This window comes from Watersipora subatra, chromosome 6 (genome assembly GCF_963576615.1).
Source record: "Watersipora subatra chromosome 6, tzWatSuba1.1, whole genome shotgun sequence".
Lineage (NCBI taxonomy): Eukaryota > Metazoa > Bryozoa > Gymnolaemata > Cheilostomatida > Watersiporidae > Watersipora > Watersipora subatra.
In genome coordinates, this window is record NC_088713.1 from 62,177,574 (window position 1) to 62,446,868 (window position 269,295).

Genomic DNA, 269,295 nt, shown 5'->3' on the forward strand with positions numbered 1-269,295 from the left:
AATTTATCATGAGAACTATTGAATACGCGACTAAAATGAATAGTTCTAAATTATATGCTTAAAAACTATCGCTTTGTGCCGCCGAGTTGTCTCTTACACCTTGCACACAGTTAAATCTCAACCGATCAAGTTAGTCTGTTTCAATACGTTGAAGGGGTTGTATGTTAGAGCAAATATCTTCATGAGAATACACTGTATTTTGTTTAATTGGTTCCTCAACTGAAAACATCGGTAATAAACACTTCAGTATTTAAGCACATGTAGTCAGTGATGTAACTGTTTTTTAACCATAACTGTAAAGTTGAGATAAGTGGATGTAGGCAAGAAGAGTCGCAACGCGACTCCACCAAACCAGTTTCATATGCAGTCTGGAACAGCCGGGGACCTGGGGAGTGCTGTAAGCCCTTCAGTGGGGTCCGGGGCAAAGCCCCGGCAGCCACAGCCTACAGGGCTTTAAACTCATGTTATGATATAAGAAATGAGCACATCTGTAGTAGTAAATAAGTTGAACCAACCAATTAGGATCACAATCTTGTCATGTTACATGACCATTACACCACTGTATTGTACTGTATGCTGCTTTTATATCGAATGTCTACTATAATGACATTAGTGTACTTGAATCAATGAAATAGAGCTATAATATACCTTGAGATTTGGCAGTCTAAAATTGTTTAACCATAACTATAGTTACACTCGAAAAACACACAATTTTTTTAACCATAACTTAGTTAGGGAGAGTTAGGGTAGCACTACCTCAGCGCAGGTAGTTAACTAATCATAAAACCTAAATTATATAACTTATATATATATATATATTAAACTAATAGACTAATCTTTCCTATGACAAGAGCCGTGTCTGTCTGTCTGTCCATTTGGCTACTCTAAGAGTGTTAGGAAAAAATATTTCACCAGGCAGGAATCAAACCAAGTTATTCAAAATCCCATGCTTGTCTTTAAATTTGTATGTAACAAACATAGAAGTAGATTGTATTTTATTGCCGAGTGACAAGTGACTCTACCAAGTGATATACAAAAGCGTGGTCTATTAGAAAACAGTAAACATAATAAGAATGTTTTGACAAAATTCGACTTGGATGATATTAGGATTCCCACGCAGGCGCATAACCACTGCACATCTTCACATTTTGGAATACATGCGCACATAGCTATTACTCCTGCAGCTCTCCCACAATGCACTGGACTGCCAATATATTATTATTATTATTATTATATTATTAATCAATAGAAGGTTTTACATTAAAGAAAGGTGAATTGAAGTGTAGCCTCAGTGAAATAGGAGACAGAGGGTGGGTGGGTGGGTAGAGTTCATGGTAGAGGTATGGAACTAGTCTAACATAGGCTACGCAGACTTTAAATAACCCTAACTATAGCATTTGTTGTTTCAATGCTATAAAAAGCGTTGTTTGTTCCATTTATCACCAATACTTCTACTTGACCAGAAAAGTTGGTATGAATGAAGCACTGTCTAATAGCTATTGACTGCTATAAGACTCACAATCCAAAAAGGCTCCAAATCTTGTCAAGGAAAACTGAAGATATAGGTGCCTAATAGCAGAATAGCAGCGCTTTGAGAAACTTTGGGTATCGTATGTTCGAATTACAGTAGTTTGTATATATCAAGACAAATATTTGCTCAAATTTTAGTCAACAGATTTCATTGTAAATATCGGTGTAACTGCATTCACAACATTTGTGATTTCTTTACTGCCTAATGTTGTAAATCTATGCATATTTTCATGTAAACTCAATAGAACCCTAGGCTAAATTATGATCTGGAAAAATATACTAGCGATGTGATTGGCCAGCTGCAGGCTCTAAAATGTTTTGTGCACAAGAAGGAATCTAGATAATAACCTTTTGACCTTCCATATCTCAATCAGTGACAGTTTAACAGCCGATGTTTGAGCAAGCAAATTGCATCAAAGGAGTTATCTACTCCTTATAAAGCTGCAAGTGAATCTGCAAGATTGACAACTAAAATACTGACATCTCGTGCACAATTGGTAGTGAACAATTGTAAAGTTCTTCCTTCAACTGTCAATTTTGACTGTCAAGTGTTAGCATTTTTAATTATTTGTGTAAACTTGATTAAGCACACCAGAGCGATTAAAATAATTAAAATTAATATATTCAGTGAACTAAAAAGTGCAAACATTAAAATATTGTAAACACTGTTAACACTGCTGCTATAGAACTGCCTTCAGGATTTATGGTAATTAATGAATCTTAGATATAATTGGGCAATAAAGGAAGATATGGAAAGTTATATTGAACTAGCTGAATGGCCGGCGTTGCCCGGGTGATAGAATAATTACCTACTGAATTTAGGTAACTTGACTGGAAAACTAGATCTTTACTTAAACAATACCCACATTTTGAGCCAGCTTAACAATCGTTACGCGTAACGATCAACAGTGCCAGTTATTAACTACAAGCAACTGCTTCAAGCGCGAGTCTCTTAACCAATGTAATGACTATTTGCTCAATATTTGGTGTAGGTCAGTGATTACATTCGCCTCCTTGTAATCTGCAGGTACAGAGATTAAAGCTTGTGCCATGTGGATTTTTACTAGTTAAATTATAATTGCTATAACCGGACACAGAGTTTAACAAAAACAGAAAAAGACAAACATTGAGATTTATATATATAAACTAGTTTTGTTCAACCTAAGTAATACACTAGGCAGCAAACTAGTGTCGCTGCCACTCTTACAGCATCAAATTTAATTTGTCAAAGACCAGCTGCGCGAATGTCTTGTTTAGAATTTTTTTGTGGTACCGTGTGACGTTTATACAACAATACTTAAAATTGAATTTAATCTTTACTATCAACAAGATTTGCTTACTCCTTTTCTTGCATATTGACGCTAGACTTATTATTAATACTTGCAAATGTGAAAAGCAATGCGGGTGTCTGTAGGGGGAACATAAACATATTAATCCTGTCCGTTGTTAAACAAGATTTGAAGTTGTTTTTTGATTATATAAAAGCAAAAGGTGTTTGTAAAATACTAGATAATAATAATGATAATAATCATATAATAATAATAGTATTAATAATAACAATAGTAATAGGTAGTAGGTTCTCTCTTAGTAGAATTGAGGAAGATGTTGGATCCTTTGGCCTTTTATTACGGCCCAGACTCGACATGGGCTTAAGCCAGTCACCTACCATCACACGACTGTGAAGAAAAACTATAATAGTAATAATAATACTAATAGCATTAATATTAATAATAATATTAATAATAATAATGATGATAATAACAATAATCAGTAATCGATCTGAGTTTAAGTGTAGAATTTTTTATTTACCTGTTTGACAAAGAATAAAGTAAACAGAAGCATAATTTACTGCGGTGAAGTGGCTGTTGATTATACAATACTGCCATGTGACTCATGATAGTCTTGCTTCCAAAACTATGATGGCAGCGAAAACATGGAAAGCTTGTTTTTTTAGGATTGTATATAACAAACATGAGAGTAAATTGTCTCTATCTTATTGCAGGCTCCACTAATTGAAATACCTAAACATAATCTATCAGAAAACACTAAAAGTAGAGGGAACGATTCAGGCTATGACTCAGGTTCTACGCACAAGTCCAGCCAAAGTTCCACCCAAGGTGAAAAACTTCTACTCAGCTCTGCTGACAAGCTCTGTACAAGCTCTGTATAATAGTCAGTAGTTAGGAGTACAAGCTCTGTACACTAGTCAGTTGTTAGGAGTACAAGCTCTGTACAGTAGTCAGTAGTACAAGGTCTGTACACTAGTCAGTAGTTAGGAGTACAAGCTCTGTACACTAGTCAGTTGTTAGGAGTACAAGCTCTGTACACTAGTCAGTAGTTAGGAGTACAAGCTCTGTAAACTAATCAGTAGTTAGGAGTACAAACTCTGTACACTAGTCAGTAGTTAGGAGTACAAGCTCTGTACACTAGTCAGTAGTTAGGAGTACAAGCTCTGTACACTAGTCAGTAGTTAGGAGTACAAGCTCTGTAAACTAATCAGTAGTTAGGAGTACAAGCTCTGTATACTAGTCAGTAGTTAGGAGTATAAGCTCTGTAAACTAGTCAGTAGTTAGGAGTACAAGCTCTGTATACTAGTCAGTAGTTAGGAGTACAAGCTCTGTATACTAGTCAGTAGTTAGGAGTACAAGCTCTGTATACTAGTCAGTAGTTAGGAGTACAAGCTCTGTACACTAGTCAGTAGTTAGGAGTACAAGCTCTGTATACTAGTCAGTAGTTAGGAGTACAAGCTCTGTACACTAGTCAGTAGTTAAGAGTACAAGCTCTGTATACTAGTCAGTAGTTAGGAGTACAAACTCTGTACACTAGTCAGTAGTTAGTAGTACAAGCTCTGTACACTAGTCAGTAGTTAGGAGTACAATCTCTGTATACTAGTCAGTAGTTAGGAGTACAAACTCTGAATATTAATCAGTAAAAATATTAAAACTTGTAATTTTGGACTTATCAGCAAAGAGTACCAGTAAACATGGAAGCAAGCAATACGCAGCGAAGATGTTATCAACTCACTCTGAAGAAGTGACTGAGTCTGCAACATTGACACCCCTAACATTGGCAGACAGTTCAAGCCGTATCCCTGACCCTATTTACAGTCCAGGGGTCTACAAAACTAGGAGGAAAAGGTTGCGGACTTATAAAAACTACACAGAAAAAATACCAGCTACACTTTGTGCCGACGCAGGATTTGTGAACACTTGTGATGGTGAATTAATTTGCCCCTGGTGTAAGCTATGGATAGACATCGAGACTTCTCAATCGTGTGCAGATGATACTAACTCTAGTTCCATAACAAATGTCGATATACTAGCTTTTCATCGATCAAAAAGTTTGAACTGTGCATTTTTAAAAAATATTCCATTTCTGACAACTGGATCCACGCCTGTTCTATCACCAGGTTAGTCACATACTTGTGAGTTCTTTGAGCTACTATAAATGGGCTCCTCGTAATCATTGTGGCTAAATCAATTCACTGCTATTACTCATTGGATATAGAGTTGTTATCTCTTGTTGAGAATACTTTATTCCTACCTGTTATCATGAGACAATACGATATCTTTCATCATCTCATCATTATGTTGAGAGCATGAATAAGTAGAGGCCTATGCCTAGCTTTTAGATGTTTCAGTAAACACATCAAATGGCCATCACTAGGCTTGATGACAAATATTAGAGTTTAGAATTTCTAACTTGTAGTTCTAAACATTTGAGAGTCATTTAACATATTACATTATAGTTTAATATTATATAATAATATATAATATTTATATATTTATATTTATATAATATATATAATAGCCTATACTGTAATATGGTACAATATAACATTAAGTTACATATTATATAATATATATTATATTATATAATATATTATATTATATTATTATATAATATTTTTTATATATTATATATTATAAATATAATTATATATATTATTTTATACATTATATTACATAACACTATGTTATAATGTAATATACTCTCATATTATAATGAGATAATGTTAATTAACAAACAAAAACTCTAAAAGTTTCTTTGCTGAAGTAATGAAATTAAATTAAATATTTATATGATAATTATTTGCCATTGAGTCAAATCAATATACTATACCTACCAATATGTACTAAAATATACTGATATAATATACTATACCTACCAATACGCACTAAAATATACTGATATAATATACTATACCTACCAATATGTACTAAAATATACTGATATAATATACTATACCTACCAATATGCACTAAAATATACTGATATAATATACTATACCTACCAATATGCACTAAAATATACTGATATAATATACTATACCTACCAATATGCACTAAAATATACTGATATAATATACTATACCTACCATTACGCACTAAAATATACTGATATAATATACTATACCTACCAATATGCACTAAAATATACTGATATAATATACTATACCTACCAATACGCACTAAAATATACTGATATAATATACTATACCTACCAATACGCACTAAAATATACTGATATAATATACTATACCTACCAATATGTACTAAAATATACTGATATAATAAACTATACCTACCAATATGTACTAAAATATACTGATATAATATACTATACCTACCAATATGCACTAAAATATACTGATATAATATACTATACCTACCAATATGCACTAAAATATACTGATATAATATACTATACCTACCAATACGCACTAAAATATACTGATATAATATACTATACCTACCAATACGCACTAAAATATACTGATATAATATACTATACCTACCAATATGTACTAAAATATACTGATATAATATACTATACCTACCAATATGCACTAAAATATACTGATATAATATACTATACCTACCAATACGCACTAAAATATACTGATATAATATACTATACCTACCAATATGCACTAAAATATACTGATATAATATACTATACCTACCAATATGCACTAAAATATACTGATATAATATACTATACCTACCAATACGCACTAAAATATACTGATATAATATACTATACCTACCAATATGCACTAAAATATACTGATATAATATACTATACCTACCAATATGCACTAAGATATACTGATATAATATACTATACCTACCAATATGCACTAAAATATACTGATATAATATACTATACCTACCAATATGCACTAAAATATACTGATATAATATACTATACCTACCAATACGCACTAAAATATACTGATATAATATACTATACCTACCAATATGCACTAAAATATACTGATATAATATACTATACCTACCAATATGCACTAAAATATACTGATATAATATACTATACCTACCAATACGCACTAAAATATACTGATATAATATACTATACCTACCAATATGCACTAAAATATACTGATATAATATACTATACCTACCAATATGCACTAAAATATACTGATATAATATACTATACCTACCAATATGTACTAAAATATACTGATATAATATACTATACCTACCAATATGCACTAAGATATACTGATATAATATACTATACCTACCAATATGCACTAAAATATACTGATATAATATACTATACCTACCAATATGCACTAAAATATACTGATATAATATACTATACCTACCAATATGCACTAAAATATACTGATATAATATACTATACCTACCAATACGCACTAAAATATACTGATATAATATACTATACCTACCAATATGCACTAAAATATACTGATATAATATACTATACCTACCAATATGTACTAAAATATACTGATATAATATACTATACCTACCAATATGCACTAAAATATACTGATATAATATACTATACCTACCAATACGCACTAAAATATACTGATATAATATACTATACCTACCAATATGTACTAAAACACTGATATAAGATACTATACATCCATAAAGTATAAATCCATGGTACACTCTATGGTATACATGAACTACTATAAAATGCAGAAATCTTTCAGAAAAACTGGAGAAAACAACCAAATTTTCTTATACACGCAACAGATGCACGTAGTAGTCAAGTACAGCATATCAAGTAGTAATGCTGGTGTAACTTACAGACTCTAATCGCAATAAAAAAATATATATATTTAGACTCAGATATAAATATATACTATAGACTCAGATGCAATAAAATACAGAATGGTATTTTATTGCATCTGGTTGCAACATAAAATATTGTTAAAAATACGTAAAACATGAAAATGTTATAATATGTACCTCATTTACTTGCAGCTTTGGTGGTAAGCCTAAACAAAAGTTTTAAAAAACCTCATGCATTGCTTTTTCATTAAATGCACTATTATTTTATCTTTGTCTCTTGCTCATTTGGATAATTTGAGTTTGAGTTTTTAATAAATGCGTATTTAGCAACTTTTATAAATACTGATTGGCCAGCTGTTTAACATGGGAATACAGTGGAGCCCTGGCATACAGTGGTTTCCTGAAATATGGCATTTATCCGATCACAGATCGTGATCGTTAGGTGAAATCGCCATGCGGCATGGCTTTTTAGCAGCTATGCTTTCTGACGCTTCTATTTTGGAGAAACACCTAAACAAAGAAACCTGTTTTTGGCGACTGCTTAAAATATTTATGACTCCTGTATCTGTCATTAACTCTGTTCATAAGATGACTTGTGAGAATTTATTCCTGCAAAACTAGCAAAACTTTTTCTAGCCAAACTTTGAAACTAACCAAAAGTTTTCCTTATTTCTGGCAATGACGCTGTCTTTCCCCTTTTCTCGAGTTTTTTTTTCATTCCCAGCTCTATTTCCATGGTAACTATCTTTCTGCTTCTTCCTTTAAAATAACTACAAATTTTGGACCCCAGGCTAACGAATTAAAGCTTGATATAAGCACGAAAAAAGCATGCGCAGTGCGAACACGATATCGGGAAAGCTCGTATGAGGTAACCATGTTGCAACCTTCCCTTGACTATCACATACAAGTAGCTAGCCATGAACAATGGATAGTGGCTTAAATTTTGGTCAATGATGTAACCTCATAATTTTTATGTTACACCGTAAGATGAGAAAAGTATCATAAAAAACGCCAGAGAAACATCGCATTCTACACCCTAACTTGACAAACTGCCCTAACGTATACTTGGTTTCCACTGTAGTTTACAATCTACTACTTTGTTGACAAAAAGGGTTGCTATTTATACTAATCCATAATCTAATACTAACAAAAATTTCAGAGCTGTTAATTGTGATAGGCCAATTTAATATATGAATAATTTATAATCTATTCCTATGTTGACAGAAAACAGTTGCTTTTTATACTAATCCAAGTATAAAACTACTGCTAGCTCACACAATGCGTGTATAAATAGGAAGATCAACATGGATTAAGTATACAGGTAGAATCTGTTTGGATGTGGTTCAAAACAGCCTCACTGTTATAATACTGTTAAATACTGTACAATTTTTTTTACTTTTTAAAATTTATAGAAATATTTCAAAACATTCTAATTTTTAAAATTCCGGCGCTGTGTGAAAAATGATGAGCATCGATCGATCAATGCATTGTGCTATGCTGTCTCTGTTGTTTTTCAGATATTGGAAGAGATAAAAATTTAGAAGCCAGCCAATCAGCGAACGGAACTTCAGTCGTGACAGTCCAAACTGATGCTGCCACACCCAATGCTAGTACAGCTGGTTGTTCACAGCAGCTTGACCTCTACAACAAATTCAAAAATAAGTTGTAAGTTGTATTGTTTAGTGTTGTCTATCAGTGACTTGCAGCTAGTTACATATTGAATAACAAATACAGTAACAGGTCATAGCTAGTGTTGACAGGTGCCAACTGGTCATAGCTAGTGTTGACAGAGGCCAACAGGTCATAGCTATTGTTGACAGGCGCCAACAGGCCACTCATAAAACTTTCTTCCTTTTAACAGTTCAGAACTAGCCATTAAAGAAGTGGAGTCTCATAGCGAATCATCTTCCACACAGCTTTACCACCGGTGGCACTACCAAAAAAATCGACAAAAAACTTTTGAGCAATTAATAGCCAAGTCAAACTCTCCCCAGTGGAAAGTTTTTGCAGCCGACGGGTTCTACTTAAAGAGCGGTAAGTTTACACTGCTGATTGGTCTAGTTACTAACACAAAAGTCAACTCTGCTAATTGTAGTCAAGTTGATTATGAAAGACTGAGCATATTTGTGAATGATAATGGGTAATTATTTTATAAAAGCATCAACGAGCAAAATTGCATCTCACATTTAAAAAATGTTCATTTCAATCAAGCTTGATTGTATGTAATCATGGGTAACAAGAATGCTGCTTCTTGTCTATCATAAATAATTAAAAAGGCAGCAAGCTTTCCAAATTTGCTCAGTTTTGCTGGTCAAGATCAAGTTGCACTCAGCACTGTTCTTGTTTCAGTGCCATCTTGAATCATTGGTAACCAACGGTAACCAACGGTAACCAATGGTAACAGCTATACTTAGCTTATTAAGTAGAAATTGTTAAGGATGCTTTCAGATTCTAAATTATGTGAGAATATTTAAAAATCTAAACATATTTATTGTTAAACATTTAATTAATAATATTTAATTGATAAAACTCAGTTAAACCTACTCATATCTATAAGAGTGGAGTTATTCTTTACAGGCCACTCGCAATGAAATCTGACACCCAGTTACTACTCTGCAAATTAGAGAATGAAATATAGACTAATTCACTGAAGCCATTTATAGTGTTCACTGACTGTGCCTGTTACATGGCAAGCAGTCAGTTACTGTAACTTGCGAAATCTGAAACCATCCTAACAATACTACCTAATTTTGATGACTAACACGTTTTATGCTGATGACTAACACGCTGTATGTTGATGACTAACACACTTTATGTTGATGACTAACATGCTTTATAAGGCTGCTTACCCTTTACCTATGACACATACATGAATCCAAGTTTAAAGAATTAATGCCTAAATCTGAACTTGCCATTTGTAATAAAGCCATCAATTGATGGTAATAATTGCTTAAGTTCAAATGTTTGAGTAGAAAGACCTTCCATAGTACCTGGCAGCGTATCCTTTATGGCAACTAAAATGATTAACACTGGAAGAGCATTCTACTTGGGTTTCTTTTGAAATGTTGAACATGACATTGTATGAACATGATGTTCTATGAACATGACATTCTATGAACATGGTGTTCTATGAACATGACATTCTATGAACAAGGTGTTCTATGAACATGACATTCTATGAACATGGTGGTGTTCTATGAACATGACATTCTATGAACATGGTGTTCTATGAACATGACATTCTATGAACATGGTGTTCTATGAACATGACATTCTATGAACAAGGTGTTCTATGAACATGACATTCTATGAACAGGGTGTTCTATGAACATGACATTCTATGAACATGACATTCTATGAACATGACATTCTATGAACATGGTGTTCTATGAATATTACATTTTATGCACATGACATTCTATGAACATGACATTCTATGAACATGACATTCTATGAATATTACATTCTATGAATATGACGTTTTGTGAACATGACATTCTGTGAACATGACATTCTATGAACATGACGTTCTATGCACATGACATTCTATGAACATGACACTCTATGAATACGAAATTCTATGGATTTGACATTCTATGAGTATGACTTTCTATCTATAAGTTTTCAGGCAGTAAATTAAATCCATACTAGCGAGTGACCTACTTGCAGATAACCTGACTTCTGTATTAGGGCTGACTATACTGTAATGCTGATAAGTGATAATTATTATTATAGATAATGCTGGAATACTAATTATGGAGTGCATCTTCTGCCAATTGGGCTGCAAATTCACTCTTGAGGAAGCTGGTGACACTGAATTCAAATCAAAAGTCAAGACAAACCATGAACAACGTGGTTGCAGATTTATTCTAGGTGCGTACAGTAGATACTCACTTTACTCTATTGTTTATATTAAACTTAGAAAATGGCTGTCTACTGAGATAGTAGTTAACTAGTGTAGTTATATTACTCATTGTCACCTTAAATGGTGTGTTTTATTGGCAGCCGAAGTACATACATGGTATGTGTATGCCAATTTCGATCAACTTCTAAACCAAATAGATATTGTCTGAGCCATTTCTTGTTTCAATGTTCTTTGATTCTAGTTGTTCCATACATCACTGCTGAATTAACCAGGTGTAAGGAAAGGTTTGCTTGTGAATGGTTGAGCGATATAGGCAAGTCATATCCTTGCTTAAGCTGCTTTGGTTTGGCGCCGAACCAACGTCTGGCAATGTCAAATACTTCACTTAAGCTGTCACATGGCCAGCTAACAGTTAACTTATCTTTGACCGTTAAGTAGCATGTGATGGCTGTCAAATCCCTGATAAACTAAAATATCATTGGCATTAGCCAGTTCAAACATTCTTAAACAAAGTTTAAAGTAACCAAGCTCTCTTTGAGACAAGGTGGCAAATCCCTTGCCCCTAATGGAAAAGCAGAATTATGTATTTATGCTTGTGGGCATAATCCATATTTTGTTGCATGAAGAGATATTTGAAATTTAATCATCACCTTATAGATAGGCTGCTCGTAGGGCGTTTTCAGATTTTCTACCCTTTAGGGTTACAAGTGATATCATGTCAAAAGTATTTATCATAAAAACACTCATTTAGTTCTGGATGTATTTAGGAATTACCTTTTACATGCTGCTTTCAGTGACATGTGACAGACACGGTCATAACTCTCTTGAAGATCTGTGAACGAACTCATAAACTCATTTCTAGAGTACAACAAACCCATTTGCTATAAAGCAAGTGTTCAGTTGTCACAGCCTCAAAGTATTACTATTTGTGAAGACCTTAGGTCACAGCTCTTTCTGGCGCATCACCACGCAAGTGCTCACCCAGTGCTAACAGACATTCATATATACTACCTGAGGTTTTCGAATCTAAATACACTTTAACAAATGTCTGTGGATTGAGAGGCAGGTGTTGCAGGGCAGGTGCTGCAGAGCATTCGGTTGACAAATAGAGTTATTATCCAATAAGTTCATCCGTGGGAAGAGGTTTTTTGTGAACTTAAATTTTCTCACATAGGTGAAAAAAACCAGCCCCACAAAAATATACCAGACATATTTGAGGATGCAACATGGACTGAGAAAGGCATCGATGACAATAATAATGCTGCGGGTGAAAACAACGAGACACGTCTAGGAATCAACTTCAGCCAAGCTGCGCATCCGGACATGGCTGTGCCGGATAGGAGGAAGGCAACATTTCTGACCTTTCCTCATGGGTCAGCGAAGCAACCGGATGAGCTCAGTGACAGTGGATGTTTTTATTCAGGTATAGAGCCAGCTCTTTGATGTTGAAGGTAGTAAAAGTGAAAGTAACTTCTTTTACTCAATACTGATTATTCATCTTGTATCTCTCAATGGATAGAGACTCTGGACTTTTTATAGTCGTCAGCCCATGTAAAGAAAAAATAAAACTTCTTTTTAGAATGAAGACAAGGAGTAATATATTATTCTATACAAAAATGAATTATAAACAGTTAGCCCAGTCGTGCCTGAGACATCATACATTTTGAATCAGATAATCAGCAGGTTGAACCAGAGGAACCAAAGAGAATTTTGAAACCAAATATTTTTATTTACCTGGTGAAAGAGCCGGAGCATCTTCAGGTGGAGTTTGTATAAAATCAGCTAGAAAATATGAAACAGCATAGCGCGTGCGCGGACTAACAGACAGACAAAATGACAAACTTGGAATCATTAATAAAGATAGTTGTGTTGTAAAAGCTGAAGCACACTAAAAAGAATATAAAATGCATTGCATCATCATGCGTTTGACGAAGCACGCTGGAGGCAACAGAAATAAGAAAATCTTTGGTCCTTGACATTTATAAAAACAAAATTTTTATTACAATGCTGGTGATATAGATTATTTTTATTGATAATTTTATTTAGAAAATAATTTTATTTACAATGGCGTTATATTATTTTAGAGTCACTTAGTTGGTATTATATGTTTAATGACTTCTTTTGATGTTTCCAGCGTTCTGCTTCAAAACATTTTCTCTGACCATCAGCTGCTAACAAGTGAAAACTTTCCTTACAAACACATGAGTTTGTTAAGGTTAACTTCAGTGTCATATGCCGAATACATTTGATACTCCCCCCTTATGATTGAGTCTTTGGAGTCATCCATCTGACACTTTTGTACTTGTATCTTATATCATCATTTCTTATCATATCATTCTCATAGCATCTACTCATTTCATCATCGTTTATCTTATTATCACGCAGGAGGAGATTCAGTGACATGTTTCTCATGTGATACAAAGCTCTCAAACTTTGATCATGGGGAGGATGTGTGGACAAGACATGTTCGATGCTCTCCAAATTGTACTTTCATAAGATACCACAAAGGGCAGGACTTTATCAACCGAGTGCTTGAAAGGCATGGAGCATATGTTGAACCCCGCTCTGAGCCTAGAATAACTGTAAGTTGATTACAAATACAACAGATTCATTGTTACAAGAATTGCTTATCCCTGGTTCACCCGAGGACAGCATACCGTGGCCAGCCCTGTATAGAGGCCACTTTGGTCCGATTTGAACTTTGAACTCTTTACATGCCAAACTATGCCGCTTATAGTGCTACCAAAAGTTGGAAGTTCCGATTGAAAATTGGATCAAGCGAAATTTGGACAGGAAATTTCAGCTAAAAAATAAACAAGTTCTGCTGCTTATTGACAACTGTACGGCGCATGTCAACACCCGTGTCAACATGTCACCCATGTCAGAGTGTCAAAATGTCAACACTCGAGGCTTAAATTCCATTACAATCTTCTTCCACCAAACACAACACCGATTTTGTAGCCCTGTTATATGGGAGTGGTTGGGAGACTTGAAGCGTAATTTTGACATAAAATTCGAAAGAGGATCATCGATGTAATTGAAGACAGCAATAAAAACTCTTTTGCAAAAAAGATATCATAAAGAGGTTTCACCATCTGGATTCCATAAACCTGATGAAGGATGGTTATTTACGTGCAACTGAGTTGACAATCACAAATTGTTTGCGCAAAGGAGGTTTGGTAAGCGCATATCAAAAAGGCATTTCCACTAACATAATAAAAAATTGACAAATGGTTGTAAATTGAATTAGAATTATTGTATTGTATTATTGGTGCTTTGATGACTCCGAAATGCATGGTTTTGCGTTAATTTTGTGCAAATGGGCAAAAGTTTTAACATATTTTTACTGAAATGGCAACCACCGGTTATAGTGGCCAAGTTTGGCCAGTCCCGAGGGCGCCACTATGAGCGGCTACCTCTGTATTAGTCTTGTTTGGGCACTTCTTTCTATTTCTCTAGCTGGTTTATGTGTCCGACAAATTTCAGCCAGCGATAACGTAAACTATATTTTGTGCGAACCTGAAAATCATTTCTTTTCAGGGATCAATTGACCAATAACATAGATTTCATAACTACCCAATCAAATTGATTGTCTCACTCTATGATCTTATAAAACCTAAAGTTGCTTGGTCCCCATTAAGCCTTAACAGATATTTTGTTTTGGTCTAAATAAGGTTATTTATTGCAAGGTTTCACTCTGTGTTCTGTTAGAGAATATATGAACTAACCATAAGAGCTAAAGTAGGTCAGAGATATATTAAGCTAACTTACTCGCTAGTCAGCATGCATTGCATCGAAGCTGCCAGTAATGATATTAGTGAACGCTAGTTTTTAGCGGCTTGATGGTCCATTATTGCTCTGTAATATTATTACAAAGTTGCGACTGAAGCCTTTTAGAATGATAAAATAGTAACAAAATATGATAAAAACAGAATAAAATAATAACAGGATATAGTTCAAAATATTAAGTTCACATAATATTACAGTATAAATTGACAAAATATTTTGTTTGTATTTGACGCCTGAAGTCTGCAAGGCAGATTCCTGTACCAATGTTTTGCATTGCCTCTTATCTTGCCTCTGATATGCTTCTAACTTGATAATTGGGAGAAACTCTGCACATGGCCTGCAGCTGTTCAATTTACATATGTACATAGCACTTATAAGCTATTTTCTGAATAACGCTATAAGCATAAAACACTGTCTGACTAAAGTATTATTTGGATAAAGTATCATCTGGGTAAAGTATTATCTAGATAAAGTATTATCTGGATAAAGTATTATCTGGATAGAGTATTATCTGGATAAAGCATTATAAGGATAAAGTATAAAGTACAAAGTTCAAAGTATAGAGTACTTATCCGGGAAGCATTTGAATTATTAAAATGTAAGATTTGTGCTTAACATGCCTTGACTTTTGAGATTTTAACAAAAACTTGACCGGCATCATTCAAATATTTCACTATTCCAATATCTTAATAACAATATGTTGATGTAAATAGTATCTTGGTTAGTTTATCTAAATGAATAAATCTATTTAAGTTTAGCTAATATTTGTGAAATCCAACTTGCAAAGCTTGTTTACTTAGGCCTACATACTACAGTCATGAAGTAAATTTGTTTGAAATAAACTAACGGTGACCTTGATTGCAAAGTAAACAGGTGTCAAAGCTTAGGAACCTGCGCAGCAAGCAGATAGATTGTACAGTTTCGTATTTAATGGAGTGCAAGCGAACTGCACTAGCCTTATAAACATGTTTACTTGTTACATGACCTGATAGTCTAGATATAGCTCTACCCCCCCAGAGAGTTGTTTTCCAGGAAAGTTCTTGAAGCTTCCACATTAGCCTAAATTTCTGAAGTTTCCACATTAGCCTAAACTCCATTCTTCAGTGGCGAATACGAAGGCAAACTAGATCGATAGCTCGAATTGTTGAAAGTTTTGAGACTGCAACTGATCAAATTTTGCTATCCTGCTGCATTTCTGTGCAATAATCTTTGACAGATGTGCGTTTACAAATTCTTGGCTATGTTATGTCATGTGACAGCACCTGTCAAGGCGTGTCACTGTAACAAGTCTTTTGTTACTATGATTATTCTATAGAATATTACTACACGAATGCTTCGACCACGAATAGATTCACCAGCTGTAGCTAAAGCTCTTAGTATGGGGCTGGACAGAGAAGATGTAAAGACAGCTATCGGCAACAGAATAAAGGTAAATACCGTGATGAATGTAAAATAATAAATGTTCCACTCCATAGATGCATCATGGATTTCCCCTAGAGAGTGGAAAACCCCACATGGCTGTTTTCCAAATCCTTGGGCCAAAATCAATACACTTTAATATGACCCTAGACAACTAGGCTGGTGCCTGACAAAACAATTTTTCCAGGGTATTATATTAGTCTAGGCCCTAGAATCTAGTATAGGGCATGCAGAGCCTGCAGATCAACTAAAGATCATTTGATACTGCTTTATCACATTTAATTTGTGCACCTGAGCTGTTCTTTAGTGACATGGCAGAGCTTTTTGTAATGTACAAGAAGTAGTTTGGCTAGCGACTCTGGATGGTTTTTCCTGATTAGCAGCTACTGCGTTCCATATGAAAGGAAAACAGAATGGCTGTAATTATATCAGCATATTATCGCACATCACTGAAGGCTACAATAGCATATTTTAAGCCCAACTATTACTTGAAACCCGATAAAAACCAATTTCTTCAAATTTGGACCAAACTTCAGCTTTTAGTAATCGAACTGAAAAGTACTTGAGGACCCTGTGAACTTTATTTGGTATGGAAGGCTTAAGGGTGGTTCCCATATCAGCGGCAAGACCCTGGCAATAATCTCACGCAGCTTGGCAGCTTATGTTTACATAAAACTGCGCCACTAACGGCAGCATAAAAATACCGTTTCGAAAGTCATGACCTTCACCTGTACAGTGCATTTCGAAAAGGTTTCGCTTGCAGCTCCTTGTGATAGTTGAACAGCGCTGAACTCTTGCGGTAGTCAGCATGTAGGTTTTTATTTCACCGCTGATAGCCCTGAGATTCTGCCACCGGTGCTTGCAACGTATAAGGGAACCAGGCTTTAGTTACAATCGATCTTCTATATCTTACTTATTTCGCTAGTTGGACCTTTTACAGAGGCGCATTTGATGAGCAGCATCTGAATGATGACATCACCAGCAGGTGTTGAAACTGTAACAGGTGCTTGTAGTAATGTAACTGATATAAAATGTGCCTTATTTCAAATGTTAAGCCCTACAACTATGATGTAGGTGATTAACGCTTGTTCATACTTTGTACACACTATAAAACCTCTAATTGAACGCCACCTCTATTTGAATGCCACCTCCAATTGACCGCCACCTCCGATTGACGATCACCAAGTAGTAATGCCAAGTAGTAATCAAAGTCTATTTTCGATATTTTACTTTTTTAGCTAGTTGGCCCTTTTACAGAGGAGCACTTGATGAGCAACACCTGAATGATGACAACAACAGCAGGTGTTGAAGCTGTAACAGGTGCTTGTTGTAAAGTAACTGATATAAAATGTGCCTTATTCTAAATGTTAAGCCCTACAACCATGATGTAGGTGATTAATATTTGTACATACATTGTACATATATGTTGCGACTTCGTCTCTCACCTCATCGTCAGGGTACTAATTCTTTCATCATTCTGCTGATTCTTTAATTTTGCTCACTTAACAGAAAGGAGAGCAGGACTTCCGTTGGGCAGCGGAGATCTTTCGAGCAGTGAACATAGAGAAAGTCCCGACACAGGTATTAAATGAAGCATCCATAAATTTGCCGAGAGTGATTCAAGAGGCAGAAGCTGCTCAAGAGGAAGAGGCAGAGGTAGATGTGGACGAAGAAATGGAAGTTGTAGAGGAATTGGTAGAAAAGGACGAGGTGGATGGGATAACAAAATCAGAAAGGAAGGAGACAGAAGGTACTGACATGTCAAACAAGCTGATGGAACCTTCCCCACTCAACTTAACATATAATTGTTATACAAACAAGCTACAAATTTTAGAGAAGGGGAGGTTTTAATCTTGTAACTCAAAATACTTGCTATTTCATCTCCTTGCTGTTTTCTGACCAAAAATATAGTATGTAACAGTAAGCAAGCAAGCGAATAAAATTCAAACTAACTAACGGATAGTTGGTAATCAAGTGGTTGAACTTAAGATTGCTGTTGAAATTCACTAAGCAGTCGGTGCAACTTGTGACTTTTTGTCTGTTTTTATAGCAAAATCAATTACGCCTTCATAACATGACAACCCATATTTTTTAACCAAGTTTTGTATGAAACGTGACTAATGCTGTTGTCAGTAGGCGGAGTTCCAACTAAAGTGGGTGGAGTTACCATTAGCTTAGGTGAAGTTCACTTTGTACTAAACAAACAAATGTAGAGGTGGCTCCAGAGGTGAAAGTTCAAATGCTAAATGTTGCAAATTGATTGGGTCATTCACACAGAATTGGAACCTCCCCTTCAGATGCTAACTTTGATAATTTCTACCCTTTTTGGTATTCTTATATACACTTCTGTAAGAGTCTTTACGCTAGCTAAACTCTAAAAGTCAGTTGTAGTGAGATATGGAATCTGTATAGCGACTTTATGACATATTTAGATAATTGAGTTTATAGGGTTCCATGTCTTTATTGGTATCGAGACAGATTGATTTTATAGAGCTCTGTTTTCACTGCTTGTTATCTTGACTCAAGGGATATCATAAAAGGTTGCTTGTTTGAAATAAACCTTGCATTCTCTGAGAAAACAAACTTCCTAGATAAGGTATAATACGATCAACAAGCGCATGTGATTCGCAATAAATATAAGAAAATGAATACTTCATACAAAACAGTAAATACCTCTAAGAAACTCTCTTTGATACAAGTCTCTCTTTGCTCTACTCACCTATCTCTTCTCTTGTTTCACTCCATCTCTTCTCTCTCTTTGAAGTTTTTTTCTCCCCCTCTACGATCAGTTCATAATAAGTTCCCTTTTTGTTTCCTTCCTATATTTCCTTTTTCTCTTCTTTCTATCCTTTCCTCATCTCTAATTTTTCTATTTCGTTCTTTCACCAGTTTCTCCTATCTTTCGACCAATATCCTATTCCCTCACTCTACCAGCAGTATTCTCTTGGCTCTCCCACATCCACTTTACCTTGCCATTCTGTTCCTACCTTCTCTCATACTACCATCCAACACTTTGGTCTATTGAGTTGAGTAACAGTAAGAAGGCAGACTCTAACAGCTAGTTGCTTGCTTCTACACCCTCAATACTCTCCATACAGTAGACTAGTGATACAGAGGATTAGTTTTGGATGTTTTCTCTTTGCTCTGTTTCTTTCTTGTCTGCTTACCTACTTCCCTATGACTCACTGCTTCCGCCTTCTCTCACCATTTCCCTCTCTCTCTCTGTCTCTTCTTCTTTTCTTACGTCTGCGTCCTCTCGTTTTTTCTCTTATTTTCTTTTATCCTTTTCCTTTCTCACGTCCTCTTTTTCTATTCTCTTTCTATTCTCTCTCTCTCTCTCTCTCTCTCTCTCTCTCTCTCTCTTTCCCCTCTCACTATCTACTCCCTCTCTCTTTCTCTTTATCTCTCTCTCTATCTCTCTCTCTCTTTCCCCTCTCACTATCTCCTCCCTCTCTCTTTCTCTTTATCTCTCTCTTTCTCTTTATCTCTCTCTCTCTCTCTCTCTCTCTCTCTCTCTCTCTCTCTCTAACTCTCCTCTCTTTCCTTCTCATCATCTAGTCCTCCCATCCTTTCCCTTGCTTGCTTTGGTTTCTGTGATTTTTCTTATTCTTAATCTCTTGCCTCGTTTTTTGGCCTCTTGTCTCTCTACCCGTGCTTTAACATTGCTTAGGTTCCTGTCTCTACCCGGGCTTTAACATTGCTTAGGTTCCTGTCTCTCTACCCGTGCTTTAACATTGCTTAGGTTCCTGTCTCTACCCGTGCTTTAACATTGCTTAGGTTCCTGTCTCTCTACCCGTGCTTTAACATTGCTTAGGTTCCTGTCTCTCTACCCGTGCTTTAACATTGCTTAGGTTCCTGTCTCTCTACCCGTGCTTTAACATTGCTTAGGTTCCTGTCTCTCTACCCGTGCTTTAACATTGCTTAGGTTCCTGTCTCTGTACCCGTGCTTTAACATTGCTTAGGTTCCTGTTGTTTTTGTTCTCTGTCCTCTTCTCTCTCCTCTCTCTTCTTCCCATTATCTAGTCTTGCCAAAATTTTATTTGCTTGTTCTTCTGTTTTCACGCTTCTTATTCTCGCCTCCTTGTATTTTATCTTCCTCCTGTCTCTCTACTCACATTTAAAATTGCTTAGGTTCTTATTGTTTTTGATATCTGTCAACTAAAAGAAATATAAATTTGACTAATCCAATGTTTATATTTTTAGTCTTGTTCATTTTATACCATTTTGTATTTATCCTTGTTTTCTGCCATTTGTAAATTCCTTGTTCTGACACTAGAGAGGTAGTCTAGCTCTATGAAACACTAATTGTTACTTTCTCTTTTAGAATCAACCATGATGGAGGAAGAACCAACTAAGCTTGCTCAGCTAATAAAAAGCCAACTTACATGCAAGATCTGTTTAAGTGATATCGTCGGCATCATCTTCATTCCTTGCGGGCATCTTGGTACGTTTTCACTAGCATTTTGATTGTTAGAACATATTGAGACTTGTGCAAATCAAACCCAAATGGCTTATCAAGGTGCACCATTGAACTATGAGTAACCTAACATCTGGTTTTTACGTTTTGGATTGAAATTTAAATACCTAAGTTAATGGTTTTATTTGCTGTTTTTTTTGCTGTGGTAACAATATAATTAGAACAACTCTATTGTAGTCTGCTGTACGATGTGCAGTGCCGCAATGAGCCAGTGCCCAATATGTCGACACTCCATAAATGGAACAATCAAAGCCAACTTTTAAAAGTGGTACCCTAAGAATCTCATCGTATCTACCTCATTGGTAAGCACCACTTCTGTAATTATTCTGTGTAAGAGGAAGCATGGAGAACAGCTAAGTTTGTTTTAATTTGACAGTTCTTAAAAAAAGTTGACTATTTCTCAAGCATGCTCCAGTGTTTCTAACAAACCTAACATAACTGCTAGTTTATTCACAATTTTATTAAAATGAAAAAAAGCAAAAACTCAAAAAAACTTGAATAGGTTTGACCGTAGAGGTTTGACTGTAGAGGTTTGACTGTAGAGGTTTGACTGTAGAGGTTTGACTGTAGAGGTTTGACTAAAGAGGTTTGACTGTAGAAGTTTGACTGTAGAGATTTGACTGTAGAGGTTTGACTGTAGAGGTTTGACTGTAGAGGTTTGACTGTAGAGGTTTGACTGTAGAGGTTTGACTAAAGAGATTTGACTGTAGAAGTTTGACTGTAGAGATTTGACTGTAGAGGTTTGACTGAAGAGGTTTGACTGAAGAGGTTTGACTGTAGAGGTTTGACTGTTGAGGTTTGACTGTAGAGGTCTGACCTATGAGGTTTGACTGAGGAGGTTTGACTGTAGAGGTTTGACTGAAGAGGTTTGACTGTTGAGGTTTGACTGTAGAGGTTTGACTGTAGAGGTTTGACTGTTGAGGTTTGACTGAAGAGGTTTGACTGTTGAGGTTTGACTGTAGAGGTCTGACCTATGAGGTTTGACTGAAGAGGTTTGATTGTAGAGGTTTGATTGTAGAGGTTTGACTGTTGATGTTTGACTCTAGAAGTTTGACTGAAGAGGTTTGACTGTAGAGGTTTGACTGTAGAGGTTTGACTGTTGAGGTTTGACTGAAGAGGTTTGACTGTAGAGGTTTGACTGTAGAGGTCTGACCTATGAGGTTTGACTGTTGAGGTTTGACTGTAGAGGTCTGACCTATGAGGTTTGACTGAAGAGGTTTGACTGTAGAGGTTTGACTGAAGAGGTTTGACTGTTGAGGTTTGACTGAAGAGGTTTGACTGTTGAGGTTTGACTGTAGAGGTCTGACCTATGAGGTTTGACTGAAGAGGTTTGACTGTAGAGGTTTGACTGTAGAGGTTTGACTAAAGAGATTTGACTGTAGAAGTTTGACTGTAGAGATTTGACTGTAGAGGTTTGACTGAAGAGGTTTGACTGAAGAGGTTTGACTGTAGAGGTTTGACTGTTGATGTTTGACTCTAGAAGTTTGACTGAAGAGGTTTGACTGTAGAGGTTTGACTGTAGAGGTTTGACTGAAGAGGTTTGACTGTTGAGGTTTGACTGTAGAGGTCTGACCTATGAGGTTTGACTGAAGAGGTTTGACTGTAGAGGTTTGACTGTAGAGGTTTGACTGTAGATGTTTGACTCTAGAAGTTTGACTGTAGAGGTTTGACTGAAGAGGTTTGACTGTAGAGGTTTGACTGTTGAGGTTTGACTGTAGAGGTCTGACCTATGAGGTTTGACTGAAGAGGTTTGACTGTAGAGGTTTGACTGTAGAGGTTTGACTGTTGATGTTTGACTCTAGAAGTTTGACTGAAGAGGTTTGACTGTAGAGGTTTGACTGTAGAGGTTTGACTGAAGAGGTTTGACTGTAGAGGTTTGACTGTAGAGGTTTGACTGTAGAGGTTTGACTGAAGAGGTTTGACTGTTGAGGTTTGACTGAAGAGGTTTGACTGTTGAGGTTTGACTGTAGAGGTCTGACCTATGAGGTTTGACTGAAGAGGTTTGACTGTAGAGGTTTGACTGTAGAGGTCTGACCTATGAGGTTTGACTGAAGAGGTTTGACTGTTGAGGTTTGACTGTAGAGGTCTGACCTATGAGGTTTGACTGAAGAGGTTTGACTGTAGAGGTTTGACTGTAGAGGTTTGACTGTTGATGTTTGACTCTAGAAGTTTGACTGAAGAGGTTTGACTGTAGAGGTTTGACTGTTGAGGTTTGACTGAAGAGGTTTGACTGTTGAGGTTTGACTGTAGAGGTCTGACCTATGAGGTTTGACTGAAGAGGTTTGACTGTAGAGGTTTGACTGTAGAGGTCTGACCTATGAGGTTTGACTGAAGAGGTTTGACTGTTGAGGTTTGACTGTAGAGGTCTGACCTATGAGGTTTGACTGAAGAGGTTTGACTGTAGAGGTTTGACTGTAGAGGTTTGACTGTAGAGGTTTGACTGTTGATGTTTGACTCTAGAAGTTTGACTGAAGAGGTTTGACTGTAGAGGTTTGACTGTAGAGGTTTGACTGAAGAGGTTTGACTGTAGAGGTTTGACTGTAGAGGTTTGACTGTAGAGGTTTGACTGAAGAGGTTTGACTGTAGAGGTTTGACTGTTGAGGTTTGACTGTAGAGGTCTGACCTATGAGGTTTGACTGTAGAATTATAGTAAATCAAATAGTTCTGATTCATCACTGTAATCTTTTGTTACAGATGATTCTGTCTCTTCCAGTCATAACATAAGCCTCTGCCTGTACTACAAAAGTGTGCCTGCCCTGTCTGCCCTGCCCTCTCAAAGACTCTGCAAAGCACACTAACAATAGTACCAGCACAACCAGCATCTGAACAGAATCAAAAACTAATTGCTCAAAAACTCAACATTAAATTTTATAATAAATGTGTAAAACACAGTAATTCATTTTTGAATGCATTATTTATTATTATGTATGTCATATTGGATCAAATCCCATTTATCGCTCGAACTTGTGTTTTTTTATTCAGTTGTCCGAATATACATACGCACCGGTTGCTGAGTGTACACATTTCACATTTTTCATGGCATTTTGATTCTAGCAGTTAATCGGATCTACTCGTACTTTATATATTTGTACATGTATGTTTTGTATTGCACATGTATGCATTGCGTACATACATGTATGTGTATATAGGTTAGCTCATGCATAGCCTACTTATTGATTTGTTTGAAACTTTATTTTTGATATTCATATGTTAATGTTTTTCCCCTTTGTACAGTACTATTGTACAGTATAATGATTGTTATTGTCGTAAATAATACAAACTAACCATGTTCTGTGACAGTCACAATAAATACTGTGTATACAACATAGACCTATTAACTATACTAGACTGGGCAATGCGAAGCCACGGCGTCCTACATAAATAGCCACATTCATCGCGACGTAACGTCAACGCTTTGTTCAATTGCAGCTGGTCAGGCAAGCGAGTCATCATTGTTTACATTGAAAGAATGGCTGAGACAGCTTTGTTGCTACATGTAATTTGACATAACTACTAAAGTACACAAGATATTGGTTTAAAATTTTAGATGCAAAGCTTATACACTATGCTTTTCCTACCCTGCAAATTTGTAAACAAAGTTAAATATTTCATATGTAAAGTGCCAGTAAAAATGTATATATCTATTCAAAAAATATTGCAAAATTATCAATGTTGCCCTATGCTATGGGCTAACATGTCAGATAGCTAGGTGTACAAACTGATTTCAAATGCATACACGCTGGTAAATGGTACACTGATCGCAGTCTGCCATGAACTTAAATGTTGGGTCTTAGGTGTTATGCAAACAGCATCAGAAAAATCATAGAAAACAAACGACAAATGGTACACTTTTCTAGACATAATTATTTTGACAGGCTACACATGACTAAAGATGACCAGTCGGCTGAGCTTTGATCTAAGATTACTTTTGTTAGCTGCTACCTTTGTAGCCTCGTGGTGAATTCTAATTCTGACATATCTGGATGTGATAGTTTTAACTAACGCTGGCTGTGCTGTGACTTGAGCATGGAAATTCCTGATGCAAATTGCTTTGTAAAACCAATAAAAGAGTCTTAGTGACCACCAGCTTGTGTATGTCCGCAGTGATTCCTTGTAAGTCGACACACCGCCGGATAATCTGTTCTGAGCCTAGACATATCTTTGTGATGACAGGATGAAGTGTAAACAGACCACCTCTATCTTTTACACTGATTAGTGTCGCATCATCCCTGGTGCGTAAACCTGAACAGGAGGCTATAAAGCTGGTACAGTCATTGCAGTTGAGTTTTAAGCTCCGTACCACATAACCTGCTAAATAAATATTATATGTTAATATTATTATAAAAAGTATATGTGTCAACCGTAAAATAAATTTACCTACATCTCACTGATCTGCTGCAGTATTATTTCAAGCCACTCTGCTACCTGTATATCTGTTCTATAGACTAACAATAAGTGAAAGTAGCTAATACCAAAATACATGTACATACCTAAATCATGTACCACAATATGGGCAGTCATGCAGTTTAGCACATGCAGCAAGGCTGCAATGTGTGCCAGATCTCTTGTATTGTAGAAAATTTGGAGGAATTGGTTGTATTTACCTACCGATGTACTCCACTATGTCCGAGACAGATTTTGACAGATTGATTTCCAGCCGTTCGCTTGATTCCAAATAATCATGGAAGTCATCGTCACTTTCTACAAGAATTTTTCTTTGTTTAGATGAGAGAAGTAGGGAGCAGGGGCCATCTGAGCTATCACAATCAAGACAGTTAGCACTCGTGCTTGGTGTGATGTGTGTTTTCACTAGTCGAGCTTTCAGTGCAGATTTGAAGCTACGGATATCTGGATTATTGTTGAAACCTTCCTTGGCCCGATTCTTTGAGGACAGTGTTTCTATATGCTCTTGTCTAAGCTTGTACAGAAGTAAATACTTGGCCTCGCGAAATGTTTGAAAAATTTAATTCCCTATTCCAAGGTATGAGGTATGCTTATGTAGAGGGTCGGAAATGATCTCTTCAGATTGTTTGGCGGCTGTTGGCTCTTCATAGCAAAGTGAAGGTTCCAGGACTGGCTCATTGCGGTCTGGTGGAGATGATTTAGATAGTGTTGGTCGGCATAACAGTTGTCTATGCTTTGGTTGAGTCGGTTGTAAATATTTTGGCGGAGAATCAAATACCCTTAGTACAGCAGTAGGTTCTAGTATGGCAGTCATCACCATACTCATTTACTAGCCCGTGTCCACCTGCCATGGTCGTGAATAACTTCATGAAATGGGCAACACTTTGTCTACTTCGCGGTTGGCACCTCTTTGTGCAAAGCAACTTTTCAAATATTAGTGCCAGCAATGAACTTTAGGAAAACATTTTGGAATAACTATTATTTGTATGCATATCTCGAAAAAATCCGCAAGATTTCTTGCTCTTCATATCTAGGTACCTCTCACAACCACACTTGAAAACAATTTAAGTAAAATTTACCTTTGAATCATTTCCAGTGCTGGTAGTTGCTCCACTCTCCATGGCTTCCTACTTAAAAATATGGCCTGGACTAGGCAAAGTGAACAAAGCAACAAAGTGAACATAGACCTATTTTCTGATGCTGTTTGCATAACACCTAAAACCCAACATTTATATTCATGGCAGACTGCGATCAGTGTACCATTTACCAGTGGGTATGCATTTGAAATCAGTTTGTGCACCTAGCTATCTGACATGTTAGCCCATAGCATAGGGCAACATTGATAATTTTGCAATATTTTTGAATAGATCAATATACATTTTTACTGGCACTTTACATATGAAATATTCAACTTTATGTTTACAAATTTGCAGGATAGGAAAAGCATAGTGTATAAGCTTTGCATCTAAAATTTTAAACCAATATCTTGTGTACTTTAGTAGTTATGTTAAATTACATGTAGCAACAAAGCTGTCTCAGCCATTCTTTCAATGTAAACAATGATGACTCGCTTGCTTGACCAGCTGCAAGTGAACAAAGCGTTGACGTTACGTCGCGAGGAATGTGGCTATTTAAGTGGGACACAATGCTGAGCCGTGATGCAATGGATTGCCCAGTCTAGTATAGTTAATAGGTCTATGGTATACAAGCAGAACCAATGATGGTTTAATGTATATCTGTACAATGACTAAAAAGTGTACAATGATAACCTGTACAATTATAATCTGTACATCTCAGGCTAACACATGCATATTTAATAATTCTGTATCATGGACACGTATGGCACTTGGTGACAGGTGCTATGACTCATTCTTGCCTATTTAGCCTGTCTTGACAAACTGTTGTTTTAATAGAGTTGTGCCCCCACCCAGCGGGCGAGCAACACAACTTTCAGTTTGTCACAAGATGTACTGCACCTGATGCATCAGCTGCACTTATTGGGAGTTGTTCTCTTTCGTCTATGCGGCTTAGTTGCGATGTTATGTTGGTCGTTCCATTGGTAATCATAACGAATTGGCACAAAAATTTATGTAGAAAAAGATAAGATTACAACATTTAACCAGCAACCAGTCTCGGCGGTAAACTCTAGTAGAATTTGAGAACTTAGGCAACAACAGCAACTAAACATGTCGTTATTTGTGTGCTCAGCCAGCTTTATTTCTATTTTTTTATGAGTCAGTTTTATTTGTTCTTATGGATTTTATTTTCAATTTATTTTATTCGTAAGTCTACTAAAGTTTACAGCAGAGACTGGTTTTGGTTAAATGTTGTTATCTTATTTTTTTCTACATAAATTTTTGCGTGAAATTCGTTACGATTACCAATGGAGCGACCGCCATAACATCGCAGCCAAGCTGCATAGACGGAAAAGAACAACTCCCTTTCAGTGCAGCTGATGCATCAGGTGCAGTACGTCTTGTGACAAGCTGTTGTGTTGCTCGCTCACTCGACGGGGGGACAACTCCGCAAAAACAACAGTTTGTCAAGACAGGCTAATGCCTATTATAAATATGGTACTTGGTGACAGGTGCTATGACCCATTCATGCCTATTATACTTATGACACTTGGTGACGGGTGCTATGACCCATTTATGTCAACCATGGATAATAGTTCTATTGTTCCGACTCAAGTTGGCTATTCAGCTCAATAATTTGCTTATTGAGTCTATTATACATGTATAATAGTTCTAGTTTTCAGACTCAAGTTGGCTGATCAGCTCAACAATATGCTTTTTGATGGCTTGTTAAAACTTTGATTAAACTTCTAAAGCAAAGAAAAAGAGAAATGAGTACAGGAAATTATTCAATAGAGCTAATAATGGCTTCAAAAGAGTATTGACAATTTTATGATTAATTCTATTGTTAGCTCTATTTTCCCTTGTATGGAGAAAACCCAAACTTGGTGTGAGAAAGTTTAACTGTCGAAAGTAATTGTCAAGCTGCAACCTGTAATATGTACTTAAACCGTAGCTGCCACCAATGATATACAGTCTGTATAGGCTGTATATCATTGCTGCCACATACAACTTTTATAGTTTTTCCTTGGTAAATTAGACATGCTGGTTCCGATTCTGTACTCAAAATGAAAATTGCTCCACTAACTTTCAGAGTGATGAAGGCTTTTTTACAACGTTTTAATATCGGTCTCGAAAACAACACGATCGGCACAACAAGCTCCGCCCATAAATATGTGACGTACGCTAGCTTTTTAGGAACAGAAATTGGGAATGTTTATTCCGATTTGGAAGGATAGAGATGGGTGTCTTAAAAGCCATTATTATTTAAATTCTGTCTTCAAAATAATCTCAGTCTTTTCTGAAAGGTAGACAAGCTATTTAACATTGCATATTTAAAAAAGCGCGATAACAACTTGTGATGAAATCGCACTTTTTTGAACTCATTTTTTTCGGCGTTCAGCCTATTAAACATCATGTAACAAGCTACAATCAATTTTAAATACAGTTTATCTAACTTTCATAAAAAACTGAGATTATTTTACAAGCTGAATTTAGATAATGATGGGTTATCATTCTAAATCGAACTAAACATCTCTAACTTCCGTTTCATAAAAGCTAGGCTACATCACATATTTATAGGTGGAGCTTGTTCTGCCAATTGTGCTGCTTTTGAGACAGATATTGAAACGCTTTAAAAAAGCCTTCATTTCTTTGAAAGTTAGTTAACCAATCTTTATTTTGAGTACAAAATCGAAATCAGCGTGTCTGGTTTACCTAAAAAACGGTAAAAGATGTACGTGGCAGTTACGGTTTAATAGTATTCAAATAGACTATGATCTTAGGTGTGTGGTAGGAGCTCTGGGTAGGGGCATCAACATGATGCTCCCACCCACATTGACATCACACATGAGTTTGCATGTAGCTATGTTGGTGTGTTTGGGTTGTACAGAAAATGAGCTGAAATAAAGAGAGGGGAGGCTACCCAGAACAAAGAGGAAATAAAGACAACTGTAATAGTTGCTTGTGATTCTTTGTGAGTAGTCGATAGTGTCTGGTGTAAAACAGAGTCTGTAATTTAGTAAGTGTAATTATATCATGAGCCTTCAGTAATAACAATAATAATAACTATCACAGTTGATTGCTGTTGACAGCAGTACTAGATAAAAATAAAATAAAAATATAATAAAAATATAATAAATATAACATTACGTATTTCCAAAAGACAATAACAATATAAAACAATACATCCTCTCAGGATAGTGAAGTGTTACTTACGTACAAACTGGTTAGTAGATGCATATAAAATAAATGCATTTTCCACAGTATCCCAGGTTGATGGAGCATCGATAAATAAAGATTAATATTCCTATAATATATTAATAAAAAGAAATATTCCGCAATATATCCTTTTCACAATATTTTCATCACGATAAAATAACGCAGCAAATTAACCATGTCTGCAGCCACTCTAAGAATGTTGAGAAAGAATAATTGCCCCACACAGGAATAGAACTCATGTATCTTTTGCCAAAGCTTTGCAGCCAAGCGCACTACCAACATCACCACCAAACTGCACTGCAGCAACAAAAAATTATTGTGCATATAATTATTTTACAAGAGAAAATCTCTTCAGCTCACCTGACAGGCTTGGTACTAGTGTCTATTTTGTGTTCCATAGTCTTCATTTGGAAATTACAACCCTACGGAGATATCGATCCTCAAATACCACCTATTTGAGTTTTAGTGAGCCAAGGTTATACCTCTAAGGTTCATCAACCAACAACTGACAGCATGAAAAGTCAGTGAGATGAGGAGCTTGTTATAGCTGAAGTGTTGTGACTTTATCAAGTTTCAGCTCTCCTCCAACACTTTACCATATTTTCTGACCCAAGTTTAATCATATCAAGAGTGGTTAAAACTGTCCAATGACAGTTCGGCAGCGTAAGCAGATGTCTCAGTGAGGGATTTTAGAAGCTGTCTTTTTATTTTAATATAATATATTTTACTCCAATATAATGTTTACTGTTTCTTTTTACAGAGGTGCTTTTTAGAAACACCCACTCTGCCAGGTACTTTATCTTGTTTACTTAAGATAACTTATAACAGAGCTTATCATAAGAGCACATAGGACAGCCATATAAGGAGTGTACACCACATTGTACAGAGGTGCCTTTTAGGTAAACCCACCCTGTCAGGTAGTTGTTTCTATCTTGTTTACTTAAGATAATTTATGACATAACTTATCACAAGAGCACATAGATAGCCATATAAGAAGTGTACACCACATGACTTCACTAGTAATCGTACAAATAAAAGCTAAGCATACAGTGATAAACCTACTTAGAAAATGGGTGGTCGTAATAAATTACTCACTGGATAGGAATGGATATTCCAAAATGAACATGTCACTACTCTAGAGCTGTCCATCAAATTATAGAGGCGCAACTGCTTTGAACTTTAAAATATTTAAACTGTAAGCTATCAGCTCCTGACTATATACTCTGACTGTATTAATAAACTGTTGTAAGTATAAATTGTCTATCATGACACCTACTGAGTGATAAGCTTATCTAAAGGTAAGTAGAACAATAGAACTAAGTAGTAAGAGTAGAATATTGAAGTTGTGTTCTCTCAGTTGGAATGCAAACTGATGTATCACTGGCTGTTAAACTAGTCATATAATGATAAACTAGAGCTATCTATGTGCCTTTAGAGTGCAACTCAATTGATCTAAAAAAATTCACATTATTGTTAATCAGTGCAGGGCTGAGATTCTTCGCTGCAAGGGAAGTACACATCTCAGCCAACAGGTTGAGCCTAGTTATCAAACCACTCTACTATGCAATTCTGTGCAGACTGAACAGGTAGTTTAGAGTATTAATTATAAAGACACCAACAGGATATTGTAGGAAAACAGACAATGTCATGCAGACAGTAAGGCCTGCATACTACCTTTTAAGGATTCAACTCCAGTATTGACATACAAGTATATACACTGATGCAATAGTGAAGTGTATTTTCTTTATAACATAGGCATACAAGTATGCTGATGTAGTAGTGAGGTGTATCCTCTTTATAACATAAATATACAAGTATATTGATGTAGTACTAAGGTGTATCTTCTTTATAACATAGACATACAAGTACATTGATGTGGTAGTGAGATGTATCCTTTTTATAACATAGATATACAAGTATATTGATGTAGCAGTGAGATGTATCCTCTTTATAATATAGACATACAAGTATATTGATGTGGTAGTGAGATGTATCCTTTTTATAACATAGATATACAAGTATATTGATGTAGCAGTGAGATGTATCCTCTTTATAATATAGACATACAAGTATATTGATGTAGTAGTAAAATGCATCCTCTTTATAAGCATAGATATAACCAAAAACTTGCTGCTTCGCATTATTCTCGACGCACAGTTTTCATTCAGCATGATGAAGAAATACATTCTCTTAACTTTATTGGGATTTGTCTTTCAAAAAACAGACGAGGAGACAACTACATTTTTCACCAAAATACTATAGGCATGGGGCATCATGGAGCACAACGATCTAAATTACATTACTTTCTTTGATTCTGCAGAGACCCTGTTTTATTCCTTTGATTGAGTTCTGTAGATAAACTTTTGTATTTAGTTATAATGGTGAGAGGCATTCACGTAACAAGGTATTTTCTTGGTCTTAGCAGTTTATTGCGAATTATTGTCAAATTAATTGTTTATTGTCAAATTTTAAAATCTAACATAATATCGTAGTCAAAGGATTTAATTGACTTAATCAGCTGTCAATACACTTGCTAGCATATAAAAGTACTTTTCATGAGATTAGACAGAGTTCTTAAAAATTGTAAAAGAAGAATGTGACTATAAAGAATGAAAGCATACAATGTCTAATAATGAATTAGAAGTTAAATGAAAACTTTTTAATATGATAAAGTTAATGTCATTTAAAAGCAGTTCAAGTTAATACTCTGAACTGCCAGGCAGCAGGTCAGTAGTTCAATTCTCACTATGGGATGTCAGAAAGGGTGTCTAGTCATAAATTGCTACTGTGTTTCAAGATACACAGGCTATGTTGCCATAATGACTGACTCTGCAAAAATGCTGCTGGTCAAGGTGCCTATGAGGGTTCCCTCAGGATTTTGAAATTTAAATGCCTGAGAAACACTTGGAGTTTATGCTTGTCTAAAAAATGCCATTTTAGTGTAAAAAAACTAATACATTAGGCTTTCTCTAAAAATACAAGTGCTATTAATAAAACCTCCAAAATATCGCAATTAGCCCACAAGTCCTCTATAGTGTGCATGTTTGTGTGGTGTGTGTGGGTGTGTGTGGGTGTGTGAGTATTTGGCCTATGGGTAGGTGTGGGTAGGTGTGGGCAGGTGTGGGTAGGTATGGGTAGGTGTGAGTAGGTGTGGGTAGGTGTGGGTAGGTGTGGGTAGGTGTGGGTAGGTGTGGGTAGGTGTGAGTAGGTGTGGGTAGGTGTGAGTTGGTGTGGGTAGGTGTGGGTAGGTGTGGGTAGGTGTGGGTATGTGTGGGTAGGTGTGGGTATGTGTGAGTAGGTGTGGGTAGGTGTGGGTAGGTGTGGGTAGATGTGGGTAGGTGTGGGTAAGTGTGGGTATGTGTGGGTATGTGTGGGTAAGTGTGGGTATGTGTGGGTAAGTGTGGGTATGTGTGGGTATGTGTGGGTAGGTGTGGGTATGTGTGGGTAGGTGTGGGTAGGTGTGGGTAGGTGTGGGTAAGTGTGGGTAAGTGTGGGTAAGTTTGGGTAAGTATGGGTAAGTGTGGGTAGGTGTGGGTAGGTGTGGGTAGGTGTGGGTAGGTGTGGGTAGGTGTGAGTAGGTGTGGGTAAGTTTGGGTAGGTGTGGGTGTAATTTATAGATAAACAATAAAAAAGAACAAAAACAGCATAAAGCAAAAGGGACTGTCCGATACTTCGAGACTAGCAACAGGACATCCCCGCTGGCAGTTTGCAGAAGAACTGACACAATTATGGCAGCACACAGCTGAACGAGCACCGGCAGCACCACCATCACAGACCGCTGACAAGCGCTCTGCAGCATCACTTTTATAACATTTGAAGCTAAGTCATGAATGTCAATTAAGTATTTATTGAATACTTAAGCTGCTGTGAACTTTGACCTTCATTAATTTTGAAGTCTATAGGCAGACATAAGAAGAATATCTTCGTAAGAAGACGTCATAAGAAACAATATGGTTGGTCACAGTTTAGTAATATCCACTCACTTTCCAGCAGACACCAAAGCCGCAGATTAGGTTAAAAGCTATCTATGTGAAGCAGCAGATGTCATAATAGACCGAAGTTCTTAATAGATTAACATGATGGAAGAAAAAAGCATTTTCCTGCAGCCATTATTACTGACAAGCACCTGCAAGCTAGTGCCACGTTCTGCCCAGGCTAACAAGTGACACGCAAGATGAAGTTTGCTGTACTTCTGGCTCTCTGCCTTATTTCCTAGTAAGTTTTTGGTATGACTACTGTAAGCTTATTTGTGAAAACCGTCAAAATGCAGCAATTTCACTTCACAGACTTAAAGTTGAAAAAAGAATGGCTGAAGGAGTGTTTGACAAATGTTTTAAGATTTATGTTTTCCCGCCATTGGCTTTTAATCTCTGGCGCTTGTGCAAAGGCTATTTGTGGTGCTCCAACTGTGAAAAATTTTGCTGAAGGTCAAAATGAAGCTGTTCAGCTAGTCTACTATATTCATGCAAATTGTCATTAAATAATTTGTAAAGAGTTATATTTATCAAAATGCAACATAAAATATATGTGTAAGCAAAGAATATAAAATGCATGTATAAAAACTAGTGCGGGGGGGGGGGGGGGGGGGGAACAATTATTAACAATGTAATTATAATTTAGCCATTGAATCTGTCTTATTGCTAAATCAGTTGTTACGCAACCTCTCATTGGCTAGTTAGCAAGGTCTGCAGCTTTTCGTTAACTGATTCGATTACTAGCTCAAACCTTAAAGACTACGTGACAGCACTGCTGTCATGCTGGCATTGCTGTCAGACGGCTGGGTATTGAATTGCTGTTTCTCAATAGTTCGTTCAGTTGCTACAGAAACTCTATTGGAGATATCAATTGTTACAATTGTTACAATTGGCTCCCATTGGCTAATTCAATTTTAACCAATTCTCTTAGTGCTTCGTTGAATCGTCTGATTTATTGAGAGAACAAAGCTCGAAATGAGTTTGTTATGTACTAATTTAAGCTGCTCGGCCCAATGGTGCTGTGGAAACCGAGACACACCAGTGACCTCTAAGGTCAAATCTGTGGTGAGATCTCGTACCATCCCTAAAACTACTATCAAGTACCAGAAACTAAAAACAGGTGAGCTCAGCATTCTGTACTGTAAACTGTCATGGGCTACACTAGAGGAGATACATGTGTTCAGACAAGTCAAATGAAATAGGGAACAATATATAATATTATATTTAATATTATATTATAAATGATAATATAAGAATATCATAATAATAATATAGCAAATAATGATTGAAAAATATGTCAAAATAGAGATGAAATGATATGAAGGACATTAAAAGATAGAAACCATAATAACCTAGCAAATACTAACGGATACTAATGGTTGAAAAAAGTGTGTTTATGGGAATAGCCAGAATGTTAGACCGAGTGCTCAAGTTGCCTAGTGAAAAGCCTGAGCTAAAAGATTGTCCCTCAACACCACTTCTATGGCCATAGCTTGTTTCAAGTTGACCTTGAGATTAGGAGTTATCCTCACATTGACTTTCATTATGCAGCCTCGAGTCTCTACTAGTCTTCAAACATTGAATATGATATTTTTGCTTACTGCAAGCAAAACTCGATTGTTTTTTGCGATATTTCACCTTTTATTATTTTTAGTATACGTAGTTCATGTGATTATTTCCACGCGTTTGAGAATAAATGAATAGAATGAATGAATAAAATAATGAATGATATCAGAAGACAAATACTTGGTTTGCAGGTTACAAGGTTTGTCAGAACAACACGATATCTGAGAAGGATGTACCAAAGGGTCCCAAGGGTACGATTGAAGACAATGAGGCTAACAGGAAGAAGTATGGTGATTTCCTTTCCAAGATTCTGGACTCATTGAGTAATGGCAACCATGGTAAGGGCAGCCAACTCCTAGCCATATTTTCATCATGTCTGACACATATTTCTACATGGTATTTTTGTTTGTGTTCCTTTGACAGGTTGAGAACAAGTTTCAAAGCCATTTCCCAAAACTATGAGCCCTGGTAATTTACATATACATATTAAATATGAATAATAATATGTACATTTAATTTACATATACATATTAAATATAAATAATAATATGTATATTTAATTTACATATACATATTAAAAACTTGGTTCATCTCGTAAGCATTTTTCACTAAACTCATAATACACTCAAGTTAGCACAATAAGCCATCTGTCAGCTCTGTTAGCGGCAGCAGTGTTTAGACCTCCCCTCCCTCATTTTCACTTCCGGAATTATATATTGCCTTTGTTAACTGCATGCCTGCATAAACATACTCTCTTCCACTGTATTTTCTATATTGTGAAATATGGGGCTCGCTGCTAACTAATTACACCAATAAGGTGTGACCAATGCAAACAACCCCAGCTCTATCGCAAGTTCGAGTTGAACAAAGTGGCCCTTACAGCAGACATTGACGCCAGACATACAGTAAATGTCTGTGTATGTTTTATCATATAATAAAGGTAAGATGTACGGCATTAAGTGTGCTGAGGGTGATTCTATACTGATGTGTTTTACAGGTACCAATGAATACCACTCTTACTGCCCGGTGTATACAACTACTAGTCAGTAAGTAGAACACCTTCCTAGTTGTAGCTTCTAACAGAGTAAAGGTTAAATACTCGCTTGTATGCATTTATTTATATATAATAGATAATATAATATAGTATAAATTGGTATAATAATAGTAATCTTATATGTAATATTACAAAATTATATACAAAATTATAATATATAATTTTATATATAATTTTGTAATATTATATATTTTATAATACTATTTGCAATATTATATATAATATTACAAATAATCCTTAATATGTAAGATGCTTCTAGATTTCTTGTGAGCACTTTTCTGGGGTACACGATTAGAAATCATTGTAATCATTGTGCACCTACAAACTGGGAGTTGTCGTACATATACCGGTTTTCCACACGTAAATTAGAAGAAGACTAATGAACAAATCAGCTATATGATAAACGGTTAGCTACTGCAGCTAAGAGGGAGCAGCCATGGTCTAGTGGTCTAAGACACCCGACCCGCAACCAAAAGGTTTGAGTTCAATCCCCAACTAAGGCTAAAATAGGTAATTGGTAGACTTAAATGACACTTGACTATAAATTTCTTTCTGCAACTAAGCATGTTTCTAAATAAGGAACAATATATAATGATATATTTAATATGCAAATATATGTTGTTATATTTTACTGTTGTATATATAATTCACTGGACTCATAGATGTCCAGCCAAGATCACAGAGCCATTGTTTGCGCTATTACAAACATGCACAGCCTCTGCTTGCAGCAAGCTAAGCAGATATACTCCATCTTTGAAGGGTTGCTCACACAGAGTTATTGCAGTGTTCATGCATTAGATTTTCATAAAAAATCTCAGTTATGTTTCATCGAGGCGCTTACCCACTGCCAATGAGAATTCAGATATAAGTTTTCATGTACCGTGATGAGCTCCAACCATTGGAAACCAAAGTAACCCAACAAGTTAGTAATCCCAAGCAAACGCTTTATGCGTGAGTCTCATAACCAATGTAATGACTATTCGCCCAATAAATCCATTGTATTACGTGCAGCTGAACGGTGAAGATCGCCGCCTCCAGATCTGGTAGTCCTGAGATCAAATCCAGTGCCAACCGGATTTTTCATCGCTAGATTTTAATTGCTATAAACCCTATATTAATATATTAATTGCTAATTAATATATTAATATTGCTAATTAGTATATTAATTGCTAATTAATATATTAATTGCTAATTAATATATTAATTAATATATTAATATTGCTAATTAATATATTAATATTGCTAATTAATATATTAATATTGCTAATTAATAAACATTATTAATTGCTATAAATTTTAATTGTTAAACCCTGAACACAGGGTTTAACAACAAGACAAACACTGAGATTCATATATACTGTATATATATAGCAACATATGTATATAGCTAGATACATACATGTATATATGAATATAGCTATATAGGCTGCATGTATACATATTTAAATAGCAAGTATATATGTATATATGTATGCGTATGTATACCACATATATAATGCTATATGTATATATATATCATATATAAATAAGCCATATATATAGTATATATATACATTTATACATATATTCATTCATACATATACACATTACTATATATAATAGATAAGTCGTCAGGCCTATATATATAAGCCTATATATATGTATACACATATATGTATAATGATATATATGTGAACATATAGATAGCATATGTATATATATTATATATACAACTTATATGCACATAGATAGCAAATATACATACCTACAACATACATATATAAATGTATAACATACAAGCAGTCAGGCTTGATTGCTTGTCTGTTATTGCCTACTTATTGATTGCCTACTTATTGTGATTGCCTACTGCTAATGATATATATATATATATATGTAAGTGGTCAGGCCTACAGTAGGCCTGACCACTTATATAACTTATGTATCTGCTAACTGCATTCTATGCTCTGAAATGTGCTGAGTGTTATAACTAATAACTAGAGTGTTGAAATAGGTTAAAATTACTTATCATTTTAAGGCTGATGTTTCTCTCTAGAGTCATGACAGTTCTATTTTGTGCTTCTGAACTCTTCACGTGGTGATGTACACCAGTCTACTAGTTTCAAATTGTGGAAACTGAGCATTTTGCTGATTATTATTTTCTTGGCAGCGCTGTCGTCGGGTACGTGACGGAGTACTATTTGGCAGCCAAGTTTGATGATGAGGGAGCCTCTTGTCCTGCAAGGAAAAAAGTCTGCTGCCGAGGCTATGAGCAGGTTGGAGATAATTGTGTTGGTGAGTTGTGCTCTCATGTTATCGAACGTAAGCTAAACATTAGGCATGCTAGTCAACCATCTTTGATCTCCTTGTTATGGTTTTTGTGTTATGAGAAGACTTTCCACGACTTCAATAAAAAAGCATTTTTAAAGACTTGTGAATCTGTGTGGCCACAATTTGATAATCCTGCCTTTTCAACATTTCCTAATTGAAAAAAGTCAGAATTTTGAGATTTCATTGTTTTGGGCAGAGAAAATTCGGAATTGTTTATTTTTCCAATAGTTGTAAAAGCTTTTGTTTTTATATACTTGAATGAAAATCTCCATAAAGATATTAATATATTTAATAAATATTTATCAAATATTTATCAAATATGCTTTATTAAAATGTTTCAAGTTTTTCTTGTGTTACAAAGTATGTACTGTAACTATGGCAACTATGGCAATAAATCTGAGTTAATGACATTTGGTTCAGTCACTATGTTTCCATAACAAGAAGTTGGAGTTGTATGCACTTGGAGTTACCATATGATAAGTGTTTCAAGCAACTTTTACATGTTGCAGATTAACGCGGGCGCTTTGTTAAAACAGATAAGGATTTCTACGCCAGAGGTCATAGTGAGGTCATTTGACTGCTCAAATAGCAATAAAAATGATAGAAGTATGACAAATATTTAAAATGGATTAGCAGGCATGGTTCTTATTTGCAAACGGCGTTTCCAACTTCCACAAGCGTGAAACAAATGCTAAAAATTTGTGAGTAGTGAAACTCGTTTGATTTGTGTATTTTTACCATTTCTATCAAACTTGCAGATTAAAGGCATCATGAAAACATAGTGAGTCAGAGATCTTCCGAACTTAGCTGAAGTATTAGCCATAATAATAACTGTAGTCAGGGTTCTATAAAAAATTAGATCCCAGAATGCTGGGAGGCTGTATGAAAACTGGTATGAGAGCATTACTCCAAATTGATAAAAAATCATCTCTTGTGTAACCTTGCTTGGCATTAAATTTTCTAAAGTCTACTGCTTGCATGTGAAAAGTTTTCGTTTATCTCGTATCTTTGATAAGAGAGGGTGTAAAATTTAATAGTCGTTCGCTTTACAGAGGAGTGTTAGTTACTGGGTACTTAAAGGTCACACAAGGGTCACATCATGAATCAACTAAACAATTTAAACTCTAGACAGCATTAATTACTCAGGTACATATATACATATATATGTATATCTAGAATATCAAATATAAAAGTATATAAATTCATACGAAAACAGCTACTAGTGACACTACAAGACGGTAAACTTGTGGCTCAAAAGCAAGATTTCAAATAAAACCTTTTATTCAAGCTTGTATCTGTTGCAGATGAAAAGAAAGCTGGAAGCGCTGCAAGCAGCCTGGATTACCTGAAAAGCATTGGAATTGTGGGCTAGAGTTTGCTTACTGAGTGGAATTCCTTCTCTGTTCATTCATGAGAAATAATAATACTGTAATAAATATTCAACTAAATGATAGATGCTGACACATGCCAACAGGTGCTTCATGTTTAACTTAATTGTTTTACTATAAAGGTTTGCATAGTCTGAAGTGTTGGTACTGCTAGTGAGACACAAGGTATGGCAGCCCTGAACATCCCTTAGAGTAAGTTCATTGTAGTAAGACAACTATGAGATTGACATCTTCAGAATTTAGTCATTCCAATAGCACTTTTAAATGCTAGTTGTCTATACACTTATCTATATATACATAAATTTCAAAGTCCGTCGTTCGGTGTGTTCAGCTGTGGCTATTAAAAACTATAGAATGAAAGATCCACTTTGCGCTGAATTTGATCTCGGAACCTCCCGTTCATCAGGCGATAATCTAACCAATTAAGCCATGCGAAATGCAACGGATTGATTTGGCTATATGAGTCATTATGTCGTTTAAAATATAGATAGCATTCTGCGTTATGCAACATCACTAAAGCTTGCTCTCACGACTCTTATTAATAAGTTTAGCAATACGGATAAGTAGCTTACTCAAATTAGTAATTGGCAATGTGCCAAGCTAATGGCGAATGGCAGGCAACTACATCACCTGCCACTGTTTATAAGCTGGTTTTAATACCCGTGCAATGCCGGCCATTTGACTAGTTCACACATAAAACTATCAACATGATTTTTGTTCGAAAATGACAAGTTAAACAAAAACAGCTCACTGAATCCAAAGATTAACACAAAAATTTCCCAGTAATATATTGTTAGTTTTCTCAGGCATTAATTGATATTTTCCATGGTCATGGAACGAGCCACTGTTTGCTGGATTTTGGAAATAGGAACAAATTGCAATTGTGTGTGCTTTTTGATATTGGGGTGTGGGTATCGAACCACAGACCTGCTGCTTGGCCGCTCAGGCAGCTAACCACTATACCGTGCTTGCAATGAAGGGCAGGATAAGTTTACTAAATGAAATTAATAAACGTCTAACAGTGGATGCTTTACTTGTGAGTTCTCCAGTTCTGTGTCAATCAGAGTTGCATTCACCAACCATATAGAGGTTGGCTAACACTTACATGATACTAGCGGAATTCCCGGTATTGCAAGGGTATTAAAAATCATCTTATAAACAGGGATAGCAATGCCACGCTTATAAACTCAGCTTACAAACAATGCCACTTGGCGTAAGCCTGGCACATTGCCAATGGCTAATTTAAGTAAGCTAGTTTTGCCTCTTACTAATACATAGAATGACGTTACGCTGTAACGGAGAGTGATAGTGTATTTTACCCACATATCGACACATGTGGGTATATCGATATCATATCATATATCGATCTCACGTAGTGCTATGGTTTAGCATATTGTCTGGGAAACAGGAGGTTCCGAGATCAAATCTTCCGCGATACAGGTTCTTCCTTCCAAGGTTTTAATAGCTATAACTGGACATACCAAAGGACAGACACACAAACTTTGAGATTTATCTAAATAGATGCATTGAAATAAAGTAACCATTGCAGTTAAACAACCTTACAGCTACAAATGTCTTTGTATGACAAAGCAACTACTCAGCCAGTGTGAGAACTATTTATAATTAGGTCGTTCATGACCTGATTGTAAAATATATTATATGTCAACTTAGTTGGATCATAAAACATTGTATGAAGATTAAATGCTGCGCATTAAAAATTCAACATCTTTTTCTCACAAGAGATGCCATACGTGATATTCCTTGCTTACAATCTAGGAGACACAGTGTCATTGCTAGCACAGTTGAACAGAGCAGCTAATAAGCCATTGTCAGACACAGCTGATGACTGCATTTATATGTTGTCTTCTCTCTGTGCTCAAATTGTCATTTTTTAAAGAAGATTGCGCTTGTAAGATGAGCCAATAAAGAGCATGTAAACATGATTAACTTAATACCTGCAACCTTGCTATTAATAGCAAAATATAGGGCGAGTTGTCAAAGCAACAGGTAGAAAGTTAACATTTACTAAGCTGACAGAGTAGATAAATCAGCCTTCAGATCAAAGGCCAAGTAAAATGATATTGATGAAGCATTATCGTGCCGGCAGTGAGTAGTATAACATGAAAGCTTTGAGAACTACATGATAGGTTTGGGTACGCTTATAATCGTTACTATTATCAAAGCCAGGTCTGTGTGTCAGTGCGTCCGTGTGTCCATCCACCTGTTAGAAGCCACATTTAGAGGTTAAGAAAACATGCATCACACAGGAATTGAACTACGATATCTGGCTTTGCAGTCAGACACTCTACCATCTGCACTACTGGATCAACCACCGCATCACAGAATAATTATGCACATAGTTATTACATATGATGATTACCCACGGTGCAACAGCCAGAGTACTGGTAGATTATAAAAAGCGCCTAACAGAGTTTTGATAAGAATCACATGCCACTGAAAGCGTTGAACTTATTTACTGGGTTTTCATGCTTTGAATGGATTCAAAGTTTTTTCTACTCCGAATCATAGAAAATTAGAAACGGTAAAATCCGAATGGATTCGACACCGTTTCACTACGTGAAGTTTGTGCGAAGGCATTCGCAGTGAAACTACTATTTGACGTTACAGAAACGCTCACTGCGGGTAAACTCGAATCGCTAATATCCAGTCAAGCCCTCCCCAGTGGAGGTAAAGAATTCCAGCGCATTATATCACACTACCCCTCGAGTATATTCTAACTACTATTGCCAATGATAGAATGTTCATATGATGGATGATGAGGTAATTACTTTTTATTTATGTTATTATGGCTTGTGGTTGCAACATCCTGTAATATCTTTTTTGTTTTGACTACATTATCGATGTTGTTAATATCGCACTTTCCTTTTGTCTACAAATAGAGGCTTTTTCCTATTCAATTTATTATAGAATTCACCATCATAAAAGAGACTATCGTTCATGCGACTTCTGAAGTACTAACTGTATAGAAAATATTAAATTCTGTTGCTGTTTTGTAATATAGAGGGCAGCAATATAGAAACGAAAAGTGCAAAATACAAAAATACTCATCAGGAATCACGACTGAGTTAGTGCGAAGGTGAGGTCAACGGTGAGGTCAACGGTGAGGTCAACGGTGAGGTCAACGGTGAGGTCAACGGTGAGGTCAATGAGTGTAGTAAACGTAAACTGAAAAGCGACTGTAACCCAGTAGCGGTTCTACTTTAAACAATTTCTGTTTTGAGGAGTGCATCGCTAGTCTGGGAAAAATCGATGGAACTCGAATCGTTAAAAAGGCAACGTGTGTATTAATTGCGAGGAGTCAACTGCGTTTTCATTCAAAGCATGGAAACCCAGTGACAGACTTATTCACATAGTTCTGGTGCTAATACAGCAACTGAAATGACATGACATGAAACAATTATGACATGAAACAAATATGCAGCTGTAATAGCAATCAGGAGGCAGCCCTATCTTCACTTGCTCTGTGGCTTACAGAAAGCTCATAGGGTAAAGCTTACAAGCATCCAGTAACAGGCCAGCTGTCAGTTTCCGCCAACCTCATTGCGAGATATCGTGGGAACTAATGAGTGGTCATCTGTTCTGACCTGTAGGTGACACTCTGTTACAAGTGAGTGACACTCTGTCACGCGTCTCTGCTCAAGTAAGTAAGGTAAGTATCAGCTCTCAAGAGCCAACTGTTGCTTGGTATTATTATTAGTTGTTATATTGTTAACAGAGATTGTTAATAATTGTTATATTGTTAACAGACATCGTTAATAATTGTTATATTGTTAACAGACATCGTTAATAATTGTTATATTGTTAACAGACATCGTTAATAATTGTTATATTGTTAACAGACATTGTTAATAAGTGTTATGTTGTTAACAGACATTGTTGATTGTTATACCGCTAGCAGACACTGTTAATAATTGTTATATTGTTAACGAACATTGTTTAAACAGTATTTCCTCTTTTTTTGGCTACAAGAATGCTTTTTGAATCAAAGTAAAGAAAAATAGCACAAATCTACAAAAAGTGCAGAGCCATGGAGCAACCACAGCACATCTGAGGCCTACGTGTGTACCATTGTGTCTCTACTATTTTGACAAGTTTGAAATTTGTACTTATGATTGTAACAAGTCGAACTCCCTAGCTGCTTTGAAGTACGGAGGTTTGAATCCTAATGAATGAGATTCTTTTTAAATTGTTTTTTATTCTCTATGATTAATAATACATGTATATTAAAATTTAAAATCATGATTAATATTTACTATCTACGGTAGTGTACAGCTACAGACCATGAATACCTTCTCACCACCTATGATATTGTATAGCCACACAGGCGGAGGTGATCTTTTTGTTTGCTCAGCAATTGTTTTTGTAGTAGATCTGCTATTGTTTAGTCGCAAAGTCATTTAGAGGTCATTTCAGTAGATCAGTTATTGTTTAGTAGGTTTAATAATAAAAGTTTTTCTGTGTTTGTAGTAAAAGAACAGAAAGATGATAAAAATAGTTCTTATTGCAACATGCCTGGTGGCTGTGCTCGCTGTCGGCAGCTATAGAACAATCGATCCAAACGATCCAGAGGTGAGTAAGCGGGGCTATTAGAACCCATTCAAGGACAACCACAGGCATGTACAACAGGTGATTCACTGTTCACATGAGCCCTTTAAATTGTAGAAAGCTCAGCACTGACAAAAACCCCTCACAGAATTGTTGAGCGTAAATGCACTTTTAGCAATAAGAAAAAACGCAACATGGCTATATATCAGGAGCCCTCCCGCATCACATTGCCTTTTGGTGTCTTTCTTTATACACAATCATCCAAACCTTTCTACAAATTGCATGTTAGATCTTGTTGGCCATCAATACTCACAAACCAAGTAAAATAATTTGACATTTTTAAGCGTTTTCATTTTGACATCTATTAGTTAAAACATTCAATTCGTGCTCCATATTTCAGAGTTGCTTCCTCTTGATCATTCGAGAATAAACGCTGTTTATTTTATCTCTGATGCTTAGTGTTGCGGTTGTTTTCTGACAGTCTATAAGAGTTGACGCTGATAAAAATAGTTTGTTATAAATCACGACTGGTCGACCAGGAGGGGATAATTCCAGCCATGTTGAGCACTTAGCCGCAAGCAGACTAATGAGAAAAGAGGTAATAACTTCTGTGAGCTTCTGTTGAACGTGAGCAATTACTAACATTCTAGTTAAAAGTGAGTGAATTTGTGGAAAGCTAGAATTATCTGCTCTTGTTACAGATGGCAGAAAGCCTTCTCACAGTCGTCTCACATTGTTTAATAAGATATAGCCATTTTGATTTGGAATTTTCTTTCCTTGTAAAACACTACGGAATCATCTCAGGATACCAAGTCAGCCGATTTTAATGCCACAACTCGTGATTGGCCCAAAAATTTATCGATTTTAGAAAATTTTATTTTTATTTTATCGAACAACTAGATCTTTTCTAGTAATTTTCCTGATAGGCAGAAACCAGTGCAGTATATTAATAATTGTAAATGTGATGAGGAGATAACACCTATGCACAGCACTAATATCTGGGAGTTGCTTTCTCTAATTTTAAAGAACACCGGGTACTTTGCTGTAACTAATTGCAGCAAATGCTGTTTGAATGCAGGTTGATGGCTTGGTTGATTTTGCTGTGAGTTCTCTCAACTCAATGACCAACACCATGTACGCTAGTAAAGCAACGGCAGTGAAGAAGGTTGAGAGGCAGTTGGTGAATGGATTTAACTACAAGGTAAGTTAAACAATAAAATACGGGGTAAGTTAAGCAATAAAATACGGGGTAAGTTAAACAATAAACTAGAAAGCAAATTAAGCATTAAACTGCGGACAAAGTTAGGAATAAAATATGGGTTAAGTTAAACTGCAAGGCCAGTTAAATTCAACTGCAAGGTAAGAAAGAAAATAAATCACAAAGTGAGGGAATAAACTGCGGGTAAGATAGACTCATTCACATAAGTTATTTAACCATTCAGGAGCTTCAAATACGGACTCATCAGACATAAATATATTTTGAAGTTCACGCAATAAAATGTCATCTGTTTTTGTAATCAAATATTGTTGAGTTGACAACCTGTTAAATAGTTTAGTTTGGCGAGTTGGCTGGAAATGTAAGTTGGCAACATGGTGGGAGTCAGCAAATTGTTTTACAAGGTGAGTTGGTGAGTTGTCTTACAAGGTGAGTTGGCGAGTTGTCTTACAAGGTGAGTTGGCGAGTTGTCTTACAAGGTGAGTTGGCGAGTTGTCTTACAATGTGAGTTGGCGAGTTGTCTAACTAGGTGAGTTGGCGAGTTGTCTAACTAGGTGAATTGGCGAGTTGTCTTACTGGGTGAGTTGGCGAGTTATCATACATGGTGAGTTGACGAGTTATCTAATAGTGTAAGTTGGCGAGTTGTCCGACTTGTGGTGAGTTGTCTTACAAGGTGAGTTGGCGAGTTGTCTTGCAAGGTGAGTTGGTGAGTTGTCATACAAAGTGAGTTGGCGAGTTATCTAGTGGTGTAAGTTGACGAGTTGTCTAGCAGTATGAACTAGCAAGTTCTCTAGTGGTGTGAGCTGGCAAGTTTTATACCATCCTCCACTTCTACTAATAAAAAACCCATCGGAAGGTAATATAATTACCCATTTATTCTTAATTTAGATTTAATTACTTCCTGATGTTTTCACAAATTATTAATATAAAATTATTTTACTCTTAAGGGTGGTTGCAGTTTGTAATGGCGTATTTGGAATTATTTTCTCAATCATGGAACAAGTTGATGGAAGCCCAAAGAGGATGAGGTTTTAATAAATTCTTTTAAAGCCAAGTTGGGCTTAGAAATTAAGCTTTCATCATTTTAGTAAAAGAATTAGAGATTTCTATCAATTCTTCTGTTTGCTTGACAGAACCATTCAAGTCAATTAGTAATTCCCTGTTTACCCTTATGTTTGTTGAAACATAAAATATACTGTTGCCATGGTTGCAGATAACGTTTGTGTTCTCAAGCACAAAATGCATGAAGAACAGCATTACCAAAGAGCGACTGCAGAATTGTGAGGTCGACCCAAGCTTGGTTAGTGTCTTTTTATGGTACTCTGCTATCTCCCATTACTGGATAAGTCTGTTTTACAATTTTATTACATACATCATGTGACCCTGTGCAATCATATGACCCCGTGAAATCATGTGGCCCTGTGCAATCATGTGACCTACAATAATATGCTACATGTCACATTGCTTTGATGCTAACCAGTCATAATAAAGAGCCCCCTCCCAAATTTTTGTGTGGGAGACCACAAGAAGGCCTCCAGGTATAGGCCACAAAATCTCATGCTATGAAGTAGAAATCTGCACTAATATTGATTAGATTACAGCATGGCACGGTATGAACCAATTCATTTATCAACTCGTTTTACTGTTTCCTGTTGTAGGATCAGACCTGCACAGTCAGAATCTATGAAACATTCTCCGGTGATAGACAACTCTCCGAGTTCAACTGCAATTCCGACGTAAGGTGAGTCTTAGCTGTACTAACCAAAACTTGGCCTTGTACAGCTTTATAACAGACAATTTTATTGTCTAATGAGTTTCAGCATAATTGTGGATAACCTGTTAGTCTACACAGAATAATTGAAAAATCCTCAGCATCAGGATATCAGTAAAGACAATTATATGAATACTGAATAGTGTTGCGACAGAGCCCCGGGGCCAGAGCATGAGGGACCGACTCCCCGGTCACCGTGGTCACCGAACCAAACCTTCCTGCCATCGAAGAAGGCTCGGCTGCTGAGGAGTAAACTCGGAAGACCGAGTAAATAAACAGAAGTTCGAGCGATAAATAATTAGAAAAGTGGGCGGAGCCTAACGAAAATCGATTGTTTTAAAAAAAGGAAAATGCCATCGTTGCAGCAAAGCAAGCGCAGGCTCTCTGCACGATTGCCAGTTGTTGCACACGTTAGATTTCATGTATTTGTAAAAATTTGTGGTAAAATATATATTCTTTGGTGACTAAACACTCGGTGTGTTTATTTGATGCTTGACTGCCTAGCAGGGAGGAAAGGAACGGGCAGTTGTTTTTACTACAAGTCCAGCAACTTTTTACGGTTTAAAGAGGAACTTACACAAGTTTTTGATAGATTTCATCAGAAATTATCAATATTTTACTTTCATTTGCGATAGTTTTGACGGTTGAGGTGATCTGACTGCCAGGATGTCTCAAGGTTAAAGTGAACAAAATTTGCCCACCCTCAAATGCCCAAAAAAGAAATACGTCGAACATGGCGTCACTCGTTGCTATAGTTGATATCGGCTATTTCGTTGAGTTGCAGCCTTTCTTGACTCTATTCTGTCGGTCCCTTTGCCACTAATTACGTCATATTTGCAATTTTGCTTGATATGATCAATTTAGCCACACACAAGTTTGGTCTGTTTTATTCTTGAAGTTTCTTGGCAGTCAAACCTTGAACATCGCAAACAATCACAAATGATAAATAATACCTTATTTTATGATAAAATCTACACAAATTTTGTCTAAGTTCATCTTTGATTAGAAGTTATTCCATAGCCAGCATAGTATTAAATGTTCAATGAAATTCATTAATTAAATTAAAACACTGTCTAGTAGTAAATACTACATTGTAATGACTTGCAAAAGTTGTGTCCAGCTTTAAGGATGTTTTTGGATAAATTAACAGACTCACTTGTCTTGCCTTGTCACGCATCTTTGCTTTGCAACTGTAGCAAAAGAGACGTGATTGGAAGTGGCAGGTGTGCTGGCTGTGTGTCAGATGACCTTGAAAACCCAGACAGCTACATGAGTCTCCTTCAGAGTGCCTTTTCTCAAACCAACGCTAACCTCGATGCTGATGTGAGTATTCAGTGATGGCCAGTTGAGGAACTCGGTTACACCTGCGGAGAGAAGTTTAAAAATGTTGGATGTTTGTGTGAGTGCCTGATGCGTATGTGCGTGTAGAGCAACATGCACAGCTAGAGAGAATCTGAAACATAAATCTTTGTTGTTTTGAGAGCTCTGCGTGTTACTGTCTCTGCTTAATTATACTCCCTGTAGTTTATAATCTTGCAATTTGGTCTGCCAGTATTATTTGATAACTAGCAGAATGTCCGGAGTTGCATGGGTGTTAAAACAGCTTATAAGCAGTGGCGGGTAATGCAGTTGCCATTGGCTAATTTTAGTAAGTTTATTTCTGTATTTCTAAACTTACTGTTTCGGCAGTTTCTTGGTTTACTGAATTTATTTGAATAAAATTACTAAAAAGAGGCACTTGTAAATCCAGCAAAAATTATTGTCGTTACAATAGCTTTTTTGCTTTAATTGGACAGACGAGCATCCACAGACACTAAGATTTGTAGATACGTTGTTGCACGGGTATTAAAACTGCTTATAAACAGTGGCAGATAATGTAGTTTCTACTGACTAATTTAAGTAAGCTAGTATCCGTGTTGCTAAACTTACTAATAAAAGCCGTGAGAGCAAGCTTTAGTGATGTTGTCTCATTGTTGCTCACTCTGCTTTACCAATTGTGGGATTCTATGTTTACTGCAGACTTCTATGATTTGTATGATTTGTTGTACATTTGTTACAGAATATGAAAATCCTCTCCGTAAAAACCCAAGTGGTAGCTGGAATGAGGTATATCATGAAAGTACAGACAACTGAGGCAGGAGAGGTGAGAACTGTTTATCTTACGTTCTAATTTCTTGGTTATGATAAGTTTAAATGGTTGTATCCGATTTAGTCCGAAAGATTACGGATTTGTTTCCCACTGGTATACACAATGTGCAATATTAGGCAATTGTCTTTGTTAATTACCATGGAGATTATTTTTAATTTCAATTTCATTTCGGTTCTCCTATTTTCCGAAAGGTAATGTAATTATTCAGAGCCAATGCTAATCTCACCATTTCTATACCTACATGTATGTGTTACACGTGGAATATTATGTGAATATGTGTGGGTTTCCTGTGATTAGCTTATAATACAGAAGATCGCTTTCATGGAAGGCTAGGGAACTGTTAGCTGGACTCGCTATATAAATGGGGGTGAATCAGTGCTTAGGAAAGTAGCCTCAATGAGAAGAGTGGAGCGAATAAACTGAGCTAATGAGTTGTTGCCCCTTGGCTGACTAAAAGCTTTCAGCGTGTGGATGGTCTGGGCAGATAAGACCATGGTGTAGCAGTGGAGGTTGCGGAGTGGTTATTGGTTTGCGTGTTGTCAGTAAGGTTGTGCTATGTGTGTGTAACGTTGTGGTGGTGAAGGCTGATGGCATAGGAGAAGTTGGGGTACCACTTTTGCAACCTGGTGCTGCCTGAGAACCTTTTTGTTGGTTTGCTGACATAGTTTAAGATTTTCTTACTTTTTAATTAAATGCAACACAGGAGGCCAATCCAAAACAGATCAAGAGAAAGTAACTCCAACAATGTAAACCTTAATAGAGATGGTTGTTCACACTAGCTAATACAAATGAGTCTAGGGAATTAAACATTGCTTCAATACCTCTTTACCGACAAAGGTAGACAGAGTTGCCAATACTTGAAACTTAAGACTTCGATAAATGTCTATGATTTTAGAATCTGGAGTTTAGAAAACTCTATTTGAGAATATTAGAAACAAATTGTACAACTGTTATTGTTATTTATTATAGACCAACAGTTTAGACCATGTATATGTCTGATGCTGATACATGCCAGCTCGCTATGAGTAGACAACTCCATAAAATCTTTACCTAGTTATGTTTCACCAATGAAAACCCATAAAAATTGTAGCCAAGGCTGTGCGACGTTGACTTTGTGATGCAGCCATGGATGAGCCCAGATCCACTAAATGTGAAGTTTGACTGTCAGCCAGTAGTAAGTGTTATAAATATTCAGCAGTTGAGTTTCAATATACTTGCAGGCCTGTTCTTGTACTGCCTTCTATGAGGTTCTAAAGAGGGTCATTTGCCTTTGCCGTCTCCTTTAAAAACCAGTAAAAGATTATCAGAGTCACAGGCATTAGTAGTTGGGTATCTATAGAGACTGTTACCTGACTCATAGAGTAATTATCCCATCATATATACATAACATGGTATCTATAGATACAGTCACCTGACTCATAGAGTAATTATAACATCATATATATATATATATAACATGGTATCCATAGAAACTGTCACCTGACTCATAGAGTAATTATAGCATCATATATATAACGTGGTATCTATAAAGACTGTCACCTGACTCATTGAGTAATTATAACATTATATATATAACATGGTATCTATAGAGACTGTCATCTGACTCATGGAGTAATTGTAACATCATATATATAACATGGTATCTATAGAGACTATCACCTGACTCATAGAGTGATTATAACATCATATATATAACATGGCATCTATAGAGACAGTCACCTGACTCATAGAGTAATTATAACTTCATATATATAACATGGTATCTATAGAGACTGTCATCTGACTCATAGAGTAATTATAACATCATATATATAACATGGTATCTATAGAGACTGTCATCTGACTCATAGAGTAATTATAACATCATATATATAACATGGTATCTATAAAGACTGTCATCTGATTCATAGAGTAATTATAGCATCATATATACGATCATCATATATATAATGTTATCATTATATATAACATTATATATATCATAATATATAACATCATCATATATATATATAATGTTATCATTGCAATTACTTTACCACTAAACTACTAGCAGTTGCTGTTTTTATGCTGAATTCTAACATATTAATATTTCATTTGTAGAAAGTATAAGATGGGATTAGAGAAGCTGGAGCCCACCCACAAAGATATATGAAGCATTTGATGTTGAAGCTCTAATATTTTGCTTACAAATAAATATCTGACAACCTTATTTACGTCCTCCATCTTGTATTGCAACTTGATTTTTTATCGAAGAGGTTTTTGTTGACTTTGGGACAAGTTTGGTTATTGAGTTTCTTGGTTAATGAAACACAAGTCTTAGATAACAGCATGGCGACGCAAAAGATATTTTTTAAACATCACTTGCTGTGTAAATATTTGCTACTTCTGACCATCTGAGAAAATACTGTTGGAAGATACCAATATCAAAGATCAATCGATGAGTGGGTCACTTACCCACCTACAGAAAACTAAAACACTTGTAGTTAATTGTACCCTCATCTTATTTCTGTTCATTCTTCTTGTTCATATCAGCCAGTTTACTTCTTCCTAACATATACAACTAATAGGAGGCATTTTAGACAGCTCTTTGTTCATTGATAGACTTATCAACTAAACTGTATACATAATCATCTGCACTGAATAACTACAGATAATTTGTGTGCAGCAAGCATGGCTGACCTTACCTACCTATAAGGAGCAGCAAATATTGTCTGACCTCACTTAGTGTATTGATAAGTAACAGCAAATACAGTGGACTTGACCTATTGATAAGCCCTGGTACGCGGGTGTTAACCAAGATACATTTAATTGCATACTTCATAGAGTGAAGCTGTGCAGTTTGAAATGAAAAACCTTGTGTTTGCTGTTGCTGTACTGGTATGTAACCAGAATTTGATTTGTGGTGGCAGCATTTTCACAGACTCAGCAGATGTCTCTCTTGCGGAACAAGTCAAAGAACTCAGTGCTAAGTTAAAGACAATAGAAAAGGACATTCAGACTCTGAGTGAGGTCGTCGTCGAACTTGTTCAGGAAGTAAGACTTTTCTTCCTAAAGAATTTTGTTTTGAGCTTGTTTCAGTGGTGCAAGAAAATGTACTATACACTAATCAGCATGTAAAAGTGCTAGCGTTATCTTTACTTACCAAAAGACAATGCTACATTTTTCGACATCTGTTGAGTTTTGTTGTACATCAGATAGTATCTAGAAATACCTTGAGCTGAAAGTAGTGAATTCTAAACACATGTGATCAAAATGCAAGCTGTAATAGAAGTTGCAATTGTACTGTCCACTATAAACAATGATTATGATACTTGATAACTTAAAAAATCTTAGCCTGTAGTCACACAACCTTCTCACAAGCACAGGTTTATAATAGCCTACAATGGTAAGTAGAACTTACATAATTGTAAGCCATCGATTGTTTGTAGAGGCTTGAGAAGAAACCAGAAGCTAAATCCCATGTGAGAAAAAGAGAGATCATAGGTGGAGACACCACAGACTTTCCTTTTGGTATGTGTACCAACCAAGCCTTAGCTCATCACAAGGTAATAGCTGTACATCTGTAGACTTTGTTTCAGGTAACCTGTCAAAACTTGCTGGTGCTTCAAGAAAAGGTGGTAAGAAATGTGAGAACAATTTTTAACTCTCCAGCAACAGGAGTCAATGAAAGAAGGGATGGAAATTCTCTGTACCATCTGTTTTCTGTCAAGGCAACTGTAATTGTAGCTGTTCTACCTGTACTTGATTTTCAAGACCATTCTAAAGCGTGTTTCTCATATTAACTACAAGACTATGGTGGAAGTCTCATGCAGAAAATAACTTGCGACTCTAGACTCGGAAGCTTATATTCATATAAAGCTGCTGATCGCACACAAATGACTCCTTGCCATGCCATTTTGAAAGTGCTGACCTTCACCTGTACAGTGCATCTTGAGAAGGTTTTACTTGTGGCTCCTTGTGAAAGTTGAATAGTGCTAAACTCTTGCGTTTACGGCCGGCAACTACTGTCGGTACTCAGTTCCCATTTCACCACTGATAGCCCTGTGATCCTGCCACCCGCCATCTTTCGGCATATATGGGAACCAGGCTTAATATTAGGGGCTGCTCTTTCTTCATATAGGCAGGAGTGATATGACGGTAGTTGTCCTTGAACTTTATAAACTACTGTTAGTTTTGTGTAAATTACTTGCAATAAAACCACAGTACAGGAGTTGACCAGCTTGCATCTGCTCAATCACTCAAATAGTTTAAACTAAACTTGTTCAAAATGACAGACTCTCCCAATAGTAGATAATGAGTTACTAGTATGCACTAAATACAGGTGAGATTGGAAAGCAAGTCACACCTTCAGGAACTACAGCATCACCAGAAATTTCAAGTTCCGGGGGCACAGTGTACACAAGATGGGGAAGAACAACTTGTGGCGCAAAGTCTACTCTTCTTTATGCAGGTAAATGAAGGTTGGACAAGTTTGCTGCTTTGGCAGCGGCTGACTTTGAAACACAACTACTGCTTTGAAACAGTCGAAGCCTTATTACTTTCAGTAAAAGTAAAATTTGTTTCAACTGTAGTAGAAGACTTACATGCTAATTTTGTTAAATACATACTAAGTAATTCTGAAATATGTGCAAATTAAATAAATTACTGTATTGCTTTAAATTTACAAAACTATTTTACCAAAATATTAAACTGTAATAAGAACCGTTTCTTAGTAAAAAGAGTACTGAAATTAGCCAAGGTGTCATACCTCGTGTTGCTGTCAGTCCAGAAACTAATGCACTATGTTGAGTCATTTTTTACACTGGTCGCCCTCTCTATTCAATCTAGCTCTACGTTATGTCATCCACTACATCAATCTTCCTTCACACTGGAAACCTTCTACCTTGAGCCATGACTGACAAACTTCCTACATTGAGTCAAGGTCGAGTCACTCTCTACCTCAGAACTTTCTGATTAGGGGTACGAGCCGTTGTTTGCAAGGTGCAAGAGTCAGTAGCTTCTGCACATGACAGAGTATGCAAGTCAATGCAAGTCATATCTTTCCTAAACATCAAAGAACCAACCACCGTGACACAATCAATCTTGAAAACAATCCTGATCATTTTACTTCCCTCAAAGAAACTGTGTTTTTATCAGATGATAGCAACCAGTCAAAGAACCTGAAGTGTTTTTATATATTGTTGCTGTGTGATAACGTTAGACTCTTCTTAGAATGACCTTCCAGTAACCTCTATATTCTAAATACCACGAGTGTAAAAACCTATGTTCTGAGACATACTATGTAGAAATTTTAATGTTATGTAAAAATTATGTTTTGAGCCTTCTTTGTTGATTTACTTAAAACGAGGGGGTGCAAGACTGCCCTCATTAGTCGTAAGTGGTTCAGTGATGAAAACAAATAGGGAACTGCTGCTCTACGTTAAATTACTTTCAGTTCCTAGTTGCTGAGCCACCCTCTCTGTTGAATCACTCTCTACTTTACCAGACATGCTTGAAGTAGTTAAAGCCGCATACAAGCCGCATACGATTTGCTTTACAAAGTTATTCTCCTTATCTTTGTTACCTGAGGGAGAACGTCTTTAAACAACACAAAGGTGCACTAGCACATCTCAGCATATATTTGAGTAGGCTTGTTGTTTTGTTTTTAGAACTTTCACTACCGGGAGCCAATATATCGGCCATCGTGGTAATATAGAAGTACAGACCGTAAACCGATGAATCGGCTAATTAATAGAGTTTCACTTTTCTTTTCATTACTAAGCTTGCGCATTAGCTAGACCAATCAATTTTTTTTCCAACGGAAGAACCTTGTTTCCAATCACATGCAACCAATCAAAGATCTTTTTGCTGAGCGATTCCATTTCTACTTATTTTTTAAAATGGGAAAATCAGATCGCTATCGTCATGGCAAAAAGAAATTCACTGCATTTGTCTAATGCCAAGGAAGCGTGAGAGATTTTGCGAGAGTAAAAATTCACTAAAGGATTTTGTACTTTTCTGATAAAGAATTTTGTTCTGAATAAGATGCATTCTACAGTAAAACAATATCTGCATTGATTCTCGAGATATCGCCTAAGTGCTAGCGGTATGTCGATTGTTCGAGAATTCGTTTAAATTAATTTGGTCAGAATAGCGAATTTAGCGCAATAGTGAAAGAGTTTAGACTTTAACAAATAGAGTCAAATGGTGGTATGCTTACCAGGCTAGGAAGCTGTTTATCAGGGTGTAATTCCTGTGGGAGGCCATTTTTTTGCGCTTTTAGTGTGGCTTTGGACAGACAGACAGACAGACATGACTCGTATTATAGTAAATATTTGCAATTGTTTTACGACTTCATCGTTGAAACTTACTTGTAGGTTTTGCTGGAGTTTCATCTTGGGACCAGCCCGGAGGAGGGACAGACTACCAGTGTATGCCGGAAGAGCCTCAGTTTAACAAATTCTACTCAGGACCAAATCCTTTCTACAGTTCAACCATAGCTGGAGTCGAATATCACACTCATAACTTTGGTATTTTTCCCAGTTCAACACAAGACCAGAATGCACCTTGCGCCAGATGTTACACCAACAATAGACCGGCTCAGATGATGATACCGGCTAAGAGAGAGTGCTTGGACGGGTGGACCAAGGAGTATGAAGGTAGGTCATTGTAGATTAACCAGAGTTGAAGGGTAGATCATGAAGGTTTAGGAAACTAAGTCTAGATGAACTTGGACACAATATATTTTAGAAACATTCAAAGTTCTAAACAAATTTGGTTGTCAGGGCTGCCAGTTATGCATTTTATGTATGCAAATAAAACTGCAGTTCCTCGTCTACAGATATGCTTTTTCAAGGTCGGGTAGTTGCTTAGACCTGAACAGGTCTGAACAAGTCCAGACAGGTTGAACAGGTTCATTTTTACACGCCAGATTTCCAGTGCAGTCCTGTTTGTGGTTGTTTGTCCACAAATATACTTTTACAGGTTCAGTTCTTACCTGAGTTCTTTAAAGAATTATTTCTTTACATTAACAGTTTTAAGTAATGGTTATAGTATTAGTGTGTCTTCCCTGTATGTTGATGCTATAAAAACTGTCAGCTTTTACTGTAGAAAAAACATTTAAAAAACTGTAGCAGGTAATAAAATACATACATACTTTAGTGAGAAACCCTTGAGGAGAGATATAACTAATCTATAAAACTAGAGCTAAACATAAGATTCAGTGCTGAGAGCAAAGGCTACACAAACATGGTGAGTAAATAACTAGATAACGTCAAGGGATAAACTCTAGGAGGGAGCTTTAATATTTCTTATCAGAGTTAAGGTCAAGCAGCTAAGATCAGGCAGCTAAAGTCAGGCAGCTGAGGTCAGACAGCTAAAGTCAGGCAGCTATGGCGATGCAGATAAGGTTAGGCAGCTATGGTCAGGCAGCTAAGGTCAGGCAGCCAAAGCCAGGTAGCTAAGGTCAGGCAGCTAAGGAAAGGCAGCTAAGGTCAGGAAGTTAAAGTCAGGCAGCTAAGGTCAGGCAGCTATGGTGAGGCAGCTATGATCAGGCAGCTAGGGCCAGGCAGCTAAGGTCAAGCAGCTAAGGTCAGGCAGCTATGGTCAGGCAGCTATGGTCAGGCAGCTATGGTGAGGCAGCTATGATCAGGCAGCTAAGGCCAGGCAGCTAAAGCCAAGCAGCTAAGGTCAGGTAGCTATGGTCAGGCAGCTATGGTGAGGCAGCTATGATCAGGCAGCTAAGGCCAGGCAGCTTAGGTCAAGCAGCTAAGGTCAGGCAGCTATGGTCAGGCAGCTATGGTGAGGCAGCTATGATCAGGCAGCTAAGGCCAGGCAGCTAAGGTCAAGCAGCTAAGGTCAGGCAGCTAAGGTCAGGCAGCTATGGTGAGGCAGCTATGATCAGGCAGCTATGGTGAGGCAGCTATGATCAGGCAGCTAAAATCAGGCAGCTATGGTGAGGCAGCTAAAGTCAGGCAGCTAAAATCAGGCCGCTACGGTGAGGCAGCTATGATCAGGCAGCTAAGGCCAGGCAGCTTAGGTCAAGCAGCTAAGGTCAGGCAGCTATGGTGAGGCAGCTATGGTGAGGTAGCTAAAATCAAGCAGCTATGTGAGGCAGCTATGGTCAGTATGCTTTGGTCAAGCAGCTATGTGAGGCAGCTAAAGTCAGGCAGCTATGGTGAGGCAGCTATGGTGAGGCAGCTAAAATCAATCAGCTATGTGAGGCAGCTATAGTCATGCCGTCTGCTTGTTTCTTCAAAGTCAGGCTAAAAGCTTTTGCCACATGGGAATCGAACCTGGGTATTTGGCTTCTTACCCAGGCACGCTACCGACTGTGTCACTCAACCGTCTTGCTACTTCTAGGAATAACTGTACACATAATTATTACACATGATGATCGCTCACGGCTCATGAAACTGCTAGTGTACTATTATATACTGTAATGATAGAAAACGCCCACAAATCAGAACAATAATAAAATACAACAAAATTGCAAAAAAACAAGAGAAAACTTACATTCTGATGAGAGCTGTTCCGTTACTGAAATGCTGTTTGAAATGGCAGCAGGATGCAGCAATAGATATAACATGTAATATAATCACCCCATGACGTCTTCTGACGACCACCCACAGCCTCTGACGACCTCCTACGGTCTCTGACAACCTCCTATAGCCTCTGACGACCTCCTATGGCCTCTGTCAACCTCCTACGACCTCTGCTGACCTCCTACAGCCTCTGCTGACCTCCTATGGCCTCTGACAACCTCCTACAGCCTCTGCTGACCTTCTAGGGCCTCTGCTGACCTCCTACGGCCTCTGCCAACCTCCTACGGCCTCTGCTGACCTACTACAGCTTCTGACGATTTCCTATGGCTTCTGACAACCTCTTACAGCCTCTGACGACCTCATACGGCCTCTGCTGACCTCCTACGGCCTCTGCCAACCTCCTACGGCCTCTGCTGATCTACTACAGCTTCTGACAACTTCCTATGGCTTCTGACAACCTCCTACAGCCTCTGACAACCTCATACGACCTCTGATGACTTCCTACAGCCTCTGACAACCTCCTATGGCCTCTGACAACCTCAAAGGGCCTCTGACAATTTCTGACGACTTTCAATGATCTCTGATGACCTCTGAGTTGTAATTTAACTCCTATGTAAACCATCATTCAATTTACACTTTAGGCTACCTGATGTCAGAACGAGATGTCCATGGGCACCAGACTACGTATGAGTGTGTCGATGAAAATCCAGAATATGTGAAAGGTCAAGAAGCCGATATCAATGCAGGTTTCTTCTTCTTTGTGAGACCTCATTGCGCGAGAGGTGTACCATGCCCACCTTACGAAAATAAGGCACTTACCTGTGTTGTTTGCTCTAAATAGGTCAAAAGAAAACATTCTTATGTTTTAATAAAATCTTCAACTTCCTGTTTCAAATGACTGGTATTAATTTAGTCTAAGCTAACAAGATGTCTGCTAGCATCATCATGTAGAAAACTTTATCTTTCCTAATTATTTGCATTTTCAAGTAGTATTGATTTTTTATTGTTCTTTTAAAACAATAAATGATAAGAAGAATAATAACAACAGTAATTTATATAGTACAACTTTCACAAAACTAAAAGTAAGTTATTGAACACCTACCATTGTAATTGACTCCTCTATAAACATCAGGCAACCTGCAATGGATGTCACAACTGGTAAATGCTGAAAGGGTTTGACAACTCCTAAAAGTATCTCACTGCTGGCACCTCATGCAATTTTAGGCAGTTTGAGTTTTTTATAGTTGCATTTTTTGAGCGGTTAAAAAAACTAATCAATCAGAGAAAGAAATGAAGATTGGTCTGTATCACATCTGGGCAGGTTTAGACAGGTCTGCACAGGTCTGGCTTTACATGCTGCCAGATTTCCAGTGCAGCCCTGTTTATAGTTTTTCGTGTGCGCAAATATATTTTTCCAAATTCAGTTCTGACTTGAGACATCAATTGTGTCATCAAATATGACATCAAGTGTAGTAAATCTCTAAAGAATTTTTACTCTACATAAATCATGTCAAGTAATAATGGATATAGCATCAGAGGGTTTGCCTTGTTTGTTGACATTATCAAACTTTTCAGCTTACATTCAACAATTTGAGTAGGGGGGGGGGACAGGGAAGACGGGGGGGGGGGTGCAAGTTTTAAAACAACACTGAGAGCTCGAGATCAGCATTGTGTGCTCATATCTCATAACCTGTTATAAACTGTCTATACTTGTCAAGTCTCTGAGTTCATGTAGAACCCTCTTAATATTTCATTACGAATCTTATAGTTGTCCGTAAAAGAACTTATTTCAGTGCAAAAGAGATTTTGGAGTGTCATGTGGCAAATGGCACTGATATCTAGAAGTTGAAGGAACTTGCAGGTGCTAGGAGACTATATGAGCTTGTAAGTCGTACTGTTGACCTTTGTATAGATTGCTAAGATAAGATTACACAGCTTTTTAAAACCTACCGTAAAACCTGTAGTTAAACTCTATGGTGTTCTATTTTGCAACCCCTCCCTTTATAGTGGAAAGCAATCGGAGGCGGCGTTCAATTAGAGGTGGCATTCAATTAAAGGTTTTACGGTACATTATCATCAGTAGAAGTACATCTTTGTCTAGTAATATTTGACCTTGACAAGATTGGAGTGCTAAGGTTTTTGTACTCAACAATAAACACAACCTATGTAACATTAAAGCATGCTAAAAATTACTAAACCAGCCAAGCACTGCAATACACTACTGGTTGTCTGCCACTGTTATGAAAAGTAGTAGTTGTAAAGAACATCTACAACTACTACTCAGTTATGACGGTAACAAATTCACTACAATTTACTACGTTGTAACGGTAATAACGGTTGCAACGGTTGAAAACATGAACCTAAACCAAATTGTAGTACATTTTATCAAGAATTACCATTAATTTTTATTATTTGCAATTGTTTCTTGATGTTTGAGGTGATCTGACTGCCAAGATGTTTCAAGATTAAAATCGACGAAACTTGGTTGTTGTAAAAACGTTCGACAGAAAATGCGTGCGAAATGACATCACTAGTTGCTATCGTTGATATAGGCTATTGCTTTCAAGTCGCAGTGTTACGTGTTTCCATACTGTCAGTCCCTTTGCAGACGTCATAATCACACTTTCGATTGATTGAAGCATTTTAACGACAATCAAATTTTGTCGATTGTAAGCTTGAAACATCCTGGCAGTCAGATCACTTCAAAAATAAAGAACGACCGCAAACATAGAAAAATGCCGATACCTTGCAATAAAATCTACTACAACTTTGTGTATGCTCATCTTTCAAACCTAATGAAAACATTCCAAGTAGTTGCATAACCTTCAACCTTTGTGTTGTACATTTTTTTGTAAAATCAATCAGCATGTATTCGGGGTAGCGATATCTCACCTGTCACAGAGGCAGTAATTTTCCACTGAAGTGAACCCTCATGCCAGCACATTTGTGCTACCACATAGCTCTCTTCTTGGCTAACCGCCAAGATTTGATTTGAGTCAAACCTATCTCTGGTTTAATTTTCAACCAATGAGAAATTTCACCATCCGCCAATGAGAAATAAGTCCTGAAATTGTGCCAAAGCGTGAGGAGCAGCAAACATAAGAGCAGAGAGAAGGTGGAGAGAGATGTCAGGTTTCACGGAGACTCTCCGTAATGGATTCAGGCTGATGTCAAGGCGTGATGATGACGCCTATGACAGGATATCCTCTAAATACAGCGTTGCTATTTGTCTCCTCTTCGCTTTTTTTGTCACCGGCGGTAAATACAACTACTTACTTTAAGGTTCTGACTAATAACATACCTGTAGTAACGTACCTTTTATCTGAGTTGTTTTCATGATATAGCATTTCTTGCTGAAGTTTCACCCAGAAGTACAGAGCCATTTTTTACAATTCATTCTTTAACATGGTATTTTATGGATGTCATATCTTGTATTACGTGTATGTCATGTACTGCATTGCATAGTTCCAGGTGCAAGAGTCAATTGCATTGCAAGAGTCAATTGCATATCGAATAACAAATATGTTATTTCATATTTGTTGTGTAACAGAGCACTACTATATTATGCTGTCAATTTTCAATGCTATTAATATAGATTGATATGTTTTTGTCATTAATACATTATCATATTTTGTTTATATATATACTAGTTGAATGCCCGGCGTTGCACGGGTATTAAAAACCAGCTTATAAACAGTGGCAGATAGTGTAGTTGCCTACCACTTGCTATTAGCCTTGCACATTGCATAATGGCTAATTTGGGTACGCTACTATCCGTATTGCTAAACTTACTAATAAGAGCCATGAGTGCAAGCTTTAATGACGTTGCGTAATAAAGAGTGCTATGCATATTTTAACCCAAATAACGACTCGTATTGCGTAACAAATCCATTGCATCTCGCATAGCTTAATTGATTAGGTAATCGCCTGGTGATCGGGAGGTTCCGAGATCAAATCCTTTGCGATACGGACTTGCCATTACTAGATAGTAGATACTAATTGCTATAGCCAGACAAACAATATGACAGACTTTGAGATTTATATATATATATTTATATATTTATGTAGTTTAATATTTACATCTCTCTATAAGAAATTGGTGCAAGAATTAATCGTGAAGGTAAAAAAAATTTATTTGTCATCGCACACAAATCTGAGTTGAGAAATTCATTTATAAGTAGCTACGACCTTTCGACAAGATTTAAATGTTGCTGTCGTTCAAAAACATTAGACACAACTTGAAATGACCTTCCGATAACATATTGTTTTTGTTTATTCTGAGTATGTATTCAAAACAAGGTGGTGGAAGATTACCTCATCAGTCGTAACAATGAAAACAACTAGGGAATCACTGTTATAAGATATACCGTAAAACTTCTATTTGAATGCCATAGAACTCTATTTTCAACCCTTCCTCTATAATGGCGGCCAAATAGAGATGGCATTCAAACAAAAGCTGGCGTTGTATTTTTAAAATAGCTTGTCAGAACTTTTGGAAGGTAAATTGAACCCTTGTACTGGTGAATCAAATGTCGCCTATATTTTGCACTCTCCTTCGGGCAGAGCGATCTTAACCTTTTTAAATGCAAACAATTTGCTAACTTACTTCCAACTTGTCATAGATTTCTAAATAAATGTTGGAAACCGAAAAATATCTCTCCAAGTTGATAACCTGTGATGATATTATAGCCTGTACCCTGATTTGCAATTTGTTGGAGCTTTCAACTTTTTATTTCATTCTAAATTTGAAGCATATTTCTATAACTATATTTAACAATGGTACATGAAAGCTCATTGCATTCATTGATATTGTTGCTACAGTTTAAAACTTTTAAGTCAAAACTGGCTATTTATGTGCAATAGAAAAGGAGTTATGATCCCTTGTAAGCCGAGTTAAGATAAACATAAAGATGCTATAAATCTGCAAACTTATAAATTATATAATAATTATTTATCAAATGCTCTAAATATAGACATTATATTCCAAAACAAGAGGCATAAACAAACCATACTTATAATCATTGATATAAAACCCCCACATGATCGAGCTCTGTTGGGATGAACCCGAACATTGCACCAGAACAAAGAAATATGCTGAATAAATTCCCTTGTAAATTTACAAATATTATGAACAATGGTAGTTATTTTACTGATCTGTTGGCTTCATCTTGTTTTCAAATAAATATAGTTGCCCAATATTGTCACCGTTATGATCAGTCAGTTGCCATTCACAAGCATTCGAGATATTAATAGTCGCCATTGCGAAATAGCCCAAATTTGATTTTATATTGAGATTTGAGTATTAAAACTACACTGCAGTTTTGCCTGTTGTCCCATCTTATTGGCCAGGTCAAACAATGTAACAATGATGAAAGATTTTGTCATTTTATATTTGGGGTGGCAAAATATTAGCCAAAAACTAGGGAAAAAGGATGTTGTTCAGGAAAAAGGATGTTGTTCAGGCGATTTTGGGTAAATTATATTTAACTTTAAGCGTATACTACGACCCCTACCAATCTCAAAATTGGTAAAAATAGGTAATTTGAAATGTTTTTTTCTATGGATCCTTGTTTTTGGTTAGGTATTACCCCTACTTGTAGAAATTTGAAGTTTGCTGATTCATGGTTTGTAATCCGCGATCAACGCGTATCTGCAATAAAAACCTATACCAAAAGCCTAACAAGGCAACTTGACCGCCCCGCGAGAACTGTGTTAGCCCCGAAACCCAGGCTACTACAATCCCAACTGAGCTTGATTTTTAAACCCCGCCCATATGATAGCCGTCGCCTATTCTTGTGAGGGTTTATATCATTGTTATAATACACGCAGAAACAAAAATTAGCGTTTTTGGAAACAAAAGTATTTGCATCGTTTGCTCAGATAGTTGCTTTCTGATTGTTGCTTTTGATGAAACGAGTGTTTTATTTTAACTGTTCAATACCTTTCACAATGTTTTCTGACCTCAACTCTTCTTCTGCACTGCTGAGCTAGTCAATTTTTTGACAGAGCAAAACTTTTACGTATTGCATTTTGAATAAATAATGGTATACTTTTAGACACGCTAATCACAACCTTATGTTTAAATACCATCATATACCATCATGAAGTTAAACCGTTTGTCACATAAATCGAAGTATCAAAACCGCGTTAAACAAGAAACTACTATTAGCCTGATACAGTTATTAATTACTTCTGTGGTGTTGCTTTTAAAGTTTTAACGGAAAAACTGAAAATTTTTGGAGTTGGAAAACGTGCTTTGATACGAACAGAAACAATCAATTATTATTGCTGTATCAGACTAATTATATTTACCGGTGCATGTATATATATCAACCTAATGATAGCGTAGTTATTATTATAACGTAATACACATGTATCTAACAATAACAATTATGTTGATATATAAACATACCATTAGAATAGTTTTATTGCTGCTGTTGTTGACCAACAATTATGATAACACGTACTTGACCAAAAAGTTTTTTGTTTCAAGGACAGTACATGGGAGAGTTCATAGCCTGCTTTACTCCAGCAGAGTTCTCTGTTCAGTGGAACAAATACACGGAGAACCTTTGCTGGGCTAAGAACACATACTATGTGCCCATACACCAGCCGATACCAGCCCATAAGTATCGTGAATGTAAGTACATCATCTTATATAATACATGCTTGTGTAAGTACCAGTAGTACTTACTGCTACTTGTACTTACACTTACTGTACTTACTTGTACTTACTGTTTTATAATTGCACTTGCTTGTAGTAAGTACAAGTATAAAACAGAAGTCTAGTCCGTCAATATAATATAACAATATTATATTGTAACTTTTGTACTACATCTATGTATTAAATTGGAACAGTTATATTATGTATACTGTGATATACTAGCAACTATTATATCATTATTAGCGATTACTATGCCATATTATATATACTGAATTTTAACTACTACACTGTATAAAATGTATGACATTTATTTAGTATATAAACTACATAGTATAAATATGGTAGTATATACTATATTTTAACAATTATGTTATGTATTATATTGCAATTACTATGTATTATATTGTAACTATTCTATTATACTATTGTTATATATATACTATATTCTATATATGTTATATATAGAATATAGTATATACTATACTACTATTCTATGTTATAACTATTATATTTTATATGTTTTATTTATTTTATTTATTATTTTATATATAATTATTTATATAAACTTAACTATTTATTTATATTTTAATATATTTATTTATATTATTTATTTTATTATTTTATTATTTATTTTGCAAATTATATATTTTTCATACCTACTAAATGTGCATCAGCTGCAACTTGGGTTTCACCTAGCTCCCCTCTCCCTGACAGCCCTGCCAACATCTCACACTCTGCTTATTAAGCCTAATAGTAACAATTATTTGCCTCAATCAAATGTTTTTCTTTTCCTACTCATCGCCTACTGGAGGGCAGGTGTTTCTCAACAATGCTCTATAGCAGAGTAGGCAGACGCTGTCTGTCAACACGTGTCAGTGATGAGACTTCTATGAAGAGCTGTCATTCAGTAAAATGGTTGTAAAGAAACAAAACCTATTTGGAAAAATTTTATTTATTAATAGAAAAAAAGTATTTTTCTAGACTCGTGTTGGTATTGGGTTTAATTGATAACATTTTTGGCTAAAAATCAATGTCATAAATCATAACATAACATCATAACATAAACCTCGATGTTTGTTGTGGTCGGTTGCTGTTGGGTATTTGTCCAGCTATGGTAATTAAAATCTAGCAATGAAAAATCTGCATAACAGAGGATTTGATCTCAGAACCTCCCATTCACAAGATTACAAGCTAATCTATTAAGCTACACAAGGTGCAATGAATTCATTGGGCAATATGAGTCATGATTTGGGTAAAAATACGCATAGCGACTCTGCGTTATGCACAACATCACTAAAGCTTGCTCTCACAGTTTTTATTAGCAAGTTTAGCAATACGGATATTAGCTTTTTCAAGTTAGCCAATGGCAACTACATTGCCTGCTACTGGTTATAAGCTGTTTTTAATACTCATGCAACTCCAGGCATTCAGTTAGTCTTTACTATAATAAGAGCAGTGTCCGTCCCTCTATTAAAAATTATGCTAACAGGGTCCGCAAAAAATTGCCTCGCACAATCGAAATTGAATTCACACCCTCTGGTTTACAAACCAGCACACTAACCACTACACTACACAGCCATCATACCAGTGCACAGAATAATTGTAAACATACTGATTACTAAAGACGATTTCTCATGATGCGCAGGACTGCCAAGCGTACTAGTTATCATAGCAACACCAACCAACAGCAAGACAAGCAGTTCAAGTATTAACAATAATAGAAATTGTCTCCCTTACATAATGAGATAAATGAATGAAATGTGATGTTCGTTGAAACTGAGATTGCAAAGCAGCGAAAATAGTGAAATCGAAATATCGAAAATATTGAAATCGAAAATAGCGAAAATCACAGTGAAATATAAATTTCTATATGAAGCACTAAACTGCTCTAAACTAATAAATAATTCACTCAACACATTTAATTAAATACATACAAGTATAATATCAACCAGGGAAAAATTGGTAATTGGAAGTTGTCTCTACTATGCTGTGTAGATAACTCCTTTAAGTTAATTGGTTAGTTACATCTTTCTCTCCGTGCGTTTTTAGCCTATGCTTTAAAATGCTATGCTAAGCTATGCCTACCTATGTTTGACGATACTAGTCAATTTTATTCTACCTTTGTAAAACTTTAAAATACAGGACATTACAAGCTTAAACTATTTCTTTATATGATACATTTCAGAGCAAATAATCTTTTAATTTGAGAAAAACATCACATTACATTAAGTTGCTTTTTTTTGGTATTCTATGTTTGGCAAATCTAAGAACGGTTATGTTCTCTAGCAATAGCTCAGCCCACACCTGCTAGCCGTAAGACTGTAAAATTGATCAGAAACGTCTTCGACAATATGACTGTGTAGGCTAAGGTTTTGCTTTGAACCCGAGCTACATCTAAAGAATTTGCTGCCAGAGGACAGCAGCATTAAAATCTGGTTATAATTTTTTTGCTGACAGTTTTATATAATCTATAAAAGTTATTCAATTTTCATTTCAAAATTTTTCAGGTTTTTAATTTTCTCGACTTGATAATCAATAGACATTTACTAGTTTGTGAGTAATTGCTACTAAAGCCTTTTACAATCTTAGTAAAAAGTGTCAGCTGCAGTTTGACAGGTGTCGACCAGTACTCTTTTATGAACATTATGTTGTTAGAAACTGCCACATCTCTTCTGTCAACCAAGTGCCATGGAAACAGTTTTATAAGATTTTGCCATAAAATTTAAACCTTATTGTCACTTTAGCAACTACTTAATCTATAAAATTATAAATTAAATTATTATTATTAAATTTTATTAATTTATAAAATTAGAAAACTTTTTTGTGCAGTCGCATGAGTGTAGGAGTGGATTCGGCAGTAGTTTGAATAACTGCGACAGCGGTGCGGGTGAAATGGGTATAAAGTTAAGTGCAAACAGTTCCTATCCTCTGAGTATTCCTGACCAGGAAACAATATTTTCTTTTGAATAAATTTTCTTTACACAAAGGATGTTTTCAGAGCTACTTATCATATGACATGGGGCCATTAGACACACTTTCCATATATCTTATTTATAGTTAGTCTGAAAGCATGCCAGAGATATAGTGTTTCTTCCAACAATCCTAGGCTCATGGAATTCATCAATCATAGTCTCCTAACAAGCCTCCAACATTTCCCAAAAGGGCATAGAATTTCATCTACTCAAGCTACAATGGAAAAGTTTTTCTCTGTCCATGGTTTAAATATTGGAGTACTGTCAAGCTTCCTCCCTGATGACGCATTACGACAAGTGTCAACGGGTGATAACAGACAATCAGTAAACTTTGTGCTGAAGAAAATCATAGAGATATTGAGCTTTCATGGAGTACACTTTTACATGAATTTTATGTATCCCACTTTTTCTTGGTGTATGTACATGTACGCATACGCGCATGTGTATGTACATGTACGCATACGCGCATGTATGTCTTATTCGACCGATTTCATCCAAACCTCCCATACACGGGTTCCGTGCCTTCTGGGAGGTCACTAGAAATACCTACTTGGTCTCAAAGTTCCTTCTGTTTCCCGATAACCAGACCTAAAGCATCCACCTACAGACTATCTAATTGAGAATAAAAGAGGTTTCAAGAGTCACTGAACTTGCTGCTCGCCTTGCAGCAATCCAAAAGCCGGTTAGAAAGTGTTGATGTGGTAAGCTGAATGTCAAAAGTTCAAGACTCGTACAAGGCAATCTTTTTTGAAGAAATTTATTTATCATCTATATTGATTCTTCAGTGTGACGGTTTCAAGTGAAATTACAAGACTATTAAAGTTTTATAAATGTAAGTAATCAACTGCCTTCTCACTTTACAAAATAATATTTACTATAATAAGAGCCGTGTTTCGTGATGTTAGAAGTTTCCACTTGAGAGAAGTGTTACAAGAGCCGATAGCCAGAGCTCCATGCACTATCTACAGTTTACTTAATGTGGGAAAACATGCTCCTCCGGGCAATGTCTGGCTCAATTGGCTCAATTGGCAAACTATGTTTTCCACATGAATGCACAGTAATCTATCTAATCAGAGACTCAAGGATGTACCTTCGCATCTGTTAAGGACAATCACACTCATTGGATGCATTCATGGATGTTCTCATGAAAGCAGGTTATTACTTGATTATTTATACGCGTGCTACAGTCTTTCTGATGAAGTAATACTAAAAACTTCAAGCAAAGCCGGCTCACTGCTCGTAAAATATACGAATGACCCAAAAGCCTTTCATTGCAAAATATTTCAAGACATCTGTAAACATGACACAACAATTTCATGTAGCAGTTCATCACCCCATCACCAGCGGGTTAACCTTTTCCCTGTTACATAAAGTTTTAGAAGAATTTGAATCAGTATTCTGTTACATTCAGTTTTAGTAAAAACAAGGGCTAATATGTATACCTACATTTTAATATGTACTTATAAACCTCTATAATATGGTAGAGATCATATTATATGACTACATATAGTAACAATCACTTGTTAAAATATGTATGATGGTGATAAGGTTTACCTTAGATTCATATAGTACTTTTATTGACATAGTGCAGTGGTACCTTTATGGATTATGAAGAGTTCAAATCAGAAAAGTATATTCTTTGAAAACTCTTTGTAGCCTTAGAGAAAAGTTTGACTCAATCAAAAACTAATTGCAAAGACCTAGGCTATACAACTCTTAATAAAAAATTCAAGGGACGCTCAGTGTGAAACCAGTTAGAATTCTCATGTAGGATCCAGATTCTCAGCTACATAAATATAATGAAGACACACCTATTCGCCGATGGAGGAGACAAATTCAATTTTAATGTTTTCCCTAATAGACTTCCTGTGGGTATTTAAAACTTGCATGAAAAAATTCCAAAAGTTGCCCATAGAAGATTAAATTTAATCAAAATAGAGCTTCTTGCTATTTTAAACTTTCTTTGTTCATTTAAAGATGACCTTTGACCTCTGAATAGCTGACTCTCAGAGCCGAATAGTTTCACAGAGTCCCGCAACCAACAGAAGCGTCTATGGGAGCTCGCTCGACTCCAAACAAACAGGCCACGCCTACTATTTTTATATAAGTTATAATGGAGAGGACGCAACATTAATCAACAAAAACTACTCCCATTAGCAGTCACTTTAAAATTGATTGTTGTATCATGAACCATTTGAAAGAAAACAAAATTTTCTACAAAAATCTACTAATAACGTTTTTGTATAAACGTAAAGTAAATGCAAAAAAGAGTGAGATATTGAGAGCGAGGTATGAATATTCCATTAGAGATCAGTATGTCAATCGGGTTTGTTTGGAATTGGCCGTTTTTGTTTCCGGTTTTGGTCACGAAACTTTGTAAAGCTATATGACTCTGACAGTACAGAGCTGTAGGCTATAAGTTCTCAGCGTTTCGCTGCTAACGGATGCGTATATCGGAGCTTGCATGGCTCCAAACAAACAAGCCGCGCCCACTATTGTTTTATATAAGTTATAATAGAGAGGCATCAACACTAACCAACAAAAATTACTCCCATTGGCAGTCGCTCTGAAATTGATTATTGTATTATACACTATTTGAAAAAAGACAAAAATTTCCTATAAGAAACTACAAATGATTTTTTGTAATAAAGTAAAGTAAATGCAAAAGAGTGAGATGTTGAGAGCGAGGTAAGAATATTCCATTAAAGACCAGTATGTCGATCGGGTTTGTTTGGAATCGAGCATTTTTGTTTCCGGTTTTTGGTCACGAGACTCTGTGAAACTATACGACACTGGCTGACTCTATTAGAAATGTTCCATATCACGCTCCATCGCTCACAGCTTTAGTGATAATTGCACCATACCAAACGTTTAGGATATCAGTTAGTCATTTAGGTCCCGCCTCATTGGCTAGCAAAAAGCAATCGGCCAATAGGAAAGTCAACAAGATTTCTGAGACAAAAGCAATGAATTTAGAAAGAAAACATCTCAGTGTAGCTCGCAAGCTCTAAGGGAGAAGGCCAGGAAAAGAGTAAGAGGTGTTACAGACAGAGTCAACATGTCGAACTTTGTAAAGGCCATCACTGATGGCGTGAAGTTAATGTCAAGGAAAGATGATGACAGTTATGATAGAGTGTCTTCTCGATACAGTGTTGGAATATGCGTTGTATTCTCAGCTCTCGTAACTGGAGGTAAGAAGTTTTTAAAATTTGTAATTAATGTTTATGATTCGAGATTTATACAGCAAATGTGCAGTGTCAGTGAAATTTTACTTAAATTAACGTCAGAACATAATGTTGTACTTCTAAACTTTCTTATATGTTCACTTTCTTGATGACGTGAGCTTATCTAATTATAATATTACCTTTTTTTAGTTTAATTTTCATTATATCGCTTTATAATATTGTAATATATTTTTCTTGATGATGTGAACCTACCTATTCCTCTTAACCTATTCTGTCATTTTATAATAATGTGATATATTTTCTTACTTGTAGCCATGTATATTGGAGACTCGATTGACTGTTTCACTCCTGCTGAGTTCACCGTACAATGGACTAAGTACACTGACCAATATTGCTGGGTTAAAAACACGTATTACGTTCCTACGACGCAGAATATTCCGGAGCATTCTCAGCGAAAGTGTAGGCTAAATAGTTTACCATAAACGTTTTGCAGTCAGAGAATTTCACGCTCAGCTATGCTTGCTAGGAGTAATCGTAGCTGTCCATTTTTCTTGAATAACTCTATGAATAACTCTATGGCAGCTGTGGTAGTCACTACAGCGAATCACAGAGCTGCTGAGAGAACTTCCTCTGTTTATAAATAGCATTAAATGTTTACCCGGTGATCCTGTTTCCTTCAAAGAATTTACTCAATGGGGTGGATGAGCTAACAGCCATTTTGAAGCAAAAATACATTAATATTATAATAATAAAAATGTATTAATATTATAATTATAAAAATGTATTAATATTATAATTATAAAAATTTATTTATACTAACTATGTAAATGTATTGATATTATAGTTATAAAAATATATTTGTACTATGATTATGTAAGTGTATTGATATTGTGTAATAATATATGATCTGAGTTTATATCATAAAGTGATATAATACTTAAAATGTCTAATATGAAATAGTTTGTTGAGTAACTGAATACACATGTCATCATTTCTGGTTTCCTGATTGTGAAAGTTTATGAATTGCAGTCATGTGCAAAAGTATAGAACAGCCAATCATCATTTCTGAAACATATATAAACAGTTGTATTTTGTCTTAAAAAAGACAAGATTAAAAAAAATTGGTATTATTTTAATGCTCGGAATTTTCTCTGTCTGGTTTTTTTAATCTATTTTTATTTAAAATAAGGAACATGACTTTTGATTGGGGAGCTTTGAGAGTAATGAAATAATTGGAGGCAGATTGCAGTTTGATAAATTTGATTAACTGCGGCATTGAAAATGGAGGTCAATCAATCCAAAAGCTACATCGAACAAATCTGGTTGTAATCTGTTAAACCAACAAGAATCGGTTATCAGTTGTTAGCTGATGCTCCTTGGTTAATCTCGCATGTCGACAACTTCATCTTATATTGGAAAATTTAGTATTTAGTTTTGACTAAAATTACAATAAAACTTTTTTATTATGACAAACTGATAGGAATGTTTTCAGTAGAAATTATGGTATGTGGCCATAATTCCAGTTATGTGGCCCTAACTGCAGACCATGAAACTTTTGAAGATTGTCGTTTCCAATTTTTGTTTTGATTATAAGTAGCGTCGTCAATACTTTGAAAAGCTAATAGACATTGATATGTAAAGGCTGGCGCTCACTATATTGTCATATGTCGCAGCTATCCTCTCAACAATTATTTGTCAACTACACTATGTGCATGGCAAACCGATGGCATCGTAGAAGCAGCGCGGATGTCGGCAAAAATTGCAGCTGTCCAACTTTCGTGATATTTTGCCGAGCATCCATGACAGCCTATACAACGTGCATCACTTTGGCTGATGGTAGGCTGTCGATGATGGCTCAATCTATTTTTTCTTTCATGCTGCCGCACTAGTTTGTTTGTTTGTATTTTCATCAAAGAATAAAAAAAACAATAGAAAAATCAATCTATATTTAATGATGAGGGCCCACGTGCACAATAGCGTAGCTAGTCGAGGTGCAGAGCCCGGGTAGACAGTCAACAAAAACAAAAATTCATTTACTGCAAAAAAAAGCTATGTCAGAGAGTCAAGGAGCCATTGTTTCAGAGTAGTTCGAAAAACGGTGTGATTTTCAATCCGCCTTAATCCGACCGGCAGTCCATTCCATGCAGCCGCCAGCTGGTAAGCACAACGCCTGTGGCCGACAGCGGAGGTCGAAGGTGGCAAGAGAAGAGAAAATTGAGAGTTTCTGGTATCATAAGGTGGATCTGGCTTAGATTTAATATAGCTTTTAAATTCAGAATGAGCCAATGTGCAAATACGTAAAAGATATAATTCATGAATAGGTAGAATATTTGCTTTTTTGTAAAGATCAGAAGTATGATAGGTGGGGGGTTTATTAAAAATTACTCTCAATAGTCGATTTTGAATTACCAAAATTTTATTTAGGTGACTCCGTGGTGCATTTCCCCAAGCCTCAATACAATAGATAATTTTACTGTTGATCAGACTATTGAAAAGCAAAATCAAAACATTTCTAGGAAATAATCCTGATGCTATATAAATCAGACCCAAGCTTTGTCTAAGTTTTGAACGGAAGCTGTCAATATGGTCTTTCCAGCTTAGTGAGCTATCAATGATAATTCCAAGAAATTTAACGTTATCTGAGTAATTCAATTGTCTGTCATTTAAATAAACCACTTCGTTTAATTGAAATCTGTTTTTATAGTATTTCATCATTTCCGTAACAACATTGTAGAATGAGAACACTGTACCACAGGCTATTTGATGATGTAAACACGGATGGGTTAGTAATAATGTGAATATTGTTGTTACAAAAGATCACCGAGGTATTGTGTGATTAACACCCGACATATGGTGAAATAGGGAAGTCTTTAGAAATCGATGCTGGTACACACTGTATCGTCATATGTCCACATTGACCCACAATAAATCAGTGGACGTTTGTGATAACACAATTCACACAATCGTGAACCCATCCATGTTTACATCGGTGAATAGTCCATGACATAATGTTCTTGTTACACAATGCGGTTGCTGAAACGAAAATGCATGAAATAAAACTGTTCGTTTTTAAGCTTTTAAGAGCTTGTAATCACATTTTCACATATTTGTCACCTACAACACAGCAGAGTAAGACATGGTGAATCTTTTGATACGAAATAACTGTAATGTGAATTTTGTTGCAAGTCAATCTTATGGTAACCTAAATGTCCGCCTATACTGCATACTGAAACTGCCCGTAGCCATAGATGCTATGAGAACATATATAAGTGCTATTGTAATTGTTTCTGATATTCTTTTAGCCTTAGAGCTGACGTACTACCAATGGACTCCGATAATCCTGGCTTTCCAAGCCTTCCTTTTCACCATCCCTGGGCTTTTGTGGAAAGTGAGTCTTCAATATTACTTACCTCCGTGTTAACCGTAGTATCCAGTCAAGTTTAGCTAATGCTCATCATCAGCATTGAATGGATCTCCTATGAATATATAAATATTTATGTATATAAAATGTATATATAAATATTTATAAACATAAAATAAATATAAATACAAAATAAATATAAATATAAAATAAATATAAATAAACTTAAATATAGCATAAATATAAATATAAAATAAATATAGATATACAATAAATTTAAATATAAAATAAATAAAAATAAATATAAATATAAATGTTTATTAATATGAAGTAAATATAAATAAAAAATAAATATAAATATATAATCCTATAAAAATATGACTTTCGTTAAAAAGAAAATAGTAATATTTGTCGGTTAGTAGATCGTACTTGACAACATCGACCTTTTTAATAAATGCCATGAGCTCTCACTCTAAGCAGTAATATCGAAAATGATCAGTAAAAGGGAATTGCATAAATATGATCATAATAGAAATTCACTTACTCTCACCTGTTCTCACCTCTTACTGCAGGGCTGGCTGTCATTCTATTATAGCCTTAGAAACAAGCCAAATCTTTGAGCATTCTAAATTGTTTATTTATATGGTTATGTTTATTTTTATTTTTTAAACACTTTTTTTCTTTCACAAAAAATTCTTTATAAAAGCTGAAACATCCCATCATTCAAAACCATCTTTAATTGTCTAAATCATTCTGAGGCATATTGAGATACCATTAGTTTAGTTTTAGATAATTTTTCTGTCACGACAACCAATAAAAAAAACTCCAAGGCCCGATGAATGCTGTTTCATTTCATCGCAAATAATTTTCAGTTTCACTTTCAAAAAGTATAGCAGTCACCACTTTTTTCTCATCGCAATTTGCGTATACGGTGACATAAATAATCAGATTTCTATGATTCCTCGATGGATCTATGGCTATTTTATTTGTTTAATAAAACTAAGGACGATTACTTAGACATCCAATTAAAAAGCTTATTATATTGACAAGATATCATACTGTACGTCAGGGTAAACTGTGACGTAACGTAACAAGAGAGATAACATGATGAAATGCTGAATGTAATCACGTCACCTTATACCAGACACCGACACCTTGCCAATTTACATTACAGAGCAGTATTATGCAAAAAGAGCCTTTTCTTTCAATACATGTATAATAATATAATAATAATATATATAATTTACTCTACTATTTTTTGTTCTTGCCTCAATGTTTAATTTACTTTAAACAATAAACAGTAATCAGAGTGAATATAATATAAATAGAGTGAATGTCTATCTAAATGGTCACTTCAAATCAGCTCTTACCTTGGTCATAATATTTTTTACTTTGGTGTTAGACAATCAATACATGTTCTCCGGCAATGTGCCAAATCTTAAAATAAAGCAGCAATGATATTTATTCAACTTTCAAGGTTTCGCTTGACTCTGTAGTAAAAATAAAATCCCTATTTATTCAATGAATTTTTATTAGTATAAAAACAATGATAAAAATATAAATACAATATTTTTGCATACTTTTAAACACATATTCTAAATATGGGATTGTTATCAATAATAATGTGCGCATGTGTTTCTACATGTCTTCCAATATGGCTGCCAATATGGCTGCCATGGGTGCGAATATTGAGGTCATTGCTGGTTGGAATGCCAGACCAAGGGATTTGTTAATACACAAGTATAAACGATGAAGAAAACTGTTTGGAGCCAGAAATGAAGCTATGCACCTGCTAGCACCTGCTACATATCAGTAGAGAGACCCAGCCAATCATTATTTTACCCTTCAGGGTCAGCATCAAAGTGGCTCACAGAAGTCGCCTGTTCAACTACATGGAATGTTGTGTTTATTCAATTTTAATGGATGAAAACAATCGGCAGTTGACATACACTTTCAAATTATTCAGCAGCTGTCGCCAAAGTCTGTAGCATTTTTTATCAATTATTGAAAAATGTCTGCATATTCAACTTTAAAAGCAAAAACAGTTATATGCAATTGTCTCGTAACAAACTGTCATCTCTGCTATCGGTCAGAGATTGGAGTAGGACGTAGATGTGTTCAATTTCTAATTGCCTAATACTCACAGTTTTGAAAGAATTACATTAATTTTTGTATTGTTCAGGGTGCCTGAAGGTACATGATCTTTATTAAAAAGTCCCATATTTGCAGTGTCTATATGTTATCCCGTGTAAATGCTGCCTTTTCAAATATTTTGACTGATTTGATCCAAACTTCACACGCACATGCTACGCGCTTGCTGTCAGGTGGCTAAAATATTTGGTTTGAAAACTCTATTTGACCCTTGAGAACCATTTGGTACCTGCCTCTTGAACACCCATCTGATTGGAAACTCAAGAATGTACCTTTGCATGCATTAAAAATGTGGTTGCATCAAAAGAGTCGATCAAATGAAATTAAGACCAATATAAGGCGAAAACATCAGATACAATTTCATGTCATTTTTGTCTTTGTCGACTAACCCTGTCCAGAGATATTAGTGTTTGAATGAGATCATTTTTTGAAACGCTCAGATGTAAGCAAGTGATTTATTCGTGACGTGTATAGTGTGCGTATATGAAAAAGTCAGTGAGCGATAAATATACTATCTCTTCTTTAGCCAATCATCAGCACAAAATTTTTATATAGGTCATAATAAATATTATCGCTAATAAAATGTCTTGTCTGTGATATCGAAGATTCTTGTCTTTAGGGAATTTACAGAATTATGTGAACGATGTGATGTCGATCGCTCATCGACATCACATCGTTATTTAATTTACAGAATTATTTGACATCATTATTTTACTGAATTACCGCATTGACAGGTTTTATTGATGAACAACAGAATTGTAACAACGCTTCCAGTTCCAGCGAAGGTGACAATTGCCCTCAATAAATACTTTCATGGAAGTAGTGTAGCACTTTGGATTAAAGATTTACATGCTGCGGGCTATTTGATTGAAAATGACAAACAATCTCAAGCATCAGGAATTACTACTAGTAGTAACTAGTAGAACTACTGCTAGTAGTAACTAAAAGCTGACTCCCACTATATCGCCGTATCTCGGTGTTGATGCCAAAATACTTCGGTGATCGTCGATGATAACAATGTTCACAGTATCACGTGTTGTCGTTTTCTTTCGTTTTCATTTTTCTTTTTAATTTTTTTCGAAGGAACCTCATTCTTGCTGCGCGCTCGAAGCAAATATTAGCCTTGCAGTGATTATTACAAACATAAACTTAGATAACGCTATCCACGACAGCGAATCATAATGGTTGAAATGGTGTACATTACACAGACGGTTATCGATGCTCCGCTGAGCTATCGGAAAAGTTTGACAGCCGCAAGTTTTCTTGATGTATCCGCTTTTGCTCGTCAATGCCATATGTCCACAGTGCACTTAGTTGACAACGAAATGACAATTGGAGTATACCGTGAACCAGCCTAAAGCCTGGTTTCCATATATGCCGCAAAGCACAGGCGGTAGCACCGCAGGCTATTGCGGTGAAATGTGAACCTACGCGTCGGGTACCGGTAGTGGCTACTGTCAACGCAAGAGTTTAGCGCTGTTCAAATTTCGCAAAAAAAACGCAGGCGAAACCTTCTCAAAATGCCAGTACATCCCTCACCTTTTTTTGAGCGTATGAACTGCAGTGTGGGCTGAAAATGCACTGTACAGGTGAAGGTCACCATTATTAAAACAGCGTGGCAAGCGAACATTTTCATGCGGTTATTAGCGACAAAGCTTTATGTGAACAGAAGCCGCTGAGCCTAGCGTCGCAAGCGTTTTGCTGCGCAAGATTACCGCCGGGGTTTCGCAATCGATATGGGAACCAGGCTTTAGGCACATATTTGGTGATGTACCTTTAAATGCCTTGATTAGAGAACAGCATGACAATGCATTATTAAGAGCAGTAGCGCGAGATCTTTATATATAGTTTAATGTTTGTAGGCACCTATATATAGGCACCCACAAGCCCGAATCTGATAAATCTTTCATCAGATTTGTGCTTGGCTGTTCGATCGAGTAAACACTATGGATAACGAACAAAAAAAATGGCACCTAAAGATTAATTTTAAGTTTATGATTTGCGTAAGACAAAACAAATGTTTATTGTGTACCTCCTTAAATTTATTATTTTGTCTTGTTATCTCCCTTGTTACGTTACGTCACAGTTTACCCTAACATACGGTATGATATCTGGTCAATATAATAAGCTTTTTAATTGTGTGTTTAAGTAAAGCCTGGTTTCCATATGACAGCGCAAGGCGCGCAACACTGCGCACGACGTCGTGCGTAGGCCAGCTGTGATATGGAAACGTCAGCGCGCTACGATCGCGCGACGTGCGTACGCTGATCGCAAGGATCCAACAGCATGAATTCTTGCGATGGGTGAGTGCGATAATGTATCCCAAAATACACCGCTAGATCTTTTTAACCTATCCCACAATTCAAACGGAGGGATGTGGCTCCGAAGAAATCGGTCTCCCGTACGAAAGAGTAAGCCTGGTTTTTATATGACAGCGCAATTTCGCAACGGAGGGCTGTTTTTTCTGAAGAAATATGTCTCTCATACGAAAAAGTAAGGAAAATATCGACCCTGTCCAATGCAAGCATGGGCGCCTACGTGCGATATGGAAACACTGCTTCGCGGCCCAAGAAATGCATTCCACACGATCACTGGTCCGCGCACGATCATTGCGCTGTTATATGGAAACCAGGCTTAATCGTGCTTAGCCTTATTACACAAGTGGAATAGCCATAGAGATCCATCGAGGAATCATAGATGTCTGGTTGTGTATGGGTTTGTCCAGAATACTCGTAGGGAATTCCTAAATAAAATATAAGCCTATCTAACAGTTATATATCATAGCCTTTTTACCGTCCTCTGCAAATGTCTTGTTTCAAACATGACTGCTTCAGCCCAGCGCATTACGTGAAAAGTGTAGCAAGTAAAAGGTCTATATTTTAATGACGCTGAAAAGAACTGCTCAGAACCTTATCCTTAAAAACTACATCCCTGAAGATAATTACGATGAATCAAATCCTGGTCTTTTACCAACATATAAAACAGTGTTATGCACATTATTTTTATAGCATACCTTCTGAGGAACCTTCAAGCGTGGTAATTATTTTGCAAAAATAATTGTATTTTATATAATTTTTTTACAAATAATATTAATAATATTATATCAAATAATAAATATTTTGCAAAAAATTATGTATTGCTTGTGCTGACTTAGGTTATTTATGCTTTTTTATTTTAAACTATTTATTTTATTGCTAAAGTGATACCAGTTTTGGCAAAATCGAAAGCGACACTTTCATAGCTAAGACATTCATTGCTGCCATTTCCACTATGCGACAAAATTTTATTACAAATCTATCTTACATCAATCTCAGTGTTTGTAGTTGTCATCGGTATATGTTCAGTTTTAGCGACCAAATTTCAGGAATGAAAAATCGGTTTTACTAAAATTAAACTCAGAACCACTAGTTTTGCAGACAGGCATACTATCTATTACACAACGTGTCCGAATGACCATACTAATTAATAATTGTCCACATACTTATTACACTGGTTAAAATGCGTGTGTTTAACACGCTTGCAAAATATTATTGGTTGCTACTAACACGCTTGCAAATCATGATTGCGTTAGAGATCATGATTGCGTTAGAGATCATGATTGCGTTAGAGATCATGACGTGTAATGTCATGATTAACACTCATAAGCGCGAGCTGACTTCTCACACGGCTCTTATTATAGTAAATATTTAGACTAGCTTAAGTTACTAGCTTAAGTTACTCAAGTTCATTGGGCAATTATTCTATTACCTGCTCAGCTAGTGGAACATATTCTTGTATTATTTTGTGTTACTTTCCAAGTAGAATTTGAGATGTACAATGCTGTGGCACAACACTACTCTTTGCTAACACAAGTTCATAAACTAGAGCTGCTGCAATGGCAATCTCCTAACCTCAATTCCACTTTGCCACAGTTATTGAAGCAGCTATGAATATACATATCTGCCAAACTAAATATTGCTATAAGAAATATCGCTTGCAACATAGTTCCAATTTGTAGCATTGCCACCATATAGCTCAGGGCCTCATGACATAAGGTGATTGCCCAGCACAGAGAATGTGAGATGAGATGCAGGTACTTGTGACGCGGAGTCTCTGTTTACTATAGTAAGCTAGTTAAAAAAGTGGCATGTGATGGAGGTACTTATTAAGTTGAGTCTATGTTCACTGTAGTAAGCTTATTATAGAGTGTGTGTCATCTGATGCAGGTACTCCTGCTGTTGAGTCTACTATCATTATAGTAAGTTTGTTTTGTCTTTCAGGTATTTTCTTCAGGCGCTGGCTATGACATCCACCACATTGTTCATCTATGTATAAAAGATGACAACATCAACCCTGAAAAAAGAGATGGTGTGATAGCCTATGTCACCAGTCATCTTGATAGGCTATTAGGTGGGTGGGTGAAAGTTTTTATTCAACTGTTCTATTATTTGGCTGCTAGAAGCTATGCTAAACAGATATTGCTACAACAGTTCCTTTTAGAGTTTTCTAACATATATTTCCAAAAATTCTTAAAACTGTCAAGTCTTTTTAAGGTTTTTATTTGCATCAGACATTTCTTTTTTACTAAAAGCTGAATGAAACATTACCTTCAGTTGTTTTGACAAGGACTAGCCAATCAGCTGCTTTTAGCCGGTGAGTAGCTACCATAAAATTTTATTTGAATGCCATGGCGCTCTATTTTTCAATCCTTTCTCTATAGTGAGAATAGCGGTGGCGTTCAATTAGAGGTGGCATTCAATTAGAGGTGGCGTTCAATTAGAGGTGGCATTCAATTAGAGGTTTTACGGTATTTATGTATATGTATTTTAAAGGATATAGACGAGAATACAGAAGCTCAGGAGTGGCCCGATTCCGAATAGCGGCACAAGACAAGTGCTGTATGATAGGAAAGCGATACGGAAACTACCTTTTCATTCTCTACATGGTCACCAAGTTAGGCTACATCGGTGTCGCCTTGTTTCAACTCGTCGCTCTCAACTATGTCATTGGGAAAGGTCAGTCTGCTAGCTGTGCTCATGAAATCTAGTTAAGATCATAGGCCAGACCCTCGTCACCAGCCATTTCTTCCGTTTTACTATTTGCCAAAATTAAAAAGAAATGTCCTTTTGCGTTCTCTACTCACACAATTAAAGAATTATATTTTCATGACACTTTTTTAAGGATGAAAAAGTTATTATGAAGTTTATTTGACTACCTCTAAGTTGGTAGGATTATAAATAGCCTCTAACTTTTAATTAAATTTTCAATTTAATTTTTAATTCAATCCTAATTAGATTTTTAATAAATTTTGATTGAGTTTCTAAAAAACTAATTTTAGTAAAATGAAAAGTTTCGATATTTGTTGCTAACACTTCCTAAGACTCAGCCATTTTTTAACCCAATCCTCGACATCTTCTTCTATAGATTGATGAGTGTCGAAGTAAGAATTTTAGAGGCCACACAAATTCTGTGTCAGGGTCGCTAACGACAATAAATGACTCAGAATGCCTTTAGATTGTCAGCCATGTTTAGTGTGTTGCGAACTTATGCCAACCTTTTGGCACGATGGACTACATCTTAACATACCAGATTTCTGTTAGTCTGTCTGTTGGAGTCAGTATGAAACCTCAAAAAATACATTCCTACCAGAAGTAATTTTTGCAAACCACCCTCTATTGAATCATACTTTGGTTGGTAGTCATCCAAAGTCAGCACAGTTTTACAAAGTCTATGAGTAGTGGCAGCAAATTTTGTTATTAGAGACAACTTACTGGCAGGCTGGGAATTGTTGCCTGATAGGAGGTCTAAAAGAGGCTCTGTCTTTCAGCAAAGTTGAACATTGCGCATAGCACCCTACCCGCTAGCCTTACTTGCGCCTCATAGGCTAACTATATAGGCATCACTTTGACTAGCTATATTTTAGTTATTAACAGTTGTTATCGCTTTAGTTTTTACTAATATGCCTAGTAAAGGCTCACTACTAATGACATCAAAGAACCTGCAGTGTCTGTCAGTCACCTGCCAGTCAGTGATCTGTAAACCAAAATCTTCAACAGAATGTTTATTAAAAATTTCTAAGCAGTCGTTCACAAACTCAGGCAGCTACTGTTGCGTATGACTCAATGAATTGTGTGCTTTTTCTAATTTTGTGCTTCGTAGCCTGTAATGTGCTGCTGTTTGTGTTATAGTTGAAATCATATGCCCAAATTTCACGAAGATTGAAAAAAACAGTCTTTGCCAAATTTCTGGAGAATTTCATATATTACTGTAGTTGCCTCAATTAGTGATCGCTTGGCCACATCGATAGTCTGATAAGCAGCTGGTTCAAGGTTTTGGTGTGCTGGGCACATGTTCCTCGTTGTATGGTTTTATCTAAAATAATATTCTATTTTTGGCAGCCAGGCCTTTAGTTTTGTATTGATCTTTTGTTATTGATTCTCGTTTATCTATCACTAGTTATTAATCTTCAATCATCTGTCACTAATTATTGATTATCCGTTATTGGTTCTTGTTTATCTATCACTACATTGATCTTTAATTATCTGTTAATAGTTATTGATTAACAATTATTGATTCTTGTTTATCTATCACTAGTTATTGATCTTTAATTATCTATCACTAATTATTGATTATTAGTTATTGATCCTTATTTGTCAATTATTGATTATTGATCAACAATCATGGATCTGAATAACATATGGAGTCTTATGTCAGCAGTTTGGTCCAACAGTTAGTGAGTTAGCTAAAGATAGATTCAGACCACAACCATCTCATGTATGCCAATCCGGAAACCGTAGTGGGAGTTCCAACAGCACCTGTTCCTTTTTGTCACATCATCACTTACAGTAAATCCCCTTCAAAAACCCAAAATACATCCACCTGTCACTACTCAATGGAATGCTGAGTAAATGGCTGGAAATAAAGATGCTCTTGTCTACACAAAAGCTCCGGTCACAAATCTGATAAAATAACATAGGCATTATTTAGCTTTTATAGAAATTTGAGAGATTTGCACTCATCTCAAGCACTTTTCAGATCCAAGTAGAAGGATTTGACTTAACAAATGTATCTATGCAGCAAATGGTCAGCTTGTCTGATCTCTAGTGACATATTCATAGCCACTTTATACAGCTTAATACTGTATGCCTAGCATCTCATTGTTCACGTAATCAACACCCTGAGGTGCCTTCCTTAAGCCTGGTTCCCAAATATGCCACGCCACCGCAAGCACCGGCGGACAGCACCGGCGGTCAACGCAAGAGTTCAGCGCTGTTCAACTTTCGCGAAGAGCCGCTAGCAAAACCTTCCCAAAATGCACTGTACAGGTGAAGGTCATCAATTTCGAGACAGCATGGCTAGCTGCCATTTTTATGCGATCACAGGTGACACAGCTTTATGTGAACATAAGCCGCCGAACCTAATATTCTGCTGCGCGAGATTACCGCCGGGGTCTCGCATCGATATGGAAACCAGGCTTTACACGCAGATCAAATGTCTCCTTTTTGCTTTAATAAGTTGACCTAAAAAATAAAATGAATCGATATAAAATAATAACATATTTTGATAACAAACATGAATAGAAACTTTTTGCAATGTAAAAAATAAACTTTCCTTTCCCTATAAGTATGCTAACAAGTACCTGTCAGCCACATGCCAGAACATGTCAACTCTAACGGATAGATCTAATTTCAAACCTGCAATGTATTTCTCAGACTATTTATCTCTTCAAGTAACTGACTTCTAATGCTAAATGTTGATATATATTCTTTATCATTATAAAGAGCGTCTGGATGTCTTTGTCTATGATTAGAGTCTTTGGTTGCATGCGCTCGCAGTAGGCTCGTGTTCAGTCAAGCATGTAGGTACTCGCTGCCTCTCACTAACCTGTTGACCAGCATACTAATTGGTATACATAATGCATCATCAGCGGCCTGATGACATGCACAGGATGTACATGCCATTAGTAAAAATCTGTGTATGCCATTTGACCTGCAGGACTCATACAAACTTTTTGGCTTAAAATCTAATAAAATGACTCATTTAGATGTTGAAAGTTGTTTGTATTCCGCTCAGATTCATAAACAACTCAAATTACTGATAACTATACTTACTAAACCTTTCATATTGATCGGATATTCTATAGATATATTAGTAATATTCTAAAGTTATTCTAGTGATAGGCTAAAGTTGTTCTAGAATCTAGATTCATTTAGATGATATCTTAAAGATACTCAAAAAGTATACCAAATTCATTCAAGAGATATTTTAGAGGTATTCTAGAGATATTCTATAGATATATTAGTGATAGTCTAGAGTTATTCTAGATTCATTCTAAAGACATTTTTGAGGTATTTTACAGACATTAACTAAGTTGAATTTTTAGATTGAAAATGTAGTCAAATTATTCTCTCCTAGTTGAAGTTTTAAGTTTTAAGGTCTTGGCAGACTGAAAAATTTAAACAAAGTTACATTTTTAGCTAATGTTCTAAAAATAGGTCGAAACTGTAATTTGAAAACGATTGTCTGGTTGTGGTAGCCGACTAAAGCAGATCAAGTGTTGTTCTACAAAAATCAGAAATAAGATTGACGAATGTATTTTCACATTACATCAATACACAGTGTAGTTTGATTTCCATGTGCAGATCTGTAGCGTACAGAGTGCGGTGTACAGATGTGCAGTGTACAGAGGTGCAGTGTACATATGTGCAGTGTACAGAGGTGCAGTGTACAGAGGTGCAGTGTACAGAGGTGCAGTGTACAGAGGTGCAGAGTACAGAGGTGCAGTGTACAGAGGTGCAGAGTACAGAGGTGCAGTGTACATATGTGCAGTGTACATATGTGCAGTGTACAGAGGTGCAGTGTACAGAGGTGCAGTGTACAGAGGAGCAGTGTACATATGTGCAGTGTACAGAGGTGCAGTGTACAGAGGTGCAGTGTACAGAGGTGCAGAGTACATATGTGCAGTGTACAGAGGTGCAGTGTACAGAGGTGCAGAGTACAGAGGTGCAGTGTACATATGTGCAGTGTACAGAGGTGCAGTGTACAGAGGTGCAGTGTACAGAGGAGCAGTGTACAGAGGTGCAGTGTACAGAGGTGCAGAGTACAGAGGTGCAGTGTACAGAGGTGCAGAGTACAGAGGTGCAGTGTACATATGTGCAGTGTACAGAGGTGCAGTGTACAGAGGTGCAGTGTACAGAGGTGCAGAGTACAGAGGTGCAGTGTACAGAGGTGCAGTGTACAGAGGTGCAGAGTACAGAGGTGCAGTGTACATATGTGCAGTGTACAGAGGTGCAGTGTACAGAGGTGCAGTGTACAGAGGTGCAGAGTACATATGTGCAGTGTACAGAGGTGCAGTGTACAGAGGTGCAGAGTACAGAGGTGCAGTGTACATATGTGCAGTGTACAGAGGTGCAGTGTACAGAGGTGCAGTGTACATATGTGCAGTGTACAGAGGTGCAGTGTACAGAGGTGCAGAGTACAGAGGTGCAGTGTACATATGTGCAGTGTACAGAGGTGCAGTGTACAGAGGTGCAGTGTACAGAGGAGCAGTGTACAGAGGTGCAGTGTACAGAGGTGCAGAGTACAGAGGTGCAGTGTACAGAGGTGCAGAGTACAGAGGTGCAGTGTACATATGTGCAGTGTACAGAGGTGCAGTGTACAGAGGTGCAGTGTACAGAGGTGCAGGGTACAGAGGTGCAGTGTACATATGTGCAGTGTACAGAGGTGCAGTGTACAGAGGTGCAGTGCACAGAGGTGCAGTGTACAGAGGTGCAGTGTACAGATGTGCAGTGTACAGATCGGTAGAGTACAGAGGTGCAGTGTACAGATAAATTTGTTTCCAAAGCAGATCTTCAGTCATAAAAACTGGCTGACAGCTTACTACATATCATTGGCTAACTTAAACCAATCACTGCTGAGATGACTTGCATCTTTCTGTACTATGTTTTGTTCAAAACTGTAAGTCATTTTAGGTTAAAACTAATAATTTTTTATAAAATTATGAGAAGATATAAAGTAAAAACTCAGAACTATGATCGTTAAATCTTTGACTGAAAGTGGATTTTTAAATCTATAGATAGTTTTAGCGTAAATCAACGCGAGTGATATTTGACTATTCCTGTTTTAAACTCAACTTCTTAGAGGATAAAAGAGAACTCACACAAGATTTAAGTTGGTTTTATCAGATAGCAACATATTTTTTATCATTTGTGATTGTTTTTGATATTTGAGGTTTTCTGATTATCAGGATATTTTAAGATTAAAATCGATAAAACGCTCAGATCAAGCGAAAGTGTGATTATGACGTCTACATAGTTGCAAAGAGATCGACAAGATAGAGATGTGTAACACTACAACTTGAAAGCAATAGCTGGTATCAACTATCATAACGATAAACAACTAACGATGTCATTTTGCACTTATTTTTCTTCTGAGCGTTTCAATTGCGATGAAACTTTGTTGATTTTAAACTTTAAACCTCATAGGTTATGTCTGCCTGGGCCAGCTTCTACTGTCAGCAGTAATCTAACACCATGCGTGTTGCACTTGTTCTTCATAGCCTCATTCCTGACTGCCGCATAATAATTACACTCGGGTGGGGGTCTAAAATGCAAATGAAGTCCAAATTCCTAGGCTATTATTCACATAGCGTAAGCAACATTAGTGGAGCCAGAAGAAGTAATGAATTCCCTATCACAATAGGCCGACCGCAGGCAGGAAACCAGCCATGACTAGTAGGGGCCATGGCGCATGTTTATCAGACCGCCTTGACGACTTCCTGTAGCCAACTCGCATTGCATGGTGGTCAGCTGAATTATCTATGCTATCAGCATCCTCTAGAGTCAGACATCCTGCCTCCTTTCTCTCTGGGAACCTCTATTGTGGCTTTCTTTACAGTCTCTATGAATATGTTTAGCATTTATATAACACAGCGTTTGATCAATGCACCCTTCGATGTCTTGCAAATAAATTGACAATGCTTCATTTTCATTCGATAAGAGAAACATCTGTAGGCAATTTTCCAATCAAGTAGTTCAATATATTTCATTAAAGAGCTTTTTCCTGTCCTTTGTATTCTTAGCCTTACTGTTACCACATACATAGACATCTAACCGGACTAATATCAAAGATAAATACCTAATATCAACATCTAGTCATCTACTTTGGTGATAAATTACAACTTATTCAGCATTGAGCAATGTTTACAATAGTAAAAGCAGTGTCTGTCTGTTCATTCAAAGGGGGGTCAAGGTCGGAAAAAATTGCTTCGTACAGAATTCAAACTCGTGAGATCCTGCACGCAATGAGTATATTGGTGTAGATATATATTCTCTGTACATTATCGACAGACTTGATGATCCCTCACAGCACGCCAGACTCTCAGTGTACTAGTATAAATAGAGTATCTTTAATAGAGTTATAATATGTGCCAATTAAATCTAATGTAACCATAAATAGAGTTGTCTGCACCTGTAAGACCGGTAAAAATGTTACAGAGCAGTGTACCTCTGCTATCATCTGGTCTCATACAATTTCATTAGAGATGGACCATCCTTTTTTCCTTCAACAGTCCTTACCATGCGACATGTGACACAGGTCCTTGCTTCACAGAGAAAATGAGGAGAGTCCGTATATAAATATAACGTGCCGAGTTAATGAGCTGTTTATGAGGTGATGTTTTCTCTATTAAGACTAGAAATTATGTTTGTTGGAGTTACCGTATGGCAGGCAGCTAGTAAAGTTGCCGAAATGTAGTAGAGAGAAAGTAGAGATACCAAAACGCATCGCACAGCAAATACAGCTTTTATAGAGCTAACGCTCATTATAGAGTTGTGTTCTTCCGACTCTTTGCCGCTGCCAACAATTCAATAACTCTTCAGTAGCAGTTTTATTTTGCTGTGTAACTATATCTACACCTTTTACGGCAGCAACCAAAAATAGAATCATCTTATTAAATAACATGTGAGTCAGTTAATTTACATCTATCTAGTGCAATAATATAAATAGTTATGTTTAAATAAATTTTAATTAATTTATATATTAATATTTAGGTAATTTAAAAAAAATTATCTAATCATATTAATCCTGTATATAGTATTTAATTTATATATATATTATTGAATAACACAGGTTTGTACGTAGAAATATAGTATTTAATAAGACACAAGGGTGAACAGAGGGCTGTATATGGATTCAACCACCTTCGTATGGCTGACTAACGTTAGATCCCCTTAATATGTCTAATCCCTTCCATACTTTTATGTGCAAGAGTATAGAGCCACCTACAATATATTAGTATTTCTGAAATATCACCCGCTGTATTCTTGTTCTAAAAGGACAAGAATACAAAAACTTGGTACCAATTTAATGCTCAGAATCTCCTGTCTGTTTACCGTTTTAAATAGTTTTTAAGAGCAATAATCATGCTGTCATGTTGCTAAGCAATGTTAAATGTAAATATTTTTGCTAATAAATATTAAAAGAAATATTTTTGCTGTTTTGAGAATTGAATGCTTAAAATTAAAAAATGTCTGAATTTATACTGCTAGAAAGTTAAAATGTAAACAATTGAGAGAATTTCAAAAAGATTAACCCAGCTTTTACATGTGATTGTGATATTGCAATAATATATGTAATATTTTGCACTGATAATATTAAGTGCTTTACAGGCTGATGTTAGGCAAACTAGAAACAATACTTGAAACGATAAAATATTTGTGGTTGTTTATCATTATCATCCTACTAAAGTCAGATTGTTTATCAACACGCTGAGGGTGGCGGCATTAGGACGACTCGCAGGTCACTCCTGTCACTTCATGACATTTAGGATGATTTAGATCTATTCTGCTGTTTTAACTAAAGTCGTCAAATGCTGCCAAAATGTTGCCATAACAGAGTTTTGGCTACTGCCAGCTGCTGTAGCTGTTGACTTGCACGACCATTGCGTAAGAATGACACGGCTGGTTAGTCTTTCTTAAACTCTAAGTGAGGTTCATAAAGTTGCGAATTTTATAAAGTTGTTTTTACAATTTGTTGTCCTTTGGCTAAAATATGTTAGCTCTCTGTCTCATGCTCATTTAAGGGCAGAATTGGCAAATACTCAGCTCTAGTTTGTTCATTGGTTCATACCCACGGATAGATGTTCAGAAAAAAGATCGCATCGTTTATGATTTAAACTCACAACAGTGAGCTTGGTAGACCACCTGAATTGATTAGAATGGTAGCTTGGTGCTATCATTTTAAACAACCGGCTTCCACACTATGGAAGGCAGTTGATTGTGGAATAATTGGAATAATTGTTGGAATAATTAAATAATTAATTGTGAAAAATTAAACAATTAATTGTGAAATAATTAAATAATTAATTGTGAAATAATTGTGCAGATTTAATCTGTACACTAATATTTTTTTATAACAAAAGCCATATGTGTTTGTTTGTTTGCCAGTCATGGTTGCATGTTAGAAAAATGGATTACATCGTATATGATTTGAACTTACAACATTTAGCTTGGTAGACCAACATCTACCATTCACAACCAGCCGCCTTCCACGATGGAAGGCGGCTAGTTGTGGAATAATTGGGAGAATTGTTGAAATAATTTAACAATTAATTGTGGAATGATTGTACAAATTTAATCTGTGTTCTAATCTTTTCACAAATGTTATGTCTGTTAGCCTATTTGACAAATATGGCTGAATGTCAGAAAAAAAGACCACATTGTATGGGATTCGAACTCACAACGTGCAGCTTAATAGACAAACATTTAAACGCCTGCACCAATCAACTTCACTGTACGGTTGGGGCACTCAGATATCTAAAACCCGATAAGCTATTATTGTTGTTATTCTCAACTTAGAGAGTTTCACAGGCTAAAGGACAAAATACTAAAAGTAAAATAAGTGGCTCTTATCAGTAAGTGGCTATTTAGTAAAACAAGAGGCAATCAACTGAAGCCTGCTACAGCTTTTTTCCAGCCGCTTTAGAAACGTGCTGAAACGAAAAATTCGTACGAATTCTTTTGTTCTAGAAATTTACACTGTTAATAAAACATGAAACAGTTTTGAATAGTTATCTATTTTATTCTAGACCTTTTTGTTTGATGTCAAACTGAATCACTTTCTCTTTTCAATTGAGTTATTTTAAAACCTCTGCAGACTATCTTTGAATCAACCAATTGAACCAATCACAGACAATATCTAGTACTGCTAAATACACACAGACTTGTCTCTATTGACTGCTGTGTTAACACCAGCGTGAGCATTTCCGAATTTTTCCGAATTTCGTAAATTTGCCAAATATTGTTTCAGCAGTTGTTCAAAATCTGGGACTTACCTAAATTACTGCACTTAAATTATGGCATAATCTCAACCTGTAGCTTTCTCATGCCTGAGTGATTTATAGACCACGATTATAGAAGAACACGACCACCATATACAACCACCGCTGTAATTTGATGCGTTATCAATGCAATTGATGTAATTTGATTCGCTATCGGTACAACCAGAAACTGACTGTTTAAGTCTCTTCGTCTCTGACTAGAGACTGCAGATAGCCTGGTTCCACTTGCTACAAGGACATCAGCAGACATCTCAACCGCCAAATGAAATTAGTAGTTGACACCGAGAGAGTTATTTGCGATTGAAATGCCAAAATATTGAAGTATGAAAAGCAGCTGCCGTAGCAATAACAGCTGCAAGTAGACACAACTCCTCACTTACAAAAGTAAATTTTTTGCTTAACTTTATGGTACTACCGAGTAGAGAAGCTTTAGTAGAAAGCTTGTTTACCATGATAGGGTTGACGAGGGTATTTGGTAATTGATATGTATTCGTCCCAACATTAACAATAATAACAATAATAACAGTCTTTACTATAACAATAACTGTGTCCATTCATTTGTCTGTTCAAAGCCAAGGTTGGATGTTAGAAAAAGACTGCACCATATGGGATTAGAGCTCAAGATATTCGCCTTGGTAGACCAACACCCAGTTCACTTCTAACGCTTAGGCATACTTTGTCACTTTCTCTAGTTTTTCCCTTCACTCAGTCGTCCCTCTCTCTTTGCGATGTCTATAATCCTTAATATAGTGCACACTATAGGGAAGTTACTATTTATCAAATATTAGGTGTGATAGCTGTGTAGTAGCCAAAACAAGCTGAGAGATCTCAATAACAATAATAATAATAATGCAAATATTTATAATAACAACTAGATGAATGTCCGGAGTTGCATGGGTATTAAAAATAGCTTATAAACCGAGACAGGTAATGTAGTTGCTACTGGCTAATTCGAGTAAGCTAGTATTCATGTTGCTAAACTTACTAATAAGAGCCCTGAGAGCAAGCTTTAGTGACGTTGCGTGTAACACAGTGTTGTTATGCATATTTAAACCCAGATAATGAGTATCTGCTCCTTGTATCCCATGTACCTCAATAGGTTAAGTTATTACCTTGTGAACGGGAGGTTTCAAGATCAAACCCTCTGCTATGCGGATCCTTCATTGCTAGACTTTAATCTGAAGCTTTAATAATAACTGAACATAAAGTACAAAAAACAAACCCTGATATTCATACATATAGATAAGAGATTGTACCGTGTCAAGAGGCTTGTCTTCATGACACAGTCAACATCATAACAAGTGTTAATTACCCCTAAAGCCTGGTTCACACTATTATATCGCCATATGTTGGAGTTGTCCTTTCGGTGTTCATCGTCAACTATGTCCACCGTAAACCAATAGCATCGACGAAGCAGCACGGATATGTTGAAAAAGTTTGCTGCTGTCAAACTTTCCCAATATTTCGCCGAGCATTGACGACGCCTTTTCAATTTCTGTTTATGATATTTGCTGCAGATCTGGTATTTGATTCTAGCACCAGAAAACAGAGGTTTCTTCGCCAAAAAAGAGAACACTACGTCACGCAGTATTTTCTGATGCAAACGTGGATGGGTTTGTGATAGTTTAAACATTGTTATCATCGATGACTACCCAAGTATTGTGGCAACAACTCCAAGATAGGGTGAACCAGCCTTAAAAGTCTTGTGAAAGAATGACTAAAGAATGAAGAATGACTATACAGAAAATCTGCTGGTTTAGGATTCTAAGCAAATTAATCTTTACTATAATAAGGGTGTTGTCCATCCATCTGTCTGTCTGTCTGTCCATCTGTCTGAAGTCACTGTTGAAGGTTGAAACAAAATCACATCGTACGGGGTTCAAACTTACAGCGCCTAGCTACTGCAGCAATCCTGTTAGCAACGATTGCTGCAGTTGGTAAATGTTGGTCTAGCAAACTGATTGTTGTGAGTTTGAATCTTGTAGGATGTAATTTTTCCAAATTTCAATAGTGACTTCGGATAGGAGGCAGACCAATAAGGCTTTTGGAGGTCAGGGATCACAGTCACCAGTTTTCAGAACACCTAGTGTTCACCATCAGTTTTTTTAATGAGACGTTTCGCGACCACCAAATGGGTTTCACATTTGGTGGTCATGAAACACGAAAACCTTGTTCCAGAATATATGTATGTATAATTACTACACCTGAAAATATCTCATGGATCACTAGACTGCCAGAATACTATTAATAGTGCGTAATTAAATGTAAAATTTCACTAAAAAGTCATTCAAAAGAGAGGCACTATTATTTCTAGAGTCGTGCCAGTTACTCTGGTCATTATAATCTTATTGTATTATTGGTGTTAGAAAAATTAAATAAATACACGGTTCAACAAATAGAGGCATCAGTAATAGCAGTGAAGGTCTATTATTTTAGGCAGCTGACTCAGGTAACCAATCCGGTCAATGAACTAAAATATGGGAACGAATGAATACATCTGTCATAGACATAGGTTTATACATGTGAATTTATATAGGCTGCCATTTCTACGACAGTGATTGCTTTCTATTTTGTTTGCAATCTAGCCCCATTGTTGATTTTTCCATGAATGACAACATCAGGCAAGTGAGCTATCATGGTCTGACTGACAGCTCATGACATGTTGCTCAATTCTTGCCAGGATGTAACATTTCCTGCTATATGATAAGGACTGGATACGCCTGTGTCCTATTCACATACCTCGCATGAAGCTTCCATGGGAAGACTCCACAGTCGCAAAAAATTGAAAAAAACTTTGCAAAAGTTACAGCTGGTCCAATTGTTTCACAATGGGTCATCTGCTGACAGCTACTAGAACTAAGTACTAGCCTGGTTTTTACTAACTACTAAACCATAAAGATAACAACGCCTAACAACTAATAGCTGATCATCTGTTAAGCCATTGGCCTGATTACATACAAGAGAGTATTTACATCATAATATTTATGAGAGAGTGATATAGTATTGCTAATATTCTTGTGTCCTGCAATATAAATTGGTTGAAAGAAGATAAGAAAAATGATTACACATTTACAAATATTAAATTAATTTTTTTACAAACTTTTTAAAGTGGCTAAATGAACTTTAATTTATTGTTTTTATTTTTTGAATATGAATATTTCTTACTCAATAAATCTGTTTGTATAATATTATTAGTTTACAACGATCAAAAAATGTTGAATCAATTCTTTTTAAACCTGTTTGAATTAGCTATATAATTTGTAAAATACAATTTATTTTATTTGTTTTTGTATATGATAATTTCTTACTCATCTTTTTTGTTTTTTTAGTATCATAAGAACTGTTTGGATATCTCAATACAATTTAATGCGCCTTGACCTTGACCTTAATTCACATTAAATGATAACTATGATTAATAATAATTATTAGTTGTCTCGACAATCGCACTTTTTCTGTATAGCATCTTTGCTGATGGTTTAAAGTTTATTCACGCTCTGTTTTCACTGGTTTTAATTTTGACTTTGTATCTGATCATGTATTTTGCAGGATACCATCTCTATGGACTGCAGGTGCTCTCAAACTTGGCTCAAAACAAAGATTGGGAGGCGTCTCCTTTCTTTCCTAGAGTAACTCTATGCGACTTTGTGGTGAGTCCATTATTCCTTTGCTCACAATTCTATAAGATGTTCAATGGCTGTATAATAACACAAACTAATTAAAACTGGAAGCTTGTTGGCATGACACTAAGATGTAAAACTGACATGTGATGGCAAGTGACAGTTTTGTACACCGAAAACTTTGTTGAAACCTGATAGTACTTGTTCTTACATATTCAACTTTTTCTTAGCTCTGATTGGTTAATCAAATTTATATAATATCAAATAATAGCATATATCACATCTCATATATCTACTTGTGATGAGACAACTCTACCAACTTTATCCATGCAAGGCACTAATCAGCTTTGTACATTGTGCTGACAAGCTTAAACAAGTACTTTTCAAAATTCTATTGAAAAAAGTATTTAGTTAAATTAGAATGTTTGTTTGCTCACCTTGGTGTTGAATCAATAGATGAGAAAGTGAGAAATACACTTTTAAACACACATGTGATGTGATTGACCATTGACCATACATACCGTATGATTGAACACAAGCATATGTAAACATGTGCAGTACATGCCATGTGATTGAAAACACCGGTAAACCTTCATGCGATTAGGCAGACTGGTTAACAGTGCGTTAAGCTGCGCCTCTATCTGCATGCATATGCATAATTTAGGAAGCACTGAACAAATTTGGAATTAAAGTTTTCTTGACACGTTTTTAAGCCATTTACTGTTTTTGTAGCTGAGAAAGATGGGGGCGAACTTACAAACCTACACAGTACAATGTGTACTTCCCTGGAACCTCTTCAACGAGAAGATCTACCTCTTCCTCTGGTGGTGGCTTGTCTTCGTCATAGCCGTTTCTGCCTTCGGTTTTCTTGTCTGGTGCATGACTCTCTTGCCCAACAGCAATGTTAGGTCTGTACAAGCTATGCTGCACTAGCTAATAATCAATCAATAGCCAATAATCAATCAATAGCCAATATCAATCAATAGCCAGTAGTCTATCAATAGCCAATAACCAATCAATAGCCAGAAATCAAGGAAATTTTACCAAAATTTGGAATAGCAAGTAAATTTAAAAAACACTCATTTTCAACTAACAAAAGATGTTCAAAAGATTTGGCGGAATGGATGATATAACTTTTTTAACTTGCAAACAATTGTTTGGTCTAGGCCACCAATCAGAGTAAATTAAGTGCAGTTCCATTTTCTCACGCAAAACAAGCTAGCACTAATAACCGATGAAGATTACATATGAATATATCTATGGGTGTGTAATATCAATACTAAGCTCAGATGAACAGATGAACTCATTTGTAAGTGAAGTTGTCAGTCACACAAATTGGCTGGAAAATGAGAACAGATTATCAGCGTGTTTCCACAAATTAAAATTTCTCTGTGTGTGGCAGTTCCTCAAAGTCTGTGTGTGGGCAGTTCCTCGAAGTCTGTGTGTGGGCAGTTCCTCGAAGTCTGTGTGTGGTGTGGGCAGTTCCTCGAAGTCTGTGTGTGGGCAGTTCCTCGAAGTCTGTGTGTGGGCAGTTCCTCGAAGTCTGTGTGTGGTGTGGGCAGTTCCTCGAAGTTTGTGTGTGGGCAGTTCCTCGAAGTCCGTGTGTGGGCAGTTCCTCGAAGATCGACTATGATATATGATATTGGCTGCGCACTCTTTTAAGAGCATTGCTGCTCTGTGATCTTAGCTGAATCTGTAGGAGTCTATGCCTAGTTATAATAAGCAACTTAATGTCAGATAACCTTCCTGTCGCGACAAGTGGGTTTTTTAGGAATTGAATTCTAACCTGTTGTCCACAGGACAGGGTCTCTAGACAACTTAGTCAAGGGTGCTCCAATAACTTTTTAAGGACCAACTTGGATTTATAATTAATCTTTGATAGACAGCGGCGACTTTTCAATTGTTCCAAATTCATTATCGTTATTTGTACACAGTTAAACTACATTGTTTCTGATGGCATCATTTTAACCTTTAGTCATATACCATTATTACTAGCACATTACTAGTGAGGCCCTGTAGGTCAGGAAATTTTTGTTGGTTAACTGATAACTCAACTTTTCAACTCAGGTGGGTGGGAAAGTACCTCAAGGTTATGCACCGACTAGATGGCGCCTCGGATCAGGAAAGACAACTCGTCAAAGAGTTCACAAACAGATACCTTAGACAAGATGGAGTGTTTGTTCTCAGGTGAGTTCATACATTATCTATCTTGTTGGTTGCTAGAGATGACAGAGCCATGAAATATCCCTAAAACTACACAGCCTGAATTTAATACATATACATGACTTGTACATGGGTTCTGAGGACTCAACTTTGTATATATTCTAAGTGAATGATCGGCGTTGCACGGATAATAAAAACCTTTGCAAGGAAAATTTAGTTTTATTTACCATATACGACATTTACCATTCTAACTTTCAAACTTCATATCATGAGAGAAGTGTTTTGCGCAGCATAAATAAATTACGAGAAAAAATAAAACAACTGTAAGGGTTTTCAAACTTTGTCAAACGACTGTAACTTTCAAACTTCATATCGTGAGGGAAATTTTTTGTGCAGGTCAAATAAATTAAGAAACAAAATAAAACAACTATAAAAGTGTTTAAATGTAATACTGAAATGATTAGCAAGTAATACCTAAATTAAGTCTGTTTTGTACTATTAAATTAAGTCTATTTGTATTACAAATGGAGTGATGCATAGATATAAATTCAGCTAAAAGCTGAATGGTGATGCAGGTGAAGACAAATCCCAATCTTGCCATCAAGCAAACTATAACAAAAACAAATAGCAAACATAACTATGACGAAATAAAAACAGCTCTTGTAACATAATGCCCGCTACAGCTGAATGCTTAGACTAAAGGTCAGACAACTCTGTGTGTAACTGTTACAGAATGATGGCCATCCAAGTGACTGACCTGACAACGGCGGAAGTCGTCTGCTCACTTTGGGATAGATTTGTCTCCTATCGGTCTAAGAGTGTTGATGAGCTACCAGCACCCAAAGATGTTTAAAAATCTAACCAGCTGACAGAACTAATTTTAATAGAATTGATTAGATTTATATTACGATGACTATGATAATCTTTAGTAGCAACTGCTTACCGATGAGGCACCTTCCTACGCTTATATATACCTAAACAGCCATATATTCATTGTTTATAATAACTAACAACTTTCACTATTCGGGTGCTAAGAGTAAAATGCCATAAATTTAGCTAATTTTCAAATAATTGTTTTTTATTTTATTATTGCTTTTTATGTTCCCTCCATGTACAAATTTGTTTTCACTGACGGGGCCATGACATTGAAAACATAATGTTATCAGCTATGATAAGCAAGGGCAGACAATAACCGTAAAGCGTTGCATTGTGTTGATGAAGTCTTTAGGTGTAGATTGTAATGTCTGAGGGTCAAAAGCACTGCACATATTGACTGGGAATGTTATAGCTGGTGATTAGAAAGCTGCATGACTATTAGCATGTGGCACTACGCCTGCTGTCGCATTCACCACCAAAGAAATTATATGACCTTGACACATTATATAACATCTATTTATTCACATGAGATGTACGCAATGCTAAATAAAGTAAATTAAAAAAAATCGTATCCACCATTGTCCGAATTATTTTCTCTGGTACAATAAAATGCAACAGACACGTGTACTGAGCCAATCAAAGATGAGTGCAACAAAAAAGTAGATGTGACACTCAAAGTATTGTTAGTGACATCAGCTTGATCTCACCAAATGTCCAATTAAAACAATCAGGCTGATCAAAGGCTAGACAACTCCCATGATAAGCAAGCAGACCTATTATTATTTTTGGCAACAATGGCCGTGACTCAAGGAGGCAACTTAAACGCCTCCCTAAAGCTATCAGAAAAAAAGACAGTACGCCGCCAATACAGTTGAAGTACAGTCATAAATATCACCTACTATGTCACATAAATAAAAATCAAATATTCATAATATAAAACTTAACAGCACGGAGATAAAGCAACAATGTATAGGAAGGCAGCAGGAGACAGCCTCGCCACCAACCTTTGCTAGGTTGACAGCGCATTGGAAAGCCTGAAAATGACCTTTACCTATATAAAACTCTGGGGAATGCTAAGCGATGTGCAAAAATAAAATTCCATAATGGATTATTGCATCGCGGTAATACCGAGGGGAAATAACTATAAACCACTGGGCGAGACAGGCAAGAGGGCTGACTCTATAGCGACAATCCGTGTGTCATGAGTGGCACCGATAGATCACAGTCTATTTTGGGTAGCGATTTCGAGAAGATAGGGTGCCGGTCCTACCTCCCGGGGCGGCGCTAGGCATTTTGAACTGTGAGGGGTTGAACATCCTTGGTGGTCCGCTAGGTTGACTGGCAATATTATCTTCAGACTACAAAGAGCAAACCATCAGCAGCTTGATCTCACTGGTATAAATATTGAGCTGTTCCATTTTCACACATTTTTTGCAAATTGTTTGTGTGAAGAGAAAATACCAAAATGTCAAGTTGATCAACAAAAGAATAAAACAAAAAATGTTAATCAGGAAAACTTCTGTAAATTAGAATGACACTAGCAACACATCAGACATGACACTGACAGCACATCAGACATGACACTAGCAACACATCAGACATGACACTGGCAGCACATCAGACATGACACTGACAGCACATAAGATATGACACTAGCAGCACATAAGTGTATGACACTAACAGCACATCAGACATGACACTGGCAGCACATCAGACATGACACTGGCAGCATATCAGACATGACACTAGCAACGCATCAGACATGACACTGGCAGCACATCAGACAATGACACTGAAAGCACATAAGCCATGACACTAGCAGCACATCAGACATGACACTGACAGACATAAGACATGATACTGACAGCTCATCAGACATGACACTAGCAGCTCATCAGACATGACACTAGCAGCACATCAGACATGACACTAGCAGCACATCAGACATGACACTGACAGCACATCAGACATGACACTAGCAGCACATCAGACATGACACTAGCAGCACATCAGACATGACACTGACAGCACATCAGACATGACACTGCCATCACATCAGACATGACACTAGCAGCATATTAGACATGACACTGCCATCACATCAGACATGACACTGACAGAACATCATACATGACACTAGCAGCATATCAAACATGACACTGCCATCACATCAGACATGACACTGGAGGCGCATCAATAAAATTGCCTTTATAAAGCGATGTGTAAAATAAACTGGACCCTTCGTTGAAAAACATGTAAATGACTTAAAACATGTAAATGACTTAAAACAAGCAAATAAAATTGTATGCGGATCATATCTGTACAGATTGCTATCTTCAATTATCAAAATATGAAATGTTCACAATTTAGACTACATACTCATCCAGAAACGTAATTCTACAGCTGTTTGATTTATATATTTGAAATAAGGACAAAATAAGGCTAGATTTAATATATAATTTATGGCTATAAACTAAATTCACAATGAGTAACTATGTAATGTTGTAAATGAAAATGTTCTTTTTTCCAAAAAAGGCGTCTAGCTTATTTAGCATTCCACTGCAACTACAAACGAGTGTTTAAAAAAAATTTCTTATAAACTGAAAAGCAACAGGGTGCACCAAGTGTCTTCTCATGGATCAGCCCACTCAATGGGAATGTATTTGAACACGAGCTAAACACTCGAGACCCAAGCAGTGTTGAGAAAATTTAGGTTCTCCTAATCAGACGCTAACATGTTTGTCACATCTGCTTCACACCGAATTACCCATATAGCAATTAGTGAAATTCAAACTCGACTTACATTTGTGTGTTGACTGGCTGGTTGAACATCGGCACTAGCTGGTGGAGGTAACGTACTCATAGGAGGAGCATGTGTGTTGGTGGGTGGAGCATGCATGCCTGTGGGTGGAGCATGCATGCTAGTGGGTGGAGCTTGCATGCTAGTGGGTGGGGCTTGCATGTTTGTGGGTGGAACTTGCGTGTTTACGGGTGGGGCTTGTGGGCTGTTAGGTGGCCCGCCCATTATATTTTGTACCTCAAGAGATGCCATTGAAGTATTGCGGGGCATCTAAAAAGAAGAATGTTGATAATAAAAAACTGGAGTGTGAGTAGGGCATGATAAAGACCTCCACTGTAGGGCATGATAAAGACCTCCACTGTAGGGCATGATAAAGACCTCCACTGTACGACATGATAAAGACCTCCACTGTACGACATGATGAAGACCTACACTGTACGCGCGAGTAGGGCATGATAAAGACCTCCACTGTAGGGCATGATAAAGACCTCCACTGTACGACATGATAAAGACCTCCACTGTAGGGCATGATAAAGACCTCCACTGTACGACATGATGAAGACCTACACTGTACGCGCGAGTAGGGCATGATAACGACCTCCACTGTACATGCGAGTAAGGCATGATAAAGACCTCCACTGTACGTGTGAGTAGGGCATGATAAAGACCTCCACTGTACATGCGAGTAGGGCATGATAAAGACCTCCACTGTACATGTGAGTAGGGCATGATAAAGACTTACACTGTAGGCGCATGCATTTTTTTCAGGTAGAAAAACTCAGGCTCGGGACACTTTATTCTGAATGTTCAGCTATGACCTAGCAAGGATGAGTAAACCAACACTGTCCAGGGATGGTTAAACAGGAACATATACGAAGGAAAAACAACTAAATACTTATAAATACAAAAAATACATATAAATACAACTAAATACATATAAATACAACTTAATACATATAAATATACTTGAATATATAAATACAACTAAATACATATAAATACAACTGAATACATATAAATACAACTAAATACATATAAATACAACTTAATACATATAAATATACTTGAATATATAAATACAACTAAATACAAAATAACAGTGCAGACATGAATGTACATCATCTATTTTATAAAAGCTCGCTCTGCTGCCAAAACAGAAATTTCTTTTACAAGAAATAAACTGTCAGAGGAAATTCTGCAAAATCCACTGGTATTATCATGGGACAGCTTCAACTACCATCCCTTCTCAAATATGACAAACTTTCTGACGGAATGAAACCGACTTGTAGTCCCCTGTGGGAGCTGCCAAACTAGAAACCCTGCCGCCTCAGTGTAAACAGACAGTCAGCAGAACAAGGGTACGAGATCAGCATAAACTATGAAATGCATGGGCCTTGGTCTGCAATACTCGTGGAAAAAAGGACCAACAAACCAATATGGTGAATGACAATGATACTAGGACGACCGAAATTGATGTCAGCCTTGAGAAGTATCTAGTCTATGGAACATAAAAATCTATCCTGCTTCGAATGAATTTAGTGGGATCAACTTCTCCAACTCATCTACCACTTAAAACCGTTGAACAAGAGATATCTGAAATGACATCGGAGTAAACAGCACACGAGTGAAGCTGCTCGTAGAGCCAGCCAAAAGCATTCTCTTGTCACCAAACTGCTGATGAACGAATGAATTAGAGAGATGCTCACTCCAAGCACGTAGCAACGCTGCTAGTACATGTTCAAGACATGGGACGACATTTATGCTGTCATATGTTTGGAGTAAACTGTCGGACATTTGATTTGAGTTTATTAACTGGCAAAGCTGATCTGTATCATCACAATCATGTGCAAGGTCAAAAGTTAAATAAACGTTTCATTAGCAAACCTCCCCACTCCTGGCACTCCCTTTGCTAAGACGTATGCCTAGTTGACACAAAGACAAAAACGCCAACAAAACGTTAGATGAAATCTAACATTAGTTATGTCAGGGCAGCCATCCCTCCCCTAAACAGGTCAAGCCAATTCTCCCTACTTACTGATTCATTCAATGAATATCATTTACTCTTGAGACCACACGGATATTATCTTCCTGTATTAGGAATCTGTGTAAATTTTTGATTGAGACATTTTTACCATTAATAAAAATTTATTATTCTCATTACTCTGAATCTGCATACATAGACCAAAAGTGGTGAATAAATGGCTTTTCCTTTAGCAATTGACCGACGGAATTAATCTAACTTCATCTAAGAGAGAGCCAAAACAAGTTATGACTGCCCGATCATATCGACCCTCTCCTAATGAAACCTAACACTGCTTGATCAACATGAAACCTCAAATAATGACCAATAGCATACACCTACTTCATCCAATAAGGAGACGACAAAAGCTATAACTAGCCAATCATATCGATTGCCTCACACAATTGAACACCATGAAACCTAAACAGATCCATCGCTTAGGACCAAAAAATACTGTTACAAGGTTTCGTGAAGAATTCGTCTTCGTGTAAACCAGGAAACTAGGAACTGAAAGAAATACTCACGATGTAACAGTAATTTTAAAGATTTTACTTCAATTTTAAACTTATTTAATTATAACCACTCATGGCTGACCTGACTAGACTCACTAAAAGGAAACACAACTCCTGGGTAGCTCCTAAACTATAGACAAATTCAGCCATGCTTCCCGCCTACTATAATATAAATTCATATAAAAAAGATGAATATTTCTTTATCCATGTACGGTGTCGCTGAACATTTTATACAAAATTATTATAATTTTATTTTCGTATTAAAAGGGCTACTCTCTAGAATTGCAAAACAATAGCTTATGTCTGTTAGAAGTAGATGATATCACTAGTAGTAGCTAGTTGAAACAAGGAGTGACTACTCACAAGTGAGCCAATAAGACTCAATGACAGTATGATAGCGAGACTTACTTGTCACCAAAGGGAGAAGCTCCCCCTGGTGACAGATAAGCTAGCTCGCATGGATAAGCTAACCAGAGAGAGTATAAATAGGTCTCTTACCTGGGCATCGAATTCGTCATATTGCGGTTGAAAATGCTGTGAATCACCAGTCATCTCTGGTGCTGCTTCTGGAGCAGGAAGACTATCTCCATTCTCATCTGAACTTGGTGTAGGAGTAAATATACTGCTTGTGGGGGTGGAGCGGGGAGTCACATCAAACAAGTGCTGCGGTATGGGCGTCAGAGATGTGCCCGCAGTTTTGCCTGCAAAAGAAAGAACAGAAATACTACTGCAATGCTAAGACTGCAATTCTCGGGCTACCAAATATTTAGTCTGAAAAAACGCAAGCTTCTGGTTAGGGCTATCCTTTCTTTTTAGATTAGCGATGAGTCTGAGATTTTACTATCTCAAATGATGATCCCAGAATAAATGACCTTCATGTATGGGGGGTCACAGAGTCTACCTATTTCACAAATAGGGTTACAGAGTAGAGAAGTTGTTTTAGCCTGTCTTTTGAAACAAATCCTAATCATTCCAACATGCATGTACATCAACAACAGATGTAAGCTACGAGCATAAATGTCAACTCAAATAGATCAGCAACTTTATGTGACTTGTGATATATTATCACTGTTTAGTTTATCAAATTGTAGATGCCTTCTTATCGAACAAACTTTCTGTGAAAAGATTACTAAAGCATTCGCTTTCGGTTGACATGAGCCACAGCATACTGCAATATTTCCAAACTACGGAAAATTTATGGCTAATACATTTTAAATTTTTTCATCAAATTTAATTGAATATTGCAGAAACATCGCATTGATTACATTGCAAAATATATCTCTTGCAAACGACACAGCTACAGCACTATCGAAAGTACATTATAGAAGATACATCTATGTATAATGACATATAAACCCTACACATCTATTAATTTTACATGGAGCAATAGAGCAGCATATAGACATGACATCGATACATTTCATTCTGGGGTCAAAAGAATTCCTCACCCATAACGTCAACATATTTGGAGCCTTTTCCTTTCTTGCGTGAGTAGAGATTACCCCCAGCGGGTTGCGGGGCGGGTATAGAAGAGTTATGGCCTACAGCAGGAGAACTGCGACCGAGGGTCATGTCAGTGGGTGGAGGGGCCGCCTTTGGCGCCTCCGTTCCATCGCTCTGAGTGTCGACCCACTTTTCTATAAAAATACAATCGGTCATTTCAAAGGGGAGCAGGTTTGGTAGCTGGTAAGAATCTATCCATAGTTCTCCCAAATGACAAGTAGTCTGTCAGTAAAGGAACGTTGATAACCCTTTTAGAATATCTATTTACAGTCAAAAAGGGTTACGCGTGATAAACTGTAGAAAAGTGACAGCTAATTTGAATTAGCGTCTGCAGTAATCATTAGTGTAAACCCATCCATACTCAAATAGTTGGGAGTTATTCCTACATACGGCTTTCATAAATGTGACCAACATGGCAATCACCCTATCAATTAGAGGATGACCGACTAATGAACCAAATAAAAACATTTGTAGCATATGCAAAAGGCGTGTGTTATAAGTGTCTAGTTAACGTTGGCTACAAACATAAAATATTTATAAAAATATCAAACCACGCATACAGTTCTCCACTGTCAATGGACCCTCCATGACTTGGTTATCACGAAGTCTCACATACACCATCCAAGGCATAAACTAGCTCAAGTCTCCTACGAGGGATACATGATTGAAATACAAATGAGACGCGTCCACCCCCCTTACACATATAAAATCTATTGTTCATGACCAATTTTTTGCGCTCGTATGTCTTTTCCGCCTACTGATTATAATATTATTTTAATATTATAAAATGTCTGCTGCCTCTAAACTTGCTGCCAACCCATAATGCCTCTTACTTATGACAGTCACATGTGAGGCATGCAGGTAACGCTTACACATAATGCTAATGACTTGCTGACAAGCTTGCCTCGGTTAATCCACTCCAAGGATAAATTCGAGATCGTTTTATCTTGAAATTTGTTTTGAATATGTTTGTGTTTAAAAATCAAATACTTGTTACCGTAATAGCTGCTGAAGTGAACCGTCCAATAGCAACTACTGTGTTGACAGCAAAAAATAATCCTTCAACAAGAATTCAGAAAAGGGTCACAGATTGCAGCCGAAGCAGCGATCGGCTAACGACTTCAGATAGAAAGTTGGTCATCCCAAAACAAAGAACGCTCAGAAAGTTTATAACTATTGCTACTACTACCGCCGATTCCATAGATGTATTCGCAAACTAATAGAATGGGAACATAATTCACTGTAAAACGAATTCTTCTACCCCTTGTAAGTTTTCCAAGCAGACTTGTAACTTTATTCATGTGAAAAAGAACCTCTAAACAATCCATTTTATAGGTCATCATGACAGCCTAACTGTTCAACTATACAAATGTTGCTCTAGTTGTCTGATCACCTCGTGTGACATGTCATCAATGTTAAACTAAGTCTCATGACATACTTATCGCTGTTCGATAAACAATATCAGAGTAGTAGTTATCAGAAGCCTTTCATTGTGAACAAAAAGAAATAGCTGTTTCTAATACCCTAGAATGAGTTGACTTCGTCACAAAGTCTTCAGACTTTGACCCTATCACTGTAGCTACCATCAAAGGATGCAAACATACAAAAATATCTTTATTATTCTTACTAACATATTATCATTACTATTATTATTATCATTATTACTATTATTATTACTATTATTAATATTATTATATTATTATAACTATTAATATTATTATTACTATTATTATTACTACTATTATTACAATTATTATTATTATTAATATTATCATTACTATTATGAATATCATTATTATTATTATTAGTATTATTACTATTATTATTACTATTAAGTAACGAATCAACCGATAAATAGGTCTAGTAACAGAAGCTTAATTTGTAAATTGAAAAATACATTTATACCAATTTATTTTGAATCCAATTAAACACTTTTTATAATAGCGAGTACATGTCTACTCACTAAGTTTATCATCCCAGACTATAGACTGTTTGGAATCATCAGGAAGAATAATCTCATTCTTTCCCTTGGGTAGAATCTTGGAGAAGAGTGAACCGATTCCAAACCCAAAACTGGATTTAGCCGGAGAAGATCTCTGTAAAACAAACATGCGTAAGTTCTAATGTCCCTCCATACGAAGGCAGACACTCAGACATGCGTAAGTTCTAATGTCCCTCCATACGAAGGCAGACACTCAGACATGCGTAAGTTCTAATGTCCCTCCATACGAAGGCAGACACTCAGATATGCGTATATCATCAAACTTCAGCAGGCCAACATACTATTGCTAAAAAGTGCCTCAGGAAGTTAAAGAAGACCCTAATAGTAAAGAAGATTAAATCAGGCCCCCAGACTAGGTTAGGCCCTCGAGGTATGGCTAACTATCATCTACTAACTTGAGCTAAAACAAGCTCAAGTCAGTAGATGTTTGCTATGCTAAAAAACTCTGAAAGCTACAAAAATCCTACAGATTGGAGCAGGCACTCATGCAAAGGAAGACACATACACCTAAGTTAGGGGAAACACTCACACTAGGGTAGCCTCACAGGCTAGGAGATATACTCAGGCTAGGGCAGACCCTTATAATAGATAACAAAAATACAGTCATACCTCGATATATTAGTGTCCCAACATGCGAGAAATTTGAGATATGAGCAAAATATCGTCAGATCAGTTTGAAAAGTTTTAAAAAGGTTGGCTAAAAGTGAAGATGAAAGCAAGCCAAAAAGTGGGTCATAAAAAAAACATAAAAAAATGAAAATGAAAGCTAACTTATAGTTATGTTTCGTATATTATATTATTATATTATTCGTGAGATTAAAATATATCTTCAAGTGTGTGTAGAGTGAGCCAAGTTCAGTTAGGTTAAAGTTTATGTTCTGTAGCATCATAAAAGTGCAGCGAACTAAATGTGTTGCTGTCAAGTCTCTCTCCCACTGCCGTTAACAGCTACCGTCTGTCGTGAAGGAAAAAACAGGTGTATTAGAATAATTAATAATATGTCGTTCCATCGTAATATCATATTTTTGGGTGGTTTATTTAGAGATGGGAACAGATTAATTTGTATCTAGTAATTTATACAAGAAAAATTGATAAGTGATACGGGAAAATTGGCATATGAGCTTGGTCCCGGAACGCATTAAGCTAATCGAGGTATAACTGTTCAAGATACAGGAGAGAGTTTCCTCAATGGTTGTCAACTTACAGCTTTGGTAGCTGCTTCTTCAGACTTGATTGATGCTGTTGGTTCCTTGTCAGGAGCGGGGCTTGTATGCTGTCCCTGTAACAGAAAGTGTAGTAGGTGAGGGCGCAAGGTCATGAAAAATGTGCTGACAGAAAAGTCTATCATAGATGTCATCATATTTCCATAGTAATGTATAGCAGACTTATCTATCAACACAACTTGGTGATAGACGACATCCCGTTGTACTTTGTTACATACATGTTTGATTACGAAGCAACTCAGGAGTTGTCTAAACATGCCATTGATTAACTGTCATTTAATAGATAGAAATATACAACCCAAGTAGATACAGACAAACACAGCTTTCTAAGCTAACCGGAGTATGGAACTCATGGCAGCCAAAAGGGTAACCATATATAGAAAATATATACGATATATACCATATATACGATACAAAGTTCTATCCGTAATATTCAGTGCATGGATTCGATTTCATGCCATCAACTTGCTGACTTTTGGATAGAAACTTTGCGATGTGAATAAGGAATGAAGCTCTCAAAGAGCACTACACGGTGATAGACAACTCCTAAATAAAGTATAAGTACAACACGAGTCACTATACACTAGAAAAGCGAATGTCTTCCAGAGATACTGCGGCTACTAAACCATATAAAAGAAATGCAGTGGGTAGTGAGGCAAGCGAAGTGAAAAATCGGGGAATCAGCGTCAACTGCTAATAAAGAAAAAGAAAGAGCAGTAGTGGACACACTGTTTTACCATGGCAAGGCCTCGATGATGAGGAGTTGCATTCTTTTTACTCAATTCTGCTAGCTTCTGAGCCAACTTCTCCATCTCTCTTTTCTCTTTGATAAGCTTGACAAGTAACACGTGAGATGAACACCAACATGCAGTGTTGCCAGCAGAACTATCTAAAAGCTGGCACCGAGACACACACACACCCACTCCCACCTGATGACAGACAATTTAGCATAAGTTCAAGCCAATTCTAATTTATTAGCCTTAGATCAAAGATCCGTACACGCAGTAGAGCAACAGGAAAAAGTGTCTAGCGTCTAACCTACCTCGGCGAGAGACTTGTTGCTGCCGCTGGTGGAAAGCTGCCGACTAGATGCAGTTTTTGCTAGGTTCCTCGAGAGAGGGGGTTGGCTAGTAGGGGGTTGGCTAGTAGGGGGTTGGCTGGTAGGATACTGGACATCCATAGCCTGAGCACCGGGAGGAGCACCGTACGGGGCGGAAGAGGAATAAGAAAACCCAGCACCATAGTTACTAGTACTGTTAGTAGAGGGCACACTTACTGGCTGAAAATTGAAGAATTGCACAGACATAGAGAATCTCTTTATGGCACAGACATGACATATACAGTATTGCACTAAAAGGGACACATACACTGCGTATTATATCTAACCTTAATTTATCTTTTAGGACTAAGTACATAAACCTAAATTCCTTTCCCATAGAGCAATGTTAGTGATATGTGATGAGTGAAATGTGAGTGAATGAAATATTATTGTGGGTAATTTTCCATCACGGGCTGTCCGTCTGCCTGTCTCGCTTAAAACATTCCATTGCAATGACTGAATGAAAGCTAGTCGTTCGCTAAACATTTCCCGACAGCGGGATTATACTAGTTTCGGTTTAAAGAATTTATAGCAGCAGAATTGTTGAGTTATTGCCAATAAGATTTCATCTAGTCAACTCATGTCCAAAGCAGTCCAACTTTAACCCTTTGCACTAAGAATATTATTTACATTTGACTTCGACTGTATAGCTGATAAAAATATATGAAATCAAATTTATGCCTCAACATTGTACACTACATTGTACACTACATTGTACACTAATTTGTACACTAATTTGTACACTACATTGTACACTAAATTGTACACTACATTGTACACTAATTTGTACACTAAATTGTACACTACATTGTACACTAAATTGTACACTACATTGTACACTACATTGTACACTAAATTGTACAGTACATTGTACACTACATTGTACCCGCATTAACTGGACAGACATGGAGAGAAGAAGAACCGGAGAGATTGAGAAAAGTATGTATAAGTCATAACATGACTCATACATACATTTCATACATATATTATATGACAAGGACAAGTAATATAGCCTGTCTACACGCACCGACAAAATAGCGTACATATTTGCTTCATCTAAACGCAGTGACGTTACCAAAGTACTCATGATGTGGGCCAATGACAATTTTTGTATGTTGTGTAAAAGCCGTGACGTCCTTGCTGGAGTTTCTAGTACCACTCTTGTCCGGCTATCTCATCAACAATTCATGATGGTAATAACGTTTGCATTGCTATATTTTTACTCAAAGAGAAAAAGATAAAAATCAAGACAATATAGACAATTTTAGATTAAAAAAACCAGATTCCAACAGATTTAATTATCTAAAGAATAATTTGGAAAGCTTTATGAAAAAGCACAATATACACTAGTCGGCTACACATATTGTACATCTGTTACAAGTGAAATTGTTTATGCAAAGCTCCAGTGCCATTTAAAAACAAATCTTAAATGAACTTAACTGGCATTATAAAATAATAAAATGAATTTGAGATTATGCTGGAAATCAAATTTTTCGGCCAATTACAGATGCATGAGTTTTTTCTGTAAATCATTTAGACGCGACGCTTCGACAACGAATTGGCTACGCATATGACGCGTATTGTCGGTGTGTTTAGTCGCCCTTTAAAAACACCCGCAGACTACTAAAGGATAACCTTACAAACTCAAAAGCAACCGCACGTTGAAGTCCCTAACATGTACCTGTTGTGCTTGATAGCTGGAGTTCTCAGGAGCTGCAGGCTGAAAACTGGGTACGTCTCCTTCTGAAGGCCTGTCTAATGGAGCTACAAATATTAAGCTAAGAACTTAAAACTGCATATAAACACCATAAAATCACTGCAAATACAGGCTGGATTTTAGGATCCTCTGTTATGGTAAGATACGAACATCTGAGACTAGTTAGTTCTCAATAATTTATCTACTTCGAGACCCTACAGGCAAATATTTGTTTCCTCAGAGTTTACACTATGTGGTGTGGTCTGTTTAAAAAGTTATGGTAACTTGGGCACATTTGCTAGAGAGTGTCTGGTCTGTCATGGATAAGGAGTGCGAGACACTTGCTAGAGAGTGTCTGGTCTGTCATGGATAAGGAGTGCGAGACACTTGCTAGAGAGTGTCTGGTCTGTCATGGGTAAGGAGTGCGAGACACTTGCTAGAGAGTGTCTGGTCTGTCATAGATAAGGAATGCGAGACACTTGCTAGAGAGTGTCTGGTCTGTCATGGGTAAGGAGTGCGAGACACTTGCTAGAGAGTGTCTGGTCTGTCATAAATAAGGAGTGCGAGACACTTGCTAGAGAGTGTCTGGTCTGTCATAGATAAGGAATGCGAGACACTTGCTAGAGAGTGTCTGGTCTGTCATAAATAAGGAGTGCGAGAAAGGACTAAAATGAGGAAACTGCAATACTTAACCACTAAGTATTATTTTATGAATTGAAAACAAAAAATGGCAGTTGACATTAAAAAAATTGACCTAGTTTAGAAATCCAAACCCAACAATAAAATGTTGCATAGCAATTTTAAATCTAGCAAAATTTGTTCTCATTTTACGAGCATCTGTTTCAATTCACAAGTAACTCTGTGTGCGGATTCAACAGAAGATGGAGTAAAGTGATTCCTTCATTTTAACAAATTAATGATATGAAACAATGCCGTCAGTTTAGTTTATGACCTTATAAAGATAAAATTGTAAAGAAATTAAATGTGGTTTTATACGAAATCATATTTTTGAAATGACTACAAGATAAAGACTGAGGGACTTGTTATGAAGGAAACACTGTAATAACTTATAAATTATAATATTTATAATTTAGAATAATGTAACAATTTAATAAGAATTTACCAGCGTTATCTTTATTTTGGTCAATTGTGTAGCCTTGATTCTCATATTGTGTAATGACTTCTGGTTGATTATAGGATCCTAGACTATAGTCTGTGTTTTGAATTTCCATCTGACAAGATGCTATCAATGAAATTCACAATGTTTAATAAGCGAACGCTACAGAACAGAGACTTTTAAACAACACAAATCACTCGACTAACCTTGCCAAGAATTTTGCTGATCATGGGATGAGGGTGTCTGATAGTTGTAGCCGCTGACAGGTGGCTCATAATTGGCAGGCTCCTCTGGCTGCTGCTCATAATTGGTACTTGGCAGTTGTTGATAGGTGCTAGCAGTGTCGGGCACTTGCTGATATGTGTCGGGCACTTGCTGATATGTGTTATTCATGTCAGTCACTTGTTGCAAAATGTCTGTGGTGCTAGTGACTTTATGAACGATATTATGTGTCTCTGTAGCATTTGGGTAGTCACCAGCTACATTGGCCACTTGCTGGTGTTTGTCAATTGTGTTTGCACTGTCATTATAAGTTGTAGCATCCACATTTTGATTGTGGTGGTCCTGTACGGGTGGCGCAGGGTCACACGGTACTGTGCCTTGATTTCCAAATCCGGCACTTGCGTCTGGCTGATCCAGCATATCTCTTCTCTCATGTAACGGAGAGCCTACTACCTCCCCAGATGCTGAGATGGCCTAAAATAATAAGATATAGTTTTGTACCGCTGTATGGTATGCACTCTACAACATTGACTCAGCACTTAGTAAAAAAAACTGTAGAATGACCTTTTTGTGATACCAAACTCCTAACATAACGGAAATGCTTGTCTTAACGGGCCTCTCAGATTAATCCACAAGTCCTGTTAAATATATTAGTGTGTGATGTTTTCAAAAAAAGGTTATTGTACAAGTCTTCTGCTGATGTTTAAAACACCGACAACGGTGCGTTACACACGAGGTAACCTAACATACTGCGTTATGATTGGCTAATAACCCTGGCTAAATAGTACAAGTTTATTAAGAACGAGGTCAGACTTGCAATCGTGATGAGATGTGACCAACCTAATGAATACTGGCATAAAATCACCAAGACTTAAATATAATACAATATTATACGCTTTTTATAATGAAGTATAAATGAAAAGAGAACATAGCTTAAAATTATACATTTATGAAAACACGAAACGTTCCAATAGCCTGCCAGTTTACCCTGCATGTACTATTTGGGACACATACTATTTCAGAAGAATTGCAATACTAAATGAAATTGGAGACAGTCAAGATGAGCAGAATAACAGAGGCATGCATACGCAGGTAGAGATATGATAATAACCATGATTTGCCCCTCAATACATGAAGTTAATCTATTTTGTTACTTGCTTCATATGTTAAAAGTCTAGTATATTAGAGCAAAGACTTTTATAAAAATATATTGTTACAATTTTAATTCATTTCACATTTTAACACTTATCGCTAATAGCTTGAGGTAATCATACGCATTATATTATTATAGGTAATACATATGCATTATTACATTACTGCAATCATGCAGTAATGTATGATTATGTTATGATAAATACATAATAAATATATATAAATATAAAAACTAAATTTGAAATCTAAATAAATAAAAACAAGAAGAACAAGGAATGTTAGAGACAGGCAAACGGATATGTAGCCTTGGTGACATGAAAAAGGTTGGTGTATAGGTAGATGTCCCAACAGAAATATAGAGCTAATCTACCTCAGGCTACATGAACCTTACACTAACATAACTTATCTATATTATTTTGCTTTACATTGAATAAGTTCTCGAATTTTATCGAATTATGATAGTCTTCTGTTACACTTTTGCTTGTCTCCGACTTTCTTTTCTTAACATGACTCAACTACCTGATAACTTGAGTTGATTTGAGACTTCTGTTTATGCTTATAAATTCGTTATTAAATTCTTCGGAAAGCATTACCGTTGTCTTGTTTTTATTACTATTACTACCCGCATTGGTCTTCCTGGAAGCTACGATTTTGAAAGTATTGAAGGGATGTGTAAAGCAGTGTTCAATATTATTCAAAGTCTGCAGACCTGACCATGTGAAGGAGAATTACAAAGTGATTTCAAAAACCTTGACGCGTGACACTCTGGAAACCACTTCATACGCTGAGAGAAATATCTGATCAAGACCATATTGCATGTCAAAAGATTTGTATGCTGATCGTAATTCAGGATTCAACTGAAATATGGCATCATGTTATGAGAGCTATATTATAGCTAAATGTATATATTTATTTATATATATTTAAGTATATCGGCATAAATATACAGAAATATAAATATATAGCTGCATAAATAAAAATGTACATACCGGTATATATATATTGTATATAAATATTGTGTATACATATATATTGTATAGATATATATTATATATAAATATACAGTATATATATACAGTATATATAATGTATATACACTGATGCGGCTTCAATAGCCGAAACAGTACTGTCTGTAGCATGAGTATATGCTCCCTCACTTCGGTTTGGTTGAGCTCTGTGTGAGAGGCGCAGCACTATTAGCCTTTGTGCAAAGCTCATCACTTTTGTGATTTGAGCACTCTGGTGTCAGCACATTGACTTTCTTAAAGTCTGTGAGGCAACTTAGTTGTTTCATGGCAGGAAGTCAACTCTCATTGGTAATGGGACTTGTGACCCTTGCCTAAGCTCTGAGCTGCACTGATGAGGCTTCAATAGCCGAAACACTACTGTCTGTAGCATGAGTGTATAAACATATATGTATATATAATAGAGGCATATACATGTATATAATCCAGACTATACACCGTATATATATATATATATATATATATATATATACATGTACATTTACATAAACTATCAAGTGTAATTATATATATAAAATATCTATGTACTATATATTACATGTGTATATATATGTATATATATATATAAACTAAGCATCGAAACGACTGTACTCTAAATCACAAGCAGAAATCAAACCAATACCTTTGTTATTAGGTATGTAAAGCAGTTGTCAGAACATGTGAAATGCCGGAGACGCTGCTACACAAAACGTATCAATGCAACATGGCGTGTGTGGGCATACAACAGGTGTCAGAACAGCAAACACTTTCACAGAGTGACATGGGTGTGGCATAAGCTAGGGCTGACAGTAAATCCCAGCGCTGAACATTCCATCAATCCCAAAAGAGGTCAATGCAATGGTGTTACCATAGCAACTGCTGTCACTTGCAGAAGGTGCTGCCATAACATATTCTGTCACTTGCAAAAGATACTGCCATAGCATATGCCGTCACTTACAGGAGATGCTACCATGACATATGTTGTCACTTACAGCAGGCGTTAACATATAGCGTGCGCTGCCACCTATAGCAGGTGTCAACAAAACACAAATAACCAGTTCTAATGAAAGAAGAAGTGAAAGACCTCTGGGTAGCTGAGAGGGAAACTGAACAGTTGGCATCAACTTGACAATTCTGACTATGTTAGTGGTTTACATCAAACAGAATGAAAAGAACAAAAAATAAAAAGATTAAACCAACCAATTTGGCTTGTAGGCTTGTAGCGAGTGCCGTAATCCACTCTAGCTCTAAGCTCCGCCCATCTCTCACATAAGTGGCTTCAGCGTCATGGTACTTCAGCTTCTCCGCCAGCTGGAAACACGAACAATTGACCAATCAAATTTAACAGCCCATTTAAAAGGACAGGCATTTGAAACACTGGCACATGCAAGAGGAAGCAACTACAGTTTACTAGTTTGACATGAACAGGCATTATTACGATAAATCCAACCAGCAGTCGTCTAGACGAAACATGAGATTTTAACGGACTAAGATCTATTAAATGAATAATCTATGCTGTAAGAGATGTGTTCAGGTAAAGGCACGCTAAGAGCGTTAAGAAAAAGATTGCCTTGCCTGGGAATCAAACTCAGGTATCCGCGCTTAAAGCCAGGCACACTACCGCTACGCCATTAGATCACTCTTCTACATCTAAGAATAATTATGCACATAGTTATTACACATGATGGTTTCTCATGACGCACAGAACTGCCAGCGCACGGCTCTTATTATAAAAAGGTAATCTTTACTATAATAAGAGCCGTGCGTCCGCTCCTTCAAAGCCATGATTACAAGTTGGGATAAAATATTGCTCGATACGCGATTCGAACACAATTCGGCTTGGCAGCCTGACACTCTAACACCGTCAGTAAATGTTCACCTTGCACCATTTCTGAATAGTTGTGCGCATATTTATTCTCAGTACTTTGACACATCTCATGGTCTCTCATGACACACTAGACTGTCAGAATACTAGTAACAATAATAGTAATTATTAATAACAACAATAGTAAGGCAAGACAACTCACGGAATGAAGCTGAGACATAAATGCCCAGGAGAAAAGCTCCGGGCGGGGAGAGACTTTATTGGCAATTGCTTCTAGATAGGCGAGTGCTTCCGTAGGTTGACCTTGGTCTACCTGTCGTCTAGCGTGAAAGAACTACAAATACCATCAATAAAAACATACGTGACATTTATAAGAAGTTATCCCACTACAAAACTGACAACTCCAACAAAGCACCGACAACGATTGCTTGCTCTTACTTTACATATTTGGAGATGAGGTATAACATCGACCTCTCCAGCAAGACTCCTAGCATACTCGTATATCTCTGTGAGCTCTAGAGCATCTGGCTGTGTATATTCTTCTATGGATACTCTATGTAAATACCAATATATGTAAGAACATGAGCCTCGCTTATAAATATACACAACAGCGTATATATCTTGATGATATTATTATTATGATACCATATGATATTATTATTTTGATACTAGCCAAGAATATTATCTCAACTAAAGATAGCCAGAAAAAAGCTTAATGATCAGATTAAGAATTAATCTGAAAATTCCAACAGAAAACTAAACGGAAACATAAAATTAACCAACAGCAATAAAATATACTACATAGTAAGTGCAGCAAAGAAAATATTCATATAACGAACAGAACAGGAAAGAAAAGACAACTACGACTAAATCACATTCAGTCAAGCTCCCAAGACTCAAACAGTGGGGGAGGATTATGTTGAACAAGAAATACAGGAAGCAAAAACCCTCTGGCCATCTCAAGCGAAAAAAAAATCTTTTGTAAAAGATGTAAGAGAAAGAAATGAGAAGACAAAAACTGATGGAATGAAGAAGCTTGACAGCACTCACCCGCTTGGAATACCAAGCATGGAGAGTTTAGCAGATTTCTTTGTGTAGGGCTCGAGAGGCAGCCCTGCCATGAGGTAGCAGAAGTGACTGGCGTGTAGGAGACCTCTAGCGGCGAGGGCATCTCCGAGAGAGGTTATTGACCTGCAAACGACAACAGCAGTGAACTGAAGGGTAATAAAACAATTGCGTATTATAACAACTGTGCGCGACAGATAACCATTAGAGTACCTGTTACAAATCTATGATGTCAGACTTATCTGTTTACAATTTAATACCTGTATGCTCGACAATGTTTTACCAAGTAGAAACTACTATAAGCAGCAAGCTTAATTATGACTGCATTTGGAATCCGTATGTGTACCATTAAGAGGCGTTGCAGCTGTAGCAAAAGGCCAAAAAGCATCTACCACGAAACGGGGTAAGCTATAAGCATTTGTTTAGGCTTATATCCATACACTTAAATTTATCTTCTCCATACCACTTTGGACTATATGTGACTGATGTGATAAATAGCCTATGCAAAAGCTTGCAAATGCACCTGAAAGACATGTTAGTAAACACCAAATGCTTGTATTATAAAACAAGTATATGATGACCATGGCCTAAAATGTTGAAACATTTATAAAGCTATGACTTCTGTTGATAAATTGCCATACAGAAACTAACTCTTGTCAACAGACCCCACAGTACTCAGTTATCGTGTACCACATTCAAGGCATAAATGACCTTGACAAACTTGAACTACATGATTCTCCTAAAACTTTGATGGATTCACAGTTGTAATACAAACTCCTCCCATGTACACAACCGCGAACTCCCGATGTGTAGAGAATCTAAGATTTCCGGCTGCCTAAATCTCAATAGCCCTGACAAGCGTTTACAAACACTACCAGGCACTGGCAAGCATTGGCAGACACTGACAAGTACTGGCAGACACTGACAAGTACTGGCAGGCACTGACAAGCACTACTGACAAGCACTGATAAGTGCTTACAAGCACTGAGAAGTAGAGATAGACACTAGCAAGCACTTAGTCAAACTGCTAACAAGTAGAAAGTTTATGTAGTGATGTTGAAGTAAAACTGAGGGTATAATCTTTCTAAAAGCTTTTAAATTATGACTAAAAGAGTGTGAAATCTTTCAAGATACTAGAGAAGGACAAGCCATGACTAAAACTATTGAGCAGCAACTATCCTGTAGCTGTTTTCTTTGCAGGAAACACCCATGCAGTTGAAACCACACAATTACCATTACCATGCGCAAAGCCGGTTCAAATCTTAAATAAGCACATGTGTTTAACCTTCCTCAGTACTTACTTAGTGTTCAGTTCAGAGTCAGATGATGGGTTACATAACATCATTGCCAAGTGAGGGCGCCAGGTGCCCCACCCATCCTCAGGGTGCTGTAAAATAAAAGACATTACCTACATTCCCTACAATCACACTATATATTATTGACACATTAGTATGCTTTTGCTAAAAGCATACTAACATACATGCATGTATTACTGGGAGCCATGGCAGAACTAGTAAGGAACCAAACTAAAGCTGCCTCATAACGTTCACCTAAAAACTCACCCACAGCTTTACTCAACGAATCAAAATGCTATAAACTAATCTACCTCCATAGAAGGTGACTGAAGTTGTCTAGTCATCAATATAATATTAGTAGGAGCAGACAACTATCATAGTAATTTGCTACAAGTTTTACATGTAAATTGGTCTACAATTATCCAATTTTTTGACATCCAGTGGAAATTATAACAGGACATAAAATATCCTACATGCTCATAAATATCCCGTGTAAACCTTGAACAGCGTTTCTGATAACAATTGGTAAGTTCCTGCTCTAAAATTCTAAGAGTTCAGTCAAGGCGAGTAGTGGTACTCACCGTGGCAGAGGTTGGCTGTCTATTACTCATCAGCTGATAGAGAGTCTGTAATGGGTCATTGTAGGTCATAGATGAGTTGGCAAATCTTGTCAAAACGTGGGCGTGAATCCTTGAGCCCATCTTAGAAGAGAGGAAGAGGGCGTGTCCCCATTGGTCGGTTGACATGGCCCACTCTAGCGCTTCCTTTGTGTCACCTACCGAATACATCATGCCTTTTCATTTAAGATAAACTTACAGCAGAACTTTGAGTAAATCTTTTCATAAAGTGATTTGTGATTGTTTTTGATGTTTGAGGTGATTTGACTGCCAGGATGTTTCAAGATTGAAATCAACATAGCTTGAACACGATTAAAACGCTCAGAATAAAAATACATGAGAAATAACATCCCCAGTTGTTATCGTTGCAATAGTTGATACCGGCTATACCCGAACAGAGTAAAAATAACATGGAAGAAACAAAAGTGAGGAAAACAGTTTTAACTCTTTCGCTACTGTGCTAAAATCGCTATTCTGATCATACTAATTCAAATGAAGTTTCGGAGATTCAATATACCGCTAGCATTTATGCAACACCTTTAAAATCAATGTGAATATTGTTTCACTTTAAAATGCATCTTATTCAGAACTAATTTTTTTACAAGATGAGTACAAAATCTTTAATTTATCTCTCGCAAAATCTCTTTGCATTGAACTAACGCCGTGATTTTTTTTATTGCCATGAAGATAGCAAGCTGGTTTTCATGTGTTGAAAAATAAGTATAAATGGAACTGGTTAGCAAAAAGCTTTTTGATTGGTTGCATGTGATTGGCAACAAGGTTTTTTCGTTGGAGACAAACTTTGATTGGTCTAGCTGTGTAGGCTTTGTAATAAAAAGAAAAGTGAAACCCTATTGAATATTGAATGTCTGTGCTTCTATTACCGCAAAAGCCGATACATTGGCTCACGGTAGCGGAAGAGTTGAGCTAAAAAAAACTCACCAAACATGACGAGTTGTCTGAACCTGTCTATCGTCTCTTGCTGCGTCATGTTGGCATTAGCCTTAGGCACCGCTTGTACTGAGTAGAGGGTGCTGTCTACTTCAAAACCTTCCAGCAACAGCTCGGCAATGTCAGAACCAACATAGGTCTACAGAGAACAAAGACAGTATGATATATTTACATTTCATTTTTACATTTGTACTAGTATCGAGAGGTACCAGTATCGTCGTATTCAAAGTTTTGATGGATAGCTTGTGCTGGAACAGTAACCTTTTTTATACACACACTTCTATGCACGAATTGTTATTATTAATTCAACATACTCTGTTTCATATTTTGTTTTCTCAGCTCATATTAATTATATCATTATCAAATCATCTTTTATTGTAATCAAAACCAAAACAAACTTAATTTAGCAATTACATGTACTTGCTAATTATTTCGGATTTACATTTACACACTTTTGCGGTTGTTTTATTTTGTTTTTTAATTTATTTGACCTTCAAAAAACGTTTTGCTCATAATATGAAGTTTGAAAGTTAGAATGGTAACTGTAGTTATGTTAAATGAAAATAAATTTTCTGTATAAAAACTTTTATTACCCGGGCATTCATGTAGTAATCTACTAACAGTAAATTTTTATGCTGTATCAGACACACGTATCGGTGAGCTTCATTGAAGAACCAAGCCTTTATTTTTATATTAATATATAGCATGATGTTCTCTTTACAATCCAGTTAGAGCTGTCAGCTTGCATCTCAGTGTGTTTTTAGATGACTCAGTCCATCAGCAGAGTTCATCTACTCACCCCGTTCTGCTTGACGAATAAGTGCAAGAACTTCCAGAGCAACTCAGTAGAATCTCTGTCAAAAAGTGTTGAGTCCTCTCGGGCGACTTGAGCCATCTTAAGACAGTAATCAAGCACGTCTCGCTTGTGAGTTTGCCCTCTACAACAGACAAGTGCTAACAGGTGAGCTGACTGCCACATTTGCCACCTGCCCTACTTGACAAATGATCTTTTGAACAACAAAAAATGTTTTTCAGACTTCACTTCGCTCCTTTTTAAAAATAGAACAAGAGTGTTTTACTATGATCGATGCTGTTGAAATGCAAATGCGACCTTCTGAATCAAATCATTTTTTTAGGTCTAATCATCAAAACTGTTACCTTTTCTCATTCATCTACTGAATACCTTCCATAGATAGAGAAACGAATACAATGAAACTCCGATAACTCGACCTTCACGGGACCGAGAGAAAGTGTTCGAGTTAACAGATCGTTCAAGTTATGAGAACACCGTCACAAGTGCATGTATTATTGTATTTATCAGTACATATACATATACAAACTATATATAAATCAAAAGCATAGATTGCTTGTTGCAAGTTAAGGGGCCTCTCATGTTATGTTTTAACAATTTTTATCAGAAAATATAAATACTTTTCTATTGCTTGAGATTTGTTTGTTTTAGGTGATGTGACTGCCAGGACGTTTTCAGATTAAAATAGGCAAAACCTGATTGCGGTTGAAACGCTCAGAAAAAAAGACATATTTTTCTATTGAGCGGTTTAACAAAAACCAACTTTGCCGATTTTTCTTTAAGTTTATTGGAAGGTTACTTCCCTTCTCCTTGCTTACGAAGCGCTATCCTCAAGAGGCTGTTTGATGAAATTTGATTTTTTGCAAACCTTTAGAAAAGTCGTTAACGAAAATATTTTGCCGATAGTTGTAATAATAATGCCTAAGAACTTCTAAAAGTTGAGGTTTATCTCTATGGCTTGGAATAAAATGATATTCTACAGCGATAACAACCGTCTCCGGTAGCCGTTAGGAAAAAACTTCGCTTTAATGAAGTTGAGGTCGAGTTATCTAAAGCAATCTATTTATCATTGCGTGGGAACGAACCAAACAAAACCGTTGGAGTAACCATGTGTTCGAGCTATCCGAGGGCGAGTTATCCGAGTTTCACTGTACGCGTAAATTTTAACATAATAGTAATAGCAAGTCATCTACACACAACGCTGACCTAATAATTTATGGACGCAAATATTATAAACATGTAAAATCCTGGTTTTAACACGTTAAGCTGGCAAGCTGTGGATATACATGTATATCTCAGCAGACTATTACAGATAGCATAAACTATAGAAGCTATTAAATGAGGTCAAAAGTGAGTAAATATGGAGAGAGTAGATAATTCTTATTCTAATTCATGCTAGACTCGATTTATTTGACGCACGTGTGTTTGGTCTGATTTTCATGCCTTTCTAAAGCCATGACACACGACATTCGATGTCTGGCAAGCAAAACCGAACTTATAAAAGTAACTACAAGTACAACTACACGAGTCTGAGCCTGATCTGGGGGTAAAGTCCACTTTTTAAAAATCTGGAAATATTATCTATTGTAAACCGTAAAATGTTACACAATGAATGTGACAAACAGAAGAAAAGCATAGCCAGAACCCGTTAAACAGCAGAACTCGTGAGCGCAGCATAAACAGCCATGAGACACGACATGAACATGCAGAACAGTAAACATTTTTAGTCTTAATTATTTTACCTTAATTACAAGCATTTGATCAGTTTCCATGATGCGCATCATGTGGATTTGGAGTTGCATTACCATGTGAATTAAGTGTTTCTATGGACATTCACATGATGCGGATTGACTCCGGCGACTTGTTGATAAAAAGTAAGGAATTGTACGCTTATAAGCGATGCACGTATCACTACTCATAATCACTCATACTCACTTGACGAGAGGACCTGGGAACTTGAGAAGTGTGAGCTGGTGAAGGGGCCGCCTGAGGAAGCATATCGTGGCTGGCTGGCCATCAGCAGGGTTATGTGGCTGAACCTCGAGGGTGTCACCATTAGACATGATTCGAGGAATGAGATGAGGCATGGGGAACTTGGCAGGGGTCATCCGTTGTGGCTCAGATGGCTCAGCCTCCTCTTCATCTGATGAACTCTCATCTGAGGTAATGCAAGTGGTTAAAACTAATTTGGATTTTTACCGGAATATTCTATGGTTCCATCTATTTCTGCTTCAGACATGAAGGAATATTTCAACCTTTTTCCTTTAAAAAATTAAAAACTTTTTAAATATAAAGTTTTTTCAAATTGAAAACTTTTGAAATTTTAAAATTAAAATTTTACAAAATGAAATTAGTTTTTACATTTCGGAAAATTAAAATTTTTTAATGTTTAAAATCAAAATCTTTTTCAATATCTATTAAAAATTTTTTTCAACTACATTTTTACAAATTTTAAACTAAAGGTGAATGAAATTGAAAATTTTGAATAGCTAATTTAAATTTGAGCAAATTAAAGGTAAATTAAATTTGCTTGATTTAAATGTCCTGATTTAAAGCAATGCATACTTTTTTTAAAGAATCCCAACTATATCAACCTCAAGCTGTAAAATATGCAAAGCAAAGGCTATGCAAAAGAAAATACCCTTACACTACTAAACACAATCCTGTGAGCCAAATTGTTCAGTTTAAAAATAAAATTTGGAATACTTCATTTTCTTAACCGTAGCAAAACAAGAAAGAAACGTTTATTGATTTCTCTTTGGGCCATCAACCAGCATGGTGACATTTCTGTGAAACATACAAGGCATTCTGGGTAAAATAGCTTGAACTAGTTTTGATGTTCATGTACGAACTGAATACATATATCACTGAGTAAGCGAAGAGGGAGTGAAAAAAACAGCATTTTTCAGTGAAACAGAAGCCCACCACAAAAATAGAGAAAACATACATGTGGGTCTTTAAAAAAACTACAACTCAAGTGACAAGAAACCTAGTCGCGCCTTGTGATAGCAACTTGATGCTTTCAACCAAAAACTAGTGTTTTTAGTTAATTCTTAATACTTAATTCTTGGTTTTAGACATGCAGTTATTACGTTGTGTAATAGGTACATGATGCAGAAAACTCATGCATGCAGATGAGTTCGTAAGACAAAGGAGAGGCATGCAGTACAACGGGACATTACAGAAGAAACATACCGTATTAAATAATATGAAAATTAATAAAAATATTAACCAATGAATACTAACATTTTCGCAAGCAACTAACTCGAATATACACATAGATATATCATAAAACAAAGAAACAAGGAGTTTATCTTCAGCAAAATCTGATGGATGTAATGTAATGGTGCACAAGATCACATAAAATCATTCATCAAATGAAATTTTTGCCGAAACTTCCAGGACCCAAAATGTTGCCAACAATAATTCCTAACACGACTTCATAGATTTATCCCTCTACCACACCTTGAACATTTCTAAGCTATCAACTACATCCAAGGAATAGCTCGTATCAGGTTGTTAATCAATCTTGTGAAATCTGTTCACAAAATACACAAATTATTAGAATGTTGTTTCATAAAGTTGTTCATGTAATCTCACGAAACTACAAAATGATAAAGCATAAAAGTTTGCCTGTTTGTGATCTAATAACTGCTAGAGAAACAACAACGACAAAATCTTAAATTAGTAATTTGTCATGTCAAAACTGACCCAAACCTGTCCTCTGCAAATTGTCTGATTCGATCATTAGAAAAATAAGTCATCCTTTTTTGCATTGTTACAAACTCGTGCCGAACTTTCGACCAACTGGCAGCCATCTTTTTAATCTCATTCAACAAATCATCTCATTTAGGTAGATGAGCTGTTGAGTTAACCAGACTCAAACTATATAATAAACTAACCATTCACAGCGACTTCTTTAGTTGTAGAGTAAGGATGGACTTGTCCCCACCTCAAACACGTTACTTGTAATAGTAAGAAACATTTGCTATTTGAAAAGAAAACACCCGCTAGGTCACCAGCTGTACTTTCAGTCAACTATGGGTCAAGGTCACTGATGATACAAATAAGTTAAGGATATCGCCAGGAACTCAATCGTCCAAGCAAATCTGTTTTACATAGGACTGATAGATTACCTGCTGTATGACTTCTCTGATAGGCTGAGTCCAACCTGCTGCTGGTTCTACTAGGGGGACGGGGCGAGAAGCCAGACTGATTCATGAGGTATGGGTTGACCTCAGTCTGAAATATGCCTAGAGGCAAGGTGAAAAATAAGAAAAGAACGACAGATAAGGGGAAACCGTGGAAAGACAAGACGAAGAGCGCCAACAGAACGGTAACATTAGTGTTAAAATCTAACAGACAGCATGCTGACATGCGCAGTCAGTGCTTCAGCCGCACAAGAAGTTGCAGGTGCCACTGATTGACAATAATTAATTTTGATTGGCTGTACAGCTAACCAATCAAAACACTTGACGAATGAGAGTCTGTGTTAAGCTACACGATTGGAGCGAAAAGGACAATTAATAAATAAGGTAAAAAGAAGAAAGGGCCAAAAGACCCAAACTTACGATGACACTTGCTACCCATGTGTCGGTCTATTTCAGAGTCATAGTCTAATAAATAGAATATAAATAATATATATTATTATATATATAGTAACATATATTATTATATATATTATAATATATATTATTATATATAATAAATATAATCTACCACAATTTTCAGCCTACATTATTCGAACTTTATCTATCGCTGGAAGACAAGAGACAAGCTGCAGTTGGCTGACAAAACGCATGTTGGAATTGTAACAGAATGGGCTCATAAACAGCAAATCAAAACAGCTGTATGCACGCAAGCTTATCATAGCTTCAGAACACTGAGATTAACCAAAACATAGACAGTGCAGCACATTGATAGATTACTATGCTGTAGAAAAGGGTGTCTCTAGAGGAATCCATAGTAAAGATTGTCAATGGATAAGTTTTACGATTACCTCAAAACTACATTGAATAAAACATAGTAAAGTAACAACTTTGGTAGGCAAGAGAACATTCTACAAATTCTGTCTACAGCAAATTCTGGTCACAGCTAATTCTGATCACACCGAATTCTGGTCACAACCAATTCTGATCACAGCAAATTCTGGTTAAACCAATTTCGGTCACAGTAAATTTTGTCCAAGGTAAATTTTGATCACAACTAATTCTGGTCACAGCTAATTCTGATCACAACTAATTCTGGTCACAACCAATTCTGGTCACAGCAAATTGTGGTTAAACCAATTTCGGTCACAGTAAATTTTGTCCAAGGTGAATTTTGATCACAACTAATTCTGGTCACAGCCAATTCTGATCACAACTAATTCTGGTCACAACCAATTCTGGTCACAACCAATTCTGGTCACAGCAAATTCTGGTTAAACCAATTTTGGTCACAGCAAATTCTGTCCACAGGTAATTTTGATCAAAACTAATTTTGGTCACAGCTAATTCTGGTCACAACCAATTTTAGTCAGAGCAACAGGCTCAACACTTTCAGTGATGCCAGCATACATATATGACTTGTTATAAAAAGTATTCGAGGCAATCTAGAACTATGTTCAACGCTGTTATGAGAAACAATGACACATCAGCATTTGCTAGAAAGCTCTTAGGACTGTTATAAAATCCTCTGTAAACGGCGTGCTTAAAATAAATAATCCAACGAGACCACCAAATAATATTTCAACCAAAATCATCAAAAAATGTCTCAACTCATTGATAAGCAGTGAATGGAATTTTCCATAACCAACAGCCACACAGGTAAGCATCAACAAAATCCAAAAGGTCTATTTATATATAGTTTAAACACAACTTCAAGATAGATTTTCACTGAACAGAAAGGATTTGTGGAATGGAGAGTTACAGAAAGATCAACATTTGTTAACTACCGAGATGTCAATTCAAAAACTGTTGATGTGAATTCTGACAATGTTTGGCCGTCAAACCAGAAGCCACTAAAATCTGGTGAGTTAAAAGATATGATACTCCTTGCTCTTCTGATTGTGTTTTGTTTGGAAAGAGAGCAAAATCCAAATACAGAAGCCAACACTGAACACTCCTGATTTTTAACCAACTGGCCTTCTGGAACCATCTTTATATCATTGACAGTTGATAAATAAAACTATTGCGGTAATCACAAACAATTTGTATAAAAAATCAACTGGAAAACATAAAATTAAATGACTAATACCAGAATGGACTTTCGCTGTGGAATCAATCTGAACATATGCTTTATAAAATAGGTTTTGCAGAGATGCCGCTGTGGCAAATATGGATCTACATGTATATGCAACGAGGTTCAGAAACATTAATGCAAAGAATGATTTTCAAGGCAGCCAAACAAACAGTGAAATTTCTCAAACACTGGTAAACAGGAAAAAGAGTAAAACGCAACAAACAAACAAGCATGCGGTAGAATGAAAGCAACACAATAAACCAACAATAAATATGAAATATAACATACCGGCAGCAGCACTACCAGTTCTACTCGAAGGCCTGCTTGCAGATCTACTGGAAGGTCGAGAGCCATAACCATATCCCCGTCTCTCCTCGTATACATCTTTAGATCTCGGTCTACCAGATCCGCTGTAATCATCGTCCCTGTAGCTGCTGAAAAGAAAAGCACGGATATCAAAATTTCAAAAATAAGAAAATATCAAAATTTGAAAATAGACTGAAACTTGAAGTCATGAAAAATATATGCGCATCTGTCAGGAGTCTGAAAATTTAGCGAGAACAGTTGGTGAGTTATCTACTCTTTACCAGCCATGCCATCAAGGAACGCAATGCGCAGTTTATATTTACGTGTGTGATCCATAAGAGTATTTTTAAAACCGAATACCTAACTGTAGTCTGCTTTTCTTTAACTTTGCTTACACCGCTGACACAATGTCACGGTAATGCCACGTACACTGATTGCTGACACAATGCCATGGCAAGCACACCGCTGACACCATGTCATAGTACGTGAAGCACTGACACCAGACAAAGGCGGACACAAGAAAACCTCTGCACGTTCTCTGTTCTCGCCAGAGAGTTAATTATGGTCAAGAATTCGGACGGACGGACAACTCCAACTGCTAAGAAACATTTCACTTTAAAATAATAGCTAACTTAAAAACGGAACAAAATAAAATTTTAAACAAGAAACAGAAGCTAATATCTAGACAGATACCAGGGAGAATCCTCAAAGGTGACATTATATTTCTGTGTGCTGGAGGATCTGGTGAGTCCCCTTAAGAACAAGACAACATTCAGCATGCCGTGATGACCTTTCATCTTACCAAGATGACAAGTAACTCCAAACTTATTTTAGAATTCTTCTACTTAACTAGATACATACAGACACTAGCAAAAAATCATTCGAGCTTTAGCCATGTAATAGATTACAGTATATAAACATTTAGATTAGTAAACCAATTTTTTACGTTTTATGGCTGAATGTTACTGGAAAAATTCATCTCATTAAAAATCATGTTTCCCGCTCTCCAAATCATGCAACCTACGATGAGTGATTTACAAATTTATACCCAACATGATTAGCCTAAGTTCAGTCTAGGTTTGGGGGCGGTCATCGTGAAAGCCATCTAGCCGACTTAGTTATATCGATCAAATCCCTAAATAAAGGTAACTGCTCCACCCCAAAGTAAAACCTAACCATCTCTATACATTACACAATGTATACTGTCGTAACCATTTGAAAAATTGATCTCTATGAAAAATATTTTGTCTAGAATATTGCAATTATTATCTATTTTTTTATGCTAGAGGATTGTGGCACATGCGAATAAAATCTGTCAGAAGCATAAAAGCAGCCGTAGGTAAGAGCTGTATATAAATACAACACATCTAGCAATCACTTCCTGTTAAGGTCTACAGCCTAAATACGCCCCAATCAGCAGCAGAAAAACCTAACAAACTTTCCAACAAATCCGCAAAGGAATGTATCACAAAGGGTATAGCTGCAGCGAGATGCATCTTCGCTTTCAATTTATCCAGCCTGCAGGAGAATTAAATCAAATCAACTGCAAGCGCTTGTGAAGCATTCCAGCGCAAGGCAAAACAACTCCCTAAGCAGAATAAAGAGCAGACAACTTAGAACACTTAACAATAATAATTTAAAAACGAGCCGAAGGAAGGCTCGGTGAACTTACCGAGACCTCTTAATAGCTGGTGTGGACGAGTTTCCACTGCAAAGGCATACAACAGACAGACTAGTAATGGAGACATCAACACATGCTTCACTACTAATCTTTCTACTTATTAATGCACCAATTATAGTGTATCAATACACTAGTAGGAGGTACCAATATACTAGTAGGAGGTACCAAAACACTAGTAGGAGGTACCAAAATACTAGTAGGAGGTACCAACACACTAGTAGGAGGTACCAATATACTAGTAGGAGGTACCAATATACTAGTAGGAGGTACCAATATACTAGTAGGAGGTACCGATACACTAGTAGGAGGTACCAATACACTAGTAGGAGGTACCAACACACTAGTAGGAGGTAACGATGTACTAACATAAAAGCCGATATACTAGAACATCACAGCACATACCAATCCTCTGTTTTTGATGTGATCAATTTATCTACACATGCGCTTGTTCGCAGAAAAGTGACAAAAGACAATTTGTAGACAAACGACCGTCATTCTCGTTTGAATAGTTTATTATTGAATAATATTTTTGGTGTTATTTCAATATTATATCGGGATTCTGTGCAAAGAAGTGTTCAGCGTTGCTGTACAAAATTGTGAACAACCGCGTCGTTTGCGAAAATCGATTGCGAAAGCTTCGTGTTTTCAACGCTAAAAGTTGTCTACAAAGATGGTGGACCACGATAAAATGGCGTCACGAAAAAACCAAGGATTAGTACTAAATATAGTTGGGACTAGCCAAATGCTAGTACAGTGACCCCCGACAGGCCACCGGTGAGGCATGCTAGTACAGTGACCCCCGACAGGCCACCGGTGAGACAACTCCTGAACTCTTTCGCTACTAAATTAATGTCTTCATCGAAACATAATTACATATTCGGTAAAACCTAATATTTGAAAGGGGCATGTATAAATTGTCATAACTTTGGAACCACACCGTCGATGAAAAAATGTTTTGATACCAGATTAATCGGAATAAAATGTTACATTGTTTAATGCCAGACAAAATGCCACAAATGCGTTGCAGACTGAACCCAAACACTTCAGCCATATTCACTATGACCGTGAGCATGGCCGATTCGGACGATTTATCACTATTATTACAGCTTATGGCATTATTATTACTGCAAAAAGTAAAAAGAATCCCTCTCATCGGTACTATTGTGCCTGACACGACACGACAGGTCATTGCTAAGAAGAAATTGCAATAAAAATAAGATTTGTAAAGCGAAACTACAATCAATATCGGATGTAAACATATTTTCTATTGGCTCGGTGCAGAAAATTGCTTCCTTTCATTTTAGTACAGACGTGATAGGCTAATTAATTACCTACTCACTAATCAGAAACTTTTTGTACGAAACCTGCTCCAACCGCATCATGTGGCTCTTGGCCATACGCAAACGCCGAGCATTACTACGCGGCTCATGATAGTGAAATATTTAGGTTTAGCATTCAATGTTAGAGCTAGCAAATACCTGTAACTGTCATCGAGTCTATATCCACCGAATGACTGATTCCTAGGCATCCTAGACTCGTTTCCATACTGTTGGTAGCCTATAACATTATGGAAAACTTAGGAGCAGAGGCTATGATAGTTGAAGAAAATAGCTACTTGGATGACTGGTGCAGTGAACAGAAAGTGAGAGCTTCGTTAGTGCAATTTCATATCGTGTGGGGGCTAGCAGAAAGACTCTCATAATACTTTTGAGAGCTCAGTCTAACAAGCAGTTCCTACTACTGCTGCTCTGTGGTCAACATGACATGCCCAAGTATCAAGAGAAGACAAATCTACAGACAATGTCAAAGCCCCCTACTATAATAGTATGATGGTTCTTGGGAAGGAAGTGATGAGGGTGAACTTGAAAATAACAGTGAAAGATTTAAAATTGATTTTAAATTTTTAAGTGAAATTAATTTAAAATTTCCAATCTTTTATGAGAAAAGATTAGCAATTTTAGTGTGCTAGATTTAAACAATTTTAGGCAGTGAACTCAGCAACTGCCTCCCTCCACTCCTGGGTGATCTGTTCAGTAGGAACAATATATAACTTCCAGCTGAGTAGTCGGCCAACCTCCTGATTGAGCAAAGTAAACAAAGAGATTTAATATATTATTGGACAACATGATAACAGAGTAACTAAGATGGATAGCCAACCATCGAGGTCAGCCAAAGTAATTTTATACAAATTATTACTTGGAAAAAAGTAAAAACCTTTACTGTTTGTGCATGGCCTGAGCATTTTTATATACAGTCATACCTCGACATACCACACATTTAAGATACGAGCAAATTTTTGCTTTGAGACAAATTTGAGATGTGATCATACGAGACAGTTATCAATGTGGCGACCGAGTATTCGAGAGGCCGCTTTCGAGAACAGCATCACTTGATCTTTCTCATCGAATCAGTTTGAAAAAGTTTTAAAAAGGCCAGCTAAAAGTGATAGTGAGACAAAAGCACCAAACTTGAAGAAAATAATAAAAAAATTAAAACGAAGACAAAATTAGAAACAAGTTTAGTGTAAGATTAAAACTTATTTTTAAGTGTAAGCTAAGTTCGTTTAATTAACAAGGCAAATTCAGAGGTTGTGTTCGCTTCTCAAAAGAGAAGCGTACCAAACGGGTTTCTGCGAGTCTTTCTCACACGGCCGCTACCATCTGTCCAGAAATTAACAACTCCCAATAAAACCATATCTATTGGAATTTAATGAAGATTATTAGCTACTATAGAATTGTCACACATGCTAAGATGAATTAACACTCTTTCTAGGCCACGGTACATTCTTAGAGGACTATTGTACACTCTATCTGACCTTTGGTACACTCCATCTGAGCTATTGTACACTCTATTAGAACTATTGTACATTCTTTCCAACGCATGTTGCTCTGAAGTTTTTATCATACTATCGATAGCCGTTACTGTCTGCCTCGAAGGTAAGAACTCCCTACAGTACTGTACATGATAATGTTACATTTTATTGCAGATCATAAACGTTAGATAAGTTTTGTTACTTGGTGAGCAAATTTATGGTGGTAAATTATTACAACTAAAACACATTTTTCCATCATAGTATCCCATTTTAGGAGGGTGGAGAGCCGTTTCAGAGGGTGGAGAATGAATTAATGGGTATTTAGCTACTTTATATAGGAAAAAATGCTTTGACAAATTAGAGAATTGACATACGAGCTCTGTCATGGGACGTCTTAGGCTTATATGTCGAGGTATAACTGTTCATTTACAAACTGAAGCCAGCTAGTAGACTGAGACTGCAATAAGAAGGAACTAAAACATACGAGACATGCAGACTGCGCTGAGGACTTACCGGACTGAGGCTGTGGGGTGGCATAACTTTGAGCAGGATGCTGTCCGACCATCGGACCACCGGCCCGCACGGGTGCTGCTGCTGCGTTAGAACCCATGTGTCGTCCTTGGTGATAGCCTGTGTTTCCACTCAACTACACAGAAGAAATGCATATGTGAAAACTTGTAGGAAAAGGGCTTCAGGTTAACTACATCTGAGAAAGCGATAGCTTGTACCTCAGTAAACACTTTAGTTATTAGAAATCGAAAACTCTGGAGATTCTTTGTTCCAGTTTGGCGAAACCACAACTCGATAAAAATTTAGAAAAGTAATGATATCCTGCAAGTAATTAGGGCTAGACACGGGTAGATGACCCACTCCGAACTTCAGCACACCCTCACATTCTATGTCTTAGCCTGAGAGTAGAGCAAAATAGTTACACTCTGGCATTTGTCTATGAATAATCATTGAACAACTCACATGTTTAGTGATATCCTCGTCACAAATGCTAGTAGAAAAATTGTGGTGTAGCAACAGTGTGGCCTGGCAATACTCTAGGAATTGGGAGAAAGCGAGCATAGCGTAACATGAGAACAAATGAGCAAAATTACGAGCAATAATTTACCATAGAATTATCATTGTAACCGTGGTTATAACAATGAGCGCAGTTAGTGTACGGCTGCGAGCCCACAGCTGGGTAGGGCCCCTGTTGAGGAACAGGATAACCACGCCTATAGCTTTCCTCCATCTGACAGAGAACATTTAACACAAACAGCCAATCAGAAGTCATGACTCATAAGTGCTTGACAACCCATAAACTAATAAGTTTGCTGGTGAACAACAGAGGTCTAGAGCAAGGAGTACGAGAGGTCTAGAGCAAGGAGTACACAAGGTCTAGCTGATACTGATGATAACCTGTGGTACAACAATCATCAACTAGAAACACTACAGCGTACCTGCATATTGACTGTTGGAACCTTGCAAAAAGTTAGGTAGCCTAATAATAGTCATCCATGATCAGCGACAAGTAACGATGTTATGTCATGATAGCAACAGTTGATGAAACAATTATATCATAAAGAACATCATGATTTCCATGAAAGAAGACAAATCCCGATACAAGTATTATAAACAAACAGTAAGATAAGCCTTACAAATCCTTTAGCTATCTACTTGTAAAACGCTAGCCAAGCACAAAATTGGTTTCAATTCACCTGTTGCTTTAGCCAATCAGAAATCAATAAAGTTTATTTTACAAACTGTGTTTCCATAGTTTGAAAGGATGCGGAGTTGCTTCCACTCCCAATCGTAGAAACTGTTAAATCCGACAGCATTTGATGCCATTTTCCTTCACTAAATTTATGCAAAGGCATTTGCTGTGAGAGGACTTTGACATCTCTTAGAAAGGCTCACTGCCGATGAATCCAAATCGATAATACTCGGCTAACCGTGGAGGTAAAACCTTTTATAGCACACAACCGCGCGGGTCTCTGCTATGACAACACTCTACTACTCGGTACTGTTTCTGCTTGACCTTTTGCTTTTACGTTAACATGCCAGGGAGGTATCTCGTAGGAGGATAACAAATTACACAGTTTTTAGTGCAGCTAGTTGACTACGCATGAATTTAAAGGTGACCATAACAGTGAAGAAGTTTACTATAACAAGTTTTGTTTTGAGGGATACATCGCAAATCTTGAAAATGATCTATAGCGCAACTCCAGACCGTTGGAAGTCGGATGTGAATTCATCGGCAGCAGGCAACCCCAAACCCATTTAAAGCATGCAAACCGAAAAAAGTCCGATGTCACCATCAGTTGTGGCAATGGAAGAAAATGGTTAGACCAGGATGTAATGCTAGAAAGCAAAGCTTGCTTTAACCCTTTCGCTGCCATTCATGTACAAATTTAGCTATCGGCCTACTGCCAGCCATTTTACTGAAAATTGCCGATATTGCTTCATGATATGTATACAACATTTTTTTCAATTTCAAACTCTATCTAGAACATTATTCGTAACATATTTTATTTTGCCAACATTTTAACTAACACTGCTATGCAAAAATTCAATGTATCTATACTTTGTGCGATGATAAAGCTATGTGAAGCGATCGCTACGAAGCTAAGACGATCCTCCACAATGTTCCTTACCCTTACAAAACTATCACTTTTACCACTATCAACGTCACAGCTGCTACTTTAATTATTTGTATAATTACGAAAATCTAAATCTGAATTGGCTATAACATCATCAACATAGTAATTACCTGTTTTCTGACTCGTGTGGTACTTAATCAACTCACAAAAAATGTTCATTTTTAGGTTAGTAGTTCTCAAACAAGTTTAAAATTGCTTCATTCTTTTAGGCTGATTTTATAAAGATATCTTCGGACAACATTGTCAATATCTTGAAAGTCCTAAAGACCGTGGGTCATGTTGTCAATGAATAATAAAATGAAGTTACTACGCAATTGCTGGGAAAGTCGTAATTATGCGTCTGTGGTACTCGACCCTAGAAAACGCACAAATGCGTCTTTGGCAGCGTAAGGGTTAAACTTTCACACCTGACACACCTTGGCAGGTGAGCCTATCGAAAAGTGAATAGCGAGGTAACTAGGTAAATACGAAACGGAAAAAATAAGTAAAACCTACCAGGACCGATAGCTGAATATTGTTGTAAATGTACGATATGAAGTTATTTATACCTGAATAAGCACGCAAGACCTATTCAATAATAAACTATAGCAAGTACCTGCTGCTGAGTAAGGGGCTTGAATCCCTTCATCATGGCCATTCTCTGCTGCATCTGGGGATCCATCTGGTTGTACATGTTTGGCTGTTGATTACCTAAACAGATGTCACCACTATATATATACTCGGTCCACTATTGACGCAGTATGCAAACATTGGTAAAAGAGGAGGCACATGCTTACCGTATGGGAACATGCCTGGGTATTGGCCTGGCATCATCATCCCGGGGTACATCATCTGCTGTGGTGGGTATCCCATCATATTTGTATTCATCATTCCATTTCCCATCATGCCATAATTCATGCCATAATTTCCCATTGGCTGATTTCCGATGTTCTGGTTGGGTATTGGTTGGCTATTCATCGGTTGATTGGGAAGTTGCTGGTTTTCTATAGGCTGTTTGGAAGTTTGCTGACTGCCCATTGGCTGGTTATCCATTTGTTGGTTTATTACCGGTTGGTTCATCATTTGCGAAGTTGGCATTTTCTGGTTTCCAACTGGTTGACTGGTGATTTGCTGGCTTCCCAGGCGTTGGTTGGGAGTTTGCTGACTTCCCATTTGTTGGTTAATCATTTGATTTGGCATTTGCTGGTTTTCTACTGGTAGGCTGGTCATTTGCTGACTTCCGACCATTGGTTGGTTTGTCATTTGCTGTCCTATCGGCTGGTTGGTCGATTGTTGAGTAAGCAATTGTTGGTTGGCCATTGATTGGTTGGCTACTTGCTGGTAGGGCATAGGGTAACCACCCATCTGTTGGTTGCCCATTGGCTGGCTAGTCAGCGGATAAGGCAGCTGGAGATTTCCAGAACTTACTGGAGGCTGATTTGAGGTGATGAACTGATTGGCTGTAGCACCAGTATTTATGGACTGGAAAATTGTGCTCATTGGCTGAGAAGCTGGTTCCATTACTGTAATTGGCTGTGAAGTCGGCATACTGGTTGTCATTGGCTGTGAAGATGACCCAGCAGATGGCAATTGCTGTGAATATGGTACAGCAGATGAAATTGGCTGAGAAGATGGTATAACAGATGATATTGGTTGAAAAGTCGGTTTACTGGATGTCATTGGCTGTGGAGGCGGTGGAGCTGAGGGCATTGGCTGCGAAGTCGATCCACTAGCTGACATTGGCTGTGAAGGCGTAGGAGCAGAGGGCGTTGGCTGTGAAGTCGATTCACTAGCTGCCATTGGCTGTGAAGGCATTGGAGCAGAGGGCATTGGCTGTGAAGTCGATCCACTAGCTGCCATTAGCTGTGAAGGCGTTGGAGCAGAGGGCATTGGCTGTGAAGTCGATCCACTAGCTGCCATTGGCTGTGAAAGTGGTACAGAAGATGGCATTGGCTGAAAAGTTGGCCCACTACCTGTCATTGGCTGAGAAAATGGTACAGCACTTGCCATTGGCTGAGTTGCTGGTACGCTAGTTGTCATTGGCTGATAAGCTGGTAGGCTAGACGTCATTGACTGTAAAAAGGGAGCATCATGTGCAGCTGTCGTACGCGAAGTTGGTAGACTAACTGCTACTGGCTGAGAAAATGGTACAGGCCCCGCCATTGACTGAGTTGCTGGTACGCTAGTTGTCATTGGCTGATAAGCTGGTAGGCTAGACGTCATTGACTGTAAAAAGGGAGCATCATGTGCAGCTGTCGTACGCGAAGTTGGTAGACTAACTGCTACTGGCTGAGAAAATGGTACAGCACCCGCCATTGGCTGAGTTGCTGGTACACTAGTTGTCGTTGGATGTGAAGTTGAAAAACTGGACATCTGATGAGCAGCTGCTCTATTGGATGCTGAAAAACTCTGCGACATTGAAGATGAATTAACACCAGAGAGAGGTGGTTGATTCGACATCTCAACACCGGGATTGAAAACACCACTATTAGTTTCCGCTAAAACCGGGTTAATACTAGAGGTAATCGTTTGAAATGGGCGACTCACAGCGGAATCAGTAGCTAAAGGTTGGTTTGAAGCAAGCACATTTGCTATTGGCTGAGCAAATGAAGCGTAGTGAGGAGCCGCAGTGCTCATTGGCTGAGTCTCTTCTGACGCTGGCTGACTCACAGCCGCAGAATTAGCAGCCATACTGGCTACCGAGTGTCTCTGATCAGGCATACTCTGCGCCTGGTTCGCATCGCTCACCTGGTTGAATGTTTGGCTGACATTCATGGGTGGAGACTGATTAAAAGGGTCGTAGATAGACTGTCCCGCTGTGCTAGCTAGCTGTTGATTGGACACAGTATTCTCAGCCAATGAAACTTGGCCAGACATACTGAGAGAAGGCGAATATCTGGAAGTCGTCTAAAAGTGATAAAAAACTTATCTAGACCATGATAGAAGCAATCATCAAATGACAGATTCGAATCAATATTAGTATTCGTTTACTAAATGGTCATGTAGTTGAAATGACTAAAAATTACTACATGAAAATGTACTACATTTTGCAAATGGAATAATTGCCGAGAGGATAACTCCGACATACGGTCTCTGCATGAAAATGTACCACATGTTCATGCAGAGACCGTGTGACAGTCAGGCATTTACTACAATGAACAAGTAGTGAGTGAGTAAATGATACCTGCTTTATTCTCAGCTTACAGAATTATGTTCCAAAAGTCACTAAAGGCTGGTTTACACTATATCGCCGTATGTCGGAGTTATCCTCTCGGCAATTATTCATCAACTATGTGCACCGTAAACGGATGACACCATTGAAGCAACGCGGGCACATCGGGAAGGTTTGCAGCTGTTAAACTTTCACAATAGTTAACCGAGTATCTACAACAGCCTCCGCAATGTGCATTATTTCTGAGATGATGATTGGTCATCCTAGATTGCTCGATCTACATTTTCCGCCATAACTGTTGCTGCGAGACTGTTGCTGCTAGTATAAGGAGAACGTTATACCACAAACTATTCGCTGATGTAAACGCGGATGGTTTGGGGATAGTGTGAACACTTATCGCAGACGATCACAGAAGTATTGTAGGATTAACACCTACATTTGGCAATATAGTATGACCCAGCCTTATAACATTCTTCTACGCTTATATAGAATGATCATAAAAAAAATTAAAAATGAGGTTGTATTAATAGTGATTTTACTTGGCCTACCTTGCCCTCCCTAATTTACAATCAAAACGTTGAAAATTGATTTTCATTGAAGTTCTGATTATAAATAACCTCAAAAAGGTGAGATCAGATTAACAACCATGTAAAATATACTTTGAAATTTATTAGTTGAACCTATCACCTCCATCAGATGTTAAACCTTTGTACCTATCACTTTCATCAGGTGCTCCTTTGTACAATTGAAGACGTATTCTATTTTTGTCTTAATAGCTAGAACGTAACAGAGATACCGACTGTCTAGTAGCCCTGTTATTTGGAAAGTTGGAGTAAAGAGCCAGTAAGGGAGCTAGTGGTGAGAGTAAATGATCAGACACTACTAAAGTGATCAGACACTACTAAAGTGATCAGACACTACTAGAGTGATCAGACACTACTAGAGAGATCAGACACTACTGAAGTGATCAGACAATACTAGAGTGATCAGACACTACTGAAGAGATTGCTATGAGATGTTAGTCATCGCTATTTGAGCAAAGCCTGAAACTTAATTTCCAAACAGCTGGTGAAACATACCAACAAGAGCTGGACAAACATCTGCACACATGTACACAAATGTACATATGTACACACATGTACACAAATGTACACATATGTCGGATAAATGCATATCAAATATATGAGAATTAGTCTAACACATATGGAACCTTGATTTAAAATATGAGCAGACATAAACCATACATTAACCGCAACACAAGATGCAACCTCTGCAAACAGAAAACCTAATGATTTTTAGACCAGAGTTGTGCTCTCTCAATAATAGCTACTATCATGGCTCCGGCAGTCATAGAGTTACTCGCGTAGCAACAACAGGCTAAATATTAAGACAAGCTTAAAAATATCACATCTAAAAATGCCAAGACCAGCAAACTGCGATATACAAACATCCGATTACCTCTCCAAGCCTCGGACTCTGCTCTTTTGGCAGTTCAGGATGGAGATCATTAGACGATGGCAGCTGATTGGCTGATCCAGATGCTTGAGCTGACGAAGACGCTTCAGACGCTGAAGGAACAGGGTTAAAAGGTGCGTCTTGAGTGGCTTCGTAGAGCGGAGTGGGTGGCTGAGGAGCTGACGGCTGCTGGCCAAGAGTCGACTCGTATGAGGCTACGGATGTTTGAGATGAGTTGACAGCACCGAAGTGGGGGTAACTAGCAGATACCGATGCCTACAACACCCCTTTTAATAGGTAATCTCAGTTTATTAAGTTAAGGAAGTGACAACTAACAAAACATAGCTCTTTTCATATTAAATGGATTAACAGATAATCTCAGTTTATTACGTTAACTCTTTCCCTACTGCGCTAAATTCATTATTCTGACCAAATTAATTCAAACAGATTTTCGAAAAATTGATATACCGCTAGTATTTAAGCAATATCTCGAGAATCAATACAAATATGGTTTTACTGTAAAATATATATTATTCAAAACAAACTTATTTGCAAGATATGCATAAAATTGTTTAGTGAATCTCACCCTCGCGAAATGTCTGACAATTTCTTTGCGTTGAATGAATGCGGTGAGTTTGTTATTGCCATGACGATAACGATCTGGTTTTCCCGTTTTAAAAAATTATTAGAAATGAAATTGCTGAGCCAAAAGATTTTTGATTGGTTGCATGTGATTAGCAACAAGGTTGTTTCGTTGGAGACAAAATTTGATTCGACTAGCTAATGTGTAGGCTTCGTAATGAAAAGAAAAGTGAAACCCTATTGATTAGCCAATTCATCGACTTCTGGTCTGTAGTTCTGTTACCGCAAAAGCCGATACGTCGGCTTAGGGTAGCGAAAGAGTTAAGAAGAAGACAACTAACAATACATAACTCTTTTCATATAAAATGCGAATATTATAAACGGTTGAACTACAAGGAGCCCGCAACTCGGATAAAGGTTTACGGTTAAAGTTTTCTTCTCATGACAGTTTATCTCAGGTCATAAAACTTCCATTGCAATGTCCGCACATGTTTTCAAGCATAAATTCAACACTTTTTTAAAGTCTGAGTAATGAATATGAACAAGGCTGTTAACCATTATTTTGGTCCTCAGTCTATTTTAAAAAAATGAAGGAAGTTGACTCACTAATGAATAATAGCCAACACGCTACCGACCTGTAGACCTCCAGAAACTGTGTTCTGCGTGTCTTGGAGCGTGACACTGTCCAGATGCTGGGAGAGATCATTAACAGTGTTGTCATCGACTTTACCTGCCTGGGGTATAGCCTCAGCTCCGAATGACTGCAAAGAACCCCGTGACAAACTATTGGATAAGATAATGTGCTATACTTTCATACACAGTCCCACCGTAACTCGGGGTCAACTCTACATGCATGCAATGCTAAATTTGAAGGAATCTTTGCCTCACGATATGTAATAATTTCCAATAGATGATGTCAAATATTGTTAGCAACAATTGTGTTTCAAATGTGCAATTAAAAGGAAAAAGCTGGAATTAGAAACTTATATATCAAGTAATTTAATTTAATCTAGTTTTACAGCAAGTTAAGTCATGCATTTTTATTATCCACCAGACCTACACACAGAAAGAAATTTTCTGGCATGACGATTTCTGGTGCGAGACGCTTTGGTAGAGTTTACAAGTTCCGAATTTAAGCATCATTCGTTGTGACTTGTGGCTCAACCAATTTAAAGTCAAAGTGGAAGAGAAAATTTTTTACATAACGGCTAACATTTGCATATTTGACAGCTGTAGTTCACAACATTCTTCAATCAAATTTTGGCGACATAAAAATGAATTTTACAAGCAAATTACGAGCAATTATTAGCTGGACAATCTGTGCAGCGCAAATTGAAGACATGTTTATTTGCTAAGGAGAGAATAGTGTCTGATTACGGTACAAATCAGCCTTTAGAATACCTCCAAGATTTAGCACGTTACTTTTTTATTTAAATAAAATTTTAATAAAATTTTAAATTGATTAAACTCTTTTAATTAAAGAAAATTGCTGAATTTCAGTTCCTTTTTTATGTATAAAATGTTTTCTTGTCTATTTACAGTATATAAGCATAATTATTTTGCTGTAAAAACGTCGGTCGGACGCCAAACAGTCATAGACTGACCTACACAATGCCAAACCTATACTTTCATTCATGTGTGTAGGATAGAGAATTGAGAAAAATACCTTTTGCTGATTATTTGTAATTAAATTAAAACTGAACTCACTTGAAAATGCTTAAAAATACAAGTTTTAACGTATTAAGCGATGACAAGAATACATTTATTTTTTATGTCGAGATTAGACTTATAATTATAACATAGCCACCTCGGATCTGAAAAAGAAGAAAAAGACTAACTAAAATGTTTATAAAGTGAAGAGGTACCTGTAACATTTGACTAGAAAGGACTTGCACGGGTAGTGCCGACCCGTACATATTGCTGGCAGGCTGTAGCTGCACTGGAGGCAAAGTTGGCTGCTCCCAAAGGGGGGCTGCGGTAGTGCCCGCTGTAATGATACAATATCATGAGAATTAGTCTATTTTATCTGCTTCTCTCTACGGGCTAAGATCATTAATAATGGATACGACAAAGAGCTAAAACTGGACTCGGCTTCAACAGGAAGTAACATTCGCCAAGAGGTGAAACATTTTCGAATGAAATCATGTAAAGAACATCATCGTAAGGAAGCAAACAATAAAAACTCTCCATAGATGAATCTCTACATCTATTGTCTATGGTAACCATGGTTGAAGTTTGTTTACATCAGCAAACCTAGAGGTGTACTTCAAGAACCATAAAATACGACAAGGTTCTGTAGTAGGAGACATGAATTAAAATATTTTCATTCAAAAACAGCACTAGCACTAACAGGCAACTTAACAAGAACTCGTACTCCCATGCACGGTGATAGATATGTGCACAATTATTTACAAGAATAGAAAGGTGGTCGAGGGTCGGGGTAGTAGTACGCTGCGAAGACTTATATTTGGGTTTGACTCCCATGCGGTGGAATATGTTTTCTTAGCCAGCCAGCCAGACCTCTTATAGTAAAGACGAATACGTTGGCAGTCGTCGTGAGAGATTGTCATGTGTAATAGCTTATGTGCACAATCATTCTTAGATGTGGAAAGCTTGTCCACTGACGAGGTAGTAATGCGTTTGGCCGCGAAGACTAACATCTGTTTGATTATTAAGTGGTGCAATCATTTTGTAGCGAGACTCTTAGCGTGACTTTATACAGACAGACGGGCACGGCTCTTATTATAGTAAAAGTGTTTGTACTAGACAAACCTATTTTGAACTAGCTTGTAAGTGCACTATTTGCTTGGTCGACTATTAACCAAATTATTAACTAATTAAAAACGATTTATCTCGCATAACAATATATAACAATAAGATGTTAAATAACATATCCATCGTTTTTTTTACATTATCAAGTTGTTTTCACATGCGCTCGTCCACGAAAAAGCCGCCGTATTTGTAGAAAATGATCGTTTTTCTTTTATTTACTAGTACTTTTAGGTGTTGTTTTGATACTATCATAAAAAAATTGCAAACAAAAACATCGTTTTCAAATTATCATTGCAAAAGCTTCGAGTTTTTAACAATAAAATTGTCTATAAAGATGGCCGACAACGATAAAATGATGTCCCGAAAAAACGAAGGATAAGCAACCTTATTCTATAATTTAAATACTTTCGACAAAAAATACTCGGCGACTAAGCCACAAGTCCGGCAGCCAGCTGATGAAATGCCAGCGCTAGTATGGAAACAGCAAAATACAAAAGAACAGTTCGTGAAAGACTTCAACAGTGAAAGCGTTTGAAACAGAGTAAGGACAGGTCTGAATATTTAATCACTCCAATGAAAATTTATTTTTCAACCTTTTTTACAAATATTATTCTTCTTTACGGAAAGTTAAAGAATTATAGAAATAAAACAGAGAAATCCAAGCTAAAGAGCACGCAACTCCAACTCTTGTTTGAAGGTGAAGTGAGAATGTGGTGAGTAATATTATAAAAAGTCACACATGAACACGTGAGAGGATACAAAAAAGGGACCAGCTCACCAAGCCGCCGAAGATACTCTCTTCCTATGAACAAATACTAATAGTTATTGGGGTCAAGGCCAAACTGTTTTTGTTCACAACAGCCACGAAGAGCATGCTTTATAACATGCGAGCAAGAGAAGCCGTCTCACCATAATGAGGAAGAGGCATGGAATGCTCCGATTCAGAGAGGCTACCAGTCCTACTGGCGGATCCGCGTACAGGTTCAAAGGCTCCAGTTGGACTGTGCATAACGGCTGAGCTACTGCGGCTGGCACTTCCTACTGCAAGCACGTTAACACAAACACGTTAACAGATGTTAACACATCTGCATTCATCTCAACAAGCAATAATTAACATCTTACGGCCCGCAAACTACTATATGCTTTCTTTTGCTTCGTATTTTAATTATTCCTTTTTATTAATTGTTTATTGTTATTTATATACTGTCCTATTTAACTCTTGCGCTACCAAATTAATTTATTTAATATATATAATACATATTATATATTTGATAAAATGTAATATATTACAAGGGCGCATGTAAATTGTCACTTTTGAACAGTCTATGAAAGAAATCTTGGCACCAAATTAACCAGCATAAAGTTTTGCGTCTGCTGATGCCATAAAATGCCACAAATGTGTCGCAGAATGAGCTACGACACTGTTTCCGAGTCGATAGACTTTTCTATATTACTTATGGCATTACTAATAACGCTCATAATAAACATAATAAATATATATAATAACAAAATAATAAAAATAATCTAAGTAGTTCTGTCGCTCTAAAAAATCCCCAATAGATCTAGTTAATAGATCTAAAATTAGCGAAACATTCATAACCGTATCGTGTCTGACACGGCAAGTTATTGCGAAAAAGAAATTGTGATAAAAATAACGATTTTGCAAAACTACAGCCAGGAAAGGTTGTGAGCATATTTTTATTGGCTCAACACATGCAGATAATTGTTTCATTTTGTTAAAGAACCGATAGGATAGGCCAATTAATTGACTAGCCAATCACAAACACTTTGTACAAAGACTACTAAAGACGCATCATACGGCTCTTGGCCATTTGCAAACGCTTTGCCCAACCGTACTACACTTCTCATGGCAGCGACGGAATTAGTCTACTTTGCAATCTAAAAGTTTAATCTGAAAAGCTATAAATCTAATTTCAGTTCATGGAATTAAATTTATGAATTGCATGAAAAAGGTAAATTTTACAAACAGAAACAGACCAAGACATTTCAGCCTCACCATCGCCAGTGCAATCTTCGGTAGCGGGAGAAAGAATATCAGGACGTGTCCTCTCGTCTCCTCTCATTCCGTTGGAGAGAATATCGGGTCCACTGGCTCCCTCCATTTCACCCTCTGACTCTCCTGGAACTTGAGACTGCCCATTAGATGGCAGCATGTCCGGAGGCCTGTTGTCAGATGCAACAGGAACTTGGGGCAGCATGTCAGGCTGATCGGCTGACGCAAAGGGTCGAAGATCCGAGCTAGCTGCGGAATTTTCCATAGAAGGACCTGCACTAAAGAGGTCTGGGGGGCTACCCATCCCCATGGCTAAAGAAAGAAAATTGGAAACAAAAATGACAAATACATGTGAATTTATACTCTTCCTTTACCAAAAGGTAAGTGCAACTTACATGCAGTTTCTGAAACGGACCTTTAATGCAAAACTAGGTGAATGCCCAGCGTTGCCCTAGTAATAAAAAAGTCTGCACAAAAATCTATTTTTATTTAACATATGCAGCATATAACAACAGAAATTAAGAGTTCTTATGGTATGTTAATCTACCTGTTCTGCGCTACCCGGCGTTGCCCGGGTAGTAAAAAAGTCATTGAACAAAAAATTGATTTGTATTTAACGTATAACTACATTTATCATTCTAACTTTAAAACTTCATATCATGAGAAAAGCGTTTTACACAGTTGAGATAAATTAAAGGAAACAATAAAACTACATACTGAGAAGGTGTTCAAATGTGAAAAAATTAGCGAGTGATGGCTAGATAGTCTGTTTTGCTACAATCAAAAATAATTTGATACTGATACAATTAATACTAACATATAAATAAATAAAAGTGATGAATATGTTGAAGTAATAATAACAATTCGTGCATAGAAATGCCTGTATAAAAAGGTTACTCTTGCAACAGAAGCTATTCATCAAAACTTTGAATGCGGCGATACTGGTATCTCAAGAGACTGGTACAAATGTATAGCAGTGAGCTACAAGAGGATAATCGTTTTGGCAGTACAGAAAGAGAATCAGAGGTAAATTCTACTTGAGATGAAACAACTGTTCAAGTATTTAGCTTTTACAGCTTTAGCAATAGCCATTAGGAAGAGTCGGAAATTGAAGGCGACAGGATACAAGTTAAAAAAATTAATAATGGATTTTGAAACCGCTTTAAAAAACATTGGCAATTTGAAAAAGGCAAATGCAAAAAAGGTTACTGTTGCAGCAGAAGCTGCAATAACGACTTTTTATTAATCAAAAATAAACGACACATTCAGCTTGTAATAAATAAATTAGCTTGTAACCCGCAACCGCAATAGACAATTCATTCAGTTTTTATCATTCTTAGACAACTAAGAAGTTCGAGTCGCGAGTTCAGTTCAGTAGCGAGTTCAGTTCGAGCCGCGAGTTCAGTTCGAGCCGCGAGTTCAGTTCGAGCCGCGAGTTCAGTTCGAGCCGCGAGTTCAGTTCAGTCGCGAGTTAAGTTCGAGCCGCGAGTTCAGTTCGAGTCGCGAGTTCAGTTCAGTCGCGAGTTAAGTTCGAGTCGCGAGTTCAGTCGCGAGTTCAGTTCGAGCCGCGAGTTCAGTTCACATGGAACTTTTATTGCTAGATTTTAATCGCTAAATCTGGACACCGAGACAAACAAGAGACAAACAAACACTGAGATTTATAAAAATAAACAACGCCAATTTTGAAAACATTTTGAATGTAACAACATGATAATTTTGTCTGCGGTTCCAAAGTTGTCAACAATATATACCTTCAGGGGTATACAGGTCACCACCTGTTCCAGTCCAGAGCCCTGCACTGGGGTCATCATAGTGAGTAGGATAAAGGGGCTGCTGGTGCTCTCCTTGATAGGTGCCAGACCAGTAGCCTCCAGACCCTCCCTGCTGGTAACCATTAGAGGACGTGTATTCACCTCCGTAAGCTGACTGCACACCTAAAACAGCTCTACAAATTATTGTCTATAGAATCTATAGATAATCCATGTCATTATTATATGAATCTATAGATTAATGACAACCTCGGCTGAAGGAATCACAATGCCAACCTTGTTGGTGATCATAGCTATTGTTCTGCTGTGAGCCAGAATATCCGGATTGTTGTGGGTACTGTTGGAATGTCTGGTGATGAGGCCTCTCTGGTGTGAAAGTAACGCAAACACAAGTTATAGCAAAGTAATATAGCAAGTATAGCAGTTCATCATCTGATCATAACAACAAAAATTTCTAAATCTTCTCTTGGCCGGTTTATTCTACACACTACATTTCTACCTACAAAAATGTGGTTATGAATTGAATATTCAATTCATATTCAATTCATTCTATTCAAAAACCTATTCAATTTTACAATTGAACAGATCAATCTCATATCTATATGCGTTTCTAAGCTCAAGCTCATATAACTAATGAACTTAAATATGCATGAATGATGACAAACCTTGGCCTTGATGTTGCTGTTGTATGTCAGGCTGGCCTTGATAGGCACTGCAATGACACAGCAGAATAAACAAATAAAAACATGCCTTACGCGAAAGATAAGTTTAAGCATGCCACTAGATAAATTTTAACAAATTTTTTACAAGTTCAATGCAAACAGCAAGGATTATTTCAAGTGATATAAAATCATGGCATCACACAGACTCGATGACACTGAACAGCAGATAGTTAAACAGCTGCTGCATTCAATCCGACATTAAATTAAATAAAACTCTTCAACAGATTCTAAATAGAAGCTGCAGAATACCTCATCGAACTTTCTGTGCATTCTGTGTATTGTAGGTTAGACGCACCAGATCTTGACGAGCCATCGGGCAGATTGGAGTTAGACTCCATCTTAACAGACTCTAACTCTACTGAAAACATTTTTGAAAGGTAAGCCAACATTTCTCCACAAATTTTCTAGCCCGGTTAAATAGTGTGTTTGCAAGATTTTGCTACAAAGAAAATTTAAGCCTATATTTCATTACGTACATGTAGAATGTGAACTCACTTTTATAGCTGACAAATTGGCCTAGTTCAGGCTGAACTTTCACCCAATAAGGTATCAAGCAAATGTCAAATTAGTGGATTGCACTATAATGAATTTACCCAAAGTAAAATGCATTTAGTAAGTTACGATCTACGAGAGAGCATGGAATTATAGTTGCCGGTACTTTAATCGTTATTATAATATCAATCAATTTTCTTATATTAAAAGAAAAACTTACCTAAAATGCACAAAAATAGCGCAATGTGAAGAAAAACTTTCATAAACTATCGTAAATATTATTTTTTAGTACATAAAACCAAATCGCTACGTGGGCTAGGCATAGGTACTATAGCATATCGTCACGTCCTGTTTCATTGTTGCGATACATAGTCTGTTTTACAAAACTTATTAGGAGAGCGCGCCAGACCCTGTAATTTAGTAACGATTTAGACCAATGTTCGCGTTTCGAGCATTTCCCTTTCTATGTCAATGTGAAGAAAAAGAAGAAAAACTTATTTTTTTTATCAAATCGATGCGTATCTAAAACAAAAAGCATTGAAAAAGTCTTTCATTTTAATGCTTATATATGGATATACTAGCTTAAGATATTTACATGTAAATAGCGCATCAAGTTGAAAATTAATTTAACACACGTTTGCGCTGACTTGCGAATCTAAGTAATAGGGTTACGTTTTGACAGAAAATTTGTCTGGACGTAAGTTCTGGTCTGGACCGTCAACCGGTCTGGACGTAAGTTCAACCGTTGAATAAAATCTTGTTTATACCACCGTTTAAAGATATTTGTTAGTGCATGCTAGTATATAGAATATATATGAGGTATATCCAGTTGATGATACGGAATAAGATTTTTGGGCCATGTTGTATAGTATTTGTTTAATTTTTCCTGCAGTACGTATTTAGTACTGTATACGTTTTTATATTGTATTCCACCACAAATAAGTTTTAGCGTAAGTTGTAAAGGCTCATTTTGTTCTGGTCTACATTACAATTGCCCAGCAATAGAGAACCAAGCACCTTATAATAATAGTTCATAGCATAATCAAATCATTACAGAGTGAGTACATAGAAACAAAATGGGATAATAGCATGTCATCATTTCATGAAATCAGTCTAGACAGTGAGCTAAATGGGTTTACTCAGGACAAACGCATAATTGTAATTGTTACCCACAAGTGCTACATCATAATTACAAAATCACGCACAATTACTTAGACTACATACAACTATGCACATGAACAGTTATGACTGTTCTTATGAAAGTTCGCAACATATTTCTTCCTGATCTCACAGGTCTCAATTGTGGTTATCACAAAACCTCTAATTGAACGCCACCTCTATTTGATTGCCACCTCTATTTGATTGCCACCTCTATTTGATTGCCACCTCTATTTGACCACCACTATGGGAGAAGAGTTGAGAAAAGGAGTGCCACTCTTTAACTGAATGTCACTTCCATTTGACCGCCACTTTAATATTCTTTGATCTTTACGAACCCATAATAGCAAGCAATCAGTAGAAAAGTGTCCACAAAATCGTTTACACCAATAAAAATTAATTTTCTTGTTGTTCAACTTAAAGGGTTTCATTCAATTTTGTTAAAACTCTGAACGCAACATCGTAAAAATAATTGATAACTGTATTAGGCTAACAGTAGTGCATCAGTATATTATTATAGGTTATTGTTGCGTTTGCCAAATATATATTTTTTGTAAACCCATGTTTCAGTTGTCGTAAAATCCACTGCTTGCGTAGATCTCAATCAGCTGCGCTTATCTGGCCAACAGCCAGATAAATGTAGTCGTTATCTCCCTGGCATCTAACTCTATCTCATAAGCCATCGGCAGGCATCGCACTAACTTGTTTATCCTGATAGCTTGTTAGTTAACAGCTACCTCAACCTGTAATAATTGCTGAAGAAGATAAAACTGATCGGAAAAGATTCTCAAACATAATTTGTGACACTGCTGGTTACTGCGGTGTTTTCATTTATTCTTCTGAAACCCTAAAATATAACCTATTGTGGTAGACTGTGCAAGCCCAGCCGAGCCAAGCTGAGTCCAGCCAAGTGGAACGAGAGGCGGGGGGGGGGGGGGGTCTCTTACTATATAATTACAGATGAGAGAGGAGAGCTGTTCTGTGCCTGATCATTTCATGTTGCATGGCATTCATTCTAACTCTTTATGACAAAACAGACAAATATATGTGTAAAATCTTTGCACTGAGTGTTGTACTTGTAGAGCAGTAAAGGTAGAGGACAAAACCTTTACACTGGTGGCAGCAGTGTGAGGCCTGAAACCCTTGGAGACTCTCATGCATACACAATTATCAGTAGGCTTTTTTTACAACGAATATGCATTGCTGCCAACTTCTTAGCTTATTTTTGCTCAGTCAGGATTGAGATCGAGATCCAGATCGAAACCAGGATTGTTACTAATATAGCAATTCAGTCTCCTTTAGTCCATTAATAGTGTTACTTTTGTTAGCTTATTTGGCTGTCAGGCTGCCATCAATGGTATAATTATATTAACTTTATGTTCTTATTGTATAACTGCAGCTAGTCATTATTAATCTACCAATAAAATTTTTGGTCATATACTTATTGTTAGGACATTACAATGGACAATCAATGCATTACATTGTGAATGAAATTTACTATGTCTAGGGAATTTGTCTTCGCTAATTGATTATGCGACCTATTGATTTTTTTCCCACAGGCTTTTTATTTTTATTTATCTTTTCGTTTTTTATTTAATTTTGTACTTAATTTTAGCTTTGAAATCTATCATTTATCTTTACAGTTTATATTTGATTATTTTCTTTTAATCCTGCTATTAATTATTTCTATGAATTATTTCTATTATGGTGTATTAATCCTGCGTCTATTAATCTACTAATCTATTAACCTTTGCGTCGTTAACATTTCATATTTGCTTACTTTTATTACACCTGCTCCAACTTTTGCGTTATGTCCCATTAAATTAATTTTGCTATCTGCCGTAACCATAATGCCACCAAGTTGGGCGTTGAAAAATAGAGAGCCATGGCGTTCAAATAGTGGTTTTACGGTAATAGTAGATTTACATTGTACATTTGATTTCATTGAAAACATCTCAACAAATACAAAAGTTGAAAAAAATTACCTTAAAAACAAGATTTAAGAAATGTTATTTTTATTTTTGCCAAGTTGTAAATTGTTTTGGTTCACTGTGAGGGTAGAGCAAGAAGCTTTTCTCATAAACCTGTTAAGTGTTGTCTGAATGGTTCTATGCAGCATGGTTGTACTTAACTGCACTGTCAGGCATGACATATCTACTCACTCTGCTAAATGATGAACATTATAAAAACATTATGAACTGTTGTCATGGTTTCTGTAAAGCCGGTCAGACATAAGTTGCATAGGCCGTTGCATAGGTCGTTGCATAGGTCGTTGCATAGGTCGTTGCATAGGTCGTTGCATAGGTTGTAAGTCAGTGCTAACCTGGAAATGTATTATTTTGCTCAACCGCACAACAGCATTTAGTAGCAAATATTCATTTTTTGTAGTTTGTGATAAAACAATTTCCCGGATACTAAATTTCATAGCAAAAATTCTCTTTGTAGAGTCAATAATTTAACAACACCCATTTTGTTATTTATTTTTAAATATTTTCAAACTTTTAGCTATATTATTTTTCAATAATAAACTATGATAACGCCTTTATTGAGTCTACCGTCTCCGAGATCAGACGAGGGTGACTTGGTAAAAAATACTTTCTGACTTCATCTCAATATTGTTTTTGCTTATTACTCCTCTAATTGAATCTGTCACGCTGTAGTTGATGGAACGAGATTAGCCACTTGTCAGCGCTAGTTTGTGATGAGATGAGAGTTGTTCTAAGCAAGAGTTTGGTCAGGCTGGTACCCAGCCTGGCCAATGGAGGAAGGAGTATACACGCACAAGCTCCAGCTACATTCAAAGATACCATATATGCTGTGTCATCAGGTAGGTAATTCTGAAGAGTCACTTGACTTCATAATTGGACAATTCAATTTTCCTCGACTATTTTATATAGCTATATCATTAGGGCACAAAGTCATATTTTAAAATTCTATTTGTTGTTTAAAAAGGGGCTTCACATTGATGGATTAGTCAAAGTCTGAGCATTCAAGAGAATATAGTAGAAGCTCCTATAACGTCAGCCTCCTTTTACGTAAATTCCACTTAACTTAAGGATTTTTTATGAAATTTTTGCTGCATATTATGAAAAATAATTCCATATACATGTAACTTAAAGTGTCAAGTCGATGCAAGGCCTCAAATTGATTTTGCATAACAGGAATCTCGTAGTTGGTTAAAAAAATATAAATTTCTCTCTTGCTGTATGGGAGAGAAAAGATGCATAGGAAGGCCTCTATTATATATACAGTGCGCCCTCGGTATACAATTACCCTGTTATACAATTTTTTCGCCTTACGAAGTGGAACATGATGATTTCTCCCTTCCACCATAAGAATCATATTTCACCATATGAATTCAACAAAGTTTTATATATTATATACTGATATAATTTTAAATCTCTATTATATATACTGTTAGTATAGTATACGTAATCAAGGCTAGTATAGAGGCATCGTCAAGTGTATCGTGAGACATCGTCAGGTGTGCCGATAAAACATAAATAAGTAGCTTTGCAATTATTGAGAAACAGCGAAAGCCAGTCAAGTGATGCAGATGTTGGAGTATTGGTCTTCCAAGCAAAATGCCATTAGTAAGAATCTTATTGAAAACCATGTTTTATCCCAACCTCTAATGCTGGCTTCGGACAAATGGATGTACAGAAACCGTTCTTATTATTGTAAGATCTTGGAATGGATTAGACAGTTTTAATGTATTTTACTGTGCTTATAGAGTAAGATCCCCATAATGTTAACATTCTTGGAACAAGTTGTTTACACTCAGGCCTGTATTCCCGGAGCGGCTGGGCGGCTGAGCCACTCCAACTTTTTAGTGATTTTTGGTGGCTAAATACTAAGAATTGCAGTCTAAGCTCATTCACTTGGAATTTCCAACAACTAATTTACTAGCAACTAGTGTTTTATATTGTCTCCGTGGTGATCTCGCCAAATGAGTGATCTTGTGAGACTTTGTTAAGACTTGGAAACTGAACTTTATTGCTTGTAGTGGAGATGTAAAGAAGACCCCAAACTTGCATTTTCCTTATCATACCATAACCGAATCAAAACAGCGATGAGAAGCGCTATGGGGCAAGCTCGTCTAAATAATTTTCTAATATTACACATATGAAGATGTTCAAATAGATACAGAATCAGTTGTGAAAAATTTCTGCCATGGACACATTGACAGAACAAGAGCTATTGCAATAAAGAAGTAATAGCTCTTGTTCTGCCAATGTCCCTTGCAGAAATCAGTAGTGTTATGAGTTTTATAACGTTCGTTGAATAAAGAAAAAGTTTTGCTTACCATGAACCATAAACAATATATTTATGTGGATTTTGATGCTTACAATTGATTGCATTTATGCATACTTTGAGGGTGGTTGATAATGAAAAGCTCCAGAGCTTTGGCGCGCTGCACTAAACCTTGTTGGGGGCTTACACCGTCCCCCCAAACCCCCAAGTTTTCATAACTAGTCGCCTAACATTTGCAGCCTCAACTTGCAACCAGGGCCTGTTTATGTTGCAGGGTAGTCTACTGTATTCTTTTATAATACTACAGTGTACCCCTTGGTTAGGATGTCTCTATTATATGGTTTTTTTGCCTTACAATCTGGAAAACAGTGTTTTATTTGCCCCTACCATATGAGTTTTTTACCATATGATACCAACAAAAATTTCTCTTGATGTTCAAATTTCGTTGTTCTGTCTACATCAGAATAACAAAGATGCCGCTTCGCTATCCACCCAAATCCCTCCCACAACACATGCAAGAGATACGATGCTCGCTCTCCCTCTCAGTTAGCATTCGGTGTTTCATAAATGCTTGATATTGCGTGAGTGAAAGAAAAATTGGGGAAAAGTAAGCAAAAGTGAAAGTTTATTGTGTCTTTTAGCATTTAGTATAATATTTACTATGGACTTTAACGTATTATATTTGTGTAATTATATAACTGCATATATAACTTTAATCTGTTAGCCATGTGTCCTAAGTTTGATAACAACGTTACGGAAGAAGGAGGAAAATGATTACCACTGCAACAAAGCTAGTTACTAGTTCAAGTATAAATTATAGTCAACTATAGTCTGTACTGCACATTGGAATGTTACTTTTTCTTGCAGATCATAACCATTAAATACACTAAAGTTACTGTAGGTAACTATAATTACTAAGGTTAATATACTATCTTATTGCTAATGTTTAATAAGTGCAGTACATCTATAAAATTTTGATGTTTCTTTCCAGGGAGGTGTATCCAAATTCAATATTTTAATAACAGGCATGCTGACTGTATTGGTTGCTTCTTTTGGTCATTATCATTATTTGTTTTGAAAAAAATCATGATAATAACTAGATTGTCATTAACTTTTACAAAATAAAACATTAATACAACAATTAACCAATCAGATGCGAGCTAATGCTGATACAAACAGATGCCAAATCCAATGATGTCCACTTAGATCTGAGTGAAATGCTTTGCTTCATTACTCTTCTTACTTCTTACTCCAGTCGCTGAACAATTTGTGTAATAAGCGCATTTGTTTAAATACCCAACTGGTAGATTTATAAAACTAGATTCTTATTCTGCGGGTGAATTTCAATTCTAAATTTTAATTTGATACATTCTTGAGGTAATGATTTCAGCTACATGAGAAATAGATAGCTTGCTGCCAGGTGAAGAGTGCGTTTAAGAGAATTTGATAAGTATGGAATTTACCTATTCAAGCTGTAACATTTATAGTTAGGAGCTACGTAAGCTAATTAAATCTAACGTAAGAGAATTTCTATGAACCATTACATGATTTGACTGGTGACATCAGCAGCAGGTTTTGACAATACTTGCAAGTGTCTCTAGTTTTTAACTGAGTTTGGAACTAAAGTATGTACTGTCATTTGTTGTCATTTGTCCAACTTTTGTCATAGGCAGAGGTAAATGTGGTGTTTCTGTCATTCGGGTGTCGGGTGCAATGAGTGAGGATATAATGCTAAAGATGGGGCGTCTCTCCAGAGCCCCGGCACCAAGACAAGCACTGCTGAGGACTGTGGTCTGTCCGATGTCTCAGGAGAAGCTAGACTCTGGACTGCTTTTGTGGTTTCCATCACCTAACAGCTTCACAGGTTTAGTACTGGAGTTTTCCCCTCTTTAGACACAAGTTGCGCATACATACTTAATGCACCATGTTGCCACATTCTGTAAGGTTTTAACTTTTGGCAACTTTTTAAGGCAACTTTAGGTTCGCTTAACCCTTTGAACCCTAATGGCTGGTTTTCCGGCCTTGCGTAGGGTGTGTCAGAATCCCTAAGGGCCTATTTTCCAGCATTCTCATGCCTTGTTTAGAAAAGCTGTTACTGAGTAGCAGCGTAAACCAATCAAATTAATTTTTGCACAGGATGTTAGATCAGTAATTTCACTTCCAGTTGTAACAGTTTTCAAATATCTTTACCTATTTCCATCGCTTTAATAACAATTTTTATTAGAACCAAATCGTGAAAAAATCGATACGACTCATTTGTTGGCAGGTCATAAATGATTTTGATGCAAATAAAGAATGGTAAGATACTAATTATAATTTTCCTGTATATTTTGAGTCATGAAATGATGATGAACAAGTGCTAAATGGATATGATGCTACTGTAAATGTTTTTACAAGTTTAGTAAAATCGTACGAACTTTTATAGTTTTATTCCGAATAATGGTGAAGTACTGTTTTTTTTGTTTGATGACATTTGCTGTGGGTTGCCCAACGTTCTTTACTAGGTAGTGTTTTACTAAATATTATTGTATTATGAGCAAATTTAGATATATTTAATAAAGGACAGATTGCCCAGAGTTACTGACACTCATTGACAAGAACGGACAGGGTTCAAAGAGTTCTAATCTACGGCGGTTTTGTGATGGCCGCGATTAACTGTTCGTTTTTTAGATTTTAAGAGCTTGTAATCACATTCCCACATATTTGGCACCTACAACACAACAGAGTAAGACATGGTGAATCTTTTGATTCCAAATAGCTGTAATGTGAATTTTGTTGCATGTCTTGAGTCAAGAAACAATGATAAATACTTAAAGTACTGACATGTAGCAGTAAACGAATGCCTCGAGTAAAATTATATTTTAAACCAGAATATACATCGTATATACTTGAATCATATGCAAAATATGAAGAATGCTGTAATACACGGAAAGAGACATTTTTTTTGGGTACTTCATAAAATGGCAGGATTATGATAGAAATATGGTACTTCATTTTATATATATATATTTTTTATATATTTATATATAAATATATTTTATATATTAATTTTATATATATGTTTATATATATATTTATATATATAAATAAATATACATATATATAAATATATATATATTTATTTATATATATAAATATATATGTATATAAATATATATATAAAATATATAAATATATATATATATTTATGTATATGTATAAATATATAAGTTTATATATATATAAATATATATAAAATATATAAATTTATATATATATATTTATATATATGTATAAATATATAAGTTTATATATATATATTTTATTGTTTTCATATTTTTTTTCATGATTATGCTTCCTCTTTTTTTACAAAGCTGTAATGGCTCCAAAACATTTAAGAAATGTTGAAGATTGATTGAAAAGCGTAGTCCAATATTTATCCCAATATTTATCCTAATTTTACAACATACAACGAAAAATCCATAGGCGAAAGCTTTTAATGTAATTTTACTTGAGATCAACAACGTCAATATGCCTTCCAGGAATATAATTTCTATTACTACTTACTAACATGTACAGTCATACTAGACTTATAATAGGTGAGGACTGCCTCGAGATGCAAGTTCACGGTGGACTAGCTGTAGTGACAGCCATTCTACGATCACTCAACTCATTCCCCTCCACACGCCACGCTACGGCAGGAGAGTTTACCAAGAGAGCTTTCATGAATGGAAAGTTAGACTTGACAGAGGTAGGCAACTCTTCTACTTAGTTGCCAGTGTTCAGGGTCATTAAGTAGAACATCTACAGACAATAGAATACATAAAAACATTTCCAGGTGAAGAAATTTCTTTTTGTGAAAATATCGCTTCGAATTAGTTTTTTTTCCAGGCAGGAAATGACGTTTGTTTTTTGACCCGTTCATTTCATTTGCTTGACAAGCAAGGCAAGAATAACAAAACAAAAAATTAAAAAGTAAATATTTAAACTTTGCTTGGTGCATTTATTTTGAATTTACTGTGCGAGCTTATTTTTGTACATTTTGTCTCAGCTGTGAACCGATTCCGTTCTGTGAACCGTCTCCGTGAACTGTCTCAACCGTTTCCGGTTTCTCCCACTGCTTTTTAATTTATCATTTATTATACAAAGAGTAGGAAAACTTGAGTTTCTAGCGAGTCAAGTTCTGTGTTTTCTGTATGATGACACTCAGCTTTCCAGATTGTACTGTTGCTGCCAAATCCTCTACTTGAGTCTTTCAAACATTTATTCTGAGCAAAACAACACCAACACAAAAGTACAATACCTGCTTTGACCGCCGTCCTTCCACTCCCCGTGATCTTCATTTAGCCCGAAGACCGAGTTAAGTCTAGGGCTAAGTCTTGACAACCCAAGGTCAACAAACAGACTATTCGAGTTTGTATTTGTTTTTTTGTCTATTCTTTTCTCTTTTCATGTATATTTTATTTATTTATTTTATATATGTAAACAATGATATACAACCCCCACAAGGATAGGCGATGGGCATCATGTGGGCGGGTCTTAACGATTGAGCTCTGTTGGGATGAACCCGAACATGACGCCCGAACAAGCAAATATGCTGAATAAAGCCCCTTGTAAATTTACAAATATTATGAACAATAGTGGTTATTTTACTGATCTGTTGGTTTCATTTTGTTGTCAAATGAATATAGTTGCCCAATATTGTTACCGTTATGATCAGTCAGTTGCCATTCACAAGCATTCGTGATATTAATAGTCGCAATCGTAAAATAGCCCAAATTTGGTTTTATATTTAGATTTTGAGTATAAAAACTACACTCCACAGCTTTGCCTGCTGTCCCATCTTATTGGCCAGGTAAAACAATGTGACAATCATGAAAGACTTTGTCGTTTTATATTAGAGGTGGCAAATTATTAATCAAAAACTAGGAAAAAAGGCCGTTTTTCGGGTGATTTTGAGTAAATTTTATTTAACTTTAAGCATATAATACGACACCTACCAATTTCAAAATTAGTAAAAGTAGATAATTTGAAATATTTTATTTTTCATGGATCCATTTTTTTTAGTTAGGTGTTACCCCTACATTGTAGAAATTCAAAGTTTGCTATTGTGAATTGCGGGCCCTACTGACTGAATGAACTAATGACTTGATAACAGCGAGTTGTGTTTTCTAAAACCTAACAAGGCGATGCAACTTCCCCGCGAGAATTGTGTTAGGTTCAAAACCCAAGCTAGCACAATCGTAACAGAGCACGATCATTAAATCTCGCCCATATGATAACCGTCGCCTATTCTTAGGGGACTTAGGGGAAGGGGGGGGGGGCTGTATTCCATTGATGTAAATGAATAAAACTGTAAGCAGTAATATATTTCTAACATTTATTTGTTACCGGTTTAAACAATTATTTATACAAATATTACGTTCGAGTTTGTGGGGCTTAGAATGGGTTAAGGTAGTTATATGGTTAAATCTTACTTGAGAAATTTTCTACTTCAAAAACGTTTTCCAGAATGATTTAATTTTGTAAGGTATAGCTTTTACTGAATATAGGTTTTAACCGATTGGTAAAAGTTTTTGGTGTCAGCCCTAGTTCCAAGATATCAAGGTGATAGGTACCACTCCATAATTGAACAGCCCTAGTTTTAAGGTATCAAGGTGATAGGTACCACCCCATAATTGAACAGCCCTAGTTCTAAGGTATCAAGGTGATAGGAACCACCCCATAATTGAACAGCCCTAGTTCTAAGGTATCAAGGTGATAGGAACCACCCCATAATTGAACAGCCCTAGTTCTAAGATATCAAGGTGATAGGTACCACCCCATAATTGAACAGCCCTAGTTCTAAAATATCAAGGTGATAGGAACCACCCCATAATTGAACAGCCCTAGTTCTAAGGTATCAAGGTGATAGGAACCACCTCATAATTGAACAGCCCTAGTTCTAAGGTATCAAGGTGATAGGAACCACCCCATAATTGAACAGCCCTAGTTCTAAGGTATCAAAGTGATAGGAACCACCTCATAATTGAACAGCCCTAGCTCTATGGTATCAAAGTGATAGGAACCACCTCATAATTGAACAGCCCTAGTTCTAAGGTATCAAGGTGATAGGAATCACCTCATAATTGAACAGCCCTAGTTCTAAGGTATCAAGGTGATAGGAACCACCTCATAATTGAACAGCCCTAGTTCTAAGGTATCAAGGTGACAGGAACCACCCCATAATTGAACAGCCCTAGTTCTAAGGTATCAAGGTGATAGGAACCACCTCATAATTGAACAGCCCTAGTTCTAAGGTATCAAGGTGATAGGTACCACCCCATAATTGAACAGCCCTAGTTCTAAGGTATCAAGGTGATAGGAACCACCCCATAATTGAACAGCCCTAGTTCTAAGGTATCAAGGTGATAGGAACTACCCCATAATTGAACAGCCCTAGTTCTAAGGTATCAAGGTGATAGGTACCACCCCCATAATTGAACAGCCCTAGTTCTAAGGTATCAAGGTGATAGGAACTACCCCATAATTGAACAGCCCTAGTTCTAAGGTATCAAGGTGATAGGTACCACCCCATAATTGAACAGCCCTAGTTCTAAGGTATCAAGGTGATAGGTACCACCCCATAATTGAACAGCCCTTTCAGAAGAGATCGTAAAACCTCAGAAAGACAGGTTTTTCCATAAGTTTCTCCCGGGTTTAAATCTGTAGTTCTAACTTTTAGTCTCGAAGGATTTTCATAGAGTGTATGAACGGGGGTTGAAGTTAACTGCTTGGCATCGTCGGCTGCAAAGAGGAATGAATTCACAGAAAAATATTACCTTCATTAATTCATGTTAAAAACTAGTAAATACCATCACCAGCTATCATTCACTGATTATTGCACTGACTTGTAGTAGTTTCTTATAGTTTAACTTGTCTGTTTCTTACTGGTAGAACTAGTGGTTGATACATAGGTCTACTGATTCTATGAAACACTAATACCCTGGGGGTTTAGGGTATTGTGAGAGATGGTCAGGTTTGCCACGATAACACAGCGAATAAATATTCCCACTCTAACACTGTGTGTTAAAGTTGAACCCTCTAACACACAGTGTTAGAGGTAACACTAATTTTTCAAGTTTAAATCATTTTTACCTCTAATACACAGTGTCAGAGGGTAAAATGATTTAAACTTGAAAAATTCAGATTGGTAGACCAACACGCTAACATGCAGTCTTAGAGTGCCGGTCTATCAATATGAATATCCTGAGTTTGAATCTCGTAAGATGCAATGTTTTCCCAATATCTAAGTGTGGCTTGCACAGATGGACACGACTCCCATTTTAGTAAAAGAGTTTGTTGCAGATCAGAATCCCAAAACAGTAAATGTAGGCGTTGTCTGCTCCTAACCAGTCTATGCTTTTTGTACAGACAGACAACTCCTCTTCTGTTACCATATTTTAAAAAGCTTAGGTTTCTAAGCACTCTGAATGACGCTGGTCACATGTCTCCATATTCCTGTTATTCAAGCTGTTACAAACATTGATCTCGTGTTTTCTTTTACAACTAAAAATCTGATAGCCATTGTAAATCGCAGCATAGGTTATATTGTTTTTTGATTGACATATACTCAGCATAGACCACCATAGGCAACTAGGTCACACCCTCTAGTTTATGATAGTCAGAGTAAGTTTCTGCGGTGGACCCATGGATAGGTCACACTATAAACTGAGTTAGGCTAAAATTAGTGCAATCTACTGGTAGCTCGAATGAAATCTGGTACTTTTAATAAAAAACGTAATTGATAGGCCAATAAACTATACTTTATGATATGACATTTCATTACGCAATGAGAATACAGTGAAACTCAGCTAACTCGACCTTCAAGGAACCAAAAGAAAGTGTTCGAGTTATTAGAGCGTTCCAGTTATGAGAACACAGTCACAAGTGCATTTATTATTGTATTTATCAGTACATATACAAACTATAACTAAATCAAAAGCATTGATTGCTTGTTGCAAGTTAAGGGACCTCTCATGTAATGTTTTAACAATTTTTATTGGAATGTATAAATGTTTTCCTTTTATTACTTGAGATTTGTTTGTTTGTTTTAGGTGATGTGACTGCCAGGACGTTTTCAGATTAAAACAGGCAAAACATGATCGAGGTTGAAACTCTCAGAAAAAAAAAAATTTTTCTTTTGATCATTTTAACAAAAACTAGTTTTGCCGATTTTTCTTAAAGTTTATCTGAAGGTTACCTCGCTTCTTGCTTGCGGAGGGCTATCCCCAAGCGGATGTTTGGTAAATATTGATTTTTTTGCAAACCTATAGAGAAGTCGTTAACGAAAAAATTTTGCCGATAGTGGTAATAATGACGCCTAAGAACTACTAAAAGTTGTTGTTTATTTCTATGGCTTGGAATAAAGGGATATTCTAAAGCGATAACAACCGTCTCGGTAGCCGTTGGGCAAAAAAACTGTTCGAGTTAACCAAGTTATGGTCGAGTTATCTAAAGCAATTTATCATTGCGTGGGAACGAACCAAACAAATCCGTTCGAGTTAACCATGTGTTCGAGATATCTGAGGGCGAGTTATCCGAGTTTTACTGTATTTAGTGTGAGAATAGAAATAATAAAACAGATAATAGAAATGCTGCCATGAACTAGTTTAAAGGTCAAGATCTCCCATCGCACACCGTTGGTGGCATTGTGTGCAAATAAAAATAAGACTAACGCCCTGATACAAATTGGGTATTTTAGCAGCATCAGGTCAGTGGGTAGAAATATTTGGTAAACTATTATATATATTATATTAGCATGCCTTATATTAATATATTATATTTATATATTATATAAAAATTATATTATCTTTATGCATAAAAAAAGCTTTACAAGCTTAATAATGAATGACAAACTCGTACTGTTATACTTTTGAGTCTTTGGAGTGGCGCAGCTTGGTAACAGAGTCTTGCAGTTTACCATTTACCGTACTTTTTGGACTATTAACCGCTACTTTCTTGTGATGATTTTAGTCATGTGGCTTATATAAATGTGCGGTTATTCTGTGGCTTTTTCTTTCACCGCTAGGGCGCATTAACCAGAATATCTGGTTAGTGCACCTCTAGCTGTGAAAGAAAAAGCGAAACAATGCCTAACAGTACTGTTCCGTTAGACACTAGGTTAAAAAGCGTCTGTTAATATGAAACAGTGCTATTGGGCACTGTTCCGTTCTAAACCGGAAAGTTGCTGCCGTGTTAAAAAGCGCCGTCTTGAGTTCCGCAGCCCATACAATGGTGCGGCCTATATATTGTTTTATTAAAGCACATAAATTACATAATTTTTTTATTATATATTTCAATACATCAGAGTCTTGGCTTTCGAATGAGCCTATATTCAATACACAAAGAATAATAGAACTATGAAAAACGTGGTTCAGGTTCTCAAAATGTGATGTCACAATTATCATTTAGCTTTAGGTAGTCGATCCCTTTCGCTGCCATTGAGGCTGCGCTTTTCTGTGACAATCGTTGCTGTTAAACCCAGAGAGCGCTAATAATAAACTAGGATTCTAGATAATCAACAATGCCCGGGATCGTGCTAACGCCCGACCAATAAAACACATGTTCTGGCTTAATTAATTATGCTTCAATAAATGTACTGTCATTGATAAAGGTAATGAAATCACATCGATTGAATTGTGACCTGCGGTTGGGTTGCGTGTCCCTAGGACTATATGTCAATCGCACTTTCGCGAGATCACGCAATACTTGAAACTAATTAGTCTCAGTCGCGACCCTCAATATCACAATAAAATGAGAGGGCTAGTGCATAATATCATCGGGAAAACTTAGTATGGTGCTTGGAATCTGAGTTATTTATCATAGAAATAATCTGTAAATGGTTAACTAATGACACTGATTCCTTTGTCATCTTCATTGGTTCTCTGGAGTTGTCCTATCTTCGCCTGACACTAGCGTCCTTATCGTAGTTGATAAATATAAGCGGTAAGCAATAAAATAGGCGGTAAGAGCACACAACACCGCATATGAAAATTGTGGCGTCACAATTTCCTAGCCTATGCCAGTAAATATTTCTGCGGTAGAGCTCTGGGGAAATCCTATAAACACCAACCAATGTCTGTCTCACCATGGCAAACAATAGCTCATTTGAAAGCCAAGACTCTGATGTATTGAAATATACAATAAAAAAATTATGTAATTTATGTGCGTTAACGTTTTTTTTTGGAAAATATAGCAGATGCGGCTTATATCGGGGTGCGGTTTATAGTCCGAAAAGTACAATATGTCCAGTGGAGTAGTCACACCGGTAATTTGGACCGATCGTTTGTTAAAATGTGCGAACTATTCGTGAGTATATACCGTATTTCTTTTCGATTTGCTGTTGTATCTTATCATCTCACTAGCCGAATGCCCTGCGTTGCACAGGTATTAAAAATCAGCTTATAAACAGTGACAGGTAATGTACTTAGCTGCCTGCCTCTTGCCATTAGTCTGGCACCCCGCCATTGGCTAATTTGAGTGTGCTAGTAACATACTAATAATAACCGTGAGAGCAAGCATAAAATGAGGTTGTGTCGTACTGCAGAACGGTATGTGTATTTCACCCACATAGCGACTAATATCGCCCAATGAATCCATCAATCTCGCATAACTCAATGGTTTAGCATAGATTTGATAAACAACTAAATTGTAGACACTGTTTATCGTTTATTGAGAAATATAGAACCAATTCCTGGACTAGTTAGCACTAACTATACAATTTTCAACTGTTTAATATACAGCCAGTATTTGACAGGGTGCAACAGGTGTCTTTCTGGAAATCGCAGTCATGGTTTGTGGCAGGTTGAAGGACTGGCTGATGTAATACACGCTGAGACTGAGGCTCAACGTAAGCAAGCCTTCAGGCAAATGGCTGGAGAGCTCAATGCTATTTACTCAAGCTGGAGAGAGGTCATTGTCAAGGTAATCGGAGAGGGTTTTCCGATAATAGTGGTCATAATAACTGTCCTTATAGAACTTGGAATTGAGTCGTGGAATTGAAGCTATGAATATTCTGTGCTAGGTTTCTATGGAATGCGGTAGAGTACGAAAGGTCTGCTACAGATGCTAAAGAATTGTGTTTGTAATGCATTTTATGTGACAACTAACACTCTGTAACGCATGACTTTATTTTGTTAAAGCCGATAAAACTTATTTATATAATTTTTTTACATTATTATTATCATTCTATTATATTGTTGTTATCATTCTGTTCTACTATTATTCATAATGATACCCTGGCCGTCTAGATACTCTGATGTTCGGATGTTTCATAATTACTATATTCTTTAATTACTATATTATATATATTATAATTGTATATTGCTATATTACTAGTTAATTTATTTTTAGGTTAGCAAGCTAGAGACATGTTGATAACACTGATAATTGAGAACATGTGAATGACAATGAATAATTCAATTCAATATCTGAATGACAATCTTGTTTCCTATTGGTCAGTTTATTAAAGATGTGATTGCGTCAAATTTTAGTTGATTTTAACAGAAAGTATTGATTTTTTCTATCAGTTGAGATTGTTTTAGGCGATATCCTTGTCAAGATAATTGAAGATTAATAATCGACAAAAATTGATTGCGGTAAAAACTCTCAGAAAAAAAGATGTGCCCGGAGTTTCCCAAAATGATGTATATAGTAAAACGGTTTGTCTCTATCTCTCGTATTCACATCGGATATTGTGATAAAGGTATAGTCCTACACGGCCCTATTGGCGTATATTTTATTTCGTATTTGCTTATGAATGCTAAGATGGAAATTTTAAATTTAGCTACAGATACATTATTATAAATGTCTCAAATGCCTCAAAAAATGTTCATTAAAACGTAGTCATATTACTTTCCTCTAAATCCTGTGCAAACAGACTACAATTCTGCCAGTCTACAATAATCAGTCTACAATAATTAGGGATAATGCAGCCATTATTGCACCTGGTTAGCGGTTTGTGGAGTCATCTGTTTTCATTTATTAGCGTGGAGCATAACATTTTCTGAGTTCCTAATATTTGGTCTGTTGGAATTGAGTCAAGCTATGCAATACAGCTACTTACAGCAATACCTGTCAATACATCTCTGATTACATTTCACAAATTAACCTATCAGACAAGGCTTCAGCACAGGTTGTAATGAGGCTATGACATATTTAATACGCTCTGAAAATTATGTTTTGCATTATCTTCAACAGTATTATTTTATTATATAAATTTCACAAGCCTAAAAATTTTCATCTTGGCATAAAGTTTTTATTAAAAATATCCATCTGAGTCGTAGCCACTTATATAGTTTCCGCTCATATAATAGGGCAAATTACTCTACTGCAGCAAACTCAAACAAAACATCATGGTTTGTGCAGCACGCATTCGTGTCTTTCTTTCCCATTTATGGCAGTTTCCAGACAGTCGCAACTGCTCCTGCAATCATCCTGTAAGCAATAAAACAAATGTCATAAATATATGTCATTTGTAGATATGTCGTTCTAACGCTTATCTACTGAAAGCTTTCCATTTGGGAGTTAAAGAGATTGCGAGTGTAATTTTAAAAATGAATAAATATTTAACAAAAGCATAAGTACGCCAATCCAACAAGTTGAAGCTTTGTTTCTGGGAGTTAAAGATGAACATTGATCAATCGATTTTCCTCAGTTTCTACAAGTTAGAAGTGAACGTAAATTCTAATCATAAATCTAATTTACTAGCTAAAGCTGCAAAAAAAAATTTTAAGCAAATATTATAGCTAGGAGAAACGATAAAGAAGTTATGAAATGATGATTAGTGATAGCAAAACGTTATAATTTTATTAATTAGTAAATGTATTCATGAGTACTAAAATTATTACCTTTGGTTCATATACAGTGGAACTTCAGTTTTCGAATGCTTCAGTTCTCGACCAACTCGGGTTTCGGCCAAAAAATTGAGATTTGTTTGTCTCAGATCTCGAACATAAACTCGGTTATCGACCAGCTCGGTTATCGACCAACCCGGAACATGCGCATTAGAATTAAACGTTTGGAACAGCTCTGGAAACAGCTTGGAAACATTTACTTATAATTATTTTATTATTTATGGAAAGGTTTACTTGCAACAAAATTCACGTTACGGTTATTTGGTATCAAAAGGTTCACCATGTCTTACTCAGCTGTGTTGTAGGTACAAATCATGTGGAAATGTGATTACAAGCTCTTAAAAGCTCATATATGAACAGTTAGTTGTAGTCATCACAAAAACGACGTAGTTTGAAATCTCTTTATTTCGATGACGTACTCAAACATTAGGGTTATTGTTTTGACACGTGATGTTATCACGTGAAATAAAAGGCTCAATATAAAACGTCTCATTGCACTAGTAAATAACGAACACTTCGGGTTCTACTGGAAAACACGTATCAAATATAGATGCTCGCTACTTTACAGTTGTTTCAGCCTGGTCTAATCATTTAGTCATAATCTGATCATGTGACCCATATTTTTTGCCAAATGGTGCGAACAACTTTTGCAGCATTTTCCGACCATCAGAGGTGACCAACAAGCTCCTCATGTTTATCAGAGCATGATATATACTCCTCCGAGCTAATGTTAAAAAATTAAACCAGTTTTTATGGTATGTTTTGAGATATCAGTGCTCAAATGACAGCATTACAATGATGATGAAATAGACACGTAAGGACAATAGACATAATTTTATTGAATGCGTGAAGTATATTTGTGAAAATATTATGACCAATGAGATTGCATGAAAGTGTAACCAGAAGCCATCATGTTCAACTACATCACATTTGAGCCGTTTTGAAAAGGTATTCTATTCTACAGCAGTTTTGTGATGGCTGCGATTAACTGTTTGTTTTTGAGCTTTTAAGAGCTTGTAATCACATTTCCACATATTTGGCACCTACAACACAGCAGAGTAAGACATGGTGAATCTTTTGATACTGTGTGAATATTTGTGTATAATTGTGAATTTTATTGCAAGTCAACCTTTAATAAAGGGAGAAGCAAGTTACGATTTATAAATTCTTTACAAAAAGGAAAGAACCATCTGGGACGATGTCCCTCTACCGACGATATTTGCTAGGGAGACAACTCCTCTAGTCGAGTTACCCTGAATTGTTTTTGAGGAGAATCCTCTTTTAAATATGTAAAGTAAACGTGCCATCGCTGTTTCTACTTTCTTTTTCACACGATTTTTGATGTAACTGATCTGTTGCATTTTTTGCTGTTTCATTATCAATTTCTGTGATTTTTGGTATTGTATCGTAACCTTTAATGTTTTCGACGTTTTAATAGCAAAGCGTACAAAATTTTTACTTTTTGTTTTTGTTTTCATCATCATAGATAAAAATATTTTATTAAAAATAAACATGATCTAAATCTGCTCGTTTTTATTTATAGTGTGTAGTATACAGTACAGTTTCTGGTGTAAAATGTTTAAAAAATACTTTGCCCAAGCTGTTTTCTCAACTTGGAACAGATTACGATTTACATACATTTATTCGAATAATTGTTTCGGATCTCGAACTACTCAGTTTTCGAACCAACTTCTGGAACGGATTATGTTCGAGAACCGAGGTTCTACCGTATATAGGAGAATCAAAGTTACAGATATATGTACCTCCATTTTTCTATCTTCCTCTGCAGCATAATGCTGCTGATGCCTGTCAGCCTTAACCATAAGCTGTATGACCCAAACTTTAACCACCTGATGCTCAGAAAACTCTGAGTCACTTTTGCTGGAACTGGAAGCATTACTGCAATTCTGTTGTTCATCAATAAAACGTGTCGATGCAGTAATTCAGTAAATTCTGATGTCGATGCGCGATCTAGTAGTTGAGTAAAATCCCTAATGACGAGCATATTCGAGTTCACAGAAATTTATTGACCTATATATAAGTTTTGTGCTGATGATTGGCTAAAGAAGAGATCTTATATTTATCGCTCATGCACTCTTTTTACATGTCTGAACAGTATGCACAGTAACATGTATGGACAGGGTTAGTCTACAAAGACAAAAGTGGCATCAAATTGTAGCCGATGTTTTAGCCTTTTATTGATCTTAATTTCATCTGATCGACTTTTTAGACCCAACCACATCTTTAATGCGTAGTTTGAAAAAGGACGAATCCTTATAACGAAACTTGTTTGGCCTTCTAGTGTAGAGGTCTACATAAACATCGGTATTTCTATTTCTACCAGTGTACTGCTAGTGTAGAGGCTTACATAGACTTCAGTGAAGAGGAGAACATTGAAGATGGGGTTATAGAAGAGGTGAAGACATCTTTGAATCAACTCTGCCACCAGCTCGAGAGGCACCTCGTCGATGGTTTGTTTTACTGCCCATACTAATTTATCAATTCACTTTCCTTTTTTTCCATTTAATTCTATATAATAGTGTGAAGGATAAAAATTTAAGTTAAAATCCTTTTTTTCCCATTTATTTTTATACAAAAGCGTGAAGGATAAAAATTGGAACTATTCTAAGATGTCAAGGCCTTAATATTAAACCATAACTGTCACGAACAACTTTTATCGTATTTACTAGGTAAATCAGACACGCTGATTCCGATTTTGTACTCAAAATAAAGATTAGTCCACTAACCTTCAAAGTGTGAAGGGTAAAAATTAGGGCTATTCTAAGATGTCAAGGCCTTAATATTAAGTTCTCAATATAAATTTAACTTAATAATATTTATCTATGACTTGAGCTGCAGTCAGCAGTCAGCCTTCAGCTAGAAATAACCTTCATTAACATTTCACATTTGGCGTTAAATTCAAACATGAATTTTACTATTTAAATTTAAAATTTATTTTATTCAAATTTATTTAATTTAAAGTTTTGATTTTAAGACTTTAATAACCATGGATACCATCACATGACTTAGAAAAATTTAACCAACATGAAAAGTATACATGACACGAGTTGTTGTTGATCGTTACCACATCATCATCTTTGAAAACATGACAGTCAACAAAAGCAGAAATTTGGTAGAAACCCTCTTCTTTTAGTTCTCATGAGTGTCCAAAAAGCATTTTTAGATGCTTCATATATTAACATGACAATCTTTACTCCAGGTTTGCTTTTTTACTAGGTCGGCGAGGTCAAAGGTTAAGAGACGGAGTTCACATCGCTATTCTAGGAAGGCCAAATGTTGGCAAAAGTAGTCTTATTAACTACGTGAGTCGGAGGCCTGTCGCAATAGTCTCTCCTATAGAGGGTACAACGAGAGACAGTATCGAGTCTTTCCTTGACCTCAATGGCTACCCTATAGTAATGGCTGACACAGCAGGCCTCAGGTTAGTGTCTGTTCTAACTATGTTTTTATGTGCTTTTTATTTGAATCCGTTGTAGAGGGGCTTTTCCGAAATTGCACAAAGAAAAATTTTCGTTCTCTTTTACCTATATTTTAACCTAACAGTAGAATATTATAGGGTGTCAGGGTGGCCAGGTGTTAGCATCTTTAATTGTTAACCATGAGATTGGTTGTTTGAGTTGTTCGATTGCCGATCTGACAAAAAGCTCTCAGAGAACTGACAAGCAAAGTTGTTGAGTTTTTCGGATCTATACCATAACTGGGAGACCCCGTGTACCGCACTCGATTATTTGAAAACCAAGCCACGTACCTTTGTCATTCATTATAAGGTTAGATAACAGGCTGATTTATGAATTAGTATCTGTTAGTATTTGTCAGTATCTGTCAGTATCTGTCAGTATCTGTCAGTATCTGTCAGTATATGTCAATATCTGTCAGTATCTGCTAGTATCTGTTAGTATCTGTTAGTATCTGTTAGTATCTGTTAGTATCAGGTTTATAAAGACTGTTGGAAAGGCTCTTTTCTGAAGATGAAAAATAGTGAATTAAATTATAGTTAATGTGGCGGAATATATATATATAAATATATATATATATATAAATATATATATATATATATATAAATATATATATATATTTATATATATATATATATTTATATATATATATATATATTTATATATATATATATATTTATATATATATATATATATATATATATATATATATATATACTCATGCTACAGACAGTACTGTTTCGGCTATTGAAGCCTCATCAGTGCAGCTCAGAGCTTAGGCAAGGGACACAAATCCCATTACCAATGAGAGTTGACTTCCTGCCGTATACCGACTATGCCGTATTCCTGCCGACTTCCTGCCGTTGACTTCCTTCCGACTTCCTTCCTTCCCTGACTTCCTCCTATATATATATATATATATATATATATATATACTGAAATCTAATTTCAGTTTTTTCAGATGAATGGTAAGAAACATGAAACTTTATGTAGTGAACAGTTTTTAGAGTTTACAGTTCTCTATACATTTTATATATTTATAAATATATATATTCAAATAAATGAAATATATATTTGCCATTGTACTCAAGTGGTTTGATTACTTGTGGAATAGTGAACAACTCGGCAGTTTCTTTTACAGGTAATTGTTTATATTCTTTTGTTTATATTCTCTTGAAATAAGGAATGGAAAGAAAGCATTATTTAAGAACGTTAGCAAGCGTTATCTTTGTTAGCAAGCATTCAACTCTCGTCTCCATAACTTAGCATTTATTAAATTGGTCTTCAGCATAAGATCTTTATTAGGAAACGGGCAGCACATTGGAATTCAGTTTACAATGTGGACATGTTTATTTCTCCCCCTTGTTACAGCATTCTTTTCTCCATATGACATCTACAAAAATTTCTCTCAATGTTCAAATTTGGCGGTTGATGCACTGAATACGTCAGAATAATAAAAATGTCAATATCCTATTTGCCAAAATCACTCCCACAACACCTGAAAGAGATGCTTGCTCTTTCTCTTTCTCTCTCAATTCAGCATTATTTGTGTTTCATAAATGCTTGATAGTGCTTGCGTGAAATGAAAATTAGTGAAAAGTAAGCGAAACTGAAAATTTATTGTGCATTTTAGCGTTTAATATTATATTCACTATAAACTTTAATTCATTATACGTATTAACTATAAAACTACATGTATAAGTTTAATACACTAGCCATGTGTCCTAAGATTGATATGTACATTTAAGAAAGAAGTAAGAATTATAACTACTAAATACACTAAAGTTACTGTAGGTAACTATAGTTACTAAGGTTAATATACTATTTGTTACTAATTTTTTATATGTACAGTACACAAATAAAATTTTGATACATGTTTCTTTTGCCAGTAGTTTTTTGCGTTAGATAATCACGATGGGTTTCTGTACCCTCTATACGAAGTTTTTCCTTCCGATGCCAACACCAAAATGAGTTATTATCGTATGGCGAGTGTCGACTGTACTGTATTGCTGCAGGAACACTACAGACATAGTTGAGAGTCAGGGAGTTCAAAGAGCGGTAAATAGGTCAAAAGATGCTGACCTGCTGGTTGTTATGCTAAGTGTAACGGATCTGGAATCAACTGATGACCTTGAGAGGGAAATATCTGGCAAGGTCACCCTACTCATAGATGAATACATGGAGGTAGGTCTTTGTTGTTCAGCTGTGAGCTCGTTTTGCTGTCCGTGATCTACTACTTATTCGTGACCTGACTATGTTTCCTCCTTATTGCTATGTCGGCCATTTTACTTGTGGCTTTATACTTATATATTGACTCTGCGCTCTTCACTTCCTGTATTCACTGTTACGAACTGAACTATTCACCCTCTAGTTATACTCACAGTTTTATCTCTTTGTATTTGTAGTTTGACTTTTAATTTAAATAATGTCAGCTTCATAATACAATCCTTCTTCCCTCTCCTTTACTCTCCCTTTTTTCAGAGTAGTTTCTTTCCCTCCCTTTCTTGCACCTCGCATACCTTACCTGGTTAGTTTATCATCTGGTAGACGGAAGGTTCCGAGATCAAATCCAGCATGGCGCGGATCTTTCATTCCTAGATTATAATAACTATATCTGGAAAGACAGATTTTGAGATTTATGTATATAGACTACTGACTGTGATAGTAAAATGGCATTACTTTCACTGGCTACAAATTAAGAAAACTTTGCAAATACAGAGCCATCTGAGGCTAATGGTTGTTTTTACTTGGTAATTGCTTTACCGCTCTCCTGTTGTCAATATCTCTAGTTCTAATTTGCCTAATTAATATTGTATTTCGTAATACCACAGGAATCTACCTGTTGCCATCACTCTAACTATTACTTGAAGCCCACAGCCCTGGCCCACTTTTTTCTGTACTAACAAGGTCTGCTGTCATACCCTGTATTTGCAACAAGCATTTTCAAGATTCAAAGAACCTCATGTTTATTTCCTGTTTTTGATATGTGATAGTTATCACGACAAAAAACTGTCACGGTGGTGTTAGCTATACTCGCATGAAACGGATCACGATTTTTCCACCATTATCACCCTATGCCTCTTTAGGTATCACTGTATGCCTCTTTACGATCACTCTATGCCTCTGTAGGGATCACTCTATGCCTCTTTAGGGATCACCCTATGCCTCTTTAGGGATCACTGTATGCCACTTTAGGATCACTCTATGCCTTTGTAGGGATCACTCTATGCCTCTGTAGGATCACTCTATGCCTCTTTAGGGATCACTCTATGCCTCTGTAGGGGTCACTCTATGCCTCTTTAGGGATCACTCTATGCTTCTTTAGGATCACTCTATGCTTTATGATCACTTTATGCCTCTTTAGGGATCACCCTATGCCTCTTTAGGGATCACTCTATGCCTCTTCAGGAATCACTCTATGCCTCTTTAGGATCACTCTACGCCTCTTCAGGAATCACTCTATGCCTCTTTAGGGATCACTCTACGCCTCTTCAGGAATCACTCTATGCCTCATTAGGGATCACTCTATGCTTCTTAAGGGATCACTCTATGCCTCTTTAGGGATCACTTTATGCCTCTTTAGGGATCACTCTATGCCTCTTTAAGGATCACTCTATGCATATGAATGTTGAGTAATTGTGAATCGTGCGATCTGTACAGATGAGTGCAATTCTCTATTCCTTGCAGGTCAGAGATGTGTCCGACAAATCTATCATTATCGTAATAAACAAGGTAGATATGAACCCCAGAATAAATCAACAAACCTCTTTTTGTTTTGACACAACTAGGGGGCAGATAACTATTTCCTCTCTAGAAAAACAATCGGTTCCAGTAGTGTTTACCTCCATCACCCAAGAGCAAGGACTTGATGCATTCATATCCCAGCTAACCGGTCTGGTCAAGTCATTGTGCGCTGATCCTTCTACAGAGAGTCCAAGCTTTACACAAGCGCGTCATAGAGACCACCTTTCAAATTGCCTAGATAGTATAGGAGCGGCTCTGAACTCTATCGATACTGATGTCGTTGTGACTGCTGAATGCCTAAGGCTAGCTTGCGTTGAGATTGGACAGATATCTGGTAAAATCTCTACAGAGGATATTCTCGATGTTGTTTTTAAAGACTTCTGTATCGGGAAATAATGTAGGTTTCTTGAATTGTGATGAGTCCATTTACAAATGTGTTTCAATCTCATTTCTTTTTTGCTATGTCTGTTTCTATTCTAGCAGACACTTTGAAAATCAAATGCTCAGAACCTCCATCAGTCATATCCTTTAACTCTGTTCGTACCTTGGCTTTTTCTGTCTTTTTACGGTATATTATACGAAGTACATCACAGAGAAATTGTAACAGTAAATAAAAACTGTGATGCAGAACTATTTAAAATTTTAAAAGCTGCCTTTTGCAAGTGTGCTTTTTCCTTTCTGCGCAATTGTGATGTGCAATTGTAATACATCGATGTCTTGAGTACTACCGGAAGTGTTTAGCAGAGCAGAGAGGGAAAGGAACTTAATAAAAACAATCAGAAAGATACAGCTGGAGTTTTTTTGGAGACATAATGTGGAAGGAGGGTCTAGAGAACTTGAGGGTAACAGGAAGAATTGAAGGACAACTGATCAGGGGCAGACAGCAGCTGACCTACTTGTTCAGCTAATAAGAGAGAAGGGGGGAGAGAGGGGGGGAAGGAGAGAGAGATAGAGGGGGGAAGGAGAGAGAGAGGGGGGAAGGAGAGAGAGGGGGAAGGAGAGAGAGGGGGAAGGAGAGAGGTGGGAAGGAGAGAGGGTGGAAGGAGAGAGAGGGGGAAGGAGAAAGAGGGGGAAGGAGAGAGAGAGGGGAAGGAAAGAGAGAGGGGGGGAAGGAGAGAGAGAGGGGTGGGGGAAGGAGAGAGAGAGGGGGAAGGAGAGAGAGAGGGGGGAAGGAGAGAGAGAGGGGGAAGAAGAGAGAGAGGGGGAAGGAGAGAGAGAGGGGGGAAGGAGAGAGAGAGGAGGAAGGAGAGAGAGGGGAAGGAGAGAGAGAGGGGGGAAGGAGAGAGGGGGGGGGAAGGAGAGAGAGGAGGAAGGAGAGAGAGAAGGGGGAAGGAGAGAGAGAGGGGGGAAGGAGAGAGAAAGGGGGGAAGGAGAGAGAGGGGGGAAGGAGAGAGAGGGAGAGAGGAGAGGGCTCAGAGCAAGCACTGTTGTAAGAAACACAGAATAGGAAGTGGTGGAGAACCATGATCACCCAATTCTTCACATGACATGACATTTAGAAAGAGAGAGTATTTCGAGATACGAGGGTTCTGACATACGAGTAATTTGAGATACAGTAAGCGCTCCCACAACGTAAATAATCCATTGTGGGACCGTTTACTGCATCTCAAACAATGTATCTTAATAATCAGGAATGTCTACGTTATAGGGATTTTACGTTATGCGAACAGGAAAATACAGGTAAATTGCCTAATCCGTTACAAGCTTTTTCTCAAATCAGCCCATTGGCCTTACAAAAATAAAACCTGGACATAACTGTTTACTTTGTCGATACAGTAACTTTAGTACTATTGGTTTGCAGCAAAAGATTATTCCTTTTTCGCGATCATGGTTTTGTAGACCATGATCGCTGTCATTTTTCAATAAGATGACAAGAGTATGCATCTTTGATGCTCACAATGATTCACTTATTTCTTTTAAACAACAAATTCTGTTCTGCAAAGTAAAACTAATAATAAATATTTTATACATTTACAAAAAAGCAACAAATATTTTTGTTGTAATGATATTAGTACAAGTGCGAGTTATCATCTCATGTTTATGTTTTCATTAAGAGTAGACAACTCTTGCATTTAACGAGCACATATTCATGTCGGGGATGACCATGCGTTTTCGGTTAAATACAAAATTAAAGAAAAACGATCTTATATCGCTCTCGTTATAATCCAAGCCATCCTCTCCATCTGTGTAATACAACATGGTGGCAGCGGTCTAAACTTGTTCCTGGGTGTCATGCAAGGTGTTTCGCCTCCACACGGTTTAGATCTGAGGGCTGATGATCTCTCTGGAGAGTGGCGAAAATGGTCCAGGTCATTTGAAGATTATTTGCTGGCCATAGATTTGGTGGCAACAAGCAAGGCTGCAGAAAAAAGGAAGCTTGCCTTGTTCAGACATGTGGGAGGTGAAGATGTAAGGGAAGTATATTCACAGCTGGAATTTACAACTGACCCTGATGAAAATGGTCTGATTCATGAGATAGAAGAAGGAACGGAGGGGAGGAAGTTAAATGTCGTGTTAAAGAAATTTCAAGATTGTTGCAACCCAAGGTCCGGAACTATAGTGAATAGATTTCAATTCCACGGCTGCACTCAGTCAGGTGAGTCATGTGATGTATATCTTATGAGGCTGAAGAGGCTAGCTGAAGGGTGTCAGTTTGAAACACAGGGATTTACTCATCAGAGATAAACTACTCTTTGGAATGGATGATGTGAAGCTTCGTGATAAGCTAATGAGAGAGCCTGATGAGAAGCTCACTTTAGAGTACGTTGTCAAGGCAATTCGAGTGCAAGAAATGACAGTCAAGTTCAAAAATGTAACTGCCACCCCACAGCAAGAAAAGCAGGAAATCAAGGATGGAGATATTGAGGTAGTAAGGAGTGAAAGGAAAAGCTGGAAAGCCAAACCAGCAATAAAAACAGTTGGTGGAGGCTTTTGTGGCAGATGTGGAAGGAATCATAGCAAGCAAGTAAGGTGCCCCGCTATGGGTCAAAAATGCAGAAACTGTGATAAATTTAACCACTTTGCCAGACAGTGCAGAGGAAGAGCAGAAATAAATGCTCTAAAAGAAGATGAAACTGAGGTTCAGGAGGAGGTTTATTTAGGGGAAATAAACCTAGTGGAATCCATCAACACAGGAGCATGGCATTCTACAGTCAAAGTAGACACAAGCTTGAAGAAGGGGCAAACAGCCAGCTTTAAATTGGACACTGGGGCTGCACTAAGTGTTTGTGGACCAAATCACTTCAAAGGGAGATTGGAGCCTTCAACTAAAAGATTATACGGGGCAGGTAAAACACAGTTAAATTGCTTAGGGGTTATAAGATGCCGCATCCAAGCTGGTAAATTTGCCACAAAAGAAGATATATATGTAGTTGAGAATCAACAGACACCATTGCTGAGCAGAAAAGCCTGTGAAACACTACAGTTAATATCAGTGGATGTTGACAGATGTGAAGTGAGTGATGTGAATGTGGACCAGCAGTTGTTCAAGGGTCTAGGAAAAGTGAAGAGTGAACATTCCATCACACTAAAGGAGGATGCCATACCTTTTGCCATACACGTCCCTAGACCAATAGCATTCCCGCTAAAGAAACAAGCAGAGCAAGCATTAGATGAGATGGTGAAGGATGGAGTCATCACGCCAATTACTGAAGCAACACCCTGGGTTGCACCAATGGTCGTTGTACCAAAAAATGGCCAAGACAAAGTTAGAATTTGTACAGACTTCACCCAACTCAACAAATATGTGATGAGGGAAATTCATCCAATGGCCACTGTAGAGAGCAGTCTTGCTAGTCTGGGAAATGGTGTAAAGTTTTCAAAAATTGATGCTAACAGTGGATTTTTTCAGATACCACTCAGTCAAGAGTCAAAAAAGTTGACTACTTTTTAGACTCATAAGGGAAGATACATGTATGAAAGACTTCCCCAAGGCCTTTGTAGTGACCCGGAAATATTTTCAGCAGAAATGAATAGAATGCTGAATGGGATTGAAGGAGTGATAGTTCATATGGACGATGTGTGTGTATTTGGAGAAACGGAAGAGAAACATGACAAAAGTTTGGAGCTGGTCCTGGCCGCAATCAAGACGGCGGGTATGACACTGAACAAGTCAAAATGTAAGTTTGGTCAAAAATGTGTGGAGTTTCTTGGGTATATCATCTCCAAGGAGGGTATAAGGGCTAAACCGCGAATACAAGGAATACAAGACTTTCCCACACCCACTTCCGTGACAGCTGTAAGAAGTTTCCTTGGTCTTGCAAATCAATATGCACGCTTCTCAGAGAAACTGGCTGAGAAGAGTGCCCCTCTGAGGGCTTTGCTGAAGACAGGTATTGAATGGCACTGGGGTTATGCGCAGGAGAGTGCATTTCAAGAAGTCAAAGAGCTGTTCAGCAAACCAAGCATCCTTGCTCCATACAGTACAGAAAAGCCCACAGTAGTATATAGAGAGCAGATCTACACACAAAAGTGACGGATCCAGCGGGGGGGATAGAAAAAGGGGGTTGTGAATTAAATTGGCTAGGGGTGTAGATTGAATCGTGTGGAGTTGAATGAGATGTTGGGGTTTGGGGGGAAATTGTGGTGTAGAGTAGGGGGTTGAATTCGAGGGGTTACGGATCCGCTCCTGGCGTAATCGGCGGATTATCTGTGGATGAGTCATCCGATTAGCGGGGGATGAGTCATCCGATTAAACGCGGATTATCGCGGGATTAGTCGGGGGAATCGTCGCGGATTAGTCGGGCGAATCGTCGCCGATTATCGGTGGAATAGTGGGGGTGAATATCTGGGACATCGAGGGCTGGATGGTTTTCCGGAGTGGATCTCGCGGATTATCGAGGAGAGCGAGAGATTACCTACCGGATGAGTGAGGGGGGTTAATATCTGGGACACCGAGGGGTTGATTTTCCGGAGATTGTTATATATTTGAAACATTGAATATATATGAGAAAGTGTTTATGTACAAAGTTATTTTTTGAAGATTTGATGATTTTGTAATGTTGAAGCTCTTGAATGGTTAAGAATTTTAAGGAATTTATTTTCGGTTTTTTTTTGTATTTTTTTGTATGTAAGATTGAAATTTGTTGGAGAAATTAATATGTTGAATGAAAGATCAGTTTTATTACAAAATTATTCACTTTAAAAGATATATTTATATGTATTATTCATTATTTCCATCATCATTTTGTTTCAATAAAAATAAAATAGTTTATGTTTAACTTGAAATATATGAAAATATTCAAGTAGATAGGACACAATAAAGATAATATAGTATAAATGAAACATTGAATATATACATAAGAAAATGTTCATGTACAATCTTTATCAGTACTTTATAATAATTGTACATATACTTATTCTCTGTACTTTATTAACACACCTGATGATCTCTTACAGCACTTTATAATAATTGTACAAATACTTATTCTCAGTACTTTATTAACACTCCTAATGATCTCTTACAGCACTTTATAATAATTATACATATACTTATTCTCTGTACTTTATTAACACACCTGATGATCTCTTACAGCACTTTATAATAATTGTACATATACTTATTCTCAGTACTTTATTAACACACCTGATGATCTCTTACTACACTTTATAATAATTGTACACATACTTATTATCTGTACTTTGTTAACACACCTGGTGATCTCTTACAGCACTTTATAATAATTGTACACATACTTATTCTCTGTACTTTATTAACACTCTTGATGATCTCTTACTACACTTTATAATAATTGTACACATACTTATTATCTGTACTTTGTTAACACACCTGGTGATCTCTTACAGCACTTTATAATAATTGTACATATACTTATTCTCTGTACTTTATTAACACCCCTAATGATCTCTTACAGCACTTTATAATAATTGTACATATACTTATTCTCTGTACTTTATTAACACTCTTGATGATCTCTTACACCACTTTATAATAATTGTACATATACTTAATATCTGTACTTTATTAACACTCTTGATGAACTCTTACAGCACTTTATAATAATTGTACATATACTTATTATCTGTACTTTAATAACACTCCTGATGATCTTTTACTACACTTTATAATAATTGTACATATACTTATTCTCTGTACTTTATTAACACTCTTGATGATCTTTTACAGCACTTTATAATAATTGTACATATACTTATTCTCTGTACTTTATTAATACTCCTGATGATCTCTTACAGCACTTTATAATAATTGTACACATACTTATTCTCTGTACTTTATTAACACTCCTGATGATCTTTTACAGCACTTTAGAATAATTGTACACATACTTATTCTCTGTACTTTATTAACACTCTTGATGATCTCTTACTACACTTTATAATAATTGTACACATACTTATTCTCTGTATTTTATTAACACTCTTGATGGACTTTTACTACACTTTATAATAATTGTACATATACTTATTCTCAGTACTTTATTAACACACCTGATGATCTCTTACTACACTTTATAATAATTGTACACATACTTATTCTCTGTACTTTATTAACACTCTTGATGATCTTTTACAGCACTTTATAATAATTGTACATATACTTATTCTCTGTACTTTATTAATACTCCTGATGATCTCTTACAGCACTTTATAATAATTGTACACATACTTATTCTCTGTACTTTATTAACACTCCTGATGATCTTTTACAGCACTTTAGAATAATTGTACACATACTTATTCTCTGTACTTTATTAACACTCTTGATGATCTCTTACTACACTTTATAATAATTGTACACATACTTATTCTCTGTATTTTATTAACACTCTTGATGGACTTTTACTACACTTTATAATAATTGTACACATACTTATTCTCTGTACTTTTTTACCACACCTGATGATCTCTTACAGCACTTTATAATAATTGTACATATACTTATTCTCAGTACTTTATTAACACTCTTGATGATCTCTTACAGCACTTTATAATAATTGTACATATACTTATTCTCTGTACTTTATTAACACTCCTGATAATCTCTTACAGCACTTTATAATAATTGTACATATACTTAATATCTGTACTTTATTAACACTCTTGATGAACTCTTACAGCACTTTATAATAATTGTACATATACTTATTATCTGTACTTTGTTAACACACCTGATGATCTCTTACAACACTTTATAATAATTGTACATATACTTATTCTCTGTACTTTATTAACACTCTTGATGATCTCTTACAGCACTTTATAATAATTGTACATATACTTAATATCTGTACTTTATTAACACTCTTGATGAACTCTTACAGAACTTTATAATAATTGTACATATACTTATTATCTGTACTTTAATAACACTCCTGATGATCTCTTACTACACTTTATAATAATTGTAAATATACTTATTCTCTGTACTTTATTAATACTCCTGATGTTCTCTTACAGCACTTTATAATAATTGTACACATACTTATTCTCAGTACTTTATTAATACTCCTGATGATCTTTTACAGCACTTTAGAATAATTGTACACATACTTATTCTCTGTACTTTATTAACACTCTTGATGATCTCTTACTACACTTTATAATAATTGTACACATACTTATTCTCTGTATTTTATTAACACTCTTGATGGTCTTTTACTACACTTTATAATAATTGTACACATACTTATTCTCTGTACTTTTTTACCACACCTGATGATCTCTTACAGCACTTTATAATAATTGTACATATACTTATTCTCAGTACTTTATTAACACTCTTGATGATCTCTTACAGCACTTTATAATAATTGTACATATACTTATTCTCTGTACTTTATTAACACTCCTGATCTTTAATTAAATTAAACTAGTAGACTTGCTAGCATCACATTCTAACTGATATCTTCAAAATATGGAAAAGACTGTGAAGTGATATATAATACACAATCTTTCGATAAAATCATGACAAAATACTTTTGGTAAAGAGAACCCTGTTATCATTCATCAATCTTTGAGAGAATAAATGATACATACTACATTTATTCAAAACAATACATATATTCATTTTCTTTATATTCTCTTCAAAACAAATACTTACCTATACCTACCTTAGTACAATTCCTCCATCTGTCCATTGGGCCTTCTTTTTTTTTTGCTCATCCCTCTATTTACTGGGCAAGAGACTGTTATGGAATGGTTAAGCCAAACCAAACAGGAGAATTCCATAGGCAAGCCTAGGAAAACACTCAGGTCGATTGCCAAGGCGCTTGTCCACACGACAGCCTGAACACAGCGACACTCAACGAACTTAATCGCGAGTAGCCGGCTAACAGAATTCTAGCTGAAGCATACAAGCCTTATGGTATCAACGCTCGATTGCCCCAAAATCTCAATCTGTATATAAGTAGGCATCAGGAGCAGGAATAAGTGATGAAAAGGAAAATTACACTGAGCAAGCTTCTTATACAGAGTATTGAAGAATAGTGGCGTATCCAACGGAATCAATGAAGCGAAAATAGTAAACAGATTTTCCCGAAATTGAATTTCGCGAAAGTGAATTTCGCGAAATTACACATTATATATATTATATAGTCAACTTTCGCGAAATTGGATTTCGCGAAAGTGAATTTCGCGAAATTGGATTTCGCGAAATTACACATTATATATATATTATATAGTCAACTTTCGCGAAATGAATTTCGCGAAAGTGAATTTCGCGAAATTGGATTTCGCGAAATTACACATTATATATATATTATATAGTCAACCTTCGCGAAATTGAATTTCGCGAAAGTGAATTTCGCGAAATTACACATTATATATATTATATAGTCAACTTTCGCGAAATTGAATTTCGCGAAAGTGAATTTCGCGAAATTGGATTTCGCGAAATTGGATTTCGCGAAATTACACATATATATTATATGTGTAATTTCGCGAAATCCAATTTCGCGAAATCCAATTTCGCGAAATCCAATTTCGCGAAATTCGCTTTCGCGAAATTCAATTTCGCGAAAGTTGACTATATAATATATATGTGTAATTTCGCGAAATCCAATTTCGCGAAATCCAATTTCGCGAAATCCAATTTCGCGAAATTCACTTTCGCGAAATTCATTTCGCGAAAGTTGACTATATAATATATATAATGTGTAATTTCGCGAAATTCACTTTCGCGAAATTCAATTTCGCGAAAGTTGACTATATAATATATATATAATGTGTAATTTCGCGAAATCCAATTTCGCGAAAGTTGACTATATAATATATATAATGTGTAATTTCGCGAAATTCACTTTCGCGAAATACAATTTCGCGAAAATCTGTTTACTATTTTCGCTTCATTGATTCCGTTGGATACGCCACTATTCTTCAATACTCTGTATAAGAAGCTTGCTCAGTGTAATTTTCCTTTTCATCACTTAGTCCTGCTCCTGATGCCTACTTATATACAGATTGAGATTTTGGGGCAATCGAGCGTTGATACCATAAGGCTTGTATGCTTCAGCTAGAATTCTGTTAGCCGGCTACTCGCGATTAAGTTCGTTGAGTGTCGCTGTGTTCAGGCTATCGTGTGGACAAGCGCCTTGGCAATCGACCTGAGTGTTTTCCTAGGCTTGCCTATGGAATTCTCCTGTTTGGTTTGGCTTAACCATTCCATAACAGTCTCTTGCCCAGTAAATAGAGGGATGAGCAAAAAAAAAAGAAGGCCCAATGGACAGATGGAGGAATTGTACTAAGGTAGGTATAGGTAAGTATTCGTTTTGAAGAGAATATAAAGAAAATGAATATATGTATTGTTTTGAATAAATGTAGTATGTATCATTTATTCTCTCAAAGATTGATGAATGATAACAGGGTTCTCTTTACCAAAAGTATTTTGTCATGATTTTATCGAAAGATTGTGTATTATATATCACTTCACAGTCTTTTCCATATTTTGAAGATATCAGTTAGAATGTGATGCTAGCAAGTCTACTAGTTTAATTTAATTAAAGATCAGGAGTGTTAATAAAGTACAGAGAATAAGTATATGTACAATTATTATAAAGTGCTGTAAGAGATCATCAGGTGTGGTAAAAAAGTACAGAGAATAAGTATGTGTACAATTATTATAAAGTGTAGTAAAAGACCATCAAGAGTGTTAATAAAATACAGAGAATAAGTATGTGTACAATTATTATAAAGTGTAGTAAGAGATCATCAAGAGTGTTAATAAAGTACAGAGAATAAGTATGTGTACAATTATTCTAAAGTGCTGTAAAAGATCATCAGGAGTATTAATAAAGTACTGAGAATAAGTATGTGTACAATTATTATAAAGTGCTGTAAGAGATCATCAGGAGTATTAATAAAGTACAGAGAATAAGTATATGTACAATTATTATAAAGTGCTGTAAAAGATCATCAAGAGTGTTAATAAAGTACAGAGAATAAGTATATGTACAATTATTATAAAGTGCTGTCAGAGATCATCAGGAGTGTTAATAAAGTACAGAGAATAAGTATATGTACAATTATTATAAAGTGTAGTAAGAGATCATCAGGAGTGTTATTAAAGTACAGATAATAAGTATATGTACAATTATTATAAAGTGCTGTAAGAGTTCATCAAGAGTGTTAATAAAGTACAGATATTAAGTATATGTACAATTATTATAAAATGGTGTAAGAGATCATCAAGAGTGTTAATAAAGTACAGAGAATAAGTATATGTACAATTATTATAAAGTGCTGTAAGAGATCATTAGGGGTGTTAATAAAGTACAGAGAATAAGTATATGTACAATTATTATAAAGTGCTGTAAGAGATCACCAGGTGTGTTAACAAAGTACAGATAATAAGTATGTGTACAATTATTATAAAGTGTAGTAAGAGATCATCAAGAGTGTTAATAAAGTACAGAGAATAAGTATGTGTACAATTATTATAAAGTGCTGTAAGAGATCACCAGGTGTGTTAACAAAGTACAGATAATAAGTATGTGTACAATTATTATAAAGTGTAGTAAGAGATCATCAGGTGTGTTAATAAAGTACTGAGAATAAGTATATGTACAATTATTATAAAGTGCTGTAAGAGATCATCAGGTGTGTTAATAAAGTACAGAGAATAAGTATATGTATAATTATTATAAAGTGCTGTAAGAGATCATTAGGAGTGTTAATAAAGTACTGAGAATAAGTATTTGTACAATTATTATAAAGTGCTGTAAGAGATCATCAGGTGTGTTAATAAAGTACAGAGAATAAGTATATGTACAATTATTATGAAGTACTGATAAAGATTGTACATGAACATTTTCTTATGTATATATTCAATGTTTCATTTATACTATATTATCTTTATTGTGTCCTATCTACTTGAATAGTTTCATATATTTCAAGTTAAACATAAACTATTTTATTTTTATTGAAACAAAATGATGATGGAAATAATGAATAATACATATAAATATATCTTTTAAAGTGAATAATTTTGTAATAAAACTGATCTTTCATTCAACATATTAATTTCTCCAACAAATTTCAATCTTACATACAAAAAAATACAAAAAAAAAACCGAAAATAAATTCCTTAAAATTCTTAACCATTCAAAAGCTTCAACATTACAAAATCATCAAATCTTCAAAAAATAACTTTGTACATAAACACTTTCTCATATATATTCAATGTTTCAAATATATAACAATCTCCGGAAAATCAACCCCTCGATGTCCCAGATATTAACCCCCCTCACTCATCCGGTAGGTAATCTCTCGCTCTCCTCGATAATCCGCGAGATCCACTCCGGAAAACCATCCAGCCCTCGATGTCCCAGATATTCACCCCCACTATTCCACCGATAATCGGCGACGATTCGCCCGACTAATCCGCGACGATTCCCCCGACTAATCCCGCGATAATCCGCGTTTAATCGGATGACTCATCCCCCGCTAATCGGATGACTCATCCACAGATAATCCGCCGATTACGCCAGGAGCGGATCCGTAACCCCTCGAATTCAACCCCCTACTCTACACCACAATTTCCCCCCAAACCCCAACATCTCATTCAACTCCACACGATTCAATCTACACCCCTAGCCAATTTAATTCACAACCCCCTTTTTCTATCCCCCCGCTGGATCCGTCACTTTTGTGTGTAGATCTGCTCTCTATATACTACTGCCCACATTTGTGACCACAGACGCCAGCAATCAAGGGCTAGGAGCTACTCTGAGTCAACTTCAAGGTGACGGCACTCGTAAGCTAGTGGCGGCTGCTAGTAGATCCCTTAGTGAAACTGAGCAGCGTTATGCAGCAATAGAGAAGGAGGCGCTAGGAGTGTGCTGGGCAATGGAGAAATTTTCTCATTATGTCTTAGGAATGAAAGATGTAACGATTGAAACAGATCACAAAGCCCTCATTCCCTTGTTCGGTAATCAGTTTCTAGATAAGCTGCCTCCCAGAATTCAAGGCTTCAATTTGCGACTACAGAGATTCTACTATGACATCAAATACGTGAGTGGAACTGACAACAAGGCAGCGGATGCACTATCACGATATAACACTAGGGAACCAGAACAGAGTGATATAGTACGAGTAGAAGTGATTGAGAGCTACGTACGAGAGAGTGTGCATTGGAATGGAAGCTGCGACAGATTGGAGAAATTCAAAATGGAACAAAGGGAAGATGAAACTTTGAGACAGGTTATTCATTATGTTGAACAGGGTTGGCCAGTTTACCTTTCATCCATGGACACAATCCTGAGGCCGTACTTTGAAAGGCGAGGACTACTTACTATGAACAAGGGACTGCTGATGCTAGGCATGAGATTGGTGGTTCCCCTATCCCAGAGAAGTCAGGTTCTTGAAGATATACACAAGGGACATTTAGGCATTACTAAATGCCAAGCAAGGGCTAGAAACAGTTTGTGGTGGCCGTCTATGGCAAAGGCAATAGAGGTACAGATAGCTAATTGTGAAGTGTGTAAGAGAGAATTGAATATAACATACGAACCCCTGAGACCTTCCGCTACCCCTGATCGCCCTTGGCAAATGTTAGGCACTGACTTGTTTCAACTAGAGAGAAACAACTACCTGATAGTGACAGATTATTATTTAAGATACCCTGAGATAGCTTTACTAGGTAGAGATACTACATCAAAGAATGTCATATCCCACATGAAAAGTATGTTTTCCCGGCACGGTATTCCAGATTGTTTGGTGTCTGACAACGGACCGCAGTATTCATCTGAGGACTTTCAGATATTTTCAAAAGCATATGGATTCACCCATGTCACAAGTAGCCCAAAGTATGCTCGCGGCAATGGTGCAGCTGAGAGAGCGATTGCAACAGTAAAATCCTTGCTCAGAAAGGAGAAAGATCCATACATAGCTCTCCTTGCCTACAGAGCATCACCACAGTTAGGAGTATACTCTCCCGCTGAATTGCTTATGGGACGGATGCTGAAGACAACTTTGGCAGTACATCCTGATAGTCTAATGCCAAAGCTACCCGATCATGAGAAGTTTAAAGCCAAGAATGAGCTTTACAAAGAGAGAATGAAGATGAACCACGATATCAATCCTAAGGTAAAAGATCTTCCAGCAGTGTGTGGTGGAGATCGTGTTATGGTGAGAGATAGTAGCCAGGAGGGCACAGTAGTCAGAGCTAACCAAGATGGCGATTGAAAGGTTATCATAGAGGGAGATAATGGTCAGCACTTGGTACGGAACAGGTCAGCAGTAATCTCAGTTAATGACTCTAATGTAAATGCAGAAAGACGCAGAGTTAATGTCAGATCAGCTATGACGGAAACCCCGAGGATGAGTATGCGGCTCAGGCAACAGCCAGATAAATATGAGGCATAAGCTTAAGAGTATGGTAACTACCATACTGCGACATGCTGCTACATCATATCACTGAGCAACAAACTATGAACTATGGTAACTACCATACTGCGACATGCTGCTACATCATATCGCTGAGCAACAAACTATGAACTCTAGACAATCACTATTGCATATTATTACGTATCTTATCTTGACAAATAATCTTGTTTACTTGCGTTGCATTTACCCATCCAAATTTACGATAGCTTATGTGGTTGTCACAGGTTTTATGTGCCGATTTATCTTAGTAGATCATTATATAGATATGCCAGCTTTTGAGCTTGTGAAGGGATGTTGTAATGATATTAGTACAAGTGCGAGTTATCCTCTCATGTTTATGTTTTCATTAAGAGTAGACAACTCTTGCATTTAACGAGCACATATTCATGTCGGGGGATGACCATGCGTTTTCGGTTAAATACAAAATTAAAGAAAAACGATCTTATATCGCTCTCGTTATAATCCAAGCCATCCTCTCCATCTGTGTAATACAACAATTTTTACTCTAAAGAGCGGCACTACCTGTTCGTATCCAGGGGTCAAGGTTGGGATAAAAGATAACTTTCGACGATCCTCCCACTAGTGACATTCAGATTGGTAGACCAACGGTGAAACACCTGCACCAATCGATCGTATTTATAAGCATTTGCACAGCTACTCAATTCTCTGTTTTGAGAACACATCTGACGATCTATCTTGACGAATTGGAATGTCATATATAATAGATATAACACTATATGCATGTCGTGTTTTTTCTCTTGCATGCGTGGTGAGAGAGCTTACCATTTAAATCGTGTTTGAGAATTAGCCTGACTGGAAACTTAACCATAACTGTCACGTATAACTTTTATAACATTTTTTAGGTAAATCAGACACGCTGATTCTGATTTTGTACTCAAAATAAAGATTGGTCAACTAACTTTCAAAGTCATGAAGGCTTTCTTAAAGTGTTTCAATATTCGTCTCAAAACAACACAATCGGTACAACAAGCTCGGCCAATAAGTATGTGACGTAGCCTAGCTTTTTAGGAACGGAAATTGGAGATGTTTAGCCCGACTTAGAATGATAGAGATGGGTGTCTTGAAACCTATTATTATCTAAATTCAGCCTTCGAAATAATCTCCGTCTTTTTTGAAAGGTAGATAAACTATTTAAAATTGCTCGTAGCTTGTTGCATGATGTTTAATAGGATGAACGCCAAGAAAAATGAGCTCAAAAAGGCGCGATAACTACGCTAGCTTGTAATAAAACCGCGCTTTTTTGAGCTCATTTTTCTAGGCGTTCAGCCTATTAAGCATCCTGTAACAAGCTACGAGCAATTTTTCAACAGTTTATCCACCTTTCAAAAAAGATGGAGATTATTTCGAAGGCTGAATTTAAATATCAATAGGTTTAAGACACCCATCTCTATCATTCTAAATTGGGCTAAACATCCCCAATTTCCGTTCCTAAAAAGCTAGGCTATGTCACATACTTATGGGCGGAGCTTGTTTTGCCGATTGTGTTGTTTTTAAAACTGATATTGAAATGCTTTAAGAAGCCTTCATGACTTTGAAATTTAGTGTACCAATCTTTATTTTGAGTGCAAAATTGGAATCAGCGTGCCTGAGTTACCTAGAAAATACGATAAAAGTTGTACGTGACAGTTATGGTTTAACGTTATATGGAATTTTCTACACAGTACAAAACAAAAGCTTGGCTCAAACTCTTTACGCCATTTAGAATGTGCTGTACATTTGAGAAGGTATAGGTTATTGGAACGTCTACTGTACTAGGAGAACCCCGAGCAATTTTTGGCCTAAAGATACACAATTTGAGGTATGAGCATACCAGATGGACCTCAATGCAGTCGCTAGTTGGCCTAGTACGCAGCAGGCTACTTATAAGAACAGCATCGCTCAGTCTTTTTTGTCTGATCAGTTTGAAAGTTTATAAAAAGCTGACTAAAGGTGAAGATGAAAAAGAGTCAATAAGAGAAGCAAAAAAAAGAAAATGAAAATTAGATTAAAACTGAGTTTTTTTATAATGTAAGATTGAAAACTTGTATTTAAGGCTGTCTACAGCATGCTAAGTTCATTCATGCCATATTAAAAATCTAGTATCACAAAAGTGTACCGTACCCAACATGTTGTCTTCAACTCTCTCACGCATTCGTTAGCCACTGCTGCCTCCCTTGAAAGTGAGAACTCAATACATTGCTGTAAATAATATTGTGACATTTTATTGCCGACCGTGATCACTAAATAGGTAGGTACGAAGGGTGATCATAAAGTTTCTGGAATCGCTTTCCTAGTCAAATATAAGATCATGTGCAGTTGTTTTGATTGTTCCGTGTTGCTAAGCAGCACAGAATTTTCCCATAGCTAAAGTTTTACACCTGTAAGATCATACGCAGTGAAGTTATAGTAGGCAATGTCAAGGTAGACCATATGGGCAGACCGGCAACTTCAAGGACCACAACTGCCACAGACCTTGTAAGGCAGAAGGTGATGAGAGATAGGCGATTGACTATACGTGAAATATCAGCAGAAAGTGGGCTTTCTTATGGTACATGTCACCTTATTTTCACTGAAGATTTAGGCATGAGAAGGATTTCTGCAAAGATGGTACCCAAACTGCTCACTGATGACCAAAAAGAAAAAAGAGTTGGTTGTTGTATTGAACTAAAAGATGCTTTAGCACAAGATCCTGACTTTCTTTCAAAAGTTGTGACTGGGGATGAAAGTTGGGTCTATGGAAATGACCCAGAGACCAAATCACAAAATTCTCAATAAAAATCTCCTGGCTCTCCTAGGCCTAAAAAGGCTAAAATGTCTCGCTCAAATGTGAAAAGGCTGCTGATAAAGTTTTTGACATCAGAGGTGTGGTACACTCTGAATTTCTGCCACATGGTGAATCAGCATGTGTACAAAGACATTCTGATAAGACTTAAAGACAGTATCAGAAGGAAACGCCAAGATTTGTGGCTCTCAGGTGACTGGTACCGACACCATGACAATGCTCCGGCTCACACCTCATTGATGGTACGTCAGTATTTGGCAAAAAATAAGGTGACTGTGCTTAACCATCCCCCTTATTCACCTGATTTAGTACCATGTGACTTCTACCTATTCCCCAAAATCAAATTGACCATGAAAGGTGAAAGATTTGACGACATACCAACTATTCAAGAAAATTTGACGAGACAACTCCGAAGCCTCACGGAAAGTGATTTCTAGCATTGCATGGATCAGTGGAAATACAGATGGGACAAGTGCATAGCAAGCTCAGACGATTAATTTAAAGGGGACAGTTTAAATTAGGTAATTACGATTAACGGTTTTTGTGTACTGAGACAATTCCTGGAACTTTACGGTCGCCCCTCGTATTTGTTACTCTGACAATGTATGTAATTATGATGACACATTGACAGAACAAGAGCTATTGCAATAAAAAAGTAGTATTTCTTGTTCTGGCAATGTCCCTTACGGAAATCTGTACTGTTGTTATGTGTGGTTGTGGACAAATTGTGTTATGCATAACTAATTGAATCCACACACAACATCAGTGTTGAATTTGCTTGTCATATTATTCTATTTTGACTATGTTTAGTTTGTGCACTTTTACTTAGATTGTGGGTGCTAATTTAATTATTACTGGTTCAGGTATAGTGAAGGTGTTAAGCTATTGTAAGTAATGCTGATATTTACCAGTACAAGATAATTCTTTATTCTATAAGTCAAACAATTAAAATACACAACTAACAAAATTCTAAAACAATAATATTAATGACAAAACAATTAGAAGAGCTAATAAAAATTACATCCTTACTCGAATGGTCGTCTGTATTTGCTTGGCTTGATCCATGCGGCTGCAAGTTTCGATAGTCAAACGAGAGTCGTGAGAGGTCATAGGTAGAGAGTGTCGGCAGTTGAGATAGTGGCGTAGAGGAGGCTCAGCTGGAAGAGAAGGAGGCTCCATTGGTAGAGAAAAGAGAGAGGCTCCTCAGCAGGCAGATGAGAAAGCGTCCAAGGAGGCCCTCAGGAAGAGAGAGAGAGCGAGAGCTCAAGCTAGAGCCGGAGATAGAGATGGGGATGGAGGTGCTGAGTCATAGGAATTGTTCTCTTTTATACATAGATGTCTGACATGTGGGATGGTTAGCCTGTGGGTGTAGATTGAGTGTTAAGGTTCGATGCTTTCTGTCAGGCGTGTGAAGATATCTAGTTTGCGTAAGTCTTCAGCTGGTGCATGTGATGTTGACATGTAGGGTGGAGCTCGTGACTTACTCCTGGTGTCTAGGTCATGTTTGACAGGAGTGGCAGATCTGTATGTGACTCATTTGACTCATCTTTAATGTTTCTCTGGTGGCTTCTTGATGACAGTGGTTGGTAAGTTCAATTGCTTCGACTTCCCTTTGGCATGTTCTCCATTTGGTGTTGACGCAATTTCTATGATAGATTTCTTCCAAATTTGAAATTTCTAATTTGCTTTTGACATTTTTTAATTATTGAATATTTTTAATGTCTTTGGGTGTCTTGCTGCTTGTACAAATTATATGCTTATCCTGTGGTCTGGCTACATTCCCTGTTGGTATCTTGTTTTCGCAGTATTTCCATACAACACTGTCATGAGTTTTATTTCGTAATTTTATTATCATTTGTTGAATAAGGAAAGGTTTTGCCTCCAATGAACCATAAACAATATAATTATGTAGATTTTGATGCTTACAATTGATTGCATTTAAGCATACTTTGAGGGTTGTTGATGCTTATAAGGTCCAGAGCTTTGGGGCGCTGCCCCTAACCCAGTTGGAGGGCTTACACCTCCCCCAAACCATCAAAGTGTTCATAACTAGTCGCCTAACATTTGCCGCCCCAAATTGCAACTAGAAAATACAGGCTCGGTAATATCCTGCTTTTGGGTGTTTGTTTTGGGCGGTACGAATAAATTAATTTGTATTTAGTTATTTTATATAGGATAATTTGATTTGAGATACGAGTGAATTGACATACGAGCTCAGTTCTGAAATGCATTAAGCTTGTATCTCAAATTAGTACTGTCCTAGTTTATGTATGTTTATTAGAGTAGGTAATGCATAACACTCAGTAGTTCCTATTGCTTAATGCATAGTGCTTCAGCTGATACCAGAGTATAATGGTGAAAACACACTAGGCGATATTTAGAGCGATATTGCGCTGCGTGGCGCTAATCTGCGCTAGAATTCACTCAGCGTGTTCATGCAGAGCGATAATGCTAGACTTTCTCTACACAACTTTATTGCTAGCGATATGCATTTCGATTAGTTGGTTTTTTACCAGAATTCAATTTTATGGTGGATAATTATTTCTTATCGATGTTCTACAACGTACAGCAGTCACAATTTGCTAATTTGTTACGATTGAAACATATTCCGAATGAACAATGAAGTGCTCATAAATTTAATAATAACACTCCCAGTTCTGTACACCATAACAAACAAAAATTACAAAAAATCTGATATGAACACCAACATTTGGAGTCAATCGTTGCGCAGGTTGACCATCTTGAGAACGGTAAATATTTAATATAATAAATATAAAAACCACTGCAAAATAAAATATGTATAAAAATAGTAAAAATATTACGGTTAAAAACACAATAATCGTTTTTTCTTATGTCTTATTGTAGTGTAGGCAGTGTACAATCCGTGAAAGTGAGATAGGTTTAATAACAAATGCGGAAGTTGTTTACGTTGTTGCCTAGACAGCGCCATATTGACTTACCTAAATTTATCAACAACTCCGAAGAAACTAAAGATACGGAATTTTATTAGCAGTTTGTGGGCGTGCCCATTATACCGTTTGCTAATGATTCACTCAAGTGCGTTTATGCACACACCAGCAATATCTCCGCCCTCTTCATGACGCTCGCGATAAAATTGCCTAGTGTGTTTGGACCTTTACAATTTGATTACATTATGTTACTGCCTGGAGTAATATTTAGATTAACTAATGCTTAAACAAAGAAATACCTAATCCTTAGACTAAGTAATACATAATCCTTACACTAAGTAATACCTAATCCTTTGACTAAGTAATACCTAATCCTTAGACTAAGTAATACATAATCCTTACACTAAGTAATACCTAATCCTTAGACTAAGTAATACTTAATCCTCAGACTAAGTAATGCCTGATCTTTACACTAAGTAATACCTAATCCTTAGACTAAGTAATACATAATCCTTACACTAAGTAATACCTAATCCTTTGACTAAGTAATACCTAATCCTTAGACTAAGTAATACCTAATCCTTAGACTAAGTTATACCTAATCCTTTGACTAAGTAATACCTAATCCTTAGAGTAAGTAATGCCTAATCCTCAGACTAAGTAATGCCTACTCCTTACACTAAGTACTACCTAATCCTTAGACTAAGTTATACCTAATACTTAGACTGAGTAATACCTAATATTTAGACTAAGTAATACATAATACTTAGACTAAGTAATGCCTAATCCTCAGACTAAGTAATGCCTACTCCTTACACTAAGTACTACCTAATCCTTAGACTAAGTTATACCTAATACTTAGACTGAGTAATACCTAATATTTAGACTAAGTAATACCTAATCCTTAGACTAAGTAATGCCTAATCCTCAGACTAAGTAATGCCTACTCCTTACACTAAGTACTACCTAATCCTTAGACTAAGTTATACCTAATACTTAGACTGAGTAATACCTAATATTTAGACTAAGTAATACATAATACTTAGACTAAGTAATGCCTAATCCTCAGACTAAGTAATGCCTACTCCTTACACTAAGTACTACCTAATCCTTAGACTAAGTTATACCTAATACTTAGACTGAGTAATACCTAATATTTAGACTAAGTAATACATAATACTTAGACTAAGTAATGCCTAACCCTTAGACTAAGTAATACCTAATCCTTAGACTAAGTACTACCTAATCCTTAGACTAAGTTATACCTAATACTTAGACTGAGTAATACGTAATCCTTAGACTAAGTAATACCTAATCCTTAAACTAGTAACACCTAATCCTTACACTAAGTAATACCTAATCCTTAGACTATGTAATACCTAATCCTTAGACTAAGTGATACCTAGTCCTTAGAATAAGTAACACCTAATCCTCAGACTAAGTAATGCCTAATCCTTAGACTAAGTAGTACCTAATCCTCAGACTAAGTAATACCTATTCCTTAGACTAAGTTATACCTGGTCCTTAGACTAAGTAATACCTAATACTTAGACTAAGTTATACATAATACTTAGACTAAGTAATGCCTAACCCTTGGACTAAGTAATACCTAATCCTTAGACTAAGTACTACCTAATCCTTAGACTAAGTTATACCTAATACTTAGACTGAGTAATACCTAATATTTAGACTAAGTAATACATAATACTTAGACTAAGTAATGCCTAACCCTTAGACTATGTAATAGTTAATCCTTAGACTATGTAATACCTAATCCTTAGACTAAGTGATACCTAGTCCTTAGAATAAGTAATACCTAATCCTCAGACTAAGTAATGCCTAATCCTTAGACTAAGTAGTACCTAATCTTCAGACTAAGTAATACCTATTCCTTAGACTAAGTTATACCTGGTCCTTAGACTAAGTAATACCTAATACTTAGACTAAGTTATACGTAATACTTAGACTAAGTAATACCTAATCCTTAGACTAAGTAATGCCTAACCCTTAGACTAAGTAATACCTAATCCTTAGACTAGTAATACCTAATCCTTAAACTAAGTTATACCTAATCCTTAGACTAAGTAATACCTAATCCTTAGACTAAGTAATACCTAATCCATAGACTAAGTAATACCTAATCCTTAAACTAAGTTATACCTAATCCTTAAGCTAAGTAATACCTAATCCTTAGACTAAGTAATACCTAATCCTTAAACTAAGTAATACCTAATCCTTAAGCTAAGTAATACCTAATCCTTAGACTAAGTAATACTTAATCCTTAGACTAAGTAATACCTAATCCTTAGACTAAGTGATACCTAGTCCTTAGAATAAGTAATACCTAATCCTCAGACTAAGTAATGCCTAATCCTTAGACTAAGTAGTACCTAATCTTCAGACTAAGTAATACCTATTCCTTAGACTAAGTTATACCTGGTCCTTAGACTAAGTAATACCTAATACTTAGACTAAGTTATACGTAATACTTAGACTAAGTAATACCTAATCCTTAGACTAAGTACTACCTAATCCTTAGACTAAGTTATACCTAATACTTAGACTGAGTAATACCTAATATTTAGACTAAGTAATACATAATACTTAGACTAAGTAATGCCTAACCCTTAGACTATGTAATAGTTAATCCTTAGACTATGTAATACCTAATCCTTAGACTAAGTGATACCTAGTCCTTAGAATAAGTAATACCTAATCCTCAGATTAAGTAATGCCTAATCCTTAGACTAAGTAGTACCTAATCTTCAGACTAAGTAATACCTATTCCTTAGACTAAGTTATACCTGGTCCTTAGACTAAGTAATACCTAATACTTAGACTAAGTTATACGTAATACTTAGACTAAGTAATACCTAATCCTTAGACTAAGTAATGCCTAACCCTTAGACTAAGTAATACCTAATCCTTAGACTAGTAATACCTAATCCTTAAACTAAGTTATACCTAATCCTTAGACTAAGTAATACCTAATCCTTAGACTAAGTAATACCTAATCCATAGACTAAGTAATACCTAATCCTTAAACTAAGTTATACCTAATCCTTAAGCTAAGTAATACCTAATCCTTAGACTAAGTAATACCTAATCCTTAAACTAAGTAATACCTAATCCTTAAGCTAAGTAATACCTAATCCTTAGACTAAGTAATACTTAATCCTTAGACTAAGTAATACCTAATCCTTAGACTAAGTGATACCTAGTCCTTAGAATAAGTAATACCTAATCCTCAGACTAAGTAATGCCTAATCCTTAGACTAAGTAGTACCTAATCTTCAGACTAAGTAATACCTATTCCTTAGACTAAGTTATACCTGGTCCTTAGACTAAGTAATACCTAATACTTAGACTAAGTTATACGTAATACTTAGACTAAGTAATACCTAATCCTTAGACTAAGTAATGCCTAACCCTTAGACTAAGTAATACCTAATCCTTAGACTAGTAATACCTAATCCTTAAACTAAGTTATACCTAATCCTTAGACTAAGTAATACCTAATCCTTAGACTAAGTAATACCTAATCCATAGACTAAGTAATACCTAATCCTTAAACTAAGTTATACCTAATCCTTAAGCTAAGTAATACCTAATCCTTAGACTAAGTAATACCTAATCCTTAAACTAAGTAATACCTAATCCTTAAGCTAAGTAATACCTAATCCTTAGACTAAGTAATACTTAATCCTTAGACTAAGTAATACCTAATCCTTAGACTAAAAAATACCTAATCCTTAAACTAAGTAATACCTAATCCTTAGACTAAGTAATACCTAATCCCTAGACTAAGTAATACCTAATCTTTAGACTAAGTATTACCTAATCCTTAGACTAAGTAATACCTAATCCTTAAACTAAGTTATACCTAATCCTTAAACTAAGTAATACCTTATCCTTAGACTCAGTTATACATGTACCTAATCCTTAGACTAAGTAATACCTAATTTTTTCATGAAGTAAAACCTAATGCTTTTACTATGACTGAGAGTTTGCGGAGGCATGAAGCTTTCACTGTAGTTACCGGTATGACTTTTCATGTTGAACAATCCATTTTGATATGCCAACTATGTCCTATGTTTTAGTACAGTGTAAACAGATCATTAGATGCATTCTGCTGCTCAGCTATAAAGAGTATAATTATGTGTGTGATGATGTGTTGGATATGTTGAGTTATGGAGATGTAAGAATAGTGAGAGGTAAGTGTTACTCCATATGACATGCTGTCAGGGCTTCTTTAATTTTAAACCAGGAGTCATGAATCATAGTTTGATAGTTACCTAGTTCATGATTTAAGAAGTAATGTACACAAAAGGAAGCTATAATTAAAATAAAACTGAGTCCATCAGGAATGAGCTAGTCTGGCCAACAAACATTTCAATATGAATGACACTCAGTACATGTATACTGACATAAGCTATTTTGATATATATATATATATATATATATATATATATATATATATATATATATATATATATATATATATATATATATATATATAGGGTTTACCAAGATAAAATATGAAATCAAATATGTAGGCCTAATAATAATACGTTTTATTTTATATATATGCTAAATAAACATTAAAATTTATATATGGAATAAATATAGTATATCTTATAGTAATATTATATTATATAAACATAAGATATATAATATCTATATAATGTACACTTAAATGCCATTTCGTTCCAAGATCTTAACAGCTATAGCTAGACAGTCTCACACGCACACACGCGTGCACACACCACACTCAACTTTGGGAAATATACATATAAATAATATATATATATATATAATTGTTTCCTCACCCCGGATACTCCGTATGGGTGGTAAATTCTGCTCTAACTCGGGTCTCCTACCAGAGACCTGGGAGTTTGAGCACTCGCCTCAAGATCTTAGCTGTTCCCAATAGCGCACTTTTCTGCAACTCACCTGAGTTGATTGTTATTGGTATTTGGGCAAGCCACATTTTATGCGCCGGTGTTATTGCGCCCAGTGCCCCAATGACTACTGGGATTACAGTTGTTCTTACATTCCAGCATTTTTCAATCTCTTCTCCAAGAGGGAGATATTTCTCTACCTTTTCTTATTCTTTGCTGTCTATATTGTAGTCATTGGGTACTGCTATATCTATTATAGTAGCTCTCTTGTTCTCCTTGTCTACCACCACTATATCTGGTTGGTTTGCTAGGACATGCTTGTCAGTTCGGATGTAGAAGTCCCAGAGGATCTTAGCGCGGTCATTTTCATTCACCTTACCAGGAGCTTCCCACCAGTGTTGTGGTTTTTTAAGGCCATACTCATCACATAGACTTCTATACACAACACCTGCGACATGATTATGCCGCTCAGCGTATGCGTTTCCTGCTAGCTGCTTGCATCCACTGATGATGTGTTGGATGGTCTCAGGTGCATCTTTGCACAGTCTGCATCTAGAATCGTCTCTAGTGTGATAGATTTTCGTTTGGAGTTGCCTTGTTGGGAGCACTTGCTCCTGGGCTGCCATGATTAGCGACTCTGTATTGGCCGTTAGGTATCCTTTGTTCAGCCACATATATGTCTGGTGAAGATCGCCAACCTTAGATATTTGTTGGTGGTAAGCACCATGAAGAGGTTTCGTGTGCCAGTCAATTTCCTCATCATCAGGGCGTAGATCCGTTGTAAGAGCAGCCGATTGAAATTCAGCTAGCAACTTATCTGAAATGGCCATGGAGGCTGCATATGCTTTGATGTTTTGCTCCTCCTCTTTCACTGTCTGCTGTACACTTTTGAGCCCCTTACCGCCATCTTTCCTATCAAGATACAATCTAGTAGTATCAGATTTTGGGTGAAGTGCTCCCGAAGTGCTCTATATATATAAATATATATATATATATAATATACATGTAAGTACCAAAATACACATAAGCTTAGTCTTTCAAGTAAAACATGAGGTTACTAAAAAGTGCATATGTCTATTGTAAAGGAAATATTCTTGATAGTCAATTTTTATCCATTGCAATGTCTCAACAGGATGTCGGGTTTCTCTCCACTCACTGTAAAAATACTGTATTTATAAACTCTAAACGTGAGAAAGTGAGAAAGAAGAAGCCATCATTTACAACCAATAATACCTAATAATTATAATAATAGTTAAGTACCGGCATCAAATTAATAATTACTCCTTTTTCTCTTTGGAGTGCCTGTGGGGTTAGTTTTGGCATTCTGAGAATATATTAGGCTATTTACATGTATTTTGCAATGCGTAAAACATAAACTGTTATATATATTATATCATATATATCATATATGTTATACATGTGTATACAATATTTTTGATTAAATTATTATATAATAATTATTATTATGTAATAATTACATAATTATTATATTGATATATAATAATTACATAATTATTATATATCAAGATAATAGTGTTTATATAATATTTTAGAATTTTATAATAATTTAATAGTAATAATAATTATATTATAATGTTTAAATAATTATAAATTAAATTAAAATGCTCTTGAAACCGATTAATTTTGTAAGAGTGATTCTACTGTTTTAAGTTTTGTTTTGTACACTTTAGGAATTGCCGTATGCTTCTATCTACTTATTGTTTAATAGTTGGATAAAGTTTAATTTGAGTTGAATTAAATATAATGATTGATATTTGACAGGCTTACACACAAAAAACACATGAGTACGGTGGATCAGACGCCAAAAGATGAACAGAAAATTAGTATCAAAGCCAAGAATGGGAAAGTCCTCAGTTCAGCCGGTAACTACTCTTACTTGTTTATCTACTCAGTGGTACCTGAACACAGATGAATTGGGTATTTCACAAAATAAACTCTGATTAGAATGTTTGACCTACTATGTTGATTGAACAAGTAAGAGAGCATCAGAGAGTTCAATTATTTTTTATTCGCTGTATATGACTAGTCAGTTTTACTATTCAGTTTTACTAGTTTTACCCCCCCCTCCACAGTATTGTATCAATAAATATTCTATCTCGAAATACATCGATATTTGCTTATTATCAACTGAGTGCTGAAACGTTAGTGCTGCCAATAAAGATTTAGACTCTTATAAGTCCTCGGGTCAGACGAGGGCCTAAACTTCTTTACATAATAACTAGACAGAAACTCTCATTGTATCTAATCTGTATGATCCCTCAGCACTGTTGATATAATTCTGCTTTATCAAACCATAGATGACTTGAGTTTTAAATAGTTGGTGACTTGTTAACTGTGATTCTATAAAAATGACAAAATTAAAAATACTTAAACTGGAAAGGAGAATTTATGAGCTCATAGACATCTTTATTCTACACCATCTAATTAATCTCATCTTTATGAGTCAACAACCAGTTTGTTTTTGTTGAAAATTTTTTATTTTTCTCAACTAGAACAATTTGAAAACTGTTTAAGTTGGAAAACTTGAAGCTCCACTTACAGGTCACTTGCTATCATCGCACAAAGCAAACAAACTTTCAAAGAGTACCTGGTTTTTCTCTTAAAATTGAACTGAACTGAAATGCCTCTCGGTTATATATAATTTAATATAATATTTGTTAATATAATGTTTGTTTATATCATCTGATTTTCTCTTCACTCTTCAGTTTTGGACATGTTCGTGTTTTTCATTAAGGTTTTAAGGCATTTTCGACTAAAATTCATTGTTCATTGTTAAATTTTATCAACTTTTGCCTAATATGGTGTTGACAACCTGGTCAAAGTGCAAACCCTTTTAACGTGCTTGAAAAAAGTATCAAAAAGACTGACTGGACAAATGTACTAGCTATGCTATTATCCTTAGATATCAGTGTTCATTATTAAAACCCTATGTGTGCTTTTCTGTTATATCCTATTATATAACACTGCGTATCTAGGCCTGCCCCAAAGGCCTGCCGCAACACAATTAGGTGTTATGTAATTATTATGTAAGTGGGCGGAGAAAGACCCATATATAAGGATGAGGCGCAAGCCACCTCATTGGGATAATTATTGCGAGCTCGATACTGTTTGATGCTGTGTTACACATGTATTAATGATTATATATAATAAATAGACTAAATTCACTCACACGGACTGATCTTGTTTATGCCTGCCTGGGTGGCTTAGACAGGACCATTCTACCAGAACCGATCTGGCTTCAGATAAGAACTGCCTGAGAGCACTAATTGGTAATTAATTTTAATTCAGCATTCAGTTGGTAATAAGCAAATATCGATGTATTTCGAGATCGAATATTTATAGATACAATACTAATTGCAAGAATCAAACTCAAGTTAAATGTCTCTCTCCAACTGATTGCACTGAAAAAGACACAACGAGTCTTTCTTTATATAACTGCCTGATGGTGATTAGCCCATTTCACTAATAATATTAGATTGCAGAACTGAGCCCTCGCTGAACGTGATGGGATGACCAGTTTAAGGGCGGGCTCGGTTTTTAGACTGGCTGGCATCCACCCGTCCGCCCGAGCCAGTACTATGTCAGTTGGAAGCGCTTCTTTGTCTTAGCTATCTCAGAATGGGCTTTGTCATAAACATTTTAAAATGGTTGGTTTACAAAGGTGCGCGACAACTCCCACTTAGTTGACTTTAGCTTTAGTCTGAATACTTGCGATCTCCAGGAGATTTTCAAGCCATTGAAGGTGTAAAATAAACCCTAGTCTAAATGTAAGTGCCTAGCTGATTTTCTTCATTTAGTATGTTATGTATATTTCAGAAACGTCTTCACAATCAGATAAAACGGAAAGATTTTGGCTCCGAGAATACTTATGACTCTATACAGGAGTCTGACATAAGATATAGTGAGTCCATTTAGTTTTTAGTATTTTTTAGGAATTCAAAACTGATATATAATACAGTCAAATTTATAAGAGTATCTACAGTTTAACTTATAATCTTTAAAATTTATGTTATGTTACTGATTATATTGTTTACAAACATGCCTAAATAGTGAGACAAGATTTGAAAACTTAAGGGAAGTTTTTAAATAGAGTGAGAAGCATGTGCAATATATGAACCCTTTGCAGTGATTAGATAGACTTTATGCAAATATATAAGATAGCAAATAAGATTTTAAAGTAAAAAATAAAGTCTAAACTTTCCGCTGTAAGCTAAATCGAATACCCAAACTATAGCAATGTGTCCAGATTTTCTACACAAACGACAAAGACTTACAAAAGTCTTTTTATAGAAATTCTTTTTACATATTTTATAGAAATACAACATTTGCAACATTTAATATAAAAATAAAACACAATTTCCTAAATTTATTTGTAGCTAAGTTTAGTCAAGAGTTGAGAGCTGCTAAGATGTGGATTCTGGTAGTTGTTCTTTTGGCAGTTCCACTTTTCGTCTTAAGCATCTCTATTTCCTGGTACTTTGATAAAGGTAAGTCTGAGTTTCTCTATTTTGATTGCTCAAATTACAATCATAAGAAAATCATGTGATGGAAAATAGCTGAACGTATGTTTTTGCCAAACCACCATTCTAACCGTTGATTTTTTTCCGACTGTCTTGTCCTCCCCACGTTTGCCAACCTGGCACACCTCACATCTTCTGACTAGCTTTTTGACTGCCGCTGTCAGGCCGTGACAGTCCTGTACCAGTTGAACGCACAGTCTCTTTGATGTAGGCATCTCCGAATGGGCTGTCTACAAAGGTGTGCATCTGACAAAGAGTGGTTTCCTGTATAGCCAGTGGACACACAGCACATCATCTAGGTTGACTTTGTAAAACTATATAATCCTACATCACACCATTAGACTGGATTTTCTGAGATTCACTTTTTCTAGGTTTTTTATGTTCATGTTTGTATGTGCGCTATATAGAAATAGAATGAATTAAGCAGGTGATCCGCACTATGAATTGAGTTTAATCATTGACTAGTTAATAATAGATTTTTATATTCGCCTTTTTATTAGGATATGATTCTGTATGGCTTTTGCATTTTTGCAGACATGATAAAAGACAGCAAGAATAACAGAGATCAAGTGTTACAAATTTTAGAGATGCAGAAAGGTTAGTGATTACATTTAAACTTAATATTTTGTTGTGAAACATTCCCTAAGCTAGGGCCAGCTACCTAGCCAATCTAGATCTCTGGATGCTCAAATAGAAGCCATTCTAGTGATAGTAAGGGAAGCATTGGGGAAAAAATGCTACAAGGCAAGACCACCTCCAAATTATAGAAAGCCTAACCTGCTTAGAGGGCAGTCTGCCTCTAAGAATCTAGGAAGTACTTATGTAAGGATTGGCAACAGAATAAACATCAGATGCGCTTGGAGTGTGAACCAAAGTATCGACCGTTATGCCGAAAGACCTTAAAGGATGATGTAGGGCTGTTGCACCAGTTCACCAGTTTACATTGCCTCTGCAATCTGCGATGGGAAATGTTGAGTTTACGAATGAGTGAGTTTAGCCATCTTTAGGAGGCGGAAGAGGTAAAGACCTGGAAAGGAAGAGGCAAATTTCTCCAACTCTGAGGAACTCCGTTAGAATATGTGGAAAAATCTAGACAAGCCGACTGAGTAGAAACCATTTTTAATGCGCTGCGAACTTAGTTCGGTTTCTCTTTTAGGCTTGCTCGGTGTAAATTGAAAACCCTAAAAAGCTGATGCCGCTACCCTGCAGGAGCAAACTTGCTTAGTGGAGTGCTTAGTCCTAGTGGCTTACGGAAACCTATTTTTGCCTTACAGGGTGAATGTGACCAATTAGCTGGTCTGCAGCACTATGAACCGTTTGGGACTACAGCGACATCTGTTAGCCTGCTGATTTCTGCATTGACTGGTTTTAGCTGAAATGCAATTTTTCCAGGTTAAGCCAAAGGGTTGCTAATCAACGGTCGTCAGGCCATTAAGAAAAAGCACTGACGGAGTAAAGGAATTCTGCAGCCAAGGGTCAAACCGTTAGCCAGCTGGCAATACTCATGCAGCAGCTAATGAAGCAAGTCCCAATGGCCAGTGGCTATTAGCCAGTGCTTATGGACGCTGGCACACAGGAGAAGTCAGCATTTGCTACTCGCTTTTACCTGTAAAAATTGAACGCCCTGCCATTTGAACTTAGCTCTGCGCTGGCCACCTTTTAAAGGCTGCGAGAAGCGCGGTCTCTTGCATTGAAAAATTCTGTCATTCTACTTGGATGACATCATCGTCATTGCCCCTTATTTTGATACTAACCTGCACCTGTAGGAGGCAATGTTTCAACAACTGAAAAGAGCCAGACCGAAGCCGAAGTCATCCCAGTGTGAGCTACTGCAGTTGCAGCTGTCGTACTTAGGCCATGTGGTTAGTGCTGAAAACATAACTAGTGACTCAAAGAGAACATGTACCGTTTTGGAATGGCTGACCTCTAGAGATCTCAGAGAGCCCAGATGTGGCAGTCTCTTGCATGCTGTTTTTTTACATGTTTATTTAATGCACACAGTTTCCAGAAGTCTATGTGACGAGTATGGCCTTAATAAACCACAACAGTGGTGGGAAACTCCTGGTAAAGTCATTAAAAATGACCGCGCTAAGATCCTCTGGAACTTCTACGTCAGGACTGACAAGCATGTCCTGGCAAACCAACCAGATATAGTGGTGGTAGACAAGGAGAACAAGAGAGCTATTATAATAGATATAGCAGTACCCAATGACTACAATATAGACAGCAAAGAAAAAGAAAAGGTAGAGAAATATCTCCCTCTTGGAGAAGAAATTGAAAAATGCTGGGATGTAAGAACAACTGTAATCCCAGTAGACGTTGGGGCACTGGGCGCAATAACACCGGCGCATAAAATGTGGCTTGCCCAAATACCAACAGCAATCAACTCAGGTGAGTTGCAGAAAAGTGCGCTATTGGGAACAGCTAAGATCTTGAGGCGAGTGATCAAACTCCAAGGTCTCTTGTAGGAGACCCGAGTTAGAGCAGAAATTACCACCCATACGGGGTATCCGGGGTGTGAAAACAATTTATATATAGATATATATATACATACATAAATATATATTGATATGAATATATTTATATGAATATATTTATATGAATATATTGATATATATGAGTATATATATATACATATAGTATATATATGTGTATATTTCTGGCACAGTAGAAAGACACCACAACTTATTTTACAAATATATAATTGTATATATATTGAAAAATAACTAATCTAATTTAAAATTATTTTACTAACGAATACAGCTGGTGTTTAAATATAAAAGTTTGTTCCGTACAAAACCAACCAAATTTAGGACAAGTGTAAAGTAAAGGACATGTGCCGAGTCATGACTCAGTTTGGTCGTGGTGTCGGTTGCCTCATCTTCAACTATTTTTTAGCTTAGCCTTTGCCCTACCCAATTGACCACAACAACATTATACTTTGCGACAGTTTGGTTCAGTTTGAAGTTGGAGTAAGAGGTGGTTATATCAGCATAGAGAGTCATCAATGTTTTGCAGTCTGCTTCTGTGTAACTCCTTGAGAATGAGTTGATTCTGTTTCCCATTTACCTGTTGTTTAGCAACAAAAAAACCAGTTGATAACATAGAATACATTTTTGAAAATTAATTTATTCAGGAAATTATTTGACCATAATAGAATGATAACTCCAACATAAAAGCAACTAAACAAAATCTTCTATTAGAAGTCTTTAATCCAGAGGGTTTAATGATGCTGAAGTCTACAGCCTCATCATACTTTGTTAGCTGATACACAATGGTATATTATGGTGTACCAAAATAGATATCTGATTAGATACACTCAGGAATACTAAATATTAAATGAGACCTCACTGTGTTTCATGAAAATTTGCATTTTACCAAAACAGTCAAATAATGTTAACTGACTAGAATTACTCCTTATTTTTAAATTTACAGTCAATATAATTTTTGTTGATTTGTGCTGGAAGTTCTTGTTCACGGTCTATCACTTTAACAAACAGATATAAATATTACACCAAAATCACTATTAATCCTGTTGGATACTGCTTAGTGTTTACTTGACTTCATTATCTCTCAGAATATGCAAAGCAGCTGAGTGCGATGAGAAAAACTTACAGAGAAGTCAGAGACTTTTTAGCAGGTCTGTGGTTTACATCGCATTCAAAATTAGCTGTTGCAGATAGCAAAAGTTCATAATGTATGACATTTTATATATTCTGTGTAATGAATGGTTTATGAAATATAGTATATATTGCTTAATATATGATGTGGTAATACATGTATGTAGTATAGTATAATATAACATGATAAATGATCTCTTATTATTTAGTGTTTTTTAATTATATTTAAATACATAATATACACTAGAATATATTGTAATATGATAAATAAAGTAATATATTTATTATAATGTATTAATTATTTATATACTATTTTATTATACTACTACATTATTATTTATTCATATAATACATTTTAACAAATTTATATATATTACTTACTATAATATTATGTAATATGATATGATAAATAATGCAATACTTTATAATGTTACAGTTGATACAGTGTAATATCATACAATGTGATGTTACGCAGTAAAATATATTACAATATAATATAACATATTTTATTTCTGATTGCTGTAAAGCATTTTATTATATTTTATGCTTATTTCATTTTGATGCTTACTTTATTTAGTATAATACGCTAATGTATTAATAGCATACTGTCCTGAATTATAATTTATTTACATTTATGTTCTAAGTACAACTTATTAGGAGTCCTGATATAGAAAACCGTAAGATTAACATTTTCCCAACCTTATTATTATTTGATATTGTGCTCCTCTTGAGCTTTTTAAAAATACTTAATCATTTAATCTCTAATTATAGTATGTGTTTATTTTTATAGAGCGAAAAGCTGCACTGAGTTCTTTTCAAGGTAAACCCTAATACTTTACAACTGTCCTGTTGTCAAATGAGTCAACTTCAAGGTTAATATACTGATTGGCACTGTTTGATTTTTTAAAGAGTGAACACTCAGACTAGCATTAAATACGTTTAGTAGTTACTAGCAGTTCAGTAGTCAGTCACTTGATTCTAATCACATGACTTTAACATTATAGCAGAAACTATTATTCTCTTGCTGATGTGATTATATTACAAATAGTATAATAGTTATCTAAGAAAGTATATAAAATATAATTCTTTTGCTAAGACAATTGCTTTTGTTCTTTGACATTCAGAAATTAAAAGAGATAAATAACAAAACATACTCAGAGTTTTCAGCTCATTATTTTGCATAAAAGCTGAAGATGAGACACAAGTAATTTTTTGTTTACTGATGATAATAGTTTGTAGGAATATCAGAGTTGTTCAATCATGATCATAGCTTGTAGGATTGTCTTGTCTAAGAGTTGTTCACGCTCGGTAATGGTTTGTAGAAATGTCTTGTCTAAGAGTTGTTCACTCATGGTAATAATTTGTAGGAATGTCTCATCTAAGGGCGGTTCACTCATGATAATAGTTTGTAGGAATATCAGAGTTGTTCACTCATGATCATAACTTGTAGGATTGTCTTGTCTAAAAGTTGTTCATTCATAATAATAAATTGTAGGAATGTCTTGTCTAGGAGTTGCTTACTTGCGGTTACAACTTATAGCAGTGTATAGTTTTTTTATTATCTCACTTCCAAGCTGATAGTGGAAGAGATTGCCTGAGTGATTTATCTTATTCGAACTTTGACCTACCTGCTTAAGGAGCTTACTTATTTAAACTAAAATATTTTTGATCCCTTGCATCAAAACTGTCCTAAATATCTCAGTGCAAGCTAGGTTACCTGATCACTTAGTCTAACCTAATTTTTTACATTTTGTAGATTTTGTTAGCCTCCACAGAGGTAAGTACAGTTACCAACATGTATGCTATTTCAAGTTTTATGCCGGAAGCATACATTATTTACAGTGTCATCTAGAGTTTTGTTATCATAAAGTACCTGTTATAATGTAAACTATATACCATGCATCTGTGCATGTTAGTTTGATTGAATAACTCGTATTATTTCATGATGTAAGTTAAATAGTTCCAGTTACTGAGAACATAAACTTTCTCTGGTTATATGAAGATTTCTTGTTTGAAAAGTTATATTTCTAATTAAGCTGATCATTAAAAAAGTGTACATATTACAGTCAGTATGTACAGTTGGTCAAATTGTAAAATGACTCAAACTTTTACTCATCTTACTCATTGACTAAAGTTTTTTGGCAGTTTATAACTTCACTAAAGAAATTAGTCTATTCATTTGACAGCTTGCTTACAACATACATATAAAGTAAGACAAATCATTTACATCAAGGAGATTATAAACTATTAAATATATGCATTCTTATATTGTTGTATTTATCACTGTTCAGCATTCTGAAAAAGAATGATTTCTTAATACGTTCAACATATCATTTGTAATATTTGAATAAGAATGGGAAGATCATCTTTCGTTAAACATATGTAAATATCAAATTTCTAAACCAGGTGCTTGAATGCTAAGATGCTTGGATGAGTTGCAACGATTAGCTGTTTGCCCCAATTACTGGTGTGCTAACTTTAACGAGGCTACTCCGAGAATTATTTAGAGCCAAACAGCAGATCTGGTAGAGTAGAGTACTCAAAGTAAAGGAGGTAGCTGTTTACAAATCCATTTGATGTTGCTAAAGATCAATGATGCAACACAAATTAAAAAATAGTTTATTCAAAAAGTACAACAATTTCATCTGTAATATTCAGTAATTAACTGTATCAACAAATTTAAGCTAATAGTTGTTAAAACAGCCACCACACTTGGCTCCACTCAAAAAATTAAATTACACACGCATTTGCAATGTTTAAATCACCTTCTGCCGGAATGTTGGTTTTATTTGAATAATGATCAAATGATCATTGACTATGATAACTTATTAATTACTAGTTTCAGCTTTTATTTGGACATGTCAAATTTCTGTGACGTCTATTGTCACATTTCTTTTTAGCCCTAAGACATTTGCCTCGATTGGCTTGCACTGTGTGCCACTCTGTCTACAGTCAAAATAAAGTAAAAGGCTGCGATACATGGTTAAGTGGTGGTAATATACCACAATCCAGCGATACGAACCTTTAGCCATGAACTGAATATCTATGAACAAATATCTGGAACTAAATTCTTATAAGATAATTGGCTTTACAAATACATTTTTTGAGATAGCACACTTGATATTATTTTGAGAATCAATCCATAAGAATTTATAGATCTCAAGCGAGTGGCTATGTTCGCATACTTATTCATTGCTTTGGTCATCTTGTCTGTGCCACCATGCTTCATTGATGTGTGTACATTTGACAATATCAAAGATATCATCAATGTGGGCAAAACTTCAATTTTAATGGTTACATTCAAACGATAGAGCAACACTTGAGCGAAAGCGCTCAAGCATCTGGTTCAGGTATTTGAGATTAACATAATTATGTTCAACTAAAAATAATCTTCAGAGCTGGGACTACAAACAACTCGAAGTTCAGCAAAGAACTCGATGCTTAACTGAAGGAAATTTTGAAGAACTAGAGGAGGAGCATGTAAAACTAAACTCTAAAAACTAAACTTGAAAGAAGAGACCATGTCAAAGTACAAAAGCACAGACACGCCAGACTTTGATGAGGCTGTGGGACCCTCCAGCACCTATGAAGGAGAGCATTTTGACCAAGCTGCTTTCATGAACGAACTTGTTTAAAACAGACAGACTCATGTTGAGTCACACCTGTTTGGTGCTCTGATTTTTTATGATTATCTCAAAACAGCACAAATTGGGCTATTTAAGGAGCAACCAGCCGAGCGGAGACAAATCTTTTAATATTCATGAGAGACTCGGCTGGTTTGAAAAAGTCGGGAGTGCCGAGTTCATTGATCTGGCTTGGGTCTTTTGTCTGACCAAAGCTGAGTCGATTAGAGATTTGATCATGGCTAAACTTCAACTAAACTTTGAAAGCCACTCATAGTTAGAAAAGCCAACCAAGAAAGATATTATCTGGACAAGCGCTTCGTTAGTGAAGCCACATGAACAAAATTAACAAAAGACTACAAGGCTACAAGAGACTACAAAAGACTAACCTGACACCGGCAGATTGTTTAGTGTCCCTATTAGCATTCAGAGGAACAGACAGCGCACATTACTGAATATCGTCATCTTTGTAGGACCCTGTTAATGGCAACACATTTCACGTGATCAAGTGATGTCACACGAAGGGGCACATAGAGGTGGCTAGTGCAAAAGTGTTATGTAACTCGTAGATGAAGCAAAATGCAACAACTTCCAGCAGAAAAGAAGATGGCCCGCCGACTTATCAATGAAGTCATATAACCCTACTCTGACCTTGGCACACCGGCCTGTCACAGAGGGGAAGCAAAGTTGGTCAATGTGGACAGGCTCATGCTCAAGAGAGTGAGCCAACTAGAGTGGCAGATTGACTTGGTCAAACTGAAACCAGCCTAGCAACCCAGAGTGTCTTCCTCCCAACCAGCTGACAGCCAGCCAGCCAAAGAGACGTGCTGGGAAGTCTTCAGCCTAATCCGAGTTGTGCTCGAAGTGACTAGCTCATGTGTTAAGGTGTCTAACAGCCGATGAGCCTCTTTATTCCTGTCTGGCAAAACGAGCTATTCAACTGTTAGAAAACAGTCACCATTGTCAGGAGCTAGCCTTGAAGGCGGGCAGACTGATACGGGCCAAGAACTTGACAGGAAAAGTCTGCACTTTTGCAAAGGAGGTCCATCGCCTGGAATAAGGGGCTTGACAGCACCATTTCTGATCCAAGCTGATCTCTCTTTCCGATTCTGAGTGGTTGACTACCAGGGCCTCTAATGGGGAAAGAGTGTAGTGACCGGTCGTCTGAATAAGAGCTGAGTCTGAAAGAAATGCCGACCGCAGGCGGCCAATGCTACGAGCGGGTCGAGCCTTGACTCCACAGACAAAAAAGTCCTACTGATACGACCAGACGACGGGAGATCAGATGCAGAGTCATTCATGCTACCAAAGGAGGAGCCAATCTTAAAAGGAAAGCTATAAAAGATCTCCTCAGAAGTGAAACAAAGCAAAACACTTAGAAGTTTCCCAACTAGCAATTACTTATATGTTCATTGCATATTTAATTATATTACACATACTTGCTGAGAAATATTATACATTCCTTGCCTTGCACTTGAGTAGTAGTTTCCATGCGGAGCAAGTAGGGAACCCGATCAATATCTTTAAAATACTGGTGTTGTTTCTACTTTGCAGACTGTCATGATTACTTCATTGATGGTCTCATTTCTCCTGGAGTATACAAGATATTTCCAAGCACGAATATCTCTTATGAAGTTTGGTGTGATTTTGATATGAACGAAGGCTGGACGATCATACAAAGAAGAAAACATGTAAATGGTTCTCTGGACTTCAACAAAAACTGGTTGGAGTATAGGAATGGATTTGGTAATGTCAACAGCGACTACTGGATAGGTGTGTTAAATAATAGTTGGAATATACATGTATGTGAAGACTTTAGATACTATCATATATACATACTATCATATATACTTTTTATTACATAAAATCTTCAAGCAGATAAATTAATTTTTTTGTAGAGAGTTTATATACATGTAGCTAAAATTATTACAATTATCTATCATTCTGTTATGTTGTTGAAGTATGTAAGGCTAGCATATACTTTCTGATAATCATACCAGCATTCATACTACCGTTTACGCATTACTTTTAGAATATCATACTACAACCATGTAGAGAGAATAAATTATATAGCTAAACAACATAATAACTATCAGTTTAGTGTGTCTCAGTGTGAGTAGTAGCATGTAGATAGAAAACTAACACTTTTTACTTGGTTGACTGAAATATAAAATTATTATTTGATAGTTTTACTTATTATTACATTACAACCTTGTAGAGAGAATATATAGGCAAAGAATATAATAACTATCAGTTTAGTGTGTCTCATTGTGATTAGCAGTAGGCCTATGCAGAAAGAGAACTAACACTCTCTACTAGGTTGACTGAATCACAACTACTTGAAGTGACTAAATACCTTATCATGAAATTATTATGTGATACTTTTTTACAGTAAGAGCAAAAGAAATCTCATTTATACAATTTACAAACTCTTTTTTCTTTTCAACAGGAAATGAAGCGATACAAATTCTAACAAAAATTGATACTAAACTAACGGTCGCATTTCGCTTCACTGGTGGGAGACCCACAAGTGGCACCTGGTCTAACTTTTTTATCAATGATGAATCTACTCAGTATAACCTTAACGTAAGTACATATATTTGGATAAAACACTTACTCTATACTTGACGTAAATACATATACTTAGATAAAACACTTTCTATATACGCACCGTAAGTACATATATATATATAGATAAAACACTTACTATATACACAACGTAAGTACATATATATATATACATTTAGATAAAACACTTACCATATACTTAACGTAAATACATATACTTAGATAAAAAACTTACTATATAGTTACCGTAAGTACATATATTGGGATAAAACACTCACTATATACGCAACGTAAGTACATATATTTGGATAAAACATGTACTACATACTTAACATGAGTACATAACTAAATACAAAAAAGTGAGTGCATACTCACATAGATAAAGACTAACTGTTTGTCTTACGTGGGTTAGAACAGGGATAATTCATCAGTTGTCTTAGATAACAACCTACTTACATTTATTATCTTAAAAGTTGACTTGCAACAAAATTCACATTAGAGTTATTTGATATCAAAAGATTCACAGTGTCTTACTTTGTTGTGTTGTAGATGCAAAATATGTGGAAATGTGATTAAAAGCTCTTAAAAGTAGAAAACGAACAGTTAATCGCAGCCATACGAAACAACCGTAGTTTAGATTCTCTTTCCAAAACGGCTCAAATGTAATGCAGTTTTGGTAGATGGTTTCTGTTTACACTTTCATGCAACCTAATTCATTGAAATATTTTCACAAATATACTTCACGAATTCAATAAAACCATGTCTATTATTCTTACGCGTCTGTTTTATCTTCATTGTAATGCTGTCACTTTTAGCAGTGATATTTTATAACTTACCGTAAAAACTCGTTTAATTTTTTAACCTTAGCTCGAAGGAGTACATATCTTTTTCTGATAATCATGACGAGCCTGTTGGTCACCTGTGATAATCAAAAAGTGCTGCAAAAATTATTTGCGAAGTATTGGGTCACATGATCAGATTACGACTTACCGATTAGACCAAGCTGAAACCAAACTGTAACGTAGCGAGCATCTATATTTGATACGGGGTCTTTGGTAAAACCTGAAGAGTTTGTCAGAAACTAGTGCTACGATAAGTTTTATATTGAGCTTTTTATTGGTCTTTCAATTCACGTGAGAACATCACGTGACAAGACAATAACCAAGCTGTAATGACAACGTAAGAGAAAGAAAGAGATTCCAATCTACGGCGGCTTTTCGGTTTTGAGCTTTTAAGAGCTTGTAATCACATTTCCACATATTTGGCACCTACAGCACAACAGAGTAAGACATGGTGAATCTTTTGATACCAAATAAATGTAATGTGAATTTTGTTGCAAGTTGACCTTTAAGGAATGTTGGCTTATCTAAACGAAGGGAAACTTTTCCCACGACCAAATGAGCAGAGCAGAGTTTGAGAGTTTTCCCACGACCAAACGAGCGGAGCGAAGTGTGGAAGTTTTTATGATAAATGCATGTGCACACAACTTACGAAAATTATTCATCAACAATGAGACGAACCCTTGTCTAGAAATTTCATCAACAAATTCAAGCATCGTTTTGTAAAGTCGTTAAAGTATAACAACGATACAAAACACATTAAAACCTATTTAAACATGTTACCAAGTCTTTGTAAACCGTCGGCATAATCTTAAAACTTACCCATCTGATTGGATTATACACAATTAGACAGATTAATTTGGACGAAAATCGCCACAAAACGCTTGAAAAGCTTGGTTTAATAAAAGTTAAGACCAAAAATTGAAACGCCAATAAAGCCATGCGACAGATAGTAGAACTATTTAACAGTACGCATTTCACGAGAAAACCGTGCTCATTTCACCAGTCTATGGTTTTGTTTACTTGTAATTGAATTTATTCGGAGGTTTCTGTAATAAACGTAGATTGTTTGAGGCGTAGACCGATTTACAGGTACGAAATTGTGGTACACAGTTTATCAGCCTATGTTTTTTGTCCAATCACCGAAAGTTTCATTATTTAAAATGTTAGCCGAAATTCTTTACAACTTATATACAAGCTAGGGCCGAACTACAACGCCCGTTTAGGATGAGAACATTTTTTTTATTTTCCTGCAGTTTGCAGAAAACTTTCAGAAGTGTAAACGCTCATACTTGCTTTCTGTTAAAGATCGCTATCAAAACCATTTTACATTCAACGCAACCAACTTTCAAACTGTGTATATTACACAATAGCTTGCCATTTTACTTCTAACTTTGCATTTCAGAGTTATAATAAACATATTTCCTTATTGCTAATTGTTGTTAAATTGCATTATTAAACTAAAAATTCCATTAAAATGATTAAATTAATTATTAAATTACATTATTGGTAAGTTAGTTATTGTTAAATTACATTAGGTTAGGCCTACAGCTTTAATAAATATTTTTTAGAGTTGTAAAACAGGTTTGAGATAGTAGTAGATTAGGTGTGATTTATTGTTGTATTAAACCCAGCTTTTTAAATGTTTTGTGGCGATTTTCGGTAAAATCGGGTTGTAAAGCATAGCTTTGAGATAGTAGTAGATTAGGTGTGATTTTTTTACAACCTTTTGTTTTGCATAATTGACTTTTTGAATTTAATTTCAAAACAACATGACAACTACCATGGACATACAACTTCCCTGAACACCATGTCGCGGCCGACGCAGTGGCCGTCCACGTGTCTCTCAATTATTACAGCACAATAGGAGGATAAATAGGATAAATAGGAGGATAAATATGTCCTCACAGCAACCATCTACATCAAATGCTAATGTTCAACAACACGCTACTCAAATTAATAACAACAACTCATCTGATTCAGATAATTCTTTAGTAGATGTTGTAGGCGATGTAAATGACATCGACTTGACAGCCCCTTTGTTTCCAAATGGTGATCATGATTTTATGGACATCATTGACCATAAAAATATTGCACAAAACAATATTGCTCCTCCCAATAATGCCCCCCTTCATCACATTCCTAATTTCAATCTTTAGATTGTCCTGCTTTTCAAGAACTGCGTAAAAACTTTTTAGGATGACTTGACAACAACATATCACAGTTCACATGTACTGGATGTAATGAGGAACATTTTATTACATACAATGCTCAAATACAACTATGTCATATGTGTCAAAAAGTTAGACCTGACGCTGTTAATAAATTCAGTGCAGTCAACAATATAGACCCAGGTCCATCGGTTGAATTGTTATCTTCTCTTACATTTATAGAACAGTTACTCATTGCTCAGGTTAATCCTACAATGTCTATATTCCGTCTTCCATGTGGTGGCCAATTTGGGTTCAGAGGTCATGTCATCAATTTCCCTCAGAACGTAAATGACTGTGTTATAAATTTACCTCACCAACTACAACAAATTGACATCATTGTCCTTTGTCGACGCGTTAACCAAATTGCCTCGCAGCCAATCTCTTTACAGTTCGTTGTCAAAGAGTTCTTGCCGCGCTCATTTGGCTTAAAGCTAACAATGAATTTTATCGTAACATAAACATTATCCAGGAAAACATAGATGCTTTGCCACTTGATGACATTGTGGAATTACCTGACCATCATATAGTACAAGAGTTAGATGCTGACCTATCTACAGCACCTATTCCAGATAATGGCGCCACCAACCCAAATGAAGCCAACAACAATGAACCTAACTTGCAACGTCAACAAAATATTCCAAATGACCATATCATCCCAAATACATTTGCACCTGCACAAAGGCCCGCACCAAATGAAAATCAAGCTATTCAGGCTGCAATTGATAACAATGATGTAATTGATTAGCCTGCCAGACAAGGTGAACCTATCAACAAGCTCAACACTGTTGGCTACATAACAATAGCATTTCCTGTTTTGCTCTCGACAGGTGCCGCGGATTTACGTGCACCCAGTACTAAACCTGTTTCCGCGCGTGACTACTTCAAACATCTTCTTTACTACAAAGATGGTCGATTTCAAGCTGATCCTAGATTTGTTTTTCTTGCTTATAGTAGTACACTCCGCTGGCAATCTATTCAAGTAGGTCAAGTCTTTGTACAGAACAACCCAAATGAACGTGAAATGTCTGTTGCTGATATTCGCCAACTTGTCAATGAAAATCAACAAAACTTGAGCAACAAAATTCTTAGGTTCTGTTCCCAAATCAGGAGTACTGCTCAATACTGGTATAGCCGACGCAATGAACTTCTGACAATGAACAAACAACTCGGAAATGCTACTGCTTTCTTCACATTTTCAGTCGCTGACATGCAGTGGCCCGATCTTGCACGTTTCCTTGACACTGACAATAGAACCATTGCTTAAGCAATTGCGCACTCACCTCTTACTGTTGACTCATACCTAGGTATTAGATTTGACACATTCTTCAAACATTTCCTTACACCTTATTTTCTAATTGATGACTATTGGTGCAGATTTGAATGGCAACGTCAAGGCAGCTTGCATGTACATGGCCTAGCTTGGTTGCAAAATGCCCCAAACACACAAACTTGTACACAACTTGAACTAACATCGTAAATATAAATATGCAATCCGGGGTACTGCTTGCGAATACAGCCAGATGGCACTCAAAAGTGCTGATTTGGCTTTCCAAAAAAACTCCAAGCACAAACATCTGTTGATTTTGTTCTAGATGAACAAGGTCATAGAACATCTATGGCTATAAAATCTGCTACTAATGACCCTCTCTTGAACTACTATAATTGCAGATGCATGGTTACATGGACTGCAAATCATGACATATCATTGACTTTTGACATAACCAATGCAGCCAAATACATTGCCAAATATACTTCAAAAGCTGAAACCGCAAGTACTGACTACATGCAGGTTTATCATCAAATTATCACACAACAGCTTCCTCCTGAAGCCAACATACAACGCACTGCAACTGCTTTACTCCTCAACACTATTGCTAGAAATGTTTGCGCACAAGAAGCAGTTCATGTCATTTATTCGAAGGTTTCTGTAATAAATGTAGACCGTTTGAGGCGTAGACCGTATTAAAGGTCGAAATTGTGGTACACAGTTTATCAGACTATGTTTTTTTGTCCAATCACCAAAGGTTTCATTATTTAAAACGTTAGCCGAAATTCTTTACAACTTATGTACAAGCTAAGGCGGAACTACAACGCCCCTTTATAACGAGAACATTTTTTATTTTGCTGCAGTTTCAGACGCGTGAATGCTCATACTTGCTTTCTGTTAACGATCGCTATCAAAACCATTCTACATTCAACGCAACCAACTTTCAAACTGTGTATAGTACACAGTAGCTTGCCATGTTACTTCTAATTTTGCATTTCAGAGTTATAATAAACATATTTCCGTATTGTTGTTGAATTACATACATTACAGTAGATTAGGCCTACAGCTTTATAACACTTTTATAACAGCTTTTATTTTGCTGCAGTTTGCAGAAATCTTCCAGATGCGTGAACGCTCATACTTGCTTTCTGTTAAAGATCGCTATCAATACCATTCTACATTCAACACAACCAACTTTCAAACTGTGTATAGTACACATTAGCTTGCCATTTTACTTCTACTTTTGCATTTCAGAGTTATAATAAACATATTTCCTTATCTTTGTTGTTAAAATATGTACAGTAGGTTAGGCCTACAGCTTAAATTAATAGTTTCTTTTATTGTTGTAAAACAGGATTGAGTTAGTAGTAGATTAGGTGTGATTTTTTGTGTGATTAGGTGTGATTTATTATTGTATTAAACCAAGCTTTTCAAGCTATTTCTAGAACATTTCTATTTCAATTTCTATTTCTATTTCAAACAAGTCTCATTTACACTATACTCTGTCAATTTCTGCTGAGAACTACTTTTTCAACAACCAACAATACCCTTTCCTTTTTTCCATTATCACTTTGTTCATGGGCTGTATGACAGTGGAATTTCTAGTTATAGAATTTTATCTTCAATGCATGACTAAAGAGTTAGTTTTCTGTCGTAGTTAGCAAAAAGATATTGTGCCATTGGGCAATTTCTGAGTCTACATCATCTGATTAGCTAGATATGAAGTTAGATAAAATAAAAAGTTATTAAATTGATTCACTATTATTACAGGTACGAAACAGTAGGTACGAGGGAACACTCGCGAAGTGGTACATGAATAGTTTTGACAGACAAAAGTTCAGCACCTTTGACAGAGATAACGATATGGATAATGATCACTGTGCACAGAAATATGGAGGTAAGAGGAGTTGTGAAAAATTCATTCTAAATTTTAGTGATGACTCCAATAGTGGCAATTGAAATATTTTGGAGCAATAGTGATAGTAGTAGTAGGAGAGAGTGTAATTAGTAGTAGTTGCATTACTTATAATATAGGTTGAAGTACAAGTAGTAGTAGTAGTAGTGTGAAGGATCCACCCCAAACCCTTTATTGTTCCTCGTGGAACTAATTGCCTTGTTCAAGTCTAAAAGTAAATGTTTCTATAAAAATACATAAATGAATAAAAATAAATAAAATATATTCATATGCAAAACACATGATATTAACTCAAAATAGTGTGCTTACAATCAACTGCATAGTATGAAAGTTTTGTGAGCTCGTAAGGTTTGTCCGGTAAGCTCTGAGACTTTGATAAGGTCGATCTGAGTGCCTTTCAACTCGGCTGTGTGAAGCCATCCTTCTGTCAGTTAGCTTGCGGAGCAGCTGGTCACAAGTTGTACATTTCAGACAGTTGCAACTAGCAAGAGTAGTACTAATAACAAAAACTGAATCAGTACTAGCAGTATCAGTAGCTGTACATGCAGTAACAGCAGCAGAAGTAGTGATAGTAGCATCTGTAGGAGTAATATTAGCAATAGTAGTAGTTTATTTGACTATCGTAATCATACCCAGACTTCATATGTATACATGTTTATTGCTTACATTAAGCCCTGCTGTGGCTATCAAGAAATCATCATTGAAGAGTAATAATCTGAAATAAATCTGGAGTACATCTAAAGTTTTAAAATAAATATTTTAAATTTTAAAATAAAAATTTTAAAATATTTAAAATAATCTAAAAAAATCATTTTTCTATGAAGTTTTAAACAAAGAATACAAACAGTTTTAAATAAATAGCAAAACTGTTTTAAAGGATTAATGTGATGATGCTTACAAACAAGTAAATAGATTATGGGGATGTTGGTTACAGAGAAGTACACTTAAAATTTTCTATTTATCCATTATGGGCACAAAAACACTGTGAACTCTGTGACAATAAAATTGGTAACCAGTTGATAATTCAATAAATCACAAAATATTAACTAGTAAATAAATCAAACAATTCTTGTAATAGAATAATTCAGCAAAGATGACGAAACATTGAAAAAAATACAGGCCTGTGCCACTATTTAATGCTGGTAGGCCCATTCAGAACTGCTATTGGTCAGACAAGTAGCCCTGTGGCAGCTGGAACAAATGATAAACATTAATAACAAAAATTGTGCAGCTACTTGATGAAATAAACAGCCAGAAAAATCAGTTACATATTAAACTGAATGCAAATATAATAGCGCTAATCAAGTCAATGTTTGCCTTTGTTGATGTTGAATATCTGCTATAGGTGGATGGTGGTACAACCGATGCATTGTAATACCACCAAATGGTGACTACGCAGCAAGACGATCATCAATTGAATCAACAATAATGAAATTGACCAGAAACTAAAATATCAGCTGAAACAGCAGTAAGACTAGATGACAGCGAGTTCCAGTGTACAGCTACACAAACAACTCCATTTGTTAAATTCTTTGTCTGAAGACTATTAGTTTCATTTATATGTTTTTTATATATACTAAATACAAATACAAATATAATATTACACTTAAAATTTTATTTAGTTTCGTTGCAAATATTATGTTCAATTAAGTTAAATATTTCTTAGACTAAGTAATACCTAATCCTTAGACTAAGCAATACCGAATTCTTAGACTAAGTAATACCTAATCCTTAGACTAAGTAATACCTAATCCTTATACTAATAATGCCTAATATTTGGACTAAGTAATTCCTAATCCTTAGATTAGGTGACACCTAATCCTTAGACTAAGTAATACCTAATACTTAGACTAAGTAATGCCTAATCCTTAGATTAAGTATACCTAATCCATAGACTAAGTATTACCTAATCCTTAGACTAAGTAATACCTAGTTTTTTGACTAAGTAATACCTTATATTTAGACTAAATAATACTTAATCCTTAGACTAAGTACTACCTATTATTTAGACTAAATAATACCTAATCAGCAGACTAAGTAATACTTAATCTTTTTGACTAAGTAATAGCTAATCCTTATACTAAGTAATACCTAATCCTTAGACTAAGTAATACATAATCCTTAGACAAAGAAATACCTAATCCTTAGACTAAGTAATACTTAAAGCTTAGATTAAAACGAGAGAGTTTACAGGCATAGACATAAAGTTATGAGCTCTCATGTTTAACCATGCATTCTGGTATGCCAACTATGTCCTACATTGTTGTACATTGTTGTCATTGGATGTATACTGATGTGTAGCCATGTAGGGTAAATGCATGTGATGATGTGTTTTATATGTTGAGTCATGGAGATCACACAGTAGTTTGAGGTAAGTTTTACTCAATATTTCATGCTGCCAGAACCTGTCTTTAGTAAAATGGGAGTTGTGAATCCTTGTCTAACAGTTATATAGTTTAGTCATTTTACATACTAAGACATAATATCTAATGCACATAATAAAGATAAAATCGAGTCTATCAGTCCTGATTTAGTGCGGTAAATAAACACTGAAAAAAAAAACAATAATTTTTGCCCTCTCCATACAAACTACTTTTCGCCATACAAAATCAACAAAAATTTCTCTCAAAATTTAACTTTGGCACGTGGGGTTCTGATTACATTGGAATAACAAATATTCCAATATGCTATTTGCCAAAATTTCTCTAACAATGATTGAAAGAGATGCAACGCTCAATCTCAAGTTAAGCTCAGTTAAGTTAATCTGTTAAATCTCAGTTAAGCTCATTTGTTATTAGTTATTGTGGAAACAAAACTGGAAACTGACTGATAATAAAATTTTAGTGAGGCAAAACTTGAAGTTACGTAAAGTAGAAAAAATACATACTTTAACCTTTTAACCTTTAACCTTTAACCTTAAGCTTTTGATGTGTGACTAGTAACCTTAACTCATTTAAGATAACTTCAACGACTATGTTACCCAACTGTTTTGAAAGTAAGAACTCCCTATGGTACGTACTGCACATATTACATTCTGATGTTACATTATATTGCAGATCATAATCACTATACTATATACACACAATTGTGACTCTGTGTTAAATTCTTTGTCTGAAGACTATTAGTTTCAATTATATGTTTTTTATTTAATACTAAATACAAATATAATATTACACTTAAAATTTTGTTCAGTTTGGTTCCAAACATTATGTTCAATTAAGTTAAATATTTCTTAGACTAAGTAATACCTAATACTTAGACTAAGTAATACCTAATTCTTAGACTAAGTCATACCTAATCCTTAGATTAAGTAATACCTAATCCTTAGACTAAGTATAATACCTAATTCTTAGACTAAGTAATACCTAGTCCTTTGACTAAGTAATACCTAATCCTTAGACTAAGTAATACCTAATATTTAAACTGAATAATACCTAATCAGCAGACTAAGTAATACTTAATCTTTTTGACTAAGTAATAGCTAATCCTTAGACTAAGTAATACCTAATCCTTAGACTAAGTAATACCTAATTCTTAGACTAAGTAATACCTAATCCTTAGACTAAGTAATACCTAATCCTTAGACTATGTAGTACCTAATCCTTAGACTAAGTAATACCTGATCCTTAGACTAAGTAATACCTAATCCTTAGACTAAGTAATACTTATAGCTTAGATTAAAACGAGAGAGTTTACATGCATAGACATAAAGTTATGAGCTCTCATGTTTAACCATGCATTCTGGTATGCCAACTATGCCCTATATTGTTGTACATTGTTGTCATTGGATGTATACTGATGTTTAGCCATATAGGGTAAATGCATGTGATGATGTGTTTTATATGTTGAGTAATGGAGATCAAACAGAAGTTTGAGGTAAGCTTTACTCAATATTTCATGCTGCCAGAACTGGTCTTTAGTAAACTGGGAGTTGTGAATTCTTGTCTAGCAGTTAAATAGTTTAGTCATTTTACATAATAAGACATAATATCTAATGCACATAATAAAAGTAAAATCGAGTCTATCAGTACTGATTTAGTCCGGTAAATAAACACCTAAAAAGAATAACAATAATTTTTTGCCCTCTCCATACAAACTACTTTTCGCCATACAAAATCAACAAAATTTTTTCTCAAAATTTAACTTTGGCAGGTGGAGTTCTGATTACATTGGAATAACATATATTCCAATATGCTATTCGCCGAAATTCCTCTAGCAAGGATTGAAAGAGATGCAACGCTCAATCTCAAGTTAGGCTCATTTGTTATTATTTATTGTGGAAACAAAACTGGAAACTGACTGAGAATAAAATTTTAGCGAGGCAAAACTTGAAGTTAAGTAAACTAGTAAAAATACATATTTTAACCTTTTAACCTTTAACCTTTAACCTTAAGCTTTTGATGTGTGACTAGTAACCTTAACTCATTTAAGGTAACTTCAACGTCTATGTTACCCGTCTGTTTCGAAAGTAAGAACTCCCTATGGTACGTACCACACATATTACATTCTGATGTTACATTATATTGCAGATCATAATCACTATATACACTCAAGTTACCATAGGTAACCATAGTTATTAAGGTTAACACATTTTTTTGTTACTTATTTTCTAAATGTACAGTAAGCATATAAAATTTAAAGATTTTTACATGGGTTTGCATCAGATATTTACTGTGTTTTTTACCCTGCTATACGAAATTTACACCTCACAATGCCAATACTGAAATTAATTACAATCCAATGGTGAGGGTCTACTGTACTTATTGTTTATTTGTTCTCTCAATTTATTTGAACTGAACACTTTTCTCATAATATAATACTTATAAGACGTTAAAATCTTGAAATTATGCAATTTACTTGTATTTGACTGTTTTTAAAACGTAAAGTTCATATAACACAAACATTTTCGGAAGAAACTTATGTAAACTTTTTACGCGCAATGTCACTAGAGCTTGCTCTCACAGCTCTTAGTATGTTTAGCCATACGGATACTAGCATACTCAATTTAGCCAATGGCAACTACATTACATGCCACAGTTTATAGGCTCTTGTTAATACCCGTGCAACGCCAGTCATATGGCTTATGTTAAATAAAGTAGTTTTTCTGAGCAAATACCTTGTGTCACCAGGCAAAGCTAGTTTACCATAAAATTACCATAATCATGAAACCTTACCAAAGTGAAAGTTATAATAGAAAAGGAAAGTTCCCAGTACAAACCAATAATACCCAGTCATTAAATTAAAACTTGAAATTAAAAATAAATTTTTTTCATTTGATTGGCCAAAGGGGTGAATTTGGGACAATCTTGAAATGGATTGTGCAATTTACTTGTATTTGACTGTTTCTATAACATAAAGTTCATATAACACAAACATTCTCGGAAGGAACTATTAATGTAGGAGGGGCATCTAATGTATTGTTTTAGTTTGACATTTTTAGAAGTTACGCTTCTATTTAGTCATTGTTCAATAAATGCAAATAATATATTGGGCATCGAGTTGAATAAAAAAAACCAAATATATTTGACAGGCTGACGCATCAACATGAGTACAGTGAATAACATGCCAAGAGATGACTGGGAAATCAATATCTGAATTAAGAATGGCTGTGGAACAGTCTTCAGTTCACACGGTATCTACCTATACTTGTTCATTAGCTACTCAGTGATAATTGTACACAGATGAATTGGGTATTTGATAAAATAAACTCTAGTTAAAAAACTTGACTTACTGTGTTGATCGAATAAGAGTAGTACAGAGTCTCTCCCACTCCTACTGCAGGGGGAGAGATATAAAAATATAATCTTTTCCTTTCATTATTGCTCTTTGTCATGACCAAACACTTTTTAAATAGAGTTTCTAAAAATCTATATAAATATCACAACTTCTTGATATTGTTAGCTATGACGTTTGGAATTGTAAATAAAATTGTGCATTGGTTTTCTATTATTACTATATTAATAATATTGGTTATTCTAATAATATCAGTGCATTTTACTTCTAATATTGGCCAATATTGCATTTTTCCTGTTGCAGGGCGAGAGATATAAACATATAATCTTTTCGTTTCATTATTGCTGTTTGTTGTATATAATAACACCCACACCCAGTAAATTACAGCTACCATTGCAGTTATCCTATTGCACTGTAGTGCCATTTGACTGCTAATATTGCATTTCTCAACCATCAGTACCCTTTCTTTTTTCCAATATCACTTTGGTTGTGGGCTGTATGACAGTGGAATTTCTAGTTGATAAAATGAACTCTGGTTAAAAAAACTTGACTCACTGTGTTGATTGGATAAGAGTGTTTTATCTGATATCAGTCATGTACAGATTGAAGTTAGGAGAATAACAAGTTACATCGCTATATGGCTTACATAACAATCTCCCTGAGTTACGACATCCATAAATCCCATCTTTGGGATTAGTGCTATGACATGAAAACCTACCCATTCCACTGTCTGAACATTAAGAACGTTACATTGGAGGATTCAAGATTATTGCTAAAAAGCCAGTAATTGAAACCCAGACAAAAATCCTAAAAACGGAGTCACACCCCCAGTCAACGACAACACCCAGACGATAACAGCTTACACCATGCAGTACGAAGATCCGCACCTGGTACCAAGCTACACCAGACAGAGATTACAACTAATGATTAAATATTATGAAACCCCGCTGACATAAATACAACAGGACGTAGCCAGGAACCCCAAAAACTACAAAACCCAAAATTGGAGATATTAAAGATATAGTTTCACTCTTGGACACCCAGGCTAACTCCTAATCAATGTATAAGAATGTATATTCACCTTCATACTTCATTTTTTCAATACAGCTTCATCATGGCAGACAGACATGTCAGCAGATTAAGTGAAAGAGTCAACTTTTGGAGAACAAAAGGGGTGACTATTTTCTAAGTCTCTAGTCATTACCTTTATACTTTTATAAGTTTAGTCTGGAGACCAACTTATTATATATTTTCTTGTTCTTAAATAAACATAAGGTATTGTGGAACCCCTCTTTGCTTACCTTAGGAATTTCCTTTCTCAGAGCATAGTCTTAGATTCTCATATCTAGAAAGGTCTTTTATAGTGTCTTGATGACGTTAATCAACAAACATTGGTTAACAGTCATTAGTCAGGATAAGGCCTATCTGAGCGTTAGTACTAACAACTTAGCAGTACATCTGCATTCGACCTTAAATTCGACCCCATAGGACCCTAAATCTTGACTTGCCGCACAATCAATATTAGCCCCATAGATATAGTAAACCCTAGATATGCAAAACATCAAAACAAGTGAGGCCTATAAATAGCATGACACAATGTCATGGTGATGTGTAAACTGAATCAGCTGATCTATGAATTCTTATTGATTTAACAGTAAAAACTGCTCAATTTTTCTATAGTTTGTGCATGTGAGACTGCATATTTTATTAATAATATATAAAACTGACTTTGGATGAGAAAGGCAAGACTCTTAGACACATGGTAATTGATAATACCTATGATTTAGAAGCTTCTATATCATTGATAAAACAAAGAGTGACCAAATAGAAATTAAACTAATAAAAAACTAATGAATCAATGCAATGAACTATTGAATGCAGTCTGCTGTCTGAGATGCTCTTCCACGTTTTGACAGGCTTTCTGTTCTTATGGTTGGTGTTCGTCTTTTCACAGCTTTTTAGGTTGGATAAGCTGTAAATATTGTAGGTATTGCGTCAGATTTTAGCATTGGTTTTCTTCCAATACCTGGTGGAACCTTGTAGCAGTCTTTCTGAAAATGTCCACTGCATAATTCAAGGCTTGATGTTGGAGTCCAAACCTGTCTTCGCACCGCCTTTACTCAAGCATTACGGATTTAAGCTTATTTCTCATTTGGAAAGTGATGAAATGAGAGGTCTGGGCATTTTTCTGGATTGCTTGAGCACCCATAGGCACAACACCAGCTGTGGCTTGACTTTTTCTTAGCCTAAACATTAACAATACATACATGTAGTAGAATGAATATCATTGCATTACTTGGAATGAGACACAAAAAGGCATTTGATCAATCATGCCGAGCTAGATTACAGCCCTATCATCCAAGAGACAAGTATGTAATAAATGTTGTTGTAATCAGTCTAGACACTCTTTCTTTTGATAGTCCCAAGCATTCATTCACTTCACTTTCAATTCAGAATAATCATAAAAAGGTATGCGCGTTGTAATGTGACTATGATAAAACAAGTAAGTTCAGTTGAGTTGGTAGTTAGTTTGTATCCAGTAGTTTCTTACAACTTACAACCAATGGTATAGTACACGTGCAAAGGTTAGGTTTAACAAATATTCAAATTTTTGATTGTGGGTTCACCTACCTGGGGCGTTGTAGACTCTTCTGATGACATTTCCCCAAGAATTCGGTCTTATTGTAACGTTTATGAGTTACAAACTAGTAGGACAAGCATGCTTTCACGACTAAACTCATTGCTCGGCTGAAGGCTCTGTTGCTGTGATGCACATCACTGTGACGTAACGTCGTGAGAACAACAGCCAATTATAGGCCTCAATTTTGCTCCATTGTAATGATAGCTGTTCGCCAATCTAGGGTTTACTATATCTATTATTAGCTCTCAAATTGATAATGAATAATGATAAACAAATATATGCGCATGTATTTTTCATTAAAACACTTACATAGAACATACTTGAAAATAATATAACATGAGTGGATGTCCCTTTTCGACTGATCAATTTGGCAAAAGAACAATAGGTCTTTATATAGGTGTGCAGCAACATTTGGCTCCTCTCATCTATAAGAGGTTGCACAGCTGAGCAATTATCGGTCAAACTGGGTCATCTGCGCTGGCCCTCTGATTCCGGACTAGGTCAGCCCTCACCTTGGCCAAATCAAGGGCCGGCTATCCTCTTGCAATTGCTGGGCCCTTATCTCTTGCTGGTCAAGAGAAAACTTCTGGACACCCAGCAACTGACTGGGTGTCAAGAATTGAAAATCGGGACCAGCTTGCCCTCAGAAGCGGGTTGAGCTTCTCTGCTGGCTGCCAAGTCGATGGAGAGACAACTCCAAGGTGTCGTATCAGTGAAGAGACAGTCTTAGAGCATTAAAACAGCTTCTGTACCCTAGGTGAGCTGACAGGTTTTATCCTTTTCTTTTCCTGAGAGTCATGACTGTCCACCCTGACTGGCCTCACCACATGCTCCTTATGAATCCCATCAGTTGTAGTCATTGTTGGTGTACACTGTTTTAAGGAGAGTTCATTTGGTAGACTTGGTTGCTATACTTATTTAAAGATTCGAGCTGTTTCCACATGTTCTTCCCTTTCCTGTTACTCCAGCCAGTCGTGGTTTTCATGAATCTTGAATAGAAAAGATTCATTCAAACTCAATTAGCTGGTGGCTTCTTCCATATTCCTGCCCTTATAGTGCACAGCAACAGCTATGGTATTGACAGAGTTGTCTGAAAATTTCTCTATAAACTTATTGTACATTCAGGAAACAATTTCAAAGCTTTGTTTGGAAATTTCCAACTCAGACACGCACATTTTTTCTTTTTGACATTCAAACTATTTAGTGCTATCTTGGCTTTCACAAGTGCCTCCTGAATTTGAAAACGACGAACTATTTATGTTGATGACATTACAACCGATTTAGATTTTAGTGATTACACGGATTATGAAAGTAGCAGCACTAACTCTGATAATGGTGAAAAAAATAGTTTTGTTAGAGTAAGGAACATTGTAGAGGATCGTTTTAACTTAGTAGCATTCAAAGCTTCACATAGCTTCACATAGCTTCACATAGCTTCGCATAGCTTCACATAGCTTCACATAGCTTCACATAGCTTCACATAGCTTTACATAGCTTCACATAGCTTCACATAGCTTCACATAGCTTCACATAGCTTTACATAGCTTCACATAGCTTCACATAGCTTCACATAACTTCACATGGCTTCACATAACTTCACATAGCTTTAACAATGCACAAAGCATAGATACTTTGAATTTTTTGCATGACACTGTTTGTGACCTTGGTGGCAAAATAAAAATTATTGCAAAATGCTCTAGATAGAGTTTGAAGATGAAAATAATTGTATACGTATCATGAAACAAACTCGGCAATTTTCAGTAAAATGGCTGGCAGTATGCCAATGCTAAATTTGTACACGGATGGTAGTGAGAGGGTTAAAGACAAAGTTGCCCATGAAGTTAGGTCAGCCATAATGCTCCACATCTTGCTTCTTTTTGGTGGAAAGCCCCACAGTCTCTGATCAAGTCTGCACTGTCCTGCTCTTAGACTTGTATGAAGAGCTTTTGGCTGTTAACGACAAAGGCTCCTCATAATATGCTTGGAGGTTCTCTAATAGCTCTTCCTCTAGTTTCTCTAAGGGCATGACCTAACTCAATATCTTATTTAAGGATTTGTTAAGTGCACCCTGCTAAAATGCCAAAATGAAAGGTTTGAAAGTCAGTAAACAGCTCGGTAGAGTGGTATCAAAAAAGGCTCGAGACAGTAATTGCTTATAAGCACTCCAAAATGAAAATGGTAATTTGACTGCTAATTTTTGAGCTTGGTGCTTTTATTTGTTTTGATATCATTTTGCTGTAATCATATGGGATGGGCAATTGTTCAAATAAGACACACCATTTCACTGTATTGGTCTGGTTTCTTGATTGTTCCAGCCAGCAGATGATTTGGCTGAGTGCCAACTGGGAGCTGTTCTCCTGAACTATAGGGCTAGCTGACTGTTTCAGAATGTCAAGATTTTCTGAACCCTTGTTGTTTTTTATGGCCTTTTGCATATTGGCTTTTGCATAAAGTGTCGGCTTGCAAGTCTTTCTGGTATTTCGCTTCATGGTAGGTAGCTCCAGCATAATTTATGCCAGGGTTCTGACTCTGTTTTGCCTGTCCGGGGTTCATAGCTGTAGTAGGCAAGCTTTCAACCCATAACAAGCCCAGTCTCTTAATACCGTTGTCTGAGCCCACTTCTGGCAACCAAGCCTGGTGTGGCTTGCTTAGCTCCGGCTTTGCAGCAAATCCGAGGTACAAGCACTAAACTCCAAGACTTGTCTTCACTGGCTTTTCTAAAGCCTCACAGTATTTTCGAGTGACTACAATTGAAAGCTTTCATGTAACTTCCTCATCCCAGGTGATTTTGTCAAAAAACTTTTGCATCACTTTCTCATTATGTGTTGATATGTCAAATAATCTTTGCATCACACTGACATTCTTTCATGAAACATGCCTTGCTGGTGCACAGCCTGGCTATGTGTGTCTAGCCAGCTGACTAAAATAATTCTTGCTGAAGCTTGAATGATTTGGAGCCTTTATGCAACCAGTATTTGGCACTGTTGCTATAGCCTTTTTCCACCTTTCCGGTTCGATAGCTTTTTACTAGCGCAGTCTTTCCAAAAGTGTCTCTAGCTTCCACAAACCTCACAATGAAGCATTTTGCCGGTATGAACTTTTTGGCTTGGCAACATTTTTTATAGTAGCTGCTAGAAAACTCATGAGCTGTTGCACCAGAAGTACAAGTTAGCTGACAGTCTGGTTCTAAGCCTCTGTCACCCGCTCAGCTAGTTCCTCCTTTACCAACCAGACGGTAGTTTGCTGACATTTTAAAAACCGCATCTAGAGGAACTAGGGGATAGATCTGACGGTTTTGGTCAACATGGGCGTTAGTACAGTCAGCAAATGCTGTGCAGGCCAGGGTAGTACAGTGTACTGCAGAATTACTGACATATTTACTTTGTAAGGCTTAGCAGGTCACCGTAAACCACTTGGGCCAGTCGCGCCACTATATTCTACTATTAACACCTTATTGTATGATGGTCGTATTGGCAATTGTCAAAACACTCAGCTCTGATTGAACTTGCCGAGAGGACCAAACCAATTATTTGACATCTCAAAAGCAGAGAAAGTTTCTACTTGGTTGGCCTGTCTGCGTTTTCTCTGCATGTTCCTTCAGAACCTTCTAAAGATGCAGCAGGCTAGCTGCCTTAGTCCAGACAATTGCGCTAGTTATCTCTTCAAGAAAATTATAAAAAGTACCCCTTATTTCTAGCCAGTATACTGAGGCCACTTGAACTGGGGGGCTTGGTTGACATTTCCACGCTTTTTTATAGGAGAGTCCCTATAGGTCTTTGGCCCCTAAGCTTTCCTAACTCCAAAGAGAATCTCTCCAAGATACTTATTATCCTTAGCTGTCTCCTATTACTACCACTACAGTAGCCTTGACCCAGGGGTCTGCATGTTATTGTAGAGCCAAAGATCTAAGATCTAACTGCTGCCACCTGTGGAAAGGATTTCACTGTCTTTTTTTACTACTCCACAAGGAACCACCCAGTTTGACCATATAAGATGAACAATGTTTTCCAAATATATATAAAATATAGCTATGAAAGTGCATACATTCGACTGTATAGGATGAGTCTTCTCTGCGCTTTTGCTTGCTTGGCTCAATAACGCTCCTTTAATAAGGTGGCTGTTGATAGGACCACCTTTGGCTGGCAAAAGCTATTGCTTACCATTACAATATATAATTTACACCTGTGTTTACAGAGCTCTATCTTAAGTACCGAACTATGTGATCTTTACTCTTTTAATATGTTATGAATATTTTAGGATGGTCTTCAATGCCAGAAAAGGAAAAAGCTTTTTGGTTCAGGGAATAGTCAACAAGAGATTGACATACAATTTAGTGAGTCTATTTTGTATTTTGCATAATTTAGAAGTTAACACTTGCTATGTAATACATTAAAGTTTATACTGAGAGGTTGTACTAATATTATACATGTTTGTTTACATGCTATCAGTATCATTCTTAGTTAAGTTAAACTAAATTACTTAGTAACAGAGATCGGATATACTTCTTCTTATTATTGCCATGAACTTTTTTCACTAAACTGCAATATTTTTTTTTTATGGTTATATTTTCTACAAGCATGACTAGCAATAAAAACAATTCCAAAATTTTTAGAGAAGTTTTTGTTAGCTGAATTCTCAAACCTTTATTGTGAAACAGAATAAGCTGTTGGGCTGATGAATTTAGAATTTTAAACCTTTATTGTGAAACAGAATAAGCTGTTAGGCTGATGAATTTAGAATTTTTAAACCTTTATTGTGAAACAGAATAAGCTGTTGGGCTGATGAATTTAGAATTTTTAAACCTTTATTGTGAAACAGAATAAGCTGTTGGGCTGATGAATTTGGATCTTTTAAAAATCTAAATGAGATTTGTTAAGATTTGTTAGGAATCCAAATAAGATTTTCTTATAGACCAACTATAAAATGTGTTGACGTCAGGATGTAAACCAGAAGCTACTATAATATTTTTCCTTCTACATTTTCCTGAAATATAAGATACTTTTGTAATAAAAAAGCTTGCTTACACAAAACTTGTATTTAGCGAGCAAACAGTTGCTAGTTTTAGGAAATGTAAATGAAAAGTTCTAGAAACTGTAGGCTCTATCTAAAGAATATAAGCGTGACTCAGTACTACTAGACTGCCATGTAAACAGTTTAAAGTCTGAAATTTCAATGGGATTTACAAGTCAAATTATTTACAAATCAATGTTAATGTTAAGGTAAGTATTTATGAATCTATTAAAATCAGTGAATAAGATTATCAAGTCAAAACTGAATTCTTAACCATCATTTAAATTGAATTTAAATTTAATTTGAACACCCAAACTATGGCATTGTGTCTAGATTTTCTACACAAATAACAATGGCTTACAAAGATAAACATGTTATATAAACATCGGTTACAACGTTTAAACACTTAGCATAGCAATATAGCAACTTTCTTTATTTTTCTTGTAGGTAAGTTTAGTGAAGAGTTGAGAACTGCTAAGATGATGATTCTTCTAGTTGTTCTTTTGGCAGTTCCGCTTTTCATATTTAGCATCTTCCTTTCCTGGTACTTTGATAATGGTGAGTCTGAGTTATTCTTATTGGAAGCTCAAATTAAGATCACCAACAATTATGCAATGGAAAATAGTTTTTGAGCTTGTTAATTAATTAGTTTGTTGTTGCTGATGTTAAGCGATCAAATGCTCAACATTTGATAATATATATTCCTTCAATGCCAGAACTTAATATTGTCTGAGAAAGTTCTAGTATAAGATTATTTACCGACTACTTGCAAATTGTAAAAGGAGAACATGTTATTTGAGCATTATTTGACCTTAAGAAAGCTGGCAGAATTATTGTTCAATATACCTTCATCTTAAAAGTGTAACTTTGTCCTAAGTTAAAATGATGACAGCATCTTAATGATATGCTATATTTAAAATAATAAGCTATGGTCTTGGTTCTTAACAACCAGAAAGCTTGGCTGCACACAACATCTAATACGCTGATCGTACTATGTAGAAATGCAAATGTTGGTATCAGTAAACTTTTAATAAACCCAGGTCATGTTTTTCTAGAAAGTAATACTTGTTGTCATGATACACAAGAATGTATGATAGAGCGAGAAATTGGTTGGTGAAAGTTCCATATTTGTAAAGAATAAGAACGAAGCTGAGCTAAACCTTGAATAGAGTGTAATTATTGAATACTGAATATTAATTTTGTATACCTGATTTTAATTACCATCTGAATCAGAATATGTTGTGTATCCACAGATATAATAGGAGACAACAACAAAGTCAGCAATCAGGTGTTACAAATTCTAGAGATGCAGAGAGGTTGGTGAAAGCATTTCTAAGTCTTATTACTTGTTATTAATTCAGGTTGGTGTGAAACTGTTTGGTTGAGTAATTATTCAAGAGCTAAATCAAATTTTATTCAGTTCAATCATTTTTAGATTAAAAAAGCATGATGAAAGAACATGATATGTAACGACTAGTCTAGACATAAATATTATAACAGAATCATATGCTGCAAGCTGCATTTACATCTCAACTTAAGTAAGGGTAAATAATTATTTTTTGGAACACTTTCTTTACTTCTTATTTACAAGTAAAAAAATAATTAGATTCTCAAACAATCAGTGAGCAAAATAATGAGCTAACATGATGTTCTAAGTAGCTGTAAAGTTTTGGTTGATTCCGTCAGTGAGTCACTCGCAAGAGTAGCTCTTCCTAATAGTACTCCTAAGTTTGGTAGGGGCCAGTCTATTCAACTCCCCTGGTAGAGTAAACAAAAGAGTAAAGTAATTCAGAAGGTTTACATTAATCAAAGTTATTTGAATGTCAAAAACCATTGACATTTGTAGTTGTGTTTGCGCTAAAGGTGCAGGAAAAATGTTGGTCGAACATCTACTTGTGATTCGAAACATTGTCACAGTGTTGAAGGACAGGGTGTGATACAACTGGTTAGGCTGAGTGTTGCATTCTCAAAAAGCGCTACTGCTAAGCCAGCAGCTAATCAAGAGGTGCAAAATGATCCCTCTATATGTCGGTGATGATGCAAAGATTGGTCTCCCAAAATTACCAACCAGTGAGGGTCAACTTGATTATTAAATAAATTGAGTTGTCTGAGCAACCAGTGCAGCTCAGGCAATTGCAGAGTGTGCAAAGTTTCTGAGTTATTTTGATCAATACATGAACTTGCTCATGTGTTCATATATCATGATGTTCATGATTTCTAGTACATTTGTACTCATGTGATAGTCACACCATAAAACAGGAACATTGCGTTCAGTTGTGTGGCAGTCCATTCGATTGACTCTGAAAGTCATGAATATAAATTGTAATTTCTGAGTTTTTTAGATGAATGTTTCTTTTAGTATATTGTAAAGGAACCAACCAAATTTCCTTACTTGCTCCTAGAAAATTAAACTGCTCAAGTACCAGACAAATGAGTATATATATTTTACAGCAAATAAACAAAGGTACAGTCAAATACTCAACAAATATATGAATAACTGAACAGTTAGGGACTTACAGGTGTACTCAGCGATGTTCATCTGCCGAGTCAGGGCTCAGTTCAGTTGTAGGGTCGTTTGCCTCGTTGTCGGCAATCTTCTCTAGCTTAGCCTTGTCTCGCCGATTGGCCATCACATTTATGATCTATAATCAAAAACGTGATAGCCGATATAATCTCACCGATTTATGATCTATTTTCATAAACGAGATCAGTAATCCCACAGCTGCCATCAGTGTAAAGAAACCGACCGAGCTTTTCTAGTTCCTCGGAAAGAACCCAATCACTCAAGTACAAGGCAAACGGGTACATAGATTTTGCCGATCCTCAGCAGACGGAAGTGTTATTGAGGGTACTATCTTCTGCCAAGTCAAGGCTCGGTTCGGTCTAGGTGTCGGTCGTTTCATCGTCAACTATCTTTTAGCTTGGTCCTTGCCTCCGCCTATCGGCCACCACAATATTATATTATAGCGACAGTTTGGTTCAGTTCAGATTTGGAGTAAGTGGTGGTTATTTCAGAATAGAGAGTTATCAATGTTTTGCAGCCTGTTTCTGTGTAATTCCTTGAGAATGAATTGATTTTGTTTCCCCTTTACCTGTTTTCTGGCAACAAAAAACAAGTTGATAGCACAGAATACATTTTTGAGAATTAATTTATTCAGGAAATTGTTTGACCATAATAAGATGATAACTCCAACATAAAAGCAACTAAGCAAAATCTTCTATTAGAAGTCTTCAATCTAGAGAGTGAATACGAGGGAATACTACACTTAGATCTTTAATAATACTACGGGATACTGCTAAGTGTTAACTTGACTTTGTTATCTCACAGAATACGCAGAGCAGCTGAGTATGATGAGAAAAAATAACACAGAAATCAGAAATATTTTAGCAGGTTTGCGGTTTACATTCTGTATATAGATTGTTAGATCCTGGATTTAGCTGTTATAGATTGTAACATTTTTTGACATGTGATGCATGATCTGCAACATATGGAATGTTTTGAATTATATATGATATATAGTTCATGGTGTGTGACATATGTGTAATATATATTTGATATTATGATATGAGATGATAAATGACATGATGGTAAACATGATATATGATATAGTATAACATGCAATAGTATAGATTAATTCAACATAATACTACATCACACAATATATAGTACTGTCTAATACTAGTATAGTAATATAACATTGTATGTTAATACACTTTTTCTATAAAATTATTTACTGTAAATATTATAATGTGGTATATGATATAGTACAACATGCAATAGTATATTGTAATATAGCATAATATCACATCACATTATATAATATAGTACTATCTACTACTAATAAAGTAAAAACACATTTTACGATATTACACTTTTTTGCTATGATTTCAACTCTGTTTAGTTTGCATTAAAAGTGTTTCAAACTATCTTATATTCTATTTATATGCTTGCTCAAAGTGCAATTTTTCAGTTCTTCTGAAATTTCGCTCTTTTTGAGCTGTATCTGAAAGTAGGTGAGCATGTAACATGTAATCGAGACCGTAAATATAGGGTTTTTCTGGGCTGAGTGTTATCATGACCGAAAATCTAAACGATTAATCATTAATACGATTTTGTGGACACTTCTAATGATCACTTGGTATTATGGGTACATAAAGATCAAAGCTCGTCAAAGTGGCGGTATTTTTTAATCCTTCTCTCACAATGACAGCCAAACGAGGTGGCGTTCAACTAGAGGTGGCATTCAGCTAGAGGTTCTATAAGAATCCCGATGACTTGGTGAAAACTGATGAATAGCCACTATAAATTTGGTATCCTTTTAGACTGTGCTATCATGGCCAAAAGTATGTTTCATAGAATAAATGAAAATAATTTTGGATTGTGAGATTTAATTTGGATGCTGTTAATTGGAAAACATTTCTTTCTTCAGAAGAGTCAGTATGTTAAGATGTGAACGAGTGTATAGTTTACAATTGTTAGTCAGCACTACATTTCTTGAAACTCTTGACGGGTAATTCTAGTATGTGTTTATTTTTGTAGAGCAGAGAGCTGCACTGAACTCTTTTCAAGGTAAACCTTAATACTTTAAGTCTGTCTTGTTGTCAAATGAGTCAACTTCAAGGTTAATATACTGACTGACACAGTTTGATTGTTTAAAGAGTGAACATTCAGACTAGCATTAAATACATTTAGTAGTTACTAGCAGTTCAGTAGTCAGTCATTTGATTCTAATCACATGACTTTAACATTATACCAGAAACTATTATTCTCTTGCTGATTTGATTTTATTACAAAGAAATTAATAGCTAGAATAATATTATAATATTCTAACTATATTTCCTTTGCTGAGGCATATTATTTTGGTTTTTACTATAAGCAAATTAAATAACATTATCCGGGTTGTCAGCTCTTTGTTTGACACAAAGACGGAAAATGAAATGCAAGTAAGGTGTTGTTTACTCATGATAATGACTGGTAAGAATGACTTGTTTAGGAGTTGTCTACTCACAAAAATATTTTGTAGAAGTGTGTTGTTCTGCTAATATCTAATTTATTACCTGATAATAGAAAATATTGCATCAGCCTTGAATCTACTTTGCCTGACCTGCTTGTGGACCAATTAACCAGTTTGAATATTTAGAAACTATGCTTTTTGACCCATAATATTCAACTTAACCTGAATATCTATAGAACACAAGCTAAAATTTCGTTATTACCTAAACTCACCTCGTGTTCAATGTTTGCAGATTTTGTTAGCCTTCACAGAGGTAAGTACGTTTAGCAATTTTTATACCTGAGAAATATTTACTACATTGTATAGAGTTTTGTTATCGCACGACCAAACAAGAGTGAAGTGATTGATTGGGAGATTTATGTTAAATGCACATGTGCACACAACTCCCAAAAAATTATCCGTTAACGGCCGTCACCAAACCCTTGCAACGAAATCCTATCAACAAATTTAACTATTTTTCAGTAAAGTCGTTTAAGTATAATAATGGTACAAAACGCATATAAACCTATTTAAATATGTTACCAAGCCTTTGAAAGGTTACTGCAAACTCCTAAAACTAACCCATCTGATCGGATTATACATAAATAGACAAATTTATTAGGATGAAAATCGTCACAAAACGCTTGAAAAGCTTTGTTTAATAAAAGTTAAGACCGGAAATAGAAACACCGAGCGACAAAGAATAGAACGATAAAGTCTTGCGCATTTCACACAAAAACGTGCACTTTTCACCAATCGATAGCATCGTCGAATTACCGAAGGTTTCGGCAATTAACATAGGAGTACAGAAATCGTTTCATTCTTGCCGATTTCAATTTTTTCATTTTCAATTTCATTTGCCGACACATTTGAGTACTTTCGTATTCTAACTGATGTCCAATGAAGTATAAGTGAAGGAAATGACGATGATAGTTTTTAACAGTTCCTATGAGATTATTACAATAATTATTTATAAGTTTGGATGACTACAAAACAATGACTACGTAGTACAGATTTTCTAAAAAGCTGTATCAGTGCATTTTACTTTTAATATTGGCCGATATTGCATTTCTCTTTTTGCAGAAAGAGAGATATAAACATATAATCTTTTCCTTTCATTATTGCTATTTGTTGTATATAATAACACCAAAACTCAGTACATTACAGCTACCATTGCAGTTATCCTATTTGACTGCTAATATTGCATTTTTCAACTATCAGTACCCTTTCTTTTTTTCAATATCACTTTGGTCGTGGGCTGCATGACAGTGGAATTTCTAGGAATACATCTGGTAAGATGGGCTATATACCACGCATCTGTTCAAGTTAGTTATATCAAGTCTGGTGATGTAACTAGAGTAATACCCGTTATTAAGAACATGAACTTCCTTTGTTTTTGTCGAGATTTTCAATTCTGAATAATTATACAGTTTCTCCACACAGGATGATGATTAAGGAAAAGTGTATTTAAGATTAAAAACTTTCCTAGTTTAGTTTTCTACCATTTTTAGACCGTTTGGGTTGTTATAAAGAATTTACTACAACCTGTTGAGGAAATAAATTTTTTAATACTGAGGTTGTGTCCGCTTTGCAGATTGTCATGATTACTTTATCGACGGTCTTGTTTCTCCTGGTGTATACAAGATATTTCCAAGCAAGAATCTTTTTTATGATGTTTGGTGTGAATTTAATATGAGCAGAGGCTGGACTGTCATACAGAGAAACATAGTTGGTTCTCTGGACTTCAACAGAAACTGGTCTGAGTATAGGAATGGATTTGGTAATGCCAACAGCAGCTACTGGATAGGTGTGTTAGACAATAGTTCTGGTATATGTTAACTCTTTTAATATGATACCGTTGACACTTTAGATATGCTATATAAGTATAACTTTGAATAATATGTATTGCTAAAACACTTCATATGTTGCAGTTATCACTTTTAATCTATATATATAAATATGAAATAATGTGTGTCCTTTCGGCAATAGCTACTATTAGAATAGCGTAGCTGGACAATGCTGACGCAATGTCATGGCATACCGTCTTGAAAAGCTTAGCGCTTATTGACTAGCCTGGTAATGTGCCAGGCAAAGTGATAAAACACTTCTCTCTTGATATGTACATGTAGTTTGAAAGTTCAAATGGGAAATGTTGTTATATGTTAAATACAAATCAATTTTCTGTCCAAAAGATTTTTAATTACTCTGGCAACGCCGGGTAGCACAGCTAGTATACAGAACATATAAATCTGAAAATTTGTCTGTTGTCTGTTATTCGTTTGACCAGTTACAGCGGTAAAGTATTGGCAACAAAATTCGCCTTTGTACTAGATTTGAACTCACCAAATTCATTTTGCAAGTGTACTGAAAATAGGGCGTAACCACAAGGCTAAGCCACTCTTATCACATCCATTGCCCTTACCATAAACAGTATATCCATTGTGCAATAGCACAAAACAAAGTATTATTTAATAGAGTATGCCCTCGAGTTGTGATCTCTTTATTATAAGATGTTTTTGTCTTGCTCTATAGATCATGATGTTTTCTTATCCTTGCCATACTATGGTCAATTTTTACCGTCATGCGACATCAAAACAAATTCATCTATAATTTGAGATATGGCAGTTGGTGTACTGATTACGACAAAAGTTTTAATATGCTATTTGCAAAAATTATTCCTACGTCTTCTGAAAAAAGTTATACTATTCTTGTAATCTAAGTTCAGCATTATTCATTATGAGTTATTGTAAAATCAAATTAGAAAACAGATATGTGATAAAATTCTTGCCTCTGACAAAGTTGAAGTTTAGTTTACTAATATATATATGACAATTTAGCGTTGAATATGTTTTTAAGTATGTGTAAGTAAGCTAGTCTCGTGTCGTATTTGTCAAAATGATTAGCTAAGAAAGTCAGAATGAATCAAGAAGTTTTAGCAAATTATACAGTAAACAAACTATTATTCAATAATCAAGGTATATTTCCACAAAGACTTTATAATTAACAGTGTCATATAAAAAGTTAGCATGTACTTTTTGATAACCACACTATAATACACGATATATGACATATTTTTTCAGAATATCAAACTAGTGTGTTGTCTCAGTGTGATTGGCAGTGTGCAGATGGAGAACTAAAAGTCTTTGCTAGGTTGACTGAAACATAAAATTACCCCACGACCAAACAGAGCGAAGCGATTGGTTGGAAGATTTATGATAAAAGCCCATGTGCACACAACTTCTGAAAATTATTCATCAACAATGAGACGAACCCTTGTATCAAAATTTCATCAACACATTTAACCATCGTTTTGTAGAGCCGTTAAAGTATAATAATGATACAAAACACATACAAACCTATTTAAATATGTTACCAAGTCTTTGTAAACCGTCGGTATTATCTTAAAACTTACCCATCTGATCGGATTACACACAAACAAACAAAGTTATTTGGACAAAAATCGTTATTAAAACTTGCCAAGCCTCACTTTTATAAAAGTTAAGACCGGAAATTGAAACGCCGAGCGACAAAGAATAAAACAGTTAAATCGTGCACATTTCACGAAAAGATAACGTGCACTTTTCACCAGTCTATAGCATTGTCGAATTGCCGAAAGTTTCGGTGATTAACGTAGGAGTACTGAAATCGTTTCATTTTTGCCGATTTCAAATTAACTGACATTTCAGACACATTTGAGTACTTTGGTATTTTAACTGATGTCCAATGCAGTGTAAGTAAAGGAAATGACAATGATATTTTTTTCTAACGATTTTTATGAGATTACGATATTTAATTATAAGTTTGGATACTCTTCTTGATACTTCTTGATATTGTTAGCTATGAGTCTATGTCGTTTTGAAATGTAAACAAAATTGTGCATTGATTTTCTATTACTACTGTGTTACTATTACTAAATTTGGATATTCTTTTTGATACTTCTTGATATTGTTAGCTATGACATTTATAAATGTAAACAAAATTGTTCATTGGTTTTCTGTTATTACTGTATTACTATATTCTTAATTTTGGTTATTCTAATAATATCAGTGCATTTTACTTCTAATATTGCATTTCTCCTATTGCAGGGGAGAGATATAAACATATAATCTTTTCCTTTCATTATTGCTGTTTGTCATGACCAAACACTTTTTTAAATATATTTTCTAAAAATCTATATAAATTTCACTTCTTGATATTGTTAGCTATGACGTTTTAAAATATAAACAAAATTGTGCATTGGTTTCATATTATTACTATATTAATAATATTGGTTATTCTAACAATATCAGCGTATTTTACTTGTAATATTGGCCAATATTGTGATGGAAACATGCGTTACCATCTCCTTTTTCTGATTGTCGTTAGAGTTGTGTTCTCTTTTTCCTTTGTGTAGTCACGCCCCTAGAGGGGGCTGGCCCTTACCACCTCATTTACATATTTGATTGTATTTAAGGCCGAGCTTAGGCCTTAGTTAAATCGTTCAATACATGCTTTGCATTTGGACCCACACTCTTCTGTTACCTTGCGCAATAACAGAATTACACTGAGCACTTATTTACTCCAAGCCTCAGTCTACGGACTGTGCTTTGGGAGTAGAGTATAGAAACACTGTCGACCCCGGTCGACCTCAGGTCGACCTTGTCGAACGAGCATAATATCACTCAGGGAGCAATTCCCCGTGTAAGGTGGTTGTAGTAGACCGGTGGTGTAAGCCGACCTAGTCGCCTCCGCGTGTTGGTCAACGGGCAACACTTACACGGCCCCTGTGGAGAGTGAATGCAGACCGGTAGAGTAAGCCGACCCAGGTCGCCTCTACGTGTTGGTCGCAGGATCCAACACACTGGTGGCAGCAGTGGGATCTAATTGCGGTAATTAGGACCTATAAGACGAACCTGGTAACCATGCCAAACAGCCGACGGAATGCTACCAGAAATCTGGCTGAGGCAGAGTTACAGCAGGTCGACCAGATTGGGCAGCTGACAGAGGCTATCACTAGAGCCTTACAAATACCCAGAGGAGAAGCTAGCTTCAAGCCTCCGAAGTTCGATGGGAGTGAAGATGTAGAATTATTCATCTCCCAGTTCGAAGAGGTTGCGGAAGCTAACGAGTGGAGTGAGAAGGCCACGCTCCTCCACCTGCGGGAGACCCTGAAGGAGGGAGCCAGAAGCTGTAGTCGAGGGGACTCGCCTGCCTCCATCTTCTCGGCTTTACGCACGAAGTACGGACTCTCCCCGAGAGAGGCTAAGAGTAGGCTCCACCTCGATAGGGAACCAAAGACGAGCCTCCAAGAACATGCCACAGAGATGGAGCGTCTGGTGAAGATAGCGTACGCTGACCTTCCAGACTCCTACCAGTCTAGTATGGCCATGGATGCGTTTTCTCTGACCCTGGGAAATACGCCCCTCCAACGCCACCTGTTAGCAATGAAGGCCCAGAGCTTGGAGGAAGCAGTGCAGGCGGGGAATGAGTTCCTGCAAATCCAGCCCACCCTTCCTCGGCCTGGTGCCCGACCCCTAATAATGACGGTGGAGGAGGAGGAGGTTACCCCCGCTACAGTCGCCCCCGTCCATTCGGATCCCCCATCAGCCACCTTGAACGACGTCCTGATGGCTATAAAGGGATTAGCGGATGGACTGAGGGAAGGAAAGCTGTTGGGACAACGGGGAGTGGAAAGAAGGGGACCAAATTGTTGGGGTTGCGGCCAGACAGGGCACACCCAACGCCGGTGCCCCCAAGCCTCCCAAGGACAACCGCCTCAAGTCACGAGGTCGGGAAACGGTTACCATCCACAGCAGTAGGGGGAAGTACTGACTGTGGATCAAATATACCCTTGCAAGGCCAGTGGCAACGGCCACGACGGACTAGGCGACACAGGCTCCCCCCCTGCTTGCCACCGGTCCCCTTGCATAACCAATATCAACCCCTACCTGAGTGTGCAGGTCTCCCACCCTCAGAAGCCAAGGACGAAACGTACGTCTGGCCCAAGCCGTCTCGGCCTTCCAAAAAAGGCCCCCAGAGGACGAGCAAAGCCAGACGGACTCACGGAGACGAATCATGGAAGCCGCATAATAGCAGCTATTTCTTGCCAGGTCGCATCGGAGGTCAGCCCGTCCAGTTCCTCGTGGACACCGGATGCACCTCTAATTTGTTGGGACGACATGTCTTTGAGCAATTACCTAAAGATGTCAAAAGCAAATTAGAGGTTCGGGAGGACTATGGACAAATGGCAGATGGTACCCGGCTGCAGTTTCACGGACTCATCAATCTCCCGGTCAGAGTCAGGAGTGTCCAGGTTACTATATCTCTCGTGGTGTGTGCCCTGAAGGAGGACGCCATCCTGGGCATGCCCTTCTTGGTCGACCACCACTGTGAGATGAACTTTCAGCAACCCACGTTGGTGTTGAATGGACAGAAGTTGACTTGCACTGACCGAGAGGGTCGACCCTTGACAAGCAGCGTGCAAATAATGCGAGCCACAACGCTTCCCCCTCGAACCGAGGTCCTGGTTGCCGGACGTCTCCCGTCCTCCTCCTATCAACCCGTCGGGTTAATCGAGGGAACAAAAAACGGATATATGGTGGCCGCCAGCTTACACCAACCCGGTGAGAAGGGGAGAGTGGCCATCCGTTGTATGAACCCCACCGACCATCCCGTCAGCGTGACGGCAGGAACGGTCGTGGGACAATACACTGGAGTCGGGCCGGACGAAATAGGGGTCCCCTGGACAGCGAAGGGAGAAGCCGAGATTTCCAAAGAAACTCCCCCTCCTGTTTCCAACATACCTCCCCACATGCTGAACTTGCTCCAACAGGCGGCACCACATTGCTCGTCCCCTACCGAGCACCGAAGGATGGAAGACCTTTTGATCCGTTATGCGGATGTATTCAGCCAAGGGAGTGAAGACATGGGGCGTACCACCCTGGTACAACACGAGATCCCCCTCCTCCCAGAGGCACAACCCATCCGTCAACACCCGTACCGTGTAAGACACGAGAAAGAAGCCGAAATCGAACGACAGGTTTCGGCCCTGGAAAAGCAAGGCATGATTGAGCCCGCTCACGGGGCCTGGAGCTCTCCGGTGGTCTCGGTGAGGAAGAAGGACGGGGCGTGGCAATTGTGTGTAGACTATAGGAAACTTAATAGTGTCACTCGCCAGGACGCCTACCCTCTCCCCCGGATTGACGAGAGCTTGGACGCCTTGTCTGGCAGTAGGTTCTTCAGTACCTTGGACATGATGAGCGGATACTGGCAGGTACCCCTCTCCGCGGAAGCCCAGGAGCGGTCGGCGTTCGCCACACGCAGTGGGTTGTGGAGGTGGAAGGTGCTCCCCTTTGGACTGACCTCCGCCCCGGCTACCTTCCAGCGGCTGATGGAGCACGTCCTCCAAGGGCTACATTGGAAAACCTTGCTGCTGTACCTAGACGACATCATCGTCATGTCAGCCGACTTCTCTAGTCATGTCACTAGGCTGGCAGAGGTGTTAGAGCGATTGCGACAGGCCGGGCTGAAGCTAAAGCCCTCTAAATGCAGTTTGTTCCAGACCCAAGTCAAGTACCTGGGCCACATAGTCAGCGACACGGGAGTGGCTACCGACCCTGAGAAGATCCAGGCCATAAGCGGATGGGCAGCACCCCAGGATGTGACGCAGTTAAGGTCATACTTGGGTACCACTGGGTACTATCACAGATACGTGCCTGACTACGCCTCGATCGCCATACCTCTCACCTTGTTGACGAGCAAAGGGGTCCCCTGGAAATGGGGAGAAGAGGAACAAGAAGCTTTCCTTAGGCTCAAATGGTCGCTGACACACGCTCCAGTACTGGCATATCCCGATCCCTCCTTGCCCTACGTGCTAGATACCGACGCTAGTAACGTAGGGACTGGGGCTGTGTTATCCCAGGTCCAGCAGGGCAAGGAGCGACCCATAGCCTACTACAGTAAGACCCTCTCCTCCGCCGAACGCAATTACTGCGTAACCAGGAGAGAATTGCTGGCAGTTGTGCTGGCTGTCCGGCATTTCCGGCCCTACCTATATGGCAGGGAGTTTACCATCCGGACCGATCATGCCTCCTTGGTTTGGTTGCACCGGAGGAAGGAACCCTCGTGCCAGGTGGCCCGGTGGCTGGAGAGTCTGGCCGAGCACAAGTACCGAATTATCCATCGAAAAGGCGATAAGCATGGGAACGCCGATGGATTGAGTCGACGACAGTGCGTCGACTGCCGGCAGTGTGCTGCCATTGAGAAGCGGGATCAGGGGCCAACGAGGTCACAAGTGTGTGACTTTTTAGTAACCCCAGGAGCAAATTGGGAAACTGCTGTGCCAGTGGACCAGGTTCCGGTACAGCCACCAAGAGGCACGGGAGCATCCAGTCCCAACTTCCGCCAGTTGGATGAAGAGGAATGGCCTCGACTACCTGGCAGCGGACCTGCCTTAGGGCCCGACCTCCCGACTCCCACACCAGCCAGCCCAGTCTCAGTACGGCTGCCGGGCGGTGCGGGGTCACCCGGAGTGTCGGACGACCCTCCCAGAATGCTTCAGGATCCTCGGTTACAGGCCATCAAGGTAACAGGCGAAACTGGAATCGTTGAGGGAATTGGTAAAAGCACGGTCCCAAAGGTTCCAGAACGATTGACGGTGGTGCAGACTTCACTGGGTGAAGTGCGGGCATTACAACAGAGAGCCGCTACCGACCTAGGGGTCATTTACCAGGCCGTCAGGAACCGGAGGAGAGTGGAAGAGGCCGTGCTGCAAGTAGGCAGCCCCGAGCTGCAGCGATTGGCCTGGATGTTCCACCAGCTCCAGCTCGACGAGTCGGGTGTATTGACCCTTCATCTCACCCAGAATGGGCGAGAAAGGGTGGTGGTGGTATGCCCGAAAACGCTGAGACAGGAAATCCTGTGGAAAGCCCACGAGCAAACGCACTGCGGTGTGGAGAAGACCTTGAAACGCGTCCAATTGGACTGGTATTGGCCGGGTATGGCTGGAGATATCCGGAGAGCAGTTCTCTCTTGCGAAGTTTGCCAGAGGGCCAAAACAGGAAAGGGCCGGACCTCCGGGAACAGACAACGGCTGTACGCCGGGAGGCCATGGCAACGACTAGCCGTAGACTTAGTGGGACCCCTACCTCAGACCCCTCGAGGAAATAGCTGGGTGTTGGTGCTCACTGATCATTTCACTCGGTGGTCAGATGCTTTAGCCGTCCCCGATGCTACGGCCCCAACGGTAGCTCAGGTCCTGGACGAGAGGGTATTCAGCTACTTCGGTCTACCCGAAGTTATCCACACCGACCAGGGGAGCCAATTCGAGTCCTCTTTATTCCAGGAGTTATGTGACTTGTGGGGAGTCGATAAATCTCGGACCACTCCGTACCACCCCGAAGGGAATGGTGTGGTTGAGAGAAACAATCGTGTATTGGGTGACTCCCTACGAGCCCTCTTACTGGGCAGAGGACAGGAAGATTGGGATCAGTTACTGCCACAAATCATGCGGACGCTGCGAGGGTTACCGCACTCCGCCACTAAAGAAACACCCAATTATCTGATGTTGGGTCGAGAGCTACGTCTTCCTGACCAGTTGCTATACGGAAACAGGCTGGAATCATTTACAAGCATACATGAGTATGTTCAGACTGTCCACGACCGGTTGATGCAAGCCCACACTCTCCTCCGAGATAGACAGAAGGAAATTGTGTCGACTGATGTGAGAGAACCTCCACTATTCAATGAGGGTGACCTCGTGTGGTTACTAAGCAAGCGGCGGAGAAGAGGGGAAAACCCGAAGCTAGCGGCCAAATACGTGGGACCCTATCGCGTATTAAAGAGTCAAGAAAATCATACTTACGAAATAGAGAGGTATGGACAGCGATCCATTCAAGCTGAGGGAAGGTTAAGACTCTGTCGCCCCAGTCCGGTGCAACAAGGACGAGCCCCAGTTGAAGTCGAGCCTGCTCGACGTCCTAACGTGAGGGGTCAACCCCGAAGACGAATCTCACGAGGAAACCATAATCCAGAGGCCGCTATTCCGGAACCACTCCTGCCTAGCCGACTAACGGAGTTACAAATACCCCAGTCGCCAGGAAGGTCAGAAGCACTTCGATTTCCCAGCGAAAATTCCTTGGTTCCCCCAGGGGAACGCAACCCTAACTCGACGGCTGACCCCGACCCTGGCGGCGAATTAACAACCGAAGAGGAAAGAACCACTGAAAATACGGGAGCCCAGGCTAGTAATACCGGGGCTGAGAATGCGTCACGGCCCCAACGAATAAGGAGGCCTCCCGCGTATTTGGCCGATTACGACACTAGCGCCGTCCAATCGGGAGAAGCCATCAGAGTTCAAGGTCAGAAGGCGGCCATCTTAGACCCCAGACAGAGCGCGCTCATTACTTGTTATCAACTCGAAGCGCACGCACCTATATCTCTTCTAAATATGGAAATTACTAAAGAAACAGTGAAAAAGGCTTCACCGATCATCGGAGCATTACCCTTATTGTCTGAAGTGACGACCCCGCCACTGGAGCTCCACCCAGCGCCTGGCGAGACCCTGGATGACTCGGAGACGGATTCGTTGAAGGAGAACCACATAGCCCAACATTTCACACGCTTCTTCTGTAAGTGTGGGAGAAACTCCACATCCAGAGATACCATTTCAAAACATCAGGCTCGAATTAAAGACGCAGAAGTACGGAAGGCTCACGGCGGAAAAGGTATTACCATCTACAAAGTCGACCGTGCTAGCTACCCAGCATGGAGCCAGAAGGTCCGACTAATTAATCCTCCAACCTTCGAAAAACCCACACCTTATGGGCCAATTAAGGCCAAGCCGCCTACGCGGAGAGGACCCCAGGCACCTCTCCCCTCTCCCCCGAAGAAGAAGTGGTGCAGTCCGCCCAAGCTGGAATGACCGGTTCCAGCTCCCAGAAAATTGACTACGATAGGCAGTATCCAGAGTCGACTGGGGGACATTCGACCCCGGGTCACGGTGGACGCCTTGCGGGAAGAGGCCTCCAACCTCCGACGGGCAGCTCGTCGTCTGGAGGACCTGACGAACCGCATGTCGACCGCATAAAGGACACGATCGACATTTTTTTATCATTATTTCTCTTGGTACGTTTTATTAAGTGGTGTCTCTCATATTATTATATCTTCTTGTTTTTGTGTGTTGTAGCTAGTTGGTGGTTTCTTACATTCTTGTATCTTTTTTTTTTTTTCTCTTTCTTTTCTTTTCTTTTGATTTATGTATAGCCGGTAGTCGTCTATAGGGGCGGCGTGTGTGATGGAAACATGCGTTACCATCTCCTTTTTCTGATTGTCGTTAGAGTTGTGTTCTCTTTTTCCTTTGTGTAGTCACGCCCCTAGAGGGGGCTGGCCCTTACCACCTCATTTACATATTTGATTGTATTTAAGGCCGAGCTTAGGCCTTAGTTAAATCGTTCAATACATGCTTTGCATTTGGACCCACACTCTTCTGTTACCTTGCGCAATAACAGAATCACACTGAGCACTTATTTACTCCAAACCTCAGTCTACGGACTGTGCTTTGGGAGTAGAGTATAGAAACACTGTCGACCCCGGTCGACCTCAGGTCGACCTTGTCGAACGAGCATAATATCACTCAGGGAGCAATTCCCCGTGTAAGGTGGTTGTAGTAGACCGGTGGTGTAAGCCGACCTAGTCGCCTCCGCGTGTTGGTCAACGGGCAACACTTACACGGCCCCTGTGGAGAGTGAATGCAGACCGGTAGAGTAAGCCGACCCAGGTCGCCTCTACGTGTTGGTCGCAGGATCCAACACAATATTGCATTTCTCCTATTGCAAAGGGAGAGATATAAACATATAATCTTTTCTTTCATTATTGCTGTTTGTTGTATATAATAACACCCACACCCATTACAGCTACCATTGCAGTTATCCTATTGCACTGTAGTGCCATTTGACCGCTAATATTGCATTTCTCAACCATCAGTACCCTTTATTTTTTTTCAATATCACTTTGGTCGTGGGCTGTATGACAGTGGAAACTCTAGTTATTTTATATTTTTTCTACTATTAAGGTAATAGTAATTTCATCAGCATGTGATACAAATTCGTTTTTAATCAACAGGAAATGAAGCGATACACACTCTAACCAAATTTAATAAAAGAATGATGATCATATTTTACCTCACTGGTGGGAGAACCATTAGTGAAACCTGGTCTAATTTCTTTATCGATGATGAATCTACTCAGTATAGACTTAATGTAAGTACATACTTTTGTTTAAGACATTTACTCTATAGTTAATGTAAGTACACACCTATATATGAGAATGTGAGTATATGCTCTGAGTATGACAAAGGCTAGCTGTCTGTCTTATGTGGGTTAGAATAGGCACATCGTATTGATTGTCCTGGACAACAACTTAGTCACATGTATTGCCTTAAAGAATATTGGCTCATTTAAAGAAAGAAAACTCTTTATATAACATTGTTTATAATGCATGACTAGTAAGTTAGTTCTTTGTAGTATGTAGAACAGAATGTAGTGCCACTGGACAATTTCTGAGTCTACAGCATCTGATTAGCTAGTTATGAAGTAATGTAAAATAAAAAGTTTTAAATTGATTCATTATACAGGTACAAAACAGTAGCTATGGAGCAAGACTCTTGAAGCGGTACACGACGATGTTTAACAGACCGAAGTTTAGCACCTTTGACAGAGATAACGACATGGATGATGATAACTGTGCACAAAAATACAGAGGTAAGAAGAGTTGTGGAAAATTTTTTGCTAAGTTGTAATGATAACTCCGATAGTGACAATTGAAATATTTTGAAGCGATAGTAAAAGAAGGAGAGATGGAAATTAGTAGTAGTTTAGTATCTATAATAGTAGTTGTATTACAAGTATATATAGTAGTAGTAGTAGTAGTAGTAGTAGTAGTAGTAGTAGCAGTAGCAGTAGTAGTAATAGTAGTAATAGTAGTAGTAGTAGTAGTAGTAGTAGTAGTATTAGTAGTAGTATTAGTAGTAGTAGTACTAGTAGTAGTAGCAGTAGTAGCAGTAGTAGCAGTAGTTATAGCAACTATAGTAGTATGAAGGATCCACGGCAAACCCTTCACTGCCCTCCTTAAACCCAACTGCTTTAGTCAAGTCCAGGTCTGTATTCCCTGATTGAAAGTTGGGGGTGCAAATGTTAGGCGACTAGTTATAAACACCTGGAGGTTTGTGTGGAGGGGTGGTGTAAGCCCCCCGACAAGGCTTTTAAGCAACTGGACTTGTTAAACATCAACAACCCTCAATGTATGCATAAACGCAATAAATAGTAAGCATCGAAATCTACCAAAAATATATTGCTTATGGTTCATAGTAAGTACAACCTTTTTTTATTAAACAAACGATAGAAAACTCATAACACTGTATATTTCTGTAAGGAACATTGACATAAAAAGAGCTATTACTTCTTTATTGTAATAGCTCTTTTTTCTCAGCGTGAGCATGGCAGAAATCTTCCACAGCTGATTCTGTATCTATTTCAACATCTTAATTTATCTGTAATATTAGAAAATTATTTAAACGAGCCTGCCCCATAGTGCTTCCCATCGATGTTTTGATACGCTTTCATGCAAAAAAAGATCTCTAACTCACAGCATTAGTGGCAGGCAAACCAATACATGTAATGGATTAGTGAGCCTCTCCACTTCATCGCTACTAGCGCTAATGGAGCTCTAGTGCTAGAGCGCTAGTAATTAGCAGTTGGAAATTCCAAGTGAGCTTAGAATGCAATTCTTAATACTCAGTCACCGAAAATTACTGAAAAGTTAGAGCAGCTAAGTCGCTCAGCCGCCCAGCTGCCTCAGAGAATAAAGGCCTAGTCAAATTTAAAAGTAAACAAATATATAAAAAAGTGCTCGTAAGGTCTGTCCGATAAGCTCTGCTTTGATAAGGTCGGTATGGGTGTGTTTCGGCTTGGTTGGGTTAAGTCACATCTCGCATTCAACTCGTAAAGCAGCCGGTCACAAATTGTACATTTTACACAGTTTAACCAGCAGGATCAGTAGTAATAAAAGAAGCGGAATCGGTACTAACAGTATCAGTAGCTGTACATGTAGTAACAACAGCAGTAGTAGTGACAGTAGTATCAATATTAGTTGATACAGTAGTGATAATATTAGCAGCAGTAGTAGTTTATTTGAAAATCCAATTCCTACCCAGACTTCATATGTATACATGTTTAATGCTTACACTAAGTCCTGCTGTGGCTATCAAAAGATCATCATTGAAGAGTAACGATCTAAAATAAACCCTAAGTAAATCTAAAATTTTAAAATAAAAATTTTCGATTTTAAAATAAAAATTTTAACTTTTAAAATATTTAAAACCATCAAAAAAGATAGTTTTTCTTTGAAGTTTTAATTTAAAATTACAAACAGTTTTAAAAGAATAGCAAAACTGTTCTAAAAGATTACGCCGATGATGTTTACAAACAAGTAAACTTAGAGTTTTCTATTTATCCATTACCAGTACTAAAACACTGTTAAATCTGTGACAATAAAATTGGTAATCAATTCAATTTATTGATGATTCAATAAATCACAAAAATATTACCCATTAAATGAATGAAACAATTCCTGTAATGAAATCATTCAGCAAAGATGATGAAACATTAAAAAAAATAAATACTGGTCTGTGTCTCTATCTGATCTAAACCATATTCTATGACAACAGTAGTTTACATTAAGGTATCGGATCAAGCTTACCTTGTGTCATAAAATCTAAAATTAAGAGAGCAGAGGGCCGTCATTACTTTCTTACTTGATCGACCCATTCGATACTGCTATTGGTCAGACAATTTTTTTTGTCGCAGCGGGAACAAATGGTAGAATCGAATAACCAAGACTGTCCAACTACTTCATAAAAAAACTGCTAGGAAGATCAGTGAAATGTTAAAATGGATGAAAACATATTAGTATTAAACAGGTCAACCTTTGCTTTTGTTAATGTTTAATATCTGCTATAGGTGGATGGTGGTACATCAGATGCACTGTAATACCGCCAAATGGTAACTATGCAGCAGTATCAAACGTAGTTGAATCAACAATAATGAAATTGAGCAGAACCTAAAATATCAGCTGAAACGGCAGGAAGACTAGATGACAGCAAGTTTCAGTGTACAACTACACTAACAATTCCATTTGTTAAATTCTTTGTCTAAAGACTATTAGTTTCATTCATATCTTGTCTATTTAATACTACATACAAATAAAATATAATATTACACCTAAAAATGTTATTCAGTTTTGTTCCAGATGTTATGTTCAATTGAGTTGAACATTTTTTAAACTAAGTAATACCCAATACTTAGATTGAGTAATATCTGATTATTAGACTAAGTAAGACCTAATCCCTAGACTGAGTAATTCCTAATCATTGAACCAAGTAAAAAATAATCATTGGACTAGGTTATACCTAACCCTTATACTAAGTAATATCTAATCTTCAGACTAAGTAATACAAAATTCTTAGATTAAGTAATACCTTCTTCTTAGACCAAGTAATTTCTAATCCTTAGAGTAAGTAATACCTAATCCTTAGACTAAATAATACCTAATCCTTAGACTAAGCAATACCTAATACTTTGACTATGTAATTCCTAATCCTTACACAAAGTAACTCTGTAAAGGTTTTGTTCGACCTTCACTCTCCTCTACTAGTACAAGACTCGGTGCATGAGTTTATACATATATTTTTGCTTAGTTCATAAGTTGTACAAGAATGATCAAGTAACAGGCAATGAACAGGCCCCGAACAGCTCTGCTCTTCTACACAATTGTTCGAGCTTATATAGCTAGTAAGCTCCGCCTCCGTTCTACTTGGCTGGACCTGGCATGGCTTGGCTCAGCTCGGTCTTGACTCAAAACGGCTCTGGCTTGGCTCGACTAAACTCTGACCTCTTTATTCTGTCTGACTGAGCGCTGCCCGGCTCGGCTTAGCTCAGCCCTAAGCTCGGCTCTCAGTGGATCACTTTCCGCAACAATACCTAATACTTAGACTAAGTAATACCGAATCCTTTGACTAAGTAATACCTAATCCTTAGTCCCACAACCAAACACGAGCAAAGCAATTGTTTGAGAGTTTTATGATTAATGCTAATGTGCACACAACTCACGAAAATTATTCATGAGCAGCCGTCACAAACCCTTGTACCGAATTCTCATCAACAAATTTAACCATTTTTCAATGATGTTGTTAAAGTATAATAATGATACAACGCACCTATAAAAAATATTTTAATATGTTACCAAGTCTTTAAAAATGGTAGAAAGTATCCTAAAATTTACCCATCTGATTGGATTTTACATAACTAGACAGATAAATTTGGCATAAAATCGCCATTAAAACCTGACAAGCCTTTTATAATCGAAATTAAGACCGGCCAATGAATCACTGATAAGGCCGGGTGACAGAGAGTAGAACCATTACGTTGTGAGTATTTCACGAGAAAAACATGCACATAATACCAGTCTATGGCAATGTCCAATTGCCGAAGGTTTTTGTAGAAGTACTGAAAAATTAATTGTTTCTTTTTTGCCGATTTCAAACAACATTTTGGACACTTATAATGAGTACTTTGGTATTCCAACTGATGTCCAAAGCAGTGAAAGTAAAAGAAATGAAAATGATATTTTTCTAACGATTCTTATAAGATTATTACAATATTTAATTATAAGAATAATTGTTTGATTTTAAAAGATTTAATTATAAGAATAATCCTTCACATTTACAAGATCAAAGTAATGTGTTGGATTGAGCCACCAACACGTAGCGGCGTACAAAACGTCTTACACTACAGGTAACAACAATTCCTAACTCAAGGAGCACTGTGTTGGACTGAATCACCAACACGCAGCGGCGTACGAGACGTCTTACGCTACAGGTGACAACCAATCATTAACTTCGGGTAGCACTGCGTTGGGCCGAGTTACCAACACGCAGCGGCATATGGAATGTTTTATGCTACAGGTAACAAGTCACCAACTCGGGCAACCTTACGTTAGATTGCGTCACCAACACACAGCGGCGTACGAGACGTCTTACGCTATAGGCAACACAATTGCTCGTCTCTACACAGGGGTCGACCCCCGGTCGACAGGTCGACAATCTACAGCAAGGTCGACAGGGTCGACAGCCAGTAGAGGTCGACAGGTCGACAGGTCGACTTGTCCTGATATACCGAGCAGCGCTTAGAGGCAAAATGCCTAGATACTTGCAATAAAACAAGTAATTCTCCTTATCAGAAAAACTGAAGAGAGAGATGGTTCATGGAACAACATGTATTTCAGAACGAAATAATAAGGCTGATGCCTTCCTTTATATACTATAAGATATGCAAATTAGTGGAACATTAGGCCAGCCCACGGGGGCGTAGTTACTCGATAAAAAGATAAAAATAGGGCACAACTCCCTATAATAATATAAAAAAAACGTTATTTACTTGGTGGCAAATCCACCACACTCGCCACCCCTATAGACGGATACGGCTATGAAATAATAACAATGAACATAAAGAATATGCATTTGAGTATATAAACCAATACAAGGGGAGTGGATACAGTAATGTTTATTGTCTGTGGGTCTTGGATGAAAGGTGGTTGGCCAACTCCCCTAACCGACGGGCGGCTCTCCGAAGGTCAGTGGTTTCTGCTCGAAGTGTGTCGGCGGGGGAGCAAGGTCGACTCCTTTACAGTTTCTTGCGTGACTTGCATATTAGTTGTGTGATGGGGCGAGGTTGCGATGCGACTACAGAAAGAGACTACCGCTTGGCATCTCGGCATTTTATTGGCCCAATATCCTTGCCGTAAGGAGGAGACTCCTGATTGGATCCCTCCAACAGTAAAATCTTCGAGATAGGCAGGGAGTTTCCTGATTCGCTGAGGCCTCGTGGTATTTCCGGTCCCAGTGGTACTAGCCTGGACTCCTTCATTCCCCGTAGCTCTTGTTTCTTCGGTCGCCAATTCGCAGCCAGTGTCGAGGCCAGCCCTTGAATCAGAGTTGTGTTCACTCGGAGAGACCAAAAAATCTTCGTTGTGGAGCCGAGGTGGTTCCAATCTTACTGGCAATTGCGGTATTGGTAAATCTATTAATCGTCTAGGCAGAAGTGATTTGGAAATAACAGCATCTGGATTACCGTCTTTCTGTGATACTCGTTTCCGGGGATAACCTCTCATGTTGGGACGTCTGGCAGGTTCGACCTCAATTGGGGCTCGACCTTGCTGCACAGGGCTAGGGCAACAGAGCCTCAATCTTCCTTTCGCCTGAGTGGATCGCTGTCCATATCTTTCTATTTCGTACGTATGATTTTCGTGACTCCTTAGTACACGATAGGGCCCCAAGTACTTGGCCGCTAATTTGGGATTTTCGCCTTTTCTTCTCCGCTTGTTTAGCAACCATATGAGGTCACCCTCATTGAACAGCGGGGCTCCCTCACATCGGTTGATACAATTTCCTTCGGTCTATCTCGGAGGAGAGTGTGAGCTTGTATCAACCGGTCGTGAACAGTCTGGACATACTCGTGTGTGCTAGTAAATGACTCCAACCTATTCCTATGCAGCAATTGATCTGGAAGACGGAGCTCTCGACCCAACATCAAATAATTGGGTGTTTCCTTAGTGGCGGAGTGCGGTAGCCCTCGTAGCGTCAGCATGATCTGTGGCAATAGTTGATCCCAGTCCTCTTGCCCTCTGCCCAGTAAAAGTGCTCGTAGGGAGTCGCCCAATACTTGGTTGTTTCTTTCAACCACACCATTTCCTTCGGGGTGGTTCGGAGTGGTCCTAGATTTATCAACTCCCCACAAGTCACATAGCTCTTGAAACAAAAAGGACTCGAATTGGCTGCCCTGGTTGGTATGGATAATTTTGGGCAGACCGAAGTAACTGAATACTCTTTCATCCAGGACCTGGGCCACCGTTGGAGCTGTAGCGTCAGGGATAGCTAAGGCATCCGACCACCGAGTGAAATGGTCAGTGAGTACCAACAAACAGCTATTTCCTCGAGGTGTCTGAGGTAGGGGTCCCACTAAATCTACTGCTAGACATTGCCATGGCCTCCCAGCGTACAACCGTTGTCGATTTCCGGAGGTCCGGGCCTTTCCCGTCTTAGACCGCTGGCAAACTTCACAGGAGAGAACTGCCCTCCTGATATCTCCAGTCATGCCCGGCCAGTACCAATCCAACTGGACGCGCTTCAGGGTCTTTTCCACACCGCAGTGAGTTTGTTCGTGGGCCTTCCACAGGATCTGCTGTCACAGAGTCTGGGGGCACACCACCACCACCCTTTCTCGCCCATTCTGAATGAGATGAAGTGTCAATACACCTGATTCGTCAATCTGGAGCTGATGGAACATCCGGGCCAACCGCTGCAACTCGGAGCTGCCTACTTGCAATACTGCCTCTTCGACTCTTTTCCGGTTCCTGACGACCTGGTAAATTAACCCTAGGTCGGTAGCGGGTCTTTGCTGCGATTCTGGGACCTTTTGGGCATCTGACGGTAAGAAATCTAAACTCTTGGACCTAGAGTCTGATCGTACTGTAACTTGGTCAGTCTCCACAACGAGTCCTGGCTCACCTGCCACTTTGATGGCCCATAACCGAGGGTCTTGAGACTTTCTGAGGGGGTTGTCCAACACTCTGGGTGACCCCGCACCGCATGGCAGCCGTACTGAAACTAGGCTGGCTGGTGTGGGAGTCGAGAGGCTGGGCCCTGACGTATGTCTGCTGCTGGGTAGTCGAGGCCATTCGTCTTCATCCAACTGGTGGGCGCAAGGACTGGGTCCTCCTGTACCTCTTGGTGGCTGTACTGGAACTTGGTCCACTGGTACAGTTGTTTCCCAATTAGTCCCTGGGGGCACTAGAGAGTCACACACTTGTGACCTAGTTGGCCCCCGATCCTGCTTTTCAATGGCAGCACACTGTCGGCAGTCGATGCACGGTTGTCGACTCAATCCATCGGCGTTACCGTGCTTAACGCCTTTTCGATGGATGATTTGATACTTGTGCTCGGCTAGGCTCTCCAGCCACCGGGCCACCTGGCAAAAAGGTTCCTTTCTCCGGTGCAGCCAAACCAAGGAGGCATGATCTTTCCGGATGGTAAACTCTCTGCCATATAGGTATGGCCGGAAATGTCGTACAGCTAGCACGACTGCCAGCAGCTCTCTTCTAGTCACGCAGTAGTTGCGTTCGGCGGAGGAGAGGGTCTTGCTATAGTAGGCTATAGGTCGCTCCTTGCCTTGCTGGACCTGGGATAACACAGCTCTGGTCCCTACGTTACTAGCATCAGTATCGAGCACGTAGGGTAAAAAGGGATCAGGATATGCCAGCACTGGAGCGTGCGTCAGTGACCACTTGAGCTTAAGAAAAGCTTCCTGTTCATCCTCTCCCCACTTCCAGGGGGCCCCCTCGCTTGTCAACAGGGTGAGAGGTTTGGCGATCGAGGCATAGTCAGGTATGTATCGGTGGTAGTACCCAGTGGTACCCAAGTACGATCTTAATTGAGTCACATCCTGTGGTGCTGCCCATTTACTGATGGCCTGAATCTTCTCAGGGTCGGTAGCCACTCCAGTGTCACTGACTACATGGCCCAGGTACTTGACTTGGGTCTGGAACAGACTACATTTAGAGGGCTTCAATTTTAATCCTGCTTGCCTCAATCGTTCCAACACCTCTGCCAGCCTAGCTACATGACTAGAGAAGTCTGCCGACATGACGATGATGTCGTCTAAGTATAGCAGCAAAGTTTTCCAGTGTAGCCCTTGGAGGCGCGTTCCATTAGCTGCTGGAAGGTGGCCGGAGCAGAGGTCAGCCCAAAGGGGAGCACCTTCCATCTCCATAATCCACTGTGTGTGGTAAATGCTGACCATTCCTGGGCCTCAGCAGAGAGAGGTACCTGCCAATACCCGCTCATCATATCCAGGGTACTGAAAAACTTGCTGCCGGACAAGGCATCTAAACTCTCGTCGATCCGGGGAAGGGGGTAGGCGTCCTGGCGAGTGACACTATTGAGCTTTCTATAGTCTACACATAGTCGCCACGCCCCGTCCTTCTTCCTCACCAAGACCACCGGATAGCTCCAAGCCCCGTGAGTGGGCTCAATCATGCCTTGTTTCTCAAGAGCCGAAACCTGTCGCTCGATCTCGGCTTCTTTCTCATGTCCTACTCAAAATGGAGGTTGACGGATGGGCTGTGCCTCTAGGAGAGGGGGGATTTCATATTGTACCAGGGTGGTATGCCCCATGTCTTCGCTTCCTTGGCTGAACACATCCGCATAACGAACCAAAAGGTCTTCCATCCTTCTGTGCTCGGTAGGGGACGAGCAATGTGGCGCCGCTTGTTGGAGCAAGTCCTGCATGTGGGGGGGGCACGTTTGAAGGTGAAGAGGGATGTTCCTTAGGAGTCTCGACATCTTCCTTTGCTGTCCAGGAACCCCTATTTCGTCCGGCCCTACTCCAGTGTATTGTCCCACAATCATCCCTGCCGTCACGCTGACAGGATGGTCGGTAGGATTCATACAGCGAATGGCCACTCCTCCCTTTTTACTGGGTTGATGTAGGCTGACGGCCACCATATAACTGCTTCTTACTCCTTCGATCAGCCCTACTGGCTGATAGAATGAGGACGTGAGACGCCCAGCAACTAGGACCTCGGCTCGAGGGGGAAGCGTTGTGGCTCGCATTATCTGAACTCCACTTGTCAAGGGTCGACCCTCTCTGTCAGTGCAAGTCAATTTCTGCCCATTTAACACCAACATGGGTTGCTGAAAACTCATCTCACAGTGGTGGTCGACCAAGAATGGCATGCCCAGGATGGCATCCTCCTTCAGGGCACACACCACTAGAGATACAGTGACTTGGACACTCCTGACTCTGACTGGGAAGGTGATGAGTCCGTGAAATTGCAGCTGTGTATCATCTGCCATCCGCCCATAGTCTTCTCGAACCTCTAATCGGCTCTTGACATCCTTGGGTAAGCGCTCAAAAACATGCCGTCTCAACAGATTAGACGTGCATCCGGTGTCCATGAGAAACTGGACGGGCTGCCCTCCGATGCGACCTGGCAAGAAATAGCTGCTATTATGTGGCTTCCATAATTCATCTCCATGAGTTTGTCCGGCTTCGCTCATTCTCTGGGGGCCTTTTTTGGAAGGCCGAGACAGCTTTGGCCAGACGTATGTTTCTTCCTTGGTTTCTGAAGGTAGGAGACCTGCACACTCAGGTAAGGGCTTATACTGGTTATGCACGGGGACCGGTGGCGACCAGGGGGGAGCCTGTGTCGCCTAGTCCGTCGTGGCCGTCGCTACTGGTCTTGCATCGGTATAGTAGATCCACAGTCAGCACTTCCCCTACTGCTGTGGATGGGAACCGTTTCCCGACCTCGTGGCTTGAGATGGTTGTCTTTGGATAGTTTGAGGGCACCGGCGCTGTACGTGCCCTGTCTGGCCGCAGCCCCAACAGTTAGGTTCCTTTCGCTCAGCTCCTCGCGGCCCCAATCGGTTTCCTTCTTTTAGTCCATCTGTTAGCCCTTTTATGGCCAGTAGGACATCATTCAGGGTGGCTGATGGAGGATCCGAGTGGATGGGGGCGACTGTAGCAGGAGTAGTCTCCTCATTCTCCACTGTCATTACTAGGGGTCGAGCACCAGGCCGAGGAAGAGTGGGCTGAATTTGCAGGAACTCATTTCCTGCCTGCACTGCTTCCTCTAAGCTCTGGGCTTTTACTGCCAAAAGATGGCGTTGGAGGTACGTGTTTCCTAGAGTCAGGGAAAACGCATCCATGGCCATGTTAGCTTGGTAGGAGTCCGGAAGGTCAGCGTATGCTATCTTCACTAGACGCTCCATCTCCGTTGCGTGCTCTTGGAGGCTAGTCTTTGGCTCCTTCTTGAGATGGAGCCTACTCTTGGCCTCTCTCGGGGAGAGTCCGTACTTAGTGCGCAAGGCCGAGAAGATGGAGGCGGGTGAATCTCCTCGACTGCACCCTCTGGCCCCCTCTTTCAATGTCTCACGCAAATGGAGGAGAGTGGCCTTCTCATTCCACTCATTAGCTTATGCAACCTCTTCGAACTGGGAGATGAATAGTTCCACGTCTTCACTCCCATCGAATTTTGGTGGCTTGAAGCTAGCCTCCCTCTTAGGTATTTGTAAGGCTCTGGTAATAGCCTTTGTCATCTGACCAATCTGGTCGACCTGTTGTAGCTCTGCCTCAGCCAGATGTCTGGTAGCGGTCCGTCGGCTGCTTGGCATGGTTACAAAGGTTGTCTTAGAGGTCCTTTTTACAGCAGTATAATCCCACCGCTGCCACCAGTGTGTTGGATTGAGCCACCAACACTTAGTGGCGTACAAAACGTCTTACACTACAGGTAGCAACAATCCCTAACTCAGGGAGCACTGCGTTGGACTGAATCACCAACACGCAGCGGCGTACGAGACGTCTTACGCTACAGGTGACAACCAATCACTAACTTCGGGTAGCACTGCGTTGGGCCAAGTCACCAACACGCAGCGACATATGGAATGTCTTATGCTACAGGTAACAAGTCACCAACTCGGGCAACCTTACGTTAGATTGCGTCACCAACACACAGCGGCGTATGAGACGTCTTACGCTATAGGCAACACAATTGCTCGTCTCTACACAGGGGTCGACCCCCGGTCGACAGGTCGACAATCTACAGCAAGGTCGACAGGGTCGACAGTCAGTAGAGGTCGACAGGTCGACAGGTCAACTTGTCCTGATATACCGAGCAGCGCTTAGAGGCAGAATGCTGAGATACTTGCGATAAAACAAGTTATTCTCCTTATCAGAAAAACTGAAGAGAGAGATGGTTCATGGAACAACATGTATTTCAGAACGAAATAATAAGGCTGATGCCTTCTTTTATATTCTATAAGATATGCAAATTAGTGAACATAAGGCCAGCCCACGAGGGCGTAGCTACTCGGAAAAAGATAAAAATAGGGCACAACTCCCTATAATCATATAAAAAAAACGTTATTTACTTGGTGGCAAATACACCACAGTATGTAGTGACCAATCTTGGGCAATATGTTACTGTTATTATTTTTTCTAAATAATTTGTTAAATAAATTTTCTTAAAATCTAGATAAATATTACAACTTCTTGATATTGCTTGCTATGACGTTTCAAAATGTAAAAAAAATGTGCATTGGTTTTCTATTATTACTGTATTGCTATGTTAATAATATTGGCTGTTCTACTAACATCAGTGAATTTTACTTCTAATATTGCATTTCTCCTATTGCAGGGGGAAAAATATAAACATATAATCTTTTCCTTTCATTATTGCTGCTTGTTGTACATTGCAGCTATAATTGCAGTTATCCTATTGCTCTGCAGTGCCGTTTGACTGCTAATATTGCATTTCTCAACCATCAGTACCCTTTCTACTTTCTATTATCACTTTGGTCGTGAGCTGTATGACAGGGGAATTTCTAGTCCAAGTAGTACCTAATCCTTAGGCTAAGTAATACCTAATCCTTAGACTAAGCAATACCTAATCCTTAGACTAAGTATTACCTAATATTTAGACTAAATAATACCTAATCCTTAGACTAAGTAATACCTAATCCTTAGACTAAGTATTACCTAATATTTAGACTAAATAATACCTAATCCTTAGACTAAGTAATACCTAATCCTTAGACTAAGTAATACCTAATATTTAGACTAAGTAATACCTAATATTTAGACTAAGTAATTCCTAATCCTTAGACTAAGTAATACTTAAAGCTTAGATACAAACGAGAGAGTTTAAAGGCATAGACAAGTAGCTATGAGCTCTCATGTTTAACCATGCATTCTGGTATGCCAACTATGTCCTACATTGTTGTACATTGTTGTCATTGGATGTATACTGATGTTTAGCCATGTAGTGTAAATGCATGTGATGATGTGTATTATATGTTGAGTCATAGAGATCACACAGTAGTTTGAGGTAAGTTTTACTCAATATTTCATGCTGCCAGAACTGGTCTTTTGTAAAATGGGAGTTGTGAATTCTTGTCTAACAGCTATATAGTTTAGTCATTTTACATAATAAGTCATAATATCTAATGCACATAATAAAGATAAAATCAAGTCTACCAGTACTGATTTAGTGCAGTAAATAAACACTTGAAAAGAATAACAATAATTGTTTGACCTGTCCATACATACCATACATAACCAAAATTTCTCTCAAAAATTAACTTTGGCAGGTGAGGTTCTGGTTACATTAGAATAAAAAATATTATAATATGCTATTCGCTAAGTTTTCTCTAACAGCAATAGAAAGAGATGCAAATCTCAATCAGTTAAGCTCATTTGTTATTAGTTATTGTGGAAACGAAACTGGAAACTGACTGGTAATAAAATTTTAGCGAGGAAAAACTTGAAGTTAAGAAAATTATTAAAAAATACATACTTTAACCTTTTAACATTTAACCTTTCGGTGTGTGTCTAGTAAACTCAAATTATTTAAGATTTAAATTAGACTTTGTTTATTTACTTCAATGTCAAGGCAACTATAGTTATTATGGTTAACACATTATTTTGTTACTTCTTTTCTAAATGTACAGCAAGCATATAAAATTTGAAGATTTTTACTTGGGTTTGCATTAGATATTTACTGTGATTTTTCACCCTGCTGTACAAATTTTACATCTCACAATGCCAATTCTGAAATTGAATAAAATCGTATGGTCAGGGTTCCGTGTACATACTACCTGTATTTATTTGAACTGCATAGAACACATTTCTCATAATATAAAACTTAAAAGTTAGAATAGTAATTCTTGTTTGATTATATAAATAAATCTCAAAGTTTGCCATTCATCTGGTCAGATATACATGTGTTCATTAGAATCTAGCAATGAAAAACCTGTGTCACAGAAGAATTGATCTCGTAACCTACCATTCTCATTGCCATAAGTTAACACATTAAGCAACACAAGATGGCATAGATTCATTAGGTAATATCAGGTGTTATTCGGGTCTCATTGCGACTCTGTGTTACGCGACTTAACGTCACTAGAGCTTGCTCTCACAGGTCTTAGTATGTTTAGCCAAACGGATACTAGCTTACTCAATTTAGCCAGTGGCAACTACATTACCTATCCACAGTTTATACGCTCTTGTTAATACCCGTGCAACGCCAGACAAACGACTTTTGTTAAATAAAGTAGTTTTTCTGGGCAAAGAGTTTTTGTCACCCAGGCAAAGCAAAGTTTACCAAAAAATTGCCTTAATCATGAACCGTAACCAAAGTGAAAGTTATAGTAGAAAAGGAAAGTTTCCATTACAAACCAACAATACCCAGTCATTAAATTAAAACTTAAGATTGAAAAGAAAATTATTTTCTATCTGATTAGCCAAAGGCGTGAGTTTGAAAGAATCTTGAAATAGATTATGCAAATTACTTGTATTTGTCTGTTTGTATAACGCAAAGTTCGTATAACACAAACATTTTCGGAAGAGACTATTTATGTAATAGAGGCATCTAATGTATTATGTTATATTTTGACATTTTTAGACGTTACGCTTCCATCTAGTCACTGTTCAATAAGTGCAAATAAAATATTGGGCATCGAGTTGAATAAAAGAAAACCATATATATTTGAGAGGCTGACACATCAACAACACACGAGCACAGAGAATAACATGCCAAGAGATGACTGGGTAATCAATATCTGAGTTAAGAATGGCTGTGGAACAGTCCGCAGTTCACATGGTATTTACCCTTACTTGTTCATTAGCTACTCAGTGATACCTGTACACAGATGAATTGGCTATTCCAACGACCAAACGAGCGGGAGCGAAGTTTGAGGGTTTTTATGATAAATGCATGTGCACACAACTTCCGAAAATTATTCATTAACAACGTCGCAAACCCTTGTTTCAAAATCTCATCAACAAATTTAACCATCGTTTTGTAGAATCGTTAAAGTATAATAGCAATACAGAACACATAGAAGCCTATTTAAATATGTTACCAAGTCTTTGTAAATTGTCGACAGTCTCTTAAAACTTACCCATCTGATTGGATTATACACAAATTAATTTGGCGGAAATTCGTCACAAAACTCTTGACAAGCTTGGTTTAATAAAAGTTAAGACCGACAAACGAAATGCCGAGCGACAGAGAATAGAACGATTAAGTCATGCACATTCCACGAAAAAATAACATGCCCATTTCACCAGTCTATGGCATTGTCGAAATGCCGAAGGTTTCTGTAATTAACGTAGAAGTACAGAAATTGTTTCTTTTTTGTCGATTTCAAAGTAACTGACATTTTGGAAACTTTTGAGTACTTTAGTATTCTGATGTCCAAAACAGTGAAAGTAAAGGAAATGACGAGGATATTTTTTTCTAATGATTCTTGTGAGATTATCACAATATTTAATTATAAGTTTAGATGACTATTGAAGTGTAATAGTCACACTAACAACATCGATGATGGGCAATATGTTACTGCTATTATTTTTTGTATTTAGTTTTGTTAAGTAGAGTTTCTAAAAATCTATATAAATATCACAACTTTTTGATATTGTTAGCTATGATGTTTTGAAATGTAAACAAAATTGTGCATTGGGTTTTTATTATTACTATATTAATAATATAGGTTATTCTAATAATATCAGTGAATTTTACTTCTAATATTGGCCAATGTTGCATTTCTCCTATTGCAGGGGGAAAAATATAAACATATAATCTTTTCCTTTCATTATTGCTGCTTGTTGTACATTGCAGCTATCATTGCAGTTATCCTATTGCACTGCAGTGCCGTTTGACTGCTAATATTGCATTTCTCAACCATCAGTACCCTTTCTACTTTCCATTATCACTTTGGTCGTAGAGTGGTATCAAGAAAGGCTTGAGACAGTAATTGTTTATAAGCACTCCATAATGAAAATGGTCATTTGACTGCAAATTTTTGAGTTTGGTGGTTTTTTGTGTTTTGATATCACTCCGCTGTAATCGTATAGGATAAGCAATTGTCCAAATAAAACAACCATTTCACTATATTGGTCTGGCTTCTTGATTGTTTCAGCCAGCAGATGATTCGGCCGAGTGCTAACTGGGAGCTGTTCGCCTGAACTATGCGACTAGCTGACTGTTTTAGAATGTCAAGATTTTCTGAACCCTCACTGTTTTTCATGGCCTCATACATACTGGCTTCTGCATGAAGTGTCGGCTTGCAAGTCTTTCTGGCATTTCACTTTATGATACATGTAGGCTGCCCTATGTTGGTAAAACTAGTTATCAGACAAAATTTTAGTTATTTCGCTCGCCACCCTAGAGTTTTTAATCAACTGAGCTAATTTTTACAACAGACATGTATTACAAGACAAAGAATGTTCCTATTTATTTTCAATAATCAAAGTAAAACTTAATCCTCAATAATCCCATTAAACTAGTTATGCAAGCAGAATGTTGAGTGATTAGGGCTGGTATTATGCTGGAATAACTAGCTAGCAAGATTTACAGACTTATGAATGCAGTTATGCAATGCATGCAGTCATGGCATCTGCTGGTAAAACTAGTTAAAAGGTTTGCAAAAGTTTTTATTATCTAAAAACTAGAAAAGTTTTTGCATAATCACTGTAGATGAAATTGTTTTCAGCAGGCAAAACTAGTTTCTGGCTAACTTAGACAATGTTTGTGCGTTATTGATATCAATTTGCGCTTGAGAAAGAGTCACACTAGTACTAATTTTCATAAACATTGAAATAATATTTGTGGTGGTTGTACTCACTAGCCAAATGTACATATTCATAAGAAAGTGATCTATTTTACTAAATGACAAGATTGTTAATATATTTTGTGAATAATGTAAAAGGTAGTATCATAAAAATTAATAACAGATGAAGATATTAACCAAGTACATAATATAATTACTTGGTTTGCAAATGCATGCTTCCCACATGTGATGATATTTATAATTTTAACATGGCATAACACATTTAGTTTAACAAACTTGCTATAAGGTTCACCTGTACTATCACTCAAGTGGTAGGTGCAATAAACCTAAAATAAGAATATACAATCTGCGTGTACATGTTGCAAATATTATATGCATTAAAAATAATAAAAAGCTGTTGAATGTCATCAAAATTTCCATTGACATGTAGTATTATTGCAACAGTTGGTTTGTCTTAGGTTGGATTGAATTGTGTTACAAAAATTCATTGTTGGCTAATCGATGTGCATTTATATTGTAAGCGCCAATCGAGTATTGTCAAATTTTTTTTGATGTTACGTGTTAAACAGCTACAAAATAATGACCGCACCGATTGCAAAAGTTGTTGCCTAGGAAAGTGTGCAGACTTGAGTAATGCTGTTGTAATAAAATATTGTAGAACAGAGTACTACTGATCTTTTGATTGTGCCACCTATCCTCGGGTTAGTGGACGTCTTGTCAACTAAATAATGAATAAAACTTGTTTGCTCGATATAGGGAATGTTCAGAAACTCGATATAAATTTGATCTTTATGGCGCTGATTGATGACGGCAGTGCACTCTCTCCTCCCTCTCTCCCTCCCTCTCTCTCTCCCTCTCTCTCTCTTTCTCTCTCTCTCTCTGACACTCACTACACACTCTCACTGCATGGCTCATTCAAACAGTGTGTTTCTCTTCCATGCTGCAGCTTGCATGGGTCATATTTGCAGATTCACAAAATACGATGTGACAGTGTGGTATTGCCTTGAATTTTATATACTGTGACTATGTAGATATTTAATACTTTTGTTATTTTTGGTTAATAAAAACTTTTGCAAACATCCTAACTAGTTTTACCAGCAGAAACCATGGCTTCATGCATTGCATAACTGCATTCATAAGTCTGTAAATGTTGCTAGCTAGTTATTCCAGCATAATACCAGCCCTAATCACTCAACATTCTGCTTGCATAACTAGTTTAATGGGATTATTGAGGATTAGGTTTTACTTTGATTATTGAAAATAAATAGGAACATTCTTTGTCTTGTAATACATGTCTGTTGTAAAAATTAGCTCAGTTGATTAAAAACTCTGGGGTGGCGAGCGAAAAAACTAAAACTTGGTCTGGTAACTAGTTTTACCAGCATAGGGCAGTAGGTAGCTCCAGCATATTTTCTGGCCAGGTTCTGACTCTGTTTTGCCTGTCCGGGATTCTTAGGAGTAGTAGGCAAGCTGTCAACCCATTACAAGCACAGTCTCTCAAGACCGTTGTCTGAGCCCACTTCTGGCAACCAAGCCTGGTGTGGCTTGCTTAGCTCTGGCTGTATTTCTGCAGCAAGTCCAAGGTACAGGCACTAAACTTCAAGGCTCTTCTTCACTGTTTTTTTCCAAAACCTCACAGTATTTTTGAGTGGCTACACTTGAAAACTTTCAGGTTATTTCTTCATCCCAGGTGACTTTGACTGAAAACTTTTGCATCACTTTCTCATTATGGGTTGACATGTCAGAGAATCTCTGCATCACATTCACCTTTTTCCTGAAACATTCCTAGTTGGTGTACAGCCTGGCTATGTGTGTCTGACCAGCTAGCTGAAACACTCCTTGCTGAGGCTTGAACAATTGGGAGCTTTTATGCAACCAGTATTTGGCACTTTTGTTATAGCGTTTTTCCATGTTTCCGGTTCGATAGCTTTTTACTAGCGCAGTTTTTCCAAACGTGTCCCTGGCCTGCACAACCCTTACACTGAAGAATTTTGACTGGTATGACTTTTGTAGATTGGCGTCATTTTTTTAGTAGCTGCTGAACAACTCATCAGTTGTTGCACCAGAAGTGCAAGTTAGCTGACAGTCTGGTTCTAAGCCTCTGTCACCCAGACCGCTGGTTCCTCCTCTACCAACCAGACGGCAGTTTGCTGACATTTTCAAAACCGGAACTAGAGGAACTAGGGAATAGCCCTAATGTTTTTGGTCAACATGGGCATTAGTACAGTCAGCAAATGCTGTGCAGGCCCGGGTCCTTCAGTATACTGCAGAACCTATTCTTTGACATATTGACTTGGCAGGTAGGCTTGGCAGGTCATCGTAAACCACTTGGGCCAGTTGCTCCACTATTCTCTACTACTGGCACGCTATTTTAGGGTGGTTGTGTTGGCAATCATCAAAACACTCAGCTCTGAATGAGCTTACCAAGAGGACCAAGTCGAGTTTTTGGCGTGTCAAAGGCAGAGACAGTTTCTACTTTGTTGGCCTGTCTGCGTTTTTCTGTCTGTTCCTTCAGAGGCTTCCAAAGATGCAGCAGGCTGGTTGCCTTAGTCCAGACGATTACCCTGGTTACCACTTCAGGGAAATTTTATAAAGTACCCCATATTTTTGAGCCAGTGTCTTGAGGCCGCTTGAACTGGTGAGCCTGGTTTACCTTTCCACGTTTTTTGATGAGAGAGTCCCTATATGTCTTTGGTCCCCAGGGTTTCCTTACTCCAAAATGTATCTCGCTCCAAGATACATATTTTCCTTAGCTGTCTCCCCTTACTAGCACTACAGTAGCCTCGACCCAAATGTCTGCATGTTATTGTAGAGCCAAAGATCTAAGATCCAACTGCTGCCACCAGAGTAAAGGATTTCACTGCCTTTTTGTACTACTCTACAAGGAACCACCCAATTTGACCAAATAAGATGAACAATGTTTCTCAAATATATATAAAATATAGCTATGAAAGCGCATAAAATCGACTGAATAGAATGAGTCTTCTCTGTGCTCTAGTTTCCTTGGCTCAATAAAGCTGATTTCATAAGGTGGCTGTTGATAGGACCACCTTTGGCTGGTAAAAGCTATTGCTTACCATTACAGTATATTATTCACACCTGCGTTCACAGAGCTCTATTCTAAGTACCAAACTAACTATGTGACCTTTTTCTTTTAATATGTTATGAATATTTCAGGATGGTCTTCACAGCCAGATAAGGAAAAAGCTTTTTGGTTCAGGGAATAGTCAACAAGAGATTGACATACCATTTAGTGAGTCTATTTAGTGTTTTGCATAATTTAGGAGTTAGCGCTTGCTATATAATACACTCAAGTTTATACTGAGAGGTTGTACTATTATTATACAAGTTTGTTTACATGCTACCAGTCTCATCCTTAGTTAAAATAAACTAAATTACTTAATAACAGAGAGCAGATATACTTTTATTTATTATTGCCATTAATGTTTCTCACTAAAATGCAATAGATGTTTAATGGTTATATTGTCTACAAACATGACTAGCAAAGAAGACAAATCATAATTTTTTAGAGAAGTTTTTGTGAGCTGAATTTTTAAACCTTTATTGTGAAACAGAATAAGCTGTTGGGCTGATGAATTTAGAATTCTCAAACCTTTATTGTGAAACAGAATAAGCTGTTGGGCTGATGAATTTAGAATTCTCAAACCTTTATTGTGAAACAGAATAAGCTGTTGGGCTGATGAATTTAGAATTTTTAAACCTTTATTGTGAAACAGAATAAGCTGTTAGGCTGATGAATTTAGAATTCTCAAACCTTTATTGTGAAACAGAATAAGCTGTTGGGCTGATGAATTTAGAATTTTTAAACCTTTATTGTGAAACAGAATAAGCTGTTGGGCTGATGAATTTAGATCTTTTAAACCTTTATTGTGAAACAGAATAAGCTGTTGGGCTGATGAATTTAGAATTTTTAAACCTTTATTGTGAAACAGAATAAGCTGTTGGGCTGATGAATTTAGATCTTTTAAACCTTTATTGTGAAACAGAATAAGCTGTTGGGCCGATGAATTTAGAATTTTTAAACCTTTATTGTGAAACAGAATAAGCTGTTGGGCTGATGAATTTAGAATTTTTAAAAGTTTAAATAAGATTTGTTAAGATTTGTTAGGAATCCAAATAAGATTTTCATATAGACCAACTATTAAATGTGTTGACATCAGGATGTAAACCAGAAGCTACTATAATATTTTTTTTTCCTAATTTTTCTAAAATACAACGTACTTATGTAATAAAAAAGCTTGCTTACACAAAACTTGTATTTAGCAAGTAAACAGTTGCTAGTTATAGGAAATGTATATGAAAAGTTTCAGAAACTGTAGACTCTATCTAAAGAAGCTAAGTATGACTCAGTATTATTAGACTGCCATGTAAACAGTCTAAAGTCTGAAATTCCAATTGGATTTACAAGTCTAA

General features: G+C 36.9%; 9 protein-coding genes across 14 annotated transcripts; 6 read left to right on the forward strand and 3 right to left on the reverse strand.

Annotated features, from left to right (window-relative positions):
* Positions 1–4,539: 4,539 nt before the first annotated feature.
* LOC137398436 (death-associated inhibitor of apoptosis 2-like) lies at positions 4,540–33,889 on the forward strand. The gene is made up of 11 exons (XM_068084546.1): positions 4,540–4,747; positions 9,128–9,275; positions 9,472–9,644; positions 11,346–11,483; positions 12,650–12,898; positions 13,861–14,057; positions 16,580–16,693; positions 18,193–18,433; positions 21,008–21,127; positions 21,338–21,462; positions 33,853–33,889. Exons 1-10 carry the CDS (start codon positions 4,540–4,542, stop codon positions 21,421–21,423), a joined length of 1,674 nt encoding a protein of 557 aa, XP_067940647.1. The 3' UTR covers positions 21,424–21,462; positions 33,853–33,889.
* Positions 33,890–33,954: 65 nt separating this feature from the next.
* LOC137398905 (uncharacterized) lies at positions 33,955–40,189 on the forward strand. Its single transcript, XM_068085070.1, has 6 exons — positions 33,955–34,074; positions 34,835–34,953; positions 35,591–35,737; positions 36,397–36,445; positions 38,600–38,724; positions 40,065–40,189. The coding sequence occupies exons 1-6, from the start codon at positions 34,034–34,036 to the stop codon at positions 40,130–40,132; spliced, it is 549 nt and encodes a 182-aa protein (XP_067941171.1). The 5' UTR covers positions 33,955–34,033; the 3' UTR covers positions 40,133–40,189.
* A 3,569-nt stretch (positions 40,190–43,758) lies between these two features.
* Positions 43,759–52,055, forward strand: LOC137398802 (cystatin-1-like). The gene is made up of 9 exons (XM_068084979.1): positions 43,759–43,818; positions 44,637–44,738; positions 45,793–45,915; positions 47,144–47,230; positions 47,589–47,671; positions 48,898–49,024; positions 49,761–49,844; positions 50,941–51,024; positions 51,951–52,055. Exons 2-9 carry the CDS (start codon positions 44,652–44,654, stop codon positions 51,957–51,959), a joined length of 684 nt encoding a protein of 227 aa, XP_067941080.1. The 5' UTR covers positions 43,759–43,818; positions 44,637–44,651; the 3' UTR covers positions 51,960–52,055.
* A 639-nt stretch (positions 52,056–52,694) lies between these two features.
* LOC137398437 (uncharacterized) lies at positions 52,695–59,301 on the forward strand. The gene is made up of 6 exons (XM_068084547.1): positions 52,695–52,883; positions 53,279–53,395; positions 54,172–54,300; positions 54,752–54,809; positions 56,207–56,488; positions 59,014–59,301. Exons 1-6 carry the CDS (start codon positions 52,695–52,697, stop codon positions 59,211–59,213), a joined length of 975 nt encoding a protein of 324 aa, XP_067940648.1. The 3' UTR covers positions 59,214–59,301.
* An 11,710-nt stretch (positions 59,302–71,011) lies between these two features.
* Positions 71,012–98,227, forward strand: LOC137398941 (innexin unc-9-like). Its single transcript, XM_068085107.1, has 9 exons — positions 71,012–71,199; positions 71,506–71,652; positions 74,496–74,581; positions 80,965–81,094; positions 81,517–81,699; positions 94,569–94,669; positions 95,372–95,547; positions 96,707–96,826; positions 97,535–98,227. Exons 1-9 carry the CDS (start codon positions 71,067–71,069, stop codon positions 97,653–97,655), a joined length of 1,197 nt encoding a protein of 398 aa, XP_067941208.1. The 5' UTR covers positions 71,012–71,066; the 3' UTR covers positions 97,656–98,227.
* LOC137398939 (protein transport protein Sec16B-like) lies at positions 98,181–135,506 on the reverse strand. 6 transcript variants are annotated; one of them, XM_068085100.1, is made up of 26 exons: positions 135,038–135,506; positions 134,857–134,951; positions 133,062–133,082; positions 132,127–132,259; positions 130,280–130,358; positions 127,103–127,248; positions 124,729–124,845; positions 122,528–122,750; positions 120,581–120,719; positions 119,773–119,920; positions 118,795–118,988; positions 118,220–118,305; positions 116,904–117,044; positions 116,292–116,406; positions 116,056–116,187; positions 115,229–115,339; positions 111,857–112,346; positions 111,657–111,776; positions 110,519–110,601; positions 108,781–109,017; positions 107,720–107,794; positions 106,477–106,609; positions 104,459–104,647; positions 103,509–103,711; positions 100,482–100,748; positions 98,181–99,036 (listed from the first exon to the last, which is right to left on the reverse strand). In XM_068085100.1, exons 1-26 carry the CDS (start codon positions 135,501–135,503, stop codon positions 98,905–98,907), a joined length of 4,275 nt encoding a protein of 1,424 aa, XP_067941201.1. In that variant the 5' UTR covers positions 135,504–135,506; the 3' UTR covers positions 98,181–98,904. The 6 variants fall into 6 exon arrangements, with proteins under 6 accessions (XP_067941201.1, XP_067941202.1, XP_067941203.1 ...); XM_068085101.1 differs by lacking the exon at positions 133,062–133,082; XM_068085102.1 differs by lacking the exon at positions 124,729–124,845.
* On the reverse strand, positions 135,507–138,995 carry LOC137398438 (uncharacterized; the record flags this gene model as incomplete). Its single annotated transcript, XM_068084548.1, has 2 exons — positions 138,871–138,995; positions 135,507–137,147 (listed from the first exon to the last, which is right to left on the reverse strand). A coding segment is annotated over exon 2 (1,611 nt), but the record flags the coding sequence as incomplete, so codon positions are not given.
* A 4-nt stretch (positions 138,996–138,999) lies between these two features.
* On the reverse strand, positions 139,000–144,339 carry LOC137398439 (uncharacterized; the record flags this gene model as incomplete). Its single annotated transcript, XM_068084549.1, has 5 exons — positions 144,239–144,339; positions 143,131–143,262; positions 141,315–141,436; positions 140,085–140,210; positions 139,000–139,143 (listed from the first exon to the last, which is right to left on the reverse strand). Coding segments are annotated over exons 1-5 (591 nt in total), but the record flags the coding sequence as incomplete, so codon positions are not given.
* Positions 144,340–151,083: 6,744 nt separating this feature from the next.
* On the forward strand, positions 151,084–173,441 carry LOC137398602 (tRNA modification GTPase GTPBP3, mitochondrial-like). The gene is made up of 8 exons (XM_068084769.1): positions 151,084–151,203; positions 154,300–154,494; positions 156,209–156,360; positions 163,455–163,574; positions 167,850–167,976; positions 168,743–168,947; positions 170,997–171,165; positions 172,669–173,441. Exons 2-8 carry the CDS (start codon positions 154,344–154,346, stop codon positions 173,119–173,121), a joined length of 1,377 nt encoding a protein of 458 aa, XP_067940870.1. The 5' UTR covers positions 151,084–151,203; positions 154,300–154,343; the 3' UTR covers positions 173,122–173,441.
* The last annotated feature ends 95,854 nt before the right edge of the window (positions 173,442–269,295 follow it).

Excerpts from the sequence above, each read along its gene's own strand:
- LOC137398905 (XM_068085070.1), top strand. The coding sequence starts at position 34,034 with ATGAAGTTTGCTGTACTTCTGGCTCTCTGCCTTATTTCCTA. Across the intron at positions 34,075-34,834 it reads GCTCTCTGCCTTATTTCCTA|CTGCTCGGCCCAATGGTGCT; the intron begins GTAAGTTTTTGG and ends TACTAATTTAAG. Across the intron at positions 38,725-40,064 it reads GGTTGGAGATAATTGTGTTG|ATGAAAAGAAAGCTGGAAGC; the intron begins GTGAGTTGTGCT and ends TATCTGTTGCAG.
- LOC137398436 (XM_068084546.1), top strand. The coding sequence starts at position 4,540 with ATGTTATCAACTCACTCTGAAGAAGTGACTGAGTCTGCAACATTGACA. Across the intron at positions 11,484-12,649 it reads TGGTTGCAGATTTATTCTAG|GTGAAAAAAACCAGCCCCAC; the intron begins GTGCGTACAGTA and ends TTTCTCACATAG. Across the intron at positions 14,058-16,579 it reads GCTCTGAGCCTAGAATAACT|AATATTACTACACGAATGCT; the intron begins GTAAGTTGATTA and ends ATTATTCTATAG.
- LOC137398802 (XM_068084979.1), top strand. The coding sequence starts at position 44,652 with ATGATAAAAATAGTTCTTATTGCAACATGCCTGGTGGCTGTGCTCGCT. Across the intron at positions 45,916-47,143 it reads TGAATGGATTTAACTACAAG|ATAACGTTTGTGTTCTCAAG; the intron begins GTAAGTTAAACA and ends CCATGGTTGCAG. Across the intron at positions 49,025-49,760 it reads ACGCTAACCTCGATGCTGAT|AATATGAAAATCCTCTCCGT; the intron begins GTGAGTATTCAG and ends CATTTGTTACAG.
- LOC137398602 (XM_068084769.1), top strand. The coding sequence starts at position 154,344 with ATGAGTGAGGATATAATGCTAAAGATGGGGCGTCTCTCCAGAGCCCCG. Across the intron at positions 163,575-167,849 it reads GGAGAGAGGTCATTGTCAAG|TGTACTGCTAGTGTAGAGGC; the intron begins GTAATCGGAGAG and ends TATTTCTACCAG. Across the intron at positions 167,977-168,742 it reads CGAGAGGCACCTCGTCGATG|GTCGGCGAGGTCAAAGGTTA; the intron begins GTTTGTTTTACT and ends CTTTTTTACTAG.
- LOC137398939 (XM_068085100.1), bottom strand. The coding sequence starts at position 135,503 with ATGACAAACCAACCAATGGTCGGAAGTCAGCAAATGACCAGCCTACCA. Across the intron at positions 133,083-134,856 it reads AGCCCCTTACTCAGCAGCAG|GTTCCAACAGTCAATATGCA; the intron begins GTACTTGCTATA and ends ACTTTTTGCAAG. Across the intron at positions 110,602-111,656 it reads CCAAAATAAAGATAACGCTG|CTCCATTAGACAGGCCTTCA; the intron begins GTAAATTCTTAT and ends TAATATTTGTAG.
- LOC137398437 (XM_068084547.1), top strand. The coding sequence starts at position 52,695 with ATGAAAAACCTTGTGTTTGCTGTTGCTGTACTGGTATGTAACCAGAAT. Across the intron at positions 52,884-53,278 it reads TCGTCGAACTTGTTCAGGAA|AGGCTTGAGAAGAAACCAGA; the intron begins GTAAGACTTTTC and ends GATTGTTTGTAG. Across the intron at positions 54,301-54,751 it reads GTCTACTCTTCTTTATGCAG|ACTTCCTACATTGAGTCAAG; the intron begins GTAAATGAAGGT and ends CATGACTGACAA.
- LOC137398941 (XM_068085107.1), top strand. The coding sequence starts at position 71,067 with ATGTCGAACTTTGTAAAGGCCATCACTGATGGCGTGAAGTTAATGTCA. Across the intron at positions 71,200-71,505 it reads CTCAGCTCTCGTAACTGGAG|CCATGTATATTGGAGACTCG; the intron begins GTAAGAAGTTTT and ends TCTTACTTGTAG. Across the intron at positions 81,095-81,516 it reads TCATCTTGATAGGCTATTAG|GATATAGACGAGAATACAGA; the intron begins GTGGGTGGGTGA and ends TGTATTTTAAAG.